Source organism: Homo sapiens, chromosome 4 (genome assembly GCF_000001405.40).
Source record: "Homo sapiens chromosome 4, GRCh38.p14 Primary Assembly".
Taxonomy (NCBI): domain Eukaryota; kingdom Metazoa; phylum Chordata; class Mammalia; order Primates; family Hominidae; genus Homo; species Homo sapiens.
The window spans coordinates 32350213-32638570 of record NC_000004.12 but is presented as its reverse complement, the minus strand read 5'-3'; the positions used below and the strand labels follow the sequence as shown (position 1 = coordinate 32638570).

At 34.0% G+C, this 288358-nt stretch overlaps 2 long non-coding RNA genes across 2 annotated transcripts, besides 3 other annotated features; one reads left to right on the top strand and one right to left on the bottom strand.

Annotated features, from left to right (window-relative positions):
- The first annotated feature begins 78104 nt into the window (after nt 1–78104).
- LOC107986223 (uncharacterized) lies at nt 78105–201503 on the top strand. Its single transcript, XR_001741503.1, has 4 exons — nt 78105–78551; nt 87586–87704; nt 198554–198618; nt 201433–201503. It is a non-coding gene; the product is annotated as an uncharacterized LOC107986223 (long non-coding RNA).
- Nucleotides 180152–180321: an enhancer, noted in NCBI's record as "experimental_78443 CRE fragment used in MPRA reporter constructs". NCBI's record gives its function as "activates a minimal promoter by MPRAs in K562 erythroleukemia cells, with activity observed for both the introgressed and non-introgressed 4:32459957 variant alleles {active_cell/tissue: K562}" and the evidence as "EXISTENCE:reporter gene assay evidence [ECO:0000049][PMID:34662402]".
- Nucleotides 191002–191171: an enhancer, noted in NCBI's record as "experimental_78431 CRE fragment used in MPRA reporter constructs". NCBI's record gives its function as "activates a minimal promoter by MPRAs in K562 erythroleukemia cells, with activity observed for both the introgressed and non-introgressed 4:32449107 variant alleles {active_cell/tissue: K562}" and the evidence as "EXISTENCE:reporter gene assay evidence [ECO:0000049][PMID:34662402]".
- Nucleotides 241464–242182: an enhancer, noted in NCBI's record as "OCT4-NANOG hESC enhancer chr4:32398011-32398729 (GRCh37/hg19 assembly coordinates)". NCBI's record gives its function as "activates a minimal SCP1, AML or CMV promoter by ChIP-STARR-seq in naive H9 embryonic stem cells {active_cell/tissue: H9 hESC(naive)}" and the evidence as "EXISTENCE:reporter gene assay evidence [ECO:0000049][PMID:30033119]".
- On the bottom strand, nt 285351–287533 carry LINC02353 (long intergenic non-protein coding RNA 2353). The gene is made up of 2 exons (NR_134672.1): nt 287428–287533; nt 285351–286093 (listed from the first exon to the last, which is right to left on the bottom strand). It is a non-coding gene; the product is annotated as a long intergenic non-protein coding RNA 2353 (long non-coding RNA).
- Between the last annotated feature and the right edge of the window lie 825 nt (nt 287534–288358).

Genomic DNA, 288358 nt, shown 5'->3' with positions numbered 1-288358 from the left:
TTAGATTGACTCACTTTTTGTGCAGAAATGGAGCCCCTGACAAATGAATTTTCAAAGGACAATATGGAAAAGAACTATTTAAGAAAGTGAACACCACGTAGGATACAAAAGGAGCAACTATAAGCTTCTTAAGAAAACCCTCAAAATGATAACCACTTCAGAAAAAGTGACAGGTGAGGAGAAAGGACATTGCATGTTGAATGCCATCCAAGTCTGAAAGTGCTGGATAGTAGCTTAAGTTGTGTTATGTTCTCCAGAATGACCAATTCTAACAAGGTTTTATATATCCATGTCCTTTTGATTAAAGAATGGTGCTGCTGAGGAAACATCCATTAATGATCGAGTGTTTGCTAGACTTATTGATGTTTGTATTTCTCTTTCTTTAACCTATTAATGTCAGTGCTCCTGCTGCTAATTTATGTTGTTAGTTTGACATGAATGTTGGTGCTATTTCAGTTCTATAGAATATCAATGGTGCTACATCATTGATGTCAGATCTCTTGGCATTTGAACTGATTTTCTTGACAATTTCTTTAGGCCTAGTTTCCTCTATTTGGAAAGATGTCTAGATTAATAGGTATTTGTCTGTGTATTTATCACTCTATCTATCTTTTAACTCATCCTGGCCTTCCAAGTTAGGTGTGATTCAGCCCCTAGTCTGGGCTTAAAATACATAAAGCAGAGACACATGGGCAAGACATTTGTTAATTAAGTCAAGCTTGATATTACCCATTTACCTTCTTTAACCTTGACCTCTGACTGATAGCTGTGTCTTTTGAAAGTGGGAGTTTAATCCTGGTAACGCAGTCTCCTAATGATAAAATAATGGGGTTTTATAATAAAAATCTTTGCTGTTTAGAAGAAAAATCTTTCCTAAGTTACTGATCTCTCTCTAATGAATTTGTCCTTGAACTGATTTTTTTCCTGTTTTTGTGCCTGGCCTTATTTTCAGGTGTCTTCTTTCTCATTAAATCAGTTGGTAAGTTTCCTTTTTTTATGCTGCTTGTCTTCTGAGAGAAGTTATTTTCATTTCTTAAAGACATGGTAACTTCAATGAGGGGGCAATTTGGCCAAGGTCTACTTTAGTTTACTTCATTTAAATAGACAACAATTCTGACATCCCTAATTCTGTTGATATAATTAGACCAGTAAAACTATCTGCGATAAATGCTTAGCAAATAAATAAATAACCAAGCCTTGAGACAATTACAGCAAGCAATACAGTTGTTATTAGAGACTATCCCATGATTGCAAAGATGAATATTACCTTAAAACAAAAATATTGTGTGTATTTTTTTTTTTACAAAATATCATCTGGAATTTTGCCTCTGGCTTTTATAAGTATAGAAATAGTCAAACCAATGTAATGTGTTTCCTTTTCATTAAAGCTGAGCAAAAACCTTTTAAAACAGGTAGGATTTTACTTTGATTTCCACTACCAGGAAGAAAAAATAGTCTAAAATAACATAATAAAGTTCTTGAAATATATTCCTACCAATTTTTTCCTCAAAATAATGCTTTCAGGGAATCCAGAGCTTGTTTAAATTTTACTATTAGCAGTCTTTTAGAGACTGCTTTATCTTCCCTCTAATCTCTCTCCTTTTAAGATGTTGTTCCTTCTTTGTGGTTTTTACCTCACTACTTTACATTGAATTGGCATGTAGTTGGCAATTTTTATACCTAAGAGCATTAAGAAGGGAAGTTAAACATTGAAAGAAATGAGAAAAGATAGTGCAAGGAAACCTGGACATGGTTAGAAACTTAAGAACATAGAGTCACATGCATTAAGGACCTGTGGAGTAATATATTATCATAATATTTCTTTTTTTTTTCTTTTTTTTATTATACTTTAAGTTTTAGGGTACATGTGCACATTGTGCAGGTTAGTTACATATGTGTGGTTGCCCACCTTGCATGTCATCCACTGAAGTCATGATAGATGACTTTACAACTTTTAACTTCTGCATGGTTTTCCTTTGAATAGGTGAAGTTGAGGTAATTTGTAACTGATCCTAATGTAATTCTTAGATGCAGTAGATACAACATATAACATTTATCAGAAGGCACAGTTAAGATTGTGTTTTTGGGTGAAGGATGGATGCTATAAAGTATAAGGATTTTATTTCCGAGAGGATGAAAGAGAATGAAGGAAAGAAAAAAATATATAAAAGGAAACTGAGGACAGTGAGTGGTGATGAACTGGTCGGGTAAGAAAACTGAGAATGTCAAGAAAATCAAACAGATTTTGGAGAAGAAACATAAACGTAGTTTTTGAAGTTGTACACTACTCATCAAGAGATGTTTATATCATGAATATGTTTACCCATTTACGTTCCTCCCAGGGGTACTTATGGGTAAGGGCAAATCAAACTAGAATTCATCTCTATCCACAGTCATGTGGTGTTTAAAAAAAATGGAAAACATGAGAATAGGTTAGTCATTGTGAGAATGGACTTTAAAATTTTTTTTTTCTTTATTATACTTTAAGTTCTTGGATACATGTGCAGGTTGGTTACATAGGTATACATGTGCCACAGTGGTTTGCTGAACCCATCAACCCATCATCTACATTAGGTATTTCTCCTAATGTTATCCCTCCCCTTGCCCCCAACCCCAGAAAGGCCCCAGTGTGTGATGTTCCCCTCCCTGTGACCATATGTTCTCAATGTTCAACTCCCACTTATGAGTGAGAACATGTGGTATTTGGTTTTCTGTTCCTGTGTTAGTTTGCTTAGAATGGTGGTTTCAAGCTTCATCCATGTACCTGCAAAGGACAAGAACTCATTATTTTTTATGGCTCCCTAGTATTCCATGGTGTATATGTACCACATTTTCTTTATCCAGTCTAACATTGATGGGCATTTGGGTTGGTTCCAAGTCTTTGCTATTGTGAACAGTGCTGCAATAAACATATGTGGGCATGTGTCTTTATAGTAGAATGATTTATAATCCTTTGGTTATATACCCAGTAATGGGATTGCTGGGTCAAATGGTATTTCTAGTTCTAGATCCTTGAGGAATCACCACATTGTCTTCCACAATGGTTGAACTAATTTACACTCCAACCAACAGTGTAAAATTATTTCCATTTCTCCACATCCTCTCCAGCACCTCTTGTTTCCTGACTTTTTAAAGATCTCCATTTTAACTGGTGTGAGATGGTATCTCATAGTGGTTTTGATTTGCATTTCTCTAACGACCAGTGATGATGAGCTTTTTTTCATATGTTCATTGGCAGCATAAATGTCTTCTTTTGAAAAGTGTCTGTTCATATCCTTTGCCCACTTTTTGATGGGGTTGTTTGTTTTTTTCTTGTAAAGTTATTTAAGTTCCTTGTAGATTCTGGATAGTACAAGGGATGTGAAGGACCTCTTCAGGGAGAACTACAAACCACTGCTTAAGGAAATAAGAGAGGACACAAACAAATGGAAAAACATTCCATGTTCATGGATAGGAAGATCAATATCATGAAATGGCCACACTGCCCAAAGTAACTTATAGATTCAATGCTATCCCCATCAAGCTACCACTGAAATAGAAAATACTATTTTAAATTTTATGTGGAACCAAAAATTAGCCCGTATAGCCAAGAGAAATCCTAAGCAAAAAGAACAAAGCTGGAGGCATCACACTACCTGACTTCAAACTGTACTATAAGGCTACAGTAACCAAAACAGCATGGTACTGGTACCAATACAGATAAATACACCAATGGAGGTGAACAGAGGCCTTAGAAATAATGCCACACATCTACAACCATCTGATCTTTGACAAACCTGACAAAAACAAGCCATGGGGAAAGTATTCCCTATTTAATAAATGGTGTTGAGAAAACTCACTAGCCATATGCGAAAAACTAAAACTGGACCCCTTCCTTACGCTTCACACAAAAATTACCTAAAAACAAAAATTACTTTACACCTAAAAACAAAAATTCACTCAAGGTGGATTAAATATTTATATATAAGACCTAAAACCATAAAAACCCTAAAAGAAAACCTAGGCACTACAATTCAGGACATAGGCATAGGCAAAGACTTCATGACTAAAACACCAAAAGCACCTGCAACAAAAGCCAATATTGACAAACGGAATCTAATTAAAGAGCTTCTGCCTAACAAACAATAACAACAACAACAAAACTCTCATCAGAGTGAACAGGCAACCTCCAAAATGGGAAAGAATGGGCTTGTTATAAAAACAAATTCAGTGCCCTGTTGTTCTCCTGATTCCTTGTACTCTCTTGCCCTTCTGCATTTCTGGCCTCTTAACCTTGAACTTCCCAGTCTTCAGAACTGTAAGAAATAAATTTATTTTCTTTATAAATTACCTAATATGTGGTGATCTGTTATAGCACTACAAAATGAATAAAAATACAGTAGGTATTTTGGCCAAATACTTAAAGCCACTTTTGCTAAGTATCTAATCAACAGTAAAGTTAACTTTTAAAAAATATACTATTTTGTCTGTATATTGTTCCCTGACTTGAGGTAGTGAGTAAAAAGTAAGAATGTAATTTATTAATCTGTTTTTAAAAATTAAAATAAAGTCTCTTTCTAAGTGTTTTTGACATATTTATCATCACAGTAGCTGTGTCGTTTTGGTATTTAAAACAATTGTGTTAGAGATGCAGCTAGTGAGACTAAAGAAAGATGGAATTACACAGTGAGAAATGAATAAAGTTAAAGAAGTGGAGGTAGTAAGCTTAGACTTTTTAACCATAAACTTTGCTCATGCAAAGAAGCAGATATTACTTTAAAGTTCAGAAATTTGTGCATCAATGAATCAGCCAAAGTAAATGGTTAAAGTAAAATTCATTATAAAATATGGAGATAAGTTACTCAATTTACTTATTTATTTATTTATTTGAGATGGACTCTCACTCTGTCTCCCAGGCCGGAGTGCAGTGGCGTGATCTCTGCTGGCTGCAAGCTCCACCACCCGGGTTCACGTATTTCTCCTACCTCAGCCTTCCGGGTAGCTGGGACTACAGGCGCGTGCCACCATGCCCGGCTAATTTTGTTTTTGTATTTTTAGTAAAGACGGAGTTTCACCGTATTAGCCAGGCTGGTCTTGACCTTCTGACCTCGTGATCCGCCTGCCGCAGCGTCCCAAAGTGCCGTGATTACAGGCGTGAGCCACTGCACCCGGCCGTTACTCAAAAATTTTTAACAGGAAGTAAAGAAGTTTTAAAATGTCAATCTAAATGACCAGAGATTCTCCAAAGATAGTGAGTTTATGCGATAGCATCCAGGGTATTTGCAAATGTGGGAGATGCAAGCAATTGGGGCCATAGGCATCTCCAAAGAGTTGTTTTGAGACAAAAGAGGACATTGATTAAAGCAGCTTATCACAGGAGTTGTTGCTAGTCTATTAGTGGAGACAGTAAGTCAGGCAAGTGTTCTTGTGCATCTGGCTAGTTGTCCTCGTGACTCACGTAGCAAGCTGCAGTTTGGAAAGTCCTTAGCAAAAGTTTTTAGTACAGGTGTATATGCGCAAAAACCCTTTAGAAAGTCTTGGTAGGCGCGGTGGCTCACGCCTGTAATCCCAGCACTTTGGGAGGCCGAAGCGGGCGGATCACCAGGTCAGGAGATCAAGACCATCCTGGCTAACATGGTGAAACCCCGTCTCTACTAAAAATACAAAAAATTAGCCGGGCGTAGTGGCAGGAGCCTGTAGTCACAGCTACTCGGGAGGCTGAGGCAGGAGAATGGGAGAATGGCGTGAACCCGGGAGGCGGAGCTTGCAGTGAGCCGAGATCGCGCCACTGCACTCCAGCCTGGGCGACAGCGAGACTCCGTCTCAAAAAAAAAAAAAAAAAGAAAAAAAAAAGAAAGAAAGTGTTGGTAATAATTGGCCGGGCGCGGTGGCTCACGGCTGTAATCCCAGCACTTTGGAAGGCCGAGGCGGGCAGATCACGAGGTCAGGAGATCGAGACCATCCTGGCTAACACGGTGAAACCCGTCTCCACTAAAAATACAAAAAATTAGCCGGGCGTGGTGGCGGGCGCTTGTAGTCCCAGCTACAAGCGCCCCAGAGCGAGACTCTGTTGCAAAAAAAAAAAAAAAAAAAATAGTTTTTATCATAGGATATGTGCACGAGGGCTTTCCATTCTTAAATTCCTGGCTTTATTTATCAATTTTTTATTTTTGTTTCGAGCTTCATACAAATTACTTCATTTTGATTCTGACAACTTTTGCAATCTTAATTTTGGGAATTAATAGTAATCTAATTTTAAATGTTTCTTAATATTAACAAGTTTAGAAAAATTTTAAAATTATTTCTGGTACTCTGAAGAAAAACAATGCCACACAATTAATGCTGTTTACAGGTTGATTTGAACTAAAAGCTTCCCAACTAAATAAATTTTTTACTAGAGGTTTTTTTTCTTGTGGCATTTCTTCTACTTAAGTTTATATTCTGCAATAGTGAATTAAATTAGCACTTCCTTTATTATGGTAATCTAATAGTGTGTCATGCAATGGTGCAGGTCCTTGAACAACACTCAGTAGGAGAAGTAATTAACTGCTGAAATGTCAACGTGTGTAGAATCTAGGCAGGGACATACTGGCTTGACCTAGAAACAGCAGGACGAGAATTAGTTCGCTCCAATCCCAGCAAGCAGGAGTGAATCTGGCAGTGTAAGAGAAAGAGGTGCAAAAGGACACTTAGACATTCAGACATAATTTTGTGAATTTCCTATCTTGTCATGCTTGTGGTAACCCCATCTAAAGAATGTTCTTTACTGATTCTGGAAATATTTATCCGCATCAGTGTTATTGTTTTTATTTAAATTAAAATTTATTCTAAACTTTCCAGCTTTGTTGATGTCTAAGTGGCAAATAAAAATTGTATATATTTATTGTGTACGACCACAATTTGTTGGGAGTTTTTATCATGAAAGCATGTCAAATTTTGTCAAATAATTTTCTGCATTTATGAAGAGAATTGTATAAATTTTGCTCTTCATTCTGTTAATGTGGCGTATAACATTGATTGATATGTGTCTGTGGAAGCAATCTTGTATCTCAGGGATAAATTCTATTTGATCATGGTGTATCATCATATTAAATTGCTGGTGAATTTGGTTTGCTAGTATTTTGTTGAGAATTTGTGAATCTGTATTCTTCAAGGATATTGTCCTGTAATTTTTTCGTTTTTTTTTTTTTAGTAGTGTCCTGGTCTGCCTTTGGTATTATGGTGATATTATTCTCATAAAATGATTTAAGAAGTATTGTCTCTTCTTCAATTTTTTGGAAGAGTTTAAAAAATGATTGGCATTAATATTTTAATAAAATGTTTGGTAGGACACAGAAGTGTAGCTATCAGGTCCTGGGCTTTTATTGATGTGATTCTTTTAGTTACTGTTTTACTATTTAATCATTACGGGTCTGTTCAAATTTTCTATTTCTTCATGATTCCGTCTTGGTAGGTTGTATTTTTTTAGAAATTTATCTATCTCTTCTAGGTTATCCAATTTCTTGGTGTATGATTGTTCATAGTAGTCTCTATTGGTCCTTTGCATTTATCAGTTATAGTGTCCCCTCTTGCATTTGTAATTTTATTTATATGACTTTTCTCTCTTTTTATAATCTGGTTAAATGTAAATTAATTATTATTTTCAAAAGGAATCTCAATTGTATTGCTTTTTTATGTATTTTTACCTCTATTTCATTCATTTATGCTCTTGTCTTCATAATTGACTTCCTTCTACTAACTTTGGGCTTAGTTTGTTCTTATTTTCTAGTTCTTTGGGTGTAAAATTAAGTTTTTTATTTGAGGTTCTTTTTTTTCTTTATGTAGGCATTTATCACTATAATCTCTTCTAGAGCTGCTTTTGTTGCATCCCATAAGTTTTGGTATATTTTAAATTTTAATTTGTCTCAAGTTTTTTTATTTACATTTTCATTCATTTTGTGCATTGATTATTTAGGAGGGTGTTATCATTGATTAGTGAATTTTCCAATTTCTTTTTTTTATCAATTTCTAGTGTAATATCATTGTGGTCAGAAAAGGCACTTAAAATATTTTCAACCTTTTGAATTTCGTTTTTGTGGCCTGACATATGATTTGTCTTGAAGAATGTGTGTGTTTGAGAGGAATGTCTGTTCTGCTATTGGTTGGCATGTCTGTTAGGATCATTTAATCTACAGTGTCATTGAAGTCTGTTAATTCATTATTGATTTTCTGTCTGGATGATCTGTTGATTGTTGAAAGTGGAGTATCGAAGTACCCTACCATTATTGTATTGCTATCTATTTCTCCCTTCAGTTCTGTTAATATTTGCTTTATACATGTAGGTGCCCTTATGTTGGCTGTGTATATGTTTACAATTGTCATATTCTCCTGATAAATTGACTCCTTTCTCATTATATAATGATGCTCAATGTCTTGAGACAGTGTTAGACTTAAAGTTTATTTTGTGTGCTGTAAGAATAGCACCTTGGTCTCTCTTGGTTTCCATTTTCATGAAAAAAAATTTTTTTTATTCTTCTACTTTCAGCTTATTTGTGTTCTGAAAGCTGAAGTAAGTCTTCTCTAGGCAGTATATAGTTGATTCTCATTTTATTTGGTTTGTTTCTTTCTTATCTATTCAGAGATTCTTTATCTTTTGATTAGATAATTTAATACATTTACATTTAAAGTAATTATTTATAAAAAAGAACTTATTCCCACTTTTTTTTTTTTTTTTTTTACTGTTTTGTAGTTGCTTTCTCTCTCCCTGGATTTCTTTATTATTTGATGAATTTTTGTAGTGACATGCTTCGAATACTTTCCTTATATATTTGTATATCTATTACAAGTCTGTTCTTTGTGGTTATAATGTTGCTTACATAAATTATCTTATAGTTATAATGGTCTGTTTTAAAGATATAATAGTTTCAGTTTTACTGCATAAAAAAACTCTATACTTTAACTTTTTCTCCCCTATATTTTTTTGTTTTGAACTAACAGCTTATATATTTTGTTATTGTGTATTCATTTAAGAATACTTGTGTCTGTACTCATTGTTAAAGCTTTCGTCTTTTTTACCTTTTCTACTACAGTTAAAAGTTTATATTCATATACCACTGTTATAGTATTAAAGTACTCTGAATTTTATTGTATTATTTATATAATAAAAATATGAACTAAAATTTTATAGTGTGTTTGAGAATTTCAAATGTTTTTATCATTAGTTAGGATCCTTTTATTTCAACTTGAAAAATTTCCTTAAGCATCTTGTAAGGCTGATCTAGTGGTCATAAACTTCCTCGGTTTTTATTTCGGTAACATTTTTATCTTACTTTCATTTCTGAAAGAAAAATTTTCTCAGCATAATATTTTTGGTTGGCAGTTTTTTTTTTTTTCTTTCTGGACTTTGAGTATATTATTTCACTATCTCCTGGCTTGCAAGGTTTCTGAAAAACCCTTTGATAATCTTATGGTAGTTTCCTTGTATGTAATGAGTCACTTTTCTCTTACTGTTTTCAAAGTTCTCTCTTTGTCTTTGACTTACGAATATTTGATAATAATGTGTCTGGATAAAGATTTCTTTATTTTTTTCTTTTTTTATTACACTTTAAGTTTTGGGGTACATGTGCACAACGTGCAGGTTAGTTACATATGTATACATGTGCCATGTTGGTGTGCTGCACGCAGTAACTCGTCATTTACCATTAGGTATATCTCCAAATGCTATCCCTCCTCCCTCTCCCCACCCCACAACCACAATGAGATACCATCTCACACCAGTTAGAATGGCAATCATTAAAAAGTCAGGAAACAACAGGTGCTGGAGAGGATGTGGAGAAATAGGAACACTTTTACACTGTTGGTGGGACTGTAAACTACTTCAACCATTGTGGAAGTCAGTGTGGCGATTCCTCAGGGATCTAGAACTAGAAATACCATTTGACCCAGCAATCCCATTACTTGGTATATACCCAAAAGATTATAAATCATGCTGCTATAAAGACACATGACCATGTATGTTTACTGCGGCACTATTCACAATAACAAAGACTTGGAACCAACCCAAATGTTCAACAATGATAGACTGGATTAAGAAAATGTGGCACATATACACCATGGAATACTATGCAGCCATGAAAAATGATGAGTTCATGTCCTTTGTAGGGACATGGATGAAGCTGGAAACCATCATTCTCAGCAAACTATTGCAAGGACAAAAAATCAAACACTGCATGTTCTCACTCATAGGTGGGAATTGAACAATGAGAACACATGGACACAGGAAGGGGAAGATTTCTTTATTTTTAATCTATTTGGTGTTCTTTGGCTTCATGGATCAGGATGTTTATTTCTTTGAAAATTTTCCTGTCATTATTTTTTAAAATAAACTCTTTTCCACTTTTCCTCTGCTCCTTCAGGGGTTTGCATATATGTATGTTGATTTGCTTGATGGTGTCCCATAAACTCCACAGGCTTTATTTACTCTTTATTCTTTTTACTTTTTTGTTTTTCTAACAGGAAAATTTCAAATGACTTATTTTCTAACTTGCTGATTCTTTCTTCTGCCTGACAGAGATCTTTATTGAAGTTCCCTAAGGAATTTTTCAGTTCAGTCATTGTGTTCCTCAGCTCCAAAATATTATGTTTGGTTCTTTATTGTGGTTTCTACATTTTTGTTGAACTTATAATATCCTTCAGGCATTACTTTCCTGATATTGTTTTGTTGTCTGTCTGCGCACTCTTGCGGCTCACTGAGGTTCTTTAAGACAATTGCTGGGCTTGATGCTGCAGTCCTTGAACGAGCTGGACTCATACCTTGCTTAGTGGCCGTGTGGGCGTAGTATTTGGGTCTTTCCTGAATCTGCAGAGACAAGCCTGGAAACGTGGTCCACTAGGGTGGGTCAGAATCTTAGGTATACAAAGCTCAGTCTGGTGCCAGGGTCCAACGGGGTGGGCCAAGAAAGTGGATTTGTAGGGATATACTTGAAGCCCAGGGCTATGAAGCCAGCTGGGCCCTCAAAGGTGTCTCAAGCCTGCTGCGACAGTGCTTAAGATGGAGCCTGGGGCCATAGGGGCCAGCCTATCACCAAGGTTCACGGAAGCAGATCTGATGCTGGGGTCTGCAGAGCAGTCCAGTGCTCCCTTCACTCTCTTTCCCTCATGCAAAGATGATCTCTCTCTGCATTGCATTGTTACACTTTGGAGAAGGGTGACACAGGTAATGTGAAACTTTTTTTACCCTCTTAAATATCTTTTTTCTTATCTCTATCCTCCACTTAAGTGCAGTAATCTCTCACCTGTGTTTCTTAGTTCTTTTGAAGGTATTATTGGGTACAGATGGTTGTTTAAATTGATGCTTCCTTGAGGGGATGAGCACAGGAGCCTGCTATTCCAGCATTTTTCTGATGTCACTCTCCAGGAGCTTTCAGTGCTATTGTTAAAATGTCTAGCCAACTGAGAAAATTGTCAGCTTCTGTATTTAGTTATTAAGTGAAATAACATTATAGTTGTCATTTATCAGGGAAATAAATGGTCAAAGTTTGTTTGTTTTTTTAATTTAGAATGTGACAAGAAAGGAGTCTGAACATATTTATTTGTGGTGCTTTTATAATACTTTAAAAGATTCAGATTGTTTCATATGATCAGAAAGAAATACTAATTTCAATCAATTGCTCAAATGCCACTAGCCTATGGTGACCAATGGTTGAAGTCAAGTAGTAAAGAATGTATCTGACTGAATGTATTTGACTACACCTGTACTTCCTGTTAAGAGGATAGGTGATAAAACATTTTTATAGTATAGTGAATTTGGGGTATTTTATTTGCAAGGTTTTTTTTTTAATCATGTGGATACTCTAACAGGATAAAATAATCCAAATCAAGGAGCAAAATTTTGATCTCAGGATATCAAAAACAACAACAACACATTAGGGTCTAGTAATTTCCTGAGTGAATAAAAATCCAATTTTGCAGTTGTTTTTGAAATAAGAGGCATAGGAAGACACTATAGAAAGCAAGGTCAAGTGCAAATGATTGTGACATGTCCAGCTCCATTATATCATCAGTATATTATGAGTTAAGAAGTGCACTTGGTGAACAAGAAGCAGCCCTTTTCTTTGATACTCTCTATATTTCAATGTAAATGAGACATCTCATTTACTCTTTTACTTGACAAGTCTTTCTCTCCTTTTCTGAGTAAAGTAATGTGAGGCATGATCTAAAGAGGACATCAGTATAACTTTACAGCTGTGTGAGCTCAGGGTATTAATCAATGCAGAGGCACAGAGAAAAGAACATGTGTTTAATAGCTTTGATTTTTTCTTTTCATTTTCAAAGGCATTATGTTTCTTAAGTATGAAAGGAAAGGCATTGAGATACACAATTGTGATATCCTAACATGAATAGCTTTTATTCTGGTTCTTTAACACATGTGCTGCTCCTCTCCTCCCTTCTTATTTGCTTATGCAACCGGATGAAAATGTACTTTTCAACATTTTTTATAATGACTTTTGGAAATGGGTGGGAAAGGTAATTTATGTCTGATATGGAGTCAGAAATAGGTAATGATTACTATTCAGGGTCAAGCCCGCTCATTTCCATCCTTTAAAAAGACAAGCTACATATGTAGCCAACGTAATAATAGTCTGCAGAAAATTGCATGCTCATCTATGTCACTCAAACAGAAAGGTAAGGAGAAATTTCAGTGAATTCCTGGTGTAATAAGTACTTCTTCCCCCAGCCCCTCCCCTTCCTCCACATGGATAAGACAAGACACAATGTTGTTAAAGCAGCAATTATCACCAGTTCCTCAGCAATTTGTATGTGATGGATGTCAACTTCCAGGAGCAGAGATGTGTGCTGCAGCAAAACAATTTTCAGTGCTTGCAGCCGTTGGTAACTACTATGCAAACCTATTTTGCAGAAGATATACAAATAGCATTACTGTCATAGTCAGCTACCTATCAATAGCCATCACCCTCTTCTTTTCCAAGAGTATCCTCCTCTCCTCACTGGGTTCAATGTTATAAATAATAACGTTCTTAGTTTTTCTTAGAACTACGGATGGCCATTTCATTCGGTTTTAGTCAATGATATCCAGGGAAAAAGCTATGGTAAGAGTTCTTGGGAAAGTTTGTTCTTCATAAAAGGAGCAGATGAAAATGTGGCAACTTACATCATTTCCCCCTCCCTTTTGCTAAGAATGGGTGTGTAATGCCTGGAAGTTCAGCAGCCAACTCGTGATTATGGAGTGACAAATATAAAATGGAATTCAACCCTCTAAGGATAATAAGATCACTTAACTTTCGTTGAAAACTAATATGTTTGTGTAATAAACAATTTGACTCCAATTTTGATATTTGACTACTGAGAGCTTTCAAGTCCCTCCATTACTTCTCCCTTTTCAACCTGCATCTGAGAAATCTGATAAAAAATCCCAAGTGCTGACTACTTTGGCACCAAAGAGCAGTTCAAAGTACACAAGCCGTATTCTCTCTATGCTTGGGGAACTCTTATCCAAGCTTGAGCCCCTAATCCACAAAAAGAGACAATGCAGTCTCGTAACTTCTTCTCCCAAGCCATTTTCAGATGTGCTTAGTAGCTTGCTCTGCTGCACCTAGAAAGCCTCATAAACACTTTTTCATACCCTCTTTGTGTATGTGTGGTGTCATCAGATTAATATCTTATTCAAATTTTGAGTAGAGTACCCATTTTGTTCCTGTGGGGAGACTTCAATCATTGACATTATGAACAGAATACCTGGGTAAGATCACCACTACTGAGGGTCTTTCTTCTTTTGCTCTAGCTTACTAATTTACTCTGCTGCCTGTTGGCCAGCTTGCTCTTTGAGCTGTGTTGCTGTCTGCTGGTGAACTTGAGCTGTGAGTTGTTGTCTGCTGGAAATCTTGCTCTTGCTGTTTTGTGCTACATTTGCTGGATTTTACTGAGCTTCTGTTATAGATTTGACTATATCAGAATTTTAAATAAGTGATGTTTAGGAGCAGAATATGTGTTTGAGATCCACTTTAAAGTGGCTTTTGTCCTATGTCTCTGCCTGAACATATCCATGTATCTCAGGTTGAATTGTTTGTCTTAATTCCAGCAAAACCAAGGATAGATTCTAGGCTCAGGAAAACAATTCTCCCCCTATGGTCATGGGTTCTGTGTCTCAACCAGGTGTTGGCTCCCAATGTATACAGTAATAAGGGGAAGTCTAATATCTTGTGTGATATAAAGCCACATTGGGTGGTCTCATGTGAAGTAAGACTACATCATGTGGCCTGTTAAGATCCATCCTCCTAAAACCAGGTGGCTCACTCGGATCTTACAAAATAACTTTGCTGCACTTTCCCCTATACCTCTGTTACCAAATGATCCTGACCTACAGGGCTTTAGGGAGAAGTAATTAATGCACTCCAGTGTATAACCAAGACGTTAATTTAAACCCAACATAAGCCTGGGATATTTAAACTCTATAAAGAAACCATTGTCATGAAGCAGGTCCCAAATCCTGATGACACTGATTTGAGATACTCTAAAGAGAGAAACTTATAGATATGATTACGGAGGAGAAACCACTCAAAGAATATACAGACACCAATGAAGCAAAGAAAAACCAAACACTTGGATACAGGAGGAGGAAACAAAACATAAAACAAAGATCCGCAATTCAAATATTTGCTAAAAGAATTTATGAAAAAAATAAGTGGGTGCTGATTGACTTTGCAGGTTTAAAATTAACTTTAACATCTGCTGAAGTGTAGCAATTGGCAAACTTTCAGAGACTTAGTTGACACTAAGTCTCAAATTAGAGTTAAACTTGAGTATTCCACTAAATTTAAACTAGGTATCTGCTATGCTCTTAGAAGAGTTAGTAAACATACAAGAGAGGACAAAATTATATATGATTTACAACTTAACCATCAGAACAATTGCTGATATCACTTGGCAGTGTCCCCACCCAAGTCTCAACTTGAATTGTAGCTCCCATAATTCCCACACATTGTGGTAGGGATCCAGTGGGAGATAATTGAATCATGGGGGCAGTTTCCCCCGGAATCTTCTCATGGTAGTGAATAAATCTCATGAGACCTGATGGTTCTATAAGAGATTTCCCCTTTTGCTTAGCTGTCACTCTCTATTGCCTGCCACCATGTAAGATGTGTCTTTTGCCTTCCATCATGACTTTCAGGCCTCCTCAGCCACGTGGAACTGTGAGTCCATTGAACTTTTTCTTTATAAATTACCCAGTCTTGGGTATGTCTTGACTGGCAGCATGAGAATAGACTAATACAATTGCCTTGCCTAAATTCTCCATAGCCATAGAGCCTATTTCCCTATAATATCCTATAATAGGCATAAATAGCCCAAAGATTAATAATTTGAAATTAAATTACACTTCTGGCACTTATAACTAGCTTGACAGAAAGTACACCCATGGCCTCTCACCCCTGATTAGATGGTAAATACAGCTCAATATAAGTTAAAAAAAATGTCTCCAAGGATTCAAACTCATTATACAAGATCTGTGCAGAGAAGAGGTAATTTTGCACACTGCTTTTCCGTCTGCCAATCAAATTTGGCTTGTTCTTCAACATGGACAGAAAGACTTTGTTTCATAATGCATTGCCACAACCTTAATGCTGTACCCCTCCCATTAAGGCCCTCGTGCCCAATATTATTTAAATTACTGACTCTATCCAATCAGCCAGTGATACTTTGCAGTTATGGACTTGGCTAATATATTCTGTTCAGTGTCTGTTTCTGTTCAGCCCCTCAGCTGTCCTTTTCCTTCAACTTCTAAAAGACTCAATACACCTTTACCCTGCTACCCGTGGTGGGTTATCTCAATTCCTGCCATCACACATAATCTTTGCACCAAGATCTTAATTACATTCAATTTGTTCCTAGAGCACAGGTATGACTTTACATTGATTACATCCTCCTCCAAGGAGATTCATCTGATACACTTATTAAGAATATACAGATACTTACAAATGAGTTTAAATAAAGGGGATTGGCCATTGTCACATACATACTACAAACAATAAATGGCCTTGCTACTTCAGTTTAATTCTTGAAAATTGTTTGCTCAACCAAGGGTCACTGCATCTGTGACACTGTCAACAAACAGCTATTGATCCTGTCAGTACCCACAACATTAAAGAAAAAACAACACCTTTTAGGCCTTTTTGGGTTCTGGAAGTAGCACATTCCTTGTTTACAAATTTTACTTAAACCTATAATGCTGTTACTCAAAAATCAGCCCATCTTCAATGGGGACCCCAATGACAAAAGTCTATAATCTGAACAAATTGCAATACAATAAATACTCCCCACTAATGCCTCCAGATATTCCTTAGGAGTAGAGGCTTTAGCAACCTCGTATTATTTCCCCTACAGTTTTTCAGTCATTCATGATGGTGATAGATGCCCATGAACTTCTGGTACAAGAAACTGTCTTGCTGAGCTCTACACTACATGCCATTATATTGATTGCTGGCCAAACACTGGACTCTTCTGGAACTAGAGGCTCTCATGGGTACTATCCATGACCCTTGGTACACAACTTTTCGTTATGCCTCGGGCCATGAAGGCAGCATCCTCATCCACAGCCGCTAAGACCTCCTTGTTAAAATGGAAATGATACTTACAAAATAGAGCCACACCTGAACCCTTTGGCCTAACACATCTGCAGGAGAATATGGCCTGCCCATTCCTTAGTCTCTTGCCAGATGCCATAATACTGAAGGATGTCACCCTCTCCTGGACATACCAAATACCTAGTGAGCTTCTTGGAATCAACTGAGTGAACAGAAAAATAAGTGTTAATAATTTTTGGACAATATTTCAATAATCACATGTGATGGGGCTTCCTGAAGAGTTAGCAATTTTCATCTCTTAACTAGAGCATGATTCCAGTGTGAACAAATGACTAACAATGTGTGTAGTAGTCATTTTAACACTGGATACCATGGCCAACAATCCACACATTTTTAGGCTTTTAGGATATTGCCAATGGTCTGGCCATCTGATCTATCCAACAGTAGCAACAATGATTACTTATCCAAGGTTGGCCCCTTTGGTAGAAAGAACTTCTGGAAATCACTTACCTCATATTTATCCCAAATATAATTCAAAGTCACTCACATCCCAATACATACTAAATACACAAGCAAAGCCTCACCAAGATGGGGCATTGATATTGACTAAGACACACATTTCACTTAAAAAATATACAATGCTAGTCTTAAGACACTCAAGGGAATTTACTTCTTTTAGTGGACTCATACTACTTGTCTCAAAGAGTGCTACAGTGGCTTAATGAAATGAGATAAAAATTCAATTAAATAAAACATGACACATTTCCGTTTTCTGTCAAACATAAAGAGTGAATTGCATTAAAAACTCCAACTTTTGGGAGGCCAAGGAGGGCGGATCACCTGAAGTCAGGAGTTCGAGACCACCCTGGCCAACATGGTGAAACCCCGTCTCTGCTAAACATACAAAAATTAGCCGGGCATGTTGGCAGGCGCCTGTAATCCCAGCTACTAGGTGGGCTGAGGCAAGAGAATCACTTGAACCTGGGAGGCGGAGGTTGCAGTGAGCCAAAATCACGCCATTGCACTCCAGCCTGGGGGACAAGAGTGAAACTTTGTCTCAAAAAAGAAAAAAAAACCCTCCAAATTTACTTTCTATGTTTGCAAGCTGAGGGCTTGCGAGCTCTACCACTTGCCCCTTCCCTTCTACCCCACATCTTGGGCAAGTTGATAAGAAAAGCAAGTGTTCCCTTTTTGGGGGGCTGGTAGGAAATGTAAACTATGCACACATAGGCTATGTGTGCATAGGCTATGTAAACCATAGCCTACGCGTGGGTAGAAACACTTAACCAAGTTATACCTCCTAACCACAGCAAAGTCTAAGCCATCTCTTTTTCCTGCTCCATCAATACCTTATTTGTCCTGTTGTGGAGTCCACCCTATTTTCCCCAGAAAGCAACATTTTGTGAGTAATAAGCACTTCTTACTTTTTAGTGCATGTGTACCATCATCAGCCTTGGCACCTGAAATAAATTGGAGCAGTGGTGTCCTTTCTACTTCTGTAGGTGTCTGCAACAGGTTGATTGTATTCTGATTCTCATAGAAGTCCTATGAGTTACGTACTGTTATTATATCTATTACCGACAGGAAGAACATAAAGAAAAAAGATTAAGTAAGTTGTCCAAGGTTGTGTGGCAATTTTGTGATCAAGATGGGAAGTAAACCAAGAGGTCTGACCCTAGAGCTGTGCACTCAAGCTCTAACTAACTGCTTCTCAAAGTTATACCTGAGTGGAAAGACAGAAAGCCAGCTGCCTAGTATATCTATTTTAATATTTATCTGTTTTTTAATAGCAGGACTCTCTTTAGTTTGCCTAAGCAAAACAAATGAATGACAAGAAGTTCTGGTGCTGTGAAGGCAGGGAACATTATTAAAATAACACTGAACTATTGTGGGGCATACAAGGAGGAGAATTACAAACTAAGCAGTAGATGTTAGATTGTCTTTCAGGAATACTGTCATTAACATAACTCAGCTCCCAAATCCTGGATCCATAATTATAACCACTAGGAAGGCACTTTTATAGGATCAGTTTGAATCAGAAATCCTGGACTTAGTCAATCAACTGTGAGCTGTGGTCACATTGTCCCACCATGGCAGTTGTGATTATACACATGTGGATGGTGGATGTGTGGATAGTTTGGGGATGGTGGAACTAAGAAATGTAGTTTCTTAAAGATGTTTACAGGGTAAATTAAACAGTAAGTATGCTCTGAATATAACTCATGAGCCTTTAATATCTAATTGTTGTTATGAAAGAATTACAAAGAAGTGACATCAAGAACTAATTTACTTTTTCCAGATTTCCCAGTAGTAAGGCTTTAGACATAATAAATAACATGTGTAGAGCCCTTACATAATAAATTTAATTTGATCCATTAATTAAGCTAGTATTACCTAATTAACAAGTGAAGAAATTGAAACTCCCAAAGAGCAAACAATTGTGTTAGGGGTCTCCAGAGAAATAGAACCAACAGAATGTGTATGTGTGTGTGTGTGAGTGTGTGTGTGTATTATACATACACAAACATATTCATAGCAAAACTAGGAGGAAATACTCATTAAAACTACAGTCTTTATTTCCCTAACTGGTCAAGAGCTTATGACTGATATATATATAACTCTCTTCTTTCACCACCCAGTATATTACCTTTGCCTTCAGCAAGCACCTCAGCTGGTCATTATTCTTCACCCTCTTGGATGACCCAAACCTTTATTCCTGAGGAGTCTGCGCCATTAGTAATCCTGCCTTGATTGGGTTGTTGTAGTTTTTTTATGTACCTTAATCATAAGGCACAGTAATACTACGAGCAGCCCTAAGGCTCTTATGTATGCTAGATATTTTTTTCTTACCTCTATAGCACAGAAGTCATCTAATTTCCCCTCTGTAGTCAGAACCAATCACCCCAGCAGACACTGTAACTCCCTTCTGAGCCTGTTAACTCAGAGGTAGGGGGAGCCCAAAGTGGCTGGGTGGTAGACCTAACTTCCAGTTCAATGAAATTGTCGTTGTGTCCCTGGTGGAAGCATTCATTCCTCTGAAACTAAAACCTCTAGGTCAGCAAAGCACTTAAGGTTACTATTTAGGTCACTGCTGCATCACTAGGAGTAACAGTAAATGGTGCTGATCCCACTACCAGCACTTTTTTTTTTTTTTTCAGGTGGAGTTTCACTCTTGTTGCCCAGGCTGGAGTGCAATGGTGCAACCTCGGCTCTCTGCAACCTCCACCTCCTGGGTTCAAGCGATTCTCCTGCCTCAGCCTCTGTAGTAGCTGGGATTACAGGCACCCACCACCATGACCAGCTAGTTTTTTGTATTTTTAGTAGAGACAGGGTTTCACCATGTTGGCCAGAATGGTCTCGAACTCATGACAACAGGTGATCCACCTGCTTTGCCTCACAAAGTACTGGGATTACAGTCATGAGCCACCAAGCCCAGCCTCCATTTCCAGTCCTTGATACTTAGACCTGTAAGTCCTTGCCATCAGGGGACTAGCATCATATAATGAATGCTGATTCCTAGCACATACAACATATTGGAAATCCTTGCCCAGCCCTGCAAGGTATTGCTACCTAGTTGGTGCTGTATCTGAGTCTTCAAAAGTCCATTCTACTGTTTTATCTAGCCAGCTGCTTCAGGATGGTGGGGAACATGGTAAGACTAGTAAATTTCATCAGGATAAGCTGATTATCACACTTCTTTTACTGGTGGATGCGTTTCTTGTTCAGAAGCAATTCTGTATGAAATACCATAATGTTAAATAGGTCATTCTGTTAGTCAACAGATGATAGCTTTTCTAAAAGCATTACACACAGAGAAGAAAAATCTATATCCAGAGTAAGTGTCTATTCCAGAAAGAACAAAACACTGCCCCCCTCCTTTTTTTTTTTTTTTGTTTTTGATGGAAGTGGTTAAATGTAATCAACTTGCTACCAGGTAGCTGGCTGATTGTCCTGAGGAATGCTTCCATATGGGGGCCTCAGGCTCAGTGTTAGTCTCTCTTGTTAGCAGATTGGCTTGGTTACTGGGACTTTATGTTGCTGATCTCATGCATAAACTTCATCCCTGCCAGTATGGCCATTTTGTTAATGAGCCCATTGGGAGATAACAGCAGTGGCTGAGGAAAGAGACTCATATTCACAGGATGGATCAGCCTATCCGTTTGATCATTGAAATCTTACACTGCTAAAGAAGCATTCCTTGGTGAGCATTCACATGGGATGCAAATATCATCATGGGTTTTTATTTTTTTTTTAGTTTCTGTGTGTGTGTTTGTGTGTGTGTGTGTGTGTGTTTGTGTGTGTGTGTGTGTGTTTGTGTGTGTGTGTGTATTTGTGTTTTCCAGCGAGGTCTACTCACAAACCTCTTTCTTAAATTTCTTTGTCACTCATTTTCCAATCACGTTTTCTCCAAATTCCGAACCATCCAGCCAACCATTTTTCACAACCTGTGAATCATTATATAATCAGTTGAACATCTGGCCTTTTTCCCTTCCAAGCGAAGTTAACAACTAGGTGCACTGCTCAAAATTTTGACCACTGGTAGTGTTTTTCTTTACTAATATCCTTCATGTATGCTCTAGAGAGGAATTGTAGTGCTGCCACTGTCCACTTTTGAGTGCTGCCTGCATATCATTCAGAAATCTCTGTAAACCAGTCCTGAGTTTCCTTTTCCTCCATTAGCTGATTGTAGGGACCTCTCCATGAGGCCATAGGTAGAAGCTGGGATAGAGAATGCAGTATAACAGGAGGGGGAACTGTGGGTATTTGGACAATTTCTTTATTTAAATTACTTGTGTATTCAGTACCTGTGTGGGTCAGATCATGTATATACCACTTACATTTGATGATGAAGTGTTATTGTGCATACCCAACTTTATGGCTTAGTGGATCAGGTAATTGTTAGCTTATAATAAAGAGATCAAGTCACATGGTAACTTTAACTTAGTGGCCCACAGTTAAATGTTTGTTCTCTGTAAGACCCAGTAGCAAGCCAAGAGCTGTCACTCAAAAGGACAGCAGTTTTCTGCAGAAGATCCCATACTTTGCTCCAGCATTCTAATGTTTACTGCTTTGATTTTTCTCTCCATTATGGTAACTATGCCAATCTTTCCTTTAGCAGTTAAGTATCACCCCTTGGCCCTTGTCATCCTGGGATCCAATTATTCCCATTGCATTTTGGTTTCCCAGCAGGAATGACTGACATTACTACTGTGAGGTTTGGCCTATGAAAATGAGTGATCACAGAGCTCTTCATTGATGCCAGGACTCTCCTCACAAATTTATTCCTCACAATCTTCTGGACTCCCTGTGTGGATGAGTACTTCTGAAATAACAAATGACAAATTCACTGTAACAGTCCAATCCCCCTAACTCACTAAATCTCTTTCTGCACATGAATCCAAGGCATGTCTGTCATTTCTGGCTCACTCATCACGGTCCATCTTTTGGTCCACGTTTCAGGCAACCAACCCACCAAATGATTACAGCTCTTTCTAAGGCCTCAAGCTGCAACGTTAAATTCAGAAGCTCTTCTTATTGAGCCTATGTCAATAAATACAGCCTGCTCCAACTTTATTGTTCCTTTCACCATTATCTCACATCCTCAGTTGCTTTGTCATGCATGTTTTCCAGATTTCTTTCTGTATACATTAGCAAACTCAAGTAGTTCTTTTGGAGTGTGACACATCTCCTCATGGATCATAATTATACCTCACTTTTAAAGGCCTGCTGGATCGTGAGACTAGTTACAGATCTAGAAGAAAAGAGGGGTGGTGATGGTGGGTCCTGAGAATAATCAACATTGTTTTACATGGCACCTTAATCAGTGGAGGCCATTACAGTTTCGTCATGCGATGCAGTGTTAATCCCCTCAGATGGATGTGGAAAGGCTGATACCACTGTGAGTGGAGAAGCAGATATCTCTGGGAGTAGGGATGCCACTGCCCCTGAAATATGGAGAACACTTATGCTGAATGTGGGGAGATCTCTTACACTGCTGAAGAAAACTTACAAGAATTGAGGGGCTCAATAGCTCCAGCTTCATCAGGATCTTTCCACACTTCCCCATTCCAGTTTACTTCACCCCATGCTTTCCCAATAAATGCTCTTACCTTAACAGTGGCACCCTGAGGCTGAGATTTAAACTTGCATTTTAATTCAGCCAGTTTCAGGATGAGATTGGTTATTTGGTTTTCGGTAATTTTCACACTGCTGCTACAGGAGATAAGGGTATCCTCTCTTTTAGAGAAAAATAGAAGAAATTAGGGCATGTATGCAGTGCTTGACCTGGAAATTCAAATCCCTAAGCTAATCTTTTTCTTTTTAAAATTTTATTTTTAAGGGATAAATAATTGTGTTTATGGGGTACACTGTGATGTTTAATATATGTTTACATTGTGAAATCATTAACTCAACCTACTTAACAAATCCATCACCTCATATACTTATTATTTTGTGTATCTTTTCCGTACTTTTTCCAGCAACATTAAAAGCTACCAACGTATGCCTTTATATTTATTAATTTGCCTACATGTTTGAAGTATCATATACAGAGTCACTTAACTACTTGCTTCTTATAAGTGATTGATAGGGAGTATCCAATGCAGATATTTTGCATAACTCTATAAACAGTTCACACCACAAATTATTAATACTGTCTTTATTAATAGAAATAGAGTCATTAGCATCCTCAAACCTAATCAGATTAGAGATTTAATTCAAGAAACCCCTTAAAAAATCTAGAAAACTCATTCTTAAAATTCTATTCCTCTAGAAACACTTTCTGTAACAAAATCTATATTAGGTTTTCTGGAGGAGCGGAACAAATAGGATGGATAGATGCGTATAAGATATTATTTATTATGGAAATTGGATTATGAAGGTCAAGACTTCCTTGATATGATGTCTGCAAAGTGGAGAACCAGGAGAGCCAGTGATGTAATTCAGTGTGAGTCCAAAAACCTGGGAATTCATGAAACCAAAGATGTAAATCCCAGTCTGAGAGCAGGACAAGATGAGATGAAATGTCTTAGTTCAAGCAGAGAGTCAGAAAAAAATGGAGTCGATTTCTCCTTCCTTAGCCTTTTGTTCTATTAAGGTCCTAAATAGAACCTAAAGGGATTTGGTGCTGTTCACCCACATTAGAGAGGTGAAACTACTTTACTGAGTCCACTAATTCAAACGTTAATCTCATCTGGAAACATCCTCACAGATACACACAGAAATAATCTTCACTCTAGGCACAGCACACTGTGACCTGTCAAGTTGATACTGTCAACTGATGAATCAAGAGGTTCGTAAATTTGGAAAGGAGAGCTTTACTTCTCATAAAGTGTTGCAGCCTGCAGGGTGGCCATTCTGACAGCCTGGGAAGTGTAGCCTCAGTCCAGAAACCAGAAAAAGGCCTTTCAAGGGAGGGGCAAAGAAGGGAACAGGAATTTATGCTGAGTGAGGTGGCTGAAGATACATATTTAATAAGCTATAGGAGGAGTCATGAATATGTATAAAAGGAGAAACACGAGTGTTAACATTTAAGCTTCATGGGTCACATGTTCAAAAAATGGTGTTGTCTGAATTATTTGAGGGTGGAAATTTCAGCACTCTGATGACAAATGGTGAAGGAGAGGACATGAAAACCTTCGCTTCACATCCTTCCAGAGTTCGACAGAAACTTTCTGGAGATGATTCTCAGTTCTTAGGAAGGGATGCATTGGAAACTGATAAGAGGGAGGGAGGGTGAAGTTGTGGCCTCATATGTTTAGCTGAAGGTGATAAAGGAATGAGTTGTTTATTTCTCGTTTGCTAGTGTTGGTTTCTGCTTACTCCTGAGGAAAGAATTCTAGTTAAAAGTTAATAAGGAAGGGGCATACCAAGGCATGTCTAACCTCTTGTCCAGCCATGGCCAGGAATTCAAGAATCAGGAGGTTTCTTTGCAGTCTCCTTGGCAAGAGGGTGTCCATTCAGTCAGTGCGAGGGCTAAGGATTTAATCTTTTCTCAACGCTTAAAATTAACAGTGGCAACAGCCTATGTTTTTTCCCATAGAATTGCTTATTTTTACCTTTTGCAATTAGAATATCAAAATAAATTTACATTAAACTTACAGTATGTTTATTTGTTCTTTCAATAGGTGAATTTGCCCATCAACATTTGTTTCTGACAATCAGAAATCCATTTGAAATATTCAGCATGCAAAAACTATATATTAAATATTTTCTATGGTAATTGACAAATTTCCTCTTTTATTTTAAATCATGCTTTAAAAATTCAATTGTATAATATTGGAAATCATAGAAGTTTAAAGCTACTACTAGTAACCATCATTCAAATACAAATAACATAATAATAAAACCAACTGCTAAATAATAAAAAATAACCCTATATTATATATGACAATGCATAAATGTCAGAACGGAGATTCAAATTCATGTTTGTTTGACTTTAAATTCTGGTTACTCTTCCCTTTATATTGAAGCTTACTGAAATGAAGTCTGACGAGTTTCAGAAATTTTCAGAAGTAATGCATTAATGTTGATGGTTTCTTAAATGTGATCTAAAGCATTAAATTAACCCTACAAATTTATCAAAAATATTAAGTAATGATACAGTGAAAAATCTTCCAGTGCCATCACAGAGTTAAATAATACAAATATAAAGGGCACAAATCAACCAACTACTTTCCCCTTGCTTAATTTAAGCCATCAGTGAGGTGTGGTTAACAAAGGTAATACAATCTTAGGATGCATAATAGAAGTTAATTGCCTAGATAATGGAAAATAATATCCTCATTGGACTGTGTTGGTCAGGACACACATAGAATAATGAAATCAATTTTGTGTTCTCTAGGACTTTACTTGGACCCATATTATGACAACTAACAGCTTGGCTTATAGGTAGTTTTTATGTATCTTTCTTCTACCATAGACTGTGAATTACATGCATGCAAGGATCATGACTTATCTAATGTGATATCATTTGCACTTAGCAGAAAATGTGGCCATTAGTATCTGCTTAGTAAAGCATTACATTCATTAAGTCACCCGTCTTATCTCCTTGGACTCTTGCCATAATATTATAACTAGTTTATTTGCCTCCTTCTTCTCTTCACTGAGTTCCATTCTCTACATAATTGCTCAAGCAATAAAGTAACCTCTCCAAGGTCAAAGGACTAGTAAGTGACAGACATTAGATTTAACTTAGGTAGACTAACTTGAGAGCTTTTAAAATGTTCAAAATCTGATTCATTAATAAAATCTTCTCTCAAACATAAAAAGTCACAAAACAAATAAACAAAAGAGTATTTGAAGAGTGTTTTGATTGAAATGTTTGTCCCCTCCAAAACTCATGTTGAAACTTAATTCCCAATGTGGCAGTATTGAGATGCAGGGCCTTTAAGAGGTAATTGACTCATAAGGGACTACGAGATTAATCAATTAATGGGTTAATGAATTAATGGATTATCATGGGGATGGGACTAGTGGCTTTGTAATAATAATAAAAGAGACATAAGCTGACATGCTCAGCATGTGATGTCCTGTGCAGCCTTGGGATTCTGCATAGTCCCCCCACTAAGAATGTTCTCACTAAATGTGGCCCCTTGACCTCGGATTTCTGAGCCTCCATGACTGTAAGAAATAAATTTATTTTCTGCATAAGTGACCCAGTTTCAGATATTTTGTTAGAAGCAATAAAACAACAGACTAGACAGAGAGGAATTAATTTTTCTTGCTTAGTGGCATTCTCCACAAATTAATGTGTAATGAGTTGAACGTTTTAAGAGAGACTTTGACAAATAGAAATAAGGAAGTGAAGAAGTAACCAGGAACATGACCTGGCTGAAGAAAGTTCTATAAAAGGAAACCTGAAAGAATGAGAAAGGTTTATCTTAACAAAACCTTGTTTAAGGATATATATATTTACCATCTTTAGAGTATTAACACCTATCATGAGATTAAAAAAAGTATTCTGTACTTTTACAGGTTTTCTCTGTCATAAAATAGGTACTTAATAACTACTTGATTGCTTAATTAAGTAACGACCAATTGATAAGGCAACACAGAAGTCAAGAATAATGTAATAAAACAAAGTTCTTTAAAATTATCGGATCATTCCAACAATGCAGGCTATGAAACAAACCACAAGAACTGAATGGAGATACTGATTGTCTACAAGTAGAAAAAGTTAGACTATTTGCCTATCTTGTTTAGCAAAATGAACACCAGTCTGGGACAAAAATGTAACAATTTAAGCCTTTTCGTTAAAAGTAAATATACTGCTATTCTAAAAAGTGTCTATAAGCCCATATGGTTGTTATTCACAATTGTAGGCATTGTACATTATGTAATTTATAACAATGCTCCAAGTTAAGCTGTCACCATCTCGTCACTAGTGAACGTTTTACAAGGTTGCATATCTTACCTATAGTTTGCAAATTACGTAAGATCTTTGTAGATTTAAATTTATATAAAAATTAACTGTACAAAATTTATGCTTTACTGACTGTAATGCTTATTGTCTTAATATAATTTTTATAGTAGAGAGAAAAGACAACAGATTATCATTATCATCATAATTATCATCAAACTTTCTTTAGCATTATGTTTTGTAGAGTAACTTGTCATAAAAAGCAGGTAACTACTCATGAGTTTTTGTTCTTGTTTTTGTCCTTTGTTATGGCTTTTGACAAGGAACTCATAATGCTCTATGAGTCTAAATTCCCTCATAAATAATGTGAAAAATACCTAACTTGCGTATTTTTTGGAGAATTAAAAATATTAAATATAAATCAACCAGCAAAGCAGATAACATATGGTGTAAATATATAATACCTATTGTTTGTATTATGGCACAGAAAAATATCAAGTATTTATAATGGAATGGAAAAACATAAAGCAAATGCTACAATTCTAATTTTTATAAACCGAGTTTCAGCATTATACGTGAAAACCATAAGATCATAAAAACAATAAGTTGCAATGGGGACAGGCATATCAAAAATATCAGAAAAGACCTTCAACATTTGCTCCTCCATAAAAGCAATGAAGAAAAGGCAGAAATTGTCAAAAACAACTTTTTTTTCAGAATTCTGGAAATTAACTAAAGGCTTGCAATAATCTTATGAACGTTTATTAAAATGAAGGGCTAAATCTTAAAAAAAAACAACAATGAGCTTTGTGGTGCTTTAACCTTCCCCATTTTCATTCTTATATCCTCAGCTCTATTGGAGCATTTAAAATAAGCTTTCTTGGAAATAATATATCTGGGAAAATCAGTAGCATTGCACTGAAGGTTAGATTAGTTTTGGAGATCTCTAATAGGTCTATTTTCCCAAATTGACCATATTTTCCTATTTGACAGCTCGTTGAAAAAACTGTATTCATAGGGAGGGCTTCTCTTAATTTGACTTGAGTTAGAGCTAAGTTGGTGAGGAAAGATTTATTCCCAAGGTATTCATTGAAAACAACTAGCAAAAATTGTTTAACATTACAGCTAGCTGAGGTAGCAATACCAGCTGGGGCAAACAAAAGGCTGCACAAAAATATTAAAGGAAAATCTAGGGAATAAAATGCCCATGGGAGCTTTGAAAAACTCCAATATATCTTTGGGGATATAGAAGGACATGCGCATATGTAGAGATCTTCACATGTTTAGTAAAGGTCTGAAAGCATATTAATCTCTCACTTCTGGCTAAACTCAATGCTAAGTGAAGCTAAAAGGTGGAGGCTCATAAAAAGTTATAAAGTTCTCAGTATTAAAGACATGACCCAACGAATACATTTTTGTGTCATTCAACAAAGACTAGGAGAACTATAGTTCAAAGCAACTAAGAAAATATATGTGTAATCATTAAGTGAACACTAAGTTAAACAAGTAAACAGACAAGTATACATACATAACAGATAATATACAGGCTTACCAGAATTAGCCCAGGAATAAGCCAACATCATCAGCAGCAACAACAATTAAAGAAAAACAAAACAGTAAACAACAAATTCTGGGGGGAGTAGTGAATTTTATTTCCAGAGTTGCAATGGTATATTGTTATAAACGTTCAATTTTCACAATAAGTATTTAAAACACGGAAAGAAAAATGAAAGAATGGCCCATAAGCAAGGGGAGGAAAGCAGTTAATAGAACCTCTACTTAGAAAGCTCAGACATAGACTTATAGACAAAACTTTACATGGGCTATTATAAATATATTCAGAGAAGTAATGAATGCTATGTCTAAAGAAAAAAAGGAAGTAACCAACAATGTATTACTAAATAGAGAACGTCAATAAAGTGGTAGATTATAAATAACTAATAAGAAGGAAAGTAACAGAAATAAAATTTCCTAGAGGAGACAGCCTGGGAAAATGGCACAGAGAAGGCAGGACTAACTTGCAGCTCCCACTTGGACTGACAGAGCGGTATGTGGAGACACATCATGAACTTTTGCTCCAAGAACTGCCACAGAAACGTACCAGGAAAGCCAAGAGATCCACAGACCTTTGAAGGAGGCAGACTGCCACTGCAGGCTTTGTGGGACAGCAGAGGCACTGTGAGTTGGCTGGCTTTCTCAGCTGTGAGCCTTGTAGCCTGGGGCAAGTTCTCAGCCCTGCTCACCCACTGCCTGGAAATAAACTCCGTGCTTTGGTGGGGAACACAGTGGAAATGAGACTTACAAATTGAAGAAAACTAAGGAACATGGAATTTAAATGTAATGTAGATTATGGATTTTATCCACAGACATATAAAGACAGTAATATAAAAACAGTTCAGATTCAAATAAAGTTTAGCTAGTAGTATTGTTTCAAAGTTAATTTTTAGTTTGATAATTGTACTACGGTTATATAAAATTTTGCATTTAGTGGAAGTTGAACAAAAATATACAGGAACTCACTGTACTATTTTTTGCAACTCTAGTCTATGTTTAAAATTACTGCAAAATATAACGTTTTAAAAAATTTATTAGAGGAGCTCAATGGCAGATTTAAGAAATAAGAATAAACAACTGTTGACCTCGAAGATCAGCCAGTTGATATGTTCCTGTTTTATTTGCGGAAAAAAAAATAAAAGAAAGAGGAAAATTAAATAGAGCCTCAGAGACTTATGGGACACCAGGAATCACGTCAGCCTGTGCATAGTGGGGGTCCCAGAAAGAGAGGAGAAAAAGAATATGGAAGAAATGATATTTTAAGAAATAATGACCAAAAGCTTTCCAAGTTTGATAAAGAACATTAACCTATGCTTCCAAGAAGTACAACACACTTCAAGTAGGATAAATTCAAAGATCTACACAGCAAGGTATATTATAGTAAAACTATGAAAAACCAAAGAGAGAGAACATTGAAAGTAGCAAGATAGAAATAATTCATTACATTACAAGGGATCTTCAATAATAACAACAGCTGATATTTTTTTAATTTCAACTTTTATTTTAGACTAAGGGGTACATATGATGCTGGTTTGTTACATGGGGATATTGTGTGATGCCGAGATTTGAGGTATTATAGATTCTGTCACCAAGGTTATGAGCATGACACCCAGCAGTTTTCCAACCTTTTCCCCACTCTCTCCCTGTCTCCTCTAGTAGTCCCCAGTGTCTATTTTGCCATCTTTATGTTCATAAGTACTCAGTGTTTAGCTGCCATTTATAAGTGATAATGTGTGGTATTGGGGTTTCTGCTCCTGTATTAATTTGCTTAGGATAGTGGCTTCTGGTTGCATCCATGTTGCTGCAAAAGGCATGATTTTATTCTTTTTAATGGTGGCATAGTATTTCATGGTGTACATGTACCACACTTTCTTTATCTATTCCACCATTAATGTGCACCTAGGTTGATTCCATGTGTTCGCTACTGTGAATAATTCTGCTGACTTCTAATTAGAAATTATGGAGGCCAGAAGACAGTGGATACCACATTCAAAGTGCTGAAAGGAAGATACTGTCAACTAGGAATGATAGATTTGTAAAATTATTCCTTAAAATTGAAAGGAATATTACAACATTTTAACATAATTAAAAAACAAAGATTTAAATGCTAGCCTTGCCTAATAAAGTAAAATAGTAACAAAAATCTTTTGGGCTTAAATGAGAGTGCATTAGACAGTAAATTGCATCCACATGAAGAAATAAACATAATTACGTAAGTAAATGTAAAAGACAATAAAACGTATTTCTGTTTATAACTCTTTTATATCTTACTTTCTTAAAAACACTGGCATAAATTAAATGATAAAACTGTTAAGATGTTTATAATATTTAAAGTTATAATTTGTATGACAGTAGAGGCACAAATGAGAAAGAAGTAAAGAGAGTTACATTAAAGCAATTGGTCTGCAGACTATGGAAATTATGTTGGTATTAGTCCAAAAAATGTGGCAATGAGGGAATCCCAGAAAGAGAGGAGAAAGACAAAAAAGACATCAATATATTAAAAACTAAGAGCAAAATGTTATACATCAGTCCTACATAATCAGTAATTATATTAACTATAAATGATTTAAACATTATTTCAAAAGGTAATGGCTGGCAGAACGCATTAGAAAGACATGATTCAATCATATTCTGTGGAAAAACACATACTTTATATTTAAATGATCAAATAATTTAAAAGTGAAAGGATGGATACAGGGATTCCATGCAGATGGCAATCAAAAAAGACCAAGAGTGGTTATACAAATATCAAACTAAATAGATTGTATATTTAAAAAGAAGTTGCTAGAGGTAAAGAAGACATTTTAAATGCTGAAAGAGCCAAAACACCAGAAAGACATGACAATTATAATATATGTGTATCTAACAACTGACTAAAAGGAGAAATAGACAATTCAACAATAAGTAGTTGGAGACTTTGTATCCTATGTGCATAATTGGTAGAATTAAAAGACAGAAGTTTGAGAAAGAAATAGGAAACTTAAACAACCCAACAAACCAACTAGACCTAATAGACATCTATAGAACGTTGTATTTAACAACAATAAAATACATATTTTTAATTGTACAAGGTACATTTTCCATGATAGAACATATATTTGACATAATATAAACTTTAATAAATTTAAAATCATACAATGAATGTTCTCTGGCAACAACAGAATGAAATTAGAAACCAATAACAAAAATTAAGAAAATTAAATATAAGGAAATTAACATATTCAACTAAAATATGTGGCAGAAAAAAATATTACAAAAGAAATTACTTCTAATTTCCTTTTCTAACTTTAATTTCTTTGAGAAAAAAGTAAAGAAAAGCCTAACATACCAAAATTTATAGGATGCAGTCAAAAGTGTGCATAAAAGAAAATCGATAACTCTAATTGTCTATATTAAAATGGTCTTATTTTAATAGATATGTTTGGATTTGTGTCCTTGCCCAAATCTCATGTCAAATTGGAATCCCCAGTGTTGAAGGTGAAACCTGGCAGGAGGTGACTGGATCAGGGGTCAGATTTTCCTCTTACTGCTCTCATAAAAGTGAATGAGCTATTGTGAGATCTGGTTGTTTAAAAGTGTGTGGCACTGCCCCCACCCCATCCTCCTGCTCCAGCCATGTAAGATGTGCCTCCTTCCTCTTTGCCTTCTTCCATGATTACAAGTTTCCTGAGGCCTCCCCAGTTATGCTTCCTGTACAGCCTGCAGATCCATGAGCCAATTAAACTTCTTTTCTTTATAAATTACCCAGTCTCAGGTAGTTCTTTAGAGCAATGTGAGAACGGACTAATACAGAAAATTGGTACCTAGGTGATATTATTTGGCTGTGTCCCCACCCAAATCTCATCTTGAATTCTCACGTGTTGTGAGAGGGACCAAGTGGGAAGTAATTGAATCATAAGGGCAGGTCTTTCCTGTGCTGTTCTAGTGATAGTGAGTAAGTCTCATGAGATCTGATGGTTATTATAAGGGGGAGTTTTCCTGCACAAGCTCTCTTTTCTTGCTGGCATCCATATAAGATGTGACTTGCTCCTCCTTGCTTCCCATCATGATTGTGAGGCTTCCTCAGCCACATGACTGTAAGTTCAATTAAACCTGTTTCTTTTGTAAGTTGCCCAGTCTTGGGTATGTCTTTATCAGCAGCATGAAAACAGACTAATATACTAGGAGTGGGGCATTGCTATAAAGATACCTGAAAATGTGGAAGGGACTTGGGAACTAGGTAATGGGAAGAGGTTAGTACAGCGTGGAAGGCTCAAAAGAAGACAAGAAGATGAGGGAAAGTTTGGACTTCCTATAGAATTGTTAAGTTGTTGTGACCAAAATGCCTCATAAGGAGAAACTACCATCCCCACACCAGACTCTGTGCACAGCCAGGAGATCACAGTCTCTAAAGGTTGCTGATCCAGCTGCAGCTGTGGCTAAAAGAGCCCCAGATACATCTCAGGCCACTGCACCAGAGGGTGCAAAGTATACACATTGACGGCTTGATGTGGTGTTAAGCCTGTGGGTACACAGAAAGCAAGAGTTGAGGCTTGGGAGCCTCCCCCTAGATTTCAGAGAATGTATGGGAATGCTTGCATGTCCAGGCATCCAGGCAGAAGCCTGCTGCAGAGGAAGAGCCCTCATGCAGAACCTCTGCTAGGATAGTTCAGAGGGGAAATGTGGAGTTGGAGCCCCCACACAGAGTCCCCACTGGGGCACTGCCTTGTGAAGTTGTGAGGAGAGGACGGCTGTTCTCCAGATCCCATGATGGTAGATCCACCAACAGCTTGCACCATGCACCTAGAAAATCTGTAGGCATTCAACGCCAGCCTCTGAAAGCAGCCGAGGGGGCTGTATTCTGCAGAGCCACAGGGACAGAGATGCGCAAAGTCTTGGGAGTTCACCCCTTGCATCGGTGTGGCCTGGATGTGAAACATAGTGTCATAAGAGACTATTTTGGAGCTTTAATATTTAATGACTGCCCTGCCTGGTTGCAGACTTGCATAGGTCCTGTAATCCCTGTGCCTTGGCTGATAGCTCCTTTTTGGAATGGATGTATTTACCCAATGCCTGTACCCCCATTGTATCTTAGAAGTAACTAACTTGTTTTTCATTTTATAGTCTCATAGGTGGAAGGGACTTGCTTTGTCTCAGATGAGACTTTGGACCATGGACTTTTGAATTAATGCTGAAATGAGTTAAGACTTGGGGGACTATTGAGAAGGGATAATTATATTTTGCAATGTGAGAAGGACATGAGATTTTTAAGGGAGCAGGGCTGGAATGATATGGTTTGGTTCTGTGTCACTGCCCAAATATCATGTCAAATTGAAATCCCAGGTGTTGGAGGAGAGGCCTGGTGGGAGGTGATTGGATCATGGGGGCAGATTTCCCCTTTGCTGTTCTTGTGACAGTCAGTAAGAACTCATGAGCTCCGGTTTGGCACATACCACCTCTCACTCTTCCTCCTGCTCTGGCCATGTAAAATGTGCCTCCTTTTTTGCCTTCTCTCATAATTGTAAGTTTCCTGAGGCCTCCCCAGGCATGCTACTTGAAAAGCCTGAAGAACTGTTAGTCAATTAAACCCGTTTTCTTATGAATTATCCAGTCTTAGGTAATTCTTTATAGCAATGTGGGAACAAAGTAATATGCCAATATTCTAATCTTCTACCATAAAACTTGGAAAAAAGCAAACTAAAAACAAAATAAGCAGAAGAAATAAATTTATATATTACATAAACTTTATAATGTAATTAAAGCTACTATAAGTAATATCTATTTGGGGAAATAAATAAAATAGAATAAAATAACGAATGAGTTGGTTCTTTGCAAATATTGGAAAATGTTTAGCCACACCAGGCAAAAAAGAAGAAAATATAGTAATAAAATCAGAAATAAAAGAATATACATCACTAATGACCTCACATAAATAGAGTGTATTATAATGGAATACTATGAGAAATTCTACACCTACAAATGAGGTAATCCAAATGAAAAATTTTTTTGCAATGAAACATTATTTGGTCACCAAAGGAAGTACTGATAAATGCCACAGAGTGGATGAACCTTTAAAGCCTATGCTAAATGAAAGAAGCCAGTCAAAACATTACATATTGTAATATGTAGCTATTGTAATGTTATAATATGTAATTTTTAAAAATGTAATATATATGTATATATATATATGAAACAAATATAAGAACATTACTATAAAAGGTCTCAAATTAGCAAATCTGTATAGACAGTAGCATTTGTCAGGAGACGAGAGGAGTGGAAAATGAAGAGTGATTAATAACAGGTATCTGGATTTATTTAAGGCTAAGGAAATATTCTAAAATTAGTTAGTGGTAGTGATTGCCCAACTCTGAATATAATAAAGACCAATGAGTTTACATTTTAAAAGGGTAAAGTTTTGGGCATATGTGTCACATCTCAAAAATTGTTATAAATATTATAGGTAGCAGAAATAAGATTTAAATGTAGATCTCATTACAGTTTCATTCCAGTGTGCTTACCATAGTAAGTAAATATTACCCACATTCAAACTTATACTAAGAAAATAACTTTACACTTTTCTGTATTCATTTAATCTTAGTACTTTCCAGACTCCAGAGATATCCACATATATCATCTTATTTTGATTCTTCCCAAATCCAGTTGTGAAATTGGATTATATGATCTCTGTTACTGTCCCTGTGTAATAGTGGAGAAACCTTGGAATCAAAGATGATAATAGATATAACCAAATTCACAAATTTAAAAACTGGCAGAGTTTGTCAATAGTTTTTTGGTGCTCTGAGCCTTATTCACTTGGCTCATCTGTACTTTTGCAGTTCTGGTTAACAGGATTTACATATAGAAGTAGTGTCCCTTCTCAAGCACCTTCCATGTTTTATCTTTCAGCTTTTATGCCCAGGGATTTTGTCAGAATCTCTTTTCAGCCTCTGCAAATTAGCAATGGGAATTCAAACGCTAGGACATCCTCACCTGAAAGACATGGAAGTCATGGATAATTGCCTTGGGTGCTCATCCTTCAGAAGAAGGATTCTAAGACACAGTTTTATCAGAGCATGTTGGAAGAGACCCAGTTGCCCCAGCAGTAACACTTTTAATAATTAAGTTGCATTTTATTTTCTTCGTTGCATTTTTCATTCTTCCTGTTCCATCATATGCACCTTACTTCTTCAGAACAAACTCCAGAATGAGCTTACGCATTCCAGTTGTTTTCTCAGGTTCTACGTTTCTACAAAACACAAACTAAGGCAGATATAAATATGAGTAATTGGGAAATCTGTCACAATCAAGCAGTCTCCTCAAAATACTTTGTTGGCAACATGGTAAGAACATATATTTCTAACTTGCATTTACCTCCATTTTTTTCCAATACTTATTTTACTTTCAGTTTCTGTGGATCTAAATTATTGCTTCATATATCTTCATATATACCATGTTAGAAGTGGCTGAAAACTGAGATATCTTATCATGTTTCCCTCACTAGCCCTGCCTATTAAAAATATGCACTGAAGACAGAACTGTCAATGCCCTTTAAATTATGTCATATATACATTTCTTTACTAATCTATAAGTTGGAGAGGGCATCTCCTAATGATGAAGCCCATCTGGGTGTCTGTATTAACTATAAAAAGAAAATAGAAGAGAAAAAAACACATTTTGTTCTGAGAAAACTTTGTTTTGGGAACTCATATATTTTGAAAATGATGCATTTATACTCAAGGTAAGTCAAGCTAACTCTATAATAATTACCTGTTTTGACTTTAGAAATTGAGTGCATTATGAACACTTTCATTGTAAGGTGAATACAAGAGTACCCAGAGGCCTTTTTAATGGAGCTACAATTAGATGAAACTATATTATTCTTTACCATGCTGTGTTTCCCATTAGTTGGTGACCAAAAGAAAAATTCCAAAAAAGATCAGTAGGATGCAAGATTGATTACAGACTGATTCAGTAGTGTAATCACTAGCTAGTGCAATCTCAGCATGAATGGAGTCCCCGGAGAGTCAGTTGCTATGTGATAGCACTAGAGAGGGGAGAAATCAAATGACTTCTAGAACGTAGATTGGTTTAGGTTGCATTACACAGGAAAGGATTATATCTCATACTGTCATCCATCCTGGCATCTGAGAACAGTGCATCTAAAACATCTAATTTCCACAGAAGGTATACATCAACTTTGCTACATAGCCTGATTCAGCAACTCCTGAGAAGAAAGGGAAACTGTACCGCTTCTATGTGAAAACAGCTGCAATTAATTATAGCATGCTTTTGGTGCTTCTTGCCAAGGACATAAAACTAATTTTTCATTATTATTCAATTTATATCTATTATGTTTATCGTTTTCTCTTAACATTATAAATCTAAAACAGAGTTTCCTGTCTACAGCAGCCATTGCAGTAACTATTGAAGGGCATTGGGAATAATAGAAGAAATAATGAAAAGGGATACTTAAGGCTTAGGATCTAGTTCTAGTTCTGTCAAAATCTGGCTGTGTGAAAGTAAATGATTTAAATTAGCTGTGCCTCGATAAGCTCATCTAAAAATGTAATAATCATAATTGAAATTCCTAAAAAAAGAGCTCTGAATTTTGTAGTTTTTGAATTTTACTTCAAATTTTATCTAGAGCTATGATTCTTCAAACTATTACAAACACGTAAGTTTCTAATGGAATGTAGGTACTTTTCAGCACTGCTGAGACAAAGTAACTGTACTTGAATAATTTATATTTGTATCTTAAATCTCTTTTGTCTATTGATTAAAATAACTTGAATAGTTTAGTATAAGGAACAGGGTAGTAAATACTTTCCAAAATAATCATATCATTGGTACATCAAATCAAAGCATTTCATTGGAACATCAAATCAAATCTGTGTTGGTCAATATTAGTCAAAAATGAAGTAAAGTATATATCTAGCCCTTTCATTTGACAAGATCCAGAGGAAAATACTGTTCATAAAAAATCCTAGTATTTCTTAATTATCCTGGGCATTATCTCAGATTCAGAAGAGAACCCAGAAGGTGGCTAGTATGAGCATATTGATGGTGCATTGCAAGGTCTTTCTTGGATACACAGAAAACAAATTGAACCTGGCAAATTGTCTAGCAGGGGAGATGGTTTCAGCCTAACTAAAAAAGGCTGTTTATAGCAACTAGCAAATGGCAATCAGTGTTTTTCTAGATCTCCCATTGAATTGCTGCCTCTAAGGAGGAATTACAATAGTTTACATATTTTTGTATCTAGGCTCCAAACTCATTGTAGTTCTGCTATATATCTCCAATGGCTGTTATTACAAATCTGAGTGTTTTATATTTTCCCAGCTCCTCTATTTCATTAATAAACCTACTCTGGGTCACTTGAAATTATTTTTATTTTTAATTAAAATTTTTATCACAATCAAATCTATAGTATTCAAGAGGATAAAAAGGGAGAAGTATGAGAAATTCAGTATCCATTAATTTGACAAATTAGGTACAACGGATAAATTCCTTGAGAAACACAGGGTTGTAAAACCAATTTCAGTACAATTAGATAAACCAAATAGTAATGTACTTATTACAAATGTTGAAATCATTCTTAAAATATCCAACAAGGGGATTTCCAGAATCCGTGGATTCAACTGGTGAATTTTCCCAAAGATTTAAAGAAGAAATGAAACCACTTCTTCAGAATGTCTTTCCGAACATAGAATAGGGACACTGTTTAACAAACTAAGAAGGTCAGCATTATTGTGAGGCTAAATATGGACAAAAATGTTACAAAAACAAAAAAAAATCAGAACAATTTTTATCAAGAACATAGCTACAAAAGTTCTCCACAAAATACTAGCAAATCAAATTTAACAATAGATCAGAGAAAAAATATATCACAACCAATTGATTTTTATCCTGATAATTCAAGGATGTTTCATTATTGAAGATCAATTAGTGTAACTAATCCTATTGAGTGGTCAAGAAAAAAAAACATGAGATATTTAAATAGATGCAGAAAAGCATTTGACAAAATTCAACATCTATTCATAAGGAAAATTAGTTGAGGGAACATTTATTACCTGATAAAGTATATCTACAAAATCCTACATCTAACATAATTTTAATGATGAAACTGAATATTTCCTCCTAAAATCAATAACAAAGAATGTATACTTTCATCACCTGTATTCATTATATTACTGGACGTCCTATTTAGTGCAATGAGGCAAGAGAAAGTAAGAAAGAAATATACAGAGTGGAAAGGAAAAAAAAAAACTTTTTATGGGTGACAACTATCTACATTACATTTCTTTCTAATTATGTGTAAAGTTTCAAAACTAGTAACTCAGTTCATCCAGGTCTTGAGATTCAGGATTAAAATGACAAAAATCAATTTGATTTTTATTCTATCAATACACAGCAATAAAATGACAGTTTTTCTTATAGCATCAATAAAAAATGAAATGTTTGAAATAAATCTAATATTTGTAAAATATTGGTAGCTAAAAATTACCGTACTGGAAAAAAAATTCAATGATAACACAAATAAATAGAGAAATATGCCATATTTATGAATTAGAAAACTCAAAATTATTAGAAATCAACTCTTACCAAATTAATTTAAAACACACAAAGTTGTACAACACTTTTTCACCACGACTGACTGTGCATAAAAATTCAAAATAGTTCTAAAGAAAAAACAAAATATAATTCACAGTTTTGGGATAATAAATATTTTATTATGCACTTACAGGTTCTGACTTTACATTTGTAAAATGTCGTAAAATATACTTTTTCCTGTTTTAATCATAACCAGAAGGTTCAGAAGAGTACTAGCTTATTTCCAGACTGTCTCTGCATCTGATGCAAATCTCTCCTTCATCTTAAAGCCGTCCAATAGTTGCTTCTTTCTGCTCAAAACACTAATACAGGCCTATTCTATTTTCTTCATCAGTATTTGTTTTATTCTAGGGTCATATTTTGATAGGAATATAGTTGAAAAATGTAAAAACTCAAGTTTTTTTTTTTCATTGAATGAGTGAGAACTTGGCAAAGATGGAACAGAGAAAGTTATAGCACTAACTTTTCATATCTGTATTCCCTGTCTTTTTGACTAGAATTGGAATTCTTGGGCAATGAAAATTGTGTGGTCATTCATTTTAAGCATGGTGCGTTGGAATTAGGACAAACTCAATATATATAATAGTATCTATTTTCTGTACCAGTTAGCTATTATTGTTTCTGATAATGTTGATATATAAATTATTTCAAGATTTTTTCATTGTTTTAACTTAACACATAAGAATGATACATATTTAAGGTGTACAGTGTGTTTTCTCAATATATGTATACATGAACCATATTCATCCAATTAGATTATGATAGTTATGACATTATATATAATGAGATCTTACATAGCAGAAATGATGCTAAGAAAATGCATTAATAAATCTGTCAAACCTAACATGGGTAAGGATTATGTTTATACACATTTTATAGAATACTTGATGGAGTGCCTTACCAAATAGTTGTTTATTTTTCTCATGTTCTGTAATAGATGTTTGGAAATAAGCATTTTAGTACTGGTGGGACAGAAATATGAAGATATGAAGGAACCAAGCTCTTTTGAATTTTCACTTGGACATTTGTAACATCTTAAAAATAAATTCTATCCTTATGGTCTTAAGATGGCTACTCTATCATCATTCACCAAATCTATTTTCTAGCCTGAATGAAATGACATAGCATAGAAAAACAATATGACCTATAATGAGGAGAATGAAACTTAACTTCTGCTTATAATGTATTGAAGGGATTATCCATGGTTGAAAAGGGAAACTATGAAGCTGATCATTGGGTCCATTCTATCTTATGCTGCATCAAGGGTTCTGATCATAATGAAGAAGAGAAGTATAATTTTTGGAGGAACAAATAGCAGAATTTTCCACAAATGTTTAATCAGCATCAATAATTTAAAGGCATGACTTTGTGGTGTTGGTTAACTATTACTTAATGATCAGCCAAAATAAGAGGTGTTTATTTTATATATTTTATTCTTTTAAAAAACTGAAGTAGCATAAGTAACTTGCATATTGGCATTTAAGTAGTAATTGGCAGAATTTAGATTTAAATCCAGTCTTCTGAATCTCAGTTCTCAGTTATTATGCTCAAAGTTCTATTTTATTTTATTTTATTTTGTTTTATTTTAGGCTTCTATTTTATTTTGTCACCTTATAATAAAAACTGAAAAAAATAGAGCTGAATTGTGAAGAAACTCTCTGGCTTTCGTTAACACAATTTTTTTTTCAGAACAGCACAAACTTTTAGAAATAAGCTTGACACTAATTTGATACAAATGTGGGACCTCAAATGATGCCTCTGTAGAATAGCCTCCCAAAGGCAACATGCAATCTTCATCCATTAGATTCAACTTCAGTGTTCTGCAAAAAATTTGTCCCTAAAGTAGATTCCAATAAACAAGACTGATTTAGTTAGCAAGGACAATGTAACACTGATGCTACCACCATCCTTCAAAACTATGCACAATTGCACATTATCGTTTTCCTGTACCTAGCTTTCAACATAAGTCTCAAGAGCCTGTATGTCAGCATAATGTGAGTACTGCATCACTAGTCTAGCTACAAATTTTCTTCACAGGAAAATAAATGGTGTTTATCTTTACTGTTATTTCTGACCCTTCTGGCTCAACCTCTGTATTGTATTTTATTATAAAGAAAACTCAGACCTTGAAAAGGGTTAGGTGTGTATTTGATAACAGCAAACTATGCTTGTGTTTCCTATTTCTCCCTAAACCATGATTTCAAGTCAACGAATTATATTCTTTTATGAGTACACAGTAAGCCAGTTATTATTTCTTGTGGTTTGCATAAATTTAGTTGGTAGTAATTACTTAAATTTCCTCAGTTCTTCATAGTACTATATGCAGAATTTTATTCTGTATTACAACCTTGTTTGTTTATTGGTAAATTTAACATCTCACTCTTATTTAAATTCTCCTTAGAGAGTGTAGTTCTGTGATTATATTCTCCTTAGAGAATTTAATTCTGTGATTTTTGTCAATAGTCCTAATAAATCAATTCTACATTTATTCTCTTTCACTGCTTTAATTCAGATATTTTAAATTGTATGTCTCTTTGCCTCCTGAATGTATGTAATGATTTAGAAGAAACAATGTAAATCTGGAGCTATGAAACCTGGGTTAATACTGCCCTGCCATTTAGTAGTCAAGTATCCTTACGACAAATAACTTAAGATTTTAGTATTATAATTCTTCCTTTGAAACATGGTGAGACTAATGTTAGTCCTATCTACTAACAAATCAAATGTGTGTAAAACCATATAGTGTTTAAAAACCTTGCTATGTATGCATTGTTTTAGAAGTTATATCTTTTATCTAATACTATCTAATATTTATTTAATACACCCTATGATCCAAGATCATTCCTGAAAATCATACGCCATTCTGAAAAAGAAAATTTTATGACTTTTTCAAGTAATATTTGCAGATATAGTTGATGGCGATGAGTTTTTGTTAACTATTATTTCAATTTAGGCAGCCTAGCACCTTAGAAAATTAATTTGTCTTTTATCGTCCTTCTTGAAAATTTTGTCAAATAAAATATATTGCAATCATATTAAATATAGTTACTGAGATTAAAAACTAATTCTTCTCCTTGAGGATCTTCTTGGAGGAGATGGAATAACCACAACAGTGAGGCAATTGACATAATGAAACGATAGAGAAAACACAATAGGAATAAAGGTGGGAGATGATTGATGATTAAGTTAACGCCAAGATAGTGTGAAATTTAAAAAATAAAGAAGCAACTATAATCAGAGTTGACTAAACAGAAAATTTCTTTTATCATGGCAATGAAGCTTATTTTGGATATCTTCTTAAGAAAATGGCAGTATGTTTTCACTTGATGGATTATTAGAAGTGATTACATTAATCACCCCTCAGAACTGTTTGGGATATTGTGTCCATGCCAAAGTTGAGGCATACAAAATAAATTGGTATGGTACATTTGGAGCAGTTACAAAGAAGGATCATAAGCATTACAAATTTAAAGATAAGCACTAAGACAAAGCATCAGAAGGTTAAGTATGGCCATATTGAAATATTTTTGAATATGTAGCTGGACTAAGTCCCTTTAATTAGTAGAAAACATCAAAGCACCTTAAAGCTTGATACATATTGAAATGGTTATTCTATGCATTGCTTTTCACAGTATTTGACTCCTTTTGTCTGATAGCTTAATTAAATAATATCTTCCTTTAAAAATTGTTGACATCCCTGTTTTCCTTCATACAAGAATTTGAGAACAATTGTTCTTCTCATATCTACTTTGAAAAATGGACCAAAGAGCTCCTAAGATAAAGTTAAATAAGCCCCTGGCAGGTTCGGAAAAACAGTTGGTAGTTTTAAAGCAGTGATGTTAGCACACATCTTTTGAGGATAAAACAGCGCTTCATAAATTATTCTTACAACTCCACAGAAAAAATAAACAAAATGAATCATATAGAATTCTGTAACATATGCAGACTTTGGCACTTTTACTGGAATTTAAATTTTATTATTCATTTGGTGATATAATCTTCCTAAAATAGAGTAAGTATTATGCACCTATACTCTTTAATGGACTTAGAATTTTTTTTCCTCTAGCATGAATTCCAAGCACTAAGCAAGGAATATAAAGAGCAGGGGTTTGTAACCTCCCTAATTTTTGATAGTTTTATTGTGTTATCATTCTATATTGCTTATATTTCTGAAACGCTGGCTGATGTATCACATTCAAATTAGTGTCCTCTTTTTGAAATGCCCTCACTTAATTGATCTCCCAGTTAAACTCCTGTTTATCACCTAAAACACTTACAAGGATGTTGTCTCCTGTCTTCATCCTTTCCTGGTATTCTTCAGATGAAATTAACCAGTCCTCCTCCTGGGTTACTCTTAAACTTTGTTCAGGCTTAAAAGCAAGAATTACTAAATATGTTTAGAGATCCTCAACACTTCAGTAATTGCCCCTCTATCATCCATGTCAGCGTTAATTCATCTTGTTACCGATCCTGAATACAGTAGATAAAATTCTAATGTTGCCCTCATTCATGCTCTGAGTGGTTTCACCTCTTGACTAACCTTTGTCACTTTCCCTATAACCACAAGCCTTTAGTAAATTCAGTGATGAGATTTACCTATACAATTTCCCAAGGAGCTGCGAATTTATCCAATTTTAACTGGATATTTTTTCTTTCATTCATTCTCTCTCTTTCTCTTTTCAAACACATACTCACTTATCCTTTTCCCTTATTGCCTTAATTTTACTTACTTCTCAAACTCCTATCTTACATTTTACTATTCATACGTTGGAAATACCAGAAAGATCAGACTAGGTTAGCTGTTTCAATTTCTTCATAGTTCATCTTTGGATTATGTAGCTCACCCTGGGATATCAGTAGGAGAAGACACAGAGTGGCTTTCAGTGGTAATTAAATGTTTTAGTCAAAGTGTAGCATTTTATTTTCTTTACATTTCATTAGTTAAATTAAGTCACCTGATCTCACCAATCTGTAAGGGGCTGGGGAGGGTAGACATTTATGTGCCTGGAAGAAAAGAACTGTATATCAGAGAGCACTGGTAGCATCTAACACATATGCTCTTTCTTATTTTGTTTGTAGGCTTTCATATCTGCCTTACTATTAAGTTTCTGATTATTATTTTACTTCATAATTATTATTCGGTCCTCATTTCCTTTACTAGCTCTTCAGTATTTGACATATTTAATTATCTTTTTATTAAGTGTTTTTTTCCTCTGCACACTTCCATTTTTCTGGCCAGCTCTTTTCTCTATGCTCCTTTTCAACTTCTTCACTCATACTTTTTCTTGTATTCAATATTTTAATATGCATGATTCTTAAGGTCCTGTTCTTATGCCTCTTTTTTCCTATGCAATGCCGTTTACTTACATGTTTTTACTGTTCATGTATACATTGGTGACCCCTATTTTTACATGTTTTTCTATTCTTTTGGCTTTTCATCTCACACTTCTTGGATTAAGTAATTTTTTACAGGCATGCATACCAAGAACTCATACTCACTATACCACAAATTCAAACTTGACTCAATACATTTACCCAGACTCAGTCTTCCTTCAGTGTCTTCCTTTTAAAAATTATTATCTTATTGATAATGGACAGATGAATCTATTAAGAGGCCATAATGTAATTCCTCTTTCACAGTTTCCTCTCTAGTAAGCAAATAAAACATTCATTGAAGAGGCAGTTATGTATCTCCTACTGTAAGACATAAAATGAAGCTACATATAAGTACATAAATGTGTAATTGTATTAGTCTGTTTTGGATGGCTACAAAGGAATACCTGGGGCTGGGTAATTTATTTAAAAAGAGGTTTATTAGGCTCCTGGTTCTGCAGGCTGTATAAGAGGCATGATGCCAGCATTTGTTTCTGGTAAGGGCTTCAGGGAGCTTCCAAATCATAGCAGAAGGGAAAGGGGAGCCATCATCATATGGTGAGAGAAAGGAAATGAGAGAAAGAGGAAGAGGTGCCAGGTTGTTTTTAACAATCAGTCCTTACAGGAACTAAGGGTGAGAATTCACTCATTACCATGAGAAAGGCATGAAGCCATTCATGAAGGGTCACCCGCATGATCCCAACATCTTCCATTAGGCCCATCTCCAACATTCGGGATCGAATTTCAACATGAGATTTGGAGAGGACAAACATTAATATAAGAAATTTTGTTCTTGAGTTGTCCATAATCAGCTTTAAAAATAGATGGGTTAGGTAGGGTGCAGTGGCTCATGTCTGTAATCCCAGCACTTTGGGAGGCTGAGGCAGGCAGATCACTTGAGATCAGGAGTTCAAGAGCAGCTTGGCCAATATCATGAAACCCCATATCTACTAAAAATACAAAAATTAGCTAGGCGTTGTGGCAGGTGCCTGTAATCCCAGCTACTTGGGAGGCTGAGGCAGGAGAATTGCTTGAACCCAGTAGGTGAAGTTTACAGTGAGCCGAGATCACATCACTGCACTCCAGCTTGGGCGACAGAGCAAGACTCTGTCTGAAAAAAAAAAAAATAGATAGGTTAAACAATTATAACTTTGAAAAATGCAACATATTGTGAGATGTTCTACAAATAAACCATAGTTTCTGATGAGAAATCAGAGGTAAGAAAGTTTATTGATTCTGAGTCCCAAATAATTTTAGAAAATAGTGTAATTTTGCATTAGTTTGTTAGGGCTGCTAAACAAGATACCACATTGGCTTAAGACTAGTTGGCTTAAATAATAGCCATTTAATTTCTCACCATTCTGGAGGCTCGAAGTCCAAGATCAAGGTACCATTGGGTTTGTTTTTCTCTGTGAGTCTTCTTAGCCTTTCAGATGGCCACCTTCTTAGTGAGTATGCACATAGTCTTTCCTATGTGCAGTATGTCTTTGGAGTCTGTGTGTGCACATTCCTTCCTCTTATAAGGACACCAGTCCTATGAACCTCATTTTAACTTAACAGCTCTTTAATGGCTCTATCTCCAAACACTGTTGCATTCTGAAGGACTGTGGTTCAGGGCTTCAACATATGAATTCTAAGGGCATGTGTGGGCACATTGTAACCCAAAACTTTATTTTGGCTATTGTAGATTTTAAAACTTTTAAATCATCTTTATGTGTTCTTGCTTCACCTTCCAAAGTGGTTTTCCCACAGTAGTTATAATAAGTAATTATTGATTGAAATAATGCTTATATATCAGGAATTAAATAAGAAATCATCTTACCTGGCTGTCTACATTGACAACATTAATTTTGTAGAGCCGTTATTTTACTCAAGTATCTTAAAAGAGAACTTTGCCTTACTACAGTCATTTCCAATTGTTGTGAATCCCTTTAATATATATGCACGTGCAGGAAAAATGATCAAATCTGAATTTATTGTCTTAGCTTTCAGGCAGATCCTGAATGAATATCTGAGTAATCTTTTGTAGAGCACTGTAGTCAACAAGATGCTTTTTAAGACTGAAATCCTGGAATAGTGGAGATCTTATTTTTAAAACCATGTAGCTTTCAATTTTAAAACATATAGAGGCTTAATAATTTTTTATTTCTGATATATTTTATGTTGGTATATTAAATAATATATAAATTTTTGAGATTTTATTATTTTGGAGTAGAGAATAATCATTAGTATTTAACTTAATGGTTACGGATAAATATTTTAGTTTTTAAGCCAATGTGTTTTAAAGATATTTTCCTTAAGTATACTAAAATATAAATATAGCTTGTGGGTAAATTTAATCATATATGATATTAAGTTATAAAGCCACATTAAAAATTTCTTCATCATTAAATTAAATAAGCAGGAAATATGTATCAAATAGCTCCAAGTGCACTTAAATGGAGTTCATATTTATTAATAGCAAAGAGATAATATATGTGAAATATTCTTTCATGAGCTTTACAAATATTACATATTTAAATCCCCAGCAACAACATGAAGCATATGGTATTATTGTTACGATTATTGTTATACAACATATTTTTATAATGTGGAAACCGAGGTCCTTATAGGTGAGCTGCTTTGCCTAAAGATAGTTTATAAGCTCGAAAGCTAAGACTTAGTTCTAAAGTTTATTCTTAAGCACTAAACACTCTTTTACTGCAAATACAAACCTGTTATCACCAAACTTACTGTCTGGTTCACAAAACAGGGTGTGGGAAACAGTTTAACTAAAGAAAATTTTTAGAATTTTGTCATGTGGTATCGTATTGGACATGTTACACCTTGAACCAGGAACCTATAAACCCCAGGCTAGTCTTTTCTCACAAAATTTAATTAAATGGACGGTTCTAAAAAGGCATTCTGATTAGAATCCATAAACCACACGGTGCACGTGTGGCCCAAAGGATTTTCCTGTTTAGCTCATCCTCTTCCTCAAAGCAGAAAGCACAAAGATCTCCTGGCCCATACACGGAAAGGCTCTCTCTTCTGCCTGTACGTAGTCTTTCTGTGTAGTTGATCCCCAGGTCTTGATTCTGGGAGGGTGAAGAAGGGATCTTTATGTCTATGAAAACAGTACTTTTCTTGATTTGGCATCTTCTGCCAATGTGATACACCCATGCCCTTATCTTCCAACATTCCCCCTAATTATTTCTGAAAACTTTACACACACACACACACACACACACACACACACACACACACAGAGGATATTTATTTAAAAAGTATTTTCAACTGCAAAATTCACCTTTTCATTCATTAACTACTTAAGCTCTGATCTCTTGCTTTGTTATCTACTGCTGTCGTCCAATGTCTGCAAGTATCGTGCAGGTATTGTGTAAAAGTATTGTGCAGGTCCACCACCTCAATGCTGCTGTTTGCTGCCACTCCCACAGGGGCTATAGTGATAAACTCACAGCTGCAGCTTTGGTACCATCTCCCACTGATGCTAATGATGTCCCACTGTGCGAAGCTGCTTCTTCTGAATTGTCAACATTGCAGATGTTACCCTGGTGTGGATTTAGTTAAGACACTTTCTATGTTCTCTAATGAAGCAACAGGGAGCCACCTGTACTCTCTGGGGTGATTCACCCTGTTTGTTATACCTGATGCTAGACAGCGCTGTTTTGCACTTCCCATGTATCACAGAGATTTTTGTAATGTCAGAATTTACTTTTTGCAGACACATCCCCCTATGAAGAAGTACAAATCCATGATGTCTAGGCTAGAGGTCAGCCTTATTTAAAATTATCTTTCCTCCCTCATCCTGCCTGAGGTATTGTTTTTAAGGCAGGCATAGCTTTCTTCTAATCTTCTTTTTTTCTGGAGAGCTCCTTGCTAGGGAATTTCTCATATCTCATGCAAATTACATCCTCAGAGATTTATTCCATCAATCCTGCATACATGGCCTGAGATGACTGAATTCTAGGTAAAAACAGCTTTGAGAAAAAAATGCAATCCTTATAATTAACCTCTTGGACTATGGGATGAGCCATACTTGTTATTAAAACATTCATGATGAAGCTGCTTAACATTGCACTTCCCCTTTCTGGTCGTACCTAACCGCCATAAAGATGTTCCCTATTGGTTTATATTATATGCTGACTTTCCTTTCTTTACCAACTGTTTTGTGTATCCAGATTTTAGATCAGAGACAATATTTTAAAGTTCTAATGGGGTAAATGTATATCATGTTCTTTTTGTTTGTTTCTTATAGCAGCCACCACTATGGAGATGACACAGAAAATGCCATGTAAATGCTTAATTGTTTACATACCACAAGCCATTTCATAGTTGGCTTATCAACATTTTGTAAAGTTTTTCTAAATGATAGCAAAATATGGTATCAAATTACTATTTAACTAAGTCAAAAAATTTACAATGTTGTTTTATATTTCACGTCATATTTTCTTAAAAATAATACATTGCATGCTTTTTTACCAAAAATCAACATTTTAAGAAGTGCAAGAAAAGAGTATGAAAATAATTTCTTCCCAGGCTAGTGTAATTGTTAAGTAGAGAGTGATTTATACTTAAACCGTAATTCAAACAAAATTTAGCCTGACATTTCATAAAACCTCTCAAAATTAAAATTGTGTACAGGGTAAAGTGGCTGATGTTTTTTGGGGGGATAGCTTTAAATCTGTCACTTTCTATCCTTCCCCTCCTAATTCACATCTTCCTTCCTTCTTGCTTGCTTTGCCTCCATTCATCACAGACACCACAGCTATAACAGCAGCACTATTCTTCACTCTTAAATCATGGGCTGTCTCTGGCACTGTCACGGCCAGTGTTTGAAACAGGAAAAAGAAAACCCAGAACAGTAGTTGCAATAGCACAAGCATCATAAATGTTCCCCAGGACTCCCATCATACAATCCATTTGTGCCAAGTTTAGGTACAGATCTCCTCGCACTACTGACTAGCAAATCATACAGGAGCTGTAATTGTATAGTAGATGACAGTCACCTGGCACATCTTGCTGTTCAAGAGGGAGAGGAATTTAGGGTCCATGGCTTCTTAAAAGTAAATAAATTGGTGAAATATTCTTTGAAATAGACCATCCAAACAAGTTCCCTTTGGAAAAATTGGTTAGAAAAATATTTTAATTATGTCAAAATTTAAGAGTTTGAATATGACACTTAGGATTTTTGCACACACAAAAAACATAATCATTCCTGGTCACCATTCCTGGGTATCTGGAAGAACTAAGCAAAAGCAGACAAATGGTGGAGCTCAGTCTCTCGCTAATAATTTAAGCATTCATTTTCTCATGATTTCTTTTGCTTATTTCTCAAATACTGATCTGATGAAAACCTAAGCATAAATGCATTTAATCAGTATTTGACGAATGAATGGAAAAAGTCAAGTGTATAAATGGTATAAAATGACACATTTTTTAAATCTTCTGGAGGCTTAAATTTTATTAGAAAGAATGAGATATATTCATAATATACACATAAACAGCTTTATAATAAAGTAGAAGTTTACCACATCCAAAGCGTGGTAAACTTATTCACTTATTGCAATATAGTGAAATAAAAACAGTGACCAAAACTTTATAATGTCTGTATATACATTAGGTATTGTAAAATCATTTTAAAATTGTCAGTGTCCTCCTTTGATCTGTAGTTAAAGTTGTAGTTTTTTATTTTGTTTTTACTCATTGCAACAAAGAAGTGAACACATCATTGAATACTGAGGTATCTCAATACTAGGGTGATGGAAAGGATTGATAGGATTTGGCCTTTGTAAGTGATTGGGGGAACGTTCAAGGAAGCAGAGCTTTGCTCTACATTGTGTGCTGTCAGAATATGAAGATAATTCTACGACTGAGCATCTTAAAGACTTTATGTAAAAGGTGAGAGGAATAAAGTCTAAAGCTGTACTTGATGAGCAGCAGTCACTCATGTTAGCCAGAAGAGCAGAAGGATGTATGGTCATCTTTGTGATGTAGTCAGCGTTCATTTGTTTTGCTTTCTAAGTTCAGAAATTATTAATGAATGGACATGGTTTCATCTTGATTTATTATGATCATAGAGAGACTTTGTCTGATAGTATTTTGTGAAACTCTTTATGTTCAACAAAACAATGCTCTAGCCCAGCTGTGAGTGAGTAGCCAGCTCTTAGCAACACCGAACTGACAGAACTATGCCAATACTCGGACTGTCAGACACTGCTTTTCTCTTTTTCAAACTGCATCCATGTCCTGGCAATTTACAAACCTATTCATAGAAGTCAAAAATAAGTAAGACCAACATGATGGTGAATGACAAAAGCAGAAACAAATGAGTATTAACTATTGACTCCACGTACATAAAGCGGATAAGCAGACAAATCAAACACGTGGTATTAAGAACTAGGATAGTCATTATTTTTGAGGAATGCTGTGGTCTGGGAAGTGACATAGAGCAAGTTCTGCTTATGCCAATATTGATTTATTTCTTGACGCAGGTATTGGATATACTGGTATATGTTTTTTCGTTTTGTAACAATTCTTTGAGCTATGTATTTAGCATTTTCTCTCCTTTCTGTATGCATGTTATTCTTCACAGAAATGTTATAAACTAAAATAAAAATTAAAAAATAAACCCAAGTGAATGTAATAACTCATAGATGAAAGCTGAGTATTTAAGACAACTTTTGCCTGGAGGATTTTTGCATGAGATTTATTTAAATTTCCACATTAAGTTGAGATAGGGTGAGTGGGAGATACAACCCTGAACCCACTACTATCTGGCACAGTTTGGAGTCCCATTTCCACGTTCCTAGAGCTGGGAACTGACAGGGATAAACGTGTGCTGTCCCCTCTGATAGCCACTAGCCACATGTGTCTATTGAGCACTTGAAATTTGGCTAGTCTGAATTAAGGTGTGTAGTAAGTGGACGATACCCACTGGGTTTGAAAATTCAACAAAATAATGTAAAAAAATTGTAAATACTTTTATAGTGATTATGTGTTAAAATAATATTTTAGAAATATTATGTTAAAATGAATTAGTAAGATCTTCACCTGTTTCCATTTTTAATGTAAATACTACAAAATTTAAAATTATATTTTAAATATAATTTAAAATAAAGCTTATATTTGTGGTTCAGATTATATTTCTTTTGAGCACCCTCAATGTAAGAATGAAATAACACTTCCCTAGGTATTGAATTAGATAGTGCTTAGGTAACTTGGGATAGAGGAAAGAGGGTGAGGGTGTCATTCCAATAACTAAGGCACATAATTGATACGCCAGCATTGGCTGTGCTTATATTGTCTCTGAAACTAAAGCACAGAAGAAGACATCAGGCAGAAGAAAAAGGATATTATATGATACAGTATCAGAAGGCTCCAAGAATATACCAGGGCAGGGCAGATGAACAAACTGACCATAGTCATAAGCAGTGTTCTAAGGGAATGCTTAGGAAGCCTCCAAACACTATATATCAAGGAAAGATTTCCTTATTGCATTTTCCTCTGTCCTCTCATATTGTGTAATCTCAGATCTTTCTAGAAGGAGCACATGGCAATGAGATTCCCCAAAACAGCAAAGAGAATCTTTTCTTTGGAGTAAGAGCAGCTCTACCACTAGTGTTTCCTCTTTCTTTATCTTTATTTTTGTTTTTTTTTTAGGGGGATGGTAAGACAAAGAATGTTTAATGGCAGTGATGAATCTGTACCATCTAATAACCTGTGTGGCTGGCAGGGAGGATGTATAGGAGACACCAGTATATAATTACAAGCATGCTGTATCCCGGCTTTGTTACAAACTCTTCCACAGAATAATAGTATTTCTCTCTCCTTTTTTGATGAAGCTGACCACATGTCCCTATTCATGTATTTGTAGAAATGAATCGGTGAGAGACTAAAGTCCACACATGACAGGAGGAGCCAGAAACTCAAGTCATGGTGATGATTGAACTATATTATGACTGACAAATAGGAGACATTTTCCTCTAGGACAGGCAACAGTCAGCCCCCAGAAGCAGAAGTTAGCCAAGACATTAGCCAGGCAACAGCAGCTGTTGCAGTAGAACAAGCAACTGAGGATCCAGGAAATGGGGCCACAAAGAAAATAAGAGCAAACAAGTAAAGCACATGCACTATGCTACAGGATTCTGTAAAATGCAGAATGGTTATGGTAAGTTAATAAAAATGGATAATTTTGTTGATTAACTATCACATTAATTACTTTTTGCCTGAATTTCTTGTATCCTGGGTTTCTCAGATTCTGCAGGCTATTATAATTGGTTAAATTTGCACTCTGTATCTGAACTGCTGACTTCAAAGACTTGCTCCGTTGTACATTTCATCATCTATAAGCGGGAATGATGAGAAAAATATCAGAAAATCTATCACCAATTAGTCTTGAGGATTAAAAATGCTTATACTAATTATGGTTCAGCCGTCCTAGGGTTATTATAAAGATCATGCAAATATTTACTATTTTTCCTACCATCATTATCATCATCATCATCAACATCATTTAATCATCTTTTTAATTATCATTTTACTAAGTCCAGCCTTGGTTTCATCCCTCCAGACTTTTCTTCATACTAATACAAAAGTAATCATTTAAAAAGGCAGAGTGGACATTGCATTCCAGTTTAAAATTATCTAGGGAAACCTAATTGACCAGGAAATATAAAAATCTGTTCTTTTGGTTTATCAGGCCCTTAATGATCTAGCTTGTGGACATCTCTTCAGATTCATATCCTACTTCTTACAACATGTATCTTTCAATTTCATTATAGCAAGCTAGCTGCTGTCCACTGACCCCAATGTATTTCATTTTTCCTTTATTTCCAGGACAATGCTGCACTCTCCTTAGGAAGAGATCTCTCAGCTGCCAGAACATAATTTCCCTTCCAAGACTCCGCCAGTATATCACCTTCTCAAGGAGCCTTCTAACTCCTTTTTTGCTCTTTTGGCATAAATTTGTGTTCCTTGGACTTTCATAGCATCATTTGGTTATGCTTCTGATACAATTCTTAAAATATAATACTGTATTGTCCTTGTCATTTGTCTGTTCTTTATAGATCCTCAATATATATTTGGTACTAAAACAGAGAATGAGATACTGTGCTCTGAGACCCAGATAATATGGAATAAAAAATACTAACGATAGACTGGATAAAGAAAATGTCACATATATACACCATGGAATACTATGCAGCCACAAAAAAGGATGAGTTTATGTCCTTTGCAGGGACATGGATGAAGCTGGAAACCATCATTTGCAGCAAGCTAACACAGGAACAGAAAACCAAACACTGCATGTTCTCACTCATAAGTAGGAGTTGAACAATGAGAACACATGGACACAGGGAGGGGAACATCACACACTGGGACCTTTCAGGGGATGTGGGGCTAGGAGAGGGATAGCATTAGGAGAAATACTTAATGTAGATAACGGGTCGATGGGTGCAGCAAACCACCATGGCACATGTATACCTATGTAACAAACCTACACGTTCTGCACTTGTATCCCAGAACTTAAAGTATAATAATAAAAAAAAATTGGCATACGACTATGAAAAAGTCAAGTTTCACAAAATTTTAAAACGTCTTTTACATTTTCCAATTTTAATGTGAAAAAGGAGTGGTACAGTTATGCAATTATGACATGGTCTGTCATATCAACCCACATTTTTTCATCCTTTTGTGTACCAGAATGTTAAATATTGAGCATACTTTAGATGCCAGAGACTCTCCATATTTTCATACATAATTGATGCTTACAGCAATCCCATGAAATAATTTGTTATCTTTATTTTACAAATGAGAAAATTAAAGCTGACAAAGCTATTGTAGAGCACTAGGCTGGTTCACGCTTTCAAATACCGGGCTTCTAGAGGTATTTTTGTTTTGCTTTGTTTTGTTGCTTGTTCTACTATTATCTTTGTCTCAAGAAAACAGCTCTTTTACTAAATATGTGTCATATTCTTGTTTAATCCCAATTCAAATATTATTTCCTTCAAATCACTAAAGTTTGTTGATTTTGACTATTGCTTTTTGCATATTTTTTCAAGGAGAATGAGAGTATTTATCTTGTATATAGTAGAAATAAGGTAAATATATATTTTAAATGTGTGTGAGTTTTTTTCTAAATAATAAGAAAATTTAGTACAATAAATGTTTTTCTGAGTCAGAACTTCACTCATTTCTTTAATTTGCCACTAAGAAACTTTGTAATTGTAGGAAATTCATTGGACTCTCTTGGTCCTAGTTTCCTTATCTGCTGAAGGACAAGGATAAATGAAGGATATCACATTGTTTGTGTAGCTCTTAGGGTTTATGAATCACTGATTTTTATCATTCAATTACTGTTACCCTGTAAATCATAAAAAATATTACAAGAGAACGTGCATTTCTGAGGAGTTAATAAAATTGCCATTTACTGTCTACATTATAACATCCTACATTTTCTTCTGAATCTTCATTTGTCAAATAAACATAATTCATATGTATTGTTTCTATGTTTGTATCAGTCTAGGACATACCTAGAAGTCTCAAGATAAATGATCCTCCAATTACATATTTTTCTGTATACAATGAAAGGTGGTTTATAAAAAATCTATACCTACAAGCTGAATTTTGTAACCGTAAAAGGAATTTTTATTTTGTACATACATCATACTAATAAATTAAATTTTTAAAATTCTAAATCAATTCAGTAACTTTCAGTAGGCATTTGTTAGAAATAGATTTTTTTAAATATGCACAATATAAAAATTTGAATTAAACAATTCATTTGTATTTAAATATGGGACACTGTTATATTTAACAACTTTTTAACAAGACTACTATTCAATGAACAAGATACAAAATACATTTTAAGAGAGCTGAAAATAATCAAAATTTGACTGAATTTAGGTAAATAGATTGGAATACATTTCAAATAAATTTTCCTTATAATCTCCCTAAAATAAAATTGTATGATCTTAATTGTCCTTTGACCATATTATTCACACATACACAGATGTCTTCACTTTCTTATTTATAATGTTTCTATAATATAGAAACAAACTGTCATACACTGAGGGGTGTGTGTGTGTGTGTGTGTAAAAATAATTATTGAGGTTTTCTTTCAAAGGGTAAAGGTATATTTACATATATTGTTATATATTATATATCTATCTATATTAGATAGATATAAAATGTATCTGTTATATAGAAAGAACAGTCCCTTTGACCTGTTTGATACCTGACTCTCCAGACATATCGTTAAGCATATTTGGTTGATATCATAACTACTCACTCATTTATATTTAAGTAAATCTGTCATTTGTTTTCTGAGGTTCTGTTTTATGGGATTTTAGACTATAAAAGCAAAACAACAAGCAGTGAGGTGAACCACAAATAACATTATATACGTGGGTAAGGTCTTACGAGTCAATTGGAGAAGTTGCTTTCTTGCTCTTCATAACCACTTTAAAGCATTTTAAAGCTCTGTTGTCACTTGAAAGTAAAATGTTTACTTGGTAAAACAAAGCTTTTTAAAGAAAAAAATAAACCTAGCTGAATATCTTCTGACCTTCTTTGTTTCACAGAAATAAGCCTTAGCATTTATCTTAAAATTATATCCTGAATATCACGTATCAGGAATGATGCAAACAGATCAAAATGGATTACATTTTTTTTTAAAGGGGAATGAAGCTTCCATTTGAGATATCATGCATTTTACATTTCTTTATTTTTGTTCATAATGATCCTGATGAGTATTTATCAGGGCATTTGTCAAGGATGTACTCTTAACTAATAATATCTTACTGTATTTTACAAATGCTGTATAAACTCTCTGTGACTCAGTGTCCTCAACCATAAAATGGCGAGACCAGTTCTTACCTCATTGATGTGTTGCAAGGATTACATGACCAAACTATGTAAATAACTTAGAATAGAGGGCTCTCTAATAACAATGAAAATAATGGAATCTTAAAATATTCGTGATCAGGTGGCAGTTCTTGACCACCAGAAGACAGTGTCTCCAATTATCATAGTGAGTGAATAGGTGGGAGTGGCAGCTAAGAAAGTTGACCAGAGAGATGCTTGGAGATGCTTAAATAAAAATGGCATCCTTAAGCCTAAGTAAGAATGGTATAACTCTATGTATATAATAAAATAAATAAAGCCCATATCTTCAAAATCAATGGACTGTAAGTAAATCCTGGTCACCAGCGAGAATGACCCAGCAATGTCACAGGAAGCCTGTAATGGAAATGATTTGCCCAGACCTCCCCTCTGGTGTCATACAGCTATTTAATTGAGTAACCAAATGATATGAAAACAGGAATATTTTGTCTTTTTTGTACTTAAAATATATTTTTAATGAGGTAAATATAACATAAAACCATTTTCAATATTCTATGTGTATAGTTCACTATAATAAATAATAATATATATAATAAATAATAATAATAAATATAATAAGTACATTTATATTTTTGTGGAATCATTATTACTATCCATACCCAGTACTATTTCATCTTCTCAAGTTAAAATTATGTAACCATTAAACGATAATTCCCAATTTGTCCCTCCTCCAATCTCCTAGTTACCACTATCTTACTTTCTGTCTCTAAGATTTTTGACTACTACGGGTGCAATCATAAAAATGAAATCATACACTCTTTGTCTTTTTGTCTCTGGCTTATTTTAGCATAATATCTTCAAGGTTCATCTATGTTGTAACAAGTGTCAAAATTTAATTCCCATGTTAGGCTTAATACTATTCTGTTTTTTGTACATACCAGAGGGTTATAGAAAATTAAAATATATATATATATATTTCTGGCCTCACACTGGGGCACTTGTCCTTGTGATAAATGACCACATGTCCACAACTAAGCGACCAACAGTAATTTATAAAAAGATGGAAGTTGTACATGTAGGCTTAGGCATGAATAGCCCAAAGGGCACAAGCGAGCTGTATGATAAAATATCCTAGACCCCAAAGTCATCATCACTGTTGCACCTCAGCTCAAATGCATGGTTGCATAGAGTCCTTTACAAGCTGTTGAGAGAAAAAGAAAAAGGTTAATCTTTGTCCATATATGGGTCAATCTGGTAATTTAGGAGAGCAAAAAAATGGACTCTAGGTGCACTAAAACAATACTCAGGGGTGGCCCTGAAAAATAGTGGTAAATATATATCCAATCAAAGACAGACTATCAAGTCATACAGCCAGTTATCTTTTCACTGGAAAGAGAAGTAGCCTGAGGTAAGACTGTATACAGATTTATAGGCAAGATTTAATCATTGACTATAAATGGTTAATAGGCATTGGCTGGTCAGGGTCTAGAAAGAGAAAGGCTGGAAGGTCAGTAGAAAAGGATTGCAGGGAAGAGTCATGTGAAATACCTATAGAAAAGGGCACAAGGTGTGGAAATGATTATCTTATCTATTAACATAAACTATGGGGCCACTAAATAATGGAGAACATTTAATAACATAGCAAGTTGACATCTACTAGATTGTGTCATTGGCCACTTAATGCTAGCACAAGGTTTGTGTGAAGAGGGTAGCCAGGGTGTCAGGGATGGAGGTATTCATGTACCTAACAGCATATGTATCAGCATAGGCTGATTTAGGCACTGCCCCAGCCCAATGTATAAACTGTCAGCAGAACAGACTTACATTGAATCCTAATAAAGTACAATCTCTGTTGGAAACCAGCTAGCTATTTGGCTACATGTTTACTATACACTGACCCCACACGTCCTCGAAGAGGCAGCAGCCTGGATGGGACTCCATACAAAGTCCAGTTACAGATTTTCTTCTGTCTGCAGCCCTCAGCCAGCACCATTATCTGAGAACTTATATAGGGTTTGAATGACTGACACAGGAACCAATATACTATTGCATTTGACCAAATAATGCATTTACAGTGAAGGAGGTACAGCAGAAGACACCTGTGAATCACTGATCATATTATTTACTGCTCTACCCAAAAACCCTCATCCTCAGAGGATGATAGAATGACATTTAAAGGAACAACTGAGACACTAATTTGGAGATGATTTTGTGTGAATATAGAGTGTCATACTTCTGTATAAACTAAAACAATAACCATTATATAGTGATGTGTCCCAAAAAGGTAGATTACATGGGTCCTGGCAGTAGGAGTTGGAATGGCCCTGCTTACCATTACCCCTAGGACACACTTGGGCAAGCTGTGCCTCCTGTCTCCACGACTCTCCATTCTGTAGATCTAGAGATTCAGGTTCCCAGAGAAGGTAAGCTTTCATCAAAGGACACCAGCTACCACTTTGATATTTTGTGCTTATTATTGCCAAGACCAATATGGGAGGGGTAATTGATCCTGATCATCATGATGAGGTAGAGCTGCTGTCGTACAGTGGTGTAGGAAATACAACCTTTGGTACCAAGGTGGTTACTAAGGGATCTCTTTGTCCCCGCTTGATTAATTTTGATGGTGAATTTACAAACGTATTCGCTATAGTCTGAGAAGGTTCTGATGAGCTATGGTTCAAACCACTCAGGGATGAGGGTCTGGGTCATCATATCTGATAAGCCACTCAGTCCAGCTGAGGTCCTTGTTGAGTGTGAGGAGAAGTTAAAATGGTTAGCAAAGAAGGAAGAGGATTAGTTTCACTTGTGACCCAGAGACCAGCTGCAAAGGCAGGGGTAGTAGTTAGGTCTACTCATCAATAGACAAATACGTTTTCTCAGAAAAAGACACAAAAAACTGAATGGAGTTAGTCCGAGATGGAATAAACATTATAGAAAAGAAGTTGATCCATATGGTGGATTCTAGGGGGACACACTCTGGACAAGCTGCAGTGTACTGCCCAAATCCCCCTTCAGGAAAGGACACACATTCCCCTACCTATTGGGCACATTGCCTGCTGAATGCTCAATGAATTTATTCCCAGACATGTTCTTCAGTGGAAGATAGATTTCTTGCCCAAAATAATTTTCTCCTCAAAGACAGCCTGCATCCAGTGACTTGTTCTTTACAAACTACAAAATCCCAACCTCTTGCCTCAATCTGGAATTTCTTAGAAAGGACATCCCAGCTTCAGAGGTTCTCCTTGGGATGAGCTTAAGTATTGGTTGCAACTGCTATTGCATTTTAACTTTTTCTTCTGTCCAACTCTACTTCCATTACTCTCAGGTGTTTTGATTTGCATGATTTCTTTAGGTATTTTTTTTTTCCCAAAAAGCACTCTTCAGTAAAACTCCTGCTTGCAAATGTCAGTCTCTGAGTCTATTTCATGGGGAATCTGACGTAGAACTCCTGTTACTAAGAACCCCTGACAACATTTGGTGGGGAAGCTAGACAAGCAAAGATATAATCAACAAAGAGTGGGAAAGTACAATATAAGAAGCAGTGATCTGATCATATTACTGCAGACCCAAAAAATGCGGGGGAATAAGTACATTACCTGCTCTGTACTGGTGCTGGGGGTTGGAGGTGATTAAAAACTTTACCCTTTAGACCTGGTATTGCTAATCTAGCTGCAGTCAATAAAATTGACATCAGCAGTTGGAGTTTTCTCCAAAATGCTGCTGCTGTTGGACTCCATATGCAGAGGCACACATAGGCCAGTTGATTCTTTGGGAGATTTGAACCTACTTTTGGTCTGAATTTCATTTGAAGACATAGTTTAAACCTCATTCCTTTGATACACGTGTCACCATCAAGCTTGAATACCCAAATTTCTTCAGCCTTTTACAATTCTGGGCATTGAAAAATCATTGGCAGGGTTAATCTTCTAGGTCTCTGGAACTGAAATGAGGATGGGAATACCTTGGTTTTGAAATAGGGACCCTCTCTTCCACCATCACACATTTTGGTCAGCAAGTATAAATCTTTCTTCTATAAACCTCACAAAGCCTAACTCAATATTTTTAGTCCACTTCATATGCTAAAAGGAACTTCTGCATTTATACTTTAAAGTTATTATTATAATTTTATTTTCTAATAGCTTTAATTTGGGGAAAAGATAAATACCTGTAGTTTTGAATACATTTTGTTTGCATGCCAATGTTAAATAATGGATGACAGAGAGATAAGAAAACCACATCACACTCCTTTAAGATTTCTGAGGTGCTATTAACTCTGACTCTAAGTGCAGGACATAAGTCTTTGAATCAGTAGCTGATACAAAATAGAAGTGAAAAATTGAATAAGGGAGGTCAAATAATTTTGAAAGAGTGAATATAGACCTTCATTATCCAATAATGTAACCATTAGTCACATATAGCTATTTAATTTAATATAGAAAATAATTAATTAAATTTAAAATTTCAGTTTCTCCAGTCACACTAGCCACCTTAAAAATGGTCACATCCGGCTCCTAGCTACTGTATTGGAAATTGCAGATATGTGACATTTTTATCATCACAGAATGTCTGTTGGACAACATGAAGCAGATTCTGAGAGTTCATGAAATAATTCCATGATTTAAGGTAGTGAGGTAATAAGCTATGTACCATTTTAATGACTGAATAAAAAGTGAGAAAGATAATTTTTTTCAGGAGAAGGTTGGTTTTCTACAGAACAGGAATGTTTGGAAAGAAAATTCCCTTCCTGGAAACTGGGAAATAAGTCCAATGCTTAAGAAAATCAATCTCTGTGGAAATTGAGGTGGCAGATCAGAACCTGAAGACCCCAGTGCACCACATTAGACAACTGTAAATAGTACATTAACATGTGATGCACACACACACACACACACACACACACAAACGCATCTTAGATTTCTGTTTCTATATTGATATAAAAATAATTTAACATCAATGAAGGACAAATCCAATTTTTTAATTTATTTTATTACCTAAATAGTGTCCTATTTAGGATATTAAAAGGGATGTATTTTACCAAATTATGATATACAAAGATTAATTAGAAAAACACTTATGTATTTTTTCAGTCAGTTGAACTACATTTTAATGGAGTATATTTCTAATTACTAATGCAATTTGGACATGGTTATTCTCACCAAAACAAAAAAAATTAAATTTAATAGTTGTAAATTAATGCAATTTATGTGACAGGTTTGTATTTTCAGCATTCATTTCAAAATAAATAAATGTAACATTTGTTACTACTTAATAAACTCTGATTTTCATGGTAAAATGATTAAATCTTGTCTGATAACCCAGTTTTATTTGAAGTGTATGACATAATTTTAATGTTCAGAATACAGCGATTACATGAAGCCTGAGCATTTTTTTAACCTATTGAGCATTAATAAAAATGATCTTAGATATTATTGTTTGCCATAGTCCTCCCCCTTAAAAACTCCAGAAAATGTGGGGGTGTTAAAAAAAGAGCAAACAAAAAAAAAAAACTACTTTCCTTTGGATAAATGCCCAGTGGTGGAATTGCTGGACTATACGGTAGTTCTATTTGTAGTTTTTTGAGGAATCTCTGTACTGTTCCTCAGAGTAGTTCTACTAGTTTACATTCTCACTAACAGTGTATGAGTTGTCTTATATCTGTATTCTGTCCAACATTTGCTGGTTTTTTTTTTCCTTTTGATGATAGTCATTCTAATTGGAATAAGATGATACCTCATTATGGTTTTGATTTGCATTTCCCTGATGATTAGGGATGTTGAACTTTTTAAAATATATTTATTGGACATTTGTACGTGTTCTTTTGAGAAATATCTGATTAGATATTTGCCCATTTTTTAAATCACATTGTTTGGTAATATTTTGCTGTTGAAATATTTGAGTTCCTTGTCATATAAATGAACTGTTGGATGAGTACTTTGCAAACATATTTTCCAATTATAGGGTGTCTTTTCACAATGTTGTTTCCTTGGCTTTGCAGAAGACCTGTAGTTTAATATAATCTTATTTGTATATTTTTGCTTTTGATTCCTTATTCAAAGAAAATATTCTCTTAGAAGAATGTCCTGAAGCATTTCCCCATTTTTTTCTAGTAGCTTTATCATTTCAGATTTTAAAATTAGATCTTTCATCCATTTTGGGTTGACTTTGTAGAGGGTGAGAAGTGGAGGTCTAGTTTCATGTTTCTGAATATGAATTTCCAGTTTTCCCAGCATCACTTATTTAAAAGACTACAGGTTCCCTAAAAAGTGTTCTTGCTACCCTTTATAAAAATCAATTGGCTGTAGATATGTAGATTAATCTCTGGTTCTCTACTCTGTTCCATTGGACTATGTGTCTGTTTTTATACCAGCACTATACTGTTTTGGTTACTACAGCTTTGTGATTGATATATGTTGAAGTCTGGTAGTGTGATGCCTTAAGCTTTGCTCTTTTTTGCTCAGAATTGCTTTGGTGATTGGGGATTCTTTGTAGTGCAATACAAATTTTAGGATTAATTCTATTTCTGTGAGGAATGCCATTGGTATTTTTACCAGGATTATGTTGAATTTGTAGATTATTTTGGGAAGTACGCTTACTTTATCAATATTTATTAAGGCTTCTGATCTATGAGCATGGGGTGCCATTCTATTTGTTTGCATCCTCTTCAATTTCTTTCATCAGTGCTTTATAGTTTTTCTTGTAGAGGTCTTTCATCTCCTCTATTTTTCTGATACAGGGCTTTGCTCCCAGGCTGGAGTGCAATGATGAGATTTCAACTCACTGCAAGCTCTACCTCCCAGGCTCAAGTAGTCCTTCCATCTCAGCCTCTCAAGTAGCTGCCACCATAGGCTCATGCCACCATAGGCTCATGCCACCACACACAGCTAATTTGTGTGTGTGTGTGTGTGTGTGTGTGTTTATTTTTTGTAGAGATGGAATTTAATCTCATTGCCCAGGCTGGTCTCAAACTCTTGGGTCTCTTAAAGTGCTTGGATTACAGTAAGGAGCCATGGTACTTGGCCTTTACTTTTTAAATATATATTGTAAAAGGGATTGCCATTTTGATTTCCACTAGTTTCTTATACATGTATAGAAACATTACTGATTTTTGTATATTAATTTTGTGTCCTGCAACTACACTGAATTCACTTATTGGTTCTAGAAGTTTTTTGGTAGAGTCTTTAGTTTTTTTCTATATATAAAATCATGTCATTTGCAAACAGAGAAAATTTCACTTCCTCTTTTCCTCTTTGGATTTGCTATTTCTTTCTCTTGCCTAATTGTTCTTTCTATAACTTACAGTACTATGCTAAATAAGGGTGGTGAAAGTGGGCATTCATTTTTTTTTCTCAGTTCTTAAAGGAAAAGCTTTTAGATTTTCCCAACTCAGTATGATGTTAGCTATGGGTTTGGGTCCACGATAATATGGGCCAACAATAATATATGGCCTTTGTTATGTTAAGGTACTTTCCTTCTATACTTTATTTATTAAGGGTTTTTTATCATGAAAACATGTTGAATTTTCTCAAATGCTTTTTCTGCATCTATTGAAATGATCATATGGTTTTTATTCCTCATTCTGTTGATGTGATGTGTGATATTTATTGATTTGCATATGCTGAACCATACTTGTATTTCTGGGATAAATCCCACTTGGTCACACTATATTATCTTTGTGATGTGTTGTCGGATTCAGTTTTCTAGTATTTGTTGAGGATTTTTGTGTCTATGTCCGTCAGGGATATTGGCCTGTAGTTTTCTTTTTTCACTGTGTCCTTGTTTGGTTTTGGTACCAGTAGTATGCTGGCTTTGTAGAATGAGTTAGAAATAACATCCTCTGCTTCAGGTTTTTAGAATAGTTTGAGAAAAATCAGTATTAGTTGCCCTTTAAAGATTCAGTGAAGCTCAGTGGTGAAGCCATCTAGTCCTTGACTTTTCTTTGTTGGAAAGCTTTGTCTTACTTTTTAATCTCATTACTTGTTATTGGCCTGCTCAGGTCTTCAGTATTTCAAAGAGACATCTGCATGGCAATATTTATTGCAGCACTATTCATAGTAGCCAAGATATAGAATCAACCCACAGGTCCAACAACAGATGAATGAATTTTAAAATGTCATATGTATATGTGTATATTTATATATAAATTATATATATAATTTAAACATATATATGTATATATATAAATAAAACATATATATATACACATATACAGTTGAATACTATTTGGCCATATAAAATAATAAGATCTTGTCATTCCTGGTAGGGTGGATAGACTGGAGGACATTATGTTAAGTGAAATAAACGAGGAATGGAAAGTTAAACACCAGATGTTCTCGCCCATATTTGGAAGCTTAAAAAAAGTTTGATCTCATAGAAGTAAAACATAGAGTAGAGGATACTAGAGGCTGAGAAGGATGGGAAAGGGGAAGAATAGAGAGAGATTTGTTAAAGTATACAAGTCACAGTTGGACAGGAGGAATAAGTTCTAGTGTTCTACATCACCGTAGAATGATTATAGTTAGCTCTCTTACATTATATGGTTTCAAACAGCTAGAAGGAGGATACTGAATGTTCCTAACACAGAAAATGATATATGAATAAGCTGATGGATGTGCTAATTACCATGATTGATCACTATATATCATTATATGTATGGAAACACCACAATATACCCCATAAATATGTACAATTATTATGTGCCAATCAAAGCCAAAATAAAGAATAAAAATAAGATAAAATAAAATAACATATATAGAAAAAAGAGAAAAGGAGCCAGGAGTCAACTAGGAAGGGAGAGAACTCACCTCATTTTCAAGCATCTGAAGCTGGTCAGGAAAGGAGAGAGGGTAGCAAAATGATAAAAAAATTGTCAAAGAACATAAAAGGGAGTTTGCACAGAAAAGAGAAAAGTGAGCACAAGAGAATTTTTTTTTCATAGAAGGGGATATTATTGCAGGTAAGCACTGTGATAAGCTAAAGTTATAATGCAGGGTAAACTGCTAAGAATAATAGTGTGTGATTTCTACAGCCAATTACTGAAAGTGAAATATAATCATTGCTATATTTATATTACAGGTTAAATTTTACTATGACAAATAAAATATAGGAAAGGGATTTGCTTAAAATGTAAATGCTCTATTCATATGAGAAAGGGTATGGAGAGATGAGCTCAGAGCAACACTAATTCCCATCTCCAAGCTTCCCACCCCCAATGAATCAAGTGGCGCTCTGCAGAAGCTCTGAAGAAGGAAGACAGGTTTTTGTTAGATACCAGATGTGGAAAGTGGAAGAATCAAGAAGTTGAAGACAGAACAAAGGCTCAGGATGCAATTCAGAGAGGGAGCACAGTGACCTAGAAAAATAAATTAGGCAGGAACCATTATCTTTACTAAATGTGCCTTGGGGTAGATACTTGCTTCACAATGATGGCCCTTTCTCTGGAAAAAGCCCTAAAATGAAGTAGAAAATCTTTACTGGGCCATTTCTACATAGTATGTGCCTACTCATCTGATGATAGATAATGATCCTGACACAGACAACTGATCTGAAATGGACAAAGTTCTCTCTCCCAACAATTCTAAAATATGGAGGCAGAGAAACAGACAAATTGTCAATTTTTCATTCTGTTACTAAATGTTTTCTTGATGCTAAAATCTTTGAATAAACTCTAGTTCCTTTTTTCAGAAACCTTGGTTATTCCACTATTTCTTTAACTCTCAATGACATAAAAAATATTTTTCTATTACACTCATTTTTTTTTCCTTAAGCAATTCAACCTTGGTTTCTGCTGATAAATCCAAAAAACAAGAAGCAAACAAACAAGAATTTCAGAGTAACAAACTATTCAGTGCTAGAAGGAAATAAAAGCTGCTTGAAATTTTTTAATTAAAGCTTTACTTTCAATCAGATTTTTCAGTCTCATAGGTGTAAAATGTGATTTCAGTTACTTTTAAAATTAATTTCAAATGTTAAATTTGGAAGTATGAACAATGTATGACCAATGTCTACAAATATGGGAATTTTTGAAAAGCTTAATGTGATATCATCAGATTATCAATAATTCAGGCAACAACAGGCTAGTCTTAATAGCCTTCCTTCCTTCCGCCGACCTTCTTTCTCTTTCTTTCTTTTGTTTAATTTTTAGAGATAAAGTCTCACACTGTCACCCAGGCTGGAGTGCAGTGGCACAATCATAGCTCACTGCAGTCTCAAATTCCTGGACTCAAATGATCCTGTCACCTTGATCTCCCAAGTAGCTTGGACTACAGACATGTGCCAACACTCCCAGCTAATTTTTAAATTTTTTGTAGAGGTGTTGTCTTGCTCTGTTGCCCAGGCTGGTCTCAAGCTCCTGGCCTCAAGTAGTCCTTCTGTCTCTGCCTCCCAAAGTGCTGAGATCACAGGTGTGAGCCACTGCACCTGGCCTAATTAAATTTTCCTTTTTTATTATATTTATGATACATTATTAGACTTCTTCACCCTTTGAACATTTCCATTTGAATGGCTTCCATCCTTCCACAACCACAGAGTAAACCAAAGAGGCTTTTAACAAAATAAATTAGTTTCATTGGTTAGATCATTCTGATCTAAAATATACATACATGATGAATATTTGTTTCATACAAGTATTTTCAGTAAAGTGAATGATTGCATTTATTGCTATTATACAACTCAACCAAGAGATGCTAATTATTTCTAATTTTCTGGGAGATGTGTACCCTTCCCAATGACGTGTAATTTTATGTAGGTTAAAGGACCTTCTATTTATACTCTCTTCGCCTGTTTCCACTCCTTGTCTTAATAAAGTCAGTAACTAACATACTCATAGGCTAATTGACATCAGCTTTAACACAAAATAAATGCATTCTATGCATAGAATTATAGAAATTCTAAGAAAGGACATATAAATATTTGCATATACTAAGGAAGTATAATGTAATTAAATGTTTAGATTTGCCTTTAATAACGACATCTATTAAGTGAAATTCGAACATATTAAGTACCTACATATTTTGGGTGATGTTCTAACGGAAGAGATCTTCCAGCAATAACTTGTAAGAAATCAATGTTTGTAATTTTTGAGAAAGTTTTATGGTACTAATGGGAAAAATATTTCTAACTGGCATTTCAAAAAATAACCCAAAATATGTGATCCCCAATTAATATTCCAATATATGCATTAACACTGTTCTTTCTATGTGCTAGTGCTTAATGATTATTCTAACTGAAATGTATAGATGGAAGAGTAAAATAATATAAAATACCTATATCTAATTCATTATTTAGAATGTAAGAACATTAAACTGTACTAAAAATGGTTTTTGCTATCAGAACAGTGCTTAATATTGAATATAAGAAAACATGATGACTTGATATATATACATATACACACACATACATATGTAATGTACTGAAATATAAAATATATATAATTTATAAAATGTTAATGACTGTAACTTTAATTTGTATGTTCTCTTTAAACTTTCTTCAACCATCTGATGCATTCTTATAAGGCTATATTTACATAATATCATTACAAATAATTTAACAGTTAAAGTAGTCAACTATTACATTTATATAAATTTACATGATAGCAAATAACTGATGTCAACTTATTTCACTGAATTAGGCTGTTGAAGTGCTGTAATCATATCATAAGTATTTAATTAGATCAAACACAGACTACGGTCATTATGAAAATTAAGCAGAAATGATTTCCTTTGTATGTATGAAAGAAAGAGCAATATGTTTAGATTTGTATCTCACCTCTGAAATTGGTGTACTTCTATTCCATTTGCATTGCTCTATTTGCTTCAGCAGAACATATACAACAGTACATATACATATACATATACATATACATATACATATACAGCAGAACACATATACAGCGGGTCAATTATGTAGTATAGTACATAGAATATTCCAAACTATATGATGGTACAAAATGGGCTTTAAATATACTCCTTCTGTGTTTAAGGATTTTGACCCTATATTTCCATGTTAGCAAACCACAACATATCAGAGAGAGTTGCCACTGGGACCAATAGAGCAATCCTTAGCTGTCAGATGCTGCAAGCCCACTGACCAAATATTCTTTACCAAACTGCTAAGATTTATGGATCTAAGTTTTGAAGTCTGTGTGTTACATTATCACATATTCAGCAGCTTCCTCAAAACTGAGTTCAGAAACAGGAAGCATGTCTGACCTCATTTAGCAGTCTTTCTGACACTGAAATGTGATGAGCTGACAGCACAGGAAACAAATCATATTTTGGTGTTGGACAGAAACAACACTCAGTGAAGACATTCTGGTTACACTTAACATTTTTCAGTTCCCTTTATCTCTGAGCATTTTGAATGCTACATATTCTTCTGAAGGACAAGTAATAAAAATTGTAAGAAAATTTTAATTTTTTTTTTCAAATTGTAGAGACTCAATAGGGCAGAGCAATGAAGAAAAAAGAAAGCCTGTGGCTAATTATTCCAAAATTACATTTGCAGTGCAAAATTCAATGTTCTTTAACATAGTAGCCAGGCATCTGATGGAAAGGAAAAAAAATTTTGCCTTGTAAGCTTCAGCATTTGAGGACCAGTGAAAAGACAAAGTAGGTTAGCAGCTCAGGCTTCTCCAAATGACTAATGATAATATCAGATATATTTTAGAAGGAGATATCAATGTTGTTAAAGCATCTAGAGGCTCATGAGCCCTTTTACTGAAAATACACAAAGAAAGGCAATAGTTAAGGTCACCATTCACTGTGCATACCAAACAGCGTAATGACATGGACGATTGGCAGCTTCAAACATTTTATCAAGCAGGAAAAATTGAATTAGTGAGAACAAGAATACCGTGAAGCATCAAAAACCAAGAGGAATAATTTTAAAATGCTAGACTAGCACATTTTGAACATCAAATCCTTCACCTTTTTACCCAGACATATGGGAATGGTGAATTCATCACAAACACACTGTGCATTAGTTTCTTTTAAAACTGGTTAGTGTTTGATTCTGCTACGTAACATTTCTAACTGGTTAGACTCCTTAAATATGCACAATCCTACAAGTTTCCTTCTGTCTACAATTTTTAATTGGATAGTGGAGCCACAAGACTGTTGGGGGTAATGATCTAATACACTGAAGAGGGGACATACAATAAAAATTTGAGGGAAGAAACAAAAAAAATATATTAACCAGCATAACAATCAGATATGGTAGAAGAAGAGAATCTTTGACAAGGGCTGATGAATAGGACAAAGGAGAGTATCATCTCCTGTTGTATTATTTCTTTTTTATTTTTGGCATGGAGTCTCGCTCTGTTGCCTAGGCTGGAGGGCAGTGGCACGATCTCGGCTCACTGCAAGCTCCGCCTCCTGGGTTCATGCCATTCTCCTGCCTCAGTCTCCCGCGTAGATGGGACTACAGGTGCCCGTCATCACGCCCGGCTAATTTTTTGTATTTTTAGTAGAGACGGCGTTTCACTGTCTTAGCCAGGATGGTCTCGATCTCCTGACCTCGTGATCCTCTGGCCTCGACCTCCCAAAGTGCTGGGATTACAGGAATGAGCCTCCGCGCCCGGCCTCCTGTTGTATTATTTCTTTTAAGGTATAGGTAATTTTTGCATAAACGAAATATACCTTATTATTGCACGTTTAGAACTATATTTATAAACAGTCTTAACTGCTTTAGGAATTAACAATTTTAAAGAATTTATTATAGAATGCATTAATTAATTTTAAGCAGCTATTTTACATACATTCTGTTTAAACTATTTTGTTCAAGAAATGAAGAAATCGATAAATATTAAAGAAAAAAATTATATTGAATTTTTTCTTCTATTTCTATATTAGCAATTTAAACATTTTCATCTCAGTTGCTTTGTATTCATTTTGTTCACATATATTATTTGAATTTGTAGTGTAGATAAATTACTATAACTTTAGGGTTTCCATTTCTTTAATTTTACTATAACACATCTTTGTAACTTTATTATAAAAAAATACTATATTATGTCTTCTTTCTTTTCACTTTTTTCATTATTCCCTGAAAAGCAATTTTAATACTATTACTATGTAGTGTGTACTGTTTTGAACTATAATATACCATTTAGCCCATATCTATCTTCATTTCTGTTATATGTAATCCATTTTAATGTTGCTTTCATCCTGATAGCATAAATGCTCATAGGTCAAGCATGCTCATACTTCATACTTTACCAACAATCTTCTTTCCGTTCAATGGATAATCATCACTTTAAGAATTCATGATTCTGGAAAAAAAGTGGTCTTTCAAGAAGATACATCCAGTTTAAAACTGTAAAAATTAAGATCCCAAATATTTGTAGATACATGGATTTAATCCAGTAGCGTACATTTAAAAATCACATATATGTATATATGGCTCTTAACTTACTAATTTTTATGTTATTGTTGTCTCTTTTCTTTTGTAACATGGCAAACCTTTAAATACTTTGTAATAAGTATATTTTAATATTAATTAGATGTCATATGTTCCTGAGATCTTACTCTTATCCAAGTTATACATGTAGCCAGTACTAGTAGTCCCATAATGCAAATTATCTTAATCGACAAACTCATAATAAATACTCATATATTACATAAACAATGTTGCTAATTTCTAAGTAGCAGGGACTTGGTTTTCTCTTGATTAGAATAATCTAGACTATGCTACTCTATGCTAATGAACAATATCAAGCAAAGCAAATGGTTATCTATTGCTCTTGTAAATTCTGCTCTGGATCTGTGCAATTCTTGAGAGCAATTCTTCCATGCAGAGACTTAACAATCCAAGCTGAGTAACTTCAGTGTTTCCTTCTTGGGCATTCTCCACTATCTCCTTGGCAAGAGAGGCAAAAACCTGGATAACTGATCTTACTGCCTCAGTTCAGAGTTATCTACATTACATCTGCTAACATTTTTTTGGTACAGAATTTGCCAAAATTTTATGCAATTTCAAGCAAGGCTGAAATACAGATTTTTTTGTTCTTTTACCTATTTTGAAAAACTCTGTCTTCTAATTTGAATACTGAGTTTAATAACACTAATAAAATTGAAGAAATTTTTGGATTTAGACCTTTCAGTTTGTGTTCTGTCTTTTTTTAAGAAATTAGTTTCTTATTTCATTTTTCAAATTATTTGAATATCTTTTAAAGTAAACTTTATTGATTGGCCTTTTAACTGTACCTATTTACATTAGTTTTAATCCAGAGATTACTATACATATTTTTAACTTTTCTCAGTTTTCTTGGAATATAAGTGAACTTGAAACTATAAAGGTACATTTACCATCCCTGCCCCAATCCAAATTCTTCTTTATGGTTAGGATATGATGTAAAATATCACTGAAAATATTATATTCATTGTTCTATGTCAACATAGATATTATAATGAAATCCAGAGGAAAATATATTTTTAATTTACCAGCTCTTTCCCAGAGCTGATACTACTTATTCCTTCATAAATATCAAAGTTTCGCACCATCATCATTTTCCTTCAACATGAAAAACAGTTTTCAGTATTTTTTATATTGCAGATCTCCTGGCCACAAATCCTTATTTTCGTTTACCTGAAAATGCTTTTATTTATTTCCATTTTTAAAGGATATTTTTTCTGCCAGACATTAAATCGTGAGATTAGAATTTATTTCTTTCAATACTTTAAAGATGTTTCCTCACCATTTTCTGGCCTCTATTGTTAATGATGAGAAATCGGTTCTCGTTAGAATAGTGCTTCTCCAGTATATAATGTAATCTTTCTTCGGATAAGTTCAAGACTTTTAATTAGTCTTCGCTTTCCAGTATTTTAGTATAATGGACCTGCGCATGGTTTCCTTCACATTTATACTTCTTGATGTTTTCTAACATTCTGGAATATATAGACTTATGTTTTTATAAAATTTTGAAAATTTGGGGTCAACATTTCTTTTCTGACCCATTCTCTTTCTCTCTTTCTACGGAACTCAAATTACACACATATTGGAATTTTTGATATTGTTCTATAGCTTGCTGCTGCTCCATTTGTTTTCAATCTTTTATCCTTTGTTTTTATTGAACTATCATCAAGTTTGCTGATTATTTCTTCTGACATTTCCATTCTGCTATTAAGCCTATGCAGTATTGTTTATAGTTAAGCTATATTATAACTTTCAGTTTTAGAATTTTCATATACTTTTATGTTTTCAAGTTCTTTTGTCCATGTTTCCCATCTTCTCACTGATTACAAGAGCATTTTTCTTTATCTCATTGAGAATAATTATACAGCTGTTTTGAATTCCATTTTGTGATAATTCGAAAATGTAAAGATTGATTTCCATTATTCTATTTTCTCTTGAAAATGAGTTACATTTGCCTGGCTCTTCACATGTTAAGTAATAATTTGCTTGTATCCTGAATGTTACGTTGTGGAAACTTTAGATTATACTCCATTTCTCTCCCTGGAGCATTGACATTTTTGTTTTAACAGGCAATTAACTTGGTTGTACATAAACTGAAAAATTTATGTTTTCTACAGAAACTCGTATATTTGTTCAGTCATTTATTTATTTTAGATGGGTTGTTTTCAGTCTGCAAAGATGGCACTAGGGTCAGTCAGATATTTGTATAACGTTTCTACACAGAGGTTTTTCTTCCTCTCCTCTCTGTTTTCTAGGGTTCTCACCATACATTCTGATGGAAGTGGTTGCCCTAATTTCTGTTCTATTCCTCTTCAGTTCAAAAAGACTGTGAGTCAGCAAAGTTGTGGCCACAAAACAAAGGATAACTGCAGCATGTCCACAGGCATAGCAAAAGAAAACGAAACATAGAAAGAAAGTGGGGAGATTATACCACATGCTGATCCCTTCCCGTTTCTACCTTTTTCTAGAATCTGTCTCCTTTTGATTACATTCCAAAGCCTGTAGGTAGTTTGTTATATTTTTCTAGCATTTATACTATAGTTATCTACAAGAGTATTGGCCTACTAAGAACTTACTGAGCCATTCTGAAAGTAGAAACCAGTGTAGACCTCTATGTTTACAGAAGGGAATAAAAATTGGAAATTGATGAATAATGGTGTTATTGTCTTTCAAAACTTTGTTCAGTTTACCCTAAGCCACTCTAATAGAAGTGCTGGAGTAGAAGTTTCTTTTTAAAATAAATTGCAAAATGAAGTATTTTTTCCACTTAACATTTGGTGAACTGCACTAAAATAGATCTTAAATAGACCTGTGTTATATTAATACTCTAAAAAGACAATGAAACATAACTTTTATTTAAAAACTCACAGATATTTCTTAAAGTTGATAATTGAATTCATTAAGTATCAGTATATAAAATGTTAGATCAATACCACACTTTAATGTGGCAATTAATGTACTAAAATGTGAGAAACTTTAATATATAACCGCTTGAGAGCTCATTTCAACATTTTTTACTACAGAATTAGAACAGAACAAATTCCTTCTGGTAGTAAGCCAGAAACTCAGAAGAAGCATGGCTTTTTCTTGGAATGATGTAGTACAAATGACTTCCTTAAGACACAATAATTCTCAGATACAAACACTGAATATAACTGATGAAAGGGATAACCACAATTTTCTTTTAGTTTCCAAAAATATAAAGAAATAGTTTTGTGCAAATGAAGTCAACCATGACGTAACATCTGTGGGATGATAGTGAAATGGGTTATTTAACTTGTTATTAAAAATGAAATGTATATGGTTTAATATAGCAAATACCTTCAACCTGGCCTACATTTGCCCTGCTGACTACATATACTAATATCTGACTATCTTTAGTCTGGAATTCAATTCACTAAAAATATCTAAAGCAAATCAAATTGAGAGACAAAGTGCAATGACATGTTACCAATATAAAATTAATGAACCTAAGTTAGGTTTTTGAGTATGCTAAAAATATCCATAGGGCAAATAATACTTTAACAAAGATTAAATCTGCATTTTAAAAATAAACGTAAACTTTATGTTACTTTTTAATCATTTCCCACACCTCAGAGTTTCCCAAGGCTATGTATTTTGATTAATTGCTTTGCAGTATGATTTTATTATAGTGATAAACTTTCTATTCACAAAAGGGAATTTTAGAGTAAACAGTCATGAACCTGAGAACTAAATGTAATAATTAAGAGACATCTTTACACTTTGGGGATTTACATCTACTAATACATTATTTCTGAAAATGGCTTAATCAATCTTATAGTCTTTATCTATGTTATTTGGTCTTAGTTTATACCTCTTAGTTCATGGGATGTAAATTCAGTTATTGCAAGAAATTTATTCTTTTTTTTTTTTTCAGATGGAGTCTTGTTCTGTCAACTGGGCTGGAGTATAGTGGTGCAATCTCGGCTCACTGCAACCTCCGCCTTCTGGGTTCAACAGATTCTCCCACCTCAGCCTCCCGAGTAGCTAGGATTACAGGCACATGCCCTCACACCTGGCTAATTTTTTTTGTATTTATGTTAGAGATGGGGTTTCACCATGTTGGCCAAGCTGGTCTCGAACTCCTGGCCTCGAGTGATCCACCTGCCTCAGCCTCCCAAAGTGCTAGGATTACAGGCTTGAGCCACCGTGCCCAGCCATTGTAAGAAATTTATTCTAAGACATTTATGAGACCTACTGAAAACAACTACTAAGTTGATGAAAAAGTATTTGCAGTTTTTGCATTACTTTTAATGGCAAAGACCACAACAACTTTTGCACTAACCATATCTCACACATACATACATACACACACACACACACAAGAGAACACATTCATACACATGTACATAGTGGCAGAACGATTCTAAGATGGCTATCAATGATTCTTATCTTCTAGTATTTCAAAAAAGGAACCATGGAAGTCCAGGCCACAGCAGGTCAGTGCTTCCCGTGCCTATATTCAAAAAGTCTTCAAAATCATTGCAACCTAAGATCTAGTATTCCTCCTCATATTTCCTTCATCATTGTAGTTGGCAGAATAGTGTTTTAATCCTCAGAACATTTCATATGTTATCTTACATGGCAAATGGGACTTTGCAAATGTGATCAAGTTAACGACTTTGAGATGGGGAGATTATCTCAGATTATCTGGGTGAGCCCAATGTAATCACAAGAGTCTTTATAAGAGGAAGGTAGTGGGATCAGAAATGGTAGTATATGTGATAATGGGACCAAGAAGTTGGAGTGATATTAAGAGGAGTCCATGAGCCATAGAATGCAGACATCCTTTAGATGCTGAAAAAGGCAAGGAAACAATTCTCCCCTGAAACCTCTAGAAGGAATGCAGCCTTACCAACACCTTGCTTTTAGACTTTGACCTCCTAAACACTAAGAGAAAAAAAGCATGTGTTATTTTTAACTAATTAGTTAATGGTAATTTATTATAGCAGCAATAAAAAAACTAATTCAGGCAGTAATTACTCTAGCTGAATAGGTATATATAACCTATTAAGTAGAAATTCTATCAAACTTCTCTGTCCATTAGACTACATATCAAATGACACATATTAGAATTTCTGTAGCAGAACAGTGTAAGCATCAAAACTATAAATGTATATTAAGTTCATCAAAAAAATCATGAATTTTGGAATGCCCATAAAGTGAAATGGTAGAAATTAAATAAATATAACTATACCATTAGTACAGTCAACAACTTAGATGAATCTAGCAAGCATCATATTAACATTTTAAGCAAAGGAAGTCAGGTTCAAATAAGTAATACATAACTCTATTTTTAAAGAATACTTTTAGAAACAAAAATAATTTCTGGTAATTTACAATTTTAGAAGTTGGTATAATAGTTACCTTGCTGAGTTGTTACTGACCAGGAAATATCACAAGGAAACTTATGGTCGGTTCACTTTGTGTAACTTTATCAAGCTGTGTACATAATTCATGTGCTATTTTTGTGTATGTTTTACTTTAATAAGGCATTTACTTTTTTAAAAAAACTGTAAGACCACTTATACCAAACAATACTCTCTAATCCCTAATTAAGAGAGTTGAAGGAAAATCTTATTACACGAGATTACCTCGGTTTGGGCACAGCATCATGTGGTAGGCCATCCCATACACATGGGCTCTGCATTACTTACTTGTGTCTGGTTCAATCAAGTATGACCTGGAGAGCCAAGGACTCAATGCACCCACAGGAAGTACTGCGGGTAGGAAAATTTACCTTACAAAGGAACTGCAGGATGTCTGATTAGAAATTTGATTATGATGTTTCACTACAAGAACCTCATTATATAATCAGAATATATGAGGGCAATCTAATTTGATGATCTAAGCTTTTGAAAGGAACTTTTTAAAGCTTTGCAACCCTAATTAAGGTGGTTTGGAAGCAATAACTTTAATGTTGATCATTAAGCATGACACTAGATGGTAAACAAGAGATACTGAGGAGCCTAGAAATCCCTGCTGTTATTTCAAAAGCAATACGTTTGAAATAAAGTCATTGGGATGAAGGTTCTTCTGACAGGACAAGGTGAGCTGGGAGATAGGTAATATTGCCTGTCAGAATAAATTGTCTTGTTTCCCTTTGTGTAGCTTAATTATTGATTAGGTCTCACATTTAATGTCCATTTTTACATTTTTCTAGATCTCAGTGATCATCATGCCTAAAGTTTACTTGTACGAACTAGAATTAACTGGAGAAATAGAAAAAAAATGATGAATTTCAAATATTATCATTAAATTCATTGCTCATAAAATCATAAAATTATGTTTTATTTACAAAAAAGATCACATATAATTAGCTGAACTACAATTACTGTATATTATTATGTTAAACTGTAAACAAGTTTTTAATGGAATGCAAAATTAAACTATTTTTATACTCCTTAATTAAATAATAGAATCCTGAAATGGTTAAAATGAATGGAATGTGTAATTGTTATCGCTAATTTTCAATATACTTATTATAAAACAACACTTATCTGTTTTTTTTTTTTTTGGAGACAGAGTCTCGCTCTGACACCCAGGCTGGAGTGCAGTGGTGCAATCTCGGCTCACTGCAACCTCCACCTCCCAGGTTCAAGCGACTCTCCTGCCTCAGCCACCCAAGTAGCATGCACCAAAACGCCAGGCTAATTTTTTTGTATTTTTAGTAGAGACAGGGTTTCACCATGTTGGCCCGGCTGGTCTCAAACTCCTGACGTCGTGATCTACCCACCTCGGCCTCCCAAAGTGCGGAGATTACAGACGTGAGCCACATTGCCAGCAACAATATCTATCTTTTAGTGCATTTTCTAAACAGAATTCAAGTTTGGAGGTAATAATTTTTTATTGGAAGTTGTTACATAGCTACCAAATTACAATAACTTATTGATAACTATGACTATGTGAACATTTTGGGACACGAAGAATCTGTAGGAAAAACAGGGAAAGTAGCCAAATCATGTACCATAAGTCGACTTGCTCAATGGTTTCAGAATCTTTGTACAACTATTCAAGCAATAGATTATACCTAGCTATGAATGTTATGTTCAATCAACAATATGTATGAAAATTTTATTACATTCATTTACACATTCTAAATTTTAATGAATGTATTCTTTCAACAAGTAATATATAGAGCACAATTTAGATCATGGTAAAATAACTTATACTGGACTATCCCTTCACCTTAAACAATTGTAAAACAATACACAATATATAGGAGATACTCTTTTCAGATATTAAACAATAGCCAGTGAAGGACTGCTGTTCTTGACAGAAGGGAAAAATGTAACGTGAGACTCACATTTTCCCTGGCTTTCTGCCTGGAGTCACATTCTAGGGGAAAGTGGAGAGCAAGCAAAACAAAGTGCTTTCACTTAGTAGAGAAGGCAGAAATCAGAATTCTGTGCTGCTTACGTAGCTTCAACTGATGAGGCAGAAAAGAAAAAAACGAGCAAAATGAGGACTCAAAAGTCTGCACGGCCCTGGTCCATGATTGATCCAGCATATGCAAGGTGAATTTTCATAACGTATAGCAGAGTAGCTGCCACAGCACTGAGAGCGGAATAGAGACACAACACAGTGAGCAGAACAGGAAAATGTTGGAATTCTGGCTCAATCATGGTAGGCAAACTTCACCAAAGAACTTGGTCACTTAGCTGAGACTTCAGAAAGAATAAGTGGTCAGAACTGTACTCTATAGTAAATAATATGCTCTAAGACCAAGAGAAAATAAAAAATACATCAGCTGTAACAAATAATAAATTAAACCTAAAATGATCAAGAAGATCTGCTATTAATTAAGCTGCCTGCGAGAAGAAAATTCAACACTATTAAATGTGAGTATAAAACTATTCGATGTAACTTGCAAATTTACAGATTTCAGGGGTATATACTTATCTCCAAGCTCATCAAATTGTAAATGTTAAACGGGTATAATTTTTCATATGTCAATCATACCTCAATAAAGCATTTTTTAAAATGTGCATCATGAAACAAAATTTATGAGTTATGTGAAGAAGCAGAAAAATGTTACATAAAAATAATTCTTTTAGTTAAATTGATACAGACTCTCTGGGAACTGAAATATTGAAATTAATGGTTAAAGAATTTAAAATATCTATTTTAAACACGTTTAAAACTCCTAAGGAAAGATAATATGAGTGAACAGATGGGGAATTTCAGAAAACAATAAAGCAAATATAAATAAATAAATTAGAAACCAGTATAAATTCAAGAAGTAAGTAGTATATATCTGAAATGAGTATTTATGGGATAGATTTAATAGCAAAATGTAAATTGAAGGAAAACAGGTCAATAAAGGTTGTCCTAATCTAACATTTGAAAAAAACTGATAACTGAAAATTTCCTATATTGGTAGAAAACATTAATACATTTTTATAGTCAGTGAAATCTAAATAGGATAACAATGACAAAACACATATTATAGTTTACCTTATAAACCAGGAGTAAAGAGAAAAGCTTAAATGTTGCCAGAATAAAAAAGTCACATTACATAGAGAACAGTGATACAAATGATAACTCCTCAGAAACAGTGGAGGCCAGATGACAAATAAATAGGATTTTTAAAGTGCTAAAAGAAAAACTAACAAGCAAAAACAATAAAATCACTGCCAATCTAGAAATCAATGCCTGACAAGATTATTCTTTAAAGAGAAAGTAAAACAAACATATTTCCTGACAATTCAAAGATAAATGTATCCCCAATAAATCTGAATGCTAAAGAAAAATGTTCAAATGAGATCTTCAGGCTGAAGGAAGACATATCATGTTCTAACAGTTTACATGAAATGGAACAATATTGATATTAAGCATATAATACGTTAAAGACGCCTATTGCAAACCACAGTTGATCCGGGTGTCCAATAGCATAAGGCAGAAGCAATGGCAAATCACATCGGAGATTGGATTATGGAAAACTGCAGATTGAGTCTTTTGAGATCTTGCTCTCTCTCTTTCAGGATAGGCCAACAACCAGGTCTTGAGGAAAGTTAGGCAGCCTTTGGAAAGGCCCACAAAGTGAGAGACAGAGGATTTTTTCTATATATATATACACATATATATATATTTTATTATACTTTAAGTTCTAGGGTACATGCGCACAACGTGCAGGTTTGTTACATATGTATATATGTGCCATGTTGGTGTGCTGCACCCATTAACTCGTCATTTACATTAGGTATATCTCCTAATGCTATCCCTCCCCCTTCTCCCCCACCCCCCAACAGGCCCCGGTGTGTGATGTTCCCCTTCCTGTCTCCAAGTGTTCAGAGGATTTTGAACAACAGTCAAAAGAAATGGAGGTCTGCTAATGATCCTCTGAACAAGTTTGGAAGGAGATTCTTCAGCCCCATTTGAGCTTTGAGATGATCGCAGCTTTATCTGACAGCTTAATTATAGTCTCATGAAAGACCCTGAGCCACAACTACCCATTTAAGCTGCTCTTGGATTCCCGTTCCTCAGAAATTCTATGAGATAATGTTTGTTGTTTTTTAATTGCTAAGTTTAAGTGCAATTTGCTTTATAGTGATAATAACTAAGACATGAGAGTAGATTTCATAACATAGATAAAATGGACAATTTCCTTAAAAGTTACAAACTACCAGAGCTCAGTCAACAAGGAATAATCTACATCTTTCTATGTCTGTTAAAGAAATTTAAAACATCAAATTTGAAACTGGAAAGTAGTGTATTTTAAACTGAATGACAAAAAATCAACCTCAGATATCCAAATATATATGCTGCAACTAAACCATCACTAAAATAAAACTATATAGCTTTCTACTTTTATGTTAGAAAAAAATAAGGGCTTTAAATTCAACAATTTAAGATTCTATCTTAAGAAATGAAAAAAAGTGAATTAGCCTAAAGCAAGCAAAATAAAGGAAAAAATGAAAAACAGAAATAATCAAATATAAAACAAAATAACAATATAAACAAATCAATGAAACCAGAAGTTGATACTTTGAGAATATCAATAAAATTAATAATGCTCTTGCCTGACTGATCATGAAAAGCAGACACAAATTTTCAGTATCAGGAATGATAGAGGTGACATCATTAAAGATACTACAGACATCAAAACGGATAATGTACTAGTTTTGATAAAGTATTTTACATCTGTTTATAGATATTTCCCATCTAAATCAAAGATCTGAGTAGCACAGCATTCAATTGTAGAAACACTGATACTTGTGGAATGTCACTTGGATTATCTCAGGAAGAGTTTTTACATAAAAAACAATGTAATAACATTTTATTTTTATTGATCTATGCTATAAAGATTCAAAAAATGTGTTTCAATTTAATTAATGAAATGTAAGAACGTTTCCAGTATATAGAACTAATTAGTTTTAATAATTATAACAATAACAAAATGTACATTTCTTATATCATTGGACCATAATAAGTCTAAGAAAAACTGGTACATTTAGATTGGTATCTGTAGAGCATATCATATCGTTGGCATGATATATATGAGTTCAATAAACTTATGTTGCATAAAGATTTCCAGTAAGCAGATTTAAATATTGTTTATATTGTAGATTTTTATAAATAATATTTCTAACTTGTTCAGAGGGAAATCCTTCTCATGATAATACTTAAAAGTTGTATAGAACAATATTCAATTTAAGCTAAAAATATAAAACAAAATTTATATGTTCAACAAAATTACATAAAAACATTGTCATATTATTCTTTTAAGAATGCCAGTTCAATTAGCTTTATGGAATCATAACTGAGGACATATGCTCCTTTTTCTTTCAAGCAACTTTTATGGCCAAATATACGAACAATATTTCTATTCCTCGTTTCTTGATGTGGCATTATGGCTTTCAAATTTGGATATTTTTATGCACGCTACACTAGTATACTCTCCAAAGAGAATCCTGAGGACATAATCAGACACTTCTGCTTAATGGGTTGCCCAACTTGACTTTTTTAGGCTGAAGTTGATGGCTCTTTTAGCAATAATATTAAATAGATAGTAATTTGTTGACTTGAATAATTTATCTTTGATTGTATTACTTGACTTCCAGCCATGATCATCATTTTCATTTTTTATGGAGGTATATTTTTTCATTTAATCTTTCAACACTTTTCCTTATAGCAATACTTTTTATATTACCAGCACTTTGCATATATCAGTTTTTATTTTGTGGCTGAGGAATAGTACTCAGTCTGCAACAGTGACCAGTAACTTGCATCAGTGTCAAACACAGTATCTCATAATTACTTGGTAATATATGGCAAGAGTGTATTGAAATTGTTTTAATAACAATTGTGTTTTATTTTTTATTTATGCAGGTTAAGTTTACTGGAAAATTCAACACTAAGTACTTTATATTAAAATAGAAATAGATATTTTCATGCCTTGAGTGTTAGAGGGGTAAATTTGAGAAGTACCAGTATTAAAATTGAGAAGTATAAACAGAATATCTGTAAACACTTTTAAATTAGCTATTAAAGGCCTATCAAATCAAAAGCTATTACATAATGTTTTAAATTATTACAGTGCCATAAATCCGGAAGATAATAATTGTGCAGTTTCTGGCTTATGAGACAGATTCAAGTAGCTGTTTTGGTCTGTGTCATAAGAGAAATGGGAGATCACCAAAAAGATTGAAAATGAAAAGTGACATTATTGAATTCATATATTTTAAAAATTATTCATCTGGATCTTCGATAGAGAAGATGTACTATATTCAGTGGGGTATAGAAATATAAGAATAAAAGAAAGAAACACAGTTACTTAGTTTTCCTAGTGATGCAGCCATAAGTTAATAGTAGCTATGGGCTAGGACAGTGTTTCTTAATGTGTGGTCCAGGGACTTGTCGGGGAAGAGGATGAGACACTTCAATGAGTCCAGTAGATCAAACTTTTTTTCATAGTAATATAAATATAGGATTTACCTTTCACTTGTAATATCTCACAAGTGTGCAGTGGAGTTTGCCAGAGGCAATATAACATATGCTATTCTAAGGAATGAAATGCAGGCAAAAGCCATGGGAATGCAACTAACTATCTTCTAAGTCAGAACAAAGGAATTTGTAAAAATGAACAATAAAGCCAGCCGGGCACAGTGGTTCATGCCTGTAATCACAGTGTTTTGGGAGGCTGAGGCAGGCTGATCACTTTAGAGCAAGAGTTCAAGGTCAGCCTGGCCAATGTGGTGAAACCCCATCTCTACTAAAAATATATATAAAAAAAAAAACCGGTGTGATGGCACATCCTTGTAATCCCAGCCACTCGGGAGGCTGAGGTAGGAGAATTGTTTGAACCTGGGAGGCAGAGATTGCAGTGAGCCCAGATGGTGCCACTGCACTCTAGCTTGGGTGACACAGTGAGACTCTGTCTCAAAAAATAAATAAGCAATAAAATAAAATAATGACACTTTTCTCACTTAGTTTTGTTTTGGTAAAAACAGTTCCCAGAAAGTGTGATAACAAGGAGTGAGTCTATTATTCCTACTTATACATTAATACATTTTTAAATTTTCAATTTTACATTACAATATGGTACGTGTCAGTAGATATAACCAATAAACAAAGGTTATTGAGGATCCTCAATAATATTTAAGAGTATATAAAGATCTTGCACCTGGAATGTTTGAGAATGAATGGACTAGGAGTCTGGCATCTATAGGATGACCCTCATAATTTTAACCTGCTAATTCATACAGCTTTAAGTCTTACTTCCTGAATTCCCTCAGCTTCTATATACAATCACAATAATTTATGTTAATTCTATATTTATTTTCATAACTATACAATGTATAGTATTTTCAGAGTGATCAGATCAAATACTTGGGTTTGGCACTCTCAAATTTTATATCCATTCCATTCCATTCTATTTGAACATTGGAAAACTAAATTCTAAATTTCTCACTATGGTGAAGATTAGTTTGTTCAACCAAATCCATTCTCCCATTTTTAATAGGAATATAAGGCAGTAAATTGTCATGAGAAATTAATGAAATTGAAAATAAGATATCAATGGAGAAAACCAACAAATTAGAAATTGGTTCTTAGGAAAGACCAATAAAATTAGTAAAACCTATAAACAGGCTAACTAGGAAAAGAGAAAGAACATAAGTTTAAAAAGTCAGGAATGTAAAAGGGAACATCACTACAGATCACATGGACATTGACAGGATAATAATAGAAAACTATGACTAACTTTATGTCTACAAATTTTATAATTTAGACAAAATGAAAAAATACTTCGATAGACACAATCTACCAAAACTCATACAAGAAGAAATAGGCAATCTGAATAAACCTATATTTGTTAAAGAAATAAGTCAATAATTAATAGCCTCTAAAAATAGAAAGGTTCAGACCCAGACATGTTCAGTTGTAAATTCTGACAAACATTTAAGGAAGAAATTTTGCCAGTTCTCTACATTTTCTTTCACATTTAGAATCAGAGATAATACTTCCTAACTCATTTTATAAGGCCATCATTATCCCAATACTAAAACAGGCAAATATATTACAAGAAAAGAAAACTACAAATATCTTTCATAAACATAGATGCAAAAATCTTCAACAAAATATTAACAAACTGAATCCAATAGTATATGAAAACAATTATACACCATTACCAAATTGTATTTATCCCAGGCATTCAAGCCTGGTTAGACATTCAAAAATTTATCAACAAGGCTGGGCGTGGTGCCTCACGTCTGCAATCCCAGAACCTCGGGCGGCTGAGGTGGGTGGATCACATGCGGTCAGGAGTACAAGACCAGCATGGCCAACAGAGTGAAAGCCCATCTCTGCTAAAAATACAAAAAAAAAAAAAAATTATCCAGGTATGGTGGTGTGTGCCTGTGATCCTAGGCACTCAGGAGGCTGAAGCAGGAGAATCGCTTGAACCCAGGTGGCAGAGGTTGCAGTAAGCAGAGATTGCACCACTGCACTCCAATCTGGGTGACAAAGCAAGACGGTCTCAAAAAAAAAAGAAAAGAAAAGAAAAATTGATCAACAAACTAAAGAAGAAAAATTTTATGCTTATATCAATAGACACAGAAAAAGCATTTGGTGAACTGCCATACCCATTTATAATTAAAAATTCTCAGTAAATTAGAAATAGAGGAGCTCTTCCTTAATTTCATAAATGATATCTACAAAAATCTTACAGCTAGCATCATACTTAGTGGAAACCAGTAGCTTTCCCACTAAGATCAGGAAAAAAGCAAGTGTATTCCTTCTCACCATTGTTTTTCAACATCCTGTTGGAAGTCTTCACTAATGCAATAAGAAAAGGAAATTAATATATATACATAAGGAAAGAAAAAATAAAATTGTTTTCACTTCACAAGTGAGATGACCATCTATATAGAAATTCCCAAAGAATCAACAAAATAAGATCTGGAAATAATAACCAATTACAGCAGATAATCTTGCAAGATGAAAAGTTAATACAAAAAATGTAAATTGCACTTCTATATATCAGTAACTTACAAGTGGAATTTAAAATTTTTAAAAATACCATTTACATTATTACTCTCTCCAAAAATAATATCCTTATGTAGATATTTAAGAAAATATTTATACAGGAAAACAATAAGACTATGATAAAGTAAGCAAAATAAAACCTATATAAATGGAGAGAGATTTCATGTTCCTGGATAGGAAGGCTCAATATTATCAAGATATCAGCTCTTCTCAAACTGATTAACGTAATTCCAATCAAAATCCTTGCATATTGTTTAATGGATATTGATGTACTATTTCTAAAATGTATAGGAAGAGGCAAAAGAAAGAAAGAAAAAAAAAAAAACAGAATAGCATTCAAGTCTTGCCATAAAGCAACAGTAATCAAGACAGTGGTTAAGGACATTGGTTAAAGAATAGACAGACTAACAAAACAGAATAGAGAGCTCAGAAATAGACCCACATAAATGTGGTCAACTGATCTCTAACAAAGAAACAAAGACAATACAATGTAGAAAAGATAGTCTTTTTAAGAAATAGTGCTAGAACAACTTGTTATCCACATGGAAAAAAAAAAAGAGAATCTAGACACAAGCCTTATATACTTCACACAAATTAACTCAAAATAAGTAACAGATCTAAATACAAAATACAGAACTATAAAAACTCCTGAAAGATAATGTAAGAGAAAATCTGGATGAACTTGCGTTTGGTGATGAATTTTTAAATGCCACCAAAGTCATTCTTCCTGAATGTAAGAATTGGTAAGTTGAATTTTATTAAAATTAGAATTTTCTGCTCTGCAAAAGACACTGTCAAGAGACAAAAAAGACAAGCTATAGACTGGGGGAAAATAATTGCAAAGACATAGCAGATAAAAAGCTGCTATCGAATTTATATGAAGAACATTTAAAATTAAACAGTAAGAACACAACCCAGTTAAAAAATGGGCCAAAAACCTTATCAGACACCTCACCAAAAAATATATACAAATGGCAAACAAGCATATGAAAAGTTACTCTACATTATATGTCATAATTAAAACAATAATGAAATAGCACTACATGCCTATTAGAATGACCAAAATCCAAAACTAACAACATCAAATGCTGGTGAGAATATGGAGCAACAGTAACTTATTCATTGCTGATTGGAATGCAAAATGATACTACCACTTTGGAAAGCAGTTTGGTGGCTTCTTACAAAACTAAACAAACACTTATAAGAGAACTAAGCAATTGTGTTCTTTGGCATTTACTCAAAGGAGTTGAAAATTTATGACTACAAAATAACCTGCACATGGCAGCTTTTTTAATGGCAGCTTTAGTCATAATTGCCAAAGCATGGAAGTAGCCAAGTTGTCCTTCAGCAGGTGAATGAATAAATAAACTGTATACATCAGGCAGTAAAAAAATAGTGGTTGCCAGTGGTTAAAGGAGTAAGGGGGCTAAAACTATGGCACACAGAGAATCTTAAGACAATGAAACTACTCAGTATGATACTGTAATGGTGGATACATATCATTATACATTTGTCTAAACCCACAGACTACATAAAACCAAGAGTGTATCCTAATGTAAACTATAGACTTGAGATGATAAATATGTGTCAATGTATTCATCAATTACAATCAATGTATCACTCTTGAGAAGCAGTTATGTTCATAATGGGGGAGACTATACATGTGTCAGGGCAGAGAATATGTGGAAAAGCTATTCCTTCTGCTTAATTTTTTATGTTAACCTAAAATGTCTCTATGAACCAGAGTCTAATTTTAAAAAAGTATATATAGTGAATAAAACATGAATATACAGTGAAGAAAACATTATTTCCTGAAAAACAAACTGTTTAACTATCATATTTGGTCTAGTGTATCAGTTAGGAAGACAGAAATCACACTGCTTATGCTAGCGATGATAATTTATTATGGAGGATTGTTTCAACAGATTTTGAAGTTGAAAGGGAAAACTCAGGTAATATAGCCATAATAAGAGCAGTAAGGAGCTTATGTCCACCTATCACATTTCTTGCTAATGTGATATTTATGCCAATCAGACCATTACATTTTATCTGTATCCTTGAAATAAAGTAACCTTGCTGAGACTTGGCTTAGTGTTGCTCATTTGTTTCCACTTTTCCAAGTACATGGTGTGCAATTTCAGTATGGATAGACAAAACTTCTTTTAGTTTAGGACTTGTCTTTGAAAAATATCTTAATTTTGTTCTATTCAATTATACAATAATATGCTTTTCTTCATTGAAAATTTCAAAAAATAAAGATGTTGATTCTTCTTTAGTTACCTTGCAAACTACCATTGAATCTCTTTTAACTTTGTTCATTTCTGCTACTTGTCTTATGTGTCTCAATTTTAGCCTTTATCTTAACTTCCTTTAAATATCTTTACATAGAGTTGAAGAAAGTAATAGAAAAGGAAAGACTCCATGAGAACACACCTAAGCACAGGGAGGAAAATGGTTCAGGGTATGAGTCTCAGGGAAGACGTTCAATGCAAATTCCTCACTCTAAGGTAAGGGACCTCCTCATTATCTTCCTAACAAGATTTTAGAATTTTTATAGACCAGTACTAGCTGTGAAACTCGCATTCTTTCTCTTCTCATGCTGAAGTATTTATTGCCATTACCCTGTCCCTGTTCCACCAATATACTATGCTGTAGTGGAGAGAGCAGGACTCTCTAGGGAGTGTGAGGCAACTAGGAACTGGTTGTCTTCTTAGTATATGGATGTCTGTATCAGGGGAAGACACATATTACCTGTTATAGATATAACCACTAATTCCAAGTCTTTGAGTGTGATGACATGATTGGGCAGGGTTTTTGTTTGTCTTATTGAAGGAGCATAACTGAGTGTATATTTCAAACAAAATAAACAGTGAAAGACTATCTGTAAATAATAGATATTATATTACATATCTCAATTATCTACAAGTCAATTTCTGTTCATTTCTGAGGGAAGATTATATTCTCACTCCCAGTAGATATTAGCATTATCTTTGCATATGTTAATCAATGAAATATGGATGAAAGATACATTTATTATCTAAGTAGAATTTTCAAGACCCAGCAAGTAATCTGGCCATTTTTTTGTTGTTGTTTTGTTTTGTTTTTTTCTCTGTTATAAGATTGGCAATGATTACTGCCATGAGATTTGCTTTAGTGCATATCTAGTGAGGACAAAATTGAAATTTTATTAAGTTGTTGAAAACCACTGAGATTTGGGGGTTAATTTTTACTATAACTCACCTAATCTATCATTTTCTAACTGATATACTTTTCATTCCATTCTGTATACAATGCTTTCTTTTGGCATTGAACTATATCTAGACAAACCGTTATTATTCACTCATGTACCCTTTTCCCATGGTTCCAAGCTTCTGAGACTTTTATATTACTCTTTCATTCTGGATAACTATTTACTGCTAATTTTGTCTGAGGTTAGTTGCAGATTATACTTCTGTTTATCATTTCTGTGGATGGAAAATTGCCGGGAAGGAAAGTGTGCAGAAATGAACTTACTCCATTATTTTTGTAACCTATCTTTCACTCAAGGTCATCGATTTTCTTAGAATATGGTTTGCCTATTGTCTTTCTAAGAATTTTCCTATTAAAAACTAAAATAATAATCCATCATCTATCATTTTAAAGTTTGGTTTGTCTGAGTTTAGAATTTGTGAAGCAGTGTGACCAGAAAGTCTAGGTTTCAATTCATTTTTTCCTAACCTTCTACAAATGTCTCATGTGTCTTCAGTTCAATTTACAAATGTGAATAATTTTTATCTAACAATTCTAAAGTATGTAGTTTTGCTTCCATAAGAAAAACACAGTTATGCATTCATATTTTGTTGGTTTATAAAATGTTCATTTCACTGAAATAACTTTGATGATAATATAATAGCACTAATATTTGATACAAACAGACCTGATTTGGATTTGCATTCATTTAACCAATGCAGCAGAGAAATGACAGACTTTTTTTTTAAAGTAGTCTATTATTCATGAAACATATCTTTCTATGAACATTAGTTTGTATATTTCATAGAGAAAATTTTCAAAAAAAACATAGCTAAATACAACTAAGAGATGGGCATTTCAAAGAGCTATTTACATGGAAATATCTATGTCAGGACATTAAGAATGCATGTCTCTGAGTAATAGAATTTTATGACTTTCTTAATATTTTGTTTTTTGTGTTTTTCTATGATTCCACATTCAATTTATATGTTATTCTTATTCTTAAAATTTGATCATAAAAATAGAATATCTGTAACTTTTATGCTTTGGCCAAAGATTTTAACCTTTCACTTAGATTTTAATCTAGAAAAAAATTAAAATTAAGAATATTAAGTCTTTCTTGTTTCTTCATTTCATTTATTTTACAATTAAAATAAATTATTTCTTTTATTAATAATTTTGATTATTCCATGTCATTAAAGAAGTATTATGGAGGCTTCATACGTGATAGTCCACTATATACATAGTGTCTTGTCTCTTCATGTTTTCTTCTTCTAGCCCTTAATATGGCTTGTGTTATACCTTAGCTCACTTTAATTATTAATGTTCTTGACATTTGTATATAGATATATTCCACATATTACAATTTCTCTTTTTTTATGCACCATCATAGATCCAGCTCAAATTTCTTCCCTTTTTAAGTTTTTCCTGGACCCCTTGGGTAAAGGCAGACGCTCCCTCACTTTTGTATTATTTCTTCCATTTAGCCAATAATTATTTGCCAATCATTATTATTCCTGTTTTGGTCCATTCATTCAGTTAATTGGTGCAAATAAACCACAGAGCCAGAGGTAGTATCTTCATGGAGTTTATATACCAATATACGAAACATACATTTGGAAAAATGCATAAAATTGCATTAGTGATATGGATAAAATAAAGATTTTAGGTAATAGAAATTAATTGAACTGATCAATTTAAATTTATAATGCTCATGGAAATATTTATTTTCCATTTCTTGTTTGCATTTTATATTTTTGACTTGTGCCTTTTGCCTTTTTCTCATTACCTCTATTAGTCCAACTGGTTCCCTCTAATTTTCCTCCCCCACTACCTCAATATAAGTGGCAAGAATCATTATGAAGATACAGTATAATTATATTAGTAGCAGACAGTCTGTGAATAGATAAGTAAAACAATTTTTAATCAGTGCTGGATATTATTTATTTCAAATTATGACTATTTTCATTTGAGACGCTTGGAGCTCAAAAATATGTTCACTGTCGTATTCACAGACCTGTGAACTGTGAAAATAATCCACAACTACCATATGTTAAAAGGACTATTTAAGGTGACACATAAAATTTACTTATTTTTACAGTTTCCTTCTGCCTTATTTTATAATAAAAATTCTACATTGTTCAACCAGCTTTTAATTATAATTAAAATCAAGTGGCATTGCTATAATTATTCAAAATATATTTTGTAGGTTTTTCTGCAGCCAGGGACAATACCCCGTCATCCAGATGCTGTAGTGGGAGCTGAGTATTTAAACTGAAGACTGAGCCTAACTGGTTCTGAATCCAAAACCAAGGTCTAAAATGGGCCAAGATGGGCCAGGAGAGCATACACAACAGTATGCTGGATAAATAAGAGAATTCTAAACATTCCTAGTAAATATATATATATATATATATATATATATATATATATATATGAATTCTAAACACTCGTAGTGAACATATATATTTATGTTTAGATAATATATATTCATATATATTCATAAGGGAATATATATATTCATAAGAGAAATGGCTCAGTCATATGAGTTTAAATCTAGCGTGTCTGAAAATACTTGTATTTATTCCTAAATTGAGCAATTCTTGCTCTTCTTATAGTAAACACAGATAGTTAACTACCCTCTATTTTTTCCCCTGCCTTCTTACTAACAAGTACCTGGAATTTGTTCAGAGCAGCAAAGTACTCAGAAAAAAAAAGATAACAACAGGATATTCCAAAGACAGAATGATAAATAATTTATGTATACATTTAGATATAGAAGCAGATGTGAATTTCAGTAACCTGTGGCTCCTGTGGTTGATATTTTCTGGCAACTTCTAAAACCATTATTTCACATTAACATTAATTTTAGCCTTTAATAATACTTCACATCATTATTTATTTTGAAAGCTTATGCAGTTAATGATTACTGGGATTTCTTAATGGTTCATTAAGAAAATTTTGCTTAATACAAGTTATTATACTTGTATTTTCAAGGCAATGGTCAAGATACTGAAGGCTATATAAAGATTCCCATTTTGTAATATCACCGTCTAACTTGTTTCGAAGCATTCTAGTGTAACTTATCACTTATCCAGAATTTTGTATTTTTATTAACATTTATTTCTAACTAATTAATAGGCTTATCACATTCAGTTTGTCTAAACAATTCCCAATTCCAAAACTGTATGCCTGTAACATTCTAATATTAATTCCCATGCTTCTCCACTCTAAGTAAATGGAACCAGCCTCTACCTAGTTCAAGCCAGAAACCTGGAATTTATTACTTTCTCGTCTCTCTTTGTCTCTCTCTTTATCTTTCTCAATCTACACATTTATTAATCCCAATTATTACTATTTTGAACCCTGAGAAAATATATTAGTCAATCACCCTTTAACTTGTGTATAAAATTAATAATTTAACAAACATTTATGACCACACATTGATAAATTGGCACTGCTTGTTTGATAGACCATAGTGATGGTCTATCACTATAGTGATAAGTAGTGATGATGGGTAAAAAGCCCAATATTTCTGGACTTTCACATTTTAGAAAGGAACACACATAGTAAAATAAGCACAAACAAAAGTTGCAGCTGTTATTATAAATCTTATCTCAACAATAGATTTGCATGCAAATTTTTATTTTTATGATTTAAAAATTATTTTCAAACTTTTTACACAAGAAAATGCACATTGCAGAATACATGCATTTTCATTTGATGACACAAATATATGCATCTCAAATAATTAAAGATATGTATCTAGGAAATTTAAAGTAATTAAAAATATTAAACATAACTTAGAAAATTACTGTTACCTTTCCACAAAAAGCCTTCTAAATGATTTGAGATTTTTTTTGTAAGTTAATGTTAATAGAACCACAAAGAAATATAAACTCATGATTCACAAGAATAGTGCCTGCCTAGAAAAAAGAAGAGAGATGGCACTCTGAAGTGAACTGATTTTATTATATGTGGTACTTTCATTAGGCATTTCTGTAGCAGCTCTCAAGCAGCACAATTAAAGAAAATCGTACCTTAATTTTTTTAAAAAAGGAGTATATTTTCTGGCAGGCATTCAATTTAAGTCAACAGGGACAAAAACTAAATGCTTAAAGATTTTTTATTATTATAACAACTTATGATCATTTCTACCTTGAAAATTGATGTAACATTTATGTTCCGTACATGTTTTTCTATGCAAATAAAATGATTTTGAATTCTTTATTTTTCATAAATAGGCGAAAAAAGTTGCATAAAATGTGCTTTACCTAATGTCATCTGAATTTGAAATCAAATACATTTAAATTAATTAATTAGATCCAGTGTCTTTCACTCTTGTCATCCACAATTCAAATTAATATTTTGTTGGTGGCACTCCTGAGACACAGGCTGGGAGATCAGGGTTTGCTTCCATGCAGGTTATAGCAACCCTCTCAGGCAAAACATATTTCAATGAGTAAGAGAAGCAGGATTTGGCAGAAGCAATAATTGAACTGTAATGCAATTGCAACATTATTTTTTTCAACCCTATAAAGAATTCTGAAGCCAGAATGATCTTTCCAATGTGTCCTAAATTAAGACCAGCCAGCCAATCCTTTATATTTCCATATTAACCAATCATTGAATGTGGGCTGTTTGGGGAAAGAAGGATGTAGTAGCTCATTTTCACACTGCTACAACAAACTACTTGAGACTGAGTAATTTATAATGAAAAGAGATTTAATTGACTCACTGTTCCACATGGCTGAGAAGAGTGGACGGTGAAGGGGAAGCAAGGCATGTCTTACACTGTGGCAAGACAGAGAGTGACAGGGGAGGTGCCACACTTTTAAATCATCAGATCTCACTATCCTGAGAACATCATGAGGGAAATTGCCGCCATAATGCAATCACCTCTCATGAGATCCCTCCCTTGACATGTGGGGATTACAATTTAAGATAACATTTGGGAGGGCACACAGAGCCAAACCATATTATTCTGCCCCCGGCCCCTCCCATATCTCATCCACTTTTCACATTTCAAAACACAATCGTGCCTTCCCAACAGTCACCCAAAACCTTAATTCATTCCAACATAAATCCAAAGTCCAAGTCCAAAGGACAAAGCATGTCCCTTCCGCCTATGATTCTGTAAATCAAAAACAAGTTACTTATTTCTGAGATACAGTGGGGGTATAGGCATTGGGTAAATACACCCATTCCAAAGGGGGTAAATTGGTCAGAACAAAGGAGCTAGAGGCCCCATGCAAGTCTGAAACCCTGAAGGGCAGTCATTAAATCTTAAAGCTCCAAAATTATCTCCTTTGACTCCCTGTTTCACATCCAGGGCATGCTGATGCAACAGGTGGACTCCCAAGGCTTTGGGCAACTCTGCCCCTGTGGCTCTGCAGAGTACAGCCCCATGGCTGCTTCCAAAGACTGGTGTTGAGTGCCTGTGGCTTTTCCAGGAGCATGATGCAAGCTGTCAGTGGATCTAACTTTCTGACATCTGGAGGACAGTGGCCTTCTTTTCACAGCTCCACTAAGCAGTCCCCCAGTTGGGAATCTATGTAGGGGCCTTAACACCACATTTCCCCCTCCACACTGCCCTAGTTGAGGTTTTCCATGAAGCCCCACCCCCGCAGAAGACTTCTACCTGGACATGCAGGTGTTTCCATACATCCTCTGAAATCTAGATGGAGACCCTCAAAACTCAACTCTTATCTTCTGCATACCCTCAGGCACATGGAAGCTACCAAGTCTTGTGGCTTGCACCCTCTGAAGCAATGACCTGAGCTTTACTTTGGCCCCTTTTAGCCACAGCTGGAGCTGAAGTGGTTGGGAAACAGGGCACCATGCCTCGAGACTGCACAGAGTAGTGGGGCCCTAGGCATGGCCCACAAAATCATTTTTCCTCCTAGGCCTCTAGGCCTGTGATAGGATGGGCTGCCATGATGATCTCTGAAATGCCCTGCAGACATTCTTCTCCATTCTCTTGGCTATTAACATTCTGCTCCTTGTTACTTATGCAAATTTCTGCAGTTGGTGCCTTGAATTTCTCCCCAGAAAATGGGTTTTTCTTTTCTACCACATGATCAGGCTGCAAATTTTCCAAACTTTTATGCTCTGCTTCCCTTTTAAAAATAAGTTCTACTTTGAGACCATCTCTTTATGAATGTATATGACTATATGCTTTCAGGAAAAGCCAGGTCACATACTGAATGCTTTGCTGCTTAGAATTTTCTTCTTCCAGGTACTCTAAATCGTCTCTCTCAAGTTCAAAGTTTCACAGTTCTCCAGGGCAGGGGCAAAATGCTGCCAGTCTCTTTGTTAAAGCATAACAAGAGTGACCTTTATTCCAGTTCCCAATAAGTTTCTCACTTCTATCTGAGACCACATCAGCCTGGACTTCCTTTTTCATATCCCTATCAGCATTTTGGTCAAAACCATTCAACAAATCTCTAAGAAGTTTAAAACTTTCCCACATTTTTCTGTCTTCTTCTGAGCCCTCCAAACTGATCCAACCTCTGCTCATTACCCAGTTCTGAAGTTGCTTCCACATTTTCTGGTGTCTTTATACCAGTGCCCCAAACTTCTGGTACCAATTTTCTATATTAATCCATTTTCATACTGCCTGAGACTAGGTAATTTATAAAGTAAAGAGGTTTAATTTACTTACAGTTCCCCATGCCTGGGGAGGCCTCAGGAACCTTAAAATCATGGCAGAAGGTGAAAGGGAAGCAAGGCATGTCTTATACGGTGGCAGAGGAGAGAGCAAGAGTGGAAGTGCCACACCTTTAAACCAGCAGATCTCATGAGAACTCACTCACTATCATGAGAACAGCATGCGGTAAACCACTCCCCTGATCCAATCACCTCCCACCAGGTCCCTCTCTCTACATGTGGGGATGACAATTCCAAATGTGATTTGGGTGGGCACACAGCGCCAACATATATAAGGGGATAATTTTTCATATTAGTGCTCTCCAGCTGAGAACATTGCTTACTGGGGAGCTTCAGCAGTCAGGCACCAGTAGGTGACATTTCCAGCAGTTTTGGAAATGAAAGCCTTCTCTATGCAGAAACTCTGGATAGCACGTATTAGCATCTTCTACAAGGTAAAGTCAGTAAATTCTAGAAGTAACACCTAAATTTATGCTGATTGCAATATATATATATATATATATATATATATATATATATATATATATATATATATCATGAAGTTGTATCCAACCACAGTCATTAAGATAAAATGTTTTTTAAAAATTCAACGTAATAAACCATTTGAGGTTGACATAACAAAAATGGTGCATGATAAGCTTGTGAAATCTTTCTCTCAATCCTTCTTTTACAATTTTTTTTATGAACAGTTGACTAAAATGCAATCAATTCACTTCAGATTTTTTATTGAAGAGAATTGCAGCTTCTTTACACACTTATTAATTCTTAAATTTGAGCCTAGTTGTTACTCCTGGACATATTGTCAAATGCCCTGATGTCTATCATACAGGAATACCCAGTCCTAGAGCTTAGCTGGTTGCTAAGACCATCAGAACAGCCACTGGATTTTTTACTAAGGTGAGATGGTTAGTCCTATCAGCCAAGAGTATTAAAAGTCAGTGATGGAATCCTAGCACTACTTTTAGAGAACATTGGTTACTGGGTCACTGCTATTGATTAAAGAGAAACATATCAATTACCAAATCCAAGAGTCCAGAAGGGGCCTGAGGTATAAGACACATCCAGGACTAGAGGATCTTAAACATGACAAAATAGGTGATAGCCAAAGTAAATTAAGAATTCTTGAGAAAACTAAAGCAAATAAGCTTAAGATGGCTATTTGTAATTTTCATTGATTTCTCATATTTAAGCATGTATTCAAGACATACACATAGGTGGAATGTATTGCGGCTGCTGTATGCTAAGAAAATATAAAGCCGTCTTAAGCCAGCTGTAATACCACATGTGTGACAGTGCCTATCTACTAGATTTTCAGATTTTGATTTTTTGAGACATGACCTCCTGCCCCCTCACACATATCTGTATAAAATAAGACACTCAAAATAGAAATTAACCAAATAGAGGAAGTTGTTCATAATTTGCTTGAAGTTTGTTACAGTGGGGTTAGGAAAGGGAATATTTTGACCTAGGAAACTTTAGATAGTGTTAACAATGTTGAACTACTGTGAAGGAAGCAGGATCCGAGTCATGGCATATGAAACAAACAATAAAATTTATTAGTAATTTGTTTTAGTCCATTTGGGCTGCTATAACAGAATATCATAAAATGAATGGCTTATAAACAATAGAAATTTATGTCTCACAGTTCTGAGGGCTGGAATGTTCAACAACAAGGAGCTAACATATTTGGTGTCTGGTGAAGATCTACGTTTTGGTTCATGCATGCTCACATGGCTAAAGGGGATGAGGTAGTACTCTTGGGTCTTTCTTATAAGAGTGCTAATCCCATTCATGAGGCTCTGCCCTGATGAGCTAATCATTTTCCAAAGACACCCATCTTCAAATACGATCACATTGAGGATTAGGTTTCAACAACGAATTTGGTGGAGGGGGCACAAACATTGTCTATAACACTCTTCATCAAAATATATATTTTTTACTATGTGCAAAAAACTTGAGAAGCCTAAATGTAGTTAATTATGTTTAAATGCTAGAATAAATGTTACTCATTCGAAGTAAAATATGCATTAATGATCTAATATTAACTAAAATATTTTAGATTTTTGATTTTTATAGCACATGATTAATTTCTATAAAAATAATAGAAAGTATAAATGCTTAAGATTTGATAATATGTCATTGTTTATCATGGCTTATAAACAATTTTGTTTGTATACCTTTCCTTGAAATACATGGAAAAAAGTCTTCCTTCATTTGTCTCTCGTACGCGATGCAATAATACTTCCTCACACATATGAAGTCTATATTTTATGGATAATTTGTATGCATTAATTTGGTATCATATGTTCATTATGGAAAGAAAGTCCTATGAAGGCAGAGGCTGAAAATTTTTAGTGGGTATATGTTTTTGTTTTGTTATATTTGCTTCTCGGCCTATATGTTTCATATGATTCTGATTCTAGTTATGATAAGACCAAAGTTTGTCCAGTGAAGTTATGCCATCTCTTTGGCTGCAATGTTTGGTCTGAGGTTGTGTATTTGATCCAAAGTGTAATGATGAGATTTATATGAGAAATCCTATTAGCACTAACAGAAAAAGTCCTGCTCTTGCTACTGGGAATGTAAAACTGTGACTATTTAAGCCTGAGAACCAGGGCAGGAGAATTATAATAGGAGAGCCATGCTAAAAGCTTCCTGGTAATTTTTGAACGGCTAAGCCTAAAATCTCCTCTTTTAGAATCCTCAATTGCTTGAACCAAAGCATTTTTTTTATTTGGTTCAGTTAATTTGCACCTAAGAAAATCCAAAAAATTAGTATTTTATTATCCTGTTGTATCCTAAGGGTAATAGAAAGAAAACAAGAAAGAGATATATTGAACACTACCAAAAATGTTTGGAGTCCAGTCTCACACAGAGTATATATGGATGGATCATGGTAATTACATAAAATCTCACACAGATAATTGCAAATTGATTTTACTTTGATTAATCTTTGTTTTCAAAGCTCATAGGGCCTCCTCAGCAAATTTTAGAGTCATATATTTTATATTTTCTTTGGAGTTAAAGTTCTATACTTCAGTTTTACATAGTGAAAAGTATTTATCTCTTAAATTATCACAAATATATATAACTATTTTTTGGAAATTAAATGCTAATTAATACTGAAAATAAGCAGAGACAACACTATATTCATTGATATGCACTGTAAAAGCAGTAAGATATAAATGGTTCCTAATATTTTAGCATTTGGATTTTTAACATTGTTTGCACATATTATACATTCTATTCTGGCATGATGTATACTCACATAGGAATAGAATTGGAGGTGCCTGTCTTATTCCAAGGGAGGTATAAAAATGTAAATAATTTTTTTTTACTATCAATGTTTCTGTCCAATTCAAGAAAGTCATTTTTATGTTTGAATTCTGAAAATGAAATTCTTACTTGGGGAAATAATACTTTTTTTTCCTAGAAAAACTTTTTCTAACTATCTGAAGAACATCCTTCAAAATTATGTCAGACAGTGTTCTCGTATATCTTAATATATATTTTTAAATATAGTTTGGCTGCCTAGTGGAATATATGCTTTAAATTATTTTTTCATAATTTTGAAGATATTGTTCCACTGTCTTCTAATATGACATTCAGTGTTGAAAATAACATAGATAGATGGATAGATAGATATTAACAAATACATATATCACTTTTATTGTCTCTATATAGATTAACTGTAATTCTCCCCCTTTAAGGATATGTAGGATTTTCTGCTTTCCTGAGTGTTCAAAATGTCTGAGAGTAAAGTTTTTCCTTAATTTCTGATCCATTCTCATCTCGTATTGAGTGTTAACTTTACATTTTTCTCTCTTGTCTCTTTTTCTTTCTATTAGGCAAATGTTGCAACTTCTAAGAGTTCTTTTCCGATTTAGAACTTTTTTGCATAAATTCCATGTTCATATGCCTTTATAACCTGCTCTTAGAATATTCCTCAACTTTGTCTTCTAGCTCATAATATGCTTCTCTACTGTGTCTATTATATACTTATTTTATCTATTATGTTATTACTCCATGATCACTTTCAGTTTATCTAGTAACTGTTCATTTATCTATTAACTCTATTTCCTGCAACTTTTCTATTTTTCCTCTTTTATGATGCTGACTTTAATATCTCGTAATTCTTGGTTATATGCTCACTTTGTAGTTGAGTTGTCCTGGTCTATCTTTCCTTTTTTTTTTTTTTTTTTTTGAGACGGAGTCTCGCTCTGTCGCCCAGGCCGGAGTGCAGTGGCGCGATCTCGGCTCACTGCAAGCTCCGCCTCCCAGGTTCACGCCATTCTCCTGCCTCAGCCTCCCGAGTAGCTGGGACTACAGGCGCCCGCTACCACGCCCGGCTAATTTTTTGTATTTTTAGTAGAGACGGGGTTTCACCGTGTTAGCCAGGATGGTCTCGATCTCCTGACCTCGTGATCCGCCCCCTTCGGCCTCCCAAAGTGCTGGGATTACAGGCGTGAGCCACCGCGCCCGGCCTGGTCTATCTTTCTGTTGAATCTGCACAGTCAGTCTAGGCATGTGTGGGATCAGAAGAACTGCTAGTTGTTTGCTGTGTAAATGGAGAAGAGTCATGGCATAGAACTGAGTGGAATACTTCATTCCATACATAAACATTGCCAGAAGCACAGAAATTTTTGGCCCTTTAACCCAGGGTACCATATCCTCTGCTCTAGGTAGAAGCAAACCCCCATTCTTTCCCATTCCTGCTGCCTCTCCCAGGAAGAATGAAAAAGGATGTACATAAATCAACCATTCTAAGCTTCTACAGTAATCCCTCCTAGGTCACCTTGTGATTATATGCTATATAACTGGCCCATAAAAACAGAAAACTGGTCAGGTAGGAATAAACCATGAAGTCAAAAATGTGATATTAATTTAGGGATTACCATTTCACCAAGAAAGAAAGTTTACTAGCGCTAACCTTTTAAAGAAATAATCAACAAATAAAGACTGGAAACCATTTCCTGGATTTTCTACCTGGCGATCTTTAGTAACTCCTTCTATGGAATATTAATTGGTATAACGGGATAGAAGGCAGATTTGGGCAGGTCAAGGAGATAATTATAAAAAATTACTTTGGAAATCAAGTCAGCAAGTATAGATGGTGTTTTTAAGTGATTGAATAGGAAAGGAGTGATTTAAATATAGATCTGTAGATTATAGCAGGCATTTTTTGTTCCTTATCCAATAACCATTTTCACCTTCTGTTTTATAACAAAATTTGATGTTTATCAAGGAAGCTGTGGTTGATAAAGCTCTAAGAAGGACCTGATATCTTTACACTTGTATAATTCCCCCTTCTTTGAGTGTGTGCGAGACCTGTGAATGTGATGAGCTATCTTTCCCTTGATTGTGATTGTGTTATATGTCATTGTCAACCTTAAGGTAGACAGATCATCTAGGTGAGACCATTGTAATCACATAAGTCCTTTAATAGCAATGAGTTTTCTCCAGCTGGTAGTAGAAGAGGAAGTCAGAAAGATTCAAAGCATGAGAAAGATTTGACATTTCATTGCTGATTTAAAGATGGAGGAGCGCTTGTGAGAAGAAATGTGGGTTGCCTGAAGGGGCTGAGATACATTACCAGATGACAGCTAGTGAAGAAATGGGGAACCAGACCTCTAATCACAAGGAACTGGATTTTGGCAGCTACCAAAATGAGCTTGGAAGCAGTTATTCCACAGAGCCTCGAGATAAGATTTCCACCTGGCCAGTACACTGATTCTGGTCTTGTGATACCCTAAACAGATAAACATGTTGATTTCCCCCAGAATTCTGACCTAAATAGATATGAGCTAATAAATGGATATTGTTTTGGCCATTAAGTTTCTGGTAGTCTGTTATACAGCAATAGAAACTAATGTATCAGCAAGGTTTCTAGCTAAAATGTCTATCCTTCCCAGAACCTTTCATTTGGAGGTGGCCATAGGAAAATATCTGTTAACTTTTAATATGTAGGTAGAAGTCTTTTTGAGAAATCTGGAAAAAACTTTGGCTTTTTAAACATAGGCTTCATCACTTTCTTCCTTTTCATCCCTGACATGCAAAAGTAGAAATGATTGTATGTGGCCCGTCTTGTAAAGATGAGGCAACAAATATGATGGCAAAAGTCAACATAATAGGGACATTAGAATTAAAAAAAAACTCTTTAAAAACTGGACTGATGATACAATGAATGAAATACAATGTTAATTTTGTAATGATTTTATCAAGACTCCTGGTTATGTGAGAAAATACATTTGATCTCTGTGTATAAGCTACTGGAGACTGGTATTTCAATAATTAGCATCAAATGTAATTATCACTAATGTGAGGGTGAAGGGACATTTTAAAAGTAAGTTTAAATTTTTTTTTCTTTGTTTATTGGGGCCAATAGATAAGGAACATAAGAACCTTTGTAGGCTAATATTGGTAAAATGTATATGATCACAGGCTAAGAGAATGAGGCTGACAAAGTTAATTTATAAAAGGATATGAAAGAGAGTACTGTAAGGGTTAAGTCAAAAACAGAGGGTCTGTGTGTACTGAACAAAAAAAGTTATAACTATGCTTTAATTTAGGTTTGCAGGTATGGGATGAAGCTGGAGATGGGAAATAAATGCCTAATCACTCTAATTATCAGATTAAGCAGGACATAATGCCTTTTGCTGAATGTGATGAAGATTGGAACTTGAGGAGCTATTAGAATTTTGCAATAATTGATAAGATATAAAACTGAGATATTTAAAGAAAAGTTTTAAATAAAACCTGTTAAGTGGCTTGATATTTACAAAAGTTCAAAGGCATATTTTTTTGAAATATTGGCAGTCTGTAGTGAGGTAGGTTTTTTTTTGCCAGCAATATTATGGAATCAAAAAATGGAAACAAATCCTGAGAATTGGGAAACTGGTCACTACTGAGTGATTGAGGACTTTTTTGTTTGTTTGTGTAAAAATAACTCCACTGGGAAGAGACAAAGAAGTGGTAGAGTAATGCATCTCTTCCAAGCTCAGGAAAATGTGTTGAAGACCAAGAAAAAAAAAGAAGAAAATAGACGAATCAAGCAACTTGAGCAATGTTACTCAAAGTGTTGTTCATATAGATCTGCATCTGCTTTATTGAGGGTGCTTTGCCCCTTTTTTAAAGCAACATTATTAGGACATAATTAACATACTTGTATCTCTTCCTTAGAATGTTTTCATTTGTGTTTTTCCATGTCGTGCTATGTGTTACTATTTTATTCCTTTTTATTGCTGAATGTTATTTTTTTTAATTGATATCTCACATTTTATTGATCCACTTGTCAGTTGTGGGCATTTAGGTTGTTTCAGCCTCTTATCTATTATAAATAAGACTGCCATAAATATTCATGTACAAGTTTTTGCATGGATGTGCTTCTATTTATCCTGGGTATACCTAGGAAAGAAATTCCTAGGTTATGTGGTAACCCTATGTTTAACATTTTGAGGAGCTTCCAAACTAGTCACAACAGAAAAATACTAATGAAGTTTCCAGTTTATCTATATTCTTACCAACATGTACTATTATCAGTCTTTTTATTATAGACATCCTAGGGGTGTAAAGAGGTAACTCATTGTGGTTTTGGTTTTCATTTCCCTATTGACTAATAAGGTTGAATATCTCATGTTATTGATGTATGTTTCTTGGCTGTTTGTATCTTTTCTTTAGAGAAACATTTCTTTAGAAACTTTTCCAATTTTTAAATTGGTGTGTTTATCTTTTTATTTTTGAGTTGTAAGATTATTTATATATTCTAGATACAACTTCTTATGAGATATATGATTTGCAAATGTATTTTAGCCTATGGCTTATCTTTTCACTTTATTGATGGTATCATTTGCAGAGCAAAAGTTTTTAACTTTGATGAAGTTCAATTTATGTAGTTTTTAAAATTAGTTTATTCTGCTTTTGGTGTTATATCCAAGAACACACAAAGTATTTGTTCCTATTTTTTTTTAAAGTTTCATGGTTTTAGGTTTTACATTTAAGTCTATGATCCATTTTGAGTTAATTTTGTATTTTGGAGTGGAAAGGTACCACTTCATTCTTTGCATATTCGTATCCAGGTGTTTTATATAATTTATTTGAAATTTATTTTTATTTTTAATTTTTGGTGGTACATAGTAAGTTTGTATATTTATAGGGCACATGAGATGTTTTCATACAGGCATGCAATATGAAATAAGCACATCAAGAAGAATTGGGGTATCCATCCCCTTAGGCATTTATACATTGAGTTGCAAACAATCCAATTAAACTCTAAATTATTTTAGAACATACAGTCATTATTGACTATAGTCATGCTATTGTGTTATCAAATATTAGGTCTTATTCATTCTTTCTTTTTTTTTTTGTATCCATTAACAATCTCCACCTTCCCTCCAGTCCTCCACTACTTTTCCCATAGGATCTGATAATAATCCTTCTACTCGCTATGCTCACGAGTTCCATTGTTTTGATTTTTAGATCCCAAAAATAAGTGAGAACATGCAATATTTGTCTTTCTGTATCTGGCTTATTTCACTTCAGTTCACTTCAATGACCTGCAGTTATGTTCATTTTATTGCAAATGACTAGATCTCATTATTTTTTTATTGCTGAATAGTACTCTATTTTGTATAAGTACCACATTTTCTTAATTCGTGTATCTATTTATGGAAACTTAGGATGTTTCCAAATCTTAGCTATTGTAATCAGAGCTGCAATAAACATAGGAGTGAAGATATCTCTTCAGTATACTGATTTCATTTCTTTTGGTCGTATACTCAGCAGTGAGATTGCTGGATCATATGACAGCCCCCTTTTTAGTTTTTGAGTAACCTCCCAATTTTTCTCCATAGTGGTTGTACTAATTTACATTCCCATCAAAACTGTACAATGGTTCCCTTTTCTCCACATCCTTGCCAGCATTTTTTATTGCCTATTTTTTAGATATAGGTAATTTTAACTGGGATGTGATGATATCTCATTGTAGTTTTGATTTGCATTTCTCTGATGATCAATGATGTTGAACACCTTTTCAAATACCTGTTTGCCATTTTGATTGGGGTATTAGTTTTTTTTCTATAGAGTTGTTTGAGTTTTTTATATATTCTGGTTAGTAATCCCTTGTCAAATTGGTCATTTGCAAATATTTTATCCCATTCTGTGAGTTATCTCTTCACTTTGTTGATTGCAATCTTTGCTGTACAGAAGCTTTTTAACTTGGTGTGATCCCATTTGTCAATTTTTTCTTAGATTGCCTGTGTTTGTGGGGTATTGCTCAAGAAATCTTTGCCCAGACCAATGTCCTGGAGATTTTTCCCAATGTTTTTGTGTAGTAGTTTCATGGTTTCAGTTCTCATATTTAAGTCTTTAATGAATTTTGATTTGATTTTAGTATATGATGAAAGATAGAGGTCTAGTTTCATTCTTCTGCATATGGATATCCAGTTTTCCCAGCACCATTTATTGAAGAGACTGTCTTTTCCCTGTTGCACACTATTGGCGCCTTTGTTGAACATAAGTCCACCATAAGTGTCTGAATTTGTTTCTGGGTTTTCTATTCTGTTCCATTGGTTTATGTGTCTGTTGTTACTCCAGTATCATGATGTTTTGGTTACTATAGCTCTGTAGTATAATTGGAAGTCTAATAGTGTGATGCCTCAAGCTTTGTTCTTTTTGTTCAAAATTGCTTTGGTGATTTGGGGTCTTTTGTAGTTCCATGTGAATTTTAGGATTTTTTTTTTATTTCCATGAAGAGTGTCATTGATATTTTTATAGGGATTGCATTCAATCTGTATACCGCTTTGGGTAGTATGGAAATTTTAGCAATAACAATTCTTCCAATCCATAAACATGAATTTTTTTTTTCATTTTTTGGTGTCTTCTTCAATTTCCCTCATCAGTGTTTTATAGTTTTCATTATAGAGATTTTTCACTTCTTTGGTTAATTCCTAGGTATTAAATTTTATGTGTGGCTATTGTAAATGGTATTACTTTTTAAATTTCTTTTTCACATTGTTGATTGTGGGCATATAGAAATGGTACTAGTTTTTTTATGTTGATTTTGTATCCTGGAACTTCGTTGAATTTGTCTATTAGTTTTAATAGTTTTCTTATGAAGTCTTTAGGTTTTTCCCAAAATAAGATCATATCACCTGCAAACAATGATAATTTGATTTCTTCCTTTCCAATTTGGATGTCCTTTATATCCTTCTTTCATCTGATTGGTCTAGCTAGGACTCCCAGTTTTCCATTGAATAACAGTGGTGACAGTGGACATCCTTTTCATGTTCCAGGTCTTAGAGGAAAGGCTTTTAGATTTTCTCCATTTAGTATGATACTAGCTGTGGGTTTGTTATATATGGCTTTTATTATTAAGGTACAGTCGTTCCATCCTCAGGTTTTTGAGGGGTTTTATCAGGAAAGAAGGTTGAATTTTATCAAATGCTTTTTAAAACATTAATTGAAATGATTATATGGTTTTTATCCTTCATTCTGTTGACATGATATATCATGTTCATTAATTTTTGTACATGGAACCATTCTTGCATCCAAGGGGCAAGTTCCACTTGGTGATGATGAATGATCTTTCTAATATATTGTTGGATTCAGTTTGCTAGTATTTTGCTGAGGATTTTTGCATCAGTATTTATCAGATATATTTCCCTGTAGTTTTCTTTTTTTGATGAGTCTTTGTCTGGTTTTGGTATTAGGGTAACATTGGCTTCATAGAATGAATTTGAACATATTCTTTCCTGCTCTATTTTTCAGACTAGTTTGAGTCTGATTGGTATTAGTTCTTTAAATGTTAGGTAGAATTCAGCAGTGAAGCCTTCAGATCCTGGGCTTTTTTACTAGGAAATTTCTTATTATGACTTTTATCTCATTATTTGTAATTGGTCTGTTCAGGTTTTGGATTTCTTACTGATTCAATCTTGGTAGTTTGCATGTATGTAGGAATTTGTTCATTTCTTCAAGAGTTTACAGTTTATTTGCATATAGTTGCTCATAGTAACCATTCATGATCTTTTATAGTTCTGCAGTATTAGTTGTAATGTCTCCTTTTTCATTTCCAATTTTATTGACGTGGATCTTCTCTCTTTTTTAAATTAATCTGGCTAAAGCTTTGTCAGGTTTGTTTAATTTTTCAAAAAAAACAAACTTTTGTTTCATTGTTCTTTTGTATTTTTTATTTCTATTTCACTTATTTCTTCTCAGATAAGTATTATTACTTTTCTTCTACTAATTTTGGGTTTAGTTTCCTCTTGCTTTTCTAGTTCTTTAGCATTTATTGTTAGGTTGTTTATTTGAAGTTTTTCGTCATTTTTTATGTAGGCAGTTTTAGCTAGAAACTTTCCTCGGATTTTTGCTTCTGCTATATCCAGTTTTGTTACGTTGTGTTTTCATTATTATTTGCTTCAGTAAATTTTCCAATTTTCCTCTTAATTTCTTGATTGACCTACTGGTCATTCAGGAAAATATTATTTAAATTTCAGCTAGTTACATAGTTTTCAAAATTTCTCTTGTTATTAATTTCTAGTTTTATTCTATTGTGGGCAGAGAAGATGCTTGATACTGTTTCAAGTTTTTTTAATGTTTTTAAGACTTGCCTTGTTACCTAAAATATGGTCTGTCCTTGAGAATGATTCATGTGCTGAGGAAAAGAATGTGTATTCTGCAGATCCTGGGTGAAATGTTCTATAAATGTCTATTAGATACATTTGGTTTATAGTTCTGTTTAAATTTGATGTTTCATTGATAATTTTCTGCCTGAATAATCTATCCAATGCTGAAAGTGGGGTGCTGAAGTCTCCAGTTATTATTGTACAGGGGCCTATCTATCTCTTTAGTTTAATAATATTTGCTTTACATATCTGCCTTCTCCACTGTTGGGCGCATATATATTTAAAATTGTTATATTATCTTGTTGTATTGATCACTTAATCATTATATAGTGACCTTGTTTATCTCTTTTTATAGTTTTTGTTTTGAAATCTATTTTTTCTGATATAAGTATAGTGACTCCTGCTCTTTTCAGTTTCCATGGATATGAATTTTTATATCCCAGTATTTTCAGTCCATATGTGTCATTATGTGTGAAGTGGGTTTCTTGTAGGCCACAGATTCATGCCTCTTGTGTTTTCATTCATTCAGCCTGTCTATATCTTATGCTTGAATAGTTTAGTCCATTTACATTTAGTGTTATTATTGATAAGTATGAACCGACTGCTGCCAGTTTGTTATTTGTTATTTAATTGTTCTTCCTTTTTCATTCTATTCTTATCTTCCTTTGGTGAAGATAATTTTCTCAGGTGATATGGTTTAATTTCTTGGTTTTTATTTTTTGTATACCCATTGTATGTTTTTTGGTTTGAGGTTGTCATGGAGCCTGCAAGTACTGTCTTATAACCCATTATTTTAAACTAATAACAACACTTTATATAAACAAACAAACAAAAAAGAAAAGTAATAAAAACTTGCCTAACTTTGTTCCCCACCATTTTACTTTTTGTTCTTTCTGTTTATACTTTATTGTACTGCATATGTCTTGAAACATTGTTGTAGTTATTATTTTTATTGGTTCATCATTTAATCTTCCTACCTAGGATAAGAGTAGTTTATACACAACAGTTATTTATTGCTTTTAGGATCCTTGCTTTATCCTTGACCTATGGGAGTTTGATTATTAAATGCCTTGAGGTAGTCTTTTTTGAGTTAAACCTGCCTGGTATTTTATAACCTTCTTGTACTTGGATATTGGCATCCTTCTTTAGGTTTGGGAAGTTCTGTGTCATTATCCCTTTGAATAAACTTTCTACCCCTATCTCTTTCTCTGCCTTCTCTTTAAGGCCAATAAGTCTTAGATTTGCCCTTTTGAGGCTATTTTCTAGATCCTGTAGGCATGCTTCATTTTTTAAATTCTTTTTTCTTTTTTTCTCATCTGTTTATTTTCAAAATAGGCTGTTTTCAAGCTCACCAATTCTTATTTCTGCTTGATACATTCTGCCACTAAAGGACTCTGATGCATTCTTTAACATGCCAATTTCATTTTTTAGCTCCAGAATTTTTGCTTTATTCTTTTTAATTATTTCTTTTTCTTTGTTAAATTTATCTGATAGAATTCTGAATTTCTTCCCTGTTCTTGGATTTCTTTTTGTTTCCTCAACACAGGTATTTTGAATTCTCTATCTGAAAGGTCACATATCTCTTTCTCCAGGGTTGGTCTCTGGTGCCTTATTTAGTTCATTTGGTGAGGTCATGTTTTACTGTATGGTATTGATGCTAGCAAATGTTCTTTGATGTCTGCGATATCTGAACATTAAAGAATTAGGTATTTATTGTAGCTGTCCTTCTCAGAAAGACTTTCCAGATATTTGAAAGCACTTGGGTACTGTGATCTAAGCTGTTTCTGCTTTAGGGGGTACCCTAAGCCCAGTAATGATAAGCTACCTAAAGTAAAGGGTAGAGTAACACAAGCACCCCTGTGGTCACCACCACTATGATTGTGCTGGCTCTGGGTCAGACCTGAAGCCAGCACAGCACTGGTTCTTGCCCAAGTCCTGCTGTAATCACTCCCTGGCTTCTGCTTATGTTTATGCAATGACCTGGGGCTCTATAATCAGCAGCTGTCAAAGACAGCCAGGCCTGTGTCCTTCCCTTTAGGGTGGTGAGGTCCCCCAGGTCCTGGATGAATCCAGAAGTGCCATCTGAGAGTCAAGGACCAGAGTCAAAAACCTTAGAAGTCTACCCGATATTCTATTATATTGTTGCTGAGCTGGCACTCAAACCACAAGATGCAGTCCTACTCACTCTTCTCACCCCTTTCCAAAGGCCAAAGAGCCTCACTCCATAGCCATCACCACCTCTGAAAATGAGGAGTACTGCCTGACTACCACCAATGTTCCTTCCCTTAAGGCCAGTGGTGGGGGAGGGATGGCATAGGCAATTCAGGACTGTTTTTTCCTATCTCTTCAATGCCTTTTTCAGCAATATAAAGTTAAAACCAGGTACTGTGAGTACTCACCTATTTTTTATTCTTATGAAGTGTTGTTTTCTGTGTAGATAGTTGTTAACTTGGTTTCCTTATGGGAGGGTGCAGAGTAATCAGTGAACATTTCTATTTCTCCCTCTTGCTCTCTACGGGATATTTTAAAAAGCTTTGTGTGGCAACACATTCCACCTGACAGAAGATCCCTCAGAGAAGGGTTAAATCATAATTTTTTTAACAAAATGATAAAATGATTCATATGCACACCAGAGCTTAAGAATGACTGGATTAGAGGTGTTCATTAGGCCAAACAAACAAATACCAAGTCAAGTGGGAGTGAGCATATGAGGAAGGGGGAAGATACAGCAGTTTTGTTTTGAAGAAGAAGATTTATTTCTATTTTGTAACATGGAGCCTATCTTTATGATGACAAGGTTCAAGGTGTGGCCGTGGGAGAGATTTTCTCAGTTAAGTGAAAATATAAGTCACTGTAATTGAGGTCAAAAAAGAGTGAAACCTTTTTTCTACCGTGCAAATGGACTCTAATGACAAAATGCACTGAAGTCTTCATATTATTTATAAATGTTTAATTCATCATAAAGGAGTGTACAAGTCAAAGTAGCAGTATCATTAATGTTTTTAGGTTCTTTCAGCACTAGGATATAAATAATATGTTTAATAAGAAATCAACCATTACCTTTTTATTCCTCTACTATCTATAGTGACATTCTAGCAAGTTGATGTTAAGATGTACTTTCAATGTCATTGAAAGTTACTAACTTCTGCCCAGTGAGCTGTGATGAAAAACTCTTTTTGATTGCTACATTAACACTTGGGCATCACATTCAGGCAGGAATATGGCAGGAAATAAAATCATGAAGAAAGGGAATCATGGACCAAAACCTTTAACAAATGTAGTTAGTAAAAGAGGAGGTCCAATAATTAATACTTTCCATCCCTTGAGTGTTGAACCAATTGAAGAATAAGAAAAATAAGACAGTTAGATATAAATCATATGTCTTTATTACAATATTGGAGAACAAGGCCTGTTTTGCAAGAAAGCAGAAACTTCAAATTGATTAATCCAGTTTGTCTTAGTCTGCTCTGTCAACTGTAACAAAATACCAGAGGCAGAGTGGCTTAAGTAACAGAATTTTACTTTTCACATTTCTAGAGGCTGGGAAGTTCAACATCAAAGGGCTGGCAGATCAGTGTGAAAATTCTAACGAATTATTAAACCATTTTCTTCCTTAAATTTATCCTTTAAAAATCTGGCATGGTACCAACTAATAGGCAATAAACAGAGACTATATTATATCTTAAAATCCTGCAAATTAACTATCACATATTATATATGAAAATCCTGCAATTCAGAGTAGTCCACAGGCCAGCAACATGCACATTATTTGTATTCTTAGGAGTGCAGAATACCTCATTTCACTCAAGAGTTAATGAATCAGAATCTACATATTAGTAGGATCACCAGGTGATTAACAAGTACATTGAAATTTGAGAAACATTAGTTTAGTGCATAGCACCTTCAAAATAGAGATGTCTTGCTTCTTTTTGACCCTGTAATGGACTTTCTAGCAGGTCTTGACATAAATTTTATTTTGAGCATATCTCCTCTTCAAGATGTCCTCAATGTTTCTACACAATATATTGGCCGGTAGTAACTGATGTCACACTCAAACTGAAGCTGGGAAATTACTTTAAATTTTGCTTTCCTTCTTTCTTTCTTTCTTTTTTTTCTTCAAAAGCCAGGTTTTAAGCCCTTTTTGATGAAACCACATTTTATAACTGTATCAAATCATTTTATTTATTTATTTATTTATTTATTTGAGATGGAGTCTCACTGTGTTGCCCAGACTGGAGTTTAGTGGCACAATCTTGGCTCACTGCAATTTCCAGCTCCCAGATTCAAGCGATTCTCCTGCCTCAACCTCCCCAGTAGCTGGGATTACAGGCGCCCACCATCATGCCCAGCTAATTTTTGTATTTTTAGTAGAGACGGGGTTTCACCATGTTGGCCAGGCTGGTCTTGAACTTCTGACCTCAGGCGATCCGCCCTCCTCGACCTTCCAAAGTGCTAGGATTACAGGCATGAGCCACCACACCCAGCTGCTGATTTTTAAATTAACTTTGTTCCCCTAAAAAAAACCTACCATTTAAAAAACCAAAACTACTTTAATTTTGCTAAATAGTGTAATCTTACTAAATATTGTGTTAGTTTTTAAAATTACAAATATACTACATGTTGACTGTGAATAGTTTGAAAAAATGTAACAATGTATAAGACAGAAAATAAATGTCATGCATTTTCCAGGCTTATTTTAGATTCAATTTTATAAAGGGCTACTTTTTTATACCACAAGTGCCCAAACAAAAGAAACCAGGAAAACATCTTGTTACTTAAAATATTAATAAAAATAGATAATGGCCACTATTAATTATATCCATTTGTTCTTTTATACTTAGGAAGATACCAATAAAGAAATTTCTCAGTGTCAGCGAAGTCCTATTCAAATTTTATTTTATTAGACAAGGTCATTATTAACTACGTCTTTATACAAAATTTATTGACACAGAAGATTTTTATTTTATATTGGTATGTGAAACTGGGGTTATAAAATCTGCACTACATATTTACACACATACACATTCACATTGACTTAAAAACACTCGTGCTTAAACATACACCTTCATATACATACACTTGAATATTACAGAAAAAATAAAAGAGCCAGCAACGATTACCAAATGAATCAATTGTGGATACTTTTTTATCCTCTTTATATATTTTTAAATGTATTTTCTGAACTGAACATAAATTACTACTGAGGTCAGAAACTAAAAATTAAATTATCTTGTTTTACTTTCATCTTTATTCATGTAGAAAGAATGTTAAGGCAAAATTTACAAACAGATATAAATATTACCCAGTACCAGTTTTTAACCCTTTGCCCTTGCAGAAATTCCTTTATTATAGAGGATAATATTTAAAAGACACTCTCCTATCTTTTGAAACAAAGCTGTATTTATTGTAATGTTTCACTGAAATATGTTAAAATATTTATGAAATAGAGAAGTCAAATCAAACAAAGTGATTCCTTAGTTATAAACCTTTTTCCTACAATTTCTTAGTATTTTTTTCCTGTCTATCTCTCATCTATTTGTTTATCTCCACACACATATATAGTTTAATTAAGGCAATGAAATATTGAATTAGAAATAAGAGATCAAGATAGTCAGAGGTTCTAATGTATTAACCTGATAAGATATGTTGAGAAAGTGAAATATTCTTGATGAATTTTAGCTGCCTTGCTTGAAAAAGAAAGACTGGAATCATCAGCCAAATGAAGATATTAGGACTCTATGTATTACACGCTGTTAGAGTTACAATTAAATAATGAATGTGAATTACTTAGCAAAGTGTTTGACACATGGAAAGTGTCCTAATTTTACTTAACACCATTTTCAATTCAAAAATTCTACTGATCAGTAACCAACTTTCTCTTCATTTTTCCCTTCTGTGTTTAATGGGAATAAAGTACATTTCTACAAATTATTCATTTGTGTTCTTTCCTTTCCACTTTCAGGTCACCGAAGGTACAGCAGTTAATTCAGCTGTTAACCATTTTAACCTGAGGGGTTGTTGAAACTAAATCCTCTTTTAAAGGCTTTCTAAGATTTACTGATGATTTCAAAATAGCTTGAGAATCAGATTAACTGAAACATTTCCTACTCATTTATTAGAAAACTGATGTCTGTAAAATGCTTCTTTGACATTGTGAACTTCTATCATCTCAGTTTTACAAAATGAATACTAAAGATTAAAACATGAAGGCAGATTCCTCCCAATTAGTATTTTTGCTCTGGAAATTCTCATTTCTAACTAGCATAAGGTTAATATGAGTAATGTCTGTCTTTGAAAATTACTTGTTCATGTTTTTAGGGGCTTTCCTTCTGTCTCTGCAACATTTTTAAACAAAAAAAAACCTTTCAAGCTCAAGAAATAAAGAAAAAAAAGCCTTATTATTCCAGTCCTTTTTTTTTCTTGAAAACATTGCAGAACTGCAGAGTAATAACTGATAATTTAAAATATGGTTAAAATTATGCTACATTGTACAAAATTAGAAGCTATTCAAACTCTCTGAGCTGCAGTTTTTCTATTAATCAATAAATTATTTACAGTTTTATCTCTAAAACACTATAACATATATCTCCAAGATACGTATTGATATAAAGAAATAAAGAAAAAAGCTCAAGAAATTAAAAAAAAACTTTATTATTCTGGTCCTATTTTTTTCTTTAAAACATTGCAGAATTGCAGAGTAATAACTGATAATTTAAAATATGGTTAAAATTATGCTACATTGTACACAATTAGAAGCCATTCAAACTCTCTGAGCTGCAGTTTTTCCATTGATCAATACATTATTTAGACTGATTTATCTCTAAAACACTGCAATATATGTCTCTGAGATATGTATGGCCATTTAGGTGGACTTTTCTAAAGCAGGCACTGTGTTTATTTAGCTAATTCACTTCTCGATCAACCAACACCTAGCTGTTTCTCATTATGTAACACATAATGAGACATATTATGTGTCTCATAGTAAATATGTTTCTCATACACATATTAAACACACTTTAAATAATAGACTTCAAATAAATAACAGACTTTTAATATACAAATGATAAAATTTTCTTTTACAAGTTTAATGGCATTTTGTTGTTGTTCTTGTTGTTTGGAGACAGAGTTTCGCTCTTGTTCCCCAGGCTGGAGTGCCATGGCGCTATGGCACTATGTTGGCTCGCTGCAACCTCCACCTCCTGGGTTCAAGCAATTCTCCTGCCTCAGCCTCCTGATTAGCTGAGATTACATGCACGTGCCACCATGCCCAGCTAATTTTTGTATATTTAGTAGAGATGGGGTTTCACCATGTAGGCCAGGCTGGTCTCAAACTCCTGACCTCAAGTGATCCACCCGCCTCAGCCTCCCAAATTGCTAGGATTACAGGCGTGAGCCACCACATCTGGTTTCATGACATTTTGAATAGAATTTTCCATATAAAAAGGACAAAGACTCTTTAGGAAGTTGGGACAGAATTAAGTCAAATTCTTAGATAATGGGAGATTTATGACTTGGGTAGGCAGATCAGTAGTAGTGCTTAGCTGAGCCACATTGGTGCCTGAGACAAAAGGAAAAATAATAATCCTGACTGTATTTATGGATTTATCAAATGATGCTTTACTTAAGGTGGATTTTTAAAATTAATTTTGGTGCAATTTTTTTAAATATTGCATGAAAATGTATTCATGCAGTTTTTTGAATATTGCATGGAAAATATTTATCTTGATTATGAGTTATTGGGGGCTTCCTCAAATTTTGTCTCCAAAGCAAATGTCTCAATCACCTCATTGTCTCAAACATGAGGGAGAGAAAGGAAGACAAAGATTTGAGGGAATACACAAAAGTATGTTAATACAATGAATCATGTAATCAGAGTGGCTAAAGATGAAAATAAACACATACAAGAAATGATAAACAAGGAATGACAGATAGTCAACATTAGAAATCTTGATGCAATTAAATATGCTTTTTGGAGTAGGGGTAATAGTAGAAGGACAGCTGAAAGATTAGGCAGTATTGGTTAGAATTTGGATTTCTTGAAATTAATATGTTGAAGGAGGTGAAGTTATTGGTGATTATAAAGGAAATGACTGGTGAAAAATAACTCCATGATACTAATTAAAATAGGAAATCTCTCCTTTATAAACATTGCTGGAGTTATACTTGAGGCTAACCAGCTATCCTGATAAGTTTTCTTAGTGTCTATTTAAACACAACAAGTTTTTGCATGATATAAAAATAATCTGAGCCTGCTTACATACTGTCTGATGTTGGGTCATATTGCTTATTAAGTGGCCGAAATATTTTTCAATTATTTGATGCTAAGATTTAATAAAGTAGATGAAATAAGAACCAGAATACAGTCCACAATCAGGTTCCACATTTATTTGGAAAAGGAGCTCATCTTCAAGTAATAATTTCTATAAACTATGGTTTTTAAAAACTTAAAATATAATTAGAAGTGATAATTTCTAATTATTGTGGTTGGCTTTTCCCAGAGTCTGTAACAGCTTCTATGATAAACTGTTATGTGCAACATAGTATGTTAACAACTGAATTAGAACATCCTGACCATATGTCTATCACTGCAGGCAAAGTCTAGGAGGATGGTGAGAATATAAAGACACAGGATAAGTTATCCTCATAATTACTTGGAAGTAGAAACTGATGGTTGACAGATAATAAATAAGATGTAAAAGTATTGCTTACAATGTTAGGAGATTAATAAATGGGTACATGTGTGAAAATATATGCAACACACAAGAATTAAAGCAAATAGCTTCAACTCAGAGAACTATATATACTTCACTAAAATTCTTCTTAACATGAGATCAGATATAAAATTTATTAATTCAAACACAAGAGCTTCAAACCATAAATCTGGGTGAGGTTACACCTTTTTAAAACTGCAAATTGAGGTTAACAGATCAAAATCAATTAGGTCTGCTAATCTGTTCACAAAGGTGTAAATTCTTAATCAGAATTTATTACAAGGCTGACAATGTAATTTAACAGCAGTACTTAAATCTTGATCAGACAATTCAACTTTCAGACTCCGGTCCACTTTTTCTTTTCCTTCTTCTTGAAGGAAATAAAAAGGCTCGATTTTAATGTTAGTACCGAATGACAATTATAATATTAAGTGTATATAATATATACAAAATGTTACATATAATATGTCATTTATGTGCTAAAATTATATTACTCAGTGTCAATTAGGATTTTGGTACATCTTATGAGAGTTGGCATTTGCTATTTATATTATCGGCATATTATTTTATCTTGGAATGGACCACATGGTAATTTCCCCTAAAATTCCTGTTTTTGAAATAATCTGAACAGTGATCTCGATTTTCTGTAATAAGGAGTACTTCAGAGGAGTATAGTACCTCTGAAATGCAGTCAGCTATACTTTCACCACTGTCACTGGCGAAGAAATTCTATCAGCCTCAAATTATTCAGCATAATGATTAGTCCCCATAGATGTTTTGATAATTATGCAATTACAATTATCTTCAGAAAGTGACATATGGAATATTTGTAATGGTTATCTTTGGAGATTAAAATTTTATGTTTTACTTTAAATCAACAGATGTTTATCTGGAGTCTATTTTAAGTGAAAACAATTTATTCAGAGTGGATATTGGTGGATACTACAAAGAATTCAAGTCTCATTTTGTATTGCCAATAAATTTCTGTCATTGGCTTACATGTGAGAACTTATTGAGAGGTGAAGCCAGCTGGGCTTCTGGGTCAGGTGGGGACTTGGAGAACTTTTGTGTCTAGCTAAGGGATTGTAAATGCACCAATCAGCGTTCTGTGTCTAGCTAAAGGATTGTAAATGCACCAATTAGCACTCTGTAAACACACACTAATCAGCACTCTGCATCTAGCTAAAGGTTTGTAAATGCACCAATCAGCACTCTGTAAAAACGGACCAATCAGCACTCTGTAAAATGGACCAATCAGCGCTCTGTAAAATGGACCAATCAGCAGGATGTGGGTGGGGGGGCCAGATAAGGGAATAAAAGCTGGCCACCTGAGCCAGCAAGGCAACCTGCTTGGGTCCCCTTCTTTGCTGTGGAAGCTATGTTCTTTCACTCTTCACAATAAATTTTGCTGCTGCTCACTCTTTGGGTTTGCACTACGTTTATGAGCTGTAACACTCACCGCAAGGGTTTGCAGTTTCATTCTTTAAGTCAGCGAGACCATGAACCTACTGGGAGGAACAAACAACTCTGGACATGACACCTTTAAGAGCGGTAACACTGATTCCGAAGGTCTGCGGCTTCGATCCTGAAGTCAGTGAGACCATGAGCCCACCAGAAGGAAGAAACTCTGGACACATATGAAGGAACAAACTCCGGACACACCATCTTTAAGAGCTATAACACTCACCTTGAGGGTCCACGGCTTCATTCTTGAAGTCAGCGAGACCAAGAACCCACGGGAAGGAATAAATTTCGGACGCAATATGACCATATGAGGAGAATAAACACGTGGAAAATTAATTGTATTAAAATTTCTGAAAATTGGCTGGGCACAGTTGTTCATGTGTGGAATCCCAGCACTTTGGGAGGCCGAGGCAGGTGGATCACCTGAGGTCAGGAGTTTGAGACCATCCTGGTCAATATGGTGAAATCCTGTCTCTACTAAAAATACAAAAATTAACCGGCATGGTGGTGGGTGCCTGTACTCCCAGCTGCTTGGGAGGCTGAGGCGGGACAATCTCTTGAACCCTAGAGGTGGAGATTGCAGTGAGCCTAGATTGCACCATTGCGCTCCATCCTGAGCAACAAGAGTGAAACTCCATCTCAAAAAAAAAAAAAAAGAAAAGAAAACGTATCTTTAAAAAATCTTAGAAATTGGATGTATGTGCTTTGTGTATTATTTGGTGTATTTTGTTGTACTTCTGGATAGAAACTTTGAAGTCAGTCTAATTGGGGTCTAAGACCCTTTTTCGCTGTATATTATGTATTTACTTGTGTTAATTTACCTAAATGCATAGGGTCTTGGTTGCTCTTATGTAAAATGTAGATTTAAATAAGGTATACTTGATTTTAATTAATTATAAAGTATGACAACCTGCTGTCAAACATGCATTCTCTCTAATTCTAGTGTATGTTGACTATGCTTTTAAAAATGATTAAACATACTGCACTTCTTTTGAACCTTGTATATGCTGTATCAAAATGTTTCCTCAAGCCCCACCTCCTATTAAATTGCTATTTATTCTTCAGAACTCAGCCAGGTTGCTACTTCCTCAGGAAATTCTTCCTTAACCTCTAAATTAAATAATATCTGCCACTATAAGTATTCATATCAGCATGTACATTTCAGCATTTTTCAAAGTTGAAATTATTCACTTACGCAATTATTTGTTTAATGCCTGTCTCCTGTACTAAAATGCCTGCCTCCTGTATTAAATTGCAAGTAAATGTTCAGTTTCTGTCTTTTTCCTCAGTATTTTACTCCCAACACGCAGCACATTGTCTGGTAAATAGGAAACGCTCAAAGCAAGCAAGTAAATCAGAAATTTTTCTTATGAGTAAAGTTTGAATGAGTGGTCTCTACTTTGCATTCATTAATTTTCTTTCCCCCTACAGTCTAACAAAAGATCTAGGAAAATATTTAAACCGCATAATTTATTATAAGATTTTATAGTATGTACTGTAGGGTAAGGTGTATGCCAGGAATTTCAGGATATTTTATAATCATAGAGCATCTTAGTATATTAGGTTAATATATCAGAAATAAAATTTTCACGATAATCTTCTGTCATACTTAAAGTACATATTCTATAATTAAATATTCACATTTTGTTAACACGTCTCGAAACGCTAAATAAAAAGATATTTTCTTAAAATAACAAAGAAAAACTTAAAAAATGCCAAGGGAACGCTTAATAACAAACCATTAAAGCTATTTGTATATTTTCCGGAATATAAGAGCTAAACAGAATGTTTAAATGTAACTATTAAAAACCAAGATATAAATTATTATTGTCTACCTAGAAAATCATATCCTGAATTTACCATTTAGCTGTATGACTTTAGTGAGCTTCAGAATTCTCACCTGTATAGTTTAACAAAACACATGGTTGTTTGAAACAAACAAAAATCTCATGAGATAAGCAACCTTAAAAACTACAAGATATAGTACATATATGCTTAGTAATAGAATGATTACATATAAGGTAATTCTCTAGACTAAAGAAATTGGAGGGTTGCTAAAATTTACTTTTGGTACTATGTTAAAGAATATGCCTAATATTGTGATTAGGCTACTTCCATTAAGACTTAATTCATTAATGTTAAGCAACTATATGACATATTTTTAGCATTTGCCTTTCAGTAAATTATTCTCCTTTCCCTTTAAAGCAGCAACTGGCCCTCTGGTAATTCACAGGGCGTAGTTGTCTGTCCCCAGAGATTACAACATGCTTCAAAAAATGCATCAAAATTCATCTCAGGTGTCTGCAATGCCGTATATGCTTTTCATTTTCAGTCACGATGTCATGCTTCAAAGGACAGCATAATAGGAATGCAGTTACTCCATGACAGCTAACAGCTCTGCTAAGAGAAACTTAGCCCTAGAAAAACATAAAAATCTTAACTCAGAGATGTGGCCAAGTTAAGCTCTCTTCATACCCGCCCTGAAACACAAAAAACAGTCTGAGGTTACTCAGCTGTGAAGTAACAACGCTGTTGCAAGGCGATCATTCAGCTTTCTTTTATTTTCCAGGGAAATGCATGTTGCCAAATCTAGTGGATTGAATAACAGAGACAAGAGACAATATCTGGAACAGAAAGTGTTCACATACGAAGCTAACTATAATGCTTTGGATGTACATAAGGAAAACCACAATAATTAAGTGTATTTTGTAAGACACATTTAATTTAGGTATAATAAGATATGTTAATACAGAGTACAAAGCTCTCAAAATACGTTTTGAAAATATTTTTCAAATTTGCAAACAATGATTTATCTATAAATCTATTTTATAGAGATTAGAGAATATTCAGTTATTACATTGAAAAACTTTCATCTTTTTAACAGATGCACTTTATGATGATTTTACTCTTCATATAAATGAACACATTCTTGAAATAATCTGCCTATGAATCCAAAATTGTAGCCTAACCTATGATAACACTGCAAACCTTTGTAAATTTGTATTTTACTAATTTACCATTATATTTATGGAAGTTGTGGGGTTTTTTTGATATGTACTTTAAAAGCCTAATAAACTCAAATGTTGACAGTCTTATTTATATTGAAAATTTAAATTTGTAGACAGTAAAAGAAAATGTATTTTAACTTATAAGTATACAGACAATTGAGATATTTAATTAAAGTCAAAGAGATTTAGGGTCTGAATTTACTGTAAAGAACATTGAGTTAAGAATATATTTTACACGTCCTTCGCCCACTTTTTGATGGGGTTGTTTGTTTTTTTCTTGTAAATTTGTTTGAGTTCATTGTAGATTCTGGATATTAGCCCTTTGTCAGATGAGTAGGTTGCGAAAATTTTCTCCCATTTTGTAGGTTGCCTGTTCACTCTGATGGTAGTTTCTTTTGCTGTGCAGAAGCTCTTTAGTTTAATTAGATCCCATTTGTCAATTTTGGCTTTTGTTGCCGTTGCTTTTGGTGTTTTGGACATGAAGTCCTTGCCCACGCCTATGTCCTGAATGGTAATGCCTAGGTTTTCTTCTAGGGTTTTTATGGTTTTAGGTCTAACGTTTAAATCTTTAATCCATCTTGAATTGATTTTTGTATAAGGTGTAAGGAAGGGATCGAGTTTCAGCTTTCTACATATGGCTAGCCAGTTTTCCCAGCACCATTTATTAAATAGGGAATCCTTTCCCCATTGCTTGTTTTTCTCAGGTTTGTCAAAGATCAGATAGTTGTAGATATGCAGCATTATTTCTGAGGGCTCTGTTCTGTTCCATTGATCTATATCTCTGTTTTGGTACCAGTACCATGCTGTTTTGGTTACTGTAGCCTTGTAGTATAGTTTGAAGTCAGGTAGTGTGATGCCTCCAGCTTTGTTCTTTTGGCTTAGGATTGACTTGGAGATGCGGGCTCTTTTTTGGTTCCATATGAACTTTAAAGTAGTTTTTTCCAATTCTGTGAAGAAAGTCATTGGTAGCTTGATGGGGATGGCATTGAATCTGTAAATTACCTTGGGCAGTATGGCCATTTTCACGATATTGATTCTTCCTACCCATTTATGCAGCCAAAAAACACATGAAAAAATGCTTATCATCACTGGCCATCAGAGAAATGCAAATCAAAACCACTATGAGATATCATCTCACACCAGTTAGAATGGCAATCATTAAAAAGTCAGGAAACAACAGGTGCTGGAGAGGATGTGGAGAAATAGGAACACTTTTACACTGTTGGTGGGACTGTAAACTAGTTCAACCATTGTGGAAGTCAGTGTGGGCATTCCTCAGGGATCTAGAACTAGAAATACCATTTGACCCAGCCATCCCATTACTGGGTATATACCCAAATGACTATAAATCATGCTGCTATAAAGACACATGCACACGTATGTTTATTGCGGCATTATTCACAATAGCAAAGACTTGGAACCAACCCAAATGTCCAACAATGATAGACTGGATTAAGAAAATGTGGCACATATACACCATGGAATACTATGCAGCCACAAAAAATGATGAGTTCATGTCCTTTGTAGGGACATGGATGAAATTGGAAACCATCATTCTCAGTAAACTATCGCAAGAACAAAAAACCAAACACCGCATATTCTCACTCATAGGTGGGAATTGAACAATGAGATCACATGGACACAGGAAGGGGAATATCACACTCTGGGGACTGTGGTGGGGTCAGGGGAGGGGGGAGGGATAGCATTGGGAGATATACCTAATGCTAGATGACACGTTAGTGGGTGCAGCGCACCAGCATGGCACATGTATACATATGTAACTAACCTGCACAATGTGCACATGTACCCTAGAACTTAAAGTATAATAAAAAAATAAAAATAAAAAAAAAATAAAAATGTTGAATATTGGCCCCCCCCCCAAAAAAAAAAAAAAAAGAATATATTTTACACATGAGTATATGGAGAAACGGAGCAAAGGTAATGTTCACAAAGGATTATCCTGCAGGTTACTACTGACAAATCAGTATCTGAAGATTATTCTTCCGAATGCCAGTATTCTACACAAAAGTGAATTTTATTATAAAATCTTTTTGAAAAGTACCTAGAATCAAGCCAATAAATTTAATATAGATGATTTGCTTTAATTATTTAAAAAGTAAATTTTATTAGAAAGACATTTTATCCCCCAAATTTAAGTTTTAATCCTGTGAAAACATGTGACAGCCATTCCCTTAGTCTAGACTGGAGGAAATTTCTTCATGGCAAAAGAAAATAAATGCAAACAAACAAAAATAAAGACAAAAGTAAAAGCCAAAAACACACCATCAATATTAATTTGGAGAAGTTTATTGAGTATTTACATATTTGTTTTGTTAAAGGTGAAGCAATACCAGAGAGAAACTGATTTCTATGCAACATATAATTCATAAAACGTATTTCTTATACAATTGTACATGACATAATAGAATTCCACATTAGTCCTTATTTTCAACATTCAAATATAATCACATATAAAAACAATATAAGAAAATGTTTATAGTGGAAAAAAAAGAAAAAGCATGGACTAAAAATACAATTTTAACTTCTTAAGCTAGCCAAGCATACTGCAAAATGAATATAATGCCAAGTCTCAGAAAAGCTAGTCATAAAAACAGAAGTTACCTTTTGAATTTAAATAGACATGTAGGAACTTATTTTTCTCATATTCTAAATTTCATTTGATATTTTTTGGTCCAAAATACCAATGTCAAAATTTGTCTCTCCGCTTGATTTTCATCAGTGGTTGATGAAATAAGAAAAATTTATACTAAATAAAAAACTTCAACTTCACTAGCAAACTCCAGTTTAGTATAATGAAATCTTTTCTTTGTTATGAAATAATCAAAATATTTTTAAAATTATACACTGACAGGACCGAAACGCATATTTGCCAAAAATGCATGAATTAGGCAAGAAAGAACATAATATTAAATTATAATATTAATATTAAAGATCATTTTAATAATAAAACAATCTTAAACACAACCCTCAGTATGAAATTTAATGTGCCAAAAACTCCATACTCATGATTTACTCAGTTTCCAATATAATATAGTTGATAACTTGCTTTTTTTCAATTTGCTGTGTTATCCGTCTATTTATTTACCTAGTTGAAGAGGAATGAATCAAAAGTTGAAGATGAACTGGCATCAAAAGTTGTTGACTTCTTAATGGTTACAAAATAAGAAACAGTATTTTTATGGTATGATTTACTTCACTTTTGGAATATTGAGTCTTGATTAGCAAATTTTAGAAATAAAGACCAATCAGAAAACTTTCAATAATGAGGGAGAAATTAAATTGTCAACATTACATTTACATCCTTTATATAAGATAATATGATGAAGTATTTATAATAGTTTCTTTATATTTAAAAATGTGAAATATACTTGATTACATGACTTCATAAAGCACAAAAAGGAACTTTTTAATATGACAGACAAGGAGGTTTTGGTACACATACCACAGAACTAACAACTAATGCCATCCAACTCTGAAACAGCTTCTTGTGATAATGACATTCCATTAATAGATTAAAACATGAATAATCTAAGTGACAATTTGCTCAATAATGATTAAGGAGGGATTCATGTATTGAAGGTATTTGATGTTAATGTGATTTTATGATTATATGTAATTTTATTATGTAATTTTAATATTTAATATTCAGAAAAATGTCAGATACGAACTATGTATCAATAACATAACATGATTTTTAAACAGCAATTACAAAGACAGATCATGAGAGAATTGTGGAAATTGGGAATGGGATGTTTATACAAATAATAATCTTTGAAAGTGATGAAGCATAATGTTAAAATGAACACCTGTGAATAAACTACACAGTTTACAAAGTAGAACGTTTGTTCTAGAGATAAAGCACATACTCCCTCTGTATGAGAAACAAACTTGATCTTCATTTTGGTACTACATTATTTATCCCGGTTGCACTCTGACCACTCTTAGATCAGTTAAGAAAGGCTTCTGCCCAAGGCACTACACTGGGAGAATCCTTCATTATCACAATTATTAAAGCAATAGGTTGTTTAAGACTCAATGCCTTTTTCTCTCGGGACACAGTCCTCAGTGCTGGTAAATTAAGACCCATAACTGAACAGCCACTCCTGTGACTAGCCCGGCTCAGGTCCCAGGAAATCACTTCATCATGTCTATTAAGTCTTTGAAGGAAAAAAAAATTACTAGCTCTGAATGTCATGTACTACCCTTACATAAAACACAGACAGTACTTCTGAGGACAGGGAGGACCTGAATGGTTGAAACAATTAGTTAAGGGAAAACACAATTTAATGAATGCATCAAATAACATGATTTGTATAGGTTATTCCATTAATATCATTTTCCAAGTGCTAAGCATGCCATTGTCTCCCTGTTTTGGGGGCATACTTGGTTCCATATTATGTAGGAATTAGTGTTGTATTCACCACAGATGCACGTTTTGCAATATTAAACAGTTCATGTCAATCTTTTTGTAGATAAAATTAGAGTCAGAGAAATACACAAACACACAGAGAGATTAGTAGAGTAACAACATAAATAACATTTGATACTGATTATTTGTATTAGTAGAGGTATCTAAATATTGTTTTAAGATATGATAACATTTTTACATAAGCTGTCACCTCAAAAAATTTATCTAGCTCAATAGTTTTCTTTTGTGGTTTTGGAAATCAGAAGCTGAATATTGTACTTCTTAATCTATTCTCCATCTCTCTTAACTTCTGTTTCTCATTTTCCATCTTCTTACCTTTCTGAGTTAAATTCTAGAAAACTTCATCACTTATGCATTCCAGCTCAGCAATTCTTCCGTTTTCCCTAACATGCTATGACACACATCTATTAAGTTAACATTAGTAATACTTTGTATTTCACACTTCTAAAAGTACTTAATGGTATTCTTGAAATATGCTTTCTTCTTTTTATGCTCTTTTATCCCCTAGTTATTTTTATTCTTTATTAATAAAATACATGTGGATATTTTATATCTGTATCTACCAAATCCAAGAACTGATTTAATTGCAACTCTATTAAATAATTTTTCCATTTCTCTATTGACTTACTCATGATGTGGTGGGTTTTTTTTGAATCTGTAACTAACTTAAAAAATAATTTTCCATTGAATTTAAATTAATGTCTTAGTTTGCAATCCATACTTTTACAAATTTGTGTAAAATTGAACTCAATTTTTTGACAGCAGGCTTACTCTTTGCTGCAACATAGCTGAAGATATTATTGTTTGTTTGTTTGTTTCTACATATTCATTGTATTAGATTTCTTATTTTCCACACCTAATAAAATGAAATGATATTCATCATCTTAAAATGCATAAAAATTTCAAAATAAGGATGCTAGATAAGCACTATTAAAAATCGCCTGTATCATGCCTGTAATCCCAGCACTTTGGGAGGCAGAGGTGGGCGGATCACGAGGTTGGGAGATCGAGACAATTCTGGCCAACATGGTGAAACCCTGTCTCTACTAAAAATACAAAAATTAGCTGGGCATGGTGGCGAGCACCTGTAGTCCCAGCTACGCGAGAGGCTGAGGCAGGAGAATCGCTTGAACCCCAGAGGCGAAGGTTGCAGTGAGTCGTGATTGCGCCACTGCACTCCAGCCTGGTGACAGAGTGAGACTCCGTCTCAGAAAAAAAAAAAAAAAGAATCCTGTAAAAATAATCTGAATTTACTGCTTAATAACTTTCAACTATTGCGATACCAGGTAGACCAATATATTTAAGACAAAAGGTTGCATTTCTAACATTTTATACTGCTATTTGTAATAACTTACACTCACCGTATTTTACAAACACTTTAATAATAGTGGAGCATCAGCTTGAGGGTTTTAAGTTTTCACTGTAATATAAGAAAATGTACTGAATTTTCAAAAACACTCAAAAAGATTTATACAAATTAACATTTGGGGAAAAATTATTTTTCTACTACTAAGAGAAGTTTGACAGAGTAGAACAAAAAGCTTGAGGTGAGGGTAATCATAGTTTTAAGGCACATAGACAAGAAAGGCGGTTTGTAACCTGATTAAAGAATGATCTAGTGTTTCATAGCACAATAAGGTGACTACAGTTAACAACAATTTATAGTATATTTGAAAATAACTAAAACAGTGGAAGGGGAATGTTTCTAACACAAAGAAATAATAAATGCTTGAAATGATGGACTTCCAAATTACTCTTATTGATCATTACACATTGTATACTTGTATCAAAGCAGCATCTGTACCTACCCCCATAAATATGTACAACTATTATATATCCATAATAAAAATTAAAAGGAATAATTATTGTTGATAAATCAGGAGAATCCTAGTATGTTCATGACTTCAATTTTGTTTTAAATGTATATTCTACTTGCCCATCCCCTTCTACCAATAAAGAGGAAAATAAGAAACAAGAAAAACAGTGATTCTTAGGAAATGGAGCTAGAAACAAGAAGATATCAAAAAATATAGTAACTTACTACTGAGTGCAAAATATTTGTAAAATAACAAGTTATTAGATTCCATAATAAATGCTTGTTAACTGAATTTATATAACTACGCATCTATTATATGTGCTACAACTCACAAATTTGCAGTTATAGGACAATTATCTACACTTTCCTTCTGTTTTCAGTGTTCCACAGAACATGACTTCTGATTTTCTTTGTTCCAAATGTAAAGAATATATTATTGATTGCTTCTAGCTAGTGATTAGTGATACCTATATATAGACCTTACTTTATTTAGTGGTGTTGTTTTGTGAGTCCCTAGAATATTGGCTGAATGGTTTTTCTAATGCTGAGTAATTTATTTCAATATTTTATCTCTTTATCATTGTATTCATTGATGTTGTTTATGGCTGTCTAGTATCAGTGGTTCTGAACAAATTCTTTACATAACTTCAAATAAAGTAGATATTTCTTTAAAGATAATGTTAACATAATGGGATTGATATATAGAGAAAATATCACTTATTAATTACTGGGAATGCATTTATAGGAATTTAAGAAATCTGACTCTAACTTAGGTTTCATCACTAATAGACTGTTGTCTTATTCCTAATGTAGTAGGGGTAGAAAGGTGTGATACATTTCCTCACTGATTGTAAGGCTCACTCCAGACACTTCTATAGCAAAAGAGAAGAGAATTAAAAATCTACTGAGTCAAAATTTTATGTGACATTGGAGATTTTAGGAATGAAGAGCAAAACACCAAGAGAAAACTGTTCATTTGGATGCTGAGATTTGATGAAAAAATGGATAGCAGTGTTGAAATGGGATTGGGCAAAAGAGTGTACAATCTAATGGTAATAGACCGAAGGGGAATCCAGCAAGGCCTGTTTAGAAACTTCTTAGACTCTTTGTGCAGCATTCTTTCCTTCTGGGGATAGGGTAGGATCCCTCTGGAATGAGGGTCTTATGACCTACTACCATACATGCTAGGTAAGAGAATTTCTTTATGGTTGTCTCCTACGCAGAAAGGAGTTAGAGGAGGTTTGGGTAATATCTCTAGGCTTTATGGCTTGCTTTGGGGAAGAAAGTTTCTAGTTTCCATTGACCTGCCTTGGAGAAAAGGAATTCTGTTTTCTATGACTTGCTTCAAGGAAAATGAGGGGCAAGACATGGGAAAAACCTTGGTCCTGAGGCTGCTTCTGAGGCCTTCTAGTATCCTTTAGTTCAAAGTATTCGATACACCAAAGTACTATACTTGGGATATCATTTTCTTTTTTTTGTTTTTTCTTATATATATATATATAACTTTTATATATATATCTCATATATATATATATATCTCATATATATATATATATATTTTTTTTTTTTTTTGAAACGGAGTTTTGCTCTTGTTGCCCCGGCTGGAGTGCAGTGGTGCGATCTCAGCTCACTGCAACCTCTCCCTCCAGGGTTCTAGCAATTCTCCTGCCTCAGCCTCCTGAGTAGCACCCACCCCCACACCCGGCTATTTTTTTGTATTTTTAGTAGAGATGGGGTTTCACCATGCTGGCCAGGCTGGTCTAGAACTCCTGGCCTCAAGTGATCTGCCCACCTCAGCCTCCCAAAGTGCCGGGATTACAAGCGTGAGCCACTGCTCCCAGCTGGGGTATCATTTTCTAATCCCTAACACTCTCAGAGTTTATGCATTTGTTTCACTCTATGTAAAAAGGTAACAATAGTACTAATTTTGGGAGAAGCTGTGAAGATTCCTTGAATATTATTTGAAAAATAGTTAGCATCATGTTTAGCCAATAGGAGCTGCTCACTGTGGAACCATTCATCGTAAATCAGACACTTTTAATACTGAATTCCTATAGGCATACCTATAGGAAATTAATACTGAATACTCAAAGGTATTCCAGGTATACCTATAGGTATTCAGTATTAAAAGTGTCTGATTTGCAATGAATTCAAGGGAATCAAATCCAAATACCAAAGAAACTCTTTATAACCAATATCATGATATAAAATCAGAAATTTATATCAAGGTAAAAAGAAAGTTTCAGCCCTTGTCATGGCATCCTTGAATATGATGATACAACTAACTAAGCATGGGTTTCAGGGGATACTGAGAAATGATTGCTATCATCTAGATATGTCTGAAGAATAGAAGACAAGTAACTGCAAAGCTGAACCCTGCTGTCACAGTGAATTCAGAAGACCTTCCCAGAACAAAAGATAACTTGCAACTTTTTTCCATGTATTCTAATTTGTCTAGTTTCTTTCAGATTGGCAATATCCACTCCACATCTGGAGAGCTCACATACAACTGGTGATGTACTCTCCCTCCTGAGGAGCTGGCATTCTCTCTAAGCCTCTTTCCAAGTTCCCTGACTCAGTGCTTATTTGCTTTGTGGAAGCCATTTTTGAATTTGCTGTTGTGACACAAAAGTGAAACTCTGCAGAGAATCAAGCTGAGCTTTGCTTAGTGAGAAGCAGGAAAACAGAGTATTTTTTTTTGTGTATCCTAAACTAAACAGCATGGTCTTAAACAAAGCTACTAGATCAACTAGTCTAATTTTTACTTCACAGGAGATATAAGACAGGTACCTATCTGTACACTTTATGTGTAGTACCTTAGCCTGAAGAGGGCCTTTGCTTTGCGGAATATAAAAGATGAATTGAAGTGGACCATCCAAAATTTTGCTTTTTCTCTTGGTGATCTATGTGAGTTAGGTGTCTGGGGTTAATTATATATCAAATGTGATGTAATCATAGAGGTTGTTGTTTATTCTCATTATGTGATAAGTATATGACATTATTTTCAATTTTAAGATTGAATTTAAGAACTTTTACTATCACACTATTAATTAGAAAGTGAATACATATATTATTGTACACTGATAAATTGTAAACATGCTCTTTGTGTCCCTCTAAAAAATACTGGTTCTCTGATGATTTACAGATTCTATTGAAGAAAAATATTTCAGGTCCTTGGATCATAAATTATTAAACTTTAAACCATACTGAACTTTAATTTGAGTAGTAGTTTTCAAAAATGAGGTTAAGAGATCTCTGTAGGACGCTGATTACTTTTTAGGGGATCTACCAGGCAGTCTTGACCTTTGGGGCATTATAATTCTTTTTGCATAATTCTTATGTATTTTGGCAGCATCCCTGATCTGTACTCACAAGATTCCAGCAGCCATCTCTCCTGTACCCCGACCTGAGGTGTGATAATCAAAAATGTCTCTAGACTTCCAAATAATCCCTGTTGAGAATCATAGAACTAAGATACTATCTTCCTTTTTAACTCTTATTCTCTCGTGAGTATACAGCGAAGTTTTTCAGAGGCCACATGATGTGTGATCTCACATCATATTATTTTGTTCATCTGAAAATGTTATTTTGCAGACTTTTATTGATTTTTAATGTAGTAAAATATATATAACATAAATTTTGTCATTTTAACCGCTTTTAAGTATACACTTCGGTAGCATGAATTACTTTCACAACTTTGTGAAATCATCAACTCTATTCCTAAAACATTTTCATCACTGCAAACAGAAACTTTATAAAAATTAAATATTAATTTCCCATCCCCCCTCCCTTCAGACTCTGGTAATCTCTAACCTACCCTATTTCGCCCCCTATGAATTTGCCTATTCTATATATTATTCATAAGTGGAATCATGCAATATAAGTTCTTTTGGGTCTGGCTTATTTTACTTTGCTTAAAGTTTTCAAGGTTTATCCATATGTAGAATTTATCAGAACACCATCAGTTTTTAAGATTGAGAATATTCCCTTTCATATAAAAATCACATTTTGATTAGTCATTAATATGATGATAGATGGTTGGGTTTTTTTTGTTTTGTTTTGTTTTGTTTTTACCTGTTGACTACCATGGATAATGTTGCAAAGAATGTTGCCATACAAGTACCTGTTTGCGTCCCTGTTTTCAATTCTTTTGATTATATACGTAGTAGTAGAATTTCTGGATAATATGGTGTGTTAGTTCATTCTCACACTGCTATAAAGAACTATGTGAGACTGGGTATTTTATGAAGAAACAAGGTTTAATTGACTCACAGCTCCACAGGCTGTTCAGAAAGCATGACTGGGAGGCCTCAGGAAACTTACAATCATGGCAGAAGGCAAAGAGGAAGCAAGCATGTTTTAACCATGGTAGAGCATGAGTGGGATGGGGGAGGTGCCACACACTTTTAAATGATCAGATCTTGTGAGACCTCCCCTGATTTGGGTGGGGACACAGAGCCAAAAGATATCATTCTGCCCCAGCCCCTCCCAAATCTCATGTCCTTCTCACATTTCAAAACAAATCATGCCTATCCAACAGTCCCTCAATGTCTTAACTCATTCCAGTATTAACTCAAAAGTCCAAGTCCAAAGTCTCAGCAGACACAAGGTGATATAATTTGGCTCTGTCCCCACCTGAATCTCATTTTTGAATTGTAATCCGAATTGTAATTCCCATGGGTCAGGGTAGGCACTTGGTGGGAGGTGATTGGATCAGGGGGGTAGTTTTTCCCATGCCGTTCTGGTGATAGTGAGTGAGCTCTCACAAGATCTGATGGTTTTATAAGTAGTGGTTTCCCCTGCACTCTCTCTGTCTCCTGCTGCATTGTGAAAAAAGTACCTGCTTCCCCCTCCGCCATGATTGTAAATTTTCTAAGGCCTCCCCAGGCATGTAGACTGTCAGTCAATTAAGCCGCTTTTCTTTATAAATTACCCAGTTTCAGGTATATCTTTATAGCAGCATGAAAACAGCCTAATACACAAGGCAAGTCTCTTCCACCTTTGAGCATGTAAAAAAAAAAAAAAAGAGAAGTTAGTTACTTCCAAAATACAATGGGGGTACAGGCATTGGGAAAATGCCCCTATTCAAAAAGGGAGAAATTGGCCAAAACAAAGGAGCCACAGGCCGCATGCAAGTCAGAAACCCAGAAGGATTGTCACTCAATAATAAAGCTCCAAAATAATGTCCTTTGACTCCATGCATCCAGGGCATGCTGATGCAAGGGGCCGGCTCCCAGGGCCTCGGGAGGCTTCAGCCCTGTGACTCTGCATGGTACAGCCCCTGTGGCTGCTTTTACATACTGGTGTTGAGTGCCTGAGGCTTTTCCAGGTGCAGAGTAACAGTTACCAGTAGATCTACCATTCTGCAGTCTGGAGGTCAGTGGCCCTCTTTTCACATCTGCACCAGGCAATGTCCCAGTGTGGACTCTGTGTCAGGGCTCCACCCTCACATTTTCCTTCTGCGCTGCCCTAGTAGATGTTCTTCATGAATGGTCCGCTCTTACAGCAGACTTATGCATGGATATCAAGGCATTTCCATATATCTTTTGAAGTCTAGGCAGACTCCCATACTCTTGCTGTATGCACAACCGCAGGCCCAACACCACGTGGAAGCTGTCAAAGCTTGGGACTTGCATCTTCTGAAGCCATGGCCTGAGCTATAAATTGGTGCCTTTTAGTAATGGCTGGAGCTAGAGTAGCTGCGATACAGGGCAGCATGTCTTGAGGCTGCAGACAGCAGTGAAGCTCTGGACCTGGCCCACAAACCACTTTTCCCTTCTAGGACTCTAGGCCTGTGATAGGAGGGGCTACCATGAAGATCTGGGAAATGTCCTGGAGACATTTTCCCCATTGTCTTGGCAATTAACATTTGGCTCCTTGTTACTTATGCAAATTTCTGCAGCCAGTTTGAATTTCTTCCCGGAAAATGAGTTTGTATTTCCTACCACATGGTCAGGCTGCAAATTTTCCATACTTTCATGTTCTGCCTTCCTTTATAAGTTCCGATTTCAGACCATCTAGTTCTTCACACTTATGAGTATACACTTTTAGAAAAACCAGGTCACATCTCAAATGTTTTGCTGATTAGAAATTTCTTCCACCAGATACCTAAATTATCTCTCTCAAGTTCAAAGTTCCACAGATCTCTAGGGCAAGGGCAAAATGCTGCCAGACTGTTTGCTAAAGCATAGAAAGAGTGACCTTTACTTCAGTTCCCAGTAAGTTTCTCATTTCCATCTGTGACCACCTCAGCCTGGACTTCATTGTCCATAACATTATCAGCATTTTGGTCACAACAATTCAACAAGTCTTTAGGAAGTTCCATCTTCCTACATCTTCGTGTAGGAACATTTCAACATAGTGGTTACCTTTTAGGTGAGAAGAGAGCATAGGCTCATAAGGTTTCTTGCAAGTTTAAAATTTTTGCTAATTTTCTACTTATTAAGTTATTTTCAGGTAGACAATTGCTACTAAAAATTATTTTAAAATGATTATAACAAAATAATTATTCAGTTGCAGTTGGAAATCTAGACCTCTGCTTCCCAATCTGATTGAGCATATAAATAAGCCAGTTATCTTGTTAAAATTTGGTTTTGATTCAGTAAGTTGTGGATACAATCTAATATACTGCATTTTTAATACATTCTCAAGTGAAACTCATGCCTTTAGTTTGCAATTCACACTTGAGTAGCAAAAATCTAGATCGCATTAAACAAAGACAAACAAAAACAGAGAGAGAGAGAAAGAAAATGAGAGAGAGATATTGGTAAGTAAATAGATTAATTAGCAGATACAGGAAATAAAACAAATATAAAAATGTAAATATGGATATATAGCCACATTTAAATCTAAGTTCACTTTAATTCAATGTTTGTATCAATGTTGTTGCATAGCATAGATGCATTTTGAGTTGGAACATATATTGAATCTCACATTTTTAGTTGTAAAAGTGTAAAATTACTTTAAACTGCCTTTGCCTTAACTTTATAATTGAAAACATAATACCTCCTTTTAGAGGACTTGTGATGATTAAGTACGATGATTTTCATAAAGCACTTAACATAATTTATGCCACTTCGTGTTATGGTGTGATAAATTATACTAATTATATTAAGCATTCATTATAATATGTCAACAGTGAATTATTTAATAGTTTTAAATAATATTCATAAAATATTTTTCTTTATATATTTTCTATTTTATGAGAAAATCATAGCAGTCAATTCAATTATGTTGAATAAACTAACTTTGCAATCTTGTATACTAGAATTCTCCAGAGAGCAGTAGGATTTATTCCTTGGTTTCTATTTTGTCTGAGAATGAAATCACCAACAAATACCAAAAAACAGTAATGTGGAACTATGCTTACACTTACATAAATTATTTTCCTAAAACCCTCCCAAAGCTTACAAGTGGTTTATGTAGATACAAGCAATTCCCACTTTACAACATTCTGGTATGCACAACTTTTAGTTACCATGGTCTAGTTAAATAACAGCAGTCCTCCAATAACATGGTTCGTATTTTATTTACCGTGGTACGTTACTCTGTCAGTAATCAGATAAAGTAAAAGCTTTGCTGTTTCCATCTAAAAATGAGTCGCCAGTTACATAAAGGAGAGGTGTGCATCATGGTCAGTGACAAATCATATCACTTCTACAGTCTGAAAAGATTGCTCCCTTTGCAGCTGTCATTCAGTCTATTCACAGACAGAAAAGCATGTAGTTTTGCTGATATTTTGCCTCATAATGTAAATACAAATTTGTCATTTTACAAAATGCATAATTTCAGTAGTAATTGAAAAGCAAAGATGAAAGTGCAGCAAAGAAATGAAAAAAAAAATGATAGTACTGGAAGAGAAATTTTAGAGTCAAAATGTAAATGGAGTCACAGAAAAGAGTAACAGGCTGGAATGTTGATACTGCTGTCTTTCCTTAGCCTATAGGGAAACATAGTGAAAGTGAACTTACCAATATAAATGAAGAAGGAGATTGTAACAAAAAAGATGATGTCTTAGAGGATGTGATACCAACAAACACTTCAGATTAAAAAGACTCTCAGAGATATTTCACCATATTGAAAGTGCAAAAGATTAAATGTGAGTGACCCGTATAAGCTTAGAAAAGAGTAAAATAATTTACACACAGAAAAGATGGATATTCCTCGTTAAAAAGTAATATAAAAATAAGGCAAACACTGTTCAAACTATTCCTGATAAGTTTTCTGCAAATAACTGAAACACTTTAATGTTTTAAACAAGAATGTACTAAATATTCTTGCCACTTTTTCTATTTTTTCATTTCTCTTTACAGCTTTAACAGATGTTAAAAGAGATTTTGATATTGTGACAAAAAATTGTTGATTATATAACATAATTTTTCCATTGATTATTAAGATAGTTTTCTACATTTTCAGCTTTCATTTATTTTATAGTTCCACATTACCATGCAAATAGATGGCCTGCAAATTAATACTGCAGATGATTCTTAGAACCAAACTTCTGCTTGTTTCTATTTTTGTAAGTTTCATTAGATATAAATCTTTCAATTCATTTTGACAGTCTTACATGCATAGATATAGAGGTATATTTTCAAACAAAATAATATAGTTACTACATTTCTAGATTTCTGAATTTGCTTATTTGTATTCCTACTCATATTTTTGTTCTAACCATTGATTCCACTGTGATGCTAATTCTAAGAGAGTTTATACAGTTTTCTAGTATAATTTGTATAGCTTAAGTAATGTTCACAGATGTTTAATTAGCTTCTTCAGAACTACATACTAAAAAAAATTAGGAATTCACTTACAAATCCCTTAGAACATTCAAATAATATGGAAGGAAAGCTCAAAATAGCCAGAAAATCTATAAAATCCAAACAGAAATCAAAGTTGCAAAAGATGAACATATGGTTAAAGCATATTGTACTCATCTAATTTGTGTGCCTTTGCTAACCTAAATTGTTTTAAGGAAAAATGGTATATTTTGAAAGAACTAGATCTGGAAATAGAAAGAACTAGATTTCCATATTCTTGCGTGGAGTCTTCAGGCACAAAAATAAAACATAACCAGACTTCAAATAACCAGGCGTCCATGATAATAAGAGCGAGAATTACCCTGACAGTACATGTGCTTTTAGCTTTATTGTTAAGAATCACCAGTAAGTGTTTCGTAGCAAAATAAGTAAGATTTTTTATTTATATTTCAGATGTGCTTCTTTCTTTCTGCTAGTAAGTATGTTTTAAAATATATGACAACTGCATTGAGTTGTAATTCATATACCATACAATTCAGCTATTTAAAGTTTACAATTTAATGGTTTTACACAAAATTGTGCAACATCAGCACAGTGAATTTTGCAGCTATCAACACAGTGAACTCTTTCATCAATGCAAAAATAAAATATGCATCCATTGGCATCACTCCCCACTTACTGCCAACCCCTGCCTGGGCAATCGCTAATCTATATTTTTATCTCTATGGATTTGCTTATTTTGGACCTTTCATAAAATCGGAATTAAGCCATACATGGTGTTTTGCCACTTGCTTCTGTCACTTGGCATAATGTTTCCAAGGTTCATCTATATTGTAGCATGTATCAGTACTTCTTTCTTTTTATTGCTGAATAATATTCCATTGGATGGATATGCTGCACATTATCAATTCATCATTTGATAGTGTTTTAGTAGTTTCCATTTGGGGGTTAATTATGAACAATCTTGCCACAAACATCTGTGTACAAGTTATTGTGTAGATATTTGTCTTCATTATTCTTAAGCATATGCTTAGGAGGAGGGGAATTACTGGGTCATATGATAACTATTATATATTTTTAACCTTCGGAGGAAGTGCTTGATTGTTTTCCAAGGGTGATTTACCACTTATTGTACAGCAGCCTATGAGGCTTTCAGTCTCTCCACAGTCTCACCAACACTTGTGAATATGTTTTTTCTTTTCTTTTATCACAGTGAGTGTAAAGCGGGAACTCACTGTGACCATAATTTATGTTTCCTAAATAATGACTAAAAATAATAAGCATGTTTTCATATGCTTAGTCACTTGTATATTCTTTTTGAAGAAATGTTAATTCAGATTCTTTGCCCAATTTCTATTTGGGTCATTTGTCTATTTATTTTTGAATTTTAAGTGTTTTTCTAATTCTATATTTATATAATTCCTTTAGGATATATTGTATTCACAAATGTTTCAACTCATTCTGAAATATGTTAATGTAGAATTGAGGTTATTGACCTAAGATCTTTTGTCCTGTTTAATATAGGAATTCAAATGTATAAATATCTTCTAAACACTGCTAAAGTTGAATTCCATAAATGTTAGCATATTGTGTTTTTATTTTCATTCATCTTATTGCATATTCTAATTCACCTTTTATTTTCTTCTTTGATCCATTAAGCAGAGTGAAACCTTTTTACATGTTTATGAATTTCCTAATAATCTTTCTATTATTAATTTCTTGTTTCATTTCCTTATGGCAAGGGAACATGTATTGTATAATTTCACTTCATTTCAATTTATTGAAGCTCACTGAATTATACCACATGGTCTAATCTGAAGTAAGTTCCATATGAGCTTGAAAAAAAAAGTGTAATATACTGTTTTTGGGCAAAGGATGCTATAAATGTCTGTTAGTTTCAGTTGGTTTATAGTGCTGTTTATGTCTTCTTACTTTGATATTTTGCCTAGTTCTGCACATTATTAAAATTAGATTATTGAAGTTTCCAACTACTATTGTTGAAGGCTCTGTTCCTCTCTTCATTTCTGTCAGTTTCATATGGTTCATATATTTGTTTGAGATATTTGAGAACTCCGTTGGTTGAGGGTTTGACATTTTTATATCTTCATCATGGATAACATGTTTACAATTTATAAATATCCTTTTTTATCTCTGTAATAATTTTGTGTCAATTGTTTTTGTGAAATGTTAGTGTAACCACTTCAGCTTTCTTATGTTTTTTTACATGATACATCTTTCTCTATCATTTTACTTTAAACCAATTTGTTTGTTTGAATCTAAATAGTTTCTCTTCTAGACAGCATGTAGCAGGATTCTGTTTTTAATCCATTCTAACAATCTTTGACTTTTTCGGAAATGTTAATCCATTTACATTTAATGTTATATTTGATATATGGTTTATGTCTTCCACTTTTTGTTTTCAATATGTCTCTTTTTTGTTTTTGTTTGTTTGTTGTCCTCTTTTACTTTTTTTGTATTAGATAAATGTTTTTAAATAATTTTTTCACTGTATTTTGCGTTTTTTTTTTTTTTAGCCATTGTTCCATGGCTTACTATGTACCTCATAACTTTTTAGAATTAATTTCTGACTTATACTGTTATGGGCTGAAATGCATCTCCCCAGTATTCATATATTGAAGTCCAAGTCCCCAGTGAGAATATATTTGGAAACAGGGCCTTTAAAGAGGTAATTATATTTAACGAGGTCACAAAGGTAAGGCTCTAACCCAATATGTCTGGAATCCTTACAAGAAAACAGGAAACATCAGAGATGCACACACACAGAAAAAAGGTCATATGAGAACACAATGAGTATGAAGACCTCTGTAAGCCAAGAAGAGACATGTCAGGATAAACCAGCTTTGCTGGCACATTGATCTTGGGCTCCCTGCCTCTAGAAGTGTGACAAAATAAATGTATATTGCTTAAGACACTCAATCTGTGGTATTTTGTTTTGGCAGCCCTAAAAAAATAAGATACCAAATTCTAGTGAAATGAAGAAATGTTGTTCCTATATAGTTATTTTTATGCTACTATTGATATACAAACTACTCATATATATGTATAATAACAAATCTAACAATATAGTGTTACAATTACTATTTTATATAAATTTTTATAATTTAAAGACATAAAAGAAGGAAAAAGTATCTGTTATATTAATCTTCTTATTTAACTATGTTTATTTCACTTCTTAGCCTGTGATATTTAGGGTAGAGAATTTGTCTTAATAGTCATCAACTGGGTAAAAGAAGAAAACTTTGACATCACTGCTACATTCATCTAAAATTTAGCCTGTGTAACAATAAGGTGGTATTGGGTAAGAAAAGCTAGTAGCCTGCCTCTGCTGTGGTGATACATCTTCCTTGACTAGGAGCTAGGGTGAAAAAGAAAAATTTGTTTTTGGAGACAGAGATTCATGGCTGAAGTTTTATAGACTCTTGCTGACCTAAGTAAGATTTAACAGATTATTTTGAATAAATGTTTCTTCACTTGCCTTATATCCTTAAGGAAATTTCTAGAGATTTTATTTTATCTTGTGTTTTTAACCTTTTTTTTAACCAATTATTGTTGTGTTGCTGGGGTCCATTAAGCTCCTCACATTGTTATTTTGGAAGGGAGATCTAGGAAATATGTTTTAAATAATGAAATATTATTATATCCCAGTTTTGATTCTATCTCTAAATAACATAAAGTAAAATAAGAGCACATTTGATCACTATAGACAGGTGGGAATGAAAATTTTTGTCAAAGCATTGGAGAAAGAGACATTTGGTAGATTTGATGATAAACTGTTTCTATTTTCTCAGTAAAGAATTGTCCTATTCTTATCAAATATGCATTTTAATAAGAGGTGAAAACATAAAATAGCTGGTATATAAATACATATTTTATAATATGTTAATGTCATAATAGTCTTTGTGGAGATATGTTGTGAAAAAAATAAAATGAGTAATTGTCAGTTTGTGACTGGGCAATGTTCCGGGTTATGTTCTAGACAGCAGGATAAGAGAAAGAGTCTCTGAGAAGAATATATTTGAGCAAAGATGTAGATAACCGATGGAAAGAGATGTAGAAGTTGTGAGGGAATGCGCTCTAGGCAATAGGAGAAGAAGGTGAAATATTCCTAAGGAGGACAATTTCTGGAAGAGCTTAGACTGTTCTAAGTATGGCAAAACATTCACTGTAATGTGAAAACAGGGTGGGGGAGTTGCTAAGAGATTAGACGGCCTAAAGGGAATGCGAAAGTGTCTGGGTGTTATAACGATGTCATATGTAAGCCATTGGTAGTTTATGAGCAAGGGTATGACACCATCAGAATAATATGGATGATTGCACAAATGTCTTGGATCGTTACACATCACTTTGAATTTCAAGAGAAATACAACATTGATGAAATGCAAGGAAGGTGCCAAAGAAAACAACACATGGAATGGACACTGTGAGAAAAATAGTACTTTTTCTCAGCAAACTCTTGAAGAAATCATTATTAGAATTAGAGCAGGACATATTTGATTTTTCAGTTTTTCTGCTAGAACACTTTCTTATTTCCTAGTTATTACCTCTATTCCGCCTTCTGTTGTTACTTATGAGCATTCTGAATTTATGCCACTAACTTACGGTTGTTATTTCAATCTTTATTAAAATTTTCCTTTATATGATTACAAATACACATAAACAGATGACTACTCTCTTTCCTGAACATCATTCTTAATTCCCTTCACAGCCCTCCCAGTCCTCAAATCATCATTCTCTACCATAAAAATCTCTCCAACTTGAAAGACATATGGCAATCTCTTGAACATAAACAGTTGCGGATGTAAATTTCCATCCAATTTGAAATATACTATTTGCTTGTTATTTTTAATGCCATATATAATGTATTCCAGAAGTTTTATGAAGAATTATTCCCAGAAAATATGAGAGGTCATAGTGCAAAAACAATAACAAACCGGTAAACAAATTAAAACACACAACCATAGGACCTGACATTTTAAAGAGAGAGCACTTTCCTTGTGTGAAAGCTCAATCTTAAGATTATTATGTGATTGAGTTTTAAAATGCTCAATAAATAGACTTTTCTTCAGTCCAACCAATCTTAAAATAGTGAAACCAATTTGTTATACTGTATGTGAAATAAGTATTTTATTTTTATTGTATAATCTTACCTCTTAAAGATATAGTAAGACAAAATATAAAATCTACATAGTGGAAATGGAATTGTAAAAGCATAACATTTCATTAATGGTGACAGCTCACTCTTCCTTACTCTTGACCATATTCTACAATCAACATATTAAGGTCACAAAGTAAAAATTGAAAGGTAAGCCACATCAGTAAAAAATGTATATTGAGTCAAACATTCCCTGGAGGTAGAGGTTTGGCAAATTTTGAAAATGTGGTAACGCATTTAAGCTTTGGACAATGAACTACTGCTACATAGATATACCTTGACCTCAATATGGTACAGTATGCTTTAGAAAGGTCTAATTTACCATCAAGAAAGAATTAAGTTATTGGTGTCTTAGGTTTATTATATATTATTTTTAATATGAAATTAGCAATTTTCACAAATATAAAAATATAGTTAATTTTATTTTATGAATATCCATAAGGAATTTACCCAAAGAAATATAACTAATAAAGCCCATCTCATTTTCTTGTAATTACTATAGCATATTATTCCTAGTAGAGTTGCTTAATATTAGCCAATTGCATAATTAAGTGAAACAAAAAAGCTTATTATAGCTTATGGATTATTTGGTGTCTTTTTTAAAATAAATATGCATGTAGACCTTTATACAAAAAAGTCTTGAAATTTCAGGAAATGTATAGACTTCCTGAAGCACATAAAAGGATCCTATGTTCTATGGATTGGGTTTGAGTGAGATCTGAAAGAGAGATCTGAAAACATAATTGCAGATTCTCTCAGGCTATCCTTTTGCATAAACTCAGCAGGTTTCATGGAGGGTTGCCATCGTAAATAACACCACCAAGCTTGGTATTGACTTGAGTAGCTAATATGGAAGTTTGCATGGAACCCACTATTGGAAATGTACATGAGTTAACTCATTTAATGTTCTTAATAACCTACAAACTAAATAGTTTTTATAATCCAAATTTTATAGAAAAGGAAAGCGAGGCTCAGAGCACTGAAGTTACTTATTTGCATTACACAGCTAGGAAAGTAAATGTTGAGTCTAAAGCCAGCTAATCTGCTTTCAGAGCCCTTGGTTTGAGCTATTATCTTGATAGGAATTATATATTAAGCATATTCTTCCCTTCTCCTGAAGACAATTGCTCTCAATTTTCTTTAGTATCCCTTCATAAAATTTTTTATTACTTAAAGTTTTATAGCAAAATGTGAAGTATATAAAATCTAAATTATGAACTATAAGTACCATTTGTAGACCTAGGTCTTTATAATTGGTTCAAATTATCTGATGAATCTTCCTCGTTTTTTACCTTTTTAATGATTATTTTCTAGAACTAATAGTATTTTTTTCTTTATGAGACTAAATTTTTATGGCTTTATGAGAATGTCTGTATCCAAAATGAAGACTTCTGAGTTATAAAAACTGAAGGGAGAACAAATGAAAATAACACATTGTCTTTCCAGCCACCAGGAGAGGGTGGGGTAGGGGATAGAGGAATGCAATCACTTCATTAATTGAAAAGGTATCGTCACACATTCCCAGGCACTTTCTGCTTTCTTGGAAATTACTGGTCATTAATCCTCTACCATATTGCTATTCTGAAATTATATATTGTATTATAAAGTAGAAGCTACAGACTACACATCCTATACCCACATTTTGCCTCTTCCATGGGTTTAACATCAATGGGAAGTGTCCATGTTATTACATAATCTTATATACAGGACTTAATCAAACAAGTGCAGTAAATGAGACATATATTTGATCTTTCAATCACAACTTTTGTAAACTACTCCATTTTCAGGGATGTTGGGAATGTTCCAGCGGCCACATTATTATATGTCTTTGTTTTTTTTTTTTTTTTTTTTGTCCCATAGTTGTTTGCACAGAGTTAGGGTATGTTTGAACATTTGTTGGGGAATTCCCATTATTATGTTTTTGCTAATTACCTCTCTCATCAAGGTTTTTATAGTCCTGGTGTGACTGACACCAAGTGCAAGTTCCAGAAAAGAACATGTAACTTAGGACAAGTCACTCAATTTCTTTATAACCCTAGCAACATTGTGAGGTTCATGGTGGGTAGGTAAAATCACTGAGGGAAGCAGGATCCTCCGTAGAAATGTTGCCATAAAAATTTGAAAAGAAGCACAGGTTTTCTTAATATAACTACCTCAGAACATTATGGAGCCTTAGAACCAGTAGTGGCCATATTCAACACAGCACAGAACAGCCTACCTGATTAGGAAAACAACAGGCAGATCAGCAGAACATATGGAGAGATATACAGGGATGTCCACAGTCTAACTCCAAGATTCTATCTTGACTGATGCTTTATATACCTCTGCTAATAATTTCCCATCTATTATAAGCAATCAATTCATTTTTATTTGGTTTAAGCAAATTTGAGAAGTTACTATCCCATGACATAAACATAATTCAAATTATTACAGGGTACTTGACACTAAGAGCTCTTAGGAAGAGAGGACAGAGATAGGTTGAAATGAGACACCCTCTGAAGACTGAAACTGAAGGCAAGTCAGTCAATGTAGAGAAGGTAACGGCCAACTTGCAGTTGTTTTCAAAAATTAGATGACAATTTGCTTTTCCCATGACCCAGTTATTCAACCGATCACTGAATTCCATTAGTTAGAAATGTTTCTTTCTTTCTTCTTTAAGACAGCTAAGGAAGAGGTGGTTAGAAAATTTGAAAAATATTTTACTCTAGAGACACAACGCAGCCTCCTGAGCAAGCTAAGTATCAAACAGTGGTAATGTGTGCAGTTAAAATATCTTCATTTTGTTCATTATATTGTTCTTGTAATACCAAAGAGTGCATAGCTACCTAGAAAGGGAATTTCAGTAATAATATTTTCCTGATATGGAGATTTTAATATTTCCCAGAAGTACTTGAATAATTTAATTAGAAAAGGGCAGGTGAAGAGATAGCTGCCTTATAGTTGTTACCTGGTATCTGTAAAGAAAGAATTGCAAGGTACTCTTCCTTCATACAAGCTACATAGAGTGAGAATCTTTATGAGGCCTCCCAATGACTATTTCTTATGACTCTGTGAATCATACACACTGAAATATACATAATGACAAACAGCAAAGCCTTAGAATGTACAAATATTTAATTTTAGAAGTAGTTTTTCTTGGGCCGGGCACAGTGGCTCATGCCTGTAACCCCAGCAATTTGGGAGGCTGAAGGGGGTGGATCACTTGAGGTTAGGAGTTCGAGACTAGCCTGACCAACATGGTGAAACCCCATCTCTACTAAAAATACAAATTAGCAGGGCATGGTGGCACACACCTGTAATCACAGCTACTTGGGAGGCTAAGGCAGGAGAATCACTTGAACCAGGAGGTGGAGGTTGTAGTGAGCTGAGATTGTGCCATTGGACTGTAGCCTGGGCAAAAAGAGCAAAACTACAAAAAAAGAAAAAAAAAAAAGAGAGAGAGAGCAAGAAAGAAAGAAAGGAGTTTTTCTTATTTTCTTTACTATCTATTCACAAAATTCTATTTTATCACTGATAAATGAATACAAATATGTCAATAATACAATGCAATTCTCATAGTATGGTGGCCTTATAATTAGTTTGAATTATCTTATAGAGCTTCCTAAATGGAGGTGAAGGTAAGCTGGTTATTCTAGCAACATTACATTCAAGAAATAAGAATGTGCATAGCTACAGATATTTCAATAGCTTCAATACTGCAGCAAATAAATTGATTTCTTTGGAAAACATGATTATGTACTTCTTACCCTGCAGATAAAGTGATCAAACACTGCTGGATCTGGCCACCCTTTTATTTAGCCCACATTATGTTGGCTTATATTTCCTTGTTAACTCAAAATATTCCAAATTAGTTTTCTGTTATTCTGCTCATGTTGAAAGGTTAAAGTTTTGGGAAAACTGGGCTTTCAATCCTACAGTATCTGCCCAGCAGAAATTAAGTAATTAGTAATAACATTAGAAAGGATATAATTTCAGGACTCTCAGCACCTCAGCTGAGCTTCAAAGAAGAGAGAGGAAGTGTATGCTAACTTGCTGGGTTGCCAGGTGTCCGAAGGGCTGATTAAAGCAACAAGCCAAAAATGAAAGAGTTAAGCTTCTTAATCCCTTACTGCAGTCATTTGACCAAGAGGCTAAAATTTTAGAATATGCTGACTGACTTGTGCCATTTTCCCTGATAGAACAATGTGTCAGTCAAGGGTCAGCACAGATATTGGGGTCATCTCACTGTCGAGGAAGCCGCAAGAACAAAATGATCCAGCAGTTTTCTGGGTTCTAGGGTTGTCGTGAGGACTTGGAGGAGGGCTAAGAGCATCTCTACCCATAAGGAGATCTTGAGAGACACCCCTGAACAAAGCCTCAGAGAAAGTGACCTAGGAATGCAGGCTCAGGGACTAGGAATACAAATATGTGAAACAGCAGGACAGGCCAGAGGGGCCTGATTCTTTGACAGCAGCTCCTTTTAGATACTGTGATGTCCTGGATGTGCACAGAGAGTCTGATGTGGGGATGGCAGTTTGTCCACAGGAGGCCTTCCATGTAAAGTCTTTGTCAGGCCTATGATCAGGCCGGAAATTTACGCTTAGATTTTTAACCAGGAGCTGGAGTCCTCAAGGACATTGGTCTATAAATTCATTTTGGGAAGGTGTGAATAAGCATAATTTGCATCTAGCACAGTTCCTGGTACTTAGCATAGCTGTATAACGGATATTTCTTAAAACAAAAATTGTATTTTTAATAAAACATTTAAGATTTTTTTGTGTGCACATATGACTTAAAGAACATTAACCCAGGAGTATGTTGATGGCAAAATATAGTAAGATAGTAAAAATAAGGAATTAAATTTTAAGTTTGCCATTAAAGAATGCTATTATTCTCCTTTGCAATTTAGCTTACTTACATAATATTTATAGTTTACACAAGCTACAATTTTTTAACTCTATGGTTAACAGTTGTTCTTTCTTATTTGTTAATACTGAGTTATATGTAAAACAGTATATTTGGATGTTTAAAAGTTTTAATATTAACAAATACTATTCAATCTTAATTCAATGCCAAAAAATCACCAGGAACAGAAAAACAGAATAACAAAATCTCATATACAGTTAGTACTTGATAACATAAAACTAACTTATTTAATATGTTCTGGACCTTTATTCAAATTTTCATCTTTATTTTGTTAAATCATTGACTTTTTAGACATTGTCTACTGTAATTGTTTGTGTTAATTACCCCATCATTAAGAGTCGATTATTTTATGTGTCCAGGTCCTAGCAGATGACAAATGGCACACAAAAAGGAGAAAACTGAGAAGAATATGGGCAGAGTTAAGAGAAAACAAAAGATTATGCAATATTCTATGGCTAGCCTTAGCTGAGAACCACTACTGAAGTTAAGAGGGAAGGAATAAAAGTAGAAAACTTCTACTTAGATGTACAGAGAGCAGGGGCTGCCTGATAGGAACTGTAGCTTTTACTAGAGTGATTCAGCCAAATTTTTGCTACCTGTCAAAGAATGTCCTGGAGAAAAAATAACTTGACCTCTCTGGTATTCTCTACTCTCGTCCAGTCCCTAATATCTTAGTGATGCACCTTTCTTTCACTCCCATTTGGCCAACTGAGGAAGGGCTAGGAAAATATTTCTTGCATAGCATAACAGCTGTAATTATCCCTTCTAGAACTGAGCATGGAGCCATACGTTGATATCCATAGATCTCTTTTACAACTAATTGCATGTTCGTTTACACTTTGTCAGTGCCTCAAAGGGGTAGATGTTTTCCTGTTAAGGTGAACAAATGCTCTATTCCTTCAGGATCTGACTGTCTTCAGCAGGTTAAAGCAACTTTCCTTTGATGATATTGCGCATGGATAACTAAGAGATGTCCCAGTGAATTCACTGGGGTCCGCACATAGACCTTTTTGCTCCCATTGAGTAATAATACCAAATTTTCCCTTGATAAACAGAATAAATCAGACTGTTAGTATAGCATCTCCCTCCCTTGTTTGCTGCTTTATCAGCATTAAGAGACCAAAATGGCCAGGAGTAGTTTCAGCTTTCATATTTATTAAATCACTGGTGTGTCTCTGGGTGAAAACATTTCTCTCTTGGGATATATGATCTCCAAACACACTGAACCCAGGGTCATGGGCAAAGGAAATAAAATTTCTTCTCTAGTCATTGCATACAATTGTGGGAGGGATGTCTCACAACTTTACCGAGGCCCTGAGTCCTTTATTACTGGCTATGGGGATAAAGCCTTATATTTTGGCTGCTGGTTTCAGGTACATATCACCTACTGCAGAAATTCACTTGTGTCTCTTAAAATGGTATTTCCCATGATTGAGTCATTCAACCATTTTATGAAACCAACTAATTCTAGGAGACAGAACAAATAGTATACTAGTGATTTCATGGAATTTATTTTATAGTGTAGGATGTATACAATTTCTTTTCTGTGCAGAAGAAATACTGTGAGATACCAAGCAATGGATATTCTTCTGCAAGTTCTCAACTAGTGGTGCTGGTGAGAGAAAACATGTTTATTCCTGGAATATGAATCTGACTTTGAAGAGAGAAATGGTTCCCCTCTCTATAATGAAAAGTGTAGGGTTTAACACACCTGCTACCTGCTAAAAGGTTCTTCTTATGCCATAATAGGGGTCCAGGTTTTCCTCTGATATTGGCACGTAGCCTCTTCAGCAGTGAAACTAGCCAGATTAACCTTGGTGGGAGAAATTCCATGTTTCTTTTTTAATTTTAATTTTATTTTTTAAGACTCTATATTTTAGAACAGTTTTAGGTTCACAGTAATAATGCAAAAGGAACAGAGCTGATCCATACTCTCTCTACAAATGCATAGCCTCATTCTTTATCAACATCCCCCATCAGAGTACATATTTGTTACAATTGATAAACCTACATTGACACACCTTTATTATCCAGAACCTATATTTTATATTAGGGTTCACTCTTGGTGTTGTATATTTTATAGGTTTAGACAAATATATAATGACATGTATTCACCATTACAGCATACAAATTATTGTCACTGCCATAAAATTCTTATGCTTCTCCTATTTATCCTTCTTTTCCACCTAACCTCTGACAACCACTAATTTTTTGTTTCCTGAGTTCTTCCTTTTCTAAAATGTCTATATTTAAAATTATACAGCATATACCCTTTCAGATTGGCTTATTTCACTTATTCATATGCATTTCAGGATCCTCCATATCTTCTCATGGCTTGGTAGCTTATTACTTTTTACTGCTATGTAATATTCTATTCCCTAAGTGTATAGTTTATTTATCCATTCACTTACTGAGAAACATCTTGGTTGCTTCTAAGTTTTGGTTGGTGTAAACACGTGCAGGTTTTTGTGTGGCCATAAAATTTCAACTCTTTTGGTTAAACATTAAGAAGTGGAATTTCTGAATTATATGGTTACTGCATTTTTAGTTTTGTAAGAAACTACCAAACTGCCTTACAAGGTGGCTGTACCGCTATTGCATTCCCACCAGCAAAAATTGAGAGTTTCTGTTGATTTACATTATCACCAGCATTTGGTGTTGTCAATGTTCTGAATTTTGGCCAGAAATGGGATGCTACTACATACTAATAGATGCAAAGTATTCATGGTTCATACTAATAGGTATGTAGTAGCATCTTACTGTCATTTTAATTTTAATTTTCCTGATGGCTTATGATATGAAGCATTTTTCTATTTGCTAATTTACCATCTGTGTATCTTTTCGGTGAGATAAAATTTTATGTTTTTGAATGTATCCTTAGCATCATTCTCTGACACCATGAACACATTGTACTTGAATCATTAAGCAAGCACAGAGATAGCTGGATAAAGCTTCTGACTGACATCTGAAGGGTTGTATTCAACTGTTTATTTTGTCCCCACTGGAGTGATATCTTCTAAAGAGCATTTGAGAACGATATAAATATCTTCACACTCTTACCTACTCTATCCACTGTCACTAATTTTTCATTATTTTTTCTTTCTGAGCCCCGGTCTCCCAGTCAACCAGGTATATACGGCCTGTGAATTCATAGAGCTGAAGCTCAGTCTCCTGTTCTCTTTCCACACAAAAAAATCCACGTACACCACCAGGCCCTTTGCCCACTAAGAAAATGTACCCCCAGTGAAAGATGTAAAAATAATGTACAAATTCTGGCAGGGTAAAGATCAGTCAATAATTAAAGTGAAATGTATTGTCTTAAATAACTACTTAGCAAGAATAACGACACGATAAACTAGCATCGAACATAAAAAAAAAACTTCAAGAAACAGCAAAAGAAACACAAATAAAGGGGAAATAATAAGTAGAAGAGTCAATAAAGTGTAATTATTGGAAATGTTTGCAAATGATACATTGACTGTCTATAGACAAAAAAGAATCCAATTAATAAACTATAGATTTGAAGGAATGAAAAGTAATTAAACTTGGTAAAAAATAAATACTCGTGAGCGCACAAGTACACTTGCACACATATACACAAATTCTCACAAGGAAACAAAGGTCCTTTATATGCCAACAATTTAGTATGCTGTTAAATGCATGACTTCTGGAGTTAGAAAGCCTGGACTCATTCTCAGCATTGCTACTGTGTTATTTCATTACAAAGAAAGAGAAATTAAACTTAGTACAAATCCTTCAAAGTTTGTGGTGAACTATAGAGAAAAATCATTTTAAAATTAAATGAATTAAGTACTTATTCACTGCAAATTTATGAAGAACAAAAAAGATATCATGAACCAAGAGATTTTAAAATTTATCCTGAGGCATTCATATTAGTATTGTAAATATGTCAATTATCTTTAAATTTATAAGTGCATTTAATATAATTCCACTTAAACTCTTCTTTTTCCCTTTGGTTGTCTAAAAGTTAGATGAATACAGGGCTTGTTTATATCTTCAGAAAATAAAGTTACATTTCTATCTTATGCTATTAAATATATTAAACCAGAGATGAAAAATATTAATATTATAGAATTAAAATTATACACATATGAATATCTGATCTCTATGTACTATAAAATACCTGGTGCTGAATAGTAACATTATGAAATATATTTGTAAAGTTTTATAAGATATTAATAAATTTTACTATGTAAAATGTAAATTGTTTTCTTATATTAAAATATTAAGATCCTACAAAGGAAATATAAAAGTTAAGAGTAATCTGGAAAAGTCTTTGAATCATATAAATAGCCCAGTGAAAGTCATTAACATGGAAACAGCATTTCACAACAGTAAAACGAGTGGCAGAATAGATAAAATGGAGCAAACAATATAAACTAGCAAGTAAAGACAGAAGAAATAAAAGTGACTAAAAATACATACAAAGTTGTTGGCCTCATTAGTAGGCAAATAAATACAAACAAATATAAGTAAAATTTTAACTAGTGGTTGTTATCTATGAATTGGAGAAGCTTTAAAATATTAAATTTCTAATCTTTAAGGATATACATATTCATATGTTGGACTTATAAGCTGGCATGTTTCCAAAAAGAATCTTCTCATTATGAGTCAACATCTTAAAAATGTGTTACAAGCAATTCCATATCTAGGAATTTACTCTAAGGATGTTTTAAAGGATGTAACACAGTCACCTACGAAAATGCTGCCTACCAACTATATATTGACTAATGCATAGTTTGACTAATGCATAGTTTTAAAAACAGCTTGCAAATATTTCATATATCCTGCAAAACAAAAATCATCAGTAGCTCTAAAGGTCATACAATTCAGATAAAGAAAGGTTTATACAGAAAAATATCTAAAAAGATATAATACATATATGCAGTATACCCATTAATCTACATTCTTTGTATTTAATAAAAAATTCAAATTATTTCCCGTGTGTCTATATATAAAATCTTGTTACAGAAATATTCATATAAGTGCAAAGATACTATATACACACAAATATAATACATATAAGTATATATATACAGTTATACAAAGCTATGTATATATACATATACTTAAAACTTTGTAAGTTTCAAAATAAATTAATAAACTACTTGAGATATCAACTAGTAAAATTAAGCTAGATTATCTCTTCAACATTGTAAGAAAAAGAACCAGAAAATAATTTAAATAATTTCTATGTGGAAATAATTAAAATTAGATTTAAAATTTTAAATTAGGGAATATTTAGAGCCCTAAAATAATCCATAACATAAAATCAGATGGATCTAGGTATTGAAAAAATAGTGGAAATATATATCAAATGCATATTGGTGTGGAATTATATTTTCTATACTTTTGAAATTTTCCTCAATGAATCTGAGATGCTTTCATCAAAGGCATAGCAGAGTATGTGAAGACACCTAAAAGAAATCTACCAGTTGTGCCCCAAAATTTTCATCTGGAGCAAGCTTATTGGATAAGATGCTTGTATTTATTAACAGGAAACAGAAATGAATGCATTAAACTTTATATTCAAGAATTTTAAAAAGACAAAAGAGCTTAATATATTTACAAAGATTTATTTATACACAACTTAAAGTTTCTCCTTTAAGGCACTATATGATTTATACAGTGTACATTTTGGAGCAATATGAATGTCCAACTAGAGCTAATTTTTTATTTAGATATTTATAAACATAAACGTATGATAGAATACTAAGAAACATTGCAAATAATGGTACTAAACAATGAATGATCTACAGAAAGGTTGATATTATATTATTATGTGAAAAAGCAATCTATTATATGGATAGACTATTATAAATATGTATTGTCCCTGTGTATGTAGGTGTGCTACAGTAGTTAGAAAGAAATCTACCAAATTTTGTTAATTTTTTATAACGAGGATGCTTATTTTTAATAGGGTTACAATCACTTTACAGATATAATTTTTCATCATTGCATAAAATATTTTATGGAAAAATAACTGAATAGTGGCAAAACAACTTTGGTTAAGCCAACTAATAAAATGTTCGTATGCGATGGATGTCTGTATCATGACTGGAGAATGTTCATAGCATATGAATGGCAATATAGACTATTACGAAAAGGCATTAGATAGATGTCCAATATGAAAAAAGCTATGTAAGGGAAAATTAGGTGTCAAATTTTTATTTTTTTAAATTACAAAACAGGCATTGAAGATAGATAGCTGATTTCACCTAAGGATTGCTCCCGCCTTATACACCTTGAAGTGAAGTGGGACATTTGCCCAGTAACTGGACTGAACTAGGATATAATATAGATTATATAAAATTGGAGGATTATAATATAGAAAGGAACCTCTGTATCCAACAAAAAAGACTACAGAGTTTTCTAAATATGAAATATGAAACTTCATGTATAAACTAACTTTTCTGTAAATTGAAATCTAACCTTTAAAAGGAAATAAATTGAAGAAAGCAATATTCTTTGAAACCGTAGACTTTGTAGATAAATGAAGCCTAGAGAGATTATCACCAATTAACAGTAAAAATTAGTGTATACTGACTGAGCATCAATCACAATTCCAAACATTGTATACTAATTTTTTCATTCTTCACAATTACTCCAAGAGTTAAGTGCTATTTTTCTTCTTGTTACAAAATGAAGGACAAGGAGGCACAAAAAAGTTAAGTAATTTTCTCATATTTTCACAGGTAGCAAATGTAAATCCAGCATTTCAACCTAGGCTATCTGACTCCAGAGCCCATATTTCTAAAGTAGTGCTTTTTCTATATAAGGTAAGATTTTTGCAGTAAATTAAAATGTGTGAACAAATTAAGAGTATAATATCATGTTGATTAACATAGATGCAACATATCTTTTACAGTTCATAATTGTGTAATTTGGATTTGATTTGAAATCTCCTTATGTGAAAATTAAAAAGAACCCAGAATGTTTCTGTGTAAAATCCAGTCATTAAAATTTACACTATGTCATTTTTACTTTTGTCTTTTCTTTTCCTAAGTGGAAGTTAAATAAGAGTGAACTTTAAGTTTTACTTTCCAATTAAACAAAGACAAATGCCAACTCTAAAGCAAGAACACTGCTAAAAATGTTTTAAAATCTTTTTCATTGGGACATCTCAGGGTTCCTGCTAAAATATAAAGAAAAGGAATGCCCTTAAAACCATTCTACAGGAAGAAAAAAAAAAAAACTTTTAAAGAGGAAATACTTAGTTGCAAAAACCTCAGAATGTTCCTCTCAAAGTAATTTTGTTGTTGTTGTTGTTTTTTTTTAAGTGTATTCTCTGAGTTCAGAATAAGTTCAGATGAATGAATGCCTGTCATTGAAAGAGCTTCGTAGTCTCAGGCCTGGCTGTTTTGGGGACTGTGCAGGGAATCAAGCTGTGCTACACATTGGGATCCCTGCCAAATGAATGACATTTCCTGAGAACCTAAGCAGAACTTTAAGAAGTTGCCTTGTCCTTCCTAAAGAGTTGCGTTAAAGGGTATTTTAAAAAGAAAAAAACACAGTCAACCTTATAAGGATACTAGAGAGAAAAACCAGCAAATCTCCAAACTTAACTGAGCTAAAAATAAGCTATATGGTCAGAAGTAATACATTCTCAGATTTTGTATGTTTTGATTTTTTCTTGTCTTTTTTCATTTAAAAGGAATCCAAATATTGTATATCTTTTGAAAATTCACATTTTAGAAAACACATGAATAAACATTTTATATTGCAAAAGGACTTGACTAGAATTGGCTTTATCCTCACCAAAAATATATAAAAATATAGCATAGAATAAAATAATTTTAATTTTAAATGTAAAACTATCTGCATAGAAAATAATAAAAATAAAAAGAAACTCAAGTGAGACCAGTGTATTTGAACTGTGATACATGATATTGAAACTGAAGTTTCATAGTGGCTCGGCCAGGATAAGCTGTCTCATATACAGGAAAGGTAGTGTCTAAATTAAACACCTTGCATCAAGCTAAGTGCCTAGAAGGCTTTATTAAGAGTGCCAGAAGGATAGAAGATGAAAGAGGCACTATTAAAAGTTATCATGGTTTATAATTTTCAATATTGCAAGAAAGGAATATGAGACTTTATATGAAAGTTGTTTGCTGAATCTGAGGCAAGATATTTTTTAAAAATAAAAAGAATATTACCAAAGACAAAGAAATTATCTTATCGGTAACTAGAGATAATAATTATATATACATATATATATATGTGTATATATATATATGTATATATATGATTTTTTTTTTGAGACAAGGTCTCACTTTGGCACCCAGGCTGGAATGCAGTGGCATGATTTCAGCTCACTGCCACTTCTGCTTCCCAGGCTCAAGCAATCCTCCCACCTCAGCCTCCCAGGTAGCTGGGACTACAAGTGTGCACCACTCTTCCTGGCTAATTTTTGTATTTATGGTAGAGACAGGGCTTCACCATGTTGCCAGGCTGGTATAACAATATTTTGAATTAAAGAGTGGCTGAGTATCACTTGTGAGTGCTCACCAAATAAACTCTAACGTGTATTAATCTAGAAGAAAGGGTAGAAATGCAAGGAGAAAGTTAGAAAAACCAAAACAAGGTAGATTTTTGGTAATATACTCAATAAGTGAATAAATACAGAAAGTCCTATTTAAAGTTGAAGACATAATAAACCTCAAACTTCAGGTAACATAGCAGAAAAAAAGAAAATTGTATCGAAACTTTTAAAAATTCCTGTATTTTTTAGAATTTTCTCTATTTTTTTCTAAGGGAGATAGAGATGTTGATTACATGATAACTTTGTGATATCAAGTATGCATACTAAAAATTAAAGGGTTACTGTTAAAAGAATATCGAAAGAGTATATATATTTCAAAAAGCGAATAACAGATCAAAGATCAATAAAACTCAAGAAAAATAAATAAAAAACAAATATACATGAAAACATAAACAGGATATTCAATACAAGTGATAATATCAAAACATACAAATAAAAGAAAAACCAAAACCAGCCAAAACAGAACCAAACTAACCAAAAAATCACCTAGAAACAATAAACAACAATATGTAACATATTTTGAAGAAAAGTATGTCTTTTTTTAAGGAAATAAAAGTAGACCTCAACACAGGGAAAGCGGTATATTTTCAAGGCATCAGTATTATAGTGATTCCAATTTCATAGTAATCAAAGAGGTAATCAAAGTGATTTCATAAATAAATTGATCGGATATTCCCAAAATTCACAGATAGGAGTAAATGCTTGAGAATAACTAGAGTGGGCCAGGTGTGGTGGCTCATGCCTGTAAGCCCAACACTTTGGGAGTTCAAGGTGAGAGAACCCCTTGAGCCCAGGAGCTCCAGACCAGACCAGCCTAGGTAACACAGCCAGACCCCGTCTCTACAAAACAAACACACACACACACACACACACACACACACACACACACACACACACATATGTATATAAAAGCTGGGTGTGGTGGCACACACCTGTCATCTCAGCTACTCAGGAGGTTGATGCAGAAGGATTGCTTGAGCCCAGAAGATGAAAGCATCAGTGAGCCGTGACCATACTACTGCACTCCAGCTGGGGTGACAAAGTGAGATCCTGTATCAGGAAAAAAAAAAAAAAGCAAAAGAAAAAAAGGGAAAAAAAAGAATAGCTAGAGTGATTCTGAAGAAAGAAGCAGGAACACAATTAGACATTAAACTCTTCTGCTTTTGCAAAATGATGTATACTAAATATGCGAAAGACTTCTCAAATCGGATGGTAATTTAATCTTGGAACTGAATGGCATTAACATCTTTCTATTTACTCTATCATAGGAATATTTCATAATATAAAAATATAAGATTTTTGATAATTGATATGTATTTATTCCTAAGAAGCCTAAACCTGACCTTTTCCCTACCTTTCTTCGAATTCCGGGTTTTATGATTCTAAAATAAATTGTTTCTCTTGTCCTCTAAGGATTTGTTGTTTCCTAATCCTTTCTATACGTTGGAACTCAGCAGTCTGGTGCAGATATTTTCTTGGATTAAGACCTTGGTCACCAGACGGGCGTGGTGGCTCACACCTATAATCCCAGCATTTTGGAGGCTCAGGCGGGCAGATCACGAGGTCAGGAGATTGAGACCATCCTGGCTAACCTGGTGAAACCCCGTCTCTACTAAAAATGAAAAAAATTAGCCGGGCCTGGTGGCGGGTGCCTAGAGTCCCAGCTACTAGGGAGGCTGAGGCAGGAGAATGGCCTGAGGCCGGGAGGCGGAACTTGCAGTGAGCCAAGATCGCACCACTGCACTCCAGCCTGGGCGACAGAGCAAGACTGTCTCAAAAAAAAAAAAAAAAAATCTTGGTCACCGATGTTCCTCATGGCCTGGTGAGAGCTCTCCAAATGTCTGCTCTTCAGAACCACATTTCTGTATGAATCACTCAACTATTTTCTGTCTCCTATTTAGGTTAATCCTTTCTTCAAATTCCAGGGTGGTAATCTCTCACATCCAAATACAGGCCATAGTCTCTTTCAAAGCTGAGATAAAATGCTGATTGGAATAAGGTAATAATACTCTTCAAGACCTTTGGGAATTCTTATTTAAAATTCTCCTTAGAAAGTCTGGTGTAGCCTTTTGATTTATACAGTGATGTCAGAGCTTTTAGAATTCATTCTTTCCATCTATCTATCTACCTATCTATCATCTATCTATCTATCTATCATCTGTCTATCTATCCATCTATCTCTGTAATCTCAAACATATTATATATAATTCAGGCATTCCTTTGGGGATATGTTTGATTTTAGGGAACAAACCAACAAAATTGTATTCTGACATTCAACTAATAAAATAAAATTTAAATACTGTTTTGCTTAATTGGAAGGGGGCTGTACAAACTTTAAAAATTAACAGCCTGAATTGGGATTGTAATCATTGTAGTTATGTATGCTATTTTAAGACCACTAAAATTTTTGATTGACATAATTATGAAATTCCTATTATAATTAAAGTAATTCGTAGGGTTAACAAAAATAGGTTTAGAAATGTAAAATTAATTACTTATTTCAATAACCTAATAATTGCAGACAGCCTATGATTGGCCATGTACTTGATTATAAAAAAAAGAAAAATTTACTGTTTACTTTGATTCATATCCAAAAGAAACAAACAATAAAACCTGTTGAGTGTTTAGAAAATACAAAATATAAAATTTTTATTAAAAAACATTAAAAAGTTACATATAGTACTTATATTTGCAAATACATGCAGACACGAAATGACTTTTTACATCCTTGAAGTAATTTTCACTCTCTATTCTTTGAATTTAAAATCAACATTTTTTTTTTTTTTTTTTTTTTGAGACAGGGTCTCCCTGTTGCCCAGACTGGAGCGCAGTGGTGCGATCTCGGCTCACTGCAAGCTCCGCCTCCTGGGTTCGTGCCATTCTCCCGCCTCAGCCTCCCGAGTAGCTGGGACCACAGGTGCCCACCACCATGCCTGGCTAATTTTTTGTATTTTTAGTAGAGGCGGGGTTTCACTGTGTTAGCCAGGATGGTCTCGATCTGACCTCGTGATCCGCCCGCCTCGGCCTCCCAAAGTGCTGGGATTACAGGCTTGAGCCAGCGCTCCCGGCCTAGTATCAACTTTTAATTGACATCCAAGTCAACATAATAATTCACATTTTTAAAATAACGTGTCAATTATTTTGTCATTCCTGTGGTTACACTCTGTTTATGTCAACTAAATCATATCAAAGAATTAGATCTTTGAGCAATCATGTTGTCATTCATACATTGTTGCTTCTGAACTACATTATCAAAGCATTAACTATAATTAGGTCTTGCAGTTTAGGCAAAGTCCAACTTAGGAAAGTGTTGGCTGATTATTAGGGATTCAGAACGTATCTTCCCATGGGATCAGAATTAAAACAAGAGATATGGGCACAGGCTTCAAATATGGATACGTACTGTTCACATCTTTGGGTGCCTTGCATATCCTATTTTAGTGACAGACATAATCTATATGAGGAGGATGAAGTGGGAAATCTTTAAATTGGTGACATCAGTCAAAAACAAAGAAACACCACACATGCACATCCGCAAACACATATACGTATTGCCTCGACTGTAGTAATTATTTCACAATGTATATGTATATCAAAATACCATGTTGTGTGCCATGTATATGTACATGGGCGTGTGTGTATGTATGTGTGCGTGCATGTATGTGCATAAAGTACTACCTTAATCACCAACTCTCATTCTTCCAATGTTGCTTTTGTGGAGCTATGTGCTCCTCTTGCAGTTTCTTTAGTTTACAATCCCTGAATTCAACTTTATTTGAAGTTTGGATTCCCCTTTCTGCCAGCAAATACATTTAAACCCATTATATACCTGAAGTCCAAAATGGTTGGTGATAATATTGACAATAACTTTTCTAAAAGAGTTTGAATTCTGATGTCCAAACCTTATCCCCACCATTTTCCCCCTTCCAAAATTCTCATAATAGGGTAAGGAATCAGAGAATTTGCGCCTTTATTTCACAACCTTGCCTGGAAATAGGAGTGGCAACTTTTTGTTTTGTAGGCCTTCCTTTTGGAGGCAGAATTGGGAGGCAATGGTGTGGATGCAGAAAGTATCTGGAGGAGCGTGTAGAGATGACAAACAGGAAGAGCTGGAGCTTTGAGTCCATCTAGGTGAGGTAGTAGAGGCAGGCTTGATTTTTTTTTTAATGATTTTAGAAAAACAAATAGGAACTATTTATGTCAGATATTTATCCATGTCAAATATTTTTGTGTGATCAGTAAAAGCTTCGAATAAACTTACTGTTGCTTACTCTGTTCACAATAGCCAGTTTCCTAGTCTTTACATGTTTCTCAGCTTACTCCTTTTCATTCAAAATGGAAAGGAAATGATCCCCAACATGTTTCACAAATTGTTACTGCCCTTTCACTCTCCCAGATTACTGATGTAGCACCCAGTGACACTTAACACATTTAAATATCTGGAAAAAATGACTGTCTTAAAAGTGATGTTTTAGTTGATTCTGTAACACCATTTCCTTAATGCCTCACTGGAAGCCACTTGCTTAAGTTAAATCCTACTTCAGCTACACAGAGCAGAGCTCATCTGTAAACAACTTAGTTCACTGCTCCTCTTAGCGAAGTATATTTCCAGCTCTGTCTAGCAGACTCAAAAAAGTTCTAATTGCCAGGCTCCAACTATTAATCAGCTCCATGACTACACCAAGCACAGACAGATGTATCCCTTTTAGACATCACCAACTTGTGCATGTCACTATCTTCCTTTTTTAATCAGAATTTTCAGCTGATGACAGAAAAAAATACTTTAACATAATGGCTAATGTTGTATTTATAGTTAGAGGAAAACACAAGTTTCCAGCTATGCCATTTCTGTGGCAAAAACTACATCCATGAACTATTATGATGTGAAAAAGTTGACTTGGGTGTGTAAGTCCATGTGTTTATATATGAGGATACCTGGGTATGTGTATGTGTATGCACACGTTTACATGTGCATACCTGCAAGTAAAACTGTGAGCAGACATGAAAAGAAGTAATGATACCTAGTTGTTTTGGCTTCTGTTAAGTATCATTTGGAGTATGCTTCCAATAATCGTCTGTCTAAAAAAAAAGAAAAGAAAAACTGGGCAGTAAACTAAACACACATTTCTTGAATAAGTCAACTGCTGTTTTTCAATGCAGTTACTTTCCTTTAAGCCACTTTGGTTTTTCAGAATGTTAGTTTGCCAAGGACAAAATTGACACTAAATATTTTGCAAGTTCAAAGAAGTAAGAGGATCTCTTTGAACGTGTCTTTCCAGAAAGGACTAAGTGGAATAGATTGGATCTGAACAGCTGGTCATAAAAGATAACGATCATTGAGGCCAGTAAGAAGCAGGGAGGACATTTTTGATCGATATTACCAGTTGTTAAAATAATTCTCAATCTTACTGTCTACTATCTTGGAGTAAGTGATTGAAGACAAGAGGTACAGAAGCAAAATAATTCTATAAATATACAAATATGTATAATATTACCTATAGGATTAGGTTGTGATAGATTCTAGTACAGAGTCTCGGATGCTTTTTCAGCTGAAAGTCATCTTCATATATATGTGTGTCTGGTCAATTCTATCACTGGATCTAAACTTAAAGATTTTTCAGGGCCGGGCGTGGTGGCTCATGCCTGTAATCCCAGCACTTTGGGAGGCCGAAGTGGGCAGATCACAATGTCAGGAGATCAAGACCATCCTGGCTAACACAGTGAAACCCCGTCTCTACTGAAAATGTAAAAAATTAGCCGGGCGTGATGGCAGGCGCCTGTAGTCCCAGCTACTCGGGAGGCTGAGGCAGGAGAATGGTGTGAACCCGGGAGGCGGAGGTTGCAGTGAGCCGAGATCATGCCACTGCACTCCAGCCTGGGCGACAGAGTGAGACTCCGTCTCAAAAAAAAAAAAAAAATTTTTTTTTCAGTTAAAATTATCTTAAACACATAAACATAAAACATATATTACACATATAAATATATGTGCATATACATGTACACATATCTCTATATACATGAATTTATATATGTACAGGCGTATCTGTATATTATGCATACTCACAAATATATATTAAAATCTATATTAAATTATTAACATAATTAATAATTTATAGATAATTTATTTTTAATAATTTATAGTGATTAATATAATTCCACTATATTAATTACATTATATATAATTACATTAATAATTTATAGTAACAGATATCATTACTATCATAAAGTATTATTTGATTTAATTGAAATTAAATATTAAAGTCTTCAAATTACATTAAATTAAATATTAACATGAATATTTGATATTTATTTGATTAGATTAAATATTTAATTATGATAGCAATGTTAATAATTTAATATAGATTTTAATATACATATTTGTGTATATGCATAATATACAGATACACCTGTATATAATATACATTCATGAATATATAGATATGTGTACATGTAGATGCATGTATATTAAATATTTAATTACATATTAATATTAAAATACAGTTAACATTAAATTTTAATATATATTAAAATATTAAAGTTACAGTCAAGGAAAATAGGAAGTATAATTGTTCTCATCTCAGTCTTACTTTGAAGTACTCATGAATTCAGATAAGTAGAATTTGAATTAATTCTTCTAAGTAATGACTGAAATCCAATGTTTTTTCAAATCTGATACAGCTCTAATTTGAATTAATTATCCTTTTATATCTCTCTATTTGACCTCTAAAATAGCCTCAACTACATTTTATTTGAGGCTATAATTAGAATCGGCTCTCAAATATTTTTAGATAGATGGATGTGAATGTCTGGTTGAATTGATGAATAACTGATAGTAGGAGAATCACTCATTTTCTATTATGTTGTGAAAAATCAAAACACTCTGACTGTGTGAACACCTTTACACTTTACAGAATATATTCTTTTGAGATCTCTTCAGCTAGTTGTCTTCTTTATCTCAGTATGTCTTCTTGGTCTGGCATAGTGCTGTGCAAATAGTAGAATATCAATAACTTGTCTATTCAATTTATGCCACTTCCAAACTTAAAAAATTATGACCTAGAGATCAGTATCAATTTAATAGAATGATTAGGTCAACTCTGTGAAACTAGTCCTTTTTCAGTTGTTTTTTTCCTGTTTATTTTATCTGTGTTTTGCAAATGATCCTGATTTGCTTTAGCATTCCTTCTTCTCCTTTCTGGGAAGTGTGCATCTGCTTCTGACATCTGTCTTCTATCTTCCTTTGTAAATTATGAAGTGCTGCCAACTCCTTTTATCAACAAATTACCCGTAGAAGCATTTAGAGGGCTATAATGATTCTTTGATTTCCTTTGATTCTTTATGAATTTGCAAAATGGTATGATGCTTATATTAGCTTTGTTTGTCCTTTCTTTTTCCGTATTTAATATGTATAGTTGGCAGGCCCAGATGGTGTACTTTGTTATGTCCTGAAATGTTGCTATTTTTTTTCATTCCTTAATTACAGTAATGTCAGTCTGTAATATCCCCAGCCTCCATCTCTAGTTGACATTGTAGATTTCACATGTTGTATTATTTATTGAACAGACTGTATGTTTGACACTGTAAAATATACAGTATTTTTTCTTAACCTTGCTGCTTTTTCATGTTTGTCTGCATCAACCATTTGCTTTTTATCATTATGTAATGCCCTCGATGTATTGTACTTTTTAAAAAGTTTGCAGATATTTAGATATAGATAACTCCTTATAGACAAGACAAGGGATGATAAAAAGAAAACAATTGTTTCATGGTAGCAATGAGAGGCATTGTTGAAATATATGCAAACAAACCTATTTTTTTTTTTAATATCTGGAGGGGCCCATCTTTTTTTTGTGGAGACACAGTTTCACTCTTGTTGTCCAGGCTATAGTACAATGGCGCGATCTCGGCTCACTGCAACTTCTGCCTCCTGGGTTCAAGCCATTCTCCTGCCTCAGTCTCCCAAGTAGCTGGGATTACAGGCATGCACCACCATGCCCGGCTTAGTTTGTATATTTAGTAGAACCAGGGTTTCTCCATGTTGGTCTGGCTGGTCTCAAACTCACGACCTCAAGTGATCCACCCACCTCGGCCTCCCAAAGTGCTGGGATTACAAGCTTGAGCCACCATGCCCGGCTGGGATCCCTTCTAATAATTTGATATTTGATAAAGAAAAGTTGACTATTTCATTTCAAATTTGACACATTTTGTAGTTTAAAAAATGCATTTTATAAAAGCTTATATTGAAGAGCCTGATTCATATCATTAAAAATATCATTGATTTCTTTTCCTTAACTTATTTGGTTTTCATTATTAGATCTTGATCCAGATCTCATTTATGCTCAAATAATCTGTGACAAATTCATACCACTCATTTTCCTCAGAAGCTTTTATAAAATTTACGAGGATTTCACACGTAGGTCTCTTAAGGTCTTGTTATTGAGTTCTATTCTAGACTTCCACAAAGGCTTTTAGTTCTCCAACTCCATTTAAATTTTGTAAATGCTAATTGACAGAGTTTCTTCTAATGAAGTTGAATGTCTTATATCAAGAATCACCCAAATAACATATCATTCTTAATTTCTTCATTTAGCTAGATTATTATTATTTATTTTTATTTTTATTTATTTTATTCATTTATTTTTTTGAGACGGAGTCTCGCTCTGTCGCCCAGGCTGGAGTGCAGTGGCGCGATCTCAGCTCACTGCAAGCTCCGCCTCCCGGGTTCACGCCATTCTCCTGCCTCAGCCTTGGGAGCAGCTGGGACCCACAGGCGCCCGCCACCCTGCTCGGCTAATTTTTTTTGTATTTTTAGTAGAGACGGGGTTTCACCGTGTTAGGCAGGGTGGTCTCTATCTCCTGACCTCGTGATCCACCCGCCTCGGCCTCCCAAAGTGCTAGGATTACAGGCGTGAGCCACTGCGCCCGGCCCATTTAGCTAGATTATTAAGGAATCATCTTGGAGCATTCTCTCACAAATTCCCCGAGGGACAGACCTCAAAATAGAAGCCTCCTATTCATATAAGAGGCCTGCTCCGGGCAACAAAGTTAGTACTTTGCCCTTGGATTCAATATCAAACAAGATTACATAGATTTCTCAACTACTACACCTGACAGTGCAAGCCACCTTTTAAAAATAAATTTGCAGCGTCACTAGAGACTGCTTTTCTCTGAGCTCAATGAAAGCCCTGTACACATATCAGAGGGTGCTCTGTGACCCTTTGTTTTTCCTGTCTATTGTATCGTTTGGTTTGTTCTAATTTCAATATAGTACAAAGGATCTACAGCACTCTAAAATTATTACTTTAGAAGAATGAGATTATGAAATATTTTTAAGTTAGCATTTTACTTTGTATTTAATTTGAAATATGTGAAATCACAATATATTTTTACTAATATGATTCATATAAACAACACATAATTATTGAACACTTACCCTATGCTAGGCAAAAATGTTTACACATACACATTAAAATAATAGTTTAAGAGAGAGCACTTCAAGATTACAATATTTTAGTGAACTAAAGGACTTGGAACTAATCATAAGGATAGATCTAACAAAACTGGAAAAGTTTCACCCCCCTCACCCCAGTGGTAACAACTAGCTACCCACAAATATCTCTGGCCTTCTGTGGCAAAAGTTTTCCCCAATTCCCTATCTTGTCCCTACTACTCCCTTTCTCCTGTTAGATTCTGTGGAAACATTCAAATTTTACCCTGGAAATTGTCACTCAGTTTATTAGCAATTAACAAAAGCAATTTTAAAGTTACTAATAAAATATGCACATAGACATGCTTATTTTCTGGCCTTTCTGTTCATACACCATACTCCCTTTTGCGGAGTTCTGCTCTTCATATTCTTGGATTTCATTGGCTGCAGGTGCAGTAAAATCACTAGGCAGCTTAGGACACAGGATCTCACCAGCTCTGAGAACAAGTTTCATCTCTTAAACAACCCTGTTTATGGTATGCTGCATTCCACAGCACAAATAGAAAGTTTCCTTTTGTGGTCAAATGATAGTTTTCACTATCATATTTTCATTTCTCTTTTATTATTATTATTATTATACTTTAAGTTTTAGGGTACATGCACACAATGTGCAGGTTAGTTACATATGTAGACATGCGCCATGCTGGTGTGTTGCATCCATTAACTCGTCATTTAGCATTAGGTATATCTCCTAATGCTATCCATCCCCCCTCCTCCTGCCCCACAACAGTCCCCAAAGTGTGATGTTCCCCTTCCTATGTCCATGCGTTCTCATTGTCCAATTCCCATCTATGAGTGAGAACATGTGGTGTTTGGTTTTTTGTCCTTGCGATAGTTTACTGAGAATGATGATTTTCACTTTCATCCATGTCCCTACAAAGGACATGAACTCATCCTTTTTTATGGCTGCATAGTATTCCATGGTGTATATGTGCCACATTTTCTTAATCCAGTCTATCATTGTTGGACATTTGGGTTGGTTCCAAGTCTTTGCTATTGTGAATAGTGCCGCAATAAACATACGTGTGCATGTGTCTTTATAGCAGCATGATTTATAGTCCTTTGGGTATATACCCAGTAATGGGATGGCTGGGTCAAATGGTATTTCTAGTTCTAGATCCCTGAGGAATCGCCACACTGACTTCCACAATGGTTGAACTAGTTTACAGTCTCTTAAATCATTTCACTTTGTGGTTGGGTCTGGTTTTCTTGAACAGGACCAAGTATTTCAGAAAATGTTTTGAAACGCTTGTTTATTTGGTTGCTTGGTTAGTTGTTGTCCCCAGATAGTGACAGAGTGGAGGCTTTATTCCGAGTGTATTCATCCTCAAGACACTCTTATTGCTGTGCAGAAAAGTGAACAAAATTCTCTCATACACATTCCCCAACGCCAAGATCTATGTTATTCACTATTTATGAAGCTCTCTGTGGGCCATTACCTTTGTTTTCAGCCTGGCTCTTGTAGGCATTTTATTGAGCAGTTCCTTGTGTTATGCTAGACCTCTGAGAATTTTTTAAAAAATGAATAAGACCTAATATCCACTTCTAGAAAATTTATCTAGACAATGAGATACATCTACAAACAGACATCTGGAGAATTTTGAAAAATAGTGAAAGATGAAAGCTCAGCACTCTTGACTACAAAGCAATACTACTCATCTTAGGTGATTACAGCATAAAGTAAGCAAGATCAGCTTTCACCTGACAAAAACTGCATGATGCTGATAAGGGAGGGGGAAGGGAAATGCTGGGTAGAGAAGGACAGGGTTCCTGGCAAGAGCTCCACACTCAGGCCTGTGCCCAGGGACCTACATGAGGACAGGCACTGCTGTTTTCGCACCCAAATGTTGCATTTTCCAAAACCACTCTGGCCTGCCATGCCCCCATTCTGTGCCCATATAAGCCCGAGTTAAGTGGACAGAGACGCAAGCAGCTGGACATCGACAGGAACACACCGTCAGAAGAAGACACCAACAGACCCCGGCAGGCCATCGATGGTGGAAAGACGTTGACACCAAGGAAAATTTGGCCAAGGGTGGTCAGAGGAGAGCCCAGTCGCTGAGTGGTCTGACTCCAGAGGAAGACCAACTTCCCACTCCATCCCTCTTCTGGCTCGCCATCCATCTGCTGAGAGATACCTCCACCACTCAATAAAACCTTGCACTCATTCTCCAAGCCCACGTATGATCTGATTTTTATGGTACAATAGGGCAAGAACCCCAGATACAGAAAGCCCCCTGTCCTTACAATAAGGCAGAGGGTCTAATCGAGCTGATTAACAAGCCATTTGCAGATGGCTAAGCTGAAAAAGCACACTGTAACACACGCCCACTGGGGGCTTTGGGAGCTGTAAACACTTAACCCTAGATGCTGCTTTGGGTTCAGAGCCCAAAAAGACTCCCCAAGACCTGCCCATCTGCATGCTCCCCCTAGGGTTTTGAGCAGCCAGGCATCAAAGAAGTGAGTCACACCCTTGTCACATGTACTGAGAGGGCTACAAGGAAAAACTCCTCAGGTTTCAATGCCCCAAGTGAAAAGAGCCCAGCTGAGCCTCATTTTTGCTACCCCTGACCATAATAAAATAGTTGCTGTTTAAGCTACTAAGTCTGAGGTAATCACATATCAATAATACGGGGAAAAGCAAGTAATTAAATTGTGTATGCATTAGAAAATGAGAATGAAAAAAGTTATCCTTCTCAATATTTGGTGAAACATATTAAAGCAAAATGCATATATTTTCCTTCTTCACAGGCTATGTTTTTCGTTATTTCTCTTTTATATATCCCACGACATCTTTCTATTGATTTGACTATTAGCAGCCAAGGAAGTGTTCATGTTTCATTGTTTAAATTTTATTTTATTTCTTTTTACCATGTTTGTCTTTTAAATTAACCACTTACCTCGCCTGGACACTCATGACACTCTGTCCTCACCTCTCTCTGGTTATCACGTTACTTTATAACTAAGTATTTACATATTCAGGACCTTCCTACTCTGAATTATAGTGTCCTTCCCACAACATCTGAAACTTACATTAAGAGGCAGTCTATGAGTTAAACAGGAAATTAGGAAAAGTGCTTAATGGAGAAACAAAAGAAGACCAGAAATTAAGAAGTTAAATCAGTTCAGCAAGACATGATTCTGAACAAAATGTGTATTACTTACATTTTTAACTTTATCTTCTACTAGAAATTCTTGACATACAATCAAGTATTTCTTCCCTATACCTGAAATTGTCTGATGCCTTACTGACTTACTGTGGTGCTTTAACTTTCTTCATATTGTACTGTCTTTTTATCAAAACCTATTGGATTTTTCTAAGATCATTAATCAGTTCACCATGTAGACTACGCACTCAAATAAGTATAATTTTCATGTCATGAAAGAATTCTCAACTATGAAAAAAAAAATCCCAATCATTTAAAAAGAACTGTTGGGGGAAATATGGTCACGTAATTAGTTCTATGATCTTAATCTCTCTAGGGATAAATCATTGCTTACTTTTTCCCCCATCCTGCTTTCAGGATGATTTTGTACAGGTTTTCAGGTGATCCAGTATTCATAAGTTTCCACCTATACATTTGTAAAATATAGCTCTGCATAAAATATCCATATTATTTGGGTATATGATACTAAATAAGAATATTTGCTATGTGCAAGGGCAATATTGGGCTGGAGGAAGAAAACGAGAAGAGGAAGTACTAAAACTTAAAGTAACTGTGTGCTAGGCACAGTTATTCCAGGACTTCGCAGGTTTTTGATCATTTAATCCAACAAGAACCTTCCTTGATATGTATTCATGTATGGACCAGCCAGGCACACAAGTATTAGGTAAATGTGAGATTCCTTTCTCTATTTTGAATTGAAAAATGTAACTTATTTCTGCCTTATTATATATTAGGAAAAAAACCTCAATGTTCCTTCAAATCATTTTTAATTATTTATGTTAGAAATATGATTTAGCCCCCTTCATTATTAGTCTCTCTAGTTCTTTGGATTTAATTATTCTTTTTGCTCTTCTCCACTATGTTTGATTAATGAATTTATTCTGAAATGGAGAAAAGCACAAGATTATATACATTAATTTTAAATAGTTGAGCTCCTTTCACTTTAAACTTTTCAATAATGCTTAATAGAGTAGTAGCATGATATTTAGCAGCCGTATTACATCCATAAGTCATTTATCAGGCTTGGGAAACCATATTTATTGTGTAGCTCTTGCTATAAAACAGTCATATCTACTTTATTTTCATTGAATATTTCATTAAAATAAACTCTATTTGCCTGAGGTCAGAAAAAAAATTTAAATGAATCTCAATATTTTTCTATCTTTACTAGCTCTGGATTTTAATAGACAACTGAAATGAAACATAATGCATAAAAATATGAAAAAATTAAACTCTAAGCTCATCACTATTGTTGAGGATTTGTAAGGATTTCAATTTTAATACCAGATTTAATCAGTTTAACATAAGGTTAAATCAAAGGTCATTATGTATTAAATGTTTTCATTTCTTTATTTTAAGCTATATTATTTACATACTCTCCTTCTGAAATCTGAATAGAGGAGAAACATTGAGTATGCTTAAAAAAGAATTAGATGTGGATTTTTAAAGAAAAAATCATACAAGTTATAAAATAATTTATATTTTAATATGCAAAAAATTAAGCCTAAAATGATTAAAAAGCATTATCATATTTGTAACAGAAAACAAGTATAATGCTTGATATTAAATATGAAAATACATGTCATTGCAAATACTTGTTACATTAAAATATTGCAAGTTTCCCCTTTCTTTTTGATATAAGAAATATTTTTCTCACATTTACATATTATTTCCTTTTAAAGCAAGTCACATTTTTGGGGTGTTCATGTAGGAAGCATTGTAATATTACTTAAACATGTATATAAAAATAGAAATAAACATTTAATGCATATACCATTTACTCAAAAGGTGCAAATTTTTCAATTAAAAATGAACAACTCAATAAAACTAATAAAATATATTTTTAAACTATTTTATTAATGTGTTGTTTTGCTGAAATAAAATAGTATTCAAACCATAGATATAGTTCTGACTTCTGTAGCTTGAACATGTTTATACTTCTCTGTGTTTGCTCAATTATTGCTTAACTTTCTCTGTTTACACTAAAATCTCAATGAAAATCTCAATTCCTTCAAGGTGCCAGGACAATATTTGGTCTTTGCCTGGTAGAAATGCCTTTGTACAGTATAAAGTTAATGACATTTCTCATTAACTCAACTTAATTTAAGCAGTACTCCGTGGCAAGTGAGTAGAAACAAAAAAAGAAAGCACTTAAAAAGTTATGAGAAACACACACATCCACAGTAAGTACCTCACTGTAATATTTTATGATAATCAGCTAGATAGTCAAAGATACATACAATGATATGTATGAGATGCACATATTCTTATTAAAATTATAGAAATATAAAAATAAATAAATATTCAAGCATTTCTGGACTCTGGGGAAACTTCTGTGGACTTCCAGGTGCTTATTAACCTCAACTTGACAAATATAGCTATTATCTTGCTTTATGTAATATTTGTTAACTGTGGTGAATTTTGAGTCTAGTTGTAATGTTGAACACGACAATAAACAGGTATTGGAAGCTCATGAATACTGAATGAAATTGTGACCAGATAAAGTATATCCTGGATTTTTATGTGACAACACTTTTTCTCCTTCTGTTTTGAAATTTGAGAAGAAACATAAAAGTCTGAGTCTAAAAACTAGCAATAGTGATTAATCGACTCTTGAAATTAATCACTGAAATGGAAATGTTTAAAGGTACAGCACTGAGACAAAAAGATTCAGTAAATTGTGTGCATGTGCATTTTATGAGCATCTGTAAAGCAGATTCACTTCATATCTCTGTCATCCTTAGCTTGTTGCCTACATATCCTGAATTTTCTGACACAGCCCCAATTAAAATTTTTTAGAACCCACATAAGTTTTCCTTCAACAAAGTATTTTAAATTTGTGACCCGTTAGGTAAAACTATAGCAAATGCTCTAAGTTCTTAGAAAAACTTTAACTCAATAGTTAAAATAATCCTTCAACTAAATGCAGAATTTTCCCTGGGGGTACAAAAAATTTACTAAGGCTTTGTTCTGTAGGCAGAGGACAGAAATGCAGAGGATCAACAAGTTGTGTAAAAAAAGATATGCCTCAAAAAATGGTATCAAATAGATCAATGATCATCTAAATCTTTCAGTATGCAAAGTATTTGGTTATTTTGAATAATAACTAATATTAGTCCTCACATATCAAGTGTAAATCAATTACATTAACAACGACTTGATAATTTTTCATTAATTAGAGGCCTTGCTGTAAGAAATGAAATAAACACTTAATAAAATATTTTTCTTAGAGAACCTTTTAATGTGCAACCTAGCTTTAATGTTACCATCACTCAGAGTAAATTTATCTTGCAAACTGAACTATTATATTTATTTTGCATGATGATTGTAAAGCTATACATGTTAAATTAAGCTCTTAGATCACAAAAACACAATGTTTACCATAGATGTCCTCCCTGCCTACTAGTGCTTATATTATAAAGGTAACACATTCTACTTTTATAACTCTTCTGAAATCTAATATCAGGAAATAAGCATTTAAAGTGAAAGAATAAACCTCGGGACTCCATTTGATGCCATCATTTACTATAAAGTGTTTCTGAGGACAAAGGAGTTAGGGCCATTCCACTCTATGTATTCTTTATCTAAAATTAAAATTTTCATTGCTGGCTATGGATAATTTGCATTGCACCTGTTCCATATGAAATACAAGTTTTACGCTATAAAAGTGTATAATATTTCAGAAATAAAATCCATACAGATATCAGGGTTTCACTGACCTTGACTTTATTTTTGGAAGAAAATAATCACTGCATATTTCCAAGAAGGGTTAATGCAATGAGTCAGAAGCAGTACTATCTGGGAGGAATTAGAATCCAGATTATATTAATCGGTACCTACATCCTCTCGACTTCGTGACACAGAATTCAAGGACAAAAAATTAAGGCTGAGGATTAAAACAAAAACAATGTGCTAAAAGTATTTTCTGAAAACTGTTATTATAATTTATTTTAAATCAAATTATGATTTAAATGTTTTAACTACAGTACAGATAATCTTTCTGAAAAAAAAAAGTGAATTTAGGAAGAGATTTTAGACTACGTGGCCATTATTTGCAATCAATTTCAAAAGTAGCTAGATTTTAAAAGATTAACTCTTTTACAACAACTTTACAACAACTCTTTTACAACAACAATATTTTCTGAACAAATTAATGAATTAAAATACAATTTTCTGTGTTGGTTTGGTTATATATATAACAAGTATGGGATAGTTGTTATTGAGTAATATTATTTAATAGAATATTTTAGGAAGAATCATTGTTATATTTAGCATCGGGTGGTCATTTTGTGACTCGGAGGCATTTATCACTTTAATATTCATTTCCTCATATACAAATGATAGAACACATTTTATTAACATGCAAATGAATCTCTGATTTTTGAAAAAGTAATAATTTGACAATTTTTGAAATATTCTTCTTCAAACTATTGCTATTCCTTTCTTTTAACAGAACACATTTGGAGGATGATGGCCCTGAATTTAGAAACAAAAAATTACCCCATAGTGAGCACACCTCACAATTTTACTCCATGGTGGAACCTCACGCGTTCTGAGATTTCAGTTTGCTAATAATAAATATTTCATTTAAACCTTAAAAGTCCTGAAATGATCATTAATTTTACTATAAAATAAAACTAAACTCTTAGTCACTTAATACAATATTATATGGAAAAAAGTTTGTTTTTCTACATCATGTACAATGTAGGTTCTATTTATTACTTTCCCTTGTATAAAATGAATTTTATCACATTTCTTTTTCCTTAGGACACAAATAGAATCATTAACATACAATTGGAAATTTATTTCAAATATAATGCCATATCTACTACATTAACTGTAATTTTATTTTTTAAATTCTCTTCCTCTCTGTATCTTCCAATTTTTCATTCTCTTTCAGTTACAATTAGTTACTAGGAGATTGGCATTCCCGCTGTACTCAATTTTTAAAATAAAAAAATAACTTTGACTCTTCAAAGTTTTATGATGTGGGTTTAGATACAAAATTAATTATTTTGACTGTGTGTGAAAATATAACATTTATTTTTATGACAACAGTTGAAAAATCAATAGACAAAGTTAGCACTAAAAAATATGTTTAAATCAGTAACCCCACATATTGTTGTTGTTGTTTTCCCTAAAGGAAGCAGGACTATAAAACTTTAATCACAAAAGTATAAGTTAGTAGGTTTCAATTAATACCTAGCAAAAAGGTCATTGATTGTCTATTTCAAGAAGAAAATTTATAAAGGCAGAGCATTTTTTTAAACCATTTGTAAATAGTGTAAATATTTTTTTTTAATCAGCCCTGCAGGAATTGTAAGATGATTTTGAGATACACAAATTCACATAGACACACAAATATGAGTAAGCAATATTCTACAGTAGAGTACTATAAATAACTATTTTTTGTGCAACCAGGAATATTGAGAAATAAAAATTGGAAAATCTAACGTGGATTCCTTATGTATAACTTACAAGTTTGTTACTGAGGTGACAGTGTCATCTATACTCTCTATACTCAGTAAAGCAATTTAGATTTACTGTAATTTGTACAGCAATGTCAATTTATTTGTTTGATATTCAAATGTGATGCTATGCGCAGCTTGAAATACTATTTTTATATTTTCCCATCAGCCATTGTGGATGTGACTTCATATTCTTGTACATAAAATTTAATTCTCCACTATTTAGCTATAAATGAATAATTCATATAATTCAAATCTCTGCTTACAAAAAGTATAACCATATATGCATATAACTACATATATGTGGATATATATTAATAGAGAGAGAATAGATTTTTTCTAACACATGAAAACAAATGTGAATACAAGTCACCATTATTTTGACTTATATAATATGTAACTAAAACAGCATTAACATAAAATTATCCTCAGTATCTATAAATGATGAAGCAATAACCTCATTTTGCCCTTTGCAATGCCTTTTTACAAGTCTGAAACATCTGTGGATTCAACTGAGGAGCTAAGAAAGCTTTGAAAAACTCTGCTCTTATTAACACCCGAATTTTGACCTAGAGGTTCTCATCTGCTTTCTTTTCATAAATTCTGTACCACTTCCAGAGAATATTTCTTATATAATACTATCTTTTACATATCCTAATAAGAATAACACTAAAAAATTAGTCTCTTAAGTATTAAATAACATTCTTCCAAGATTGCTGCTAACGCTGCAATAATTGAAGCCATTAAAATAATAAGGTAGGAAAGTTGTTTTTAAAGTTAATTTCTAGCAATAAAATGTTATGTGTTTGTAAATTATTCTAGGATAAGAAATTTACATAAGGATAAATAAGTTCAAAGAAAAAATTCTAAAACGAAAATTATGAAATTAACATGTTTTCAAAAGCATTACTACTTATGTCTAATCATTATTTTCTATGGCTTTTTCTTCCACAAGTGGCTAAGGTCCCAAAATGGAAAGTCAGATAAAATGTGCAGTGATATGAAAAATTAAGTGTCAATTGTGCTTTTACAGATAAACTGAATCACTTTCTATCACTTATAATTTTAGGAAAAACTCAAATATAGTTCATCAATGAGTTCATCTTATTTTCACATGCTATCACATATCTTCTCTACTTTTTTAACCTTAATTTATTTAATTTGCTGTTTTGGATTTTTCATTAATTGTTAAAAATTTGATCTCAGTACACCAAAAGCAATTCCAATACTTTCTTCTCCTGACCTATCTTTTTACCTAATATTTATTTCCTTAAGTAGTATTGCAGTCTAAAATTTCCCTGAGGGCAGGATTCCGGTCAATCAATTTAGATGTTCAATGATTGATTTTTTAATGAATAAATATTTACATAGCTACTTAATATAACACACACATGTACAATATATTCAACTTAAGATCCTTTGCCACATATTTCCACTCTGACAAGCGGCTATTAAGAGGCATTACTAATCACCCAGTGGTTGCCTGGATATGGAGAGAACACTGTTAAAAAATATACTTTGAGACATCTTCCTTTTCAGTGTCTCTGCTTTTAGCTGCCTCAGTTAAATTTGCTGAAATATAAACAAGCTTTTCAAATATTTATTTGAAAACCATATAAAATTCAAGGGCATCCCAGTATGCTCACTGAAATCATTCTGAAGATAAAGTTCTCAGTCAGGTATTTTCTTTTTTCTTTTTTTTTTTTTTTTTTGAGATGAATCTCACTCTGTCACCCAGGAGGCAGTACAGTGGCACAATGATCACAGTTCAGTGCAGTCTCAACCTCCTCTTGGGCTCAAGTAATCCTCCCACCTCAGTCTACAAAGTAGCTGGGACTACAGCTGTGAACCAAAATGCCTGGCTAATTTTTGAATTTTTTGTAGAGACAGGGTCTCCCTGTATTTCCCAGTCTTGTCTGGAACTCATGGGCTCAAGATACCCACCTGCCTCAGCCTCCCAAAGTGCTGGGATTGCAGGTGTGAGTCACTATGCCTGACCTATTTTCTTAGATTCCATGGTAACTTCAAGTCTTGCTACTATGAAATAGTTTTCAATTCCAAATATGTATTTGTATATGCTATTTACACAGATAAGTTAATCTTTCTAACAGACAAAAGGCTTACCAAAATAAATTTTGACCACATTCATAGCTATCTCATACTCTCTCTTGACAAACGAACCCATATTTCTAAAAAATCTGCTGGATATTTCCAAATGGAACATGTGCAGGTATTTCAAGTTGTCCAATAAAAAATACATCCTGGTACTTCTAAAAACCAGTGTTTTTCTATTACCGTATTAACTTTACTTCATTTATTAAAACATGCTTTAGATTTTGCAAGAGTTTTATCAGGACAAAGGTCAATTTTTTAAAAGTCTTTTGGACATACTGGGCTTGAGTCTGATGGTCATATCTATGTAGAATGCACAGATATATGTTGAATCACATCAACTCATTGTCGGAAATAAAGATGGAACATAAGAATACTCCCCGACTCTTGATGTGGTAGATAATACTCATTTATAATGGTAAATTTTTAAAGCAATTATCGCAGAGTATTAAAAATGTCCTTTCATATTTAATAATGGATGGTATTGATACCATCTATTATTCCTTACTACAAAAAATACTATATCATCTAATTATCCTTCTTTCTTTCTCCTTTCCTTGTCTAGCCATCTGATTTACTGGCAGAGAATCTCCCATAGCAGCTTTCCAGGCCATGGGAACATAACTATGAGATCCACAGATTGCACCACATGTACTACCATCCAGAAGCTTCTTCCTGATAGACACCTGATAAGCACTATAAGAACCTCCTAAGGGCACAGCTAAGGTGCCAACTTGAAAATGAGGTTCTGAGGGAATCGGTTGCTATTCATTAGAATGTTTGCTATCTCCTATAGGAAAAGAACACATTCACCTCTTGCCTGGATTACTCGGCTGCAGAAATCTCACTAGCATTTACCCTCACTTTATTTGACTTCTGATCAAGGAAGTACCGAGGAATGACTCAGTAGGTCATTCGAGTACCAAAGTTATTTCTCCCTGCCCCATTGTGTAGTTCTACCTCGTTATTATGATCAGGTCTCATTATTTGTAAAAATTCTGGAAGTATTGTATATCTTTTCTGCCCCTACCAATGTACTCACATGAGTAGGCCTACGTGGCCAGGATGCAGATATAGTGTTATGTTTAATGGTATTCGTTAGTGTCTCTGTATAAAATGAGCCCTCTTCTGAGACCCAGTACCTTTATTCCCACAAAGTCTAAAGTGTAAAGGACAAAAGTATACATCCACCATTAGGTCTTTGGAAGTGCTTGTTAGCAGGGTCATTTCTACCTTCTACCTTGAAACTACCTCTAGTCCTTGGTTTTTGTACCCATGTATCTGCCTGTTAGGGCAACAGCATGAGATAATGATGCTTGGTGCATTCTATTTTCTAATGAAAAGCAACCTGTTCCCTCAGAACCTCATTTTCAAGTTGGCACCTTCAGGAGGTTATTATAGTTCTTATTAGGTGTTCTATGAGGAAGAAGTTTCTGGATGGTACTATATGTGGTACAATCTGTGGATCTCATAATTATGTGCCCATGGCCTTGGTCTGGTAAGCTGTTATGTGAGATTCTGCGCCAGTAAATCAGACACTTTGAAAATTCTCAGAAAATGTTGTTGGATGAGACACTATGACTGGAAAGGAGAAACTCTTACCCAAAAAAGTATGCCACCTGCTGTCAGGATGAAGCACTGCCTTTTCCATGAAAGATGGGGTCTGATGTAATTAACTTGCCATCTAGTGTATTTTATTTTACTTTTTTCTGTCCTCAAGGTAATGCATCATAGTTGGACCTAAGTGTTGTTCACTGAGAAGGCAGGTTGGACACTGCAGTGGCAGTGATTGGATGAGACTGGCTGAGAAGGAGCCTTCCTGTTGGGGGGCAAGCACTCTTTAAATAAGTTAATATTCAAGTAATAGGATCAGAAACTGGTTGGATAACATCTTTTAGGTGAGTTATCTTTCCATTTTTTTAAGCTTTTGTTTACTAAATGCTCTCTTGTGGGTATTAATGTATAATTAAAATATTCTCACACTTTGTGCCTAATGTAAGTCCAGTAACGTGTCTTTCCTTTGAGTCTCCTTAAATTTGTCCTTCTCGGCATTCTATATAATAAGCAAAGGCATTTACCACCGCCCACAAGTTCAAATATATCTCTACATTGGGTGATGTGTCTTTCCAAACAGAGTAGATGTCCAAGAACTGTGCCCAAAGCTCTGCCCAACAGGAAGATTGCTCATCACCACTGCCATTTAGGCCACCCGGTAAGTGAGGCTGTAATGATAACAATATATTTTCACCTTACACTCACAAACTTATCCAACCCATCCTTGAAACAAGCCTGGCCTTTTCTATCTCTGTCAGCTGTTCATAAGGAACTGTTTATAGAGGCATAGGTGTGAAAGTTACAAGGTATCGAGGGAATCTGAGCCAACTGTTCACGCAGCTTACTTTTACCCTCTCAATCTTCTCAAACCCAATCTTATATGTCCTGTATCCACTGTATAATGAATTGCTACTGGTGTCACCAACTGTTTGACATTTTAACTGTGTGGCATTTGCCAATCTGGACTCAGGATTGTCAGTTTTAACAGGATGAGATCTAAGTTCTGTGCCTGGTCTTCAAATCTGTCTGTCCTCTGGGTCTAGGAAATAATCTGTATCTGTAAAAACTGCCAAGGAGACTCACACTCTTTCCTTTCATTTCTGAGCAATCAATTTGAGCCTGACATGTTCCATTATTGGCCTATCAATGGTACTCGTCAACAAACACTTAATTCCTCAGTTCTTGCAGTTACTAGTTTCTCCACACGATTCAAAAGCTAGAAATGGTGCACCAGCTAGTATATCTCCTTCCTAGTCCACCACAGATTAAAGTCTTGACAATCACACTGCATAGCCTTCCAGAGACCAGCAAAATCTCACCTACCACTATAAGAAGAGCATGGATTTCAGTAATTTGACAAATTTAATTCGACTGTCTGTGAGGTGCCAAATCTTCCGTAAATTAATAAGATGAATTTTCTGTTTAGTGCTTGCTTTATTTTTAAGCTCTCAGAGAATCAGAAGAACACAGACATTCACTTGTCACTTGGGGCTGATAATCTCATTTGGATATATATGTTTTAATGTTCAGGCACAATGTTTTCAATGGTTATCAAGAACAAATTTGAACCTAAAACCTGTGTTCACATCATCATTCTCAACAAATATCAGCTTACTAACATGGGAAAAACAGAAACAAAAAGCCAGTTGGAAGTCTGAGATAAAACTTTATTTATATTTATTGAATAATGGCAGTAAAGTATCCTCAGACATAGAGGAATAAGTTCATGTAACTTGGGGACTTAAATGTTTCTGTATATAAATAGTTCCTGTTTCGTGGAAGTCAAATATATAGATTTAATATTTTGAATTTCTTGTATTTTTCACTCAACCTGACATACTATAACAGTTCATTTCTCATAAGAATAAATTTATAAAAATAAAACATTTATTATTACAATAAGGATTTTAAGTCTCGGAGATGTATTCTTGCTGGTACTTCAACATCAATGCAGTGTCACCACAGTGATGTACAATTCTGATAAATCATTTCAGAGATACCATTGTGATGATATATTATGACTCACACATACATTATCATGGTCATCATGATGCTTTATTAGTGTCATATGTCACCAAAATGATAGGGCTTTGATGATATAGAATTTCTCAGTAAAATAGTGATGACAAAAGTCATCTCTTTTGAAGAAATGCTTTGTAACTGCATTCCTGAAAGTTTATACATATGCCATCTACCTTTCTATACTATCTTGAAAAAAAAATACATTCAAAAATAGAAACAATGTGTGGTTCTTTTGATGCACAAAGCTGAATTTTGCAATGCGACATGCATGAGGCTTTCTTGTTATGACATTCTTCCACATTGATTAACTTGATTTTTTCCCATTCTAAATTGAAATATTTTTCTAATCTCCATATATCAGAAGGATGAAAGGAATCTATCACAGCCCATGTTACTATAAGGAAGAGATTCAAAATGCAGTAGCTTAAACAATACAGATATCCATTTCCTGTGTGGTAGTATAGAGATACCTGAATATTACGGGACAGCCATACGGTCCTACTCCTTTAGGTCATTTTGCATTCAGACTATTCTAACTTACTTCATTATCCTGTAGAGTATAGGCTTTATTTACATGGTTAAAACTGTCTCACCATGTATATGTACACTTTCCAGCACAATGGAAGGGGGAAAGAGACAGAGAGGGAGAGCAAATGAGCACTTTCCTTTGAAGACAGCAATGCAGAATTTCACAACACTAGCCTACATAGAGTAATATAATTCTATAGAACATAATACATTTCCTGCAATTTTTGTATTTCCATTACTCTATTAAATACTTCATGTATCATATTCCTTAGATAAATATATTTTATTAAAGTAAACTTATCAACAGCAAGTAGAATAATATATAAAACTCTAAGACTGATGTTTGTCACCCAGTTAGAAAATACCATGTTAATCTTAATGTTGCCCAACACCACCTTATCACATCCATAATTACATGATCTATTGTACAAATAAAACAACATATACAATCATAATTAAATAATTGACCATAGCAATAATATTGTTACAATAACCTGTGACAGTATTATTTCTTTCCTCTTCCACACTGCCATAAAACTTTTATTTATATAACTCTGTTATAATACTTAATCCACATCTTGTAAATGGTTATCCTATCTACCACTAGAATAAAAGTTTATTGAAAGTTTACATTTCGTTTTGATTTTTGCTATGACTTGCTCACAGTCCAGTGCCTGGCATAAGGAAGATTCTCTATACTTGTTTCAAAGGAGTAGTTTCCCTGATGTTGTCGATATTAACATTTAGAAAGAAAACTGTTAAATTATTATGTTACCTTAGCTATTTATGGACAACATCACTCATTTAAAATATATGCAAGCAGACTCCTTAACAGTAGTCAATTTTATATCATTTGTTTTCTTTTTAAAATGTATTTCCATTTCACTTATACCACAGAATTTGTTCTAGTTTATTATATTTTTGTGCTACAAAAACCTTTATTGATGACACTATACTTTTGGAATTAAAATAGGTATGTAGATAGATAAATAGATGGATAGATAGATAGGCATATAAATATATATACAGAGAGAGAAATTTATAACAATCTTATAATAAAAGATCTAAATAGTAAAAAAATCAGCTCTATTGAATTATTATATACATTATATTTATGTTATTAATACCTGAATACAAATAAAAGTATACTATGTGTCAATAATTATTAAACAATAAATACAATTTATTGGAACACAATCTTTCAATGAGATTAAGAGGGTCATTTTTCTAATTAGTTGATTATTACATTACTGTTAAAATTAGATAAGGTTCATAATCAAGTCTAATAGTGAGTTTCATTTTTATAAGTAGGTGGGGAATGTTAAAGAAAATATATTGGATTCTTTAAATTCCTCCCAGATTATAATTTAGACATAAAATAGTGATATATCATCAAAATGATATAATCATTGAAAAATCTATTAGCTTTTTCTTTTTTATTAGAGATAGAAAACTCCAAAATCAATTGACTGGCAGGGTGCAATGCTTTGTGCCTGTAATCCCAGTGCTTTAGGAGGCCAAGGTGAGAGGATGGCTTGAGTCCAGGGCCAGCCTGGGCAACATGGAGAAACCCCATCTCTACAATAAAAAAAAAAAATAATAATAATAATAATTTAGCCGGGCATAGTGGTGCACGCTTGTAGTTCCAGCTTCTCTGGAGGCCGAGATGGGAAGATCGCTTGAGGCTAGGAAGTCCTGGCTTCAGTGAGGTGTGATCGATTCTACCACTGCATGCCAGCCTGGGTGATGGGAGGAAGACCGTGTCTCAGAAAAAAATATCAATTGCCTAAAAAAGAACTGGGATGTACTTAGTAGAACTATGGCCTTTGTTAATTTCATGTTACAAAATGTTCCAGCAAGACTAGTAGTTATGCCTGTTATCATCATTTTTGTTTCAGTCCATGACAATTTCCTTGCCCACTTTTATCATAAAGAGCTGTAAATTTGTTTGTTTCAACCTATCTATTTCAACTTTTTTTTTTGGAGAAAACATGTCTGTCTTCCTTGGGTTTTACATATATTTTTGCACAACATTGTATGTGTGTATATTTATCTCATCCAGTCTAGTAATGGATATGTCTATCATATTAACTCATCAGCGTAATCAATGCCCAAACTTGTACCAATTGGTTAAATCTGATTTGCTTTCCATCGAACAGAAAGGGTCTTCATTTTTGAAGCAGATAAAGCTGTTTCTATACATGGAAATAAATATAAACACAATCAAAAACACATTTCAGTATATATATTTTAATTAGTATTATTAATAACATTCAAATCACAATTAACATGACCTAAGTCTAATATAGAAATAAGTTTTATAAAAGGACAAATCTATATGCTATGTCTTACTACTTAATTTTCAAAAAATACATAGCTAAAATTATAAGATACTTATGAAAAGATAATTGGCATAGAAAAGATGCTATCCCTTCAGGAAATGTGTTGGCATGAGTGTGCCTGGTATTCTGCTTGAAAAAAAAAACTAAGCTTCATATGTAAATATTTAGATATAACTCCATTAATTTTATTATACCTTAAGATCTATTTTTTCTATCTAGTTATGAAAGACAAAGATCTATATTATTTACAATAAATAGCTTTAGCAACTAGTATGTGAATTTAGAGATTTTTAAATTAGAAGATAGACTATAGTAAACAGAGATAAAACAAGAATGGAATAGGTTGTAATTATAAAAAATATGTTATAATTTGATTTGGTCATATAGTTTGTAAGTACCTTTGCAAATAAGAAATATGCTACACATGAAAGAAATTGTATAAAATAGTTAATTAGAGACATGTCTATATCCACATAACTTTTAAAAATATGATACTTTTGAAAACTTCATATGATTGTGTCAGTGTCACTAACCTGAATTGCTTTTGCTGCTTGAGATATGTTTCATTTCAGCAGTCTATGAGAAGAATATAGGTAAGAAAAATTTCTTATGTTTAAATTTGTGGAAAAAAATATTACTTTTTTGTTTTGTTTTTTGAGAGGGAGTTTCACTCTTTGTTGCCTGGAGTGCAGTGGCGTGATCTTGGCTCACAGCAACCTCCGCCTCCCAGGTTCAAGAGATTCTCCTGTCTCAGCCTCCCGAGTAGCTGGGATCACAGGTGCCCGCCACCATGCCTGGCTAATTTTTGTATTTTTAATATAAATATAATAGGGTTTATATATATATTTACATATATATAAATATAAAAATAATATAAATAGGGTTTCACCATATAGGCCAGGCTGATCTCAAACTCCTGTCCTTGGGTGATCCGCCGGCCTTGGCCTTCCAAAGTGCTGGGATTAGAGGCACAAGCCACGGCACCCAGCCAATATCACTTGTTTTTATCAATGCTTTCTTCGCTTTGTTCTCACAACATTCTCTAAGGGCCATATATTACTTGAAAATATTTAGAAAATTGAAGATGTAAAGTCTCTCCTTGCTTATATTCTGGAAATAGTCAATTTAACAATATTCTATCAGGCCAAAATACCCCGTTTCTAACACCATGCTTATGTAGAGAAAGACGGGTTGCCTCAATGTGGTTTGCTGTGCTTTGATTCACCATAAAAACAGTCTTCATTGAAAATAATATTTCCTGTTACCCTTTTGTTTGGTTCCCTGGAAGTTTTTATTCATGAGGTAATATGCTATAATAACATGTCAGGTAAGGGGAATGCCTTTGTTTCGTAAAGTGGGAGAGGTCATTTTGCAAAAGGGGAAGTAACAAAGGAGTGTTAGGATTCAGTAAATATGGAAAAGTATTAGTACACTCTTACTACCTTAGTTTGGTCTGTGCTACTATAACAGGATACCACAGACTGGGTAATTCATGATAAACAGAAATTCATTTGCTCATGATTCTGGAGGATGGGGAGTCCAATATCAATATGCTAGCATCTGGTGTAAGAATTAAGGAAAGAGGAAAGAAACACAAAAGGCGGCTTGCCAGTCAAGACAGATTTATTTTGGAGAAAACAAACCTGAGAGGCTCCTTCTGGCCCAGTTAGGTCAGGGGCACACTCTCTTACAGACTAAGAGTTTTTAAGGATGGGAGAGTTTGTTAGAGGCTCCAATGACAGGCAGAGACACATGTTCAGAAAGACCCACGTGTTATTTTTTGTTACTAACTGTAATTCCTGCTATGAGGATAATAATTAAGCAAAATGCTACAACAATTGAGATTCTCTGTCTGATATTCCACCCTGAGGGCGCTACAATATATAGTCCTACTGCAAATAGTAGAGTGAGTAAAGCAATTCCTGCATGGGTAGCATAGTAAATAATTTCCTTTAAAAAGGGTTTTAATATTTGGCTTAAAAGGAGAGGTAGAAACAACAAAAAGTAGTTGGTGAGGTGGGGTTGAGACTGAGTAAGATGAGTAATTTTTACTTAGTTACTTATCTTTTAGGATTTTCAGCTTAAGATTTCTTTTTTTATTTTATGTATTTATATTTATTTATTTATTTATTTATTTATTTATTTACGTATTTTTGAGACAGAGTCTTGCTCTGTCGCCCAGGCTGGAGTGCAATGGTGCAATCTTGGCTTACTGCAATCTCTACCTCCTGGACTCAAGCGATTCTCCTGCCTCAACCTCCCAAGCAGCTGGGATTATAGGTGCCTGCCACCACGCCCGGCTAATTTTTGTATTTGTTTTTAGTACAGATGGGTTTTCACTACTTTGGCTGGTCTGGAACTCCTGACCTCGTGATCCACCCACCTTAGCCTCCTAAAGTGCTGGGACTACAGGTGTGAGCCACCGCGCCTGGCCTTTATTTTATTTTTTTATATTGATAGGACATTTTCCTGGGCTGTTAGGGGTTTCTTTCTCCACTCTTTAGGCTTTGAGTTGAGTGTGATGTATTCAGGAGTTGACTTCTGTAACAGATATAATTTAAACTCCAGAAGATAATAAAAATTGAAAAACATTAGGCCAGACTAAAATTTAAAACAATTGTGCTATAGCTTTTGCAACATAATTTTCACTCTTCAGTTTCCCGTTTTTATTGGAAGACAAACATGGTAGGATTGGTTTGCTTTATTATTCTTTGCTTAATTATTTGTATACAGTGAAGCAATAATAATAATTTGCTACATAGGCCTTTTAAATCAGCTTTGATGGAACTTCCTTATGTCGAAGGAATTTGAGATAAGACTTGTTAAAGCCAAGTCCAGCCATGGGTTTGTACCATAAAATACCTATGAGTTGGGTGAATTCCTCTCCTCTTGAGGTTTTAAGATAACGTGGGGTTCCTGGCCTGTTGGAAAGTGACATTCTTTACTCACCACAGATCAGAAACCCTGTGTACACAAAATATGAGGCCAGTTTTCCAAGGGCTTTATTGCTTTGTAAGTCAAGTTTGATTTCTTAAAGGAGAGCACATCATTCCAGTTAAAGATGTGGTAAAATAACCAGTTTTTCCAACTGTGTTCTGTTACAAAAGAAAGTAAATTTCTATTGCACTGATGCAAGCAACTATATTGTTGTAATTTAAGAATACTTATAACTAGTTTTTAAATTCTGGAAGAACTAGGCAGAGAGAAACAAACACGATTTAGATTCTATTTATAGGAGTATACTTAGTTGTTAAAGGCTGTAGCTAGTTTAAGACAAGTTCTCTTGAATGAAAAATAAGATAAAGATTAGCAGTGTTCTAAGCAAGAGGTAAAAACTTGTTTTTGTTTTTTTATTAGTTTAGCCAATTTTATTAACTTTTGCTTGATATTTACAAACATTTTAGCTTTTCATGAGTTCTGTACGTTTTGTTGTGCTGTTGCTGTTGTGGGAAACCTGCATTTGAGAGCACTTGCTGAGGTTTCACAGCCTGAATATAAACCATGTTTTGAAGAGAATTAAAACAAAATAACATAGTGTGTAAATAACAAAATGTCCAGTTTGGATACAGTTAGAAACACAATTGACAAAGAAAGTTGGTTATTTTTGTGGTTTACAATAACCCAACATCTGGTAAGAAACTTCTTTCTGTTTCATTACACTGTGGAAGGTGAAGTGGAGAGAGAGAGGGCAAGAGGGGACTGAATTCACTCTTTTGTAATGGCACCAATCCCACTCCTGAGAATAGGGCGCTCATGGCCTAACCATCTCCTGAAGGTCTCACCAGTTAGTACTGTTAAAATGGCACTTAAATTTCAACAGGAGTTTTGGAGGAAATAAACATTCAAACCACAGCACTTCATTTTGAAAAATTTTGCTGTATATATATATCTACCTGTTTGAACACCAATGTTCAAGCAATCTGTACTTAACTTGGTAGTGGTGGAGTTTGTTTGATTTATTTCTTATTGAATAATTCATTAACTATTTAATGAATTAACTTGCAATAATTATCCAATTAATTAACTCAATTCTATTTATTTTCACAAAGTAGAAAACAAGGTTGATCTGTATGTAAGCCTAGGACAAGGTAAATTGATTTTGACAAGAGAATGGGTCAAAGTAAGAAGCTGAAAACATAGGACTAAGTACAAGTACTGATTATTTTCCATTTGACAATTCATTAATCCACTCTTGGTTTTATAAGCTCTCTTAAGGGTGAATATCTTTTCTCTATGAATGGCAAAGGAGTAGAAAAAACAAGCTATAAATATGATATGAATCAAAGAGTGCTGGAAAAGTTACTTTGCCCAATGTCTTCAGTTATAAAAATCTTTGACTTTTTTGTTGTTATAAATTTAGTGAGTACTAGTCACTTAAAGACACAATCTAGAAAAATCCCTTTTCTTCATTAAAATAATCATATTTTCATTCTTTTCATAATTCTTAACATGTTAACAAATTTTTTCACCACTAAGTAATAAGATTGACATGCAGGAAATAAACTCTGAAATCTAGACGATAAAAGTTATCATCTAAGAAGCAGATTCTGTAAGGTTTAGTTTATCTCTAACATAGCTTAAAAAAGTGTATATTAAATATTCTACAACTTTTGGAATATTATAATTAAAGCATAAAATGATAAGCTAAATATTATCATATGTCTACATATATGCATCAGTAAATTTGGTATAACTTGCATGTGCTATACAATAGTCTATAAATTAAAACATTTATTGAACTTTTGTGCCCAAAGGGCTATGTCCTTAAGAACCCTTATTTCAGGAAGGTTCTCACTAATGTAAAATGGTTAGAAATCAGGTCAAAAACTGACCAAACTAAAATTTATCCCATTTGTTCATTGAGCTAAGATGGCTAAAATTAGTCTAGCCTTCTCGGATTTACATTGTACTAATTAATTTAGTGATAATTTCACAACAGATTATTTATTCAGAAGCCACTGGTTGACCCCATCTTGAATAACAGTCACAGACCTCACTCAAAGCTCTGGGCGTCTATTCATTCATTGAGTATATACTCTACCACAGGCATCCACCTTTTTTGGTATCTTGGCTTTATGTATGTGTAATGCTTTTGAAAATGTACCTCATACTTTATTTCTAAAGTGTCATGATCTTAAGATACACTGCGTTGTCAATATTATAATAAAAATTCACAGGTGACCTGATATAATGGATTGGACCAGAATGTCAACACATTTGACACTAGACAAATATGAAAAATAGCCAACTAGACTTACGCTAATTGATAACTATATTTCAAAATTTTTTTCTGTACCTTAAGAATCACCATTACAGTGAGTAAACATTTTGGTCAAACTTAAGTTTATTTTAATGTGAAATATTTTTCTTCCCTTTTTCAGCTATTTTTAATTATAAAGCTAACCCACCAGTAAAAGTGGTTTTGCAACCCACTTGATCTCTAAGTGGATTAGTTACCCAGAAACAAAAGGCATATGATACAATATACATGCTAAAAATAGCTACATAATAGCAGGAGTCTACAAGGTAAGCAATACTATCATTTTTATCAAAAAAGCAAGGTTATATAAAATATTGGAATTTTATTTCTAATTCCAGTACTTCAAGATAGTTACCTGCCCTAATGCTGTCAATTGCCCTCTGTTATCACTATAATTGTATTGGCTCCATGAAATGACAGCAAGAATTTACAATGGTTCTTTTTTTTATATAAGACATGTGCAAAAATAAAGTTGTTGAATCTACTCAAGACCAAGAGCTAACCAAAATCCAAAATCATTTTAATTTATCAAAATTGATGAGAGGGCTTCACTGCCAAAGTCACTGCTGGGTTTTCACAACTCATTGCAATCTGCCACCCCCATTTACATTGAAAAGATAGGAGATTCATAATCAGTGAAGAAAGTGAGATTAATACTTGTAATTATTATGGTGAGATTAATACTTGTAATTATTATGGAATTATTTAGCCTGCTATAGGATTATTATTATTATTAGTGTCATTTGACAATTCTTTCTCATTTTATTAAACACAACTATGAGTAATTTTCCTGCCTAATATCATTCTGTATCAGCTGACCTGCTAGCATATATTCATGGAAATATCCATTAACCACACAGGTAAAATGTTATATTATGATGCTATTGATTCAGTACATGTCACTACCTGATTCTTTAGCTCTCTGGAAATTTAAGTATCAATTAACTGTGTGTTTTCTGGATTCTTTTCAGTATCCAGTATAATATGAAAATATTATTATACTCTTAGAGTTATTATTTTCACCATATTGCACCAGCAATTGCACTTTAATTTTACAACAAAAATATAAATATAAGAGTATATGAATTTTGATCATTTTTATATTACTCTGTCCAGACTCTAAAATTCTATTTTTAGGTGAATATACATCAAATATTTTGATTGAACAACGAATGAGATAGTTCCCAGACATTCTGTTCAGTGTTCCCAAAAGGACTATACAACTCACTTCTTATATTGTTACAGTGTCTTATACCGATCTTATATAGTGTCTTATACATATATTAACATTTTAAATCATCAATAAATGTTATTAAACCTGAGTAAAATGTAAAGTTTTCTCCTTTATGCTTTTATAGCCTCTGTTTGCAGTTTATTTATAGCCTTCTGATAAGTAGAGTCCCTTTGTTTGTGAGAATCTGGACAGCAGTGTCTCCAAGAGCATGTTTAGACCTAGATGTAAGGTTATTGATACCTCTTTTTGCTTGGTTTGTCTTGTCACCAAAGACTGGGACGAGGATTTGAGTAGGGATAACTTATTTGGGAGATTATCTAAGGTAGAAAATGTGAGAAACTAGGAAGAGTGAAACAGAGAAGAAGCAAATCAATCATAGAGGTACGTTATTGATGTTATTGTAATGGGAAAACAATAGGGGCATGCTTCATTGGAATCTTCTGAGTAACCTCCCAACATTATCTCCATGAAGATCTGGAAGCTGACATGTTTATCAATGGTTCCTATTTTCTATTTACTGGGAGTTGTCCTCAGAGGATATTAACTCCTTGTACTTCTGGGCAGTGCTTAGGTTATCCTTCACAAACTTATGTTTTGGAGAAGTCCTAAGATGAGAAATAAGAGTTGGGATGCTACTAGTGTGAAGTAAGCATAATTTCCCACGGTACTGTCACCACAGGTATAGCCAAAGTCAAAGGTTAGGATGTGACATTATAGGTGTTTGCGTTGGTATCATTTTAGGATAATTACTGTATTTGAAATTTTTAAAGATCTCAAGAAATAAAGCTTTACTTACAAATCTATAAATAGAAAAGTTTTATTTTTTATTCGTGTATTTTATGGCAAATGTGCAAAAAGCTACATCAATTGACTTAATATTTAATTGTCAGAGAAAAATTTAAGTGAAAGAACTCTCTGCTAGACTTTTGGAGCAAAAGAAGCTTACATACTCATTTAGAAAAAGAGTGAGAAGTAAGAACTCATGTTGTAATGGGGATTTTCTGAAATGAGTAGATACCTGAACATCTTTAAAGATTTGCTAAAAAATCATTGACTTTCGGTCCTCTGATGATTAGGCAGGAATTTTAAAGATTTTCCAAGAAACTATTATATCTGATTATATAATGGCTGTAAAGGGTGGATGGGGGTAAATAACGTACAAATCCACAAGGACAGAGAATATGAGAGAGAAAGCAATAATCGAATAAGAGGAATCAATACCTTTGAGGAAGATGGTAATTGAACTAGGCAGTGATAATTGAACTAGACAGTGTTTACTGAACTTTGAGACAGAAAAAACAAGACATTAGTTCACAAGGTCTTAAATACATGATAAGCCATGATACCATATGGAATCCTGGGAAGACAGAAACTTGGAATGGGCAGGAGGAACTGTGTATTGAGACATTTGGAGGCAGATGAATTAGAAGACAGCTTGATGAATGTTGTTTGATGACTTCTCTTCCTTAACTTATTCAAGGAATAAAATATCTTTTCACTTCCCCTTCAGGAGACCAGTGGTTTGAAAATAGGTATTTCAGTTAGGATTTACATTTTGCTGCATGCAAGATAAACTGACTACAGTGGTTTAACTATATTTTCTAATTTAACAAGAGGGCTGGAGAGAATAATTTCTGATGTTGCTTCAGACACTTAAGGAAATCAAGTAAAATGTCTTGGGGATTTTTATGGCCTTTTACTTATGGCTGCAAAAATGGCTGCTAGAATTTTAACTAAGCCCAGATTCTGGAAGAAAGAGAGAGATATCAGAGAATGATATATTTTATTGATTAATGCTATATCATAGGGCCATGATCTAATCACAAGGAGTAAGGAAAACATTTGCTCTTGTTTTAGGCCTGTCTGTTGCCAATCTCCCACTGGGTTCTAATATTAAGGAAAAAGGAGACTAATATTGGCCTGATGACTATCAATATCTGCCAGTTCCTCTTTAGTAGCCAAAATCTCTACATGCCATCTTCCCAGGAAAATAAGATAATCCCAACATACACAATGTCATCTCCAGTTTGTATCAAGATAAAATCACAATGAAGTTTGTTTCTCTCCATATGGACAACTGTCTTTCTTTATCATCTGGTTACCTGTAAAACGAAAGATAGTTTGCCTGCCTCTAATATACCCAGATAAAATTGCAGAAGAGATACAAGGAAAAAAATTATAATATTTATTCAGAAAAAGGAAACATCAAAAATACCTAAAAATAGTGGTTTATAGTAATTCTTAAATTCTTTTAGTAAGGAGTAGCATAGAATATGTGCCCATTAGCCAGACAATATGGCAACCCTGACTCTCACTGCTGAAGATTCATTCTTTCTCTGGTACCTGAATGCTACAGCTGAGAATTACAGTAGATGATGCCTTCCCTTGGGGTGATCCTGTTTTCACAGACACATTACTACTGAAGGAAATGTGGGGGCACTGGATTGCTTTAAGGATTCATTTACTATATCAGTTTTTAATTAATTTGAAGTGGGTTTCAATTTGTACAAAAATTAGTAGAACTCTAACTTAGTTTCCATTGCTAATTGCCATGTGCTAATAATCAAAGCCACTGATCTCGACTGTTGGAACTCTGGAATACTAATGATTCTCTAATTTTTTGTTTAACCTAAGAGCCTCATGTTTTACTCATGCTGCTTTAAAGTAATCGAAAAAAAAAAATAAGCTGCAATGGGACAGTAACACCCTTAAGATCAGCTTATTTTAATGTACAAAATTCCTTTTACTGGGAAATAATACTTAAGGAAAGACCTTTGAGACAGTTCTGGAGAATCAACTTAAATTTAAGTGGCAAAAATTTATGACTTGCCTAAATGCACAGGGAACCAAATAATGGTACACTCTCAGTCAATTTACATTGAGAGGCCACTGAGTGAGAGTACTCCTCTAAGCACTATTTTATTTTCTTCTCTGTTGGCTAATTCTAATTCAAGTTTTTCTCTTTTTAAATAGTGTGTAGTGCAAATTGGCAGTAGACAACAATCACATGCTAATAGTCTACCTTTTTCTACCATTTTCCCCAAAAGTATTAGCACCCCTATGCTATTAAGGCTGCTCCCGTGATAAAATTGGTGAAGATGATGATTTCATTCTATGGTTATGCTAAAATGTATTTGGTTTTCCAAAATTATAAATACATGATTATCATAAAAATATAAAATACTCAACTGTCAAGAATTTTTATGCAACTCTTTAATTAATGAGATAACCAGTAAGATGTTAAAATTGATTCACATAAAACTTTGACTTGCAGAAATTTATGTTTTCTAGTGGAAATAATTTAATAGCATTATCATTAACAGGAATTAGTTGCATTGCAATCAGTTTTTATAACTGCTATCTCTGCAGGGTTGTAAATAGCCTTGTCAATAGCAAGCCAATAAACAGCGCACCCTATAGAATCAGATAATCCCCAGATATCCTGCTAGACAATGCCCTGGGCTTCCCAAAGAGAAAACCCCAGAATTTATTTTGCCCAAGTGTTGGAATCTAAAAAAAAAATTCATAGTCTGTACCCATTTTCTAAGCCTAGTCCTTCAGTCCATCCCTTGAGTTGACGAGCAACCCGGTATCTGACTAATTGGTTATTTCTGTGAGTGGTTCTCAGGTTAATTTGCCAGTTAGTGCTTCTTGTTAACCCCCGAAAACCCTAACTGGTTAAGACAACATTATTAACATTTTCAAAGCTCTCTATGATCATCACTACATTGTAATTCATAATAATAATTTATTATAAATAATTCTGACAAAAATACACAATAGCTGCCCAGCAGTAGAGAAAGCACATTTGAATACATCAAATTTGAAAATGGTAAATGAGACAGAAAATATGGCAAAGCATTTAAATCATCTGTTAACATACTGAAGTATTACATATATTTGCTTTATTTCTAGTAATGTTAATGCAACATCATTAAATGAGGTGTTTTCATGAACCATACTTTTTTTCTAATGCATTGCTTGTGCTAATTAATTCCATTTTACCAAAAAACTGCAAGTATATTGTGAGATTATAGTCTATATTTTGCAGATGAGAAAACTGAGATTTAGGAAAACAGAGAATATGAGCTAAAATTCCTCTGTTAGCAAGATATAACAGTAGAAATATCTGTTTTTCTTCTCATTTGGTCAAAAGAATATTTAAAATTAGTTCTACAATGCCTTTAAGGGCTTGGGGAGGTAGTTTAGAATTATGTTTAAGTATTCAGTCTATGATGTCAATACCTTGGCTTAAGATCTTCCTAACTCTGTTATTTAGAACAAGTTATTTAACCTTTTTAAGCCTGAAAATCCTCATCAGTAAAATAGGAACAATGATAGTTTCTAAACAAGAGAAATGTTTTGGAAGTTAAATAAGATGATGAATGCAAGGCTAAGTATAATGCATTTGTAAGCCCTCAAGAAATGATTACAACATCATTTTATAAAAGATTATTTCTAGCAGACAATATTGCTTCAAAATATTTTCTTTATAACAACAGGAATTTCTTTCAGCCAGTCAATACCAATATTACTCTTCATTCTTTTCTCAGTTTATCCCTTCCTAACATGAGTAAAGAGGTTACTTAGGTTCTTTAGAGGTTATGAGGTTAAGATGCAAGAGGTCTGATTAGTTTTTCAAGGGCAATTTGATCACTCGCATCATAAAGAAACTCTTTTTATTATCACACTCTAGTTCCAAGTACTTTGAATTTACAAAATAGATTACCGGGTGTGTCATTAGTGAGAACTCTATCCTCGTTTTGAAATCTTAGGGAATTGAGCTGAGGATGCAAAGAAGATTTGGGTATACGGCATAAAAACTTAAGAAACTTCATGGGAGTTACAATGAGCAGACTATCAGGTGATTTCTGCTGTTAAGACAGGGGATTCTAGGTATCCTGATTTCAGAGACAGGTCAAGGTAAGTAAGTAAAGTGATGAGATTTCGGAAATTGGAGGTCAGTGATAATTTTGAGATCTAAAGGGTGCATGCATCTCGAGCTATCTTTGTGCCTAATGGCTAAGGTTGTTCCTGGTTCCACTGGAGGGAAAAATTACCACAACACTAGAGGAATGGTAAGGTCTACGTTGGAGCCAAATCTCAGTGGTTTCTTCAATACCCACATCCTACAGCTTCCTCTAAAAGTCAGAATGTGCTGTTACTCTTTCAAATATGAATACATTGTGACACGTGCATCTTTAAAAATAACAAAACACTCTGCAAAGTCATCTACTTTATTTTCCTGTTTCCATAAGTTTCCAACACAAACAAAGCCGACGGTCTCAACATTTTAATATGGTCACAGTTCTGGAAAGATGGAGGATGATTAGAGTCATCAAAATGTGGGGTGCTAAAATGTATGACAGGGAAGTGGCTACTATCAGGAATCAGTGCTTTGATCAGGTGGCTTTGAAGAGGAAAGAATGGAATGAATGCCACATCCCAAGTGGAAAAATACAAGGCAGTCATAGGAGTTCTGTAAGATATCTGCAGCACCCAATAACTTGCTTGATTCAAAAGACAAGGAGTCATGGTTAAATATCCACTTATGATTCGATTGGCATCACAATATCAGTTTGCATCAGATATGTACTATTGTTCTGACTATTACTGGAAGCTTCTGATTGTACTCGGGATATGTGTACCTTGTGAACATATGCTATTTTTAGCTAATAAATTTCCCCCTCTCTGCCCCTGGGATTTTTATTATGGTTTGTTTGCTTTTGTTTGCTTCTTTTTTGTAATGTTTCAGACTATCTGAAAACTGTAAAATGACTATAAAAAAGCCACTGTAGGCCGGGCACGGTGGCTCACACCTGTAATCCCAGCAGTTTGGGAGGCCAAGGCGGGCGGATCGCAAGGTCAGGAGTTCAAGACCAGCCTTGCCAACATGGTGAAACCCTGTGTCTACTAAAAATACAAAAATTTGCCGTGCATGGTAGCGCGCGCCTATAATCCCAGCTACTCGGGAGGCTGAGGCAGGAGAATTGCTTGAACCTGGGAGGTGGAGTTTGCAGTGATCCGAGATCACACCACTGCACTCCAACCTGGGTGACAGAGCAAGACTACATCTTAGGGAAAAGAAAAAAAAAGCCATTGTAAAGGACTATAGAAAATAATTCCTTGTTAAATATCACATTTACTTGTATATTCCTTGTTTGAATTTATTTTTTCTCAAAATGTCTTTATCAATTTGAATTTTTTTCCATTATAAAATTTATTCTTGAGTCTGTCAAGGTTTTCATCACCAGTAGCCCTCTGAAGCGTTTGTCAAAAGAATTGAAAAATAAGAAAGATGTGAATGAAGCTGTTTGCCAAATACAAAAGGAAGACACTGAAGCATCACTCATACTCTTACTTCCACTTCTAAGCCTTTAGATGTTAGATCTTTGAACATTTTGCTTCTAGCAAAAATCCCTAGGTAATTCTCACTGTGAGAAACAACTTACTTTTATAATTTTCCATCACTGTAACATATGATGTTTTCATTTAAAGTCTAATTTTTTTAATTAATAAAAAATACATTTTTTAAACTTCTGAACTGTACCAATGTTAGGAAGTTTCATAACGTTGAATCTATATAATTTTTTAATAGTTTTAAACCTTTGTTTCTAGTATATTTCTTATCAATAACATGTTGAGTGACTATAATATAATAGCCATTGAGGATAAAATAGAACCTAGCAGGCACTTCTTACCTCCAGGAAGTTGAGAATCTATTGAGGGAGTCAAACAATTCACTCATTTAGCGAATGCCTGGTCTGGGTTGAGCACAATTCTAGTTAAGCAAAATTCTAGATATTGGGAATAAAAATGGAAGATGAGGCAAGCTAATTGCCAGCCCTGATAAAGAATCATTTTCATGGGAGGAACATATAATAGAGAAGCCAAGTGTGAAAAAAAAAATGCAGTTTTTAAAATAGTGATGCATATTTTGAAATAAAGCAGATAAAAAGGATAGTAGTGATTGAGGAGGGGTCTTTTAACTGAGTGGTCAAAAAAAGCCTCGCTGACGAAGTCAGCTTTGAACAGATTTTTGAATGATATCACATATAAAGCGACACAAAGATCTCTGCGAGGGGTAGCGGGGAGGCGGTTAGTGAAACTCCGTCTCTACCAAAAATACAAAAAATTAGCCTGGTGCGGCAGTGGGCGCCTGCAATCCCAGCTACTCGGGAGGCTGAGGCAGGAGAATCGCTTGAACACAGGAGGTGGAGGTTGCAGTGAGCTGAGATCGCGCCGTTGCACTCCAGCCCGGGCAACAGCGCGACACTCCGTCTCAAAAAAAAAAAAAAACAAAACAAAAAAACAAAGAATTGTAAAGGCTCTGAAGTCACAATACAGACTGAAAGTTTCCATAACAAGGAAAATTCTAACCAAGAACAAAGAGACATAACTAACTGAGGCTTGAGAAAAAGTGACGGACTCCCTGTGGAATTGATACTTAATTTATTAACTCTAAAGAATAAGTTGGACTTAGTCTCCACAGTCCCAGACCTCAAGAACCTCATATTCCACAAGACAAACAAACATATAGACAGATGCACATGCAACAAAAATTAACAAAAAGTACAACATAGCATAATTGTGATGACAATGATACACATAGTAAATAAGTGGTTTATATGAAGGGAAGGATCATAAACAGTAGGCAGTTAGCCACGACTTCACAGGCGTGTCACTAAAATCGTGGAGAAAGAGCAATCCATGAACATCTTAAATGAAAATTCTGGAGCTGTGTTTTAAAGCATGAGTCGGAGTTTTCCAAACTAATTAAAGAAGATGCCTGGACTATATGAGGCACAAAGCTGACAAGGTGTGGAAAAAAAAAAAACAAAAAACTGCAAAAGTTTTGATGTGTATTGGCTGCTGCTTCCAGTAATGGTGATTTAAATACTTAGCGCAAAACCTCTTGCTGAGGACAATTAAAAAGCTACTAAAAATCGAGCAAAAAATAATTTCAAATAAAAAAATTCTACATGTTAATAAAAATAAGTGAAGCATTATTGGGCCAAGATACAGAAACTAATAAGAACTTAGAGGTTTATGCCCTAAAAGCTACTTTTGCTGTGAGAGCACTTGTCCTTCCTGAAGAACCAGCTGAGACACTCTGATCTGTGCCTTTGATAGATTCTTCAGAGGCAAAACTCAAAACTCAGAAGCAATCAAATTTGAGGACTTTGGTTTAACCCAAATTTAAGTGGAGATCCCAAAAGCAGAACCAGATGCAAAAGTAAAGAAATCCACACAGTCTAGCTTGTTTCCTGTGTGATCTGAGGAAGTCAAGTGTTGAACTTATAATGTGATTGCAAAGTAGAGTCCCAGGTGCAAAAGAAAAAAACATTTCAGGAGGCTGAAAACATTACTGTAGGCCATAGTGATTTCTAACGACAACAAAATCATTTCCTATATGTCTTAGGCCCAGCCAAGGGAAACAAGGTTCCTAAGGAAAGAAGATGCTGTTAGTAAAATCCAGAGGAGGCAATAAAATTAAGATATTAAAATAATCTGGCACAGATTATAAAGTAGAATACACTTACTATACACAAAGCAATGAAGGTATGGTATGAAAATATTAGCAGAAAACTGAAAACTAAAAATGATGTCAAAGTCAAATTTTTGTAAAAGGACCAGACAGATATTCTAGAAGCTAAAGATATGATAGCTGATTTTAAAACTAAACCAAACACAAAGCGAATTATAAAAATAAATGCGGAAAGTTTGAAACAAAAAACACATATAAACGTAAAACAGAGAAGGCCTACAAAGCAAAAAGTTCACTCAGAAAGTACAAGGACCTCTTAAAATTAAAAAAAAAAAATAAAGACAACACTATACTAAAATGTCAAGAGATTTGGACATATACTTCACAGGAAGGGTAATCCAACTGCCTCCTCAAACATAAAAATTATCTTAACTAGAAATCTGGAAATATAAATTAAAACCTACTATTAGATACTACTATATATCCATGATATTGGCCAAGAGTAAACAGTCTAAGAAGAATGTGGAATAACTGACAGTGCTCTTATTTTGCTGGTGGGAGTACATACTGATACAAGTGTCTTAGGTAAATTGGAAATACTTAGAAAACATGAAGATGCTTATAACCTCTGGCCCACTCCTAAAAATATACCTTAAAATGGAACATATTTTTACAACTGAGTATGCATAAGGATGATGACTATAGCAGCTTTGTTCATAACAGCCAAATAAATTGTGATATATTTATACAATTGTATATTAAACAGTGATGCACATTAACAAATTGGGAGAAGGGATTAGATTTATTTCAGGAAGAGGTCTTCTATAGTGCTATGCTGTATTTCTCAAGATGTCAGTTATATGAGCTTTCAATTTATTTTTGAAATATATATGTCATATATGAAGTATATATGAAATATAATTATAGAAAATAAATATATAAATGCATATATATATCAGATTACGCATCAGTGTTCAAGTTTCCATTTTTTCCTCAGTTTTGTAACATTTTGTTAAACTGACCTGATCTAGAATTGTTGATCATTTTTGTCTAAATTATTCAATTTTACCAAAGTCCCTTTCAAAACTTACTCCCTAAAACTTGATAAAATAATCTGTTGTTATCTCACCAGAATTGAGCAGAGTTGTACCCATCAACTAATTATATCAACCTCTACCCTATTAGATGCATGTCTGTTTTAATTCTTGTGGAGCTCTTGGTTGAATAAATTTTCTACAGCTTTATTTTTATGATGTTTAAAGCTATTGCCTCATGAACCCAATTAAAAATGAAAACAAGCCAAGAATTTACATTCTATTATAGAATATGCAGTGTAAACAGTAATGTCCTGAAGTTCTAAAGCCTAGTGTTACGTGTTGAATGTGCCTTTTGCTAGCCATGTAACCATAAACCAGTTATCTAAATGCCGTTAATCTCAGTTTTCTGACTCATGAAATGGTGCTAATAATACTATGCAGAGTTGTATTAATTTAATGAACCATAGAACATAAAAGTTTCACATTTGATGCTAAAACAATAGCTAACATTATACATACACCTAAGTATTTAAATAATGGTAATTCAGTTGTTCAAAATAAATTGTCATATTTATGGGACACTTGGTTGACTATAAGCATACATTTACCAAAATATATTTCATTCTAGTTTACTCTCTTTAAGAATATAAATTCCATAATTCAATACAGACCACATTATGAATAATAAGAGATATAGTAAATACTCTGATTTTTTTCTTACATTTATTTTTAAGGCAAAATCCTTTACTGTTGAATATAAAGAAGCTTTAATAAGCCTGCCTTGTTCCAAATTAGTGTGATGCTTTCTTATAAAATTAGATTATAGAACTGTGTGAAATAAATTCATACAGTTAATACATTTATCTTTAAGAGACCAGATGGTCAATTTAGCGTTTTTTAAAAAGATTTAAAATTTAAACCTTAAAGCCAAGTTCTTTCAGCATTATTTACAGTCTGTCTCTCATGCACCATAAATATTGCTTTAACTTAAATTAAATAATATGTGCATTCACAGTATACATAACTTAAATGAATTTTATACCATAGTTTTTCATGGTTAGTTGCTGTTTCTTCTTCACTTACTTTTTTTGAAAATAATAAATGTAATTTTACAAAAACAAATATTTATTAAACTTTGCTTCGGCTTATACTGGATCATATTGTATTTTATATCTGCTGATACTGTCAGTTTGTTTTTAAGATTTCATTTCTCTTTAACACAATAATTATTAATATCTATTTCCTTTTCAATTTTATAAATGCCACTACATTTGTGACGTCAACTACAAAGTCAATTTAAAAATCTAGAACATAAACTCCATGATGGCAAGGATTTGTCTTGTTCATGACACAAATAATTGGCACTAAATGGATCTTTGTTGATTGAATGAATGAATTATGTGTCTGACAGTAGCGGAGCTGACAGAAGCAGAGATGAAGGAGAAAATGTAATGACTGTCAAACGGGTGAACCCGAAGATGAAAAGACACTTTTAGCTTAGTTACTTTGATATTCACTCTAAATAACAGTCCGATTTTGCATGAGTTTTTGGAATGAAAACAGCTCTACTCCTAAATAATAAATGCATTAATTGCGCTCCTTATGAGTCCTGACAGCAGTCAGCTTTGTGGGTTTCTGATTTGATTCCAAGGAGTTGAGTGTCTCTCTGATTTATGTAATAGGCAGCAGTGTCATGAGGAAAGGCTTATAGGATAAAACTTCTTGAAGACAGGGACACAGATGGCTGCCTGTGAGTGTGTGGTGAGTGTTAATGAAAATGCACTGAACGGTGAAGGAAGGCCAGCAAACAACCACAGAAAGGTGCCCAGAGTATTTTTTTAAAGATATACTAGATACTTTTTTTTCCCTTCATGGACAGTTTTGCTCTGGCTATCTGCAAACACTTAAGGAAATTATGAACACAAGGTGGGCATTAAAGGATTAAAAACAACAACAACAAAAGAATTGATTAAATTATAAGGGTTCTTCATTGGTTTCAGCCATGCTTCTTTATGCGTAACTGCTTACCAATAAAATTATACAGGTGATTTTTTTCAAAGCGACCCTTTCAGACCAGGCTGTTAAACCAATACAAAGGGCCTGATGCAATGCTTTATATTGTCATCCAGATTTTCTACACTGATTATCCTGAAAACCATCCGTTCATAAATGTTCATACATTGAACTACCATATGCTAATTATAACCATACTCACTATATAATTAGTTTACTACTCTATTTTTATCCTACCAATTATTCCATCTCTTCAGTGTTTTGTGTCTCTTGTTTCTCACAGAAGTCAATTCATCACATATTAGGCAAAATGAAACAAAGAGCCATGGTCGTTCAGAAGGTGATTTGGTAAGTGTTTTTCAGAGAACATATTATGTCACAGACAAGGTATTTCTATAACATCATTCTAACACTTTCGTGTAATACTGCATACTTAGTAAGCTTTCATTCAACAGCCTGTCTTTACACATTTTTCTAATTCAAGAGTCAACCCTTCATAGCCCAGGCAAAGCCCACTCATTTTATGTGAAAATTGCTTTGACTGCCCAGTCCAATTTTGCTTTTAATTCACTGTTCCGGAAATCTAAAAGGACTTTTGGAATATTTTATAAAACGACATTTTGTCCCCCTAACCTATGGAGTCTGTATAAGTATTTGTTCAGAGATCTAAGCAGGAGTTTCAAACTGACAAAGAGCAAACAAACAAACAAACATATTGCTTGCTCCTTGTTATTCATCATTATTTTATCTACAGGAACCGCAAAAGCCAAGTCACAAAAGTTTGTTTTTTTCATTTTTTTTATTGGACTGTGCTCTTTTAAACTCATCTGGTGCCATGGACATAAATCCAAAGCAATTCATATAACACAACAATTCAAGGTGCTGCCCTTCAGAAATTTCACTGGTGGGGAGTCTTAGTCTCTAAAGCAGGTGAGTTTTGGAATCAAAACTGTGATCCCAGGCTTTGTTAACTGTTAAGGGCAGTCATCTCCAATCTACATAGTATCTGGCTTCCCATGCCCAATCATCTAATGCATCTTATTTTTATGTCCGTAACTCATAAAAAGCCACCCCTGTATTCCAGACACTCAGTCAAACCACCTTAAGAAACATTTTTTTAAGTATACACATAGTCCAAAAAAACTTAGTGTGCTAGAAACGTAGCAATTCCATAGCGGGAGCTGCATATTGCAGTACCTCTGCTTCCCTGTCTTTAGCTCCGTAACAACATGGCTATTACCAAGGAGGCAATGCTTTTCCTTTCAAAGAATTCTCTTAGCAGATCCTTAGCCAAAAAGCCAGAGAGCTGGCCTTCTGTTGATACATTGTTCTGCAACAGCTTTCAAAATTATTATTTTCAGTTGTTTTAGTACTTGTATCTATTAACTAAGATCTTTGTTGATTATGCCTGTTGCACTATATCAGGGACAAAATGTCAGAAGATAGAACATGAGCCAATCTTCCTTTCTACTGTACTTGTCCTGTTCCTGAATATATGAGCTCGCTTTTATTAGTGCTTCCTTGTGAAGTTCTGTAGTAGAAACGATAACGCCAACTATTTTTTTCCCTCAAAGTCAGAACAACTGATAGATGTGATTTATACTCAGTATAATCCAAAACAGTAGAATTTGGCACTCTAGTGAATTTTGGTAAATAAAACATCGCATGGGGCCTATGTCAATTATTTGGTAGTTTGGGCCAATTAACGTCTCTAAATGTTGGATACAATTTCTTCAAACGTCAAAAGCCTCACAAAATATTGAGCTTCTCACAATTTCTGGTGGGTGCAAGGCAAGAAATTCAGTTGATTCTTGAACAACGTAAGTTTGAATTGCCTGTGTCCCCTTATACATATATTTTTTTCAACAAAAAATAGTATTCATGGGATTTGAAACCAATGTATATGAGAATGGTTGACTTTAGTATACATAGGTTCCACAGGGGTGACTGAAGATCTTGATTATGCACTGATTTAGGTATATGTGGGGATCCTAGAACCACATATATCTGTGCATACCACAGGACAACTGTACATCACTTACTGAAAGGACGGAGTCCAGGTTGGCCACAGACCAAGAAAAATCCTGAATTCACTCTTTGGTGAGGACTTTGCGCTTTGCAACAATTATATTTCTTTCTAAACTAAATATTATAAATAGTTTTAAAATATTTTAGTAAAAAGTAAAACAGTTAATTTTCTCATCAGTAATAATACAGCATCATTTACAACAAGCTACCCTTCTCTTATGGATTAAACTGTGCTGGCACCACAAAACCAATAGAGAAAAATCACTTTTTTTCTGATCTTAATAAGCTTCTGTCAGTCTCCATGAGCCATCTGCTTTTCAAACCTGCCAAATCAGGCCCTTTTAAAAAGAATTAGTTAATTATTAATTCAATTTTATCTTTTTCTAAAACCACTTTAAGTTTTCACTGAAATATGCCTTTTTGCCTTCACATGTGCTTTATACTGATGGATCCTTAAGTGGTTGATACTAGCTCTGGCATCATCTAGAAAATAAAAATTCTAGAAAATAAATTATCTTTGTTGCATAAGTATTATATATGTATTATATTGTCCATTGGATTTCATCGATCTTATGCTTATTCATTAAAAATATTTCGAGTAAAGTTATTTATATATTTATATAAAATACGCTTTATAATTATGTGAACTAGTTAAATTTGTATTTTGCTATTGGGAAAGTTTTTGAGATATACACTGGATTGTTGAAGTAGGATTTAAGAATTGAGTTGGGAATCATTAATTTACAATTCATTCTGCACATTATAAAAGCTGATAAATTGGTAAATTCAGTTCACGGAGGTAGCTTACTTAATGAAATGCAGGCCCCTTAACCTTTTTGTAATTTAAATTACAACTGGGGATAAAATAATACCTATAATTAATTAATAATAAGGTACAAACTGAGTTTAATCAGGGAACTACCACACCTTTATCTTTATAAGTTCTTACAGTAATTTGCAAAGTAGCTTATTATTATGTCACTTTTACAGATGGGGAGATTTGAAGTTCAAAAATTAGTTTCTAATACTTGCAACTGCTTTATTATCTACATTTTTAATTATTCTCAAAATTATATGGGAAAAAATTTCAGATATGTAATCACATCTTAAATAATTACTTTTTTTTTTTTTCAGTTCGCTGGAGCAGAACAATGAAGGATTCAAAGATGAGACTGTTCTCCATTCTTAAGAATACAAGCACAGGGAGTTAACCAAAAGCCTCCACAAGGGCAAATTAGTAAGGACGGGAGGTTTTACTATACACTGCATAACCAAGTGACTGCTGAGTCAGCTGTGTAGATGAAAAAAGGCTTCAATGAGCAACTACTACTGCTGTTGAATTTTGTAATGTGAACAGTCTCATCTACCTGTTATTTCCTCAGAACTCTTATGTTTGGGTGCGAGTTTCCTAAACACTAGAATAAGAATATTGTGGGAAGAATAATTTAGTAAAAACAATTTTATTTATTATCCAGATATTGAGCAGACTATTTATGTATTCACTTGACGTATGAATTACCTGGAAATGCAAAGTATATTGAAGTCAACAGCATTTGTGTTTTTTTGTTCACTGCTATATATTTAGTACCAACTTCTTATGGGAAATTTAAAAAAATATTTGTTGGGTGAAGCAATTATTTTGTACTTAAGTATAGTTTTCTGAATTTCTACCTACACGTCCAGCACCAGTAGACACTCTGGGGTGGTAAAGTATGAAATTTAGCCTTCAATATCCTATAATTTAGGTCCTCATAATTATTTTGGAAGACAAATTCTAAAATCTAATGTGAAAGAATGTTTATAACCTGTACAGTGCCCATAGCCAGTGCTGTGGGAATTTACTTCAACAATCACAGTGATCATTTTAAATGCAAGCGAGATCATGTTACTCCGCAAAACCCTGGGATCCACAATTAATTCAATGTCAGAAACAAAGTCCTTTGGTAATGCTGGCATGATCTGAATCCCTTATTGACTCTTCAATCTCATTCGCTATTCCCCCACCACACATTTAACTCCCATCCACACCTACTGTCCTATTTTCAATTCCTGAAACATCGGAGATATTCTTGAGCCTCAGAACTGTTGCGCTGATGTTTTTCTTTTTCTAGAACACTGTTTCCCTAGACATCCACGTGGCTATTTCACTTTTTTCAAGTATTTTCACAACTAAGTTCTCAATGAGACATAACTGTTATCACTCAATATTAAATTGCTTATCGCCTCCCACAGAAATCTAGTTCTTTCTTTTTCTGATCTCTGTCTCCTTCCAATAACCATAACTTCTAATGCATTATAAGATTTATTCATTTCTTATTCTGTCTCTTCCACTAGTGTGTAAGCTCTATAAATTTAGGTACCTTTCTTTTTTTTTTTTTTTTTAGGTCTTCTAAGCATTCAGACCAGAGTCTAACTTTTAGATGGTACTTAGTAAACTTAAAATTATTTTTAATTTTGTCATTATATGGGATAAAATTGTGTTAAATGGCAACAAATGTTTGAAAGTACATTATATCTCATTTGTAAAAATGCACATCAGTATACTCACAATATTTGGAATATATAATTCAGCTATAAGCACCTGCCTATCAGTAACCTTATCTTATATTTCTTTGGGATTATTTTGCTAAGTACATTACCATCTGCCAAGTAAGTGCTCACAAAATACATGTCACATTCACTGAATAAACATGAGCCTTATTATTTCTAACAACTTCCATAAAACAAGCATAGTGTAAAATGTCGGATTTGATTGAGCCAGTCTTTCCTCATACTCCCATCTAATACAATGACAGCATAGCAAAGCACTCGGTAACAGACAGATGGTTTAAGTTCCTTAGATGTTAGCAGCATTGCTAATTATGCCTATTCAAATCTTTGCACATTTTCAGATAATATTACAACTCAATGACTTTCTCTTAAACCATTGGAACTAACTTATACAACTTTGGGTAGAATTTTGTTAAGTGTATGAGAGATTTTCTGGGGCATCATTTTTTTTAAAAAAAAGTCTGTTCATTATAAGCCACATACAGAATCTTCACATAGATATCTTCGTGTAGAGAAGGTACGGAATCTTCAGTGCCTGAGATAACCCTGGAGTTTCCTGGCAAATATCCTACATTGGTAAACTTGCAGTGCAAAGATAATGGTGGAGTGGAAAAATCATTTTCCGAAAAGTAACTTTATTCACCAGCAAATAATCAGTAAAAAGTGAAAATATTTTAAGAATGGGAATTTATTTTTTATTTTGTTTTTATATAGAAAGAAAAGCTGTTATACATGTTTAATATTAAATTTATCATATAATCCTTTCCTTTTATTTCAAAGAAATGTCTATTTAGTCAACTTTGTATATTTTTTTAAATAGAAGCATTTCTTTTTCATCCTGATTTTTGTAAGAAAGATCACTGTAACTTTACAGAAAAACCTTTAATTTCATACTATAAAGCTTTGGACTTCTTGCTACATTTAGTTCTTCTACTGGAAAAAAAGATAAACAATATCAGGGGCTTCCAAATCACAACTATATCTTCTGGCTCTGTAGTTAATGAAATAATAAATTATAGGCTACAGTTATGAATTACTGCATCAAATACCAAAGACACCTATTAAAATAAGATTTAAACATTTTCCATATTTGTATACCTTCAAACAGAAAGAACAATTTATTAAAGTGGGGTATATTCTGGAAACATTGTTATGTTGTTTTTCTTCAAATGTGATATTTCTTTGGGGAAAATTACTGCTTTTTGCTATTTCTCTAAAATTTGGTTTATTTGATTTAATTGACAAAGATCTTTCCTGTGGTAAAAGAATAAAGAAGGATGTATGGCTTATTTGATCTGATCATTATCAGATTGTGTTTTAAAGTGAAACAAAAAAATTAATATATTAAATCATATGAGCCATGCAGCCTTCAATTATTGAGAAAAATTTTAGTGACAGAAAATTAATTTCTCCAATTTTTTTCTAACCACTCTTCACTTTTTCACATATTGATTTTTCTGGGATTTGTTTTACTATATCATGATAGGTTGTACTCACATATCACCTTACAACAGAAATGTATCCCAAACATCACATGCAAAACAGAGCCCTCATTGCCAGTTTTTCTCCTTATCATGCTTTATTCTCTTTCAAGGAACTTGTAACCAAATGAAATGTTATTTTGTCTATTTGTTAATGATCTACGTTCCTTGTTTTCTCTATCCCATCCCCATTCATAAGCTCTTAGAGAACAGGGGCTTTGTTTTGTAACATATATCTAACATGTAGAATTTTCTGAGGCATGTAGAAGATGATCAAATGACTGTTGAATGAAACAAGTGTGCAGATACCAAGTAAAAATATTAAATCAATATGAACTTGCTCATTTTTCTGATTTTGTAAAGAATCATTTTACAACAATATTGTAATATAGTCAGTACCTATGACAGGAAAAACAATAGTCAATAAATTATTGTTTATATTGAACTGTTTATCATTATGCAATTCCCTTCTTTGTCTTTTTTAATCTCTGTTGGTTTAAAGTTTGTTTTGTCTGAAATTAGAATTACAACCCCTGCTGATTTCTCTTTGCCATTTGCTTAGTAGATTTTTCTCCATCCCTTTATTTTGAGCCTATAGATGTCATTGCATGTGAAATGGGTCTTTTGAAGACTGCATACCATTAGGTCTTACTTCTTTATCAAGCTTGCACTTTGTGCTTTTTAATTGCGACATTTAACCCATTTACATTCAAAGTTAGTATTGATACGTATGAATTTGATCCTGTCATCATGTTAACTGCTTATTACATAAGCTTGTTTGTGTGGTTGCATTGGTAACAAATGTCCTTAACATTTGCTTGTCTGAAAAGAATCTTATGTCTCCTTTGCTTATGAAGTTTAGTTTGGCTGGATATGAAATTATTGGTTGGGATTTCTTTTCTTTAGTAATGTTGAATCTCTTCCGTGATGTAGAGTTTCTGCTGAGAGGTCCACTTTTAGTCTAATTGGCTTCCCTTTGTAGGTGATCTGTCCTTTCTCTCTAACTGCCCTTAACATGTTTCATTCACTTTGACTTTGAAGAATCTAATGATTATGTGTCTTGGGGATGACCTTATTGTGAAGTATTTTGCAGGGGTTCTTTGCATTTCCTGAATTTGAATGTTGGCCTCTCTAGCTAAGTTGGGGAAGCTCTCATAGATGATATCTTAAAACGTGTTTTTCAAGTTGTTTCTATTCTACCCATCTCTTTCAGAGATGCCAGTGACTCATAGATTTTGTCTGTTTACATAATCCCATATTTCACAGAAGTTTTGTTCGTTCTTTTTAATACTGTTTTATTAACTCTTGTCTGATTGTCTTATTTCAGAAAGCCATTCTTCAAGATCTGAGGTTCTTTCCTCAGCTTGATCTATTCCTACGTTAATACTTGCAATTTCATTATAAAATTCTTGTAGTAAGTTTTTCACCTCTATCATGTCAGTTACACTCTTTTCTATACTGGCTATTTTGTCTGTTGAATCCTGTATCATTTTATTGTGATTCTTAGCTTCTTTAGATTAGGTTTCAATGTTCTCTTGAATCTCCATAATCTTTGTTCCTATCCATATTCTGAGTTCTATTCCTGTCATTTCAGATATCTCAGCTGGGTTAAGAACCTTGCTGGAGAACTACTGTGGTCATTTGGAGGAAAGAACACATTATGGCTTTTTGAATTGTTAGAGATCTTGTGCTGGTTTTCTCTCATCTTTGTGGGCTGATATTCCATCAATCTTTGAAGTTGCTGTCTTTGGCTGTTTTTTTTTTTTTTTCATCCTATTTAATGACCTTGAGGGTTTGAGTGCAGTATAAGGTGAGTTTAGTCAACTGGCTTCAATTCTGGAAGATTTTAGGGACCCAAGCTCAGAACTCCTGGACTACATGCTCTATCTAACTCTGGGGGACTGATATTAAGTTCCTGCTTTGTTCTTTGGCTTCTTGAGGTTGGGGACCTACTGCACCAGTATGGCTGAGGTGTTCCTGGACCGCTGGTCACAACATTCCAAGGGGTGGTGCCAGCACTTCATAGGGTGGTAGCAGTGGGATCCATCCTCATTTGCGTGTGCCAGTAGCAAATGTAGCTGCAGTATGGTAGGATGTACACTTGTCAGCTGCAGCAGGATGTAGGGGCCCACCTAAAGGTAAAGGGTGGAAAGAGAGAGAGGAGGGGAAAAAATAACAATTGGGTAGTAGGCTTAGTACCTGAGTCATGAAATAATCTGTACAACACACCTTCATGACACTAATTTACCTATATGAAAAACCTACACGTGTATCCTTGAACCTAAAATGTTTTAAAAAATAATAAAAACATAAAACATACTATTGCTAAAAAATTATTGTTCATAATATTGTGAACAATTGAAGTAAAAAACAAGTGAAAATGTAGGCGAATACATGACACTATGTAAAAATATTTTTAGAATTTAGGCCTCATATACAAATATCTCCATATATACACATATAAATATATATCATATATAAAACATATAAATATATGGAAATATATACATATAAATATATATCATATATAAAACATATTTTTAAAATTTGACATATACATGTAAAGATAACCATAACTATTTACTAATTTACTGATATTAGGAAATTATATGTTTAAAATATGTATAGATTCAAAATTTAGACTTTCTTAGAAAATTTAGTTATAGGAACAGGTGTGTGTAGATGTACAAATGTAGGGATATCGATATAGGTACGCAGAGTTAAGTACTAACATATACAAGAAATATAACTCTTTAAAAAAATATTTAATTATGCTTTTAGTTCTCGTTTAATGGGGTTAGTAAAAAATTTGATCTGGAGCCTCTCTGCATCCCCTAGAAATCTAGTGGTTATTGCAGTTCTAGAGCTATGCTTTCATAAGAAAATTTTTAAAAAAATGTTTAGAATACCATTTGTCTATATGCATCAAGTAGCTATTACTCTTTGGGGTTTTATCACATTGTTAAGGCAGAGCAAAGTATGAATACAAAGCTCTCACAGTTCTTTTGCCTCTCTCCCAACATGGCACAATCACTATTATTGGAGAAAAACACACTGTGATGGTTAATACTGAGTGTCAACTTGATTGGATTGAAGGATGCAAAGTATTGCTCCTGGGTGTGTCTGTGAGGGTGTTGCCAAAGGAGATTAACATTTGAATGGGTGGACTGGGAGAGGCAGACCCACCCTCAATCTGAGTGGACACCATCTAATCAGCTGCCAGCTCAGCTAGAATAAAGCAAGCAGAAGAAGGTGGGATAAACCGACTTGCTGAGTCTTCTGGCCTTCATCTTTCTTCCATGCTAGATACTTCCTGCCCTCAAACATCAGACTCCAAGTTCTTCAGCTTTTGGACTCTTGGACCTACACCAGTGGTTTGCCAAGGGCTCTCGAGCCTTCAACTGCAGAGTGAAGGCTGAACTGTCGGCTTCCCTACTTTTGAGGTTTTGGTTTTGGGACTGGCTTCCTTGCTCCTCAGCTTGCAGACCGTCTATTGTGAGGCCTCACCTTGTGATCATGTGAGTCAATACTTCTTAATAAACTACCCTCATATATACATCTATCCTACTAGTTCTGTCCCTCTAGAGAACCCTGAAAAATACACACGTTACCTGCTTTCAAACTGTTCTGCTTATTCCAAGAAAATTATCACTACTTGCCATGCCTTCTGCAATACAATGACTTTCTTCAGAGTCTTAGGTGTTGAGAAAACAGAATATTTTGAATGAAATTTTGCTTTCAGACATATTACCTTGCCTGAACCAACATCTTACAGAAATAACTACTTTCTTGAATGGAGTATGGTGGAATGAAACTACAATGCAGAGAGAGAATATACATATACATATACATATACATATACATATACATATACACATATTTCAAAACACCTTCCAATCATATGCAAGGATAAAAATATTTGTAATATAAATATATTTGTAAAATTCATTTGTTACTTCTTTAAACCTAGTAAAGGAAGCATATAACTCTAGTTAAAGCTTAGCTCTCATTAAAGGTTAGATTAGTGTTAAAAGATATTTAATCAAAGTTGAAAATTTTGAAGATTTTAATTTTACAGCAATATTTTCCTGAACTAACATACGAAATTTCAAGACGATGGGCTTTCCTTCACATAAAAAGCACTTTGTAAGCTTCCATGTGTTCTCAGACTATATTCTGACTTCTACATTACACAAAAATGTTCGTAAGCATGTTGAATGCTCATGGAAGCTTGAGTTAATTTCTTTCTTTGTCATGCATCAGCTGGCCAGCTTGAGTTGGTTACTAAAACTACCTAAATAATGTGCTCTGCATTGGTAAAATATATTTGTCCTTATTCCTGAGACTAAGTAAATAAACGCATAAAGCATATATAAAAATATAAATATAAAATAAATGTAACATATTTGTTGATGAAACTAAATAAAACACCTTTAATTCATAAATAATACATGCAAATAAATTAGCTCAATGCCCTATATAAAATATGTATATACTAAATATTTGTGTAAATAAACTTTTCTTTTATAAGCCTATTTTATATTTATTAATATATATATGAATTAAAGTATGGTTGTGTGTGTGTTTATATGTCACTACCTAATTTATGCATGTTTTATCTGTCAGGTTATTTTCCTGAGATCTATTTCCTGGCCGAGAGATTTTTCCTGTCTCAGAGAAGTTAAGAATAAGTTGTGTTCTTGACAAGAGATTCTTATTTTGCTATAATTATGCAATACAACAATACAGTTTAACCTGTTTCCAGCTCATGTTAATTCAAACAAGGAATCCATTATCCATTTTCAAAGACAGTTAGGATAAATGTGTTAGTTTTGCATGATTTACGTTGGATCAAGGCAGAGTCTTTATCTACATAGTTTATTTTATTCTTTGTTGGACAATGATAACCATTTCCTGTTGGCAAAAGCACAACATTCTGCTTCTCTTTCTTAATGCAATTATCTTACATTCATTGGAGACAAGAGGCATAACTATTTGAAAACTCCATTATTTTCTCTTGCTTTATGCCCAAAGCATATAATGTAATCCATACAATAGAAAAGAATTACAGCAGTGACGATTACATAAGCTTAACTGCAGATCATGGGATGAGTAAAAATGAGAAGAAATTACATATCTGTATAAACAATAAAAATATTAAATGACTGTATTCCTGTAAACATCTGATTAAACATCAAAAATTAAAATTACTATTACCATACCATGAAATGCTATTTGGATTCTGCATATCAAATCTTACATTTATTATTGCAGTAACTGGATACATGTAAAATAGATATGATTAGCAACCCTGCCACTCTTAAGTCATTATCCAAATAATGCTTTGATTGTACTTTTTAAGGACCTTGTACAGAAAGAGTTTTTATATCTGCCAACCAGTATGGTATTTGTAACAACAAATCTATAGTCTGTTGTTTTTTATTTAATCAGTGAAAAAATATAATAAAAAAACTCACATATTCTATTTAGATATAGCAATTAGATTTATTCAGTAGTACTGTTGGATTTCATTTGGTTGTGTTATATTTAATACTTGAATGGGAATACTTAATTATACTAAATAAATGTTGTATTTCTGATCCAGATGGTATTATAAGTCACCATTTTTGCCTCTTCCACCACTGTTGCACACTGCCATGACAAAACCATAGCAATGGTAGATAAACTAATATTTTAATATTTAAAAATTATTATGCACAAAATGATTTCCTCAAAGAAACTATACATAACAGTGAATGGTGCTGAAGCTACTTTTCTTTGAGTTGTACGTTCATACAAAGTAAAATATCACCTGAGGATCCACTTTAACTGAATAGTGGAAAAAAAAATGCCCCATGTTAATTAAAGCAATGAAGTCCATATATACACACACACAGACACACACACACACACACACACACACACACACACATATATATATGTCACAGGCTTAATGACGATGTGGCTTAAACAGATCAGCATGCCCCTCACAATCAGGTCCTGTATTAGACCTTAGAATTTTTTTTTTTTTTTGAGACAGAGTCTCACTCTGTTGTCCAGACTGGAGTGCAGTGGGAAGATCTCAGTTCACTGCAACCTCCTCCTCATGGGTTCAAGTGATTCTCCTGCCTCAGCCTCCCGAGTAGCTGGGATTATAGGTGTCTGCCACCACATCTGGCTAATTTTTGTATTTTAGTAGTGATTGGGTTTCACCTTCTTGGCCACGCTGGCCTCGAACTCCTAACCTCAAGTGATCCACCCACCTCGGCCTTCCAAAGTGCTGGGATTACAGACGTAAGCCACGGGGCCCGGCCAAACTTTAGACTCTTTAATAATTGTATTTGCTGTATTCCAAGGTTTCTGAAGAACATTTTTTATGATAGATGGATACAAACCCTTCTCACCAAGGTTGTTCAAGTTAAAATTATGAAACACATGTAGTTCTTCAATACAAAGCTCTTAATGTTACACTGGGGATTACTCTGGACGTATTTCTCATTCTAGCTGTCAAGAGGAGGGGGAGGAAAGCTCACGGAGGAGAGGTTATAGAAAGTTTTTATGAACATAGTGCCAATTTTCCGTCTATAATCTATTGACTAGAATCGAGTGACAAATAACAAGAAAGGCAGACAAATGTAATCTAGCTGTATAAAGGAAAGGATGTGAATTTCAGGGAGCAGCAGCCAGCAGTTTCTATGACCTGCTAAAAAACATTACCACTAATAAGGATTGCTCACAAAATCTGTCATCAACACGTGAATTGAATCCAGATGAAATGAACATAATGAAGTGCCCTGAGAAATGACTTTACATAAGTAAATAGGCATCTCATATTCTATCTTGAAAATCAGATATTCTATACAAAAATATGCAATTGAAAGGTTTTTAGTATCTTATGGGAAGAAAATAATGTGTTGTACAACAACCTAAAAAGTCTAACCAATTTTATAAAATTTGACTGGAACACAATAATATTCTTTATATAAATAATAAATTATAATGTCAGAAACTAATCTTTACATTTTTGCACCTGATTATCAGGCAATGAATACAGTTTTTGAAATATTTACCCAATAATGTGTTATCTGAACAATTGTGATTTGAATAATAATTTGATACTATTTTTTGCTCTGTTTTGCTAATATTTTCCACACAATGAATGTAATCGCTATATTTTCATGATGTAAGTTTTCTTCTATATACAACTGATTATTAACATAGTGAAGGAATTCAATTCTACAAATTAAAAAAAGTCATAATTACAGATGAGAATATTACACTTTACTCTGGAATATGGTTACTTAACAGCACATTTTTTTCGAATGTTTCTTTTGTACTGTATGAGCTACCCTGAGAGTGTTGCTCTATCACTTAGAATGACCTGAGAAACACTCATTAAGAAATAACCAGTGAAATCAACAAGATGTCAGACTAGCAGGCCAGCAGGTTCCCGTGCTTATCTCCCCCATAAGAACAACAAAAACAACAAAGAAATAACTACCTGTTGATGAATGTAACTGTGAAATATAAGAGAGAGCTCCAGAGTACAGCAGAGAAATAGCAGAAATGCTATGGAGTGCAGAAACAAAGGCCGACCAAATAGAAGAGTAAGAAACCTTTTGTCTGCAGCAAACACTCCACTCTCCAGTCAGGATCAACAAGGATCCAAGAATGATTCACCCATCCAAGAAAAAGGTAAGCAAGAAGGCCTTAGTAGCCCTCAACACCACTGTGGGGGAACGAATCATAATTTCCAAAGCACACAATGCCAAACATCATAATCCCAAATGTTGAAATCCTAAAAGATTCAACTCCCTGAAGTCTAAAACCCTGAAAATCACAATTTCAAATGATCAAATTATTGAAAACATAATTCTGGAAAGTGCAATTAAGAAAAAAATTTAAAGATATTTTTATTTTTACAACAAGAAACTTAAAACATAGGAGAACATAGGCCACTTTACACAATTCTGTTAGTCCATTTTCACACTGCTACAAAGAACAATCCGAGACTGAGTAATTTAAAAAGAAAAGAGGTTTAATTGACTCACAGTTCTGCAAGGCTGCGAAGGCCTCAGGAAACTTACAATCATGGCGGAAGGCAAAGGGGAAGTAACGCACGTCTTACCTGGTGGCAGGAAAGAGAGAGCAATGGGGTAAGTGTCACACTTTTAAACCATCAGATCTCATGAGATCTCACTCACTATCACGAGTACAGCATGGAAGAAATCACCGCCATGATCCATTCACCTTCCACCAGATCTCTACCCTGACACATGGGGATTACAATTTAAGATGAGATTTTAGTGAGGAAACACAGCCGAACCATATCAATAATAAAATAGGCAAAATAACATATATTTTTGCATAAATAAACATTTAGGTATACCAATGACAGTTATATGGGTATAACAGTTATGAGTAGACAAGCCATATTCATAAAGACATAAGTCAAAATTCAAAGTGCATAAACAAGTATCACTATGGTTGTTAGTTGTGTGTGCCCATCTTTATGGCAGCAGTCATCTGAAATACTGAAATACAGTGATGGACAACCTAAGCATTTGGAAAAGATTGATAAAAAACCATGATGGATCACCACTGCATAGCCACACCAGTTGCCCAAAGACCCAAGATTTTTAAAAATTTTATTTTTCACAAAAGCGGATATACAACAAAAAAGCCTCCTCAGCTAATCGAGGAAGTTTCAATGTCTTTATGTACATGCAAAATACATGGTCACAAAGTAAACATTGTGATAATATGCTTTTATAAAATCACCTTGTAAAAAAATACATAAAATGTGTCAGAACTCTGTAAAAGTCTTTACATGATTCATACCTTTACTATTAGAAATGACAAAAATATAAACCACAGAGCATAGCAAATGGCAAAAAATAATGCTGACAATATAAAATATTTTTTTAAAAACTAAAAAAAACTAAAAAGAAAATTTGTCATGTAAAAACGTGTATTACAGAGATAATCCATAAGAAATGAACAACTTTCATGATCATTAACTATGTTTTGTAGTCTTGCATTCATCATGATGAATAGCTGCTTTATTTGCTTAAGACATGTCTCTCCTCAGAGCATACGTTTACATTCATTTTCTGTGTGACACTACTCTTTTTGCAGTTCTTCTATGATTTAACATACACTGACATGAACCTTCCTGTCAAATTTTTCCATCTTACGTGCCATGGTTCTTTGTTGTTTGGGGTATGCAGAAATCCACACCCCATGCACATGTAGACCACAGATTTGGTGGAAACAATACGGTGATCTAACAGCAAACACCATTGCCTAAGTGTCTTCTTATCCTACCATGTACACAATTATTTACAAAACAGTAACTTCAGTCGCTTCTTCAGGCAAATGCACCTTTAATTCATTAAGAGCTCCTGGAATGTCATCAGCTGAGAGGAATGTCAATGCAGGCAAATGACGCATTTTTAATCTGAAGTTTTCATATCACATGGCTAAACCATTTATCTGAATGTTCTACCAAATGCATCAGAATAAATGGAAAAAACGATCTTTATTAGTAACACTTTGAAATTTACTTTAGAAGACTTGGTAGCACCTAATTCCAAATCTGTTGTTATATTTTGGGTATTGAATTGAAATTTATTTTCCTCTGCATGAAGACAATAACAAGGTACTACTAGTCCAGCCTAACATGATGCAACTATCTTGTGATTATGATTTTCAATCTATTAGACATTAGAGATTTAGAATTTAAAGACTTTGCTCTTTAGGGACTATGATTTTTCCAGATTTCAACATCAGAGAATATGGCATTCAGTATTATGTCTTTCAAGATTATGATCCAAACTCCAACTGAGGATACCTGTAGCATTTTGCCACTGGGAACTCTTCAAGAGCTCTTCAAGTGCAGTCTTCAAGAGCACTGAGCCCAACTGAGGGAGCTTTCCAGAACCTGCTGGAAAAAGTAGCACTGCTGGAAAAACTAGCACTGCTGATGTACTGTGCTGTGCTGGACTCCCCGGACCAGGGTAGATTTTGCACCCTTCCATCCCTGGGGCCTCGTTGCCACTGCACTCCTCCCTACCTGTCTGGGGTGCATGATATCCCTCCATCCCTGGCATGAGTAGCTGCTGTACCCCACCCCTATGGTCTTGGGTCAATGCATGCCCTTCCCTTTCTGGAGCCTGAGTTGTGATGGAGCCTGTAGTCCCAGGACGGGAGTCCTCACTGTGTTACGCTGCCCCATCCAGGGAGGCCTGAGCTGCTGCAGCATCAGCATTCCCAGGAACCGATATAATTGCTGCACTGCACCCTGCTACTCAGGTCTGTAGTGCCCCACTTACCCAAGGACCAGAATTGCTGCTGAGCTGTGCCCCACCCTCCAGGGCCTGCATTGCAGTTTCACCCTTACTCCTGAAACTGAGCTGCTACAAAGTCACATTAATCTTGGAGCCACACCCCTCAGAGGCAGAGTCACAACTGTGCCCTGCTATTACTGGGGGCTTAATCATGCTGTACCTCACACCCTGGAAACTGAGCCACAGCTGTGCCTCAACATTCCTAGGGCCTTACTGCCACTTTATTCTCCCACTGTGGCCTAAGCTACTGTGGTGTCTGGTATCCCAGGAAATGAAATCACCACTGTGCAGGGCCCTGCCTACTGGGGCTCCAATTACCACTGTGTCACAATCCCAGGGCTGCGCTGCTGTGGAGCCGTATCAACCCTAAGGCCCAAGTCACTTTGATAGCCCACCAACCTTGGGGCCTCAAGGCTGAGGCATCATACCCACCAGAGTCTGAATGACCAGAGTGCTGCAGCACCACAGGGATCGAAGTGCTGCCTCCTGCCCTTCAGGGCCTCAGTCACAGGTACACTTATACATCCCTGGGAACTAAGTTGCCCCTGCTGTCTTCCTCTGAAGGCTGAACCACCAAACTATCCCTTAACCCTAGGGCCATGCCACTGCTGTATCCTGCTCCCTGAAGTCTGACCACAGCTATACCTTTTTGGACTCTAACCAGTGGGTCTGAGCCACCAGGGTATGCCTCAGAGTCTCAGACCATGAATTCATGGATGACCTGTACATGTCCATGTGTCAATGAGTATGCCCACATCCCAGGACTCAGGTGCTACAGTAGTCTAAAAAGGGTGACTACTTCATCAAATGAACAGATACAAAGCAACAAGAAACAAAAAAATCAAGAAATTATGACATTACCAAAGTAACACAATAATTATCTAGTACTTAACTCCTCAAAATGCGTATCTACAAATTGCCTAAAAAGAAATTCAAAATAATTATTTTGAAAAAGTCGCTTAGATACAAGAGCACACAAATAAACTAAATGAAATCAGAAACACACTACATGAATAAAATGGGAAGTTTAACAAAGAGATAGAAGTTATAAATAAGAACCCAATGGGAATCCTAGAGCTGAAGAATATAATCAGTAAAATGAAAAAAAAAATGCAATAGAGATCTTCAACAGTAGACTTGATCAAGCAGAAGGAAAATAATTGCAAACTCAACAAGTTTTGAAATTACCCACTCAGAAGAAAAAAGAGAAAACAAATGAAGAAAGCCTATAGGACTTATGGGACACCATTAAGTGAACCCATTATGCATTATGGAAGTTCCAAAAGGAGAATGACATGAGAAAGAAGTAGAAAGTATGTATCAAAAAATAATGGCTGAAAACTTCCCAAATCTTAGGAGACATATGAAGTACAAATATTTCTAAACAACTTCAATCCAAAGATTTCTGTCCTGAGGCACATTATAATCAAACTGTCTAATATCAAGAAAATGAGACAAGAGAAAATCAATATTTTACATACTTGGGAATCTCCATAAAGCAGTCAGTAGATTTCAAAGGAGAAACTTGCAGGCTCAGAGCAAATGGAATGATACAGTACTCCCCGCTTATCTGCAGGGAATATGTTCTAAGACCCTTCAGTGAATACCTAAAGCTCCAGATAGTATGAAACTGTATATATACTATCTTTTGTCCATACATCCATACTTATAATAAAGTTTAACTTATAAATTAGGCACAGCAAGAGATTAACAATAATAAAATAGAAACAATATAATAATATACTGTAATAAAAGTTACATAAATGTGGTCCCTCTCTCTCAAAATATCCTTTTATTCTGCTAACACATTTAAGGCCCTTTTCATCTGAACAAGTAAGCACTTGTTTGCTGTGGCTGCAACTTTGCAGTTTCAGGTGGGAAAACAAAACTAGCACAATAGATTTTCCTTCTTCAAAATTTGACAGATAGAACATTGATTTTTTTAATCATAGATTTTTGCAACTTCCAACATAACATTGTTATTATTTTTTTACTAAGTGGAGAACTTTCATCTTTTCACTTAACAGCATTTTATGGCTTCTCTTTGGCATACCCAACTTCTAGCATTACCACTATTGCACTTTTAGGCCATTGTTAAGTAGAATTAGTGTTACTCAAATACAAGCACTGCAATATTGTGACAGTCTGTCTTGATAACTGAGATGGCTACAAAGTGACTGAAAGATGGGTAGTGTATAGAGGATGGATCCACTGAACAAAGTGATGATCGCATTCAAGGTGGAACAGAGCAAGCTTTTATCACATTACTCAGAATGGTGTGCGATTTAAAATTTATGAATTGTTTATTTCTGGAATTTTCCATTTAATATTTTCTGACTACAGTTGACTACAGATAACTGAAACCACAAAAAGTGAAACCACAGATAAGGAGGGACTAATGTATATACAAAGTCTTGAAAGAAAAAAAAAGTATATGTCAAATAAGAATACTTTACCTGACAAAGTAGTCCTTTAAAAACAAAAGAGAAATACAGTCCTAGACAACAATAACAACACAAAATAAAAAAAGATAAAGGAGTTATTCAGTACTAGACTTGCCTTACAAGAAATATTAAAGGGAGTTCTTCAAGTTGAAATGAAATAATGTGAATTACTAACTTGAAAAATGTGACAGTATGAAATTCACTAGTAGAGGAAAATATACTCCTAAGTTTAGAATAATATTGTAATAGTGATGTGCAAATCATTTTAAACTACAGAATAAAGACTAAAAGACAAACGCATTACTAGTAACAAAAGATATAACATTTCCTTAGTGGGTACATAATATAAAAATATTTTAAGTTGTTACATCAAAAAAATATTTTAAGTTTAATGTAATAACGTAAAGGAAGAAAGGAAGGAACACTTGAAGTATAGAATTTTAGTATAAAATCAAAGTTGCTATTCAGGTGAAATACACTGTTATATTTACATCATATGTTATGTAATCATCATCATAACTAATATGATTTGGCTCTGTGTTCCCACCCAAATCTATCTTGTAGCTCCCCTAATTCCCATGTGTTGTGGGAGGTACCTGGTGAAAAATGATTGAATCATGGGGGCAGGTTTTTCCCATGTTGTTCTCATTATAGTGAATGGGGCTCATGAGATCTGATGGCTTTAAAAACAGGAGTTTCTCTGCACATGGTCTCTCTCTTTGCCTGCTGCCATCTATGTAAGATGTGACTTGCTCCTCCTTGTCTTCCACCATGATTGTGAGGCCTCCCCAGCCATGTGGAACTGTAAATCCAGTAAACCTCTTTCTTTTGTAAATTGACCAGTCTCATTTATGTCTTTAACAGTAGCCTGAAAAATGGACTAATACAATAATAGAGAAAGTAATCAAAGCATATCAGTCAGAAAAAGAAGAGAAAAGAAGAAAGTGTCTACAAAACAAACAGAAAACAATAAACAAAATGGCACTATTAATCCTTTCTCATCAATAATTACGTTGAATGTAAATTGATTAAATTATCTACTCAAATGTGATAGAATGGCTGAATAAATAAAAACCATGATCTAACAATATCTTGCCTACAAGATACTCACTTCTTCAGGATAAACCATGTATTAGGACACCAAACATGTCTTACAATTTAAGAAGATTGAAATCATACCAAGTACCAAGTATCTTTTCTGACCACAGTGGTATGAAATTAGAAATCAATGATAGAAGGAATACTATGAAATGAACAACTATGTAGAAATTAAACAACATGTTTCTGAATTGTCAATGGGTCAAAAATCAAAAAAGAAGCTCGAAATATCTGAAGACAACTGAAAATAGAAACACAGCATTTTAAATCCTATGGGATACAGCAAAAGCAGTTCTAAGAGGGAATTTTGTGGTGCTAAATGTCTGCATTAAAAAAGAAGAGAGATCTGAAATAAACAACATAATATTACATCCCAAGAAGCTAAAAAAAAAACAAATTAAACTCAAAGTTATGAGAATGAAGATAATGATAAAGATTAGGGTAGAAATAAATCAAATAGAGAATAGAAAAACTGCGAAAAAAACAACAAAACTCAATTATTTTTAAGACCAAACAAATGTGACAAACCCTTATCTAGATTGAGAGAAAAAAATATTAAATAAATAAAGTCATAAATGAAAGAAGGCACATTATAATGGAAGCCTCAGAAATAAAAAAGAACATAAGGGACTAATATAAACAATTATATCCCAACAAACTGAATAAACTAGAAGAAATGGATAAATTTCTGGAAACATACAACTGAACAAGATTAAAACATGGAAAAGTAGAAAGCCTGAAAAGACAACAAATAAAGATTGTGAAATAGTTATTAAAAACCTCCCAACAACATTTTAAAAATCTAGTATCAGATGACTTCACAGGTGAGTTCTACCAAACATTTAGAAGATGAGTACTAGTCCTGCTTAAACTCTTCCAAATATATAGCAGAGAAACAATCACTTCTAAACTCATGTTATGAAGCAAGTATCAACTTGATATCAAAGCTAAACAAACACACCACAGAGGAAAAAGATTACAGCCCAATATCTCTGAAAAAAAGATTTACAAAAACCTTCAATTAAATTCTAGCAAACTGATTCAACAAAACATTAGTGATTATATATTATGACCAATTGAAATTTATTCCTGTAATGCAAGGTTGTATTAACATGTAAATCAATCAATGTGATACTCTACATTAACAGAATAAAAGATACAAATCACATGATCATCTTAAGAGATACAAAAAAATCATTTGACAAATGTCAACATGCTTTTATGTTAAAAACTCTAAGCAATTTCAGTATAGAAGTAAATTTTCTCAACCATGATAAATGACATTTATAAAAATATCACAGCTTTTTACTCCCACAAAGGTAAAACTAAACACCTTTTTTCTGACATTTAGTAGTACAAGGCAAAGATGCCCATTCTCACCAGTTCTATTCAGCATAGTACTGGAGGTAATAGCAAGCACAATCAGAGAAAAAAAAAAAAAGAAAGCGAGAGAGAAAGATAGAAGAAAGAAAAAGAAAGAAAGAAAGAAAGAAAGGAAAGAAAGAAAGAGAGATCAGACAAAATGTAAAGGAAGAAATAGAATTATTTCTATTTGCAAATGGCATGATTTTACACGTAGAAAACCCTAAAGAATCCACAAAAACATTTATAATTAGTAAATGATTTCAGTAAAGTTGCAGTATGCAAAATCAACATACAAAAATCAGTTGCATTTATTGTTATACCAATAACGGAAAAAATACATCACCGTAATATACTGAAAAGAAATCAACCAACAATGCTACTTATAATGTCATCAAAAGACTAAAATTCTTAAAAAAGAATTTATCCAAAAGGTAAAATGTCTGTACATTGAAAAATATAAAATACCAGTGAAAGTAATTGAAATGGACACAAATAAATGAGAAGATTCCTATGTTTGTGGATTGAAATAATTGTTAAAATATCTATATTACCCAAAGCAATATACAGATTCAATGGAATCCCAATCAAAATTCTAATGACCTTGTTCAGTGAAATAGACAAAATTCTAAAATTTGTATAAAACCTCAAGAGATTTCAAATAGCCAGAGAGCAAACTTGAAAAAGAGAAATAGTTGGAGGCGTCAGACTTCCTAATTTTAAATGGTATTATAAAGCTGTAATAATCAAAACAGTATAATAATGGCATAAAAACAAACACATAGACTGATGGAACAGAATAGAGAGCCCCAAAATAAATCCATGCATGTACAGTCAACTAATTTTTGAGAAGGACACCAAGAAGACACATGGGGAAAGGATAATCTTTTTCAATAAATGATATTAGTATACTGGATATCCACATGCAAAAGAATAAAGTTGGATCTTTAATGCCACAAATGTCAACTCAAAATAAATTGAAGACCTACACATAAGGCCTGAAACCATATAATTTCTAGAAGTAAACATCAGAGAAAATTTTCTTGACATTGGCTTTGTCAATGATGTTTTGGATGTGATAACAAAAGCTCAGATAACAGAAGAAAAAAATAAACAAATGGAATTACATCAAACTACAAAGCTCCCCACAAGAAAGTAAACAAACAACAGAGTGAAAATGAAGTTTATGTATTGGGAGAAAATATTTGCTAACCATATGTCTGATAAGTGGTTAATATTCAAAATATATAAAGAAGTTGTACAACTCAATAGCAGTTAATTGATTAATTAATTAAACAAAAAACTCATTTTAAAAATGTGCAAAGGACTTGAATAGACATCCCCTGAAAGAAGACATATAATTACCAATACGTACATGGAAAGGTTCTCTAAATCATTGGAGAAATACAAGTCAAAACTGCAATGATATATCACCACACATCTGTTAGGATGGCTATTACTTCAAAAACAAGAAATATCAATTTTTGAGAGTCAGCAGAAAAGAAAACCCTCGAACATTTTTAGTAGGTATGTAAATTGGTACAACTATTATGAAAACAGTATGGAGGTTCCACCAAAACAACTAAAAATGAAGCTATCAGGTGACCCAGCAACCCCTCTGGAAATAAAAATTTTGCTCAAAATAAATAAAAATCAGCACCTCATAGGGGTATCTGCCCTCTCATGGTCATTATTGTATTGCAGTTGCAAAGATAGAGAAACAACATAAATAGTCATCGATGGATGAATGGTTGAAGAAATGTGGTATATACCTACAAGGAAATATTATTCAGCCTAAAAGAAAAAAAAGAGGAGACTCTACCATTTGCAACAACATGGGTGAACTTATGTTCAGTGAAATAAGCCAGATAGAAAAAAAAATTACTGCATGTTCTCATACATATATGAAATTTAAATAGTAAGTCAAATACATAGAAACAAGAGGATAGAATAGTGGTTACTATAGATGGGGTGGGGAGAGAAAAGAAATGGTGAGATGCAAGTCAAAGAGTAAAAAGTTGCAAGTTATGTAGGGAGAATAATTCTTAGAGCTCTAATGTACAGCACAAGAACTATAGTTAGTAATATTATACTGTAATTGGAAATTTGTTAAGAAAGTAGATTTAGGTGCTCTTATGATTTAAAAAAATGGGTAATTATGTAAGATGATAGATACGTCAATTTGCTTGACTATAGGAACTAATTCACTATGTATATTAAAACATCATGTTGTATACTTTAGTATATACTATAAAATAAATAAATTTTTACAAAACAATCAAATGAGGATTATTGAAGTGCAGACATATCAAAAAAGAATGAAATAGAAGCCAAATAAGGTAATTTCTTGTAAAGATTTATAATTTAGGTTTGCACTACTTTTCACAAGGATATTGAAGCCTACGATATTTAAGATGATAAAAACATTTTATAGGTCTGGAAAAATCATCATTTAAAAATAACTAAATATTTGATATTAGTACAAGAAACAGCTTTCACAACTCATCAAAGAGCTTGGAACTACAAGGTAACAAAATTGCATGGTACCATAAAATATTTAAAATTCATCTCATTTGTCAGCTACTTTTGCTTTTAATAATTAATTTGAAATTCACCATTTAAGTTTAGTGGGTATTTTATACAGACATCTCCATAAAGCACTTTGAGACTCTATCTTCCCAGAAATGTGGATGAAAATTTAAGCGTTATTTTTATTTTTATTACAACTTCTAAAATAGCATAAAATAATATACTGAACACACATGCACACATAAACCCTATATTAAAATTGTAATATATTATGCATCTTTAAGATCTTTTTAAATGAATTAAATATTGCAGATAACATTTCAGCTCCATTATATCTCTACCAGACACCATTATCTAATTGTTCTACTTCTCACTAGAAGTTACTGCCCAAGGTTTAGAGAGTTATTATAGTTCCATAGTTAAAAATAGTTTTTATGTGTTCATTTTTAAATTTATATAAATGTATTATAGGCCCTCCACCATTCAATGTCTTTTTGTTAACATTCAATATAGTGTTTTAAGATAGTTTTACATTGAATTACATAGATTTGCTTAGTTTATTCTAAAGTATGATGTACAGTATTTTAATGTATGAGAAGTCACACTTTATATATCCATGTTCCTACTTGTAGGCAATAAGCTTTTGCCACTCTTGTGTTTTCATTAAGTCATTCTATAGTGTATGGCCAAATGCATGTATATTCAAGAGCTAACTGGCCGGGTGTGGTGGCTCACAACTGTAATCCCAACACTTTGGGAGGCTGAGACGGGTGGATCACCTGAGGTCAGGAGTTTGAGACCAGCCTGGCTGGCATGGTGAAACCCCATCTCTACTAAACATACAAAAATTAGCTGGCCGTGGTGGCAGGCACCTATAATCCCAGCTACTAGGGAGACTGAGGCAGGAGACTTGAATGAACCCGGAGATGGATGTTGCAGTGAGCCGAGATCACACCATTGCACTCCAGCCTGGGCAAAAAGAGCAAGACTCCCTTTCAAAAAAAAAAAAAAAAAAAAAGCTAACAGCTAACTTGGGGTATGCCTTACATTTACTAAATATTTTCCAATTTTTCCCAAGCATTTTTACTACTTGACACATCTACCATCATTATATAAGGTTTCATGTAGGCAATAGTGCATATATTAAAACTACATTTTTGCCAATATCATGACTGTGAAATTATATCTTTCAAAATTTATTTAATCGAACTAGCTTAAATTTATTTCTCCATAAACCTGCTTATTTTTAAAAGTCACTCTTCTATGCATTGTCTTTCTGGTAATTTTTACATAGGATCAGTTGGTGGCTATCCATGTATTCACTATTATTGATTGGAATGTGGATTGCATTTTTTTATTATTATATGTTCAGTTCTGAAATACATGTGCAAAACGTGCAGGTTTGTTACATAAGTATACACGTGCCATGGTGGTTTGCTGCACCCATCAACCCATCATCCACATTAGGCATTTCTCCTAATACTCCCTCTCCTATCCCCCCACCCCCACAAAAGGCCCCATTGTGTGATGTTCCCCTCCCTGTGTCCATGTGTTCTCATTTTTCAACTCCCACTTACGAGCGAGAACATGTGGTGGTGGTTTTCTGTTCCTGTGTTAGTTTGCTGAGAATGATGATTTTCAGCTTCATCCATGTCCCTGCAAAGGACATAAACTCATCTTTTTTTATGGCTGCATAGTATTCCATGGTGTATATATGCCACATTTTCTTTATCCAGTCTATCACTGGTGGAAATTTGGGTTGGTTCCAAGTTTTTGCTATTGTGAATAGTGCTGCAATAAATATACATGTGCATGTGTCTTTATAGTAGAATGATTTATAATCCTTTGGGTATATACCCAGAAATGGGATTTCTGAGTCAAATGATATTTCTGATTCTAGGTCCTTGAGGAATCACCACACTGTCTTCCACAATGGTTTAACTAAATTACACTCCCACCAACAGTGTAAAAGCATTCCTATTTCTCCACATCTTCTCTGAATTGTTTCCTGAATTTTTAATGATCGCCATTCTAACTGGCATGAGATGGTATCTCACTGTGGTTTTGATCTGCATTTCTCTAATGACCATTGATGATGAACTTTTTTTTCATATGTTTGTTGGCCACATAAATGTCTTCTTTTGAGAAGTGTCTGTTCATATCCTTTGCTCACTTTTTAATGGGGTTGTCAGTTTTATTCTTGTAAATTTGTTTAAGTTCCTTGTAGATCCTGGATATTAGCCCATTGTCAGATGGATAGATTGCAAAAATTTTCTCCCACTCTGTAGGTTGTCTGTTCACTCTGATGATAGTTTCTTTTGCTGTGCAGAAGCTCTTTAGTTTAATTAGATCCCATTTGTCAATTTTGGCTTGTATTGCCATTGCTTTTGATGTTTTAGTTATAAAGTCTTTGCCCATGCCTGTGTCCTGAATGGTATTGCCTAGGTTTTCTTCTAGAGTTTTTATAGTTTTAGGTCTTACGTTTAAGTCTTTAATCCATCTTGAGTTAATTTTTTTTGTCAGGTGTAAGGAAGAGGTCCAGTTCCATTTTGTGCATATGGCTAGCCAGTTTTCACACCGTTTATTAAATAGGGAATCCTTTTGCCATTGCTTGTTTTTGTCAGGTTTGTCAAAGATCAGATAGTTGTAGATGTGTGGCATTATTTCTGAGGCCTCTTTTCTATTCCATTGGTCTACGTATGTTTTGGTACCAGTACGATGCTATTTTGGTTACTGTAGCCTTGTAGTATAGTTTGAAGTTAGGTAGCATGATGCCTCCAGCTTTCTTTTTGCTTAGGATCATCTTGGCTTTATGGGCTTTTTTTTGGTTCCATAAGAAATTTATAGTATTTTTTTCTAATTTTGTGAAGAAAGTCAATGGTAGCTTGATGGGGACAGCATTGAATCTATAAATTACTTCGTCTCTTCCTATTTGAATACACTTTTTTTTTGTCTTGTCTGAGTGCCCTGACCAGAACTTCCAATACTGTGTTTAATAGGAGTGGTGAGAGAGGGCATCCTTGTCTTGTGCCAGTTTTCAAAGGGAATGCTTTCAGCTTTTTCCCATTAAGTATGATATTGGCTGTGGGTTTGTCATAAATAGCTCTTATTATTTTGAGATATGTTCCATCAATACCTAGTTTATTGAGAGTTTTTAGCATGAAAGGGTGTTGAATTTTATCAAGGGCCTTTTCTGCATCTATTTAGATAATCATGTGGTTTTTGTAATTGGTCCTGTTTATGTGATAGATTACGTTTACTGATTTGTACATGTTGAACCAACCTTTCATCCCAGGGATGAAGCCGACTTGATTGTGGTGGATAAGCTTTTGGATATGCTGCTGGATTCAGTTTACCAGTATTTTACTGAGGATTTTCACATCGATGTTAATCAGGGATATTGGCCTGAATTTTTCCTTTTTTGTTGTGTCTCTGCCAGGCTTTGGTATCAGGATGATGCTGGCTTCATAAAATGAATTAGGGAGGATTCTCTCTTTTTCCATTGTTGGAATAGTTTCAGAAGGAATGCTACCAGCTCCTCTTTGTACCTCTGGTAGTATTAAGCTGTGAATCCATCTGGTCCTGGGCTTTTTTTGTTGGTAGGCTATTAACTATTGCCTGAATTTCAGAACTTGTTATTGATCAATTCAAGGATTCAACTTCTTCCTGGTTTAGTCTTGGGAGAGTGTATGTGCCCAGGAATTTATCCATTTCTTCCAGATTTTCTAGTTTATTTGTGTAGAGGTATTTATAGTATTCTCTGATGGTAGTTTGTATTTCTGTGGGATCAGTGGTAATATCCCATTTATCATTTTTTATTGTTTCTATTTTTTTCTTCTCTCTTTTCTTCTTTATTAGTCTGGCTAGTGGTCTATCTATTTTGTTAATCTTTTCAAAAACCAGTTCCTGGATTCACTGACTTTTTGAAGGGTCTTTCATGTCTCTATCTCCTTCAGCTGTGCTCTGACCTTAGTTATTTCTTGTCTTCTGCTAGCTTTTGAATTTGTTTGTTTCTGCTTCTCTAGTTATTTTAATTGTGATGTGAGGGTGTCGAGTTTAGATCTTTCCCACTTTCTCCTGTGGGCATTTAGTGCTATAAATTTCCATCTAAATACTGCATTAGCTGTGTCCCAGAGATTTGGTACGTCGTCTTTGTTCTCAATGTTTCAAATAACTTATTTATTTCTGCCTTCATTTAGTTATTTACCCAGTAGTCATTTAGGAGCAAGTTGTTCAGTTTCCATGTAGTTGTGCAGTTTTGAGTGAGTTTCTTAATCTTGAGTTCTAATTTGATTGCACTGTGGTCTGAGAGACTGTTTGTTATCATATCAATGTTTTTTTTGCATTTGCTGAGGAGTGTTTTACTTCCATTTATGTGGTCAATTTTAGAATAAGTGGGATGTGGTGCTGAGAGGAATATATATTCTGTTGATTTGGAGTGGAGAGTTCTATAGATGTTTATTAGGTCTGCTTGGTCCAGAGCTTGTTCAAGTCCTGAATATCCTTGTTGATTTTCTGTCTCATATCTGTCTAATATTCACAGTTGGGTGTTAAAATCTCCCACTATTATTGTGTGGGAGTCTAAGTGTCTTTGTAGGTCTCAAAGAGCTTGCTATATGAATCTGGGTGCTCCTGTATTAGGTGCACATATATCAAAAATAGCTCTTCTTGTTGCATTTATCTCTTTACTACTTTGTAATGCCTTTCTTTGTCTTTTTTGATCTTTGTTGTTTTAAAGTCTGTTTTATCAGAGACTAGGATTGCAACCCCTGTTGCTTTTTTTTTATTTTTTGCTTTCCATTTGCTTGGTAAATATTCCTCCATCCCTTTATTTTGAGACTATGTGTATCTTTGCATGGGAGATGGGTCTCCTGAATACAGCACACTGATGGGTCTTTACTCTTTATCCAATTTGCTAGTCTGTGTCTTTTAATTGAGGGCATTTAGCCCATTTACGTTTAAGGTTAATATTGTTATGTGTGAATTTGATCCTGTCATTATGATGCTAGCTGGTTATTTTGCCCGTTAGTTGATACAGCTTCTTCAAAGTGTCAATGGTCTTTACAATTTTGTATGTGTTTGCAGAGGCTGGAACCGGTTTTTCCTTTCCATATTTAGTACTTCCTTCAGGATCTCTTGTAAGGCAGGCCTAGTGGTGACAACATCTCTCAGCATTTGCTTGTCTTAAAGGATTTTATTTCTCCTTCACTTATGAAGCTTAGTTTGGCTGGATATGAAATTCTGGGTTGAAAATTCTTTTCTTTAAGAATGTTGAATATTGGCCCCCACTCTCTTCTGGCTTGTAGGGTTTCTGCCAAGAGATCTGCTGTTAGTCTGAGGGGCTTCCCCTTGTGGGTAACCCGACTTTTCTCTCTGGCTACCCTTAACATTTTTTCCTTCATTTCAACTTCAGTGAATCTTACGATTATGTGTCTTGGGGTTGCTCTTCTTGAGGAGTGCCTTTGTGGTGTTCTCTGTATTTCTTGAATTTGAATGTTGGCCTGTCTTGTCAGGTTGGTGAAGTCCTCATGGATAGTATCCTGAAGAGTGTTTTCCAGCTTGGTTCTATTCTCCCTGTCACTTTCAGGTACACCAATCAAATATAGGTTTGGTCTTTTCACATTGTCCCAAATTTCTTGGAGGCTTTGTTCATTCCTTTTGATTCTTTATGGTTTATTTCATTAAGCTGATCTTCAATCCCTGATATCCTTTCTCCCACTTGATTGATTTGGCTATCGATACTTGTGTATGCTTCATAAAGTTCTTGTGCTGTGTTTTTCAGCTCATTTATGTTCTTCTCTAAACTGGTTATTCTAGTTAGCAATTCCTTTAACATTTTTTTCAAAGTTCTTAGCATCCTTGTATTGGATTAAGACATGATCCTTTAGCTCAGAAGAGTTTGTTATTACCCACCTTCTGAAGCCTTCTTCTGTCAATTTGCCAAACTCATTCTTTGTTCAGTTTTATTCCCTTGCTGGTGAGGAGGTGTGATCCTTTGGAGAAGAAGCATTCTGGTTTTGGTAAATCTTCAGCCTTTTTGCACTGGTTTTTCCTCATCTTCGTGGATTTATCTACCTTTGATCTTTGACATAGGTGACCTTCGGATGGGGATTTTGTATGGATGTCATTTTTGTTGATGTTGCTGCTATTCCTTTCTATTTGTTACTTTTCCATCTAACAGTCAGGCCCCTCTGCTGCAGGTCTGCTGGAGTTTGCTAGAGGTCCACTCCAGACCCTGTTTGCCTAGTTTTCACCAGCAGAGGATGCAGAACAGCAAAGATTGCTGCCTGTTCCTTCCTCTGGAAGCTTCATCTGAGAGGGGCACCCACCAGATGCCAGCCAGGGCTGTCCTCTATGAGGTATCTGTCGACCCTTGCTGGGAGGTATCTCCCAGTGAGGAGCCACTGGGGTCAGGTACCCACTTGATGAGGCAGTCTGTTCCTTAGTGGATCTCCAGCACTGTGCTGAGAGATCCGCTGCTCTCTTCGGAGCTGGCAGGCAGGAACATTTAAGCCTGCCGAAGCTGCGCCCACAGCCACCCCTTCCCCTAGGTGCTCTGTCCCAGGAAGATGGGAGTTTTATCTGTAAGCCCCCGACTAGGGCTGCTGCCTTTCTTTCACAGATGTCCTTCCCAATGAGGAGGAATCTAGAGAGGCAGTCTGGCTACAGTGGCTTTGCTGAGCTGTGGTGGGCTCCACCCAGTTCAAACTTCCCTGTGGCTTTGTTTGCTCTATCAGGGGAAAACTGCCTACTCAAGCCTCAGGAATGGTGTACGCCCCTCCCAGGTTGACTTCAGACTGCTGTATGGGCATCAATAATTTCAGGCCTGTGGATTTTAGCTTGCTGGGCTCCATGGGGGTGTGATCCACTGAGCTAGATCACTTGGCTCCCTGGCTTCAGCCCCCTTTCCAGGGCAGTGAAGGGTTGTGTCTCACTGGCGTTCCAGGCACCACTGGGGTATGAAAAAAAAAACTCCTGCAGCTATCTCGGTGTCTGTCCAAATGGCCACCCAGTTTTGTGCTTGAAACCCAGGGCTCTGGTGGTGTAGGCACCCGAGGGAATCTCCAGGTCTGTGGGTTGTGAAGTCCTTGGGAAAAGTGTAGTATCTGGACTGGAGTGCACCGCTCCTCACAGCACAGTCCCTACAGCATCCCATGTTTAGGGGAGGGAGTTTCCCGACCCCTTGTGCTTCCCAGGTGAGGCAATGCCCCACCCTGCTTTGGCTCACCCTCTGCGGGCTGCACCCACTGTCTAACCAGTCTAAATGAGAAGAACTGGGTACCTCAGTTGGAAATGCAAAAATCACCCACCTTCTGTGTTGATCTCACTGAGAGCTGCAAACCGGAGCTGTTCCTATTTGGCCATCTTGCCAGGCACCCCAATTGCATTATATTTTATTCAATTTTTGTTACACAAGTTATTTTTATGTGGTCAAATTAATAAAAATGCTTTCATTAATTTTGTATCATTTATTCTACTAATTATAATATGCAGTTAGGTTTATTTGTTTCAGTTTTACATAAGTGTTGTGGTTTGATTTTCACTTATCTTTATTTATGAGTTTATTATGTAGAATTTTAACATGTTCTAAAGATTGGCAGGCCTTTTATTTTAATCCATTTGATAGTTGTTTCTCAGTGTACTAAAATTTACCCTTCTCTTATTATGAGTATGCTTAGTATTTAATATTTTTACCTAATTTATATTAACTTTATTTCTCTAAAGTGTTTGTTTACTTATTATGCTCAGGTTTTTGTTTGTGTATTATTTTTCCCTCCTATTTTTGACAAATTCTTTATATTTTATGATTTGTCATTTTTTTACACATTGCACATCCCCAAAAATTATTTATTTTGCATTTTCCTCTGTGGGTTGCTTTTTTTTTTCTTTTTTACCCATTTTCTGTTAACATGAAACTGCTTCTCTCTTCAAAGGTAGTATAAATAATTAGCATTTTTATTATTATAAATTAAAGTGTGAAAGGCTTTATTAACTCCCTTGTTTTTTAACATTCTATTCATGTTTTCTTTATGCTTTCATTTTTGTTTTTATTTGCTTTCATATTTTGAATTAATAAATATTTAGAATTATTTTCTGCATTATTTGCACTGTGCATTTATTTAACCTTTATTCAAATGCTAATCTAGATGTATTTTAATTTTGAAAAAGCTTTGTGATTTGTTGAGAGGTTTTGAGTTACCTATAGATAGAGATTATATAATTTTCATACCTAGACCTATTTGTAGGAGAATTTAATTCTATATTCTTATTGATTTTTAGAGATGCATATTATGTTTAATTACGTTTATAAATAAATATTTTAAACAATCTACTGATAAACATTGAGATTTTCCCCAGATTTTAAAAACAATGAAATAAAAGTAATTTCATGCATAGAGCATTTTATTTCTATGTGAGTATTTTGGTACTAAAAAATTGTGTAAGTACAGCTACTGAGTCAATATTTCCCTGTTTGAAATATTGACAGATAATATCAAATAGTTTATTTTTCTGGAACTTCAAAACTGAATTTTTGCCAATATGATAGGAGGTAAATAGTAGTGCACTATAATTTTAATTTATATATATTTTTCTTTAATTGAGGCTCAGAACATTTTCCCATGATAAGAAGATTTGCACAAATTTTAGGTGTTTTCTTTGAAATATCTGTTCATATTGTTTGCAAAAGTTTCTATTGAATTGTTATTTTATTTTTACTTATTTTTAATTTTTCCAACTTTATTGAGGTACAATTGATAATCAAATATATATGAAACGTATAGATATATAAATTTAACATATGTGTACAACATATAAATAGATACATAAATTTAACATATACATGAGTTGTACAACTTGATTTGACATAAGTATAAATTGTTAAACATCACTTAAGATATCTATTGCTTCACATAGTTTGAGTGTGTGTGTGTGTGTGTGTGTGTGTGTGTTAAGATCTACCCTCTAAACAAAAGGTATTACAAGACACAATGGGAGAATAATAGTCTTTTCAATAAATTGTACTTACAAAACAAGATATACACATGCAGAAAAAAGTAATTGAACCCATATCTCACACTACATACAAAAATTAATTCAACATAAAGACTTAAATATAATACCCGACACCATTTAAAAACTGGAATAAAACATAGGGGAAATATTTGTGACATTGGTTTTGGCAATGAATTTTTGGATGTATCACCAAAACCACAAGCAGAAAAGGCCAAAATTAACAAATGGATTATGATATTAAAAATATTTTGCACAAATTAAGAGAGTGAAAAGACAACCCACATAATGGGAAAAAAATTCTGTAAACCACATCTCTGATAATGAGTTAATAGCCAAAATAGGTAAGGAACTAATGCAACTCAATAGCAAGGGGGAAGTCTACCCCAATGATTCAGTCACCACCCACCAGGTCACTCCTCCAACACCTGTGGATTACAATTTCACATGAAATTTGGATGAGGACACGGAACCAAACTATAACAACATGGTTTGACAAATATATACTAAGTTAGATAGATAGGTAGAGATAGATAGATAGATAGATAGATAGATAGATAGATAGATAGACAGACAAAAATAAATTAATTTACTCCATGGTGTGTGAATGCCAAATCGGAAACAAAGAATGGGCTCCATAAGTACCATCCTTTTTGTTGGTTTTGTCACGAGTTAAACATAATTGAAAAGAAAATGATTAGGCATAGGACATATATGGCTGTAATGTGGTGAAATGTGTTAACTAGCCTGATTAAGTTTCTGAACATGCAATGTTGCATGTTTTATTGTCTTTGGAATTATTTATTCCTATTTCGAATTTTAAAAATAAGCATATGTATATATATGTATAACCACACACACTTCTATGTATAGACACATACATAAATGCACAGAAATATATATTTATATACATATTCTTGGAAACTACATATATATTTGTGTGTGTGTATATATATATATATATACACACACACAAATTACTTGAGAATATAAGAGACAAGTAATTTTTTTTCCCAGACTGGAAAAAGAAAAAAGAAGTATAACCAAAGTTGGATAGAGTCAGCCAGTTAGTCTACCAATGAACTCCAAGTGTCTGCTATCTTACAGGCATTGCAATAAGGACTGGGGATATAATAACCAAAATAAACAAACCCTCACAACTATTACATAAAGTAAAAAATATCAAGAGCGGGATATGAGTTACACAGAATAAATATGAGATTGTTAATATGACATTAAAGATAAACAAAAAACTCTTCGTTGCTGGAAGATAAAGAAAACTAATATTTCCTCACTGCAGAATTTGCAGTAGCGGACAAGAAGGGCAGGGTGAGCATAAAGCTTCAAATTTTTTATTAGGTTTCACAATGCATTTCTAGATAGAAATTAAAATATAACATGCCATAGAGATTATAATGTAAACAGATATTTGTTTACTTAGCACTTCATTGCAATTTCTTTATATAACAAATCCAATTTACCAACATATTAACGTATGGGTGTATGCAATCATGATTATATTGGTTCTGCTCCAATGTTCGGAAAGAGAAGGAAGGATGCATGCCTTCATACATACATATCTATATGTATGCATAAACATATGTACATGTAAACTATATACAATAAGTCCTCATCTAATGTTGCTGAAAAGTTCTTGAAAATTGCAACTTGAAGTGAAACAATGTACAGCAGGTCCACAAATAACATTGTCTCATTCAATGTCATATGGTTAAAGCATAGATGTAAAGAAGAATGGTTTTGTTATACATTGTTTCACTTAAAGTCACAGTTTCCAAGAATCTTTATATATGTTAAGTGAGGACCTACTGTAATGATAATCATGGTTGTTATTAATAAAGGATGTGGAAGATGAATGACGGCAGTGAGGGACACTAACTCAGTTGATCCAAATCAGATTACTTAACTACGCTGAGACAGAATGTCCTCACCTGTAAAACAATGAATACCTCACGGTTTTGCTATAAAGCTTAAATAGATAATACTTAATGTTATCAGAGCTTGTTACAAGGCTACACTTTAACAACTCAAAAAAATTGAGTTAGTATTAGAATGTATGCTTGTGTTAGTAAATTTTTTAAATTTTAAATCATGATACAGTCTTAGAAGGGGAGTCCAAAATTTGTAAATCACATTCACGAAAAAATTCATAGAATTCTAAGAATAATAGAGATATACCGTAGCACTCTACAGTGATGATTATGACCTGAAAACTTCAGAATGTTTGGGTGAAACCAAGTGATGGCTGGGTGCAGGTGATTTAACTCAATGTCCCTTCTAGAAAATTTTGCCAAGTTGTTTATTTTATGCAAAGGTCTAGTTACTGTTTTTACGGATGTTTTAAAATGTCATGGAAAGCTGAACACCAAAAAGTAATTTTACATAAAATCATTGTATTGATCAACACAAAAAAGCCAAAACGACTCACCAAAAAATATTTTTTTCTGAAGTAGGTTTAATAGCACAAACTCATCTGTGGAAATTAAGCACATTCCAACCCTGAAAGGTTAAGCACAATTATATTTTGATTTTGAATACAAAGCTAAACTTGTTTTCAAATACTTGTAATCTTGTATTTTTGTTTAAATATTCTAAAGGTCTAAAATTTGAATGACTAGGTCAAAATAATTGGTTAGAAGACCTCACTGTACCTTTTAAGAAAGCCCCTTTCTTCCCTCATACGTATTCTCTTTACGACTACAAAAGACAAACACCAAAAAACAACCAAAATTTGAACTGGAGAGGTTTGGCCCTGGGCATTTGGGTTAAATGAAAGGAAGAATTGTCTTCCCTCTTCAAAACCTGTATCAATTCCTCATTTCAATGCCTTGAGTTATTCATTATTTGAAACTTGCATCCCTTTATAATAAACAATGTACCAACTTTCAAAATCTCATTTTGTTACATAGGATGCACCTTCTAGTTTTGATTACTCATCACACACAACTCCAGTTTCTTATTGAAAATAAAGAAGTTAGAGTATATAGTCTTCATTTATTTTTCAAATCCAAAATTCTGTCATTATATATCAATGACATTAAAAAATTGTAAGTGTGTAACTCACATGTGTTTCTCTAATATATGGAATCTCTCTCTCTCTGCCTCTCTGTCTCTCTCTGTCTCTCTGTCTCTGTCTCTCTCACACACACACACACAGAAACACACACGCTGCATTACTTTATAAATTTTTTCATCGCAGGGGAAATAAATAATTTAAACTATTTTATTGTTTTTGAAATTAGTAAGATAATTACCTTCCTCATTTTAAAAGGTAAACTGTTCCAGTTTGGGGATAATTTCCTTATTTTGTAGCATGGATATATTTGAGTAGTACCCATTTCTCTTTACATTATTCCATAGAAAATAAGATTGCAAAACTGAAAATGATAGTCCATTTATCAATGAGTTTTACTCTATTATTTCATATTTTATGAGAAAAAAATGAATAAAATTATTACCAGAAGTAGAAATATGATTTATTATCTAATTCAGAGCAAAATAATGCTTTATGGAGGTTGAACATGCATTTTATATTGTTATATCCTTGAAAAGTAAAAAGCTTTAAAAATCATGAACTACTAAATCAAATCAATTTATTAAATGCAATTATCCACTGCCCTTTTTTGCTTCATTGCTGATTCTGTTCAATTAAACATTAGCAGTATTTTATTATTTTATAATAAAAAGCCACTTTAATGTCTAAATTCATATAGTTTCCTATGAAACAGTGATATTGGAATGCATTCATCAACAATAAATTGAACTTTGTTTGAATACATGTATAAACTACATTACTAGAAAGACTTTTAAAGGACATTTGCCACAACCATCTATTTGATATTTTAATACCATCAATAATAATAAGTTAGAAAATATCTTACTTGATTAAAAATTAACTAAGTAGTCAGAAACCAATGCTGTCCATTTCCTCAGGAAAAGTATACTGAAAAAAGAAAAGTGTACTGAAAAAAGGCTTGCTGACTAATCAGCACTGGTTAGTCTTGCATATATTCACACATCTGCTACAACAATTGGGTTGGAAACTCACTAATGTTGATCAACATTTGTTCTTAAGCATATTTATGCCAATTGTAGCTGTCATTGTAATCATCTGGTTTATTTACTATCTGATATTTTTAATGCTGGTGTAAAATGAGTTTTTTTAATGAAAACTAAGATGGATAATTGCAAAGAGCTATTAATGGTGAATTATTGACAATATTCTCTTAAATCACTTATTACAAAAAGTGTACGCATTTGAGGGAAACTTTAAAAGATAGAAGGATTTTATATGAGATTGCTTTGCAAATATATTTAAGATAGAAGACACAAATTCAAATCTATAAATGCATTATGAGTGTGGTTTTTCCAAGAAAGGCTAATTAAAACTCAGTCAGATGCCAAAAGAGACAGAAAGAAAATCTAAATACCATTGGCCTTACATGATATAATAAGTCATAAAATATTGTTTGTATGATACATGGAAGGTTGAAGCAACTAAGAGACTGTCTGAATAATAGGGAAAGGGGTATAGAAAATTTATCTTGAGAGACAAAGTGCCAAAAATTGTATAATTTAAAAAATATTTCCACTCCACTTGCAATATATGCAATATACAGTTTATTTTAATTTTAAAGGCTTTCACAGCAGAATTTATGTATGCCAAATTGGATATATGAAAAGTATTCAATTATACAAGCTTTGAATATACAGATACTTGATATATCTCTATATCATATACAGATATGTGTATACATAGCTCTCCAAAAATATATATATATATAATGAATACATTACCACATACAATAGTTTATGCCACTTCCCGGCCCTTCTCAACAGATACTTACAGGCTTTCTTTCACTAAAGATTATTTTGTACTTTCTAAAAAGTAATTATTTGTTTGGATTTTCCACTCTGAATATTATTTTGAAAATTTTTGTTTTGCTTCTTCCGGTTAATGTGCCATTTGCATGTTACTGCAATATGTATTGTGTTATCATTGGATTGAATATTCCAAAAATGTCAATTAGGCATATTTAGCTGATAGTGTTATTCAAAATATCTACATTTTACTATATTTTTACCGCTTTTTAAAATCAATTACCAACAGATCACTAAGACTGTTGATTTATTTCCTACTTCATTTCTATTAGTTTTTGCTTCAAATATTATAAAACACTAGTATATAAGAGCATAAATATTAAGGGTGTTTATGTTCTTCTTATGAATTAAACCTTTCACCAGTATAAATGACTCTTTTTTTCCAGGTAATATTTTTTGCTCTTAAATCTACTTTATCTGATGTTAACATAGCCCTTTCAGTTTTCTTTGATTAGTTTTAGGATGGTATATATTTACTCACAGATTTACTGTAACCTATTTGTGTATTTATATTAATGTAGTATTTCTGAAGGCAATATAGAGTTAAACCTCATGTTTCTTATCAAATATGAACAGGCTTGATTTTGATGTTTAGACAACATACATTAATGTGAATATTTATGTGATTAGGTATAAACCATCTTTCTGCTGGTTTTTTATTGTGTAACTTTGTTCTTTTTTCCTAATTTGTATCTACTATTTTATTGAGCATTTTTATTCAATTTTAACCTGCTTTTAGATTATTTCTAAATATTTAAAAAGCACTTGATTTATTGTTAATTGTATAAAGCATTATTCACAGTCTAATTTGAAATAACAATATACATAATTGCATCAATTATAATCATTTACAGCAGAATGATTAATTATATTTTCCTTCCTCTGCTATTTTTGCCATTTATGTTACCTATACATATGTTAAAACCACATAGTACATTACTATCATTTTGCTTAATAGTAATCCATTTTTTATAAAAAGCATTTTATATTCACCCACAAATTTGCTAGTTCCAAACATCTTCATTACTTTCTGTAGGTCCAGATTATCATACAGTAACTTTTTTCTACTCCTGAAAATACTTCATTTTATATTCCTTTATTGCATTCCTACTGGTGATGTTTCCATTGTCTTTTGTATGTCTAAACAATTTTATTTTACTTTTATTTTTGAAAGATTTTTCACACTGAATAAATAATTCTATGTTGACAGTTTTCTTATTTCTTGCCTTTTAAAGAAATATTTCTTAAAAATTGCATTCTTCTGCCTTGAATTTTTCTAATGAGAAATATCTATCAATCTTCTCTTTGTTCTTCCGCATGTAACACATAATTTTTTAAGAGACTTAAAATTTCTCCTTATCACTGATTTTAACAAATAGCATTTTGATGTGAGTGGTGCAATATTTTGCAGTTTATTATACTTAGATTCTGTTGAGCTTCTTGGAATACTGGGTTTATATTTTTTACCAATTTTTTTTTTACCAATTTTGCCAACATGGCAAATTTTAACTATTATTTCTTCTAGTATTTTTCACTCTCATCTCTCCTTCAGGAACTCAAATTACACAAATATTAGATTGTCTAAAATTGTGCTACAGATCTCTGATATTTTTTATTTTTTATCAGTATCTATTTTCATTTGTTTCACATTGAAAAATGTTTATTGCTATGATTTCAGTTAACTAATATTCATCTACAGAGTCTAATCTGTTTTTAATTCCATTTAATTCATTTTTATCTCCGATATTATAGTTTTCACTGTTAAAGTTTTATTTGAGTTTTTATTCCATCTTCTATGTGTCTGCTTGACAGGATCTAGATTTAGCTTCTTGGTTTGTGAAATATGGCTATAATAACCATTATAATGTCATTTCCTTGGGAAGTTTTTTCCTGTTTTTTTGTTTTGTTTTGTTTTCTCACTCATGTGCCAACCAGTCCTCAGCTGAAGATTCAAAGGGAACTCTTGCACATCTCAAGAGCTCTCTACGTGAAGCTTTCCAAATCTGACATACTGCCATTCCTAGACTTTCCAGTCTTTCCAAACTTCCAAACCATCTTTTCAGCTTAACAAGACTAGTAAGCCATTTAGCCTACAATTGAATAATTTTAGGGCTGACCTCGTTTACTTCTCTGCTTTCATGAATCCCTGCTCTATATTTCCTGACATTCAATGACTAAAACGATTGTTGAATATATTTCTTTCAAATTTTTAATTGCTACTGAGAAAAAAGTAATTCTACTCCAGTCACTCCATTTTAGTTGCAATAAAAAGCTTCAATGCATTTATACAAGTGTTTGAATGTTTGTGGTATTTTTATTGATAGGTAATAATGTCATTGGATACATATAAAATTATTTTCAGAAAGAAAAAGAAAAACTGTCTTATTTAAATAGCTCTAGCTCTCATTGTAAGTAAATATAAAATATGTAATAGTAAATATAAAATAACAAAAATATGAAAGAATAATTTTTAAAGTAGATTATAAAATAACATGAGTTTATAAGAATAAAATTTAATTTTAGTGCTTTATATATGTTTAAAATAATCAATTATGTGACTAATATAGAATGCAACAAAAGCAAATTGGTGTAAATATTAGAAATAAAATCTCCCTATTTGATATTTACTGAAGTAATTATACATGTAATGGCAGAATTCCAGAAAAGACAAAATCAAACCCAATAATCACTATTTCCTATTGAGAAACAAAACCAGTATATATATATGTGTATATATGTGTATATATATGTGTATATATGTGTATATATGTGTACATATGTGTATATATGTGTATATATGTGTGTGTATATATGTATATATATGTATATATGTGTATATATATAGTGTGTGTGTATATATATGTGTGTGTGTGTGTATATATATACACACTGGTATATGTATATATATATGTGTGTGTGTGTGTATATATATATACACACACATATACCGGTATATGTGTGTATATATATATGTGTGTGTGTGTGTGTGTGTGTGTGTGTGTATATATATATAGATATACCAGTATATGTATATATATATACCAGTATATGTATGTATATATACCAGTATATGTATATATATATATACACCAGTATATGTATATATATATACCAGTATATGTATATATATACCAGTATATGTATATATATATACCAGTATATGTATATATATATACCAGTATATGTATATATATACCAGTATATGTATATATATATACCAGTATATGTATATATATATACCAGTATATGTATATATATATATACCAGTATATGTGTGTATATATATATATATACCAGTATATGTATATATATACACACACACATACACACACACACACACACACACACACACACATATATATATATACACACACACACATACTTCTGGTTTCTCAATATGAAACACAGAGAAAATATTTATTGTTGAATCATGATAATGTACATATTGTTTTCTACTACTCTGTTTTCATCCATTTTAAGTCTTTCATAATAATTTATGTTTAAATAGGTGAAACAGAAATAAGAATAAAATATATGAATTAAAACAGAGAATCACTGGGCTGCTTGAATGTGACTAGGACCTTGTTTCAAATTGGGAGATTCGTATCAACATTGGGCTAGGAAGATAATATTATCACATGTAACTGATAATTTTAGCTCAGTAACTAAAAAATGTACAGTTAAATGAAAATAAATGATTTATACAGTTGAAAGACAAAGTTTAAAATATTTCAACATTTAAACTTTGGATGATATAAGTAATGCTTGAGGCATAGAAATTTAATGATTGACTGGTGAAGTCAATTGAATGATAATTTGCAACACCTGTTAGTATCTGAGGGCTAACTTTTAAAACTGAATTCTGCATTGGAAGTTTGTTCGGTGTGACAGGTAAAGGACCAGTAAAATACCATAGAACAGAAGCCAAGCATGAAAGTGAAGACAAAAGAGATCTTGAACCAAATGAAGCTCAATTAATAGACTCAATTAAAACTTGAAAGATGCCAGTGAATTTGAAAATTAAAAGGTTATTTTTTGCTTTAAGCATTTAGTTTAGTGGCTTTGAAATCATAATATAGAAGGATTAAAAGAAAGTAATTGGGAATAGCATTTGTAATTTATTATTTTGAGATATTTAGCTATAATAAGAAAAAGTGAAAATGGTGTTTTGAAGGAGCATAAAACTAGATTGATTGTTCTTCCCCTTTTGACAGAAGAGATTCTGTTACAGGTTTGCAAAGGTCAGAGAGCTAGTAAGAGAAGAGAGATTTGTAACTTGTGATGAAATATCTGTGTCTGATTCTTGGAAGGAGGATGTGATATAATTAGGATGGATTAGAAAGTGTGCATAGTTTTGAAAGATGGACAAGGATGAGCATAGGAGAAAACTAAGGGATGCCATTAGAAATATTCTTAAACCTACAATTGAAGTGATTTACATTGGATAATGTTGGTATTATAAAAATATGCTAACATTCATCTATTGAAAGTAAAATGTTTATAGGTAGCTAGTTTTAAGATTGGAGGATGTGGACTTAGGATAGAAACAGAACATAAAGGAAAATCTTAAAATAGAATTCAAAATCTATATCTAGAGGGCAAAAAGATCTGTCAAGGCTTGAGGTCATAGCTGCCAGAACAATTGTATTTCTGGTATGGAGGTCAGGAATATCTCTATTTGGTTAGTGTATTTAATTTGAAGAAAATGTTGTCATCCACACAATTTGTCATTTTTATTTAACACTTATATATGACCATACCATTAACTGGATGGCTTATTTAAACTGTTAGAAGAATACAAGGATACAAACAATCTAATAATTTGAGGTGATATGGCTGCATGTCACATAATAATAGCCTTTAAAAATATCCATGTTTTCAAAATGTACCTAGAGGTCCTCATGGAATTTAAATTACTAAGTGCTGTGAGAAAGCAGATATAAAGTGCATTTTGATAGCAAGACTCATTTGCAGAGAGGCCTGAAAGAGAAAAAATGGAGTTCTTTCAGGTTACTACTTACCCACGACAGTGATTACTGATTTTATAATATGAGGTCTATAACTGAGATAAAAGCAATGGTAGAGCTTCTATATCTCATTCATTGGTTTGTTTGTCTATTATGTAATATAAGAAGATAAGACATTTTTCAAAGATATCTCAATATGCTTAAAATAATCTCTTAATGGTGGAATAGGTGGCTGGTTTTATAATTGGCTTTAAATGAACAAGCATAAACAAATAACCAAATTAACACTTTTTAGAAAGTCAGAAACAGAGGAAATACTACATTTTTAAACTTTAATATTTCATAACACTGAATCCCTTTTTATATGTCTAGGTAGACACTTGACTATATGTTATACTTAAATTTTGTTTAAAATTATTTATGTCTTTTCCCATTAGTATTGGAAAATGCTAAATTCTAATGATTAATTGAGATCAATTAGTAAAATATAATTAATGAAATGAAGATGTGAGAAAAATGTTGTTGACCCTTGTCACAGGTTGCTTTCGAGGACAGAAACACACTGTGGTGGAGTCTAGTGGGCTAAGTGATATTGACGGTATTAATTGAAGTCAATGCCTTTGGAAGGGAGGGGATGGAAGCATAACCAGGGAGAGAGAGAAGTTGATCTATGATGCTGTCCTGATGCCTGCCTTAGCTGACACAAAAGAGAGCTCCACAGCTTGAATGGTCGATCAGAATCATATTGCGTTACCTTAAAATGTCTCATCGTTTTTATGGCCACCTCAATCAGTCATTGGACATCAGCTGCCCTGGGAGGAGACTGACCTTGGACAATGTGGCTCTTGAAAGGTTAGGCAATCCCTAAATCGGCTGACAGCTGGATCCCAATTGTCTGACAATGGCAATCTCATCAGCATTCACACGTCCTTTCTTAAAGGTGGAGCTGGGTGACACATCATGATTTCAGCCATAGACATTAAAGGTGGGATCAGTGCACATTCTTGTGTATTCTTTCTCAATTCAAAGGGGTCTTAGGGTTTTTCAATACATTTTATTTTATATAATAAAATGAAATTTGACAAATCCATTATAATATTAAATTAGGATTTTCAATGTTTGGGTGGTTTTTTATATATTCAGTGTATTTTTCTATGGCTCAAAATATCAAAATATAATTAGTTTAAAAAATATGAGACATTGGTTGTCTTCTTCATGCTTTCAATATCGTGCTGTGTTTATCTGGCTCATGGTTTATGCCAATCTTACTGCATTTTTAAATTTCATTTTATAAACGTATCATTATTCTCTAAATTTCCACAAAGACATTCTCCCTCAGTTTAAACTTTGGACATAACAAAATGCCAGGAACATAGTATCAAATCCACCAAATTTTTTTTTTTGAATTTTTTTTGAATGAAGGAGAATTGCTTCATGTCGGACTACAAAGATGCTGGTTGAATGGAAGCTTGACACATGAATCTTCCACATGCCTTGCCTATGAACCATGAAGTTTGCAAATTCATGAAGTCTAGTCTACTCCACAGAATCCTTATCTTGACTTCATAATTTAAACATTACAAGGTCATCAGTGAGCAAGTATCATCCATGAGCATGAGTAATGGGAGGAAGATAAAATCATTGACAGCTGATAGTGGATACTGAAGAGCTTTATTGCCAGAACTGACCTATCAGACATCCTGGTTTAAATTTTCTATTGAAATAATTTACAATCAATTTAATATAGCCAAGTTTTTTTTTCCTGGAGTGTCTGTGGTTCCATATTGGGGTAAGAACATCATTAAATGTCCAAAGGAAAACCTACACACTGTAATAGCTAAGTCTTAAAACTATTTGCAAAATTGAAGCTGTTTTTGTACTGTATTCACATAAGACTGTTCCAATTATTAAGTATTTTATATAAATTGTTTCATTTTTGTTACCTCTATAAAGTTTTTATAGAAAATATGTAGCTGCCATAGAATATTAAATAAATCATTGCCATCAATATAAATTAGCAAATACTTAATTGTATTTATTAAATTACATTTTACTCAATTTTACCTTATATATTATCAAGATAGTATGTCCTATATTTTGAAAGTACTGTCCTAAGGAATAGTTCAGTTATTCCTTTTTCCTCAGCCAATCACATCCCTCTGATTTTTTTTTTAAACCTAGAGATATAACTAGTTTGAAAGGATTGAAACTAAAACTACATTTAAAAATTGATTATTATCTTAACTTCAATGAGCAGGATTTCTGTTTTTCAGTGAGGTTCATTAGTAAAAATACTAAAAAGCATTGGGTTTAAACTTAATCAGAAAATGTTTTATCATCCTGGGTAATATTTAAATCTGCCACCTTGCTTGGAATAAGATTTAGAATGGGGGAATTAGAAAGATGAAAACTCTTATTTTCTCATAAAACTATATGGTTGATAGAAACTTTGAGATGTCATGTAACTTCACCATCAAACTTTGTTATTATTATGTTTTAATAATTTCAACTTTTATTTTAGATTCAGCGGGTATAGCTGCAGGTTTGTTATATGAGTATATTGTGTGATGCTGAGGCTTAGAGTATGAATGATGCCATCGCCCAGGTTAGGAGCAGAGTACACAACAGGTGGATCCATCTTCACCTTCTCTTTTCTAAAATAAAGTCTTAATTTACATTTTAATAACCTAGTACATTCTGAAAGTTTCTAAAAATGTTATGTTTTATAAAATGTGGAATTTCAAACTAAAATAATTTGCATACATTAATTTGCAATTACGTCAAGAAGCTTTCACATTTCTAATTTTCCACACTGTAATTCCTATGCTATTATTATTATTTGTATTACTCCTAATTTCATAAGCTGTCATTAGAAAATATTGGCCAATGATATATCCCTGACTTTACGGCTTTGTCATTATTTAGATCATTAGTATGAATAGTTGCATTTAAGGTAGACCGTATACTTGTTTGCTAATATTTCCTCTTCTTTTTTTGTCTGTTGTTTTGCTAATCTTCTTTAATTGACCTATTTTAAACATTGTTAGCAAATAAGATGGTTTATGGGATAAATAGCTAATGACATATGACATTGAAAAATAGTAAATCTTTTAGTATAAAATACTGCTGATATTGCAAAACAGTTGTACAAATTGTAAGACAAGTTTGTTATTCATGTTGTTTCATGGAAATGGGTATTTCCAATATTTGCATTGCTTGTAGTATTTTATATTTTTAAGGGATAAAATCAGTGTAGTGAGGAAAGCTTCTCAAAGAGTAGCCAGCCTCCATATCCCCACAAGGAGTCCTTCCACCTAGGATCCACATCATTGTGGAGTTCCCTCCCAAACCCAGTAGGGTTCACTTTTATATAAAATAGTATACTGTAGAAATGATGAACTGTGACTTCCCAGGCTAGGTGTTAAAAGACATTGTTGCTTCCACCTTGCTTTCTCTTGAATCACTAGCTCTGAGAAAAATTAAAAGTCAACCCATAAACAAACTTGAACAGCCTTATTTAAAAGTTCACATGGCAAGGAACGGCACCTCCTACCAGCAACCAGTGCTAACTTGCCAAGCATTTCAGTGAGCACGTTTAGAAGCAGACTATTCAGCCCTAGTTAAGCTTTCAGATGACATAAACATACTAACTATACTCTCAGGACACTGAGCCAGACACACACAGATATCCACCCAACTGAAACTACGTGAGACTATACAAATGTATATTGTTTTAAGATGCTAGATTTGGGGATAATTTGTTGAGAAGCAGTAGATAACTAATGCATTACCCTAATGGCTCTTAATAAACAGGAGGAAACCATTGCTTCATTTTCTTTCCTGATTACAAAAGAAATGCAATTAGAAATCTTGTTTTTAAATATCAGTTTTATGTTTGCAACATTACAAATTGGGTAATACAGAAAATGTTTTTAAACATCCACAAACTCTCAGCTAGACACAGATGTCTTCTTTTAATGATCAGATCAATGCTTTTATTGTTTTACTGATGAATATGTAAAATGATAAAAATGTGATCCTATTAATCAATCAAAACATGAATAACCGAAATTATATGACTGTAAAACCTTTTCTCTAATTATATAAATTTAGGGTGTACAACAGAATTACATATACATAGTAAAGTGATTATGATTACTACGGTCAAGCAAATTAACATATCCATCCCCTCTCACGATTACCTTTTGTGTTTGTGTTTGTGTGTGATGAAAATACCTGAAATTATTATTTGCAAATTTCCAGTATACAATATTACTAACTACAGTCCTCATGGTCTACATTTGACCTCTAGACTTATTCATGCTGTATAACTATTACATACAATATATCTTTGGTGTAAATAACTATGTTTCTCTAGGGACATGGATAGATATTTTCTGAGCAAATATATATAGGGATTTTTGAGTGGATGAGGAGGGTTACACAAAACCCTCAAGCCTCTGGTATTTAGAAATCTCAAATTTGAAGATTGGTTTGATAAACTACACAGAATCACAGATACAAAAATAGGTACATAAACATACATAACACATTATTTTTCATAAGACATACATTTGGTGTACAAGTCACTTAGAGAATAAATAACGTCATCACTCTACACCAATCACAACTAACTTAGTAACTCAGATCAGTGAACCTGAGATCTAAAAATATAGTCTGTTTACTAAAGTACAAAACGCTAATGCCATGTTCCTTACAGTAAAGGCTATACATTGATGCTACCAGGGAAAGGATTTTAAAATAAGCAAGACTTGGCATAGTCCACTTAATTTTTTGTTGTTATTATCCTTATTATTTTGTTTTAAGATTATAGTTTTTTTTATCTTTCCAACTTTTATTTTAGGTTCGAGGGTACTTGTACAGGTTCATTATATGGATAAATTGTGTGTCATAGGAATTTGGTGTACAGACTATTTCATTACCCAGGTAATGAGCATCGTACTGATTTGGTAGGTTTTTGGTCCTCCCCCTCTACCCTCAAGTAGGCCCCAGTGTGTGTTGTTCCCTCCTTTGCATCCTTGTTTACTCAGTATTTAGCTCCCACTTATAAGTGAGAACATGCAGTATTTGCTTTTCTGTTCCTGTATTAATTCACTTAGGACAATGGTCTCCAGGACTATCCAGGTGGCTGCAAAGAACATGATTTCATTCTTTTATGGTTGCATAGTATTCCATGGTGTATATGTACCACATTTGCTTTATTATCCAGACCACCACTGATTGGCATCTAGGTTGATTCCATGTATTTGCAATTGTAAATAGTACTGCAGTGAACATGTGTGTGCATGTGTTATCATGGTAGAATAATTTATATTCCTTTGGATATATATATCCAGTAATGAGATTGCTGGGATGAATAGCAGTTCTCATACATTCTTTGAGAAATCTCCAAATTGCTTTCCACAGTGTCTGAACTTTTAAGAATTCTCTCTGGTAAGCTTCCTATGTTAAAATTTCTTCTAATTCACTCTTCCATTTTCCATGATGAGGTAAACCAGAGAATTTGCTCAAGAAAATTTTCTCAGGATTTTTGTGGTTTTATCACAAATCTGTATTTACTTTGTAAAAGATTTGTAGTTTATTTTAGAATAATTTATAATGCAGACATAATCATGTTGGACATTCTACAGTTAGAGAGAAAACCATTTAAATAGATGGTAATAGAAATAGCAACTCTGGAGGTTCATAGCAAAGAACTTGTGTGAGTTTATCTGCAGTCCCTGCAGTCTTTTTTTTTTTTTTTTTTTTTTTTTTGAGACGGAGTCTCGATCTGTCACCCAGGCTGGAGTGCAGTGGCGGGATCTCGGCTCACTGCAAGCTCTGCCTCCCGGGTTCACGCCATTCTCCTGCCTCAGCCTCCCCAGTAGCTGGGACCACAGGTGCCCGCCACCATGCCCGGCTGACTTTTTTTGTATTTTTAGTAGAGACGGGGTTTCACCGTGGTCTCCATCTCCTGACCTCATGATCCGTTCGCCTCGGCCTCCCAAAGTGCTGGGATTACAGGCGTGAGCCACCGCACCCGGCCCAGGCTGGACTGCTGAGGCAAGATCTCAGCTCACTGCAACCTCTGCCTCCTGGGCTTAAAAGATCCCCTCACCTCAGCCTCCTGAGTAGCTGAGATTACAGGCCTGTGTCATCTCACCCAGCTCAATTTTATTGTATTTTTTTGTGTGTTTTTTTTTTCATCATGTTGCCCAGGCTGGTCTCAAACTTCTGAGCTCAAGCCATTCACTTGCCTTGGGTTCCCAAAGTGCTGGGATTGCAGGCATGAGCCACCACAGCGGGCCAGACATTGTTCTTTAAATGTAGTTATTCATTTATAATAAATTAACATATTGAGCTAGATTTTTTTTATCATTGACATAAAAAGGCACTTTTTAAGTTTTTACCGCTATAATTTTGTTTCTGGATTATTTTCTCAGTACATTGATCTGTCTTCTATTTCTTGTCACTTCTATCATGCTAAAAATGTTATCTTCAATTGAAGCTGTACAGGTTTTCTCTGTCTTTAAGCCTTTCGATTCCCATATTTTTTAGGCTTTCAGATGATATTTTGTATCATTTTATAAAATTGCAGATACTACTTAACAAGATTGAGTTTTCCAACCACAAATAAAAAAAGAATCTTTTCATACTTTTAATTTTTGACAGTTTACTATAAGCTTTACTGGTTTTCTTCAAGCAGGCTTTACTTTTTTGCTGCTATGTTTACAACAGTTTTGGAAATTTGATTTTAAAAATTCTCATGTGTACGTGTCTGTGTGTGTGTGTCTGTGTCTACATGTATGTTCTTTTGGTAAATTACTGATTAAGTTAATTTTCTAAGATTTTAGTTCCACCTTGTGATGATAGTTTTTAAAGTTCTTACAAATATTATCATTTTCTAAATATAAAGCACTTTAAGTATCATACGATTTTGCTACTGAAAGAAAATTCAAGCACAAGTAACACTGAAATTATCTGGGCATTTATTAAAACACAGATTCTTCAACCATATTCAAGATGTAGTGATAAAGAATCTGCATTTTCCAAATTATCCAATAGTATAAATGTATATTAAAGTCTAAGAAACAGGACCACAGAAGGTAACTCTTCTTTAAAACTAAATCATCAGTAAAATCGTTAGTGAAAGTAGTTTTTGACAGCATTTTTAACTTTATTATTAATTTATTCAGATTTTACTTTTTTCTGCTACTATCTTTGAAAGTTTCTGATAGTCTTATGAAGTCACACACATGAACACACACACAGAAACGTATATATATACTTTAAAGAACAAATTTTAAAGAATTTTCAAATTTGTGTGGATTGTGTTAAAAAACCTATTTTATATGTTTTTAATTATAAATGCTATATACCTGAATTTTCTCTCTTCACTCTTTGTTAGGTACGCCAGATGTTTGTCTATTAATTTTAATATTGTCATTAAAACTCATTCAGTTTTATTTTTTGTCTGGTGGATTGAGAAATAATTAGGTATTCGGAAATTAATTCTACTTAGATGCACAAGTTGATGATTTTGACAAACACATATAGTCTGTCACAGAGTCAGGATATCAAAGATTTCCATCACCTCAAAAACTTATTTAATGCAACTTTTTTGTCACTCTCCTGCCTATGCCCCACCCCAAGCACCTGACAATGACTGACTGTTTTCTGCCTCAATTGTTTTTGCGTTTAGAGAATATTGCATAAATGGGATAATATAGGGGAAACAAAGGCCTAAAAGTTTTCATATGATGCAGTGCAACTCTGATTGGTAATTTTAGTTCCAGAGCTCCCTGTGGAGTGAACCAAGGCAGCACTGCAGCTCAACTTCTCTCTCTGGCCAGGCTTGCTTCCTTCTTCCTTCCACAGATTTTGTTTCTCTAATAAATATTCTTCCCACTAAACCATCTCCCTCTGCCTCCCCAAGAAAGAGATCTAGGATATTGGTCAATAGAAATTTTTGATGAGAAGGTGACACCTAAATAGAAAGTTGAAAATGACTATATTTCCTCATAAGAAGCCTTTATAATGTTGTTTCCAGCAATGAAAACAATGCCTTGGAAACACCCAGCAGCAAATAATGGAATGAAAATTTAAATGTTTAGATAAATAATTGTATGTGAGAATGTATAACTGCAGAGAGGAAATCAAAGTGAAAGTTTAGAAAAAAAATTATTTTGTTGGAATGCAATCATGCAATCATGATGGAGAAGAGGGAAAAATGAATGAAATCAAGAGAAATTCAATTTAGTAGAATGAAGAGTTGAAGATATTACAAGATAATACCGAGTATCATGCTTCATAGGAGAAGTGAATGGAATTTTATCTTCAGTTTTTCCTCGTTTTAGAAGGAAATAATTCAGTCTTGTACCACTAAGTGTAGCATGGGTTGTAGATTTTTCTTTGATTCTGTTTCTTAGCTTTCTGAGTTTTTATTATAATTAGACATTGTATTTTGTTAAACATGTTTATGTGTCTATTAAAATAATGTTATTCTTTTTTAGTCTGGTCTGTTGAGAATGGGAAATTAAATGATTGGTTTTTGAATGTTAAACCAACCTTGTAATTCCAGGAAGAGCATCATTTGGTCATGATGTGTTACTCATGTAATCTATTGATAGATTTAATTTGCTGTGCTGATGACCACAATGACACACACGACAACAACAACAAAAAAAAAAAAAGAGGAAAGAATGGAAATACTTGTAAAAGGTTTCTGCTAGAAGTAAGAAGTTATATAATGTTATTTCAAATAGTACTGAGACAATTCAAAACCATTATAATGTAAATCCCAGGACAATCACTTAAAAATTAGAGATATAAATACAAGACAATAATAAAAATACAATTAAATTATAACATTTTCTCCATTTAAAAGCAGACAGACAACAGAAAAAATAAAGTAATAAAAAATAGGAAAAATAGAATACAATAAAAAATGGTAGATTTAAATCTGTCATATGTATAATTACATTAAATATAGATGTTGAAAACACCTCAATGAAAGACAGAAAGCACTTGATTGAATTAAATAAAAACCTCTCAAATACAGGCTGCACTCAAGAATCTTACTTAAAGTATTAAGACATTTGGGATAAAGAAAAAACTGTGGAAAGATATAACACACTCACCCTAATCAAAAGCAAATTGAAATAGCTACATGAAATTGCTAAATAAAATTGAAATTTCACAAAAAATAGACTCAGAGAAAGTAATATTACCAACAACACGGGATGATATTTCAAATTAATAAAACACTCACAAAACAGCATAAGAATAAAAAGTGTAAATACTCAAAGGATACTTTTCTCTCATTATTAGAAGGGGAAAAATAGACAAAGGATCAGTAAAAAAGTTGAGGCACTGACATTATTAACCACCTTGAGCTAATTAACATTGACTGATAGAACACACTGAACTAAACCGACAGTATGTTCTTTGCAGGTTCATGCGGCACCTTCACTGAGCTAGTCCATATCCTTCACCATAATACAAATGGTGGTTGGAAACTAGTATGGAAGAATTAACATCTTACAAAGTCTTTTCTTAGACCACAACATAATTCAATTAATATTAAATAACATAAGGATGTCTGAAATATCTCAAAATAATTGAAAATTACACACCACATTTCTAACTACCAAATAAGTTAAAGTGGAAGCCAAAATAGATACTAGAAAACATATAAAAATAAATAAAAATGTTAACATGTATGAAGCGCTCCTAAAGGAATGTTTGTTTACAAGAAAATTTAGAGCATTAAATTCTTACATTAAAAAAAAATTGTCTCAAATCAATGATCTTACCTTCTGATACATGACACAGCATATCTTCAAAGCTATAACTAAAAAGTCAAGGTATTGAAAATTGTCAAGATTTTTTCTGTATTTATCAACAATCTTGAAAAACCTTATAAAAGAACTTTTAAAAAATTTTATCTGAACATCAGGCAGAAAGTTTGATAATTAAAAGATGTAATGAAGAGATTAAAATTTTTGTATATGTGTTCATTTTGTATTTTTCTGTAAAGTCCATCAGTCTAAATACCAGGTTCAAAAAATAAATATATTATGATGACTTTTTTAGTTTTTAGTTACTGAATTACCACTATTACTTTAAAAAAAAACTTTTAATTAAGTTTTTATAAGATTTTACATCATGAATTTACTTTAATCTGCATTATATCTAACAAGTTTGGGGACTTATCCAACATGTATTTTTTATATGTTGCTAATATTCTTTCAAGGTATGCCTAAGATACAATTTTTTGCCATTAAAATATAATATAGCGTCTTTTTGCCTTTATTTTATGTACATATACTAAATGTTTAAGGAGTCCTCTTTGTTTTTCATTATTGTGTAACATTTACATGCAATTTCAGTAAGTATTTCAATTTTTAAAATTTTAATTTCAGAGAGCAAATTATACTCTTTGCCCACAATTATCCTGACCCTGAATTTTCTTCTTTTTCCAATGAAAAGCCCTTTCTCATTTCAGAAGCCCATGGTCCTTATAAATATGTAAATAACTGCACAAAAGTTTACAATTTTTCCTGTGCTGCTTTCCTACAGATATTTGTTTTTAAACAGTGTACACCTGTCCTGGTTATTGGAAAGCGAATAACAAAATCTCCAAAAGTAAAAACTAAGTTCTGCCAAAGTTCACAAAAATATGCAAAGGAAACAAGATCCTTCCCAGTAACTACTCTTTTAAATGAGTTCAGACTTACCCTTTTCTTTGTCTTCTTTCAGAAAAAGTCTATGTTATAATATTTTAACCAGTCATCCATTCTGTATTACCCAGAGGCCTACAGCTGCTAAGGTCTGACGCTCTATCTAATGCCACTGGGGTGATTTTATTTTCTGTTGCCAGTGATTCAGTAGTTCCCCCTTACTCTCTGCTGAGTATTTATTCTCAGCTCCTGGAGTTTTCTCAAAACAAGTAGATAATGCAGTGTCCTTCAATAATTCATTTGACTCTTGTCATTGATATAACATGACTTTCTCAATTTTTTTATTTTAGAATTTCAGTTTTTTAAGTTAATTGGAATATTATAATGATATTGCCTATTTCATCAGATACTTTTAAATCTTAAAAGCATGAGTCATTTTGCCAACACAAAAGCCATGCATTTAAATACACAGTCTTAAAAATAGAGACAAAGCACTACTAAATAATGTGTAAAATATTGCCATTACTTTCAATGGCAAAAGCCTCAATTACTTCTGCACCAACCTAATATTTGTTTTTCTATTGGAATTATTAGTATCCAGTGTTAAGAAGATTAGTGAAACAATGCAAACTTAGTTTCTATTCATTGACATATTTTGTTTAAGATTAAGGATATAGTAATAGTACTGTAAACTTAATTAGGATATCTAAAAAATTAGGTGAATTACTGTCTAAAGTGCATACAGATAGGAGAAAAAAAAACTTGAAGGTAAGAAAAATGTAAAAAGGGAGCTAGGAAACATGAATTGTGCATTAACTATGTTCCTTGATCTTAGAACAATTGCTGGCACAGAGTGGACATCCAATACACTTAAAAATGTTATTTAAATGAATGATTAACTGACATGTTTGAGCAATTTTTAAACGTTTAACATGGGAATAAAAAATGGGGATAACATCTGTGATCAAATTACTGTGTTAATAAAGCAAATAACCTCTCTTTTGATTTATACAACCTGTCTTCTATGCTAACGGAGGTTGTCTACTTAAGACACAGTTAAAAGTTAAAAAGACACAGATACGCACATGCATATATTCACAGAACAAAAGATTGTATATAGGACAATCTCAGAACATCTAAATACCATAGACTCACATCAGCAGCAAAGATGGAGGTCAGTGGAAAAATTGCTTTGCATCGTGCTCTGTGCACCATTCTGAATGACCTTAGATATCTCGCAGTATTTAGAAACTGGCCGATGGCAAATAATTTAAATAATATTTACTGGACGTATTAAGTAGCATGATTTTTTAAAAAATTAGTGTATACGTCTGGTTTCTAAAAATATGTTAATTTATTTTATACTACGTTAACTTTATTTATACCTTAATAATAATGTATAATTTATTATACTTATTTCTATACAGTATTTTTATAATTTTTAGTAGTTAAAATGTTTGAATTGTACAACAAGCATCTTTACTTGGTAGCTATCATTAATTTTAACTACATTGCCCTTTCACAGATTGATTTTTGCCCCTATATATGCCAAATATATTTTCTCCAAACTTATTTTCTCGATATGGCTAAACATAATGAATATTTGAACATCGAAATTTCTGTTATAATATTGTAATCCCTTTCTGAAATTTGAACAAATTTGGTTAATTACTAATTTTTTACTGCCTTGAAGACATGTTTTGCTTTCTTGTTTCCAATGCTTATTTTTTCCTTTTTTGTGCATATTTTATGTATTTATTGGTTTTAGTATACTTTAAGTTCTGGGGTACATGTGCAGAACGTGCTGTTTTGTTACCTAGGTATACACGTGCCATGGTGGTTTGCTACACCCATCAACCCATCACCTACTTAAGTATTTATTTCTCCTAATGCTATCCCTCCCCTAGACCCCCAGCTGCTGATAGGCCCAGGTGTGTGATGTTCCCCTCCCAGTTTCCATGTGTTCTGCTTGTTCAACTCCCACTTATGAGTGAGAACATGCAGTGTTTGGTTTTCTGTTCTTGTGATAGTTTGCTGAGAATGATGGTTTCCAGCTTCATCTATATCCCTACAAAGGACATGAACTCATCCTTTTTATGGCTGTATAGTATCCCATGGTGTATATGTGCCACATTTTCTTTATCCAGTCTATCATTGATAGATATTTGGGTTGGTTCCAAGTCTTTGCTATTGTGAATAGCGCTGCAATAAACATACATGTTCATGTGTCTTTATAGTAGCATGGGCAAAGACTTCATGTCTAAAACACCAAAAGCAATGGCAACTTAAAATTGACAAATGGGATATAATTAAACTGAAGAGGTTCTTCACAGCAAAAGAAACTATCATCAGAGTAAACAGGCAACCTATAGAATAGGAGGAAATTTTTGCAATCTGCCCATCTGACAAAGGGCTAATATCTAGAATCTACAAAGAACTTCACAAATATACAAAAAAAAAAATATCAAAAAGTGGGCAAAGGATATGAACAGACATTTCTCAAAAGAAGACATTTATGCAGCCAACAAACATATGAAAAAATGCTCATCATCACTGGTCATTAGAGAAATGCAAATCAAAACCACAATGAGATAACATCTCATGCCAATTAGAATGACGATCATTAAAAAGTCAGGAAACCACAGATGCAATGCTTTCTTATAGTCAATGAATGTGAAGTAATTTGAAATTTCATATCGAATCTGAAGTTTAATTCTCTTTAACTGGTAGAATTGATGAATATAGTCCAAAGCTAGGTATCTCGGAAGAATCCTACATTTTATTTCTATTGATAACACAGTTTGAAGTTTAGGTAATGAACCCAAGAAGCATTTTAGTGCTGTTATACAGATAGAACTGTGTGACAGAAATAGGTTAAGCAAAGATGCCCTACACATTCTGCTGTTTCTTGAATGTATCCCCCTACAATTTACATGTTGGAGATAATACTCAATGCAACAGTGTTTGTACTGAAACCAAATAAGTGGTATTTGCATCATGAGTGATAAGCCTTCATAAATGGATTAATGTCATTATCATGGGAGTAGGTTAGTTATCAAGAGAGTGTTTTTTTAATAAAGCAAGCCTGACTACTGGTGTCTCTCTCACACACACTTTCTTGACTTTCTGCCTACTGTTATGGGATGACACAGCATAGGTATATTGTGAGCTTGCCCCAGGAGCTGGCAACATGCTCTTGGACTTCCCATACTCCAGAACCACAAGTTAAACAAATTTATGTTCATGATAAATGTAACCAGTCTCAGATATTCTGTTGCTATAATAGAATAGAATAATACTCTCTTGCTATAATACCCAATAATTTATTGGATCAATAACAACAAGAAGTTTCTTTATTTATGGAGTATTAACTTAAACTTTCTTACATATGAACAATGGCATACACCAGAGCAAGTCTCATCTAATACAAACGAAAGGTTTCCAGTGAGCCATTTTATCTAGAAAAGTGCTACTGCAGTTTGGCTGAGTTGTGCTTCTCAATTACATAGTATCTGGTAAGTTCAGAAGTAATGGGTATTAGTTGTGATAAGAAAAGTTATATAATTAGGATATTATTGAAAATAACGATGCCTACAAAATTAAACACACAGTATGTAGAGCAGTGTAAAGAAATAAATTATAGTTATAAATAAACTCAGCCAAAGCAGGCCATGAGGATACCTCCACTCTCCCAACTGTGGTCATAGTCAGGGTACTCTGGTCCCTCCACATCTTCTCAGAAGGTCAAATGCAGGGCTAGTGTTTGGCTTCCCCAGTGGCTGCTGATGGAAGCAGATAAAGCAACTCACAACTGAGAAGTGGGGCTACACTTGGCGAATGAGAATAGAAGGTAACCAATAAATAAATGCTTTACCTTGCCCTAAACCCCATTCTTCCAACAGTTCAGAGATGCTGTAGTTCCAAAATGACTACACTTGTAAAAAGCTGTGATCTCCCCTTGTATTTGTTTTCTTTCCCTCACACTTCATTTCACTCACTTTTGCTTTTCTGGAATTACACTCGCCACTAAAACATTAGCATACGTGCTTTAGCTTTCTGTTCTGTTTTCTAAGAAGTCTGGCCCAAAACAAGGATGAAAATGTTTAAACACGAAAATAGAGAATCTTTTCATGTCCTTGGTTTTCAAATACTAAATTCTCTACAGAAGTGGAGAGGAGTGTTGGCACAGATATTTGAGAGCAAGATGGAAAGAAAGATTTGAAAAAGCCAAGAGTCTATGAAACTACATGGGTTCCAAACAAAAGCTTCGACAACCACTTACAAGATAACTAAGTAGATAGAAATTTTCAAAATAGCTTTGAAGACACTGAGAGAAGTTAGGTTTTTGCCCTTACTCCTAGGCAAAGTCTACAAGGAAGTTGTAACATCCTAAAGAAGGAATTTTTACCCGAGAATTTTTTTTTTTTGAGATGGAATCTTGCTCTGTCGCCCAGGCTGGAGTGCAGTGGCGCCATTTCGGCTCACTGCAAATTCCGCCTCCCAGGTTCACACCATTCTCCTGCCTCAGCCTCCAGAGTAGCGGGGACTACAGGCGCTCGACACCACGCCCAGCTAATTTTTTTGTATTTTTAGCAGAGAGGGGGTTTCACCGTGTCAGCCAGGATGGTCTCAATCTCTGGATCTCGTGATCCGCCCACCTCGGCCTCCCAAAGTGCTGGGATTTACAGGGGTGAGCCACCGTGCCCCACCAAGAATTTTAAGTTAAAAGGGCTGTTAGAAATTAAACAGGGCCAGATGGCACTCCTCATTCAAAATCGTGGTAAATATAATTTATCAGGCAGGTACTTACCATGCAACATGCATATAATGTATGTAATTTTATATTTTTACAAATCTATTGGTAGTATTAATATTAATTTAACTGTGACTGTTCACCAAAATACCTAATATTTTAGTTTCAATGCAGCAAATATTTCTACCTACATGATTAACTTATTAACATATAAGGCTGGCCGCAGTGGCTCACACTTGTAATCCTAGCATTTTGGGAGCCTGAGGAGGGTGGATCACGAGGTCAGGAGATCGAGACCATCCTGGCTAACACGGTGAAACCCCGTCTCTACTAAAAACACAAAAAATTAGCTGGGCGTGGCGGCGGGCGCCTGTAGTCCCAGCTACTCGGGAGGCTGAGGCAGGAGAATGGCATGAACCCGGGAGGCGGAGGTTGCAGTAAGTCGAGATCGTGCCACTGCACTACAGCCTGGGCAACAGAGCGAGACTCTGTCTCAAAAAAAGAAAATAAATAAATAAATATATATATATATATATATATATATACACACATATATATATACACATATAATTACGATTTTGTAAAAATAGCAAATCTTTATTTTTTATAACTCTTTTCTTTTGCAGATAGTTTAAATAAAATTTTAGAAAATGTAAATAAACACAATAAAAGTATATAGTTTGGAATTGCCATATCACTCTTAAGACGTTATCTTTCATTCAAAACATATTTTTTCTAAACCAGTTTTCACACCAGCAAAGGTAATAACTTTGTTTTGTTGAATTTCATAAGACACAAGTAGAAAAATCATATGGCACTTATGTATCTTAGATAGAGTTAAGGTGAATGTTATCACTGTGTAATACAGACACATATATAGTATGATAATTGAGTGTTATATAGCTTCTGTGCTTTGCATAAAATTATTTCTTCTATGAAAAGGCTTTTATCAGTGACATACTTGGAAATTTAACAAAACTGCAACTAACCTAATATAATTTATTCCTAGGAAAAAACTTTTGGATGAAAAAACAAGATAATTTTTTTCCATTTGAATAGGAAAGGTAGCAATCTCAATAGATTTATTGAGCATGAAAACTTGAAATGCTATAATGCTCCTAAGGAATTAAATGATCCATTCATGAATCACAAAGAGGATATAAATTACCAAACTGTTTGTATAATTGTAATGTACAAGTACCCATTATAATACATTAGTTCAGGCTTCTAAAGAAATTCTCTAAAACAGTTTTGCTACCAAACTGCAGAAAGTGTGTTCTCTTTTCCTCTATATATTAGTATTGGGCCATTCATTTAGCTTTCAAAATTTGCTATTTAGCACAGGGCTTTATTCATCTGAACATGCAACAAGACTCTATTCCTACTGCTTGCAATTGAAGGATAGACTTCTAAAGTAAGAGGTAGAGCCTACAAAGGAGCTCAACAATGATGACAAAACTATATTTAAAAATACGTTGTGAGCCTTTACCTTGTGCCAGCTATCCTTCAGGGAATATAGAAATGAACAAGGCATCTGAAATACCTGCCATCAAAGGGCTTACATTCTATTGGAGTGCAAGGGTAAAGTAAACAGATAATGGTACAGTAAGTAAATGGCTGACGGTGATAAGTGTTACAAAACAAAATAAGGCAAGGTAAAAGCCAGTAGGCAACGTCAGGGGGAAGGTTATTTTTCTTTTATAATGGGATGTTATGTCTACTTATAACATTTTGTTTGAGTGGAAAGGCAAAGGAAGTGAGGGAAGATGACATGCAATTATAAAGAAAAGGGATGTCAGGCAGAGGGAAAAGCAAGTATAGTCATGTGTTATTTACCAACAGGAATACATTATGAGAAACTCATCTTTAGGTAATTTTGTCATAATGTAAACATCTTAGAGCACACTTACACAAATCTACACAGTATAGCCTACTACACACCTAGGATGTATGATACTGCCTGTTGCTCTAAGTTATAAACCTTTACAGCATGTTGCTGAACAGAATATTGTAGGCAATTATAACACAATGGTAAGTATTTTATTAAACATATCTTAACATAGAAAAAATAATGCATTGTGCTTCAATGCTACTAGGGTACCACATCACTTGGCCATAGAAATTTTGCAGCATCATTATAATCTTATAGGGCAACCATGATATATGTAATTCATTGATAACTAAAATATTGTTATGTGATGCATGACTATATTTCTGGAGAGAACAGCTTGTCTGTCGCATTTGAAGAACAGTGTGGAAAGCATACAAATGCAAAGAGGAAAAGAAGTAATGATGTATCAATTTTTAGTACAAAGGCACGCTTTTCACTCCGAGTGAAAGGGGAAGCTATTAGAGCACGTGTAACAGTGGAATGAAACCATCTGACTTTATCTTTAAGTGACATTGCTATGCCAGGAACAGACTATGGTGGAAGGAGGAGAGGTACAGGTGTAGAGGTAGGGAAACCTACAAGATCAATAATCCAGGTAACATATAATGGTGTTTTACCAATCTGGCGGTGATGGAAGCAGTAAGAAGTTATTTCTCTGCATATATTTTAGTGGTAGATAAATGCAATTTCCAGATGAGTGGGATGAGGTATGTGCAAGACAGAATGTGTCCAAATTTATTTTATGTGCACAACAGAAGAATGAAGTTACCATTTCCTGTCAGGGAGAGAACTTTGGGTAGAAGTGTTCTTTCTGATGAAATACCTCTAGGATGATTAGAATTTAGCATGACGGTGATTGAAACAGCAAGTCCAGAGCTCAAGAAGCAAGAGGTCATAGTATATTTGGAATACATTTCATCATAGACATGTTATATTGGGTCTTTCATTTATGAGAATGAATAAATGAATGAAGCCACCTGGGATCTGGTAAAACACAGAGCAAAAAGAAAGACTATGAATTTCAAGCTACAGATTTCAATGAAGGAGGGTATGTAGCCAGATGTGTTATTGAAGTAACCAACCAAGTGGGATGAACATAGACAATTGGGGTAACAGGGAGCATGAAAAAGTTTAGGTTTTATAAAGAAGTACAGCTCTTTGAAAAGCACATTTTAAAAAGAGTAAAGATGAGGCTGAAATACACTCCTTGCCTGGAGGAGAAGAACATTTGGAAACATGTTTATTAACCACTTAAAAAAAAGTCAGATGAATTAATATATTCAGACAAAAACTTAGTTTTACTAAGACAGAAGTAATAACATTTCAAAAAAGTATTTTATGATAGAGTAGAATTCATATTTCTCATGAAACACGGTATATAAAAAAGAGTGAAAAAGCTTGGAAGAAAAACAGAGCATACTAAAATAAGAATTAGGAAAAAGATAAATGAGTTGAGAACACTATATTTTTGACAATGACCTAATGTAACAGGAGTCTCTGGCTTGGTTGTTTAATGCTTTAAGATAATTTATGAAGATGCTTTTAGAGGTAAAAACAACAGCTTCTTTTATTTTTGAGAGCTAAATATAGAAGTGTCTTAAAAATAAGAGAAAAACATATATTAACCATAATCCAAAGAAAGTTTCAATGGTAATATTATGATGCAAAGTAAACTTCATGCAAACTTTATGCAAAGTAAACTTTAGAGCAAAATACATTACCAGACACAAGGTCATTTCAAAATATGAAAGAGCCAATTCTTCAAGAGGGAAAAATTCTTGAAATACACATACCTAATAATGTTCAAGATACATAGGACATAAAGTTATATCTTAGAGAAGAAATAGAAAAATTGGCAATTATGTTAGAAAATTTTAACACTCCTCTTGATAATTTGTAGAACAAATAGTCAGCAAATCTGTAAGATTTGGAAGACTTGGGCAACATTATCAACTAACTGGAAATGATTGATATAACAGAACAGTCATTACCATCAAAGAATAGGCATATGTTAATTGATGACCTTCTTTAAAAAGATAAAAGAGATAGTTCTAGCCAGACTTACCAATGTCAGAAATCAGAGGCATAGCATGTCCCTTGAAATGCACAAATTATTGAAGCTTCCTTAAGAAGAAACACACACTGAATAGACCTGCCACAAGAAAGTATATTTCAAATTATTATTATTTCACAAATTCCAGGCTGAGAAGCTTCATTTTGAAGTCCTACCAAATATTTCAGGATGAAATAATATAAATTCTACACAAATTCTTCAGAAGATTGAGAAAAAATACTTCGAAACTCATTCTTCAAAGTGAGCATTACTCTGATGCAAAAACAAGAAGAAATGAATTACCAAAAAATACAAATTAGTATTATTTATGTGTATACATATATTAAAGAGCCATAAATTAAATAAATAAACCCCCAAATATATAAACATCTAAATAAGTGATGACCAAATGAGGTTAAACTCAGAAATGCAAGTTTGGTTTAGCATTTTATAAAGTATATGTATTAACATTTAACAGCTTATAAAAGGACAGTCATTTGATGATTTCAATAGGTGTAGATAAATTGTTTAATAAATTCCAACATCTACTCCTGATAAAACTCTCATCAGACTAGGAATAAAAAAACTTCCTCCTTATGATAAAGGTCCATTTGCACCTTCTTTTCCAACATCATGTGCTCATTTTGAGTCTCTTCGTCACGTTTTGGTAATTATTACAAAACCTTTTTCATTATTGTTATATCTGTTATAGTGATCTATGATCGGTGATCTTTGTTGTTACTATTATAGTTTCTTCGGAGCACTGCAAACTGAACCCATATAGGATGTCAAACTTAATCAATACCTATTGTGTGTGTTCTGACTGCTTCACAGGGCCATGCCCTGTGTCTCTCCTGCTACTTGAGGGTCCTTACTCCCTGAGACATAACAATATTAAAATTAGGCCAATTAATAACCATATAATGGCCTCTAAGCATTCAAGTGAAAAGAAGAATCACACATCTCTCACCTCTAATCCAATGCTAGATATAATTAAACTTAGTGAGGATGGGATGTTATAAACTGAGATAGCTGCATTTGCTGTACCAAACAGTTATGCAAGTTATGAATGCAAAGACAAAGTTCTTGAAGCAAATTAAAAATGATAACAAAGTGAAACAGCCTTTTTGTTAACATGGAGAAAGTCTGAGTGTTCTGCCTAGACTAAACTAGCCAAAACATTTCCTTACGCCAAAGCCTAATCCAGAGCAAGGCCCTAACTCTCTTCAATTTTGTGAAGGCCAAGAGAGGTGAAGAAGTCATGGAAGAAAAGTTTGAAGCTACCAGAAGTTGGTTTATAAGTTTTAAAATAAGAAGCCATCCTCATAACATAGAAGTGCAGCAAGGTGAAGCAGCAAGTGTTGACGTAGACGCTGCAACAAGTTATCCAGAAGATCTAGCTAAGATCATTGATGAAGGTGGCTACACTAAACAACAAATTTTTAATGTAGACAAACAGCCTTCTATTGGAAGAAGATGCCATCTAGGGCTTCATAGCCGGAGAGGAGAAGTCAATACTTGGCTTCAGTGCTTCAAAGGATAGGCTGACTCTGTTGTTAGTGTCTAATGTAGCTGGTGACCTTAAGTTGAAAACAATGTTCATTGACCATTCTGAAGCTCTTAGGTCCCTTAAGAATTATGCTAAATCTACTTTGCCTGTGCTCTATTAATGGAACTACAAAGCCTGAATGGGAGGATATAGTTTACAGCATTGTTTACTGTATATTTTAGCCCACTGTTAAGACCTACTGCTCAGAAAATAGATTTTTTTCAAAATATAAATGCTCATTGACAAGCACTTGGTCACCGAAGACCTCTGCCGGAGAAGTAGAAGGAGATTAATGTTGTTTTCATGCCTGTTAGCACAATATCCATTCTGCAGTCCATGAATCAAGGAGTAATTTGGACTTTCAAGTCTTATGAATTAAGAAATACATTTCATAAAGCTATAGCTGCCATAGATAGTGATTCTTGTGATAAATCTGGGCAAAGTAAATTGAAAATCTTCTGGAAAGGATTCACCATTTTAGATGTCATTAAGGAAATTCATGATTCATAAAAGGAAGTAAAAATATCAACGTTAACAGTAGTGTGGAAGAAGTTGATTCCAACCTTAATGGATGACTTTGACTTCACTGCAGTAAGTAACTGCAGATGTGATGGAAATCATGAGACTAGAATTAGAAATGAAGCCGGAAGATGGAACTTAATTGCTGCAATCTCATTATAAAACTTGAATGGATGAGGCCTTTCTTCTTATAGACGAGCAAAGAAAATGTTTTCTTAAGATGGAATCTACTCCTGTTGAAGATGCAATGAACACTGTGGAAATGACAACAAAGGATTTAAAATATTACAAAAATTTGGTTGATAAAGCAGCAACAGGGTTTGAGAGGAGCGATTCCAATTTTGAAAAAAGTTCTGTCAGTAAAATACTATCAAACAGCATTGAATGCTCTAGGAAAATCTTTTATGAAAGAAAGAGTCAATGAACGTGGCAAACATTTTTGTCTTATTTCGAGAAAATGCCATAGCCACCTCAACCTTCAGCGACCACCACACTGATCAGTCAGTAGTCATTGACAGTGAGGCAAGACTCTCCACCACAAAAAAACATTATGACTCACCGAAGGCTCAGATAGTCCTTAGCATTTTTTAGCAATGAAGTTTTTAAAATTAAGATATATGCATTGTATAAACACAAATGTGTTCCACAATTAAGAGACTAGAGTATAGTGTAAACATAACTTTTATATGCCCTGAGAAATCAAAAAAATACTGTGACTTTTTTATTGCAATATTCATGTTATTGCATTGTTCTGGAACCAAACCCACAATACCTTCCAGGGATGTATGTAATTAATTTGACTTAATCAAAATAAAAACTTTTGCTTTTTGAAAACACTATTGAAAAAATTAAAGATGAAGAAGGGGGAGGAGGGAGTGGCAGCATAGCTGCTGTCATCACTGTGCCCCAAAAGGATTTGCACATCTTATATTTGATTAAGAATGTCTACTCACATTATTAGAAACAAAATTCTCCTCACTAATAGCAAAACAGTGTACCTAATTTTATCTATGGAGAAAATACTTAACCGCCATTTTTGCAAATACATAACAGCAAATACATTTTAGCAAATACATAACAGCCATTTTAGCAAATATACATGGTTGGCTTATAAGCACAGTAACAATTGAAAAAAAGGAAAATGTCTATCAATACAGCAATGATAAACAAATTATGATATGTCCATACAAAAGAATGCTACATAGCATATAAATGAAAGAACTGTTTATACACACAACTTGGATGCTTTTCAAAATAATTATGCTGAGTGGAAGAAACCAGACAATAAAGACTACACATCATGTGATTCTAGGACTGTAAAAACCTAGAAAATGCAAATTAACATATAGTCACAGAAAGTCACCAGATTTATCACTCTGATTTCGTCAAACTTCTGTTTTTTCATAAGTTCTTATACTTGCATCTTACAATATTTGTCACATGACATTGTGACCCAAACTCTTTTTCTTAATCTAACCTACTAGAGTAAGAACTCTAGAAGTTAGGAAACTCTCAGTTATCAGCAGAATTTCTATCACATAGTAAGTTTTCAAATATAAAAGCTAGAGCCTTATAATGACATCTAAGCTTTTACATGAAGTCACTCATTTAGCCTCTTTGACCTCATTACTTGCCACTCTTCCATTCATTTCTGCAACCCCAGTGGTCTCGCCAGTATTCTTCAGATACGTTAGGCATGATTCAACCTGATGGCCTTTGCAATTGCCAATCCATTTGTCTGGAGTTGTCATACTACAGAGAGTTCTTGGCAAACTCCCTTGCCCTTTTTTGCTTAAACATTACCTTCACAATAACTAAGCTTCACTGCACTAAGCTTCCTATTAAAACTTTAACTTCCTATCCCAGCTCAGCAATCTTGATTCATCTTAGCCCAATCAATCCATTTTTTTTTCTTTTTTTCCCCATTGTACTCATCATCTTTGAACATGCTATATAATTTCTTTATTTAGGTTGGCAGCTTTGCTTTACTTTGTCTTCCTATTAAAATTAAAGCTCCAGAAAGACACATGTTTTTTTGACCAATGTGATCTAAAGTAATATCTACCATCTACTACAAAGTGATGATCAATAGTTATTTGATAAATTACTACCTAAATTAATGTTGAACAAATGCACAATTTTATGTCATTTTGCCTTCTTTCCTCAAAAAAAAAATTTTGTGAATGATAATTTAAGTTTGCTTTCAAAATATTAAATAACATGTAACAGACAAAATACATGAACCTTAAAGAAACAATCACATGAATTACCAAATAATAATTATTCAAAAAGTATAGATTTCCACACTGCTAGATTCTCTCTGAAGACCCTAAAATAACGCCCTCAAAAAAAAGAAACTTTAAAGCTCATATTTTGTAGAAAATTTAAGAAAATAAGAATTTTGTTCAGCAATTTGAAATATCACCAGTAATTTTAATAAATGTTTTTAATAAGTGTGAAATCATATCACTGAAGTGTACTAAAATTAGGACACCTGCTAAGGGTGAGAAGATGAGAGTAAACATCATTATTCCAAATAACCAAATTTTAGTACCTGCTTGAATCAAAGCATATGGATGTGTTCTTATTAGCAATAAAGAAATGCAGAACCAGAAACCATAAAGAGTAATATTTTAAATTTCTAAAGAACTTCAAAATAAAGGGTATACATCTTTTAAGTGCTACATAATGCTATATAATGATAAGGTGACAGGTTGAGACTAATAGCATTTTAAAAACTCTCCTCATAATGAAACTGAAGGTGTCATTTCCCTATAATTTTATATATGTCACTAATTTACTATATCTAGATACAACATATTACCAAACAGATGTTCATCAAGGACTAAATCATTTTTAATAGAACATAATAATTTAAATCTATACCTATTAATCATTTCTCATTCTAAGATTCATAATCTTGCTAAACATTTAATCAGTTGTCAACATTAAGAAAAACAGAAGAAAAAGTAGTCCTTGGAGAAGTATATTCCTTTCAAAACTGCATTTAAATGAAAATATTTGACAATATTTATTAAAAACACCAGATGTAATTTTAATAACTTGATATTTGACCAATTTACCCTATGTCATATTTGTTACAAAATAAGAAATATATATATATATATATATATATTTTATCTTTTTTAAATGTTTGATAAAGCACATTTAGTTGTATTATTTTTGTTGGGATATGTCAGCTAATAAAAATCGATAACTGGCATAAAGACATAGTGTTTTGAATTTATAGTTTCTGCCAGGATGATGACTTAGCTTTAGCTTCTAGACCCCTACTCCAAAATCAATTCTGGAGAGACTTCACAAGTGAGAAAGAAAAATATAATTCAGATACAAACAAAAAAACAAAGAAAAAATAAGAAACCTCTGGGAACACAAAGCTGTCTTGGGCTGATGTGTCTTAAGTTCTATTTCTGCTTTTGCAACAGTTTTTAACTGACACTTCACTGCAGAAATTAGACCAAATGACAAGAGGATATGAGGGTTGTGCCAAAGCCCTGAAGGGTAAGGACTTGATGAAGACTCAGTGGAGAAATCAGACCTCTAAGGAGTTACTGCTTCATATTTTCCTTCCGAATACCCAGGGCTGATGGATGATAAATTATGAAAATTGCTTTCTCCCAATGATGCTTCTCTATGAGGATTTAAAAAGTGAAATCTTGATCATAAGATTTGCCTCATTGAGTACTATCAAGTGGGAGTGGGAGTGATCCATATTTGTTCTGAAGAAATGGCAATCCTGAATTATCAACCTCATTGGTAGCCTTCTCATTAAATTCTCCAGGTCTTTCATGAAGTGGTGATGGGACTTCAGTCTGTTACTGATGCAAAATACTAGTTGGAGCATCCATTGCATAGAGATATGTGTACCCAGAGATATATACTGCCTTCTCTGCAGTTCAGTGCAGAGACATGGTTGAGTTCTAGACAAAGATTTGAACAGATAATTTGATAGTCACTCCCAGACTTGGCCCTAAAGAATATCTTCCATTTCTCATTTACTGTTTCTCTGGCGGACCCTGACTAACACTTCATGTCTTTGTGATAAGAAATAGTTAAGCTTTTCAGACACTATAGATACAGGATGGAAAGAAGCTATTCAGTATGTAATAAGTTTTGACTAGAATGAGAAGCAAAACTTTATTACATTAAACTATCAATATTTTATATTTTATTTTTCCCAAGGAAGCCCTAGCATACATTGACTATGCAGCTGCTAATAGTCTCTTATATAATTTCATCGAGAAAATAAACTCATAGTAAAAATAACTGCACATGAAAAATAGATTTTTTAAAGACAAGAGGTTCTACATAAAAATTAAAATGATATTATTGAAGCAGCCAGAAAAATAACTTAAAATTATCATAAAATAAAAAGTAAATATATATTTATATCTTTACCCACCCATATGTGCGTGTGTACAGAGAGAGAAAAAGAAAGATATCAATTTTAATTAAGTAATACATTAAAATTATTGAAATAAATAATGATTATTGCATAATTAGGGGAATATAGCTGTAAAATGAACAAGTGAATTGAAAAAAATAGATTAATTACCTTTGTTAAAAGGCAGCAGAAAAAGAAAAAATTAAAGAAGGAAGAGAAAATATTGAAATAAATATTGAAGATAAGTTTTAGAAAATTAAAGGAAGAAGAAAGACAACTGATTGAAAGCATGCCTATGAGGGCTTAAAAAAAACTCACATATATGATGGCAAGTTTTAAGAATATTAAAGACAAAGAGACAACCATAAATATTGCCCAAGAGAAAGAGCAGGTTACCTGATAATGTGAGAGAATTATACAGACAACAAATTTCTCAGCAACTACAGCACATATAAAAACACAGCTGAGTGTATATATGTGTGTTGGGGGGGGCACAGTTTTAAGCACAGACCAAAATGTATTTGAAACTAGATATTTCATATCAAGCCTAACTACTAATTAAATTAGAGGGCCTAATAAAAATCCAGCAAAGCATTTCAGGTCTTGAGATAGTTGTCATGGAGATACATGTTAAAGACAATTTTTAAAGAGTACTCAGACAATACAATAAACATAAAGTTGCAGTGAGGCTTGCTTAAAGTAAGGCTGGAAAACCATTATGGTAGAATTTATTATTGTTGCTCATAAAAAGGCTTGGGCAAAGGAAAATATGAGTTATATTAATAATAACCCAGAACTAAAATTCCAGAAAATATCTACATGATGTGTGGAGAGGCCTGGAAGAAAAAGTACTTAAAATTGTGCAAAAGTATTTGTTTGTAGTAGGAAAGATGTAAATATTGGTAAGTATAAGGTACCAATAGAGTCGATACATACAGGCTTGAGTCTTAAAGGAGGGCAATTAACATAACAAGAGTGGAAGAAAACATGATTTAGCCAATGGAAAAGATAAAATCAAAAACAAACAATAATAAATAAATAGAACTAAATAAAATACTTTAAAAATACTAAATAAATATGGCAGAAAAGTTTTAACAAAATATTAATTACAATAGCCATGAGTTAAACACAGTAACTAAAAGACAGAAATCCTCAGATATACAACAAAATGAGATCCCAAAATGTATTGTCTAGAAGAGACATAGTTAAAATAAACAAAAAGACAAAGAAGAATAAAAACAAAAATGTATACTAAATACATAGCTACTAAAATAAACTATAAAATAATATGTGTATATAATATGTATTATGTAACTACATTTATGTATTTGTGCACTTAATTATGAAATTTATCTACAGAAGACAGAATTATGTGCTTAGAGACACATTTTGAAGGAAAGATTGAATATTATAAACACTATAAATATTTATTTAATCCTTAAATTATGAATTTTCTAAATATCAGTAGAATTTGTTCTAATCTTTATCTTTAAATATATCCCAGGGGATTTTTTTAGTGGAGTCTGAAAAATCAGGCCATTTTGATGTGTACTTTTTGTTTGTTAGTTGAAATTTCAATAACATTTAATTGTGGAGTAAACCTATTTCATTGTTCTAGTAATTCTTGCCCTTGGCCTACACAGAGGATAATTGTGTGTGTGTGTGTGTGTGTGTGTGTGTGTGTTGTTTGTCAATTTCACTGTGCTATATTATTTTTAAGTAGATCTAATTTTAATAAATATAATTTTTGGAATTTTTAGGGGAATGAAACTTGTGTGAAATACAGAGCAAAATCTTCATCTTTGAAAAAGAATTTAACAGGCTGATTCCTAAAAATGTTCCAAAGAAGCACAAAGAAGATTAATTTTATTTTCAAGATAGACATAGAATTTATATTTAATGTAAATTTGGCCCATTTAAAAAAAAATCTAATTCTCCATATAAGTATATAACTATAGAAGTTAATCAATCTTAAGTATGTATTACTCAAAATTATTCTATGAATTTCTTTAAAATTAGCCTTCTCTGCATTGCTAGGCAGAATAATAATCAGCATTAGTAAATAAATTAATTGCTGTTCAATTTGTCTTTGGGTGCATTGTATAGAATTGGCCAACATCTATAATTTGGGTTGATGATGTACAATTTTTAAAAATTTGAATCCATATTCAAAATTAATGTTTGTTTTTTCTCTCCACGTGTCTTAATAAATTGCATAGTCTATCCTCATTGGAAATAAAATAAAATGTTATTTGATCTCAACCCTAGCTCTTTTAGAGGTTTAACTGCTAATATCTGCGCTTCCTTTAGAGAAGCGTAACAAAAAAAATAAGATCTGCTAATCCATGATGGTCTGTGGAACGTTTATTGTGAATTGCAAGGAGATAAAGAGCTCGTGCAAGAATGTAAAGCACTTTGTGACTAAACATGCTATTTATTTCAGCTGACTTTTGCTTTTCTTTATAGCAAGACATTCTCAAAAAATTAAGTATTATTTACTTTCTCTCTCAAGCTTCTTATCTCATCCTGGACCAATAACAGATAGTTCAAAGAGCAGCTACCTTGAGTGGCACAACTTTACTCAATTTCTAACATAAGCTTTAATTTATTGAAGTTGTGTCCAACTATGTTGACTTGATATAGTAAAAGACAGACATACAAAAAAGCATACTTAATTTATGTAGATTTCTAAGCTCTGTCTCTTTGTTTACATTGCTATAAGAAAGTGTATTAACATTTTCTAAATAAGAACCAGTGAAGTATTTTCAAAAAACAAACAAATATAAAATGCCAGAAGCACTACTAGGTCAGCCTTAGGCAAAAAGTGACTTAGAGCCCAGCTTACTTTAACCAACAATGTATACTACAGGCACTGAATATATTACCCTGAGGCAGTGATATCAAATTCTTTAGGTTAGAAAATTTTAAGAACAGTTTTGGTTGGCTGGTTTCATTTACAATTTGAAAGCGATTCTGTTGTTTGCACATTTTAATACTTGATTTTCCAGGAGTAATAACTATGATTTAAATTCACTCTGGTGTTTGACTTTAGGACGATTTTACTGAAACTGGATATAGTTTTGTCCTAGAAAACATACAAATTTTAAAATCATGCTTTTCAGATGTGACATCTTTTAGTAGTTGAGACTTCAGTATAAATGCAATAGGAAAAGAGAAATTCAACTATACAATATTTTCAACCGGTAAGTTAGAATGCACTAGAGGTCTAATATAAAATAGAGTGACCAAACTTCAATAAGATCTTATTTTCAATTCAGAATACATTTTATCATGGAACCTCTAAAATCAGAGATATCAATATTTACCACTAAAGTGAATAAACACTATTTCCTGAGATTCAAGGTTTATCCATATGCTCACCTGCCAGATGAATAATGGCTAAATTTTTTATCATAGATTCCTACCAAAATAATATACAGTCATTCCTCAGTATCCATGAGGAATACCATCCAGGACCTCCCATGGATACCAAAATCCATGAAAGTTCAAATCCTTTATATAGAACACTGTTAATATTTGGATATAACCTATGAACATCCTCTTTTATACTTTAAATCATCTCTAAATTACTTATAATACCTAGTACAATGTAAATTCTATATAATAGTTGTTATACTATGCTGTTTAGAAAATAATAATGAAAAATGTCTGTACATGTTCAGCGATTTTTTTCTGAATATTTTCTAACTGCAATTGGTTGAATCAATGGATAAAGAACCCAAGAATATGGAGAGCCAATTGTACTCCCCAAATGGGTAGTATTATGAATTTTCATTAACTTTTATTGATAATAGAGGGTGTAAGACCCGTTATAAAGGGAGTTAAAAAAATGACATTATTAGGGGGATATAGAAAGTATGTGATGCTAATGTAACAACTTTGCATATTTATCATATTAACATGACATAACAGGTCTCAAAAACATATTGCTTAGAATCATTGAATATTCCTTAAACCTATTCTGATAGCTCTTTTCTACTTTCAAATTGTAGCATTTAGGTATATGATAGGTGTTACTTACATAAAATAATCTCAACGAATATATATTTTTAAATTTCTAATAAAAGATAAACCCCAAAAGATTTCTTTTGTACTAATTTAATTAATGTTATTGAGTGACCTATTCCATCACGGTATTAACGGTTGTATAAAATTCATACCTCATGCAATAGATATAATTTTTCAGACACACTAATTAAAGATAAACAACCAAAAAAAAAAACTTCTGTGGTTTTTTTCTACAATCATGATTATATAACTATATTAGAAAATCTTTGCCCATAATATAGCAATGAGTAGAAATTACACAGGGTCTGTGACGGGGTTATTGATGAATAGGCTCCAATATTAACTTATGTAGACTTGTATTAAGTTCACTGTAAAATATAACACGACAAAGCAGACTCCAATCATAGAAAATACCCAGGTAATACTCATTAATTATTTTATTTTTTATATGTACATCAGGAGTGTAGCAAACAACCAATATTCTACTTAGTATATTTTGAAAATAACAAAAGAAGCAAACCTAAGAATTAGAAAATTATAAACTACTTGTAAACATTACTTTGTCCACGTCTTAGGGACAGATGAAAACAGAAATAAAACAAAAACAGTTGAAAACTTCACAAGACTTTTACTATGTTTTCTACTTTGTTTTCCTTAAAAAAAAATTTGTAACCATTAATGAAGAGTAGCATTAAACTCGACTTTAGAAATTATTTTTTCCAGAAGTTATATTAGTTTGATGATTAATTCAAAATAATTCTGCTGAAAGCTTTAGGTTTTCTCAGTGAGTTCCTCTTCATAAACAATTGAGTCAGAAGGTGTAAACTAAAGATAATGAGAAATGTTATTGGAAGAGAATATTCTCCTCTTAATATATTTCAAATATTCTACACAAGGCAAAGTGTGTCTGAGTAATCTTTAGGTTAGGTAACTTTTAGAGGTGTATGTTTCCTAAAGTATTTTTAAACTACCTTCTCTATGTAAAGTTCCTAGAGTGAGCTTTGAGGAATGTGTTAAGAAATTATAATGAGGAATAAGACATGGTCCTTACTTCAAGAATCATATACTATACTAAGTTTTAAGGGACAAAGCAGCATCTCTTCTCTAAGAAAAGTATTCTGGGGGAGGAGCCAAGATGGCCGAATAGGAACAGCTCCGTTCTACAGCTCCCAGCGTGAGCGACGCAGAAGACGGGTGATTTCTGCATTTCCATCTGAGGTACCGGGTTCATCTCACTAGGGAGTGCCAGACAGTGGGCGCAGGTCAGTGGGTGCACCCACCGTGCGCAAGCCGAAGCAGGGTGAGGCATTGCCTCACTCGGGAAGCGCCAGGGTTCAGGGAGTTCCCTTTCCGAGTCAAAGACAGGGGTGATGGACACACCTGGAAAATCGGGTCACTCCCACCCGAATATTGTGCTTTTTGGACCGGCTTAAAAACCAGCGCACCACGAGATTATATCCCGCACCTGGCTCGGAGGGTCCTACGCCCACAGAGTCTCGCTGATTGCTAGCACAGCAGTCTGAGATCAAACTGCAAGGCAGCAGCGAGGCTGGGGGAGGGGCGCCCGCCATTGCCCAGGCTTGATTAGGTAAACAAAGCAGCGGGAAGCTGGAACTGGGTGGAGCCCACCACAGCTCAAGGAGGCCTGCCTGCCTCTGTAGGCTCCACCTCTGGGGCCAGGGCACAGACAAACAAAAAGACAGCAGTAACCTCTGCAGACTTAAATGTCCCTGTCTGACAGCTTTGAAGAGAGCAGTGGTTCTCCCAGCATGCAGCTGGAGATCTGAGAACGGACAGACTGCCTCCTCAAGTGGGTCCCTGACCCCTGACCCCCGAGTAGCCTAACTGGGAGGCACCCCCCCAGCAGGAGCACACTGACACCTCACACGGCAGGGTATTCCAACAGACCTGCAGCTGAGGGTCCTGTCTGTTAGAAGGAAAACTAACAAACAGAAAGGACATCCACACCAAAAACCCATCTGTACATCACCATCATCAAAGAACAAAAGTAGATAAAACCACAAAGATGGGGAAAAAACAGAACAGAAAAACTGGAAACTCTAAAACGCAGAGCGCCTCTCCTCCTCCAAAGGAATGCAGTTCCTCACCAGCAACGGAACAAAGCTGGATGGAGAATGACTTTGACGAGCTGAGAGAAGAAGGCTTCAGACGATCAAATTACTCCGAGCTACGGGAGGACATTCAAACCAAAGGCAAAGAAGATGAAAACTTTGAAAAAAATTTAGAAGAATGTATAACTAGAATAACCAATACAGAGAAGTGCTTAAAGGAGCTGATGGAGCTGAAAACCAAGGCTCGAGAACTACGTGAAGAATGCAGAAGCCTCAGTAGCCAATGCGATCACCTGGAAGAAAGGGTATCAGCAATGGAAGATGAAATGAATGAAATGAAGTGAGAAGGGAAGTTTAGAGAAAAAAGAATAAAAAGAAATGAGCAAAGCCTCCAAGAAATATGGGACTATGTGAAAAGACCAAATCTATGTCTGATTGGTGTACCTGAACGTGATGGGGAGAATGGAACCAAGTTGGAAAACACTCTGCAGGATATTATCCAGGAGAACTTCCCCAATCTAGCAAGGCAGGCCAACGTTCAGATTCAGGAAATACAGAGAACGCCACAAAGATACTCCTCGAGAAGAGCAACTCCAAGACACATATTTGTCAGATTCACCAAAGTTGAAATGAAGGAAAAAATGTTAAGGGCAGCCAGAGAGAAAGGTCGGGTTACCCTCAAAGGGAAGCCCATCAGACTAACAGCAGATGTCTCAGCAGAAACCCTACAAACCATAAGAGAGTGGGGGCCAATATTCAACATTCTTAAAGAAAAGAATTTTCAACCCAGAATTTCATATCCAGCCAAACTAAGCTTCATAAGTGAAGGAGAAATAAAATACTTTACAGACAAGCAAATGCTGAGAGATTTTGTCACCACCAGGCCTGCCCTAAACGAGCTCCTTATGGAAGCGCTAAACATGGAAAGGAACAACCTGTACCAGCCACTGCAAAATCATGCCAAAATGTAAAGACCATCAAGACAAGGAAGAAACTGCATCAACTAACGAGCAAAATCACCAGCTAACATCATAATGACAGGATCAAATTCACACATAACAATATTAACTTTAAATGTAAATGGACTAAATGCTCCAATTAAAAGACACAGACTGGCAAATTGGATAAAGAGTCAAGACCCATCAGTGTGCTGTATTCAGGAAACCCATCTCACGTGCAGAGACACACATTGGCTCAAAATAAAAGGATGGAGGAAGATCTACCAAGCCAATGGAAAACAAAAAAAGGCAGGGGTTGCAATCCTAGTCTCTGATAAAACAGACTTTAAACCAACAAAGATCAAAAGAGACAAAGAAGGCCATTACATAATGGTAAAGGGATCAATTCAACAAGAAGAGCTGACTATCCTAAATGTATATGCACCCAATACAGGAGCACCCAGATTCATAAAGCAAGTCCTGAGTGACCTACAAAGAGACTTAGACTCCCACACATTAATAATGGGAGACTTTAACACCCCACTGTCAACATTAGACAGATCAACGAGACAGAAAGTCAACAAGGATACCCAGGAATTGAACTCAGCTCTGCACCAAGCGGACCTAATAGACATCTACAGAACTCTCCACCCCAAATCAACAGAATATACATTTTTTTCAGCACCACACCACACCTATTCCAAAATTGACCACATACTTGGAAGTAAAGCTCTCCTCAGCAAATGTAAAAGAACAGAGATTATAACAAACTCTCTCTCAGACCACAGTGCAATCAAACTAGAACTCAGGATTAAGAATCTCACTCAAAACCACTCAACTACATGGAAACTGAACAACCTGCTCCTGAATGACTACTGGATACATAACGAAATGAAGGCAGAAATAAAGATGTTCTTTGAAACCAAGGAGAACAAAGACACAACATACCAGAATCTCTGGGACGCATTCAAAGCAGTGTGTAGAGGGAAATGTATAGCACTAAATGCCCACAAGAGAAAGCAGGAAAGATCCAAAATTGACACCCTAACATCACAATTAAAAGAACTAGAAAAGCAAGAGCAAACACATTCAAAAGCTAGCAGAAGGCAAGAAATAACTAAAATCAGAGCAGAACTGAAGGAAATAGAGAAACAAAAAACCCTTCAAGAAATTAATGAATGCAGGAGCTGGTTTTTTGAAAGGATCAACAAAATTGATAGACCGCTAGCAAGACTAATAAAGAAAAAAAGAGAGAAGAATCAAATAGACACAATAAAAAATGATAAAGGGGATATCACCACCGATCCCACAGAAATACAAACTACCATCAGAGAATACTACAAACACCTCTACGCAAATAAACTAGAAAATCTAGAAGAAATGGATAAATTCCGTGACACATACACTCTCCCAAGACTAAACCAGGAAGAAGTTGAATCTCTGAATAGACCAATAACAGGAGCTGAAATTGTGGCAATAACCAATAGTTTACCAACCAAAAAGAGTCCAGGACCAGATGGATTCACAGCCGAATTCTACCAGAGGTACAAGGAGGAAGTGGTACCATTCCTTCTGAAACTATTCCAATCAATAGAAAAAGAGGGAATCCTCCCTAACTCATTTTATGAGGCCAGCATCATTCTGATACCAAAGCCAGGCAGAGACACAACCAAAAAAGAGAATTTTAGACCAATATCCTTGATGAACATTGATGCAAAAATCCTCAATAAAATACTGGCAAAACGAATCCAGCAGCACATCAAAAAGCTTATCCACCATGATCAAGTGGGCTTCATCCCTGGGATGCAAGGCTGGTTCAATGTACGCAAATCAATAAATGTAATCCAGCATATAAACAGAACCAAAGACAAAAACCACATGATTATCTCAATAGACGCAGAAAAAGCCTTTGACAAAATTCAACAACCCTTCATGCTAAAAACTCTCAATAAATTAGGTATTGATGGGACGTATTTCCAAATAATAAGAGCTATCTATGACAAACCCACAGCCAATATCATACTGAATGGGCAAAAACTGGAAGCATTCCCTTTGAAAACTGGCACAAGACAGGGATGCCCTCTCTCACCACTCCTATTCAACATAGTGTTGGAAGTTCTGGCCAGGGCAATTAGGCAGGAGAAGGAAATAAAGGGTATTCAATTAGGAAAAGAGGAAGTCAAATTGTCCCTGTTTGCAGATGACATGATTGTATATCTAGAAAACCCCATTGTCTCAGCCCAAAATCTTCTTAAGCTGATAAGCAACTTCAGCAAAGTCTCAGGATACAAAATCAATGTACAAAAATCACAAGCATTCTTATACACCGACAATAGACAAACAGAGAGCCAAATCATGAGTGAACTCCCATTCACAATTGCTTCAAAGAGAATAAAATACCTAGGAATCCAACTTACAAGGGATGTGAAGGACCTCTTCAAGGAGAACTACAAACCACTGCTCAAGGAAATAAAAGAGGATACAAACAAATGGAAGAACATTCCATGCTCATGGGTAGGAAGAATCAATATCGTGAAAATGGCCATACTGCCCAAGGTAATTTACAGATTCAATGCCATCCCCATCAAGCTACCAATGACTTTCTTCACGGAATTGGAAAAAACTACTTTAAAGTTCACATGGAACCAAAAAAGAGCCCGCATCGTCAAGTCAATCCTAAGCCAAAAGAACAAAGCTGGAGGCATCACACTACCTGACTTCAAACTATACTACAAGGCTACAGTAACCAAAACAGCATGGTACTGGTACCAAAACAGAGATATAGATCAATGGAACAGAACAGAGCCCTCAGAAATAACGCCGCATATCTACGACTATCTGATCTTTGACAAACCTGAGAAAAACAAGCAATGGGGAAAGGATTCCCTATTTAATAAATGGTGCTGGGAAAACTGGCTAGCCATACATAAAAAGCTGAAACTGGATCCCTTCCTTACACTTATACAAAAATCAATTCAAGATGGATTAAAGACCTAAAACCATAAAAAACCCTAGAAGAAAACCTAGGCATTACCATTCAGGACATAGGCATGGGCAAGGATTTCATGTCCAAAACACCAAAAGCAATGGCAACAAAAGACAAAATTGACAAATGGGATCTAATTAAACTAAAGAGCTTCTGCACAGCAAAAGAAACTACCATCAGAGTGAACAGGCAACCTACAAAATGGGAGAAAATTTTTGCAACCTACTCATCTGACAAAGGGCTAATATCCAGAATCTACAATGAACTCAAACAAATTTACAAGAAAAAAACAAACAAACCCATCAAAAAGTGGGCGAAGGACATGAACAGACACTTCTCAAAAGAAGACATTTATGCAGCCAAAAAACACATGAAAAAATGCTCATCATCACTGGCCATCAGAGAAATGCAAATCAAAACCACAATGAGATACCATCTCACACCAGTTAGAATGGCAATCATTAAAAAGTCAGGAAACAACAGGTGCTGGAGAGGATGTGGAGAAATAGGAACACTTTTACACTGTTGGTGGGACTGTAAACTAGTTCAACCATTGTGGAAGTCAGTGTGGTGATTCCTCAGGGATCTAGAACTAGAAATACCATTTGACCCAGCCATCCCATTACTGGGTATATACCCAAAGGACTATAAATCATGCTGCTATAAAGACACATGCACACGTATGTTTATTGCGGCATTATTCACAATAGCAAAGACTTGGAACCAACCCAAATGTCCAACAATGACAGACTGGATTAAGAAAATGTGGCACATATACACCATGGAATACTATGCAGCCATAAAAAATGATGAGTTCATGTCCTTTGTAGGGACATGGATGAAATTGGAAATCATCATTCTCAGTAAACTATCGCAAGAACAAAAAACCAAACACCGCATATTCTCACTCATAGGTGGGAATTGAACAATGAGATCACATGGACACAGGAAGGGGAATATCACACTCTGGGGACTGTGGTGGGGTGGGGGAGGGGGGAGGGATAGCATTGGGAGATATACCTAATGCTAGATGACGAGTTAGTGGGTGCAGCGCACCAGCATGGCACATGTATACATATGTAACTAACCTGCACAATGTGCACATGTACCCTAAAACTGAAAGTATAATTTATAAAAATAAAATAAAATAAAATAAAATAAAAAATTAAGGAGCAGGAAAAAAAAAAAGAAAAGTATTCTATTAGGTTGGTGCAAATGTAATTGTGGCATCATGTGATAGCTCTATTTTTATTTTTTGAAGAAACTCCCTACAATTTTTCATAATGGCCGTACCAGTTTACATCCTCATCAAGAGTGTTCCAGGGTTCACTTTCTCCACATCCTTGTCAACACTTGTTATCTTTGATAGCAGCCATCCTAACAGGAATGAGGTGAAATGTTATTATGGTTTGGATTTTCATTTCCCTGATATTTAGTGAAGTTGAGCATTTTTATATACTGTAACAGCAGAAACCACAATTACGTTTGCACCGACCTAATACCATTCTCTGTATATATACATATATATGTAAATATATATGTTAATAATATATAAATATTTAATATACAAATATTTATATATTAAATATTTAAATATAAATTTAAATATTTGCATATATTTACATATATATGTCTATATAAATAGAGGTATACATGTACATATGTGTATATATATTCATACATTTACCCACATATGTGTATATTTATATATTTATATATTTTTCCTATTTTATGATATCCATATAAATAAATTTTAAACTCAAGGGAGGAGACAAATTTGCCTTATTTGTTCCTTAGTTTACAATTTAAAAATTCAGTATGGTATTGGCATAAATACACAGATGTAGATCAATGCAACAGAATAGAGAGGCCAGAAATAAATTCATGCATTTATGGCCAACTCATCTTGGACAAGGATGCCAAGAACATGAAGTGGGGGAAGGACAGTCTCTTCAATAAATGGTCCTGAAAAAACTGGATACTCCACATACAAAAGAACGAAATTGAGCCCTTATACCATACATGAAAATCAACTCAAAATGGGTTGGAGACTTAAATGTAACACCTGAAATTGTAAAACTACTAGAAAAAGAAAACAAAAAAAAAGCATAGGAGGAAGGCTTCTTGACACTGGTCTTGGTAATACATTTTTGGTTGTAAAACCAAAGCACAGTCAGCAAAAGCAAAAACAGACAAGAGGAATGACACCCAATAAAAAGCTTCTGCACATAAAAATAAACCAATGATAGGGTGAAGAGGGAACTTATGAAGTGGAAGAAAATATTTGCAAACCATATAAGGCATTAATTTCCAAAATATTTAAGGAACTTCTACAATAGACAGAAAAAAACCAAATCGCCCTATTACAAAATGGGCAAAGGGCCTGAATATTCATTTTTCAAAAGAAGACATGCAAAAGGACAACAGATATATAAAAAAAAGCTCAACTTCACTAATCATCAGGGAAATGAAAATCAATACCATAATAAGAAACCACCTCATTCCTTTTCCGATGGCTGCTATCAAAAAGATAAAAGATAACAAGTGTTGACAAGGATGTGGAGACAGGGAACTCTGGCACACCCTTGATGAGGATGTAAACTGGTACAGCCATTATGAAAAATTGCATGGAGTTTCTTCAGAAAATAAAAATAAAGGCCAGGGGTGGTGGCTCACGCCTGTAATCCCAGCACTTTGGGAGGCCAAGGTGGACGGATCACGAGGTCAAGAGATCGAGACCATCCTGGCCAACGTGGTGAAACGCTGTCTCTACTAAAAATACAAAAATTAGGCAGGCCTGGTGGCACGTGCCTGTAGTCCCAGCTACTCGGGAAGCTGAGGCAGGAGAATCGCTTGAACCTGGGAGGCGGTGTTTGCAGTAAGCCGAGATCACACCACTGCACTCCAGCCTGGCAACATAGCGAGACTCCGTCTCAAAAGTAAATTAATGAATGAATAAATAAATAAATAAATATAGAGCTACCGCATGATCCAGCAATTCCACTTCTGGGTATATATGCAAAGGGACTGAAATCAGGCTCTTTAAAAGATATCTACATTCTTGTCTTCACTGCCGCATTAATCAGAGTAGCCAATATATGGAAACAATCTAAATGTCCAGTGATGAATAAAGAAAATTGGTAAATGTATACACAATAGATTATTATTGTGCCTTAAAAATGAAGAGCCTGCTTTTTGTGACAACATGGGTAAGACTGAAGTATGTTGTGCTAAGTGAAATAAGCCAGATGCAGAAAGACACTGCGTAGTATCATTTATACATAGAGAATACAGTCAGAGTTATAGAGGCAGAGAGTAGAATGGCAGTTGTCAGGGGCTGAGAAGAGGGGGTAATGGGGTTTTGTGGTAAACGTGTACAGTTCCAGTTACATATGATGAATAAGTTCTGGAGATCTACTGTGTATCATAGTAATGATAGTTAACAGTACTGTATTGTATACTTGAAATTTGCTAAGAAGGCAGACCTTAACTCTTTTCATCACAAAATAAATGAGGGAAATAGCAACTATGCAAGGTGATGCATATGTTATTTAGCTTGATTGTTGTGATCATTTCACAATGTGTGTGGTTCACAACATGAAGTGGTACTGCTTAAATATATATAACTTTTATTTGTCAATTATATCTCAGTGAAGCTGTTAATGGATACTTATTTCAAAACAGAGAATCTGGTAGAAGTTTAATGGTGAGAATACTTATATTTAGAGGTGATTGACCAAATATTAATAAATTTTAAAATGGAAGTGAATTATGACACATAACAATGCGGCAAATAATTAGATCAAAGCCACTTACTATGGTCAAAAGACACTGGCTTTGGATCTGATAAAGAGACCTTTGCCCTTTGGAGGAAGAAATTGGGGGTCTTGGGATTTTACAACTAATTTTCAGAATAAAGGCAGAGAGGATTATCTAAGCTGCAGCCAAAATCTAATATGAAGCATCAAGAAAATAATCCTTTTTCAGACAATGGGTTCTTCCAAATGACCATGTTACAAAATAGATAGATGGACCATGCAGACCTGTAACTACAAGAACGACACGCTGCCTGGAAGGTGATCAATGCTTTTAAAAAATAATGAATAGTATTAGCCTTTTAAAAATAGTCAGAGAAAAAATACTAATTGTCTCTCTTTTTAAAGGAGGTAATTAACAACAACAAAAAGCTACGTGAGGCATACCAAATTAGTAGCAAATATTGGACATTAGATGTTGTCGAAGAATGAATGCAGAGGATAGAGGCTATGGTACAGAATGATGGAAGGGCACCAAGATGGCAGAGTACAATCGAAAGACTCAACGTAGTAAATGCAGAGGAAATTACTCATTATCTAGAGATTGTAAGGAGTTGCATGGAAAGCAAAAATTAACAATACAGATCATGAAAAAAGAGAGAAAACAGGCAGACCTGAGGAAACGTTTACAACATTTTAACCTCTTAAGCGACCAGGGTAAAGTAGAAAAAGAGACAAAAGTCTTTATAAAACTAAGCAAAGATATGCAAATCATTGTCACACTAGTGACTTCTACCACACCCTGTGATAATAATAATATTAATGTACTGAGGACAACCACCTGCAAATTACATTTTACAAAGTGGTTTAGTTAGAGCTACCAGAGTGATGGAGCTCACAAAGAATCAAAGGGAAGAAAATGATGTATATGTTAAAAAATGCTTAATGTAAGCTGTACGTCCTTCCATTTACCACCAACCTGGACCTTCTCCTGCTGAGTCAGTGTGTGAATCTTATAGTTATAAATCCACAGTGCATCATCTATTCTACCCCATAACAACATTTGGAAGGACCTATGATCTGGAAACTCACTTATTTATCTGTGACTTCTCTAAGTTTTTGGCTGCTGTTTAGATTATCCACTCCACACTTACCATCACCATGGGAAGTGGGGGCCACCGACAAGAAGCAGCAGCAATAAAGGAAATCAAGACTTCTATAAATATATTTAAGAAGCAGAGCATGAGACACTAATTTCTTTTTCTGCCAAATAAATTCTTGCAATAATGAAACCATATAAGAAGAGAGTCTGCAGTCCACAATGACGTTATCCTACTGGACTCAGAATCTTTTTACATATTTTCCACCTCTGATCAATGTAGTTAACCTATGAATGTTTAACATAATTATAAGTAACTAATATCATCTGAATTATTTCAAAGCTCATTTAAGGCTTCTGACATTCATATATTCTGGGAGCATCTATTAAGCTTCTTCTCTGTATAGAACCCTTTACTATAGTACCTGCCTTAATGGAACATTAAGTCTAAAGAAAATCCAGGCAATATACGAGGAAACAAGCAATACAAATAAAATAAATACATTTTGTGATTATATAGTCTGGTGATGTCACATTACATTGATATGACAATGATGAGAAGGATCTACACTTTTTATAAAAGATTTTGCTTCATATATAAATTGATATTTAGGGAAAATTATATTACTGGGGATGTTCTGCACCATGTAAAAATACTCTGTTATGAGCTGACTATTGTTCCAACTGTGACCCTGGCTTTGTTCGTGTATCATGTGTTAAGCCTGAGTTTCAATCATTCTACTGGAAGCTGGTTATAAAACTGCTTACATGTACCTTCAACCTTGCCTCTGGTGGATAATGAGATATGTTTTTGTAAGATACGAGTTTCATGTGTAGACGATGTAAGAAAAAAATTACATCTTTAGTTAACTCCTTGTAATAATTTGTATTGTTTTTTAAATCTATTTGCTTAATTCCAGAAGAGTTATTCTATTATACACCACTGATATCAAGAGTGTCTAATATTGCCTTTCTTTGGTCAATGTGTCATTTGGAGAGATTTAAGAGCCAGCTGGTCGTCTGTCACAGCTCTTTTCTTCTGCTAAAAGATTAGCAGTCTTCTAGATGAAGACGCTCCCTCAGGTTGGTCCTGGTAGGCAGATGGCATGCACTGACTGATACATAGCTTGAAAAAGGGAAGACAAAACAGAACAAAACAAACAACAACAACAACAATAAAATATTTTTATTGCTGTAGTCCATTGAGATTTGGGGATTAATTGTTCCCTCAGTACAGCATAGTTTCATTTTTTTGATTGACTCTCCATAAACAACATCCTTAAAAAAATCCCATATATATACCTTGTAATTCAGGCCTCCTTGCTACTTGATATAAAGAAACAAACAAAATGTATACAAAATTGGAGATTCAACTGAAAAACTGAGTTCTCTCTTGTAGCTAAAGGTTTACATAACCAATACTAAACTCAACACATTTTCATTAGTCTCAGTATTACATTGTAATGATGCCGTACTTCAAACTAGATGGAAGCTTCTTAAAGTTAAACATCACAGTTTTTACCTCCAGTATGTCCACAGACATTCCTAACGCTGTTCCTAATAAGCACTTATTAAAGTAGGCTAACATCAATTTTTCTAAAAAAAGATATATTTGAATGATAAAAATGGAAAATATAAGAGTATGCTGAATCCTAAGAGCAAAGATAGAAAAGAAAATAAACATGCTCTAGAGATTTCCATTAAAAAGAAAAATGACAAATAGTGCAAGGAATTTAGAAAATTGATTACCATAGGAGATTCTTGAGAGAAAAGATAGAAGCGACATTTTTAGAAAACAGCAAATGAGTAGAGGGCAAATTAATACTGCCTCTATAATAATGGATCCTTTTCTGTTATTTTACTTATTTAGGTATTAACTGGTAAATAGAAACATTTATGTTTATGAATAAAGTGTCATTTTTTCTGTTCAGTGTGAAAATGTGTCACATATAGTATCTAAGCTTAAAGATATAGTAGGATCTTATAACACCCACACTGTCTAAACATCTAATTTGTAAATACGGTTAGAGAAAGCATAGGGATAGCAGCCTTATGTGGTTCTCATCTTAGAATTAAGTATGTTCATTAATGAAGACTACTTTAGAAGTTTTAAGTGATCAGTTGCGGGCAATTTTCCTAACTCTGCCAGCCCCTTCCAGTTCTCCCCCACCACAACCCCTTAGGAATATTAATTTCATTTATCTATTTGTATTTTATGTTACTGTCTTGCTGGCTTTTGGTCTTTGTTGCCTCCCTCTCTTCTTTCTTTCCTCCTTATTTTCCTTCTTCTTAAATAATTTTTCAAATCATACATTTTTTACCTAGCAGTCAGACAGTCACTTCTTACATATGAATCATCCTTGTCATCAATTTGCTTACCCAAGAGATGAAATAGCATCAATATTTAGAAGTAGTTATCTAAAACTTTTATTAACTGTAAATTTAAAAATAATTTATGAAATGTAAAACCACTAAATTCAGATATTTATAAAATTTAGTCCAGACACACACTACAGGCATTAGCAAATCATTAATTGTGTTTAGTACTCAAATTAAAATATGGTTATTATGGTTTTATTAAATATATTCATAAAAAATTGGGAAAAAATGAGGTCATTGCTTTTAAGATGTGAAATTCACCGATTGATTCTTTTAAAAATTAAAAACTGTAATACAAAAACATTTTAAAAATATTAAGACAGCAAAGTTTCCTGAATTGTATTGTTAAAAGTGCAGATAAAATGACCTTTCTCAGTTTCCCATTTAAATTATCAGCTTAAAGGGTAATCATGTGAAGTAGAGGACTTTTGAGTTATTTATGAGTGCATTGCTTGTGTAGAGAGTTCTATATGCAGTTGCATTTCTCTTTTTGACTTTGCCTAGTGAGAGGCAGCCAATTCATTGAACAAGATTAAACATAAAGACATTCGCAAAAATTCATAATGGTCTTATGAGGAAAGGCAGCAAGGGCAAGAACAACTGTAGCAGGGCTAATCCCAAATTTCAATGGCCATCACTTAATTATTTTAGCTTTTCAGTTCAAGTAATGTATCTCTTTTTAAACCCATCATATTTCGTTAATTACCACAAACTGCTCTCCTGAAGTCACGGTCAGCACTTAGTTACGGTCTTTTCACATATTTCACATACTTAGTACTTAAAATGACCCCTATGATTTATAGTGTAGTGAAGGTATTTTACCGGTTGGCTAAATGTATTCACACTACGTGTGTTTTTTAATGAAAAATCTTTTCTTTTTGGATTAACATTTTTAACCTAGTACTTGTGTTGCCAGAAAACATAAACTTTATATGTTCAAAAACTTGGGTTTTTTTTTTCAAATTCTTATAGCACTTGTGGCATAAAAACTATGTGAATTTAATATTAGCCTATTATATATAATATTTGTTAATATGCCGAAGGACATATTTAAGACTTGCCACATTCAAGGTATTGTGGATTATTGAATTAGAATTTACATCCCAGGAGTGTTTTGTGGATTTCTGTGACACATTCAGGTAGGATAATTCTTTTGCTAAATACTTCCAAATAATAAACGAGTATGAAGTTTCAGTATAGGTAATTTGTAGACCAGTGAAGTAAAACATAAATATGTAAAGAACCAACAAATAAAGTCGTATCATATTTAATTTGTTTACTGAACCATTACTTCATTCATGTATCAAGGATTTATTTACTTGATATAGAAGAGATACAGCCATCTTATTGAGAAGAACATATGTAAAATCTCTAGCTTCCTTGATCACTTTGCTGTGACAATTTTAGAACATAAGATGAGACAAAATTTAGATACAAATTGTGGTAGTTAAAGAAAAACTCATTAAGAATGTACTCATTACTATAGTTTTAGCCCTTTGACAAAATGATAGACAAAATTAGTGAAGATATGTATTATGAAATGAAAACCACGGTGTCAAATGTATATGACTCATGGTAGATCTTAATAGGCTATAGGTCAATAGTGAAGTATCAGTTACATCTACTCGGTTCCATGTCCTTTAGATGAATAGGCTTCCTACATTCACATTAGGTTGTCTAATGGGGTATGCAATAGTTAGGCATGATCGCTGATAGGTTCATGGCTGGATAGAGGGTGTAGAATCTAAAATAGCTCAGCAGTGACTCCTTTCAACTCTTTTTCACATTGCTTTCTGGTCCTCCTCATGTTCTGTGTTTTTTCTTTCACTGTTGGATGGTGGGATTAATTTATTTCTCCTTCTCATTCCATGTCTTATCTTGTCTTTAGGAGATGAAATGTTTGCTTTAAAAATATGCATTTATATTTTCTGTTCCATACTTTGGTCAATGACTTTATTTGAACATTAAGTACTCCTTCTGTATTGCTTCAGGTACTAGAAAGAAAGTTAGACGGAAATAAAATACACAAAATTCACTGGTTAATACCTTGTGATATAACTTTGCCAGACAATTAAAATAATTTAATAAAATAACATTACATATTATAAGAATGTAAATCAAGGTTGTTCAACCTGCAGTCCATGAGCTGCATGTGACCCAGGACAGCTTTGAATGTGGCCCAACAGAAATCTGTGAACTTTCTTAAAACATTATGAGATTTTTTTATGTGAATTTTTTTTTAGCTCATCAGCTTTTGTTAGTGTTAGTGCATTTTATGTGTGGCCCAAGATAATTCCTCTTGTTCCAATGTGGCCAAGGGAAACCAAAAGATTGGACACCTTGTAGAGAACATCATATTTCATGGCTTGTTCATGAAGTATCTTCTAATTGCCTGCAAAGGTTACATAAACATTTCCAATGCACAGCACTTTAAAACAGGGGTCCGTAACCCCCAGGCCATAGACTGGAACCAGTCTACAGCCAGTTAGGAACCAGTCTGCACAGCAGGAGGTGAATGTCAGGTGAGTGAGCAAAGCTTTATCTATATTTACAGCCACTCCCCATTGCTTGCATTACCACCTGAGCTCCATCTCCTGTCAGATCAGCAGCAGCGTTAGATTTTCATGGTAGCTCAAACCTTACTGTGAACTGCACATGTGAAGGATCTAGATTGTATGCTCCTTATGATAATCTAATTTCTGATAATATGTCACTGTCTCCCATCATCCCCAGATGGGACTCTATAGTTGCTGGAAAACAAGATCAGGGCTCCTACTGATTCTACATAATGGTGCATTGTATAATTACTTCATTATGTATTGCAATGTAATAATAATAGTTATAAAGTGCACAATAAATGTAACACACTTGAATCATCCCTTAAACATCCCCTCTGCCCATCTGTGGAAAACTGTCTTCCATGAAACCAGCCCCTGATGCCAAAAAGGTTGAGGATTGCTGCTTTAAAAGGCTATTATATGTTTCCAATTACAAGTTACAAAACAACTTCTGGAGAATTAGAACTTGTTCAAATCCATCAAGATAGTAAGTGACTAAGTCAATATTTCAACCTAGGTATAAATAACTGTCATGACATCATTCTTTCTGTTTGTCCACTCTGCCTAAAAGTATTGCCTTGTATTGGGGGAGGGGGGTTTTATCACTTAGTTTTCTTAGCAAATTTTTTGTTATTTTATTTTTTTTGACATACAATGGCAAACTTAGTTGACTTCATCATAGCAATATCACAAATACCTTATAATTGAAATCTAGTTACTACTAGTTATTGTATTGCTATATATGACAATCATTATAAGAGTTAACCAACATAATTTTCATTCAGTCAGATATTTTTTCCTCATTTTCCTAGTTCTTGGTTTTGTTTGTTTGGTGTTGTTACAGGTGGTGATCTGGTTTTGTTTGTTTAAGTAGTCTCTTCATAACTCAATATAGATGGAATCATCAATAACAATGCCTCATCTCTCAACAAAAAGGTGGGCTTAGAACTCAGAGGGAGCCTATTAGAATTCTGCATCCACAAGATGGGCCAATAAGATTATTCCCTGAAACATGTTAGGTAGAGCCTGTGAAAAAGGCACAGTAACTTGCTCTGTAACACACAATAAAAGGCCCTTGAACTACTAGGTGGCTATATAGCATGGTAGCAAGGAAGAATGATAGTTGCAAAATAAAACCAATTTTCAGAGGGAATTACAGATTGATACAGGGCTCTGAAATGACCATTTAAGCCATTAGATTCTTTTGTGCTTGAAGTCATTTCTAGGGAATAGACAAATTTCCAAGCTTTGTTAGTCAAGTTTCATTGTGTTATTTTTGTCACTGATGACTGAAAGAGTTTTGGCAAACAGAGAAATTATTATGTACAAATATGCTTCTAAAGTGACAGTATATTAAATAATGCTATGGATAAAATAGATTTGGGGGCAATTTTTTTACTTAATCAGTGAAACATTAACAATCTTCATCATATGACAATTAAGCAGGTGACTGGTTGTAGTAATAGATGTTGTGTTTTAGAATTCAAACTGTATACTTCTCAAAACTGAAGTTTTAGAGGATTAGTAGAAAATTTCTGTATATTGGAGTGGATTTCCAAAAATCTCTTTTCTCAAAATAAAATAATGTTAAACACATTCTGTTTTACGTTTTATTCCTTTTAGTTTTTGTGGTTAGGGAAAATGGAAAGGTACAAATTATTCTAAAATTTTCTAGAGAATAAAACGCTTAGTTCATGAGAA